This window comes from Cotesia glomerata, linkage group LG8, assembly GCF_020080835.1.
Source record: "Cotesia glomerata isolate CgM1 linkage group LG8, MPM_Cglom_v2.3, whole genome shotgun sequence".
Lineage (NCBI taxonomy): Eukaryota > Metazoa > Arthropoda > Insecta > Hymenoptera > Braconidae > Cotesia > Cotesia glomerata.
The window spans coordinates 7254886-7543243 of record NC_058165.1 but is presented as its reverse complement, the minus strand read 5'-3'; the positions used below and the strand labels follow the sequence as shown (position 1 = coordinate 7543243).

General features: G+C 29.0%; 8 protein-coding genes and 4 long non-coding RNA genes across 19 annotated transcripts; 6 read left to right on the top strand and 6 right to left on the bottom strand.

The window, feature by feature from the left end:
* Nucleotides 1–6492: 6492 nt before the first annotated feature.
* LOC123270299 (cytochrome b5 domain-containing protein 1) lies at nucleotides 6493–15076 on the bottom strand. The gene is made up of 3 exons (XM_044736292.1): nucleotides 14961–15076; nucleotides 8915–9331; nucleotides 6493–6856 (listed from the first exon to the last, which is right to left on the bottom strand). Exons 1-3 carry the CDS (start codon nucleotides 14967–14969, stop codon nucleotides 6629–6631), a joined length of 654 nt encoding a protein of 217 aa, XP_044592227.1. The 5' UTR covers nucleotides 14970–15076; the 3' UTR covers nucleotides 6493–6628.
* LOC123270296 (proteasome activator complex subunit 3) lies at nucleotides 14715–18316 on the top strand. 2 transcript variants are annotated; one of them, XM_044736288.1, is made up of 4 exons: nucleotides 14715–14863; nucleotides 15955–16314; nucleotides 17649–17785; nucleotides 17911–18316. In XM_044736288.1, exons 1-4 carry the CDS (start codon nucleotides 14843–14845, stop codon nucleotides 18131–18133), a joined length of 741 nt encoding a protein of 246 aa, XP_044592223.1. In that variant the 5' UTR covers nucleotides 14715–14842; the 3' UTR covers nucleotides 18134–18316. The 2 variants fall into 2 exon arrangements, with proteins under 2 accessions (XP_044592223.1, XP_044592225.1); XM_044736290.1 differs by lacking the exon at nucleotides 14715–14863 and adding an exon at nucleotides 14935–15032.
* Nucleotides 18317–19003: 687 nt separating this feature from the next.
* On the top strand, nucleotides 19004–37476 carry LOC123270300. The gene is made up of 3 exons (XR_006510561.1): nucleotides 19004–19299; nucleotides 35869–35871; nucleotides 37465–37476. It is a non-coding gene; the product is annotated as an uncharacterized LOC123270300 (long non-coding RNA).
* Nucleotides 29482–39989, bottom strand: LOC123270295 (caspase Dronc). The gene is made up of 6 exons (XM_044736287.1): nucleotides 39462–39989; nucleotides 38755–39005; nucleotides 33985–34255; nucleotides 33643–33911; nucleotides 29920–30199; nucleotides 29482–29831 (listed from the first exon to the last, which is right to left on the bottom strand). Exons 1-6 carry the CDS (start codon nucleotides 39597–39599, stop codon nucleotides 29718–29720), a joined length of 1323 nt encoding a protein of 440 aa, XP_044592222.1. The 5' UTR covers nucleotides 39600–39989; the 3' UTR covers nucleotides 29482–29717.
* A 1043-nt stretch (nucleotides 39990–41032) lies between these two features.
* Nucleotides 41033–43234, top strand: LOC123270298 (39S ribosomal protein L16, mitochondrial). The gene is made up of 6 exons (XM_044736291.1): nucleotides 41033–41194; nucleotides 41290–41361; nucleotides 42318–42475; nucleotides 42552–42686; nucleotides 42773–42883; nucleotides 42960–43234. Exons 1-6 carry the CDS (start codon nucleotides 41155–41157, stop codon nucleotides 43173–43175), a joined length of 732 nt encoding a protein of 243 aa, XP_044592226.1. The 5' UTR covers nucleotides 41033–41154; the 3' UTR covers nucleotides 43176–43234.
* Nucleotides 43235–66678: 23444 nt separating this feature from the next.
* On the bottom strand, nucleotides 66679–189855 carry LOC123270217 (transmembrane protein 132E). 5 transcript variants are annotated; one of them, XM_044736175.1, is made up of 10 exons: nucleotides 188926–189854; nucleotides 121702–122758; nucleotides 113092–113247; nucleotides 111513–111801; nucleotides 81511–81654; nucleotides 80373–81287; nucleotides 73561–74029; nucleotides 71519–71847; nucleotides 69871–70109; nucleotides 66679–67688 (listed from the first exon to the last, which is right to left on the bottom strand). In XM_044736175.1, exons 1-10 carry the CDS (start codon nucleotides 188984–188986, stop codon nucleotides 67085–67087), a joined length of 4263 nt encoding a protein of 1420 aa, XP_044592110.1. In that variant the 5' UTR covers nucleotides 188987–189854; the 3' UTR covers nucleotides 66679–67084. The 5 variants fall into 5 exon arrangements, with proteins under 5 accessions (XP_044592110.1, XP_044592112.1, XP_044592113.1 ...); XM_044736177.1 differs by having other exon boundaries at nucleotides 111513–111798; XM_044736178.1 differs by having other exon boundaries at nucleotides 66680–67673.
* On the top strand, nucleotides 117318–119430 carry LOC123270233. The gene is made up of 2 exons (XR_006510542.1): nucleotides 117318–117563; nucleotides 119137–119430. It is a non-coding gene; the product is annotated as an uncharacterized LOC123270233 (long non-coding RNA).
* Nucleotides 152916–157323, bottom strand: LOC123270225. Its single transcript, XM_044736191.1, has 4 exons — nucleotides 156945–157323; nucleotides 156476–156811; nucleotides 155421–155762; nucleotides 152916–153645 (listed from the first exon to the last, which is right to left on the bottom strand). The coding sequence occupies exons 1-4, from the start codon at nucleotides 157029–157031 to the stop codon at nucleotides 153070–153072; spliced, it is 1341 nt and encodes a 446-aa protein (XP_044592126.1). The 5' UTR covers nucleotides 157032–157323; the 3' UTR covers nucleotides 152916–153069.
* A 2979-nt stretch (nucleotides 189856–192834) lies between the features above and the next one.
* Nucleotides 192835–197009, bottom strand: LOC123270223 (rRNA methyltransferase 3, mitochondrial). Its single transcript, XM_044736190.1, has 5 exons — nucleotides 196416–197009; nucleotides 196068–196309; nucleotides 193793–193948; nucleotides 193062–193701; nucleotides 192835–192990 (listed from the first exon to the last, which is right to left on the bottom strand). Exons 1-4 carry the CDS (start codon nucleotides 196766–196768, stop codon nucleotides 193097–193099), a joined length of 1356 nt encoding a protein of 451 aa, XP_044592125.1. The 5' UTR covers nucleotides 196769–197009; the 3' UTR covers nucleotides 192835–192990; nucleotides 193062–193096.
* Nucleotides 197010–203093: 6084 nt separating this feature from the next.
* LOC123270218 (potassium voltage-gated channel subfamily H member 8) lies at nucleotides 203094–283101 on the bottom strand. Of its 3 annotated transcripts, none has more exons than XM_044736183.1 (16): nucleotides 282810–283101; nucleotides 270630–270732; nucleotides 229319–229552; nucleotides 228470–228601; nucleotides 222575–222702; nucleotides 220891–221122; nucleotides 220653–220816; nucleotides 218984–219197; nucleotides 218705–218884; nucleotides 218420–218619; nucleotides 217871–218120; nucleotides 212524–212786; nucleotides 212084–212232; nucleotides 209917–210076; nucleotides 209285–209717; nucleotides 203094–203632 (listed from the first exon to the last, which is right to left on the bottom strand). In XM_044736183.1, the coding sequence occupies exons 2-16, from the start codon at nucleotides 270703–270705 to the stop codon at nucleotides 203406–203408; spliced, it is 3042 nt and encodes a 1013-aa protein (XP_044592118.1). In that variant the 5' UTR covers nucleotides 270706–270732; nucleotides 282810–283101; the 3' UTR covers nucleotides 203094–203405. The 3 variants fall into 3 exon arrangements, with proteins under 3 accessions (XP_044592118.1, XP_044592116.1, XP_044592119.1); XM_044736181.1 differs by having other exon boundaries at nucleotides 270630–270719; XM_044736184.1 differs by having other exon boundaries at nucleotides 228491–228601; nucleotides 270630–270719.
* On the top strand, nucleotides 251585–265349 carry LOC123270237. Its single transcript, XR_006510546.1, has 3 exons — nucleotides 251585–251597; nucleotides 260092–260098; nucleotides 265167–265349. It is a non-coding gene; the product is annotated as an uncharacterized LOC123270237 (long non-coding RNA).
* LOC123270234 lies at nucleotides 265908–285986 on the top strand. The gene is made up of 3 exons (XR_006510543.1): nucleotides 265908–266481; nucleotides 278901–278907; nucleotides 285969–285986. It is a non-coding gene; the product is annotated as an uncharacterized LOC123270234 (long non-coding RNA).
* Nucleotides 285987–288358: the final 2372 nt, after the last annotated feature.

Below are 288358 nucleotides of genomic sequence, written 5' to 3'. Positions count from 1 at the left end.
ATGTTTTTCATCTTTGCTTAGGCAGCAGTTCTATTCTTCAATTAATGCCATACCCCGTTCAGCAATGTCGTTCGTTACTTTTAAAGTTTTAAAAAATTTCAGACAAATTTTGAAACTGTAATCATTGGGCCATGTAGAAATATCTTCCTCTATGAAATCGGAGGGTAATTCAAATTTTTTAAATAGCTCCAATGAGTTTTTTGGAACAAAGTCGCTCAAATCGTTATCTAATAACAATTTTAAATTTAGCACCAGGACGCTTGAAAGTGTATGTATAGGTTGGACAACTACCAAGAAAAACTAAAGATAATAACAAAAGCTTTTGATAATGATCTCGAGGATAAGACATCTAAAAAACCAAATTAATAAACATAACTTGAAAGTATTAGTTTTGATTGTATTAAGGAAATATAATAAACAATTTTTACCTGTAAGCAATCATTGATGAAATTAATCATTTTTATCTTATCTTCATTCAAAGCGCTTGCCACAGTTTCATTCTCTATCCCACTTTTATATTTAGTTTGATCAATGTTATCCCATCCTTTATTAGAACGAAGAAAAATCGGCAAGTTTGAACCAGATGTAGTGTTCCAAAAAACTTCAAAAACTCTTCGTAAAATAATTTTTAATACATGATGGGGACAAAGAAGCCGCACCATTTTGGACACAAAAAGGAAGCTTCAAATTTGTCTGGAATTTTGTAAAACTTTAAAAGTAACGAACGACGTTGCTGAACGGGGTATTACACTAATTGAAGAATATAACTGCTGCCTAACTAAAAATGAAGAACAGTTGCAGTATTTATTGCAGGTTGTTCGTGGCCATCGACGTTTTCCGAATTGTAATAAAAAATCACATCAAAGATAAATATGTAATATAAATAAATAAGCAATTTTTTGAGAAAAATTTATTAATAATATGAAAATGAACATAATAATAGAATAAAATTGTTTATTTTTTGGTTTATTGTAAAAAAATTTCTTAAAAGTATCATATTTACTTGATTGAATAAAAAAAAAATCATTGGTCAACATTTTTTTTTTTTTTTTTTTTTTTTTTTAAATTGTTTATTTAAAGTCGCCGTAACTACTTGGTTATTGGCGACTACAAAGTTAAATTTACATCAATTTTACTTTTAAATTATACAATATTATACTTATATATTTATTTCTACATCCCTTAAATTACTTATATGTTATTATCGCCTTTATTACTTAATCTATGTCGTTAATCGCTGTTTACTGCCTTTAGATATCATTTGCTATTTTTATTTCGTTGAGGAAAGCTAACGTGCTGGCGCATCCACTGGTCAACATTTATCAGAAGTCTAATGTATGTTTGACAAAAAATTTGATCCTTATTTCGACACTGAAACCAACAGTTTCGGTGTAATTTATAAAATTCAATCAAATTTTTGAAAAATTGAACTTTGATCTTGAATAACTTTTGAACGCGTGGACAAATCAAAAAATTTTATCAGACCTTTTTTGTAGAGCGTTCAATTCTCTATAAAGATAAGAACAATTATTTATGAGTCAATTAATCGTTTAAACGGTACAAAAATCAGAAGAAGCAAAAAAAATTTTCCCTATGTTATTCTTATGGAAGTTAAAAAAATGCGATGAGGACAATCTTCATATTAATATTAAGGGCTCATCTTTATACAGTAATTTTTTTACACCTAAAAGAAACTTTTAAGCCTGTTTGGAAAAAAAAAATTTATTTTTTTTTTTGGATCACCCTAATATATTATACATATATATAAATATATGAAAAATTGATGTGGATACTCAAATGAAAAGTCTCGATGAGTGTAACCCCAGGATGAGCTTATATCGTAGAAAATATCATCAGCAGACAAAATACGACGTCATTTCTTAATTATTGAAACTTTTTAAGATATAAGCTCATCTCGATGTTACACTCATCAAGAGCTTTCATTTGAGTACCCACATGCATTTTTGATATATTTTTCACATATGCATATACAGGGTGTCCCAAAAGTCACGGACGCCATTGTAGCATCTGATGAAAAAAATAATTCTGAGACGAAAAGTCTTTAGCCATTTTTCAATTAACCGCATAGATAATTAATTATTAATTAAAAATAACGTCTCTTTATTTGTTAGAGAGAGAACGCCAGTGTCCAGTAAAATATGTGCCAAACAAAGACACAACTAACTGTATGACTAACTAGTTTCTATAGCTAACGTAGCCACACATATTTACTTACACATTCACACGTGCAAGCATCTTCGTTGGAACGCACTTGACTTGACACTAGTGCTCTCTCTCTAACGCATAAAAGGACGTTATTTTAATTAATAATTATTTATCTATGCGTCTAGTTAAAAAATGGCTAAGGACTTTTCGTCTCAGAATTATTTTGTTTATCAGATGCTACAATGGCGTCCGTTACTTCTGGGACACTCTGTATATAATATTTATAAATTTATAAAATATATGAAAAATTGATGTGGGTACTCAAATGAAAGCTCTTGATGCATGTAATGTCGGAGTGAGCTTATATATTTAAGAATATCAATATTTAAGAAAGTACAGTGCAATTTAACAAAAGTCAATATGTAATTAAGCAAATTTTATTTATTCATAGTTGGCAATTCTCGGCGGTCACATAGTAACTGCAGGTTGCCAGTGTTTTATATTTTTCTACAACGATGTCTACCGAACCAATTAACCGATTTCGACGTTCTTCATAGCAATCGACGCCGATAATCAAAAGCTATAAATTAAATTACAACTACAATAACAATCCGACATTAATTGAATAAATTATTTCAAAAAAATACTTTTTTTGAATTATTTCAAAAATTTTTTCGAAGATTTTCGAAAATCAGGGTACAACTACTAACTTCCCGATTTTTTGAAAATTATTGATATTATAGCGGGAAGTTGAAAAATAGTTCGATTAACAATTAAATTTAATATCTAATTTTAAAAATTTCTATTAATCATTAAAAAAAATTTTTAATTTTATATATTTCCATTAACCATTAAATTCAATATTTTAATTTAAATAATTTTTGCTGATCATTAAAAAAATATTTTTAATGATAAATATTTCCATTCACAATTTAATAAAATTTTTTAGTGGAAAATTTTTTTATTAGAGAATTGAATTTAATGAGTTAATGAAAATATTTTTCATTAAAATTTTCACAACTCTAGACTCTATAGACCGTCCCCGTCACTTTCCGTTAATTTCAAATAAGCGCTTCAAAATTTGAATAATAACGAGCGAGTCTAAATTTCAATAATAACAACGCGTTTGAGCTCTTCGAGCTTTAAAATCTAGTTTGTATTCAGTAAAAAACTTTTTAGAAAATATAAAATAGCGTGGTTAAAAGAGCTTTATTAAGATTTCAAAAAAAATACAATCTGTTAAAAAATTGAAAAATTTTGTTCGTTCTATTAATTTTTAAAAAATTGGATGTTTCTCGAACAAATCAACCGATTTTGATGCAATTCTCGAGCGTGTTGATAACAAATACGTTCAATGATATAAAAAAAATTAACTCGATACAAAAGCGAAAATTTTGAACCTAGAACATCATTTTGAAGAATTAGATTATTTTAAATGGAGCAGAAAAATTTTTAATGAAATTAACTTTGTTAGGTCAAGAATTTTTGTGCTTAATTTAAGATAATAATATTTTCCAAAATGAGCGGCAGGATGGCTGAGCGGGTTAAGTCATTATCCGAACAAAAACAGTTTCACTGTAAAAAAGTCGCGCCAAGTCCACGTTCATAAGACTATTAGGAAAAAAAAATTTTTTTTTCTTCTTTAAAAAAAGATACAAAATAAAAAAATTAAAAAATCCAAGTAACCGATATGATTGTTTTTGATTTTCGGAAATTAAAAAAAATTTTATTGTAAATTTAAAAATTAAAAAAAAAATTTTAGAACGTATTTAGTGTGCGTGGTTGCAAAATATTTTACTTTTAATGAAATTCGTAAAATCTATTTACTAGGACTTTAAAAAAATTGAAATAGACAATGACGCACACCAAGTACCTTCTAAAATTTTTTTTTTAATTTTTAAATTTACAATAAAATTTTTTTTAATTTCCTAAAATCAAAAACAATCATATCGGTTACTTGATTTTTAATTTTTTATTTTGTATCTTTTAAAGAAAAAAAAAAATTTTTTCCTAATAGTCTTATGAACGTGGACTTGGCGCGACTTTTTTACAGTGAAACTGTTTTTGTTCGGATTTTAGTATTTTTTGTAATTATAATGAAAATTTACAATCGGTACCAACTTAAATCTCGTGTTGACTGCATTTTTTACTGCAAACTATCCCCTTGAAGCTACAGTTTATGTAGATGTAATTCCAGTGCACTCTGGCGGCCGTAAATGTAAGCAGTGAATTACTTTTTTTCACTGTAGTTGCTTATCTACAGGAGGATTACTACACATTTTTATTTTATCTAGTCTGTGGCGCTGACCTTTCTCCATAAAAAAAAAGTCAGGATCGAAATTTGTGAGCGAGCTATAGTATGTGCTGATAAAATTTAATAATTTCAAGTAAATAAATTGTTATAAGTGAATATAATTAATTAATACGGTGAAGTAAATTATGAATTACTGTTATGATAAACAAATTGGATAAAAAAAGTACCGTAGAATTAAATAAAATTTCGCAGCCTCAAAAAATCGTTCTGCTTACAGTAAACACAGTCGGTAGTCTGGCGCTCCGTTTACAACGGATTTGAACGGAACTTGGCGCCAGATTCTACCGAATCTGTGGATATCGTTAATTCGTTCGTACATCATGCCGTGAGGCGAGGGTTCGAGCCCCGACGGTTATTCGAATAGTTCCAAACCAACCGTCGGGGGTCGCTCCGGTAGCCGACTTGTACTGGCATGGGTTTTCTCTGTGGTTTCCCCATCGCCACTATTCCAACAGCCATTCGAAAAAGGTGAGGAATAGGGTAAATACAGTACAGGAAGCACAAGTCGGTCCACAGCCGCAAGAGATACGCAGAGATTATAAAAAGTTGAAAGAGCAGGTTGCGATATCTAGGTGCGAAATTTGAAAGGCAGAAACTTTGAACGCAGTAAAATTTGAACGCAGTGAAAATTTGAAAGAAATTCGAACGCAGTGAAATAGAGAGAGGCAGTACAATTGTGATGAAAAAATTGTAAAAGGCAGTTCTTACTGCTGTACAGTGTAACAAATCTATCTATCTATCTATTTTCCAAAATGATGTTATCGGTTCAAAATTAATTAAATCTTGAATCCAGTTAGTTGATTATCGGGCGAAGCTTTAAATAAAGTAAAAAGAATAAAAACACTGAAGTAATTGAATTTTTTAGGGAACCCATTTTGCCTGTATTTTAATATTTTTATTTTTTAATCAACGTATCATATATTAATAATAATAACGTAGTAAGAAACTGAAAAAAAGTAAAACGAGTAAAAAAAAAAAAAAACAAATAATAATTTTTTTTTTAGGAGGCCCATCTTGCCCCATTTTTCAAGATTATTAAATTATTATTTTACAGCGGACGCTGCATGTTGATACCAAATACATATCGAGGAATTTAAAAAAAAAAAAAAGTGAAACTGGCGAAGAAAAAAAATAGACTTGAATTAAGAAAAAAATTCTTGAATTAAGAAAGTAATTTTGAAAAGTTTCATTGTCTTAAATCGAGACGAAAAATTCTTGAATCAAGTAATATTTACTTAAACAAAGAAAAATTTCTTAGTTTAAGAATTATTCTACTCAAATCAACTTAAAAAACTCAAATCAAGAAGATTAAGTTCTTCAAAATTATTTACTTGATTCAAGTAAATTTTTTTTTTCTGTGTAAGATTATGAGAATTTTTTCCTTAAGGGGATCATATTGCCCCTCTCTTGCCCTAAATACATACGGACATACGGACATCATTAAAAAATAGCCAAAATAGCTTCCTAGGACCTAAAAACTTCGAAATTTGAGAAACCGCGATTTTTGAAAATCAAGGTGAAAACAATAACTCCGAATTTTTGAAAACCATTGATTTTTTAAGCGAGAAGTTAAACAATATGGTCGGAATCTCTCGAAAAGTTGTTTCATGCTGGAACAACTTTAAAGTGAGATGTTATATTTTTATGCTTAATAAATACTAACTTTTAAAAAATTTCAATGAATTATGCATATTATCAAGTAAAAGTTCAATAACTATTTAGCTACTAGATAAATGGAGCAGTGCTATTAATTACAATACTTTTTACGATAAACTACCAGCGGAGATGTGACGGAATGATATAATGGTTGTAATTGTAAGGTACAAAGTCGCGCATCAAGTCACGTGGATAGTAATGACAGTAAAATGCTGCCAGTGACCTCGAGACGTGTTCCAGAAGTGATGAGCTAACTTTATATATATATATATATATATATATATATATATATATATATATATATATATATATATATATATATATATATAGACATATAATTAAATAGAGTTCTCGAGGACAAAGAAATGGATTTCTGTAAATAGATAATAGAATTTATTCCAGGAAAGTCACGGTGCCCTACAGTTGAATTATCTTCAGTGTTTAGTCTTGAACTGAATCTTTACAACTATAAAAAAGAGTTAGGATTTATATTTATAATTTAACGATATCCTTGTAGTAGCATAAAATACTGGGGACATAAAAATTGTCGGGTAATCCGCAGCGAAGAAAACGTTCTCTCTCGTCAGGAATCCCGTTGTCTGTTAGAGTTTTATTTAGATCTAGAATTTTGTCTTCCGATTTCCAGAGATAGTCGGAGCTGTTTGAGTTGAAGAGCTTGAACCGTTCCTGGATTCGTTTTATCGTATCTTCTTCGCAGACCTAAAAATAATCAAATTTATAACTATTAAAATTGGAATATAATAAACGAAAATATAGATTTTAGATTTGGAGGCTAATACACTGATAAAAGAATTCGTTAACATTTTAATAAACTTTATTAACTGGTAATGAATGATTCTTCAACGTTAAATGACTTATTAATATTTAATAAATCTTTTATTAAATGCCATTTATTAACAGTTAAAAAAAAAAAAATTAAGTAAATCAGAATGTGCATGCCTTAATAGTTCGTGTTATACGTAAATTGATCAAAGTAAAGTTTAAATATACAAAAAGTTTTTACTAATAACTTTAATATTATTTTCTATTTTTTAATTATTTTATATCAAAAGTCGATAGAAAAAAAAAACAATTATCTACTGTATACTACAAGAATTAATTTATGAAATGATTTTAATAATAAGTTAATTATAAATATATTACAAGAAATTTATTTTATTTATGAATCATTTTTAAAACTCGTTTAAATTTTTCCGTGGATAGTATATTTTCATGCAAACTGAACGCCCTCTTTTGTTCCGATAAGTGAATCATAAAAAAAGAATCAATTAAAAATTGTATTACTGGCGGTCAGCCTGCAATAAAACTGAGTATATATACTATATAGTATTAGCTGTCTTCAAGCTATATTTACAAATAAATTTTTATATATAGCTGCTCAAAAGACAGAAATTTCTTCCGATTGCCAGCTGAAAAAAATTAACTATAATTGAACAAAACAGTATTAACCCTTTAACGTTCTGGAGTCTCGAGAAATCTTGGTGTGAGCCTGGAAGGGGCAAAACCAATCATAATGCATTATACGGCTGTGTGAGTAGCGGCTTGACTGTATAATATGTCCGTACGCCCCCTTCTACTATTTTTCAAGCCCCTTCTCTACAAAACAGACTATAGCTCTCTCACTTAAAGAAGAAGACAGACGATTGAAATTGGGAGTAAGGATTTAAGGTCAACCGTTAAAGGGTTAAGCTGCAATTTTTATTCCGCAACTTTCCATAAGACAGATGAAGAAAATATAAAAAATGAATAGAGTTTAAAAATAGATTTTTTCAAAAGTTTTCATATTTACTCCTCCATAAAGACTTAAAAAATTTATACCATAAGCTACACTGAAAGAAATTTTCTTGGTAAAAATTTTAATGGTAAAAATTACCATTAAATTCACGGTTATCGTATGATTCCACGTGGGACAAATGGCACGACCTAATCATTTGTCGGTAAGTGAGATAATTTTTAACTTTTTTTCAACAAATTTTACCGTAGTCTACTGTAAATTTTATACGGTTTTCGGTCAATTTCATGAATATTTCATGAATGGTTTACCACAAAATAAATAAATTTTTTCGTAATTTTTATTTAAAAAATGGTAATAAATAAAAGGGCCGCACTATGTCCCACGATTACAGTGAATTTAACAGTAATTTTTAAAGAAAATTTCTTTCCGTGTATTAAAACGAATTTTTCATGTAAAAATAGCAATTAATCAATTTAAAAAACAAATGGTATTCAGCGATTATTTTCCTTTCTAACAGTGTGCTTTTTGTATCATTTTTTTGTACAATATGGTTGTCAGATACGATTTAATGAGACAAAACGTTGGAATATTGATTTTTAAGCAATAGTAGAACATACAATCACGCTTATCATGCTTAAGGCATACATAAAAATTAAACGTTAACACTTTTTATAGCCTCATAATTCCAATAGATAATTTCATTGGACTAGAATCATTAATTATTTTCGAATAAAAAAATATTGAAAATAAAATTAATAATAAAACAGGGGTTGTAAGAACATACAGAATTTTTTTGCAGTTAAAATAATTAGTCTATTATTATTAGGGCATTACTTGTTTATAAATAATTTTACATCTTACCGTTAACAAGACAAATTCATTCCAAAAATTAATTAACTGTTAATAAATATTTATTGATAGTTAAAATATATTTAGGTATATTTAATAATTGAACAAATTATTTCAAAATAATTAAATTTACGAACAGTAACTAAATTCTTTTATCAGTGTATTACTATTACCCAAATGAGCGCCTCCTTGGCAATGAGTGTGTTGATGACGCGACAGGGCCTCGGGTTCCGAGTAAGATTTCCAAGAAGGTATTTAGTGTCCCGCCACCAGGGAACTTGCTCCAAAGGTCTCCAAGTGCTCGAGGGTTCGGGGATTCCTACGTCGGGAATGGGCCCATGAGGACAGTAGGGCACCAAAGCCCCCGTTCGCGGATCCACGTGATGCTGGATATCTCCCGTGAGACGATCAAACCAGTGGCTTAAATCCTTACCCGCGAATAAGAGGATCGGCTTTATCTCCGGACGATCTTCACACGATTTACATAATGCCGTTAGATCGTATACCTTGCCCAAATATGATACCCAGCAGTCAGATAAGCTGTTATGCAGCACTACTTCACTCGGAAGGAAATATGGGAGGTCTTTTTCCTGAAAAAAAATGTTTTTTATTTTTTTACATTTCAGAGAGGATTTGTAATAATTTGTACCTATCTAACTTAGAAAAAAATTAATAAGTTTATAATTATAATTATTTCTATTTTTTATTCCGAAGATCGGTGATTTCATTAATTGAAGAGTTCAGTAATTCAAAGCCAACTTTCCCGATCCAAATTGACGGTAGACTAAATTTTAAATTTCATTAAATTTTAATTTTTACTTATTATTTATTTTCACCACATTATTGTCGGTATGAGCACTCATACCATCTTTGGGTGAATATATCTAAAAAATTAAAAATCTTTATTTAATTAAGATTAAGCAAAGATGTTATATTCTTTACTCAGTGAGACTTTTTTCGGCCACCGAAAAAATAATAACTCGGAAAATGCTCAGACCAGGAATCGAACCTGGATCTTTTGGTGTCGCGCCAACTGCTCTTATAATTATTTATAAATTATCATGCATCGTATAATTAGTAATGTTTTGATTGTATATGACTTTATAGAGTAAAAATGTAATTTTATACACATCGAGTTGCTACAACAAAAAGGGCGTATCGCAAATTATACGTTCTCATGGATTTGCAGAACAAGAAAAGTGGACAAAAAAAATTTGATTGCTCCTATCAACTCACGAATGTATTAAATGTGGAAATTTACCTAAAAAGTGAAAAAGTTTGGGAAAACCAAAAGTGCACGCCTCATAACGCTCATTCATTTTTTAAGAAAAAAATGAATTCTGTAATTGATAATAAAAAATTAGAAAAACGGTTGACCCTGAAGGCCATCCCTGCAACTTCCCGCTAATTCTATACCTGAGCGCTTAAAATTGCACTTGTGACGTTTTTGAGCTCTTCGAGCTCAAAAATACAGTTCATACGTTATTTTGAGCTTTCCAAGCTCAAAGAGATAGCTTATCTATGCTTTTGAGCTCTTCGAGCTCAAAAATCTTATCGAAGTTCGATAAAACACTATTTTTTTAATTATCAAAACGCAATAACTTTTATTGAATGAATCAACTGATTTTCACGCGATCGGCGACATTCGACTTTTTTAAGACTCATAAAGAATCTTCGAGTTTGAATTGATCGAACTAGGATTTTCGGAGCAATTCCGAAAAAACACTTTTTTCGGTTTTCTTTCGTTCACTATAACTCTCGAACAAATCAACCGATTTTGACCGAACTGGCGGCGATCGACGTGGTTTTTTAAAGTTAAAAACTTTAAAAACTGATTAGTTCTTAGATTTGATCGATAGAGCCGTTTAAAAGTTATTTCAAAGAAGGCGTATATCAAAAAATTTTTATTTTTATTTTTGAATTTTCCAAATGACAAACTGAACATTTTGAACTTCTGACTATGAAAATTAAAAAGTTTTGAAAATTAGATAAATGATTAAGTTTACTTAAATTTTAAAATATGAAGCTTTTATCAAATCCCAAGAGTCAATTAGAAAATTTTCAATTTAAAAAAAAAAGTTTAAAAAAAAAATCTTAGTTAAAAGAAAAAAAATTTCAGGAAACAAAAAAATTTTTTTTCAATTTTTAAAAATAAAAAAAAATTTTTCTTTTCTTTATTCGCTGAAAATTACATTAACTGATATTTTTCTATATTTTTAGAACTTTTAAGAGAAAAAAATTAAAAATAAAAATTTTTGGGGTTCCCAGTCTTGCCCCACAGTCCTGTTTTGCCCCGCCCCTTCTTTTCAATGTTAATTAAAAATTTTTTCGATGAATAATTTACAAGCTAAACTTGTAATTATAAATTTAAATTTTTTCCATGTACATTTAACAGTTTTTCCAGATGCTAAATTTACAATTTTTAATTTCCCGCTAAGAAAATCGAAAATTTTCAAAAATCAGGAAGTTATTAGGGTTTAGCCCGGTTTGCAAAAATCGAGTTTTCATCAGATCTCGACGTTTTAAGGTCACAGGAAGCTTCCCTTACCCCCGCGATGTGTCACTATGTTTGTATGTATGTATGTGTGTGAACCATTTATAACTTTTGAGCAACTAAGCCGATTGGAATCTACCAAACGACGTTCCAAAGAGTTCTCTCAAGCTTAGATTTCCTGTGAATTTGAGCTGATACGGACCAATAGATTTTGAGAAATCTCAAAAAAACTATGAAAAAAAAATTTTTTTAATGTGGTTTTTTTGGAATAACTTTTAAACGGCTTTATCGATTAACTCCAAAAACAAATCAGCTCTTAACTTAAAAAAACCACGTCAATCGCCGCTAATTCGGTCAAAATCGGTTAATTCGTTCGAGAGATGTCGTGAACGAAAGAAAACCGAAAAAAGTGTTTTTTCGGAATTACTCCAAAAATCCTAGTTCGATCAATTCAAACGCGAAGATTCTTTATGAGGCTTAAAAAACAGCGTCGAATGCCGCCAACCGTGTGAAAATCAGTTGATTAATTTAAAAGTGATTGCGTTTTGATAATTAAAAAAATAGCGTTTTATGCAACTTCTATCAGACTTTTGAGCTCAAAGAGCTTAAAAACGTCATAAGTGTAATTTCAAGTGCCTAGGTATGGAATTAGCGGGAAGTTGCAGGGATGGCCTTCAGGGTCAACCGTTCTCCTGATTTTTTAATTTAGAATTGATGTTTCTAAAATCTAAAATGACCATTTTCCCATTAGCAGTTTTTACAATATAAAAATTACAGTTCAAAAAATGTAAATTAAACAGCTATGTCTTGACTAGAGTGAAATTATAAATTTTACAGTTTTTTTTTTTTTTTTTTTTTTTGTAATATTTACAGGGGTCGGTTTTGTTTCTGTGCAATCGATAAATTTAAAAAAGATAAATTATTATAAATTTTCTAATTTTTACAATAGAATTCACAAAAACTTAGGGGAGGGGGAGCAAAATGGGGTACCCCCAAAATTTCGTAAAAAAAATTTTTTATTCCAAAAAGCTTTTTCAGCCTGCTAAAATATATTTTAACGTCATTTCCTACAATTTAAGAGAAAAAAAATTGTTTAATTTAAAAAACAAAAAAAAAATTTTTTTTTTCTAATTTTTCTTACAGTAATTTTTATCGTCATTGTGCATCGTAATAAATTTTTTTTCACATCTAAGATTTCTTTTTCTAAATTTTTAAGTTCTCGCTTTACAAATGAATGATTTAAAAAAAAAATCGGGGAGTCATTAGTTCCATGCCCGTTTTCGAAAATCAAGTTCCAATCTGATCTTCACATTTTTAAGGACCTAGGAAGTAGTTCTTAATATTCCTACGAGGATGTATGTAAGCGTGTGTGTGTGTGTGTGTGTATGTGTATGTGTGTGTGTGTGTGTGTGTGTGAGTGTAAACCTCTGATAACTTTTGAGCGGCTCCACTGATTTGAACGACATTCGAGCCATTCGATAGAGTTCAGCGAAACTTAGACTTCTTCATAAATTTGAAATAACATTTTTTTTTTTTTTTAACACCTTTTAAACAGATGTAACGATTAATTCCAAAATCTAATCAGCTCTTAAATTTAAAAAACGACGTTGATTGCTGCACTGATAAAAAAATTGACCTGGCTCAAGAGCCAAACTCTTGAACCAAAAATACCATTTTGAAGAAAATGATTTTCTTGAGTCAAGAGAATAAATTCTTGAGCTAAGAAATTATTCTTGGTCTAAGAAAATTTTCTTGAGTCAAGAATTTATTCTCTTGACTCAAGAAAATCATTTTCTTCAAAATGGAATTCTTGGTTCAAGAGTTTGGCTCTTGAGTCAAGTCAATTTTTTTATCAGTGTGCAAAGCGCATCAAAATCGGGTGATGTGTCGAAAAGTAATCGTAAACTAACCATTCTAAAAGAGTGTCTTTTTCAAATAACTTCGAAATTTATTCTTGGATTATTTTTGATGTCATAATTTAACTATCAAAATGCTCAGACAACTGCGTCAGAGGCCGCCAATTTCTTCAAAATTATTTCGTGCGTTTATGAGATTTCTAATTTAAAAAGTAAGATCTTCAGGCCTACAAGATTATTCAACTTGAAAAAATTTTCCTGAATCCCAAAACCAAAAAAGAGAGTGCAAAAAAATTACGAATCTTTTTTTCATGCTATTGCTTGGAATTGCGTGAGAATTATGCACTGAAAATAAAAATTTTTTCCACCTAGAATACTAAATTTTTTACTCGACTTTTCTTGATTTAAAAAAACTGATTTTCTTAACCTTAAAATACCATGTTTTATTATAAGGATAGTTTTTTGACAGTCAGAAAACTGTATTCTTATAGTAAAAAAACTTTCGTATTTTAATCAAAAGAATACCAATTTTTTAACCATAAGGAAAAATTTCCTTGGTAGAAAAAAACTTTTTTTTCAGTGTGAGTCTAAAAATTTTTCTCCGGAAGATCCAAAAATTACAATCTTCTCAAGCGAACTCTTTTTTTTATCTCAATATTATTTTTACTCAAGCGAAACCCGTCAAAAATTACTACAAAATTTTAAAATTGTTTTTGCTACTTCAATTTTTGTTAGGAGTATATTGCTTCAACTAACAATGCTTCTTTTTTGGGTGATTTGTTCATCTCTCTGGGTTCTTTCATAGGCTTATCGATAAGAAAATGTGATTTTTTTAACGATATTTTATTTTCGGATAATGAAATTTTTTTTTCACTTTTTCGGGGAGTACCCCATTTTGCCCGCAAAAAAAAAAAAAATTTTTTCTACGGCAACTTGAAATTTGATTATTTTCCTTCATTTTCGACTGAAAACGAGAAGAATCAGTATATTTAAGTCCTTAAAATCATAACCGTTTCTTAAGTACCCCATTTTGCCCCCCCCCTCCCCTATAACATACTAAAATTTCCAGAAATTCATTAAACTCATTTAATATTTAAAAATTTTCTTACTCTGATATTTAAAACTAAATTTTATATAAAAAATACATTTTTTTAATTAAAAAAATTATTCAAACTTACATTTATCTATTTTTTTCAAAGTTCAATTTATCAATTAGTTTATTATATCAAAAACAAATACATAAAAAAAATATGATACTGAAATAAGCAGACATTTGACATTTCTTTTTATTTTTATTGTAAATAAATAATAAAACAAAATATTTTTAAATAATTAGCACTTGTAATTTTTTCAATTTTCTAGATGGAAAATTTTCTATTAAATTTATTTTATAATAATTTAGCTGTAATAAAAATCCAAAAAATTGACAGATATCTGTTAATTTCAGTTTCATAAAAAAAATTCAAATTTTCCGCCAAAATACCAAGTCACGAGAAACTCTAAATTCCGTCGCGAAATTCCTTGAAAAATTGTCTGACACCTTAAAAAAAAATTTCTCTGATCCTCAAATAATTTTCTCGAAAAAATTTCCTGAAATCTTGACCTCAACCCAACAGTTTATCGACACACTGAAACACAAACTTCCTGTTTCAAGTTGCACGTTTCGACTACAGGTATACTTATAAAACCTAAAGTGTGGTTATATTTAATAATACTTACTAATAAGTTAATATTTTTTCATACGCTCAAGAATGGCTGAGACGTCTGATAAGGTAATAAGCGCTTTTTTATTTGAAATACTTACCCCGTTTTCTCAAAAAACAACTTTATAATTTTAAATAATTAAAAATCTACAATAATAAAACTTACTCTCCCCATCAACCGGTAGTTCGCCGAAACTTTATTGTTTGTGTTGTTGTCACAATGCTTCCATCAGTTGTGGTATTGAATTATTATACTAATTAATAGCTTAATTCAATTTTTTGCAATCCCTAAAATTAATTTCATGCTTTTTTATTTTTTTGCTCAAAAATTTTTCTACTTTACTCGTCTCGACGCTTATCCAAACCAAACGTCAGCTATAACCTCAAAAATTTTTTTTATTAATTTAATAATTTATTTCTCATAAATAATTGTTAAGTTTCTTGTAAAAATACAAAAATAATTACCATTAATTAATTTTATTTTTAAGATTTCATTTTTTGAAGAAACAAATTTTTTTTGCCCTCTAAAAATTATAATTTTTTTTCTTGGAGCGCGTGGCTTTTTTTATACAATTTTTTTTATACTTAATTTCAAAAACTCTAATTTTTTTTTATTTTTATTTATTAATTAGCTGATATTGATATTTTAACAAAATGAAAAGTCAGTAAGTGAACATAATTTTTTTTTAAGTCACTAAAAAACAATTGACAAAAAAACAATTGCATTGATAAATTTATACAAAAAATTATTAATTTAAAAAAAAATAACCGATAATTTTGATTTAAAAAAAAATGTATAGAATTTTCGGGAACGAAAAAAAATTACCAAGAAATTTATTTACAAATAGTATTTCATTGCCGGAAAATTCATTTCACTCGGTACATTTTTTTTATCATGGTAATGAAAGTAACAGACACCTGTCAATTTTTTGGATTTATATAACTAAATTATTACAAAAATTTTCAATAAAAAAAATTCCGTCTAGAAATTAAAAAAACTTACAAGTGTAAATTTTTTTTAAATATTTTTTTTTATTATAGATTTGTAATAATAGTAAAAAAAAATTGTCTAATGTCTGCTAATTTCAGTATGATTTTTTAGTCTGTAAGTTTGAAGTAAATAATAAGAGCTATAAATTAATTGACTTGATGGCTTCTAGGTACAAGAGTACAAAGACTCATTGAAGACGAAGGCAGAGCAGCTGTTACTTAAAGGTTTCCCGGAGAAAATAGTTAAATTGAATGAGATTTTGGCGACGCCAAACTTCTCAAACCGGGACCTGACTGAAGTGCACCAGGAGCTAAATGTCGCGATTCCGGAGCCAATTGCTCTGAATCACTCCGAAGATGGACATACGAATAAGCGCAAGCGGGTGGAAAATGAGGAGGATAGTACCAACATCACTGGCACCAAGGTTATGATCCTTCCTAATGGCCCTATTCCATGTAATAAGCCACTCTGTGACATGATACGTATTGTTAAGCCTTATATCATTCAACTTCTTGAGGATTCCAATCTGGTAATTTTTTTTTTACACTTTAAATGTTTTAGATTTTAAGATACTTCAATTATTCTTGATAATTATGTAAAAGGGTGAAACCTAGTTTTTGTTATAAAAAATAGAAAAATGGAGATATCTAATTTTTATGTGTCACTAAAATTAGCAGACATTTTACTTTATTTAAGAAATAAAATAGTTATAAATAAATAAAAAATAAGTTGATTGATAAAAATTAATATCAAATAATTATACTTATCGTTTGTTACAATTTCTATAAGTGAAATTTTTTTTACGATTTTTTTTGTTATAAAATTCTAAAAAATTATCAAATGTCTCAATTTCACAATCATTTTTTATATGAAACTGAAATCAGCAGGTGTTCGACAATTTTTTAATTTTTTTTTTATTAAATTATAACTAAAAAATATTTTTTTAAAATTGCACATATAATTTTTAAAATCTTATAGGTGTAGAATTTTTATTTTGTTGTAATAATTTTGTCAATAAGAAAAATCCTTAAAATTGTCTAATGTTTGCTAATTTCATTTTTATAATTTTTATTTTAATATGTTCTACTGTTATATGGATTGAGAATAAACACTGCTTTGATTTTTGACAAATTTAATATAATTTTGTGATTTGAAAAGTTATAAATTGAAATGTTTACTTTTGATCAACTATTTTAAGGTGATGCATTTATTTTTATGGGTCAATATATTTTTTGTGTTGCCTACGGTTAACAGAACAATTAAATTATCTAACAAAATTAAATAAAAATTTTTAAATTTGTGTCGGTCAACTGTTTTTTTTTTTTTTCTTTTTAATTATTTTACTTTCGAAGCGCTCCATAACTACAAAAAAAAATAATATTTTTAAAAAATGCATCAAATTTTTTATCAAAAGTCGAAATTTTATTTTACGAAATTTTAGAGCCTAAAAATCTTTATGAGATTTTTTTTTAGAAACCGAATTTTTTTCTTATTTATCCGTTAGTATAAAAAAAATTTCGAAAAAAAAGAAACAGGACAGCCATTTTTTTAGCGCTAAAAATAGATTGAGCTCCATTTTTGTCGAATTATCTACAATAGTGAAATTAACAGATCTTTGATAATTTTTTATAATTTTTAAAAAAATAAATTATCAAAAAAAAAAAATTGACAGAATTTCACTCATGGAAAATCTAAGAAAATTATTGGCAAAACTTTTCAAGATATTTTTATAGCGTAAACTCATTTTTTAAATAAAAATAAAAGAATTTTCAGACGTCTGCTTATTTTAGTATCTTAATTATCTTCTTTTTTATAATAAAAAAATAAATAATTTTGGAATTAATTATATTATTTATTTTACAGCTGAAAATGTGGATATCATTCATGATCCCTAAAATAGAAGACGGTAATAACTTTGGAGTTTCTATCCAAGAAGAAACACTTGGAGAGATTCAATCTGTTGAAAGTGAAGCTGCTGCTTTCTTTGATCAAATTTCAAGGTAATTTATATTTTTATTTTAATCTCTATTTTTCAACCTTACAATTGAAATATTTGCATTTTTTTCTTACATATTTTAAAAATTACTATGAACTGTGACATTTTCTTATCAATATCTTTTTATAGGTACTTTGTGTCAAGGGGAAAAATACTGAGTAAAGTGGCAAAGTATCCCCACATCCTGGATTACCGACGAGCTGTGCAGGAGTTTGACGAGAAAGAGTACACGAGTTTGTGGCTGGTGATGTGCGAGGTACGCAACCGCTATTGCTCCCTACACGACCTGGTGATCAAGAACCTGGAAAAAATAAAACGGCCGCGTTCTTCCAACGCTGAGTCGCTGTATTAATAAATGATAAATGAAAAACTATTTATTATTTAAAAAAGTAACTGCGTTCAGTAATTTACTTGTAGGAATTACTTAACTAACTTTGTTTATTCATTTTTTTGCCGAAAAACCTGTGAATTATTTATTGTAATTCTCGATTGAAATTTTTTTTTTCAATTTTCAAATAAAATTTTTAAAAAATTTTAATGTTTTAGTAAAATTAATTTGAAAAATTATAAATTAACAAAATGTGTCATTAAAAATTTAAAGCTAATGCTGATTGAAAAATTAATTACATTTAATGTTCTGATGGAATTTAAAATATAAAAAATATTCAAAATTATAGAGATTTAATTTAATTCAAATTGATAAATCACCTTTAGATAGCACAGTAGATAAGTATTAATAACTTCGTTTGTTTCAAGAGCCAAAACTAGTACCAGGTATGAAAATGATAATAAAACTGATATTTATTGATACTTAGAAAAAAAAAAAAATCTAATACGTCTACTGTAACTATAGCTATACCATTAGACAGTCTTAGCAATTCCAAGAATACCAATTACTTCTCTACCAACATTTAAGTCAACCAATCAGAAAATTTACCGGTTAACAACTTTACCGCGAAACTATACCATAATAATCTCTACCAGAATCAATATCAATAGTTTGAAAACCTACCATTTTTCATTTCTATCAGTTTAATACCTATCAGGAACAACTCACACACAAACAACTATACCAAAAAAACTCTAATACAGCTCTAACGCTTTTAAAGTCTATTATAAATTAAAACTCTACCATTTCAAATATTACCAATTTTTTGCAGTAAACGGTACCCTGATAGCCACCTTACCTATAACTTACTGTCAATCTATATCCGCAATTTGAAGCAAACTTGACGGAAAAAGTTGGCAAAGCGAGCGATTACCTATTAGTTACCTATAACTTACTCTGCAAATAGACGTCAAAACTTGCTGTACAAGTATTTCCGTCGAACTGTAGTAAAGTTGAAAGGAAATTTAACTACAAGTTTGATTGTTAACTTGAATTCAAGTTGCGGCCGTAGATTTCCGTCAATTTGCTTACAACTGTTGTTGAGTGAAGAATTACCGCCAACTTGATGTATAAATTAACCGTAACTGCTGGAAGTCAACACTTACTGAGAAAGCGCTATGGCTATCAGGGTAACGAAAATATAACTTAACGTTTGTCGGCACAGTAATGAATCACTAAACTCTTAAGTTATTAAAAAAATTATCTAGATATAATTTGAATTATGGCGCAAACTAATATACATACTCACCATTGTTTTTAATTCATGAGAGTAAAAAACAGCCACTTGTTTTAATTTAAAAATTTTTACCAATTAACATTTTCGCAGAAAAATTATTATAGAACATGGAGAGATGTGCATAATGAGAAATGCATTAATATGCATAATCTAATTTTTCTTACGGACTCTATAAAAGATTCTATACACATATATGTATTAGACCATATGTTCTTTAAGAAGTTTTCTAAAATATATTTCTATCCCATTAAAATATTCTGAAAAACTTAGAGGGTGCAGTTTCGCACTTCTTAGTAAAATTAGTTTTAACAGTGTGAAAATACAAACTTTTTAACTTCCCGATAAGAAAATTGAAAATTTTCAAAAATCGGGAAGTTATTGGTTTCACCCCGTTTTTCAAAAATCGAGTTTTCAACGGATGTTGACGTTTTGAGGTCCTAGGAAGCCTCCTCGAATGTTTCTGCGATGATGTCCGTACGTCTGTATGTGTGTGTGTGTGTACGGTCGTATGTAAACCTCTCATAACTTTTGAACGGCTTGACCGATTTCATCGCGGTTTGCACCATTCGAAGGGCTTGACTAAACTTAGATTTTGACCATAATTTGGACCGATTCAAACCAGTAGATTTTGAGAAATCTCAAAAAAACTGCAAAAAAAAAATTTTTCAAATGTGGTTCGTTTGGAATAACTTTCAAATGGTTTAACCGATCGATTCAAAAAACTAATCAGCTCTTAGCATCAAAAAAATACGTCGATTGCCGCCAGCCCGGTCGAAATTGGTCAATTCGTTCGTGAGTTATCGTTAACGGAAAAAAAAAAAATCGTTTTTTAGGAATTACTTTGAAATTCCTTGTTCGATCAATTTAAACTTAAAAGTTCTTTATGAGGCTTTAAAAACTGCGTTGAATGCCACCAACCACGTAAAAATTGGTTCATTCATTCAAAAGTTATTGCGGTTTAAAAATTCGAAAAATAGTGTTTTATTCAACTTCTAGCAGATTTTTGAGCTCGGAGAGCTCAAAATGATACAAAAATTATACCCGGGAAAAAATGATCAGACCTGACCATGCCTGTTCGTGTATGATCAGGCCTGAAGCGTCAAATACGCTCAGGTCTGTTGATCTCTGATCAGGCATGTCCATGTCTGAAGGGTTAAATACGGTCAGGTCTGATCAGGCCTGTTCATGCCTGTCCATGTCTGAAGGGTGAAATACGCTCACGCCTGTTTATGTCTGATCAGGCCTGTCCATGCCTGTTCATGTCTGATCAGGCCTGTCCATGGCTGAAGGGTTGAATACGCTCATGTCTGTTCATGTCTGTCCATGCCTGTTCATGTTTGAAGCATTAAATATGCTCAGGCCGGTTCATGCCTGTTCATGTTTGAAGCATTAAATATGCTCAAGCCTGTTCATGCCTGTCGATGCCTAGAAAATTTAATTAAATTTACCCTACGGTAGGTTTTTAATGATAATCAAAATACTTTTATTTATTGAACAGTAAAATATGCCGTTTATTGATAATTTACAAATTTATAAATCAAAATTAATTTATATACACTGAACATATTCAAAAATTGTTTCTTCCCTGATTCAAAAAAATAATTTGAAATGATTACCTTCATGTTAATAGTATATCTATATAGTACTCAAACCCGATGCATTTAAATCATTCCAAATCATTCTAAATCATTTCAAATTAGATTTCTTAATCAGGGTTAACATATTTGGTTCTTAGCATGAACAGGCATGGACAGGAATGATCAGGCCTGAGTGTATTTAACGCTTCAGATATGAACAGGGATGGACAGACATGAACAGGCACGGACAGGCATGATCAGGCCTGAGCGTATTTATCGCTTCAGACATGAACAGGCATGACCATGTCTAATTTCAGGCTTGATCATACGTGAACAGGTATGGTCAGGTCTGATCATTTTTTTCCGGGTAGATCTGATCAGACTTGCATAGTCAGAGATGTGATAAAATTTTTTTCTTTAACGAAAAGAATTTTTTTGGTCATGACAAAATGTGCAAAATTATTTTTATCATTACTTTTGAATGATTTTGAAAAAAAAAATTTGTTACATTTCCTAAAGGAAGTTTTGGTCTGCTCTACTCCTGCCTAATATTGAAATCATTACTTATTTTATTATTTGAATAAATGTGATGTTATAATGAGATTCGGTTAAATAAATAAATTACCCTCATTAAAAAAATCATTTTAATTCTATTTAATTCCGATAGTCGCATTCAAAAGAATAGAAAATAATTCAAACACCGGTAATTTGAATTCTTTTTAATTTTTCGAACAGTATTAAACTGAATTCAAAAGAATTCAAACTTCTCTCGTTTTAATTCATTCCAATTCTAACTATCATATTAAAAATAATTCAAACCCCGATCATTTTAATTCTTTTCTATCCCGAGTCAAAATTAAAAACATATTTTGAGCTTCCACAACCTACTCGAGGAGTTATAGGCTGAAATTATGGTTTTAGATTTTTTCGACTATGATGACGCGTATATCAGAAACGTAATTTCAGCCTACAAGTGGTATTTTTGTCCGCTTTTACCAAAGTTAGGCCAAAATCACCGTTTTAGAACCATAAATTAAGCCTTCTGAGCCTACATCTCTACCATAAAAAAGATCCTTATTGGTTAATACGATGTAGGCGAGGGGAAAGAAAGGAAAGGGGAATGGATTCAGATAAAAATGGCTGCTATTAGCGGCATGCTATGTCCGGCGCATGCCATTTGATAAAAAAAATTGAATGCTTCTTTTAATTTTTGATCTGACTTCATTGAAAAATAATAATCAAATTTTTTCGATGATTGTTATTTTTAATTTTTGTTTTTATTTTTTTTTCTCGGATTTTGAAGTTTTCTAAATCTGCTGAAAAATTTTCAGTGGTATAACGAAAAACAAACATTGAAAAAAAATTTTTTTTTTTTTCATTTCTAAAAAAGACAATAGAAAGAAAAAAAATGTCACTCTGAAAATTTTAGGAAATTCGCAGAAAATACTGGTTTTTTATAAAAAAAAAAATAAATCGGAAATAAAAAATGAGCATCATCCCCAAATTTTCGTTTTTTCCAAAAGTTAAAAAAAACGTAGAATATGAATCCAAATTATTATTTTGATTTTTTTTTCTAAAAAGTACATTTTAAAACAAAAATTAAAAAAAGAAAACATCCCAATAAGTCAATTTTCAAAAAAGTTATGGTTATTTAAGAAAAAAAAAACATATTTTTCTTTAAATAACTCGTAACTTTTTTTTGGTTGGGTAAAAAAATTTGAAAAAATTTTAAAAATTGTTTTCAGTAGGGTAGAGAAAGATACAAAAATTTCAGGAAATCGAAAATCGTCAAGATCAAGAGTGGTCGATTTGGCATGAAATGCCCCATATATAAACCCGAATATGCTAACGATAATCATTAGAAAAAGTTTAAGTTGAGATGTTATTGCTTATTACCGTCCGTATATTTTATGGATTATTGATCAATTGTTGCAACATTAATTACAATAGTCATAATTTTTATTTCAACTCTACACTTAAAAAATTTTTTGCAACGATAAAAGTTAAAAATTTTCTAAGTCCAGTTTTTTAATTATAAAATTTTTGCTATTATAAAAATATTATATGTTCTAAAAAATAAAAAGATGGAAACAACCTACAGACCCTCGAGGTAGGCTCTTTAGGCTCAAAATAAAGTTTTAAACTGTGATTTTGACCTCGACAGCCTATTTTTAGGCCGATGAGGGTGAAAATACAGTTTTAAATTTCCATGCAAACCCAACAACAAAAGAAAGGAGGCTCAAGAGGCTCAAATCATTTTTTTAATTTTGACTCGGGTATTCTTCATTAGTCTGGTCAACAAGAGCAAAAAAAACAACCGGGTCAAGGCCTCCACATAAAATTATGTTCGAGGTGTCATTGTGTGCGGATTTTTATGTAGATATGTTTTACGGTTGGTGCCATGTCGCGTATACAAATAGTTTAAAAGTTATAAACAAATTAGAAAAAAAGAGGGGTTGGTTTTTTGCAAATATCTCAAAAAGTTTTTGAGATATCGAGAATTTGAAAAAAGATCCAAAAAGGGCATAAAATTTCCTAAAATAATTTTAATTGAGCGGTGAAAATAGCGAAAAAATGTGTGACTGCGCGCGCACGCTCCGGTTTACTTGGACGCTTAAACAAAAAAAATTATTTTTGCTTTAGAAAAGATCCTCGTTGGAAAAATTAAAAATTTTTCATTTTTATTTTTTTTACAAACAATTAAAAATTGCTGAAAATGAGGAAACATAAATAAAACATTGAAAAAAAAAAATTTTTTTTAATATCCCGATTCATTCGATTTTTTATTACTAAAAGCCATATGAAAATAAAGTTTAATATTTTTTTACCATAATTGTTTAAAAAATTGTTATAAACAAATGTCTTATTTATAAGATAGTTGAAAAATTTTTTTTGGAAATATAATTAATAATCAAAATAATGATTTTTAAGATAAAAATCGTTTCGTAAAAAAATTTTTTTATTGCTTAAAATCGCACTTGTTAGTTAACAATTTTTTTATGCAAATTAATATGAATATTAAGGGACCGTTTTTTTTAAATCCTCATTTTCATTGCTCTTTCTGAATATGACAAAAAAAATTTATTATTTCACTTTTTTATTTATTTTTTAAATAAACTATTTGTAATGAACAAATGAATTTTCGCGCTATATTTTTTTTTAAATACTATAAAAATATACAAAAACGGCCATGTATCGTTTTTTAAACAAAAAAATTTTTTTATATTTTTTATATATTTTAAAAAATTCTCATGCTTCGAACTTGCAGTTTTTATTCGTGTTTCTCCGTACAATAATTATTATTATTATAACTTACAAACTATCGAAGATACGACCATGACACTTAAGGTCTTTATTGTTCACCATGAAACAATAAATAAATTAAGCTGTTAGTTTAAGCTCTTGATCAATTATTTATTCAATTCTTGGTGAATGTTTATAAAAAAAATTTAAGGTAGTACCTCCACGAAAAGCATATTTCAAGAAACTTATAGAATTTTTTTTATCGAAAAATAAATATATTAATAATTCACCACCAAAATTTCAGATCAATTCACCGTACCGTTTTTGAGTAATTAATTTTCAAAATTGCATCTTTTACACGTAGAGGTATAGAGAGATGGTAAAGTTAGTATGAAATCTATTTGCATCACTCGAGTGGTTTGGAAGATTTCATACTAACTTTACCATCTCTCTACACCTCTACGTGTAAAAGATGCAATTTCGAAAATTAATTACTCAAAAACGGTACGGTGAATTGATCTGAAATTTTGGTGGTGAATTATTAATATATTAATCTTTCGATAAAAAAAATTCCATAAGTTTCTTGAAATATGCTTTTCGTGGAGGTACTACCTTAAGAAAAATTTTTTCAATGCTTCTAAATTGAAATTTTTTTAAAACTATTTAGTCTAGTCGAGAAGTGAGTTTTCTGCGAAAAATCGTTACAGGGCTCTTAAAAATATGGCGATTGGTGTATTGGTTTCAGAATTTAATTCTGAGAGAGGGGTATTTTTTAATTTATTCGCCATTAAAAATTTCATTTGCTATAAACAAAAAACGAAGAGAAAAAAAGGGTCTCCGTTTTGTAGCTATAATTTAAAAAATATTAAAGATATCTGAAATTTGATCAAAAATTCTAAAAGAGGAGAACACAAAATACTTTTTTTATTATAACATTCAATATTAATTTAAAAATCTGAATAAGTTATGGTGTCATCTAGACACTTAAAGGAATATAGCCCTGCAAAAAAATAACTTTTAGCTTGAATTTTGTTTAAGTTATTTAATTATTAATTAACTAATTTTTCGTAGACTTGAGTTTTCATAAAATCTCTTATAAAAGTTTAAAAAATGTGTCTATAAATTTTTTTTCTTCTGGGAGCTCTTGTTATATAAATAATGAACAAAACTCCATAGTAAAAGTTTATAAAAGTTTTTTCATTTATTTATAATGATTTTTCAAAGTTATCAAAAATTGAAATATCCGGCTAATGTTAGAAAAAATTTTTTTTCATATATCAATATATTGCGCTTAGTAGCTTGGCTCAAAAAATTTTAACATTAATTGTTTAAAAATTTGTTATAAGCAAATAGACAAGTTGAATATTTTTAAAAAATTTTTAACTTCCCGCTAAGAAAATTGAAAATTTTCAGAAATCGGGAAGTTATTGGTTTAACCCCGTTTTTCGAAAATCGAGTTTTCAATGGATGTTGACGTTTTGAGGTCCTGGAAACCTCCCCGAATGTTTCCGCGATGATGTCCGTACGTCTGTGTGTGTGTGTGTGTGTGTGTGTGTGTGTGTGTGTGTGTGTGTGTGTGTGTGTGTGTGTGTGTGTGTGTGTGTGTGTGTGTGTGTGTGTGTGTGTGTGTGTGTGCGGCCGTATGTAAACCTCTCATAACTTTTGAACGGCTTGACCGATTTCATCGCGGTTAGCACCATTCGAAAGGGCTTGACGAAACTTAGATTCTGACCATGATTTGGATCGATTCGAACCAGTAGATTTTGAGAAATCTCAAAAAAACTGCAAAAAAAATTTTTTTTAAGTGTGGTTTTTTTGGAATAACTTTTAAACGTCTCTACCGATCGATTCCACAAACTAATCAGCTCTTAACAACAAAAAACCACGTCGATTGCCGCCAACCCGGTCAAAATCAGTTAATTCGTTCGTAAGTTATCGTTAACGAAAAAAATCGAAAAAATCGTTTTTTGGGAATTACTTCGAAACTTTTCGTTCGATCGATTTAAACTTAAAGGTTCTTCATGAGGCTTAAAAAACTGCGTTGAATGCCACCAACACTGAAAAAAAAGTTTTCTACGCTTCAGGATACAGTATCGCTACTGTCACTATACGCACGTTACGAAATACTAGATCGCTATGGTCACTATCCGTTTTGCTAATTTAGCGATCTATTGAATACACCTAGCGGTGACGGAGAAACTGACTTTGCATAATTTATTATTGATGTTTCAAATAATGATTTATATGATCGAAGCCAAGTTTTAAAAATTTTTTTTAAGTGTGGTTTTTTTGGAATAACTTTTAAACGTCTCTACCGATCGATTCCACAAACTAATCAGCTCTTAACAACAAAAAACCACGTCGATTGCCGCCAACCCGGTCAAAATCAGTTAATTCGTTCGTAAGTTATCGTTAACGAAAAAAATCGAAAAAATCGTTTTTTGGGAATTACTTCGAAACTTTTCGTTCGATCGATTTAAACTTAAAGGTTCTTCATGAGGCTTAAAAAACTGCGTTGAATGCCACCAACACTGAAAAAAAAGTTTTCTACGCTTCAGGATACAGTATCGCTACTGTCACTATACGCACGTTACGAAATACTAGATCGCTATGGTCACTATCCGTTTTGCTAATTTAGCGATCTATTGAATACACCTAGCGGTGACGGAGAAACTGACTTTGCATAATTTATTATTGATGTTTCAAATAATGATTTATATGATCGAAGCCAAGTTTTAAATATTTTATCCAGTAATAATAATTACGACAATAATCACCATGCACTTAATAATTGTCGATAAACAATGACAAATGAGGTTAGGAACTTACGCCGAAGACACTGGCGCTTCGAGCTTAGATCGCGACCATCAGGATCCGTTCCCTGATTATAGCGATATGCCGTTCACGATACAACGGATAGTGAAGCGTAGAAAACTTTTTTTCAGTGAACCACGTAAAAATCGGTTAATTCATTCAAAAGTTATCGTGATTTAAAAATTTGACAAATAGTGTGTCATTTAACTTCTAGCAGATTTTTGAGCTCGTAGAGCTCAAAATGATACGAAAATTATATTTTTGAGCTCGAAGAGCTCAAAAGCGTAATAAATGCAGTTTTGTGTACGAAATGAGCGGGAAGTTGCAGGAATGGCCTGTAGGGTCAACTGTTTTCCTAATTTTTTTGTATCATTTTATTGTCTTAGTGAAATAATCATTAAAAAAAAAAAATTTTTCTCTATTTTTTATTGAATTTTAAAATAATTTACCCCATCAAAGTTCAAGCGGTCAACTATTTTATCTATTTATAAATTTGTATAACTTCTAAACTATTGATGATACGGTTTTTGACAATCAGAATGATCTTTTAGACACTTTATTGATTTATATAATAAATTTTTATATGCTCGATATCTGTTAAGGTTCAATTTTTATAAACATTTGTTTATAAAAAAATGCATTCTTCAATCTTTAAATGAGTATATGTTTTAAACTATTGAAGTTACGTCTTTTATAATTCAAGACAATTTTATAGAGTAATTATTGGACTACTTAAAAATAATTTTTTTATATTTTTAATTCCATTTGATTATCAGTTTTTTTTATTTATTCTAATTATCACATGGTTAAGGGTACGTTTTCTGGATTTTATTGTCTTTTATTATCCTACCTAACGCCAATAAAATTTTGAGTTTTTGCTTTGACAAACGTTAAGGAGGCACTGTGCAAAATCACTTTTCTTACAATGTTCTTCAATTTTTGAATACGCGTACTTTTAAGTGTCCTCTATACGAATAAATTTTTTTTAATAGCCCTTGCGGTGCTAATTTTTGAAATATTAGCAATCAAAAATCGTACATTTAACATATATTCTCTATCCTGACCGTAGTTAGAGTGAACATTTTATTGAATAACAACAATACTTTTCTTAGGATTTTTTAGAAAAACTCAGAATATTTAATTGAAGTTATAACAAGTTTTTTTTTATCAAAAATAACACAAACGAGCGGTATTCATTTTTTTATAAAAAATGTTTGAAGTTAGTGACTTTCAATATTTTACGTGAGTGGAAGTAAGTGAGCGATAGTCTGTATAGAGAGGCAGCACTAGTGTGTGAAAAAAAAAACCAATAACCATAACCTATTATTGGTGTCTTTTTCTTGCCGCAATACCTCTCAAAATAATAATTTGAAAATTCAAATTTAGAAGCATTGAAAAAAATTTTCTCAAATTTTTTTTTATAAACATTCACCAAGAATTTAATAAATAATTGATCAAGAATGATACAATAAAGATCTTAAGTATCATGGTCGTATCTTTGATAGTTTGTAAGTTATAATAATTATTATAATGAGAAACACGGATAAGACTACAAGTTCAAAGCATGAGAATTTTTTAAATTATGTAAAAAATATGAAAAAATTTTTTTGCTTAAAAAACGATACATGACCGTTTTTGTATATTTTTATAGTATTTAAAAAAAATATAGCGCGAAAATTCATTTGTTCATAAGAAATTGGTTATTTAAAAAACAAATAAAAAATTGAAATAATAAATTTTTTTTTGTCATATTCAGAAAGAGTGATGAAAATGAGGATTTAGAAAAAAAATGGTTCCTTAATATTCATATTAACTTCTGTTAGAAAATATATCATAGAATTCGAAAAACTGCGTCGATCACCGCCTACCGCGTGAAAATCGGTTGATTTATTAAAAAGTTACAGCGGTTTGAAAATTAGAAAAATCGTGTTTCTTCAAATTTTGAAAAGACTTTTGAGCTCGAAGAGCTCAAAAACATAGCAAAGCTATCTCTTTGAGCTCGGAGAATTCGAAATAACACATAGATTGTATTTTTGAGCTGGAAGAGCTCAAAAACGTCATAAGTGCAATTTTAAGCGCCTAGGTATGAAATCAGAGGGAAGTTGCAGGGATGGCTTTCAGGGTCAACCGTTTTTCTAATTTTTTTTTTAATATTTGACCTGCAATAACTTTCGTACTAGTAGAATGGAAAAATTATATTGAAAAACCACTTTTTATTTTTATTATTTTAAAAAATTATTATCCCGCGAACGAATCAACCGTTTGCTACAGGATTTCAATTCAAACTATTATTCCTCCAGTTTTGATAAAAATTTCAATTAATTTCGTGACTGAAAATTAAAAAACAATTTTTTTTTTATAATAGAAATCTTAAAAAAAAATCATTATAAATTATTGTCATTATTTAACTATTTTGTTAAATAATGAATCACATTTATTGCTTTGATGGAATATAAAGAGTACAAAATATCTAAAACTACGTAGATTCAATCTACATTGATAAACTTGATAAAGAATATTACAAAAATTAATATAATAAAGTATCACATAATTCGATACATAAATATAAAATGGAATTACTGACATTTTAAATTCAAAATTTAAAAATGTTTAAAAAATGGAAGAAAAAATTGTTCGTGTTCGATTACTATAAAATCTAATATTCGAGGTAAAATTTTTATTCAAAATATCCAGGATTGATGTAAAGATCCTTGTTAAACCCTAATAGCTTTAAGGTAGCAGTTTGGCAGTAATAGTCTGACACCTTGAGTGCTTTTAGACGGATATCAATCTGAAAAATTCGTCCAAAATTACAATCAATAAAATTTTCATAGTTAAATTATTAAAAAAAGGAAAAAATAATTAAGAAAGTTATTTACTTTCTGAAAAAGTCGAACTAAATCTAAACGATAAGCTTGTTTCATGAAGACCTCGCAGAATATTTGTATGAACCAAGACCCATACTTGGTGTCGCGGAATGACACATGACCAGGTAACGTTGATTGGAACACAATAATATCCTCAAAATTACGACAAGATATGCCAGCACGTGAATTTGTGAAATTTTCTTCATTCTCGTCAATTTCTAGGTTCAGCGATTTGATGCTGTTTGTACACTGGGAACTTTTAGAAGTCAAAGCCTTTTGTATGTTTTTTCCTCTGAAATAGAACCGATATATTAACTAATTATTATTAATTCACAAATAATTAACAACCTACAGTAACTATACGACTGCAAACTTTTGCTTAATGATTTTTCGATAACTATAATCTCAATATAGATAGTTAGGGTACTTTTTAAATAAATAAAAAAAAAATATTGCTATCCTAGGATAAATTTCCAATTATTTAATGAATAATTTTCACAAAGACAAACTTATAAAATCAACAAACTATTTAGAACTTCTTCAATAACTTCAAGTAAAAAATTTAATATCACCAAAAAATATATACAATACATTTAAGGTAGTTGTAGCGTGATAGGCATTTCAACAGAAAATTATGAAATTTTTTTTATTGAAAGATAAATATATTAATAATTCACTACCAAAATTTCAGATCAATTGACCGCACCGTTTTTGAGTAATTAATTTTCGAAATTGTATCTTTTACACGTAGAGGTATAGAGAGATGGTAAAGTTAGTATGAAATCTTCCATACCACTCGAGTGGGCCAAAGATTTCATACTAACTTTATCATCTCTCTATACCGCTACGTGTAAAAGATGCAATTTCAAAAATTAATTACTCAAAAACGGTGCGGTCAATTGATCTGAAATTTTGGTAGTGAATTATTAATATATTTATCTTTCAATAAAAAAAATTTCATAATTTTCTGTTGAAATGCCTATCACGCTACAACTACCTTAAAACAAAGAAATATCCCAAATCATAATGTTTTACTTATTTCATTAATTACACCGGCACACAAAAAAAAAGTTGTTAGTACTTTTGACCGGACCTACCTATCTTTAGGTATTTTGACGCGCTGAATCTGAATCTGAAGTCAGTTTTGCCTGTACACCGTCAAAATTTTAAGTAAAATCCATAAAACCCATAAAAGGCAAAAAATTGCGAAAAACTGCAGTTACGGCGATAAATAAAATTTTGTGGACCCAGATCAATTATGATTTTTATGTATTTCAATTTATTGAATCTGAATTTGAACGTTAATTAGCTCGTTGAGCCGTCAAAATTTGAAAAAATAGCAAAAAATTGCAATAAATCATGAGAAATCGAAATTATCGGGATAAAAAAAATTTTTTGGATTCAGATTGAGTATGATTTTGATGTACTTTGTTTCACTGAATTTGAATCTGAAATCTTGTCCCATTAACGGTTTAAAAGTAAAAAAATCTCAAAATACCAAAAAAATCGGGGAAATTACAGTTATAAATATGAGAAAAAAATCTATTAAACACGATTGTTAATGACTTGAGTGAATTTTCATAGATGGAATATGATCTTAGAATTGAAAAATTTACAAACTTTTTAAATCTTTAAAAAATAGCTTGTAAGGAGATGGTACGGAACCATATTTTCAAATTTCAGACGAAAGTTTTCAAAAATCGGGAAGTTATTGTTTTCACCCCGTTTTGCAAAAATCGAGTTTTCATCAGATCTCGACGTTTGAAGGTCACAGGAAGCTTCCCTGACTATCCCCGCGAGGTTGTCACGGTATCTGTGTGTGTGTGTGTGTGTGTGTGTGTGTGTGTGTGTGTGTGAAAGTATGTGAACCGCTTATAACTTTTGAACGGCTTGACCGATCTCATCGCGGTTGGTGCCATTTGAAAGGGCTTGACCAAACTTAGATTTTGAAAACTATTTGGACCGATTCAGATCAATAGATTTTGAGAAATCTTCAAAAAACTGAAAAAAAAATTTTTTTCAAATGTGGTTTTTTTGGAATAACTTTTAAAAGGGCTTGATAATTCAATTCCAAAAACTAATCAGCTCTTAACCTCAAAAAACCACGTCGATCGCCACCAGTCCGGTCAAAATCGGTTGATTCGTTCGAGAGATATCGTGAACGAAAGAAAACCGAAAAAAGTGTTTTTTCGGAATAACTCCGAAATTCCTAGCGCGATCAATTCAAAATTTGAGATTCTTTGTGAGGCTTGAAAAACTGCTTCGAATGCTGCCAACTGCGTGAAAATCGGTTTATTCATTCAAAAGTTATTGCGGTTTAAAAATTCAAAAAATAGTGTCTTATTAAATCTCTATCAGACTTTTGAGCTCGAAGAGAAAGCAATTGGAAAGCAATATCTTTGAGCTCGGAGAGCTCAAAATAACCCATAAATTGTATTTTTAAGCTCGAAGAGCTCAAAAACGTCATTGGTGCAATTTTAAGCGCCTAAGTATGGAATTAGAGGGAAGTTGCAGGGATGGCCTTCAGGGTCAACCGTTTTTCTAATTTTTTTATCTTCAATTGACCTACGCAGTGGGTTCCTTTTACGTTTTCTGTTTTCTTCTGGTGTTTCTCTTGTTAGCATCCAGCACAAATCTGACATCATGTTGACATTCTAATTTACTCGATACCTACCCCTCATTTCACTTAAGTCTTGATAAAATCGTTATCCTTGTTATTCGCTGCAGTCTTCAAGATTTTCAGAAAAGTGGTTGACGTAAGAATCCATGAAGTGTAGTTTGAGGTTTATTAAGCAACCTAAGAAAAGGAACCCACTGCGTAGATCATTTGAAGATAAAAAAATTCGATACAAACGAACGACAGTCTAAAATTCGAAAATATGGTTTCGTACCATCTCCATTAATCGTGTTTAACAGATTTTTTTCTCATATTTATAACTGTAATTTTCCCGATTTTTTTGGATTTTTGAGATTTTTTATCAATTTTAAAACGTTAATGGGACAAGATTTCAGATTCAAATTCAGTGAAACAAAGTACATCAAAATCATACTCAATCTGAATCCAAAAAATTTTTTTATCTCGATAATTTCGATTTTTCATAATTTATTGCAATTTTTTTCGGTTTTTTTGCTATTTTTTCAAATTTTGACGGCTCAACGGGCTGATTAACGTTTAGATTCAGATTCAGTGAATTGAAATACATAACAAGCATACTTGATCTGGGTCCACAAAATTTTATTCATCGCTGTGACTGCAGTTTTTCGCAATTTTTTTGCCTTTTTTTGGGTTTTTTGGATTTTACTCAAAATTTTAAGGGTGTACGGGCAATACTGATTTCAGATTCAAATTCAGCGCGTCAAAATACATAAAGATAGGTAGGTCCGGTTAAAAGTACTGACAACTTTTTTTTTGTGTGCCGGTGTTATTATTTATATGATAAATTAAATATTGACGAAAAAATATCAAACTGCGAAAAGACAAATTCAAACTATGACTTTTTTGATGATACCAAATTTATCTATTAAAATCCCCTTTAAAATAAAAATATATCCGTTACAAAATTTGGATTTTTCTACTAATTATATGGATTAAAATTTAACGTATAATGACATTTACAAAAAACCTGTTTTATCATATAAATGTAACGGAGACAAATTTTCTTTTTTTCTCTCAATCATGTAGATTAATTGTCAATTACATATTAATAAATAAAATAATCAATTGAATAAAATTACCTGCACGCTTGGAAAACAAATACTTTGGGTTTTCCAATCATGTTAGGACACTTCGCAGCTGAAAAATATTTTATTATTTCCTCACACTTAATTTCTTTGTGTGGAGTTGATTTAACTCCAGTATGATCAATCCCGTGGATCACACTATCTTCATCTTCATTTTCTTCGGCCCCAGTCGAGTTTCCGTGGGCAGAAATGATAACAAAGCAAGAATCTACATGTCGCAATTTTTGTGATTTTGAAAAATCTTTTAACTCTTTTCTTATTTCCTGGAAAAAATTTGTTACTAATTTTTATGAATAAAAATTAGCCAGTAAAATTAATTTGATAGTCAGTACTTACATCAGCAGTCAAATTTATTTTATCAACAACCTTAAATCCCATTTGTTTGAACAACTCGATTAAGTTTTTATGATCTAACTTTGCTGATTGTCGATTACGATCAGAAGCAACGTACTCTATGATGGTTATCAACAATACTATTCCTCGAGGATTACTTTTCATAGGGTAAAGAGGTTCATTAGTTATTTCCATGAATCTTGTAGATTTCTTAACTTTGATCCTCAATGCTTCACCAGCTTCAATTGGATTATAAACTATCTCTTCTTCATATCTAAAATAATTTAATTGTAACAATTAATATTTTATCAATTTTTATTCCATAAAAAATAATTATCGGAATTAATATTGTTACGTCGAAATTTTTGGACATAAATTATTTAAATTTATTTTGGTTCTAGTATTTTTTAACCATTAGACCGGAAACCCAGAAGGATGAAGAAAAACGGTGCGATTGTCTTATGTTGAATATTTTTATATAATTATTAATTTTAGAATTTAATTTTCAGAAATTTATGTTGAAAAACAAAATTAATTCATACATTTTATGGTTTACAATTATTGCCGTTTTTAATTATGAATTTACACAATCTGAACAAGAATTACAATTTAATTTATCATACTATGTCGTCGACACACACAGTTGTACATAATTATTTTATACTCTTTAAGATTTTCATTTTATTTACTTTTACTTTTGCTACTTTAAAATACAATTTTTAGTTTACGTGGGAAAAAAACCGACCGCTAACTAAGATTTATGCGATCCGCAAACCTGGAGATCTTTTACGAGAGATTCTTCGACGGAAGTCTCTGGTGAGACTCCCGCACGAGAGTGCGTTCTAACAGAGGCTCAGACGGAAGACTCAGAATTAGGCTACTTATTTACTAGATAGACTGATCCGAACAGAACTCAAAAATGAAGACAAGTATTTGGGCCTCCGATTATCTGGGCGGTTCTATTTAGTAAAGTTTGGGGGAAAAAACTGTCTAATAAGATCCTGTTTTCCCGGGTTCTTTGCCCTCTCCCTAAGGTTTTCTCGGAAAAATAAGGGCCTCACGTAGTGATATGAAATGACGGTCATTTTTAACTTTGGTCAAATCACGAGCAAATGCTCGTCAGTTGACGTCATTTTTTTTTCGGTCAGTCACAAAAATTCATGAGCATTTTTTTTTCTTTTTACGAAAATTCCTCTAAAAAAAAAAAAAAAAAAAAAAAAAAACCAACCTATTTCATATGCAACCTAAATATTTTAAATATTAAAAACAAAATTTATCTAAAAATTCTGACGGTAATAAACAAATCTGGCTTGCTCAACTACTTAGATGGAAAATGACCGTAAAAAATTTTTCGGTCATTTTTTGGTCAAGTTTTTAAATTTAGATTTTAAATTAAATCGCAATTAAATTCGAAAAATGACCGGCGGTCATTTTTTTTAGTAGGTCAATTGACGAGCACATGCTTTGCTTCACAAAAAAAAAAAAAAAAAAAAAAAAAAAGTTTATTTCTAATGTATATATAACTCAAATTTGTGATAAATACAACAAATTAATAGCAAATATAAATTTTTTTTAATGTTATGCTACTAAATACTCCTACAATATCCCCAGAGCTAGTAACAGAGCACTGGGAAGGGGTAAGGTAAGATAGGCCGAGAAGCACCACTGTCCATCTTACAGCACTAATTATGACTTAAAAATCATATCAAATACCGATATAAAATACTGCACTTCAGTCCCACAAAAGGACAAATTGGTTAATCGGACAAATTTATTAATTAAAAAAAAAAAAAAAAAAAAAATTAACTGCATCTATATATCGCGTTACTAATGCCAAATGGGCGCATCTCAACATCTACGCCCTTTTTGACTTTGCAAAGCCAAAAGGGCGTATAAAAAAAATTTTTTTCCTCCAACTAACCTAAAAATGTTTCTAACATTTAGATCTGTAAGAAAAGTAAATAAAAAAATTTTTTTTGTATTCGCTCCGAGGCCAACCGAGCGCAACGCCGCCCGTGGTCATATTTAACACTGTATGACGATCATTTAAGTAAACAAGCAATTAGCAAATGAGTGAAAAAATTTGATTTTTAAATTATCAAAGATTTTTCGTGAAAAAAAAAATTATTTTTAACAAGTACTATATTAGTATAATTAAAAAAAAATTTAATCGCCTAACAAAAATAATAATTTAATTGCTTAATTAAATGTTTTGTATCATTTAACCTCTGATGATGATACGTATTTCACGAACAGGATTTAAAAATGTTACTCACTCCATAGAATTTAATCCTCAAAAAATAATTAATGGAAAAAAATTAGCTGAAACAAATGTCAAAAGGGTAGAAGAGAGTAGTGACCCTAATTTTTCAACAATAATAACAGCTAGTGTTATAAGACAAACAAGTGTCACCAGTCCTCCATATAAAGTAAAATTGGAGGTAAGTCAGTTACATATATACTTTTTAAGTATTCATTTTATTTACTCGCTTTAATAATTTGATGTATCATATATTTTAATGACATTGAAATTAGCAGGCACTTGACAATTTTTTTATTTTTTTATCAAAATAAACTAGGCCTAGAAAAATATTTAAAAAAATTGCGTTTACAATTTTTTAGAGTTTTTAAAGATTGAATTTAAAAAAAAATTTTTCTACTATAATTTATTTGTTAAAAAAATTCTAAAAATTATCATATGTCTCTTAGTTTCAATACCATTATATTTTATACTTTCAGAGTAGTTAACAATTAATTTTTATTTCTTTTAGCTTGACAACAACAGACATGTCATTGACAGATCATGTACTTGTGTATCTCAAGCTGCTGCCAAGTGTAAGCATATTTATGCAGTTATTCATTATATAAATAATGACAGAAGTGAATCAAAAACATCCGAAGAATCATTGTTTATTATTCATTATTAATTCATTATTAATTCATTATTAATTCATTATTTATTAATTAAAATTTTATGAGTAAACATTAACAAATAAACTTAAAATTCAACTACATTTGAAAAAATAATTTAAGTGAATTAATAATTAATTAATTATTATACTTACTCCCTTTTTTTTAATGCATCTAACCAAGCCTGACGTCTAACCACTTTAAAAGGGAACTGTGAATTATCCGTAGGAAAAGAATAAAATTTGTAATTAGAATTGACTGAAGTGTTATTACAATCATTTACTGAACAATTGTAATATGCTTTTTTCTTCACATTCATGATTTTTTTTTATAATTGCACTTTTTTTTTTTATAAAACAAATCACTTATTTACATATAACAGCACCAAAGAACTGTCATAATATTCGTCATACAGTGCGTAAAAGCGCCGCCTCTGGCGCTGGCCTCGATGGCCTCGGAGCGAATACGCCCTTTTGACTCTAAGACAAAAAAATTCTAAAGCCAAAAGGGCGTATCATTTTTTTTTAATCATAATTATTAGCCTTAAAAAAAAAAGCAAAATTATAACACTAGTAAAAATAATGACTCTTCTACTCATTTTATTTGAAGAGAATATGTATTTGATTAAAGAAGAAACTAAAATATCAATTTAGTTAGGCATTACTCCGATGTCGTCTCCATTATCATTATCTTTTGCTTCTGAAAGTGAAAAGTAATAAATATATATTGCTTGTAAATCTTAACTTTGAAAAAATACTTTAATTTTAAAACAAATTTATCAGTTGTTACCATCATCAAAGCACAGATTTTTGTAATATCGATGGTATTTTTTTTGAAATGTGCCTGTCGTACAAAGATGAATAGAAATGAAAATTTTGTAATTGAGTCAACGATATTTTTCTCCAAATAGAATGTTACTGTTGTTTTGGTTTTTTTTTTAATTCAAATCCATATTTTTTTTAAATGAAATGAGTTGAAATGTCATTATTTTTACCGGTGTTATAACTTTTTTTTTTAAAGCTAATAATTAATTATGATTAAAAAAAATGATACGCCCTTTTGGCTTTAGAATTTTTTTGTCTTAGAGCCAAAAGGGCGTATACAAAAAAAATTTTTTTATTTACTTTTCTTACAGATCTGAACGTTATAAACATTTTTAGGTTGGTTGGAGGAAAAAAAATTTTTTTGTATGCCCTTTTGGCTCTGCAAAGCCAAAAGGGCGTAGATGTTGAGATGCGCCCTTCTGGCATTAGTAACGCGATATATATTTTTATTTTTTTCTTTGTTTTCTTGGGACGTAACAATATTAAGTGATATCTAATAATTTTTCTACAAATAAATTATATTAAAAAGCTCAATATAAAGATATCAGAAAAAATATATAACTTTTTAGTTATAATTTATTAATTCTAATATCCAATTATTGGTATTCAAATTAACAGAAATCTGATATCTGATTATTTTAATAATTTTCTTACTAAAAAGTCACGACAAAAAACTTCATACGAAGAAATTTAAAAAAATTATAAATGCAATTTAAAAAAAAAATGTTTTTTTTTCTAATTTATTTATTAAACAAAATCGAATAGGTAGCTGGTCAGATATGAGCTCATTCCAATAATTAACTATTGATACTAAAATTAAGAAACCTAAAATTAAGAAACATCTGTCATTTGATCATTTTTAAAATTCTTTTAAATTGATTACGACAGAAAACTCTATATGAAGAAATTCTAAAAAATTATAAATGCAAAATTCTAAAAATAGTTTTTTAGTTATAATTTATTCATCAAGCAAAATCGAATAATTGGTCAGTTATCTGCTGATTTCAAGAATTAATTAACTATTCATTAAACTACTTACGGATCATAAGGAAGATTATTATTGGTACTAGGTTGAGCACAACAAATATCACTAGCAGAGTTGCTATTGTTGCTAATGTTCATTGTAGCTAAGGTCATTGACAAGTCGGATTGCGGATTCTCCAACAAGATTATCAGATTTTCTTGGTGAGTTTCTCGCAGACATTGGATTAAATTTTTAAATGCATGAGGCCCTCGAGTTTTTATCTTTAACAAAATTTCACGTTTTGTTTCTGGTGTTTCCAGTCGGTCCTGTAAATTTAATCATTACAAATATAAATTATAAATTATAATGAATAAAACATATATCAATATTTAAAAACCATAGAAAAATTTTCAATGAAAATTAAGTTAGCTGACATCTAAAAAACTTAAAAATTTTTTTTTTTTGAAAAAATTATTACAAAAAAATTAAAAAAAAAAAAATTTCATTTGTAAAAAACTTGAAAAACTATTAGTGCAATTTTTTAAAAATATTTTTTAATTCTAATTTAATAAATGAACTTGAGTATTATAAATTTACACTTTTCAGTTTCTAGAATTTTTTTTACCAAATTGTTATGAAAAAATTGAAAGAAAAATTCCACCTCTGTCAAATACTCCAAGTAAAATTTTTTTAAATATTTTCAGTTAAAATAATCTATGACATTAATCTATGTAGAATTTTAGGAACAAATTTTTTTAAAAATATAATTAAATATACTTTACCTTCCATTTTGGCACACTAACATCATCGCTAAAAAAAATTTGGTGAAAAAACAACATTGGCCAGATTGATTCCATGTTGATTAGAGGCACTAATTTATCAATACATCGATCTATTTTCTCACGATCTTCTTGCTCCATGGTAAACAACAATACAATATGTATTTAAATATAAATATATCTTACAAGATAAATAAAAATAAAAATAAATGCTGGATAAATGCAACCGTGGTAGTTTAATTAATTATTTAATTTTCTAACCCAACTAAGTAGCTTATGAATATTTTTATACATTCGTACAATACAAAAAAATTGGTGTTATACATGTAGTATTCATGGGTTATCACTCTCACTCTTAAAATACTTTATCACAGATAACTTTTTAATTAGTAAATACTGGAACACTGACATTTACATTAACACATTTTGACAGCTAGATCAGTCGGATTTCAGTCAGGTTTTTTCTTTGTTAACTCTGATGATTTCTGAGAATTTTAATACTTGCCAATGACTCACATGTCAACTGTATACTATCTTGCAACTGCTATACTCGGTGCGTCAACATACTATAGCAAAAGCAAATTTTCATTTTTATAACAAAAAATTAACTAAAAGAGCGGGCTCTCTTAAGTTGTCGGATCTTATTTAAACATGTGCAGTTGCGTGGGTGTAATTATATTAAAAAATTGATTATAAAAAAAAATACGATCGAATAAACAATCTCTAGTTAGGATTAATAGAAAAAAAAAAAAAAAAAAAAACCGCAGATACTATCATATTAAGGGCTAGGTTTAGGTCGAAATTTTTAAAATTATTTATAAAAAAATGAACATCGAACAAACAATAAATTTAATTGAACAATCACGAACAAATGACGGACAAATGATTTGGCAATAAAAAAGTTAAAAAAATTAATTTTTCCCCGCCAACTTAAGAGAGCCAAAAGAGCGAAAGATATTTTTATTGGAAATTAACTTTGATTAAAATAAATGTTGTAACCATTAAAAAAAAAAAAAAAAAAAAAGAGTTTTTATAATTTAATCATAAAATATCAATGCAAAAAAATTTATTTGAAAAATTTATGACATTACATTTAGCTGCCACTTGACAATTTTTTAATTTTTTTTAACAAACAAATTTGTGCCAAAAAATTATTTTTAGAAAATTGCATTTTTTATTTTAAAAAATTTTTACATGTAATTTTTTTTCTAATTTTTTTTGCCATAATCTATTTGTCATAAAATAATTAAATATATGCTAAATTAATTTTCATGAAAACTTTTACTGTAAATTTTAGATTTTTTACAAGAAAGTTAAAAATTATAAAAAAGTTTTTGCACGGTAATTTGAAACATAAAATTGTATGAATTTTATTATTACAATTAAAAATATTGTAATTATCTAAAATTTACTTTTTTTAAATTAATAATTATACAATTTTCACTTTCAGGATGGAATTAAATTTCATATTTTCACCTGTCAAAAAATCACTTCAACAATCGATTGTTGATTCGATTATCGACCGCCGAACTTGGAGACAGCTGTTATCGAGTTTGAATACTCGACGGAACATTGAACTATTGTTATTATTTATATAGTTGGTTACTCTAAAATTTTTATAAGTTAAAAAATTAAAAACTAAGTTATAAATAAATCAATAAATAATTACTCTAAAGTGAAATAAAAAATTAGCAAGATGTTTTTGATGAAATTAAATCAACGTTCACTACTGTCAGGTAAAATATCTAATACATGTTTTGCAGGTTATGTTTAATTATTTTTATTTTAATTGAGAATTATTTACTTATAAATATTTATTGTTAATTTTTAGCGGATAAATTAGTTGTCGCAATGAATCAATCAATGGGATTAAAAAGGTATCCCGTGCCTCCGCCAAAAAGAGGTAATATTAATGATTATTTTTATTTACAGACATAAATTTTTTTTTTCTTTAAAAATTGAGTTTTTTTTTAAACAACTTGTAAAAAAAAAAATTAGCAGGCATTTGATAAATTTTGTTATTTTTTAATAATTAAGTTATGTTGAAGAAAATCTGTGATACTGAAATTAGCAAACATCTAATAATTTTTGAAGTTTTTTAACGAATAAATTACAAAGAAAATTCCAAAAAATTATGATTGCAATCTTTTAAAAATATTTTTTTCATACTAATTTATCTTTTACAAAAAATAATCAAAATGGTCTAAGTGTCTGTTGATGAATTTTTATTGATGGAATTTTTCACTGAATTTTTTTCGTAAGTATGTAAGGTAATAGACACAGTTATTGACACTAGTCAAGTTATTGACACTTGCAATTTTATTTCAATTACAAAAAAAAGCCAACTTCAATACATTCATAAATACAATTTATGAATTATAAATTTTGATATAATTGGTTTTTTGAAAACATTTTATTTTTTTAATTGGAATAAAGTTGCAAGTGTCAACTAGGCCAGTGTCAGTATCTGGGTATTTTACCTTAATTGTGATAGAAATCTAAAAAATTGTCAGATGTCTGTTAACTTCAGTATCATAAAATTTTTATATGTAAAAATAAAAATAAAATTTAGAGTGTAAATTTTGAAAATTAACTTTTTAATTTTAATTTATTTGTTAAAAAAAAAAAAAAAAAAAATTCCTGAAAAATTTATCAGACAAATTTGGTGAATTTTTTAGTAAATACATTATTGTAAAAAAAAATAATGCGTGAAAATTTAAATAAATTCTGAACGGAATTTAAAAAAATATATCGTATTATTAATTAACTTTTCAAATAAAAATTATTTTTTTTCTATGAGTTGTCTTTTTAATTAATAATATAAAAATTCAAACTATTGATTAAAAAAATTAATAACAGAAATCGAGTACCCGGAGAAAATGAGATTAAAGATTATGGAAAAAGTACCACAATATCCAGCAGCGCTTAGGCCATTTAAGATGCAGAAGAAATTGCGATTGATGAGAGGTCCTGAAGAAATACACACGTCACTTATTCATAAACAGTATGGAATAATTGTGAGTTAATTATTAAAAACTTTTAAATTCAATAATTGATAATTCTTATAATTAAATTATTTATGATTTAAAATAGGCTTTAAAAGGGGGAAGATTGAAGTACGAGCACTTTGAGATGGCGCGTATGACATTTATAAGACGATTTAAGGAGTTTCCCAAGTTGTTTGCCGTCTGGAGGGTTGACGCGCCTTGGCAGCCAATTACTAAAAAGGTAGATTTGATTATGAACAATCTGCAATTAAAAAAAATTATTAAGCAGATACAATAAATTTTTAATCGATGCTTGGATTAAATTAGGGACAAGGTCAAAGAATGGGAGGTGGTAAAGGACATATAGATCACTATGTGACTCCGATAAAGGCTGGAAGGGTGATTCTCGAAATTGGTGGTGATGTGGAATATTTCCAGGTACTGATTTTTGGTCAGCAGTAATATTGAAGCTTTGCAATTATAAGAGTGAGTAACTGGCGAATTTGTCTTGCAGATCCAAAGGGTGTTGGAGAACGTGGCGATGAAGATGCCTTTTGAGGCTAAGGCTGTCACTTATGATATGATGGAGGCAGAACGCATTGAAGAAGAAACTCTCGAAGAAACTAATCTGAATCCGTGGACTTGGAAGTATATTATTCAAAATAACCTAGCTGGTTGTCATAACTGGATTTCGCCATCTGATAAACTTTGGTTCTCTAAACACATATAAGTCTTTTGTAAGTTATTGTTAAGGGATCAAATAAAAATTTAATTATGGTAAAAAAATAATTGTTCAATTTCTTAGCTTTTATTTCAAATAATTTATTAAAGAAGTTTTACGTTAAAAGTCGTGAATTTTTTTAAGTACTTGAAGATATATATCTTTACTGTAAGAAGTATCGGTTAAAACTGACTTATATTTATATAATATTAGAATGATGGGATTTTAAACGGAGCATTCCATGCCAAATCGGACACCTTTTAGCTTTTACATCTCGGATTTTTTCGAAACTTTTTTGTGATTTAGTACAAATTGAAGGAGGCCTTCATGATTTTTTTCGAATTTTTTTATCCAACCGTTTCCGAGATATAGATTTTTGAAAAATTTAGAGATTTTATTTTCAAACGCCCATAACTTTTTTAGAAATGAAATTGTTATAAAAACGAAAATTGTTTGTTTTTAAAAATATTTTTCTTTAAAAATATCAAAAAATTTTTTCGAACCACGCATCTATTAGAATTTTAACTTTTAAGTCTAAATTATCGACTCACACAAAACACGTACTGATCGATTTTCCTCAAAATTTTTCACAACAAACTCTCACCTATTATACAAATTTTCCTGCTATTTTCATAATGATACAACGATGGAATATATATTTTTTTGATTTTTCAAATTTCACACTCCAAGTTTTTGTGATAAAAAATATATAAAGTAAATTCTGTTCTCAGGATTTACTATTAATAATTATCTGATACACAATTATCATCGTAATTATTGTATTTTATTTTCGGAGAATGATTATTATTAATTCACATTTATTTCCTTACGAGTTTAAATATTTTATAAATCCGAAATTTAACAAATGATGAAAATTCCTTAAATCTTAAAGCATCTTTTCCGTCTGGAATTAGTTAAAATTCTAATAGAAGCGTGGTTCGAAAAAATTTTTTTATATTTTTAACGAAAAATATTTTCAAATACAAACATTTTTTGTCCTTATGAAAATTTCATTTAGTTCATTTTTCGCAAAGTTATAGGCGTTTGAAAATAAAGTCTCTAAATTTTTCAAAAATCTATACCTCGGAAACAGTTGGATAAAAAAATTCGAAAAAAATCATGAAGTCCTTCATTCTGTACTAAAACACAAAAAAGTTTCTAAAAAATCCGAGATGCAAAAACTAAATGGTGTCCGTTTTGGCATGGAATGTCCCCATACATACTAAAGTAATGTTTTATTGTTCTTAGTTTAAATATCCTTATCCTTGCTTCTAAGAAATAAAAACTAATCTTTTTTCAAGGACGACAAGTTACTCAGAAAAAAAATTAACTAAATTCAACAACAAAATTCTTTAACCAAGAAAATCATTTTGAAAAATTTCAATTGTCTTAAATTAAGTAAAATTTACTCAAACCAAGAAAAATTTTTGAGTTAAAAAATTTTTCTACTTGAATCAAAACGATAAAGCTCATCAAAATGATTTTTTTGATTAAAGAATTTGTCTCTTGAATCAAGTTAATTTTTTCTTTTCACTGTAGCAACAAAATTTTAGCTGATAGCTTCACTCTCTGAGCAAAAAAAAAGCAGTTCAGTATATTTTAACAAAGTTGTAATGTTTACGTAAAGTCTTCTTGAATCAAGGTTGTATACAACTTGATAAAAATCTACAGCCGGTATCATAATGCAAATTAACATCAAGCTTGTAGTCAGTCGTTTTTTTACAACTTTACTGAAAGAACTTGCACATAAAAGTCTTGACGTCAAAATGCAGAGCAACTTAATGTCAAATTAATTGAAACTTTTGATTTTTCAATTCTTTACTTTTAAGTTCATTCCGGACGCAGATCAACGGCAACTTTCAATTGGCATGGCTATCAGGGTTACTAAAAAAAAAACTTACTTGAACATATATATTTTATATATCAAAAGAGATAAATTTTTGGTGTTGAACTGCTGTATCTAACAGTAGTTGATGGATTTTAATAATTAATTGAGAAGGTAATAATTCATTGAAATGCTTTTTAATTCAATTATAAATTATTTTTATTATAAAAGTATGAAAATAAAATGTGATGGCCTTTATTTTTATCATAGATTAATTAAATGTAATATTGCTGAATGAATACTTGAATATTTGCGAGAAAATGCTTATAATCTCCATTATTATTCATATGTCGATCTCAAATCTATTAACTTATTGAAAGAACCCAGGGTTAATGAATAAATGCTTATAGGTTTCAAACTTCACATAATCTGGTATCTGTCGGAAGTTTGAATCATAACAGTTTTGAGTGATTTCATACATACGTTCTTGCATCTGCAACAAAATAAGTATTTCTGTCAAGATAGTTAAATGATAAAAATTATTTAATATTTCCTGAATTTATATACCTTACCAAAATGACTAAATCATCGAAATGCGTGTTCCAAGCCCTTTTGGCCATTACTTCACAAAATACTGATAAGAACCACGAACCACTGTAGTTGTTAACATATGCCTGACAATGATTTTGAGTGGAAAAAAGAACGAAAACGTCTCGCTTTTTTTTAAATTCATTATAATCTCGTTTGAACCGTTGGATACCCTATTGAGAAATTTCTTGATTTCCATTTCTAAAAATAAGAAACGAATATTAATTGAGATTAAAATAATAAAAAATTATTTTTTATACACTGAAGAAAATAATTCTAAATATCAGTGCGGCCCCAAGCAGCACAAAAATACTTATGGTAATATTTTGTTGAATTTAAGTTAACAACTATTAATTTTTAACTTCTTGTGGAATAAAATCTTCCAAAAAGTCAAAATTTCTTTATGTGGCACTTAAGGCGCCGTTTTTTCATTTTCCGTGTTAAAAATTCAATTTCTTATATTTTTTTATTATATTTCGAGACATTTTTCGCACTAAAATTTTCAAAATGATTTAAAGAAAGAATTAAATTTTTTTTCAAAACTTTCCTTTGAAATGTTGTTAAAAAAAAATATATATAATGTCAAAAAGATGACGTCGCGCTCATATAGCGCAACAGACAAAGGGTTAAATTAAGTTAATTTTTTTCTTGTAAAAAATGAATAAAATCTATGATTACCTGCATCCATCTATCACCAGCACTATCGGCCTAGGTCTTAACTGGGTCGCCCGTAAAATACACTTAAGTATTTCCAGTATCGATACATAGTAATTACTATTTTCTATATCTTTATCTACGCCAAAGATATATTCGTCGCCATACTCATTGATTCGACAATGTCCCGACAAAACAAAAAATACTGAATCTGCCAAACTCATTTCAAGTTTTTTAGCGAAATCCATAATAACTTCCTGAATTTGCTGTAATATTAAATACCAATTATTCAATACATTATTCATATAATTATTATATTTGTTGATTTCATAAATATATTTACAGAACCCATCAAGTCACGGTAAGCAAAGGTACTTTCACCACAACCTATTTTCTTAAATAATTCTTTCAAGTTTCGCTCATCATAACTTCCACTTGAACGATTATCTTTAAAAGGTTCCTTACAATAACTTGTTTGTGTTATTATTAATACGTCTCCACGTGGATCACTCTTCATTTCGTAGACACCGAGTTTTGAAGATCGAACTTTTTTAGCTGTTATAACTTTTAATTCTAGAGATTCAGCACCTCTTGGATCGTAAGATAATTCACAATCACTAGAAATTGATGTATAATCGATATTATAGAGAGTTAATCTATATAATTACTTACTAATAATGTTTGCTGAACTTACTTATAATGTTTGTTGATACAGTGTTCCAAAAGATCTCGCATCGCAACATATTTGGTCTTCATAATGAGATTCAACGACTTCATAAATGTCATCTTGCTATATGTTGTTTTGTAGTTGAGAAGCGTATCTTGGATTTCACGTTCAATTCTTAGGCGGTTCTGTAGAAAAGGCAAAAGATAAATAGAGTAGTGGAGGCAAGATGGGCCCCTTAAAAAAATTTATTATTTGAATTTTTGTTACTCGTTTTAGTTTTTATTAGTTTCTTACTACGTTTTTGTTATTAATATATGATACGTTGATTAAAAAATAAAAATGTTTAATTATGGTAAACTATGTAAAGTATGGGCGAAATGAACCCCTTAAGAATTTGTGATAAATTAAAAAACTTCATTATTTTAAGCCCTTTCAGGTCAATGGTATTTATCTTGGGTAAAATGAATTAAAAAAATTTAATTGAACTGAAAAATTTAACAAAAAATTAAATTATATAGCTCATCAGAAATTGAAAACACAGTTTTTCTAAATTAAAACAGTAATTATAATATTATGACCAAGATTTGGGAACAGAGACAGCTGAGGAGTAGGGCGGGAAGGCGGAACAAGGAGGGGGGCGACAGCGGCTACCTACTCGACGGTCCAATTCTCGTTTGATTTAATTTGATTTAATGTTGTTTATTGTTTAAAATATGCGTTTATTAATTATTATTATCACGGTTACGGTAATACCGAGTATTATTTTTGTGTTAAAATTATCATTAAGTAAACTTTGCATATAGTTAGTTATATTTTCTTTCTTTTCAAATTAAATGTTCATTACAGCGTTTTTGTTTATAATATTAGTATTATTTGATTATTGTTTATAAAATATAATAATTTCACTTTAAAGAAAGCAAATCTGTTAGTTCGCCACCGGGCGACGGATGGCGTCGCGTGTCCGCTTGCAGTAAAAATCGCCGAGCTAATATAAGCGAAACCAGGGCACGATGATTTTTGTTCTTTCAGAGAAAGATTTAAGTGAGTTTTGTTTTGGCTTTTCTTTAGGTTTTGTATATTGATGACAACCCCTTTTCAACCCTGGAATTCGGCGAGCTTCAAATTCGAGCAAAAGGGGTCGTTCTGTGTCGCAGTGTCCGTTCTTTTTGGTTTTAGTTATTTATAGAAACCAAAAAAATTACCCGTTACAAATTTTTGGCGCTCGAACAGGGACTTTAGTATTGTTTTTCGTGGTAGCGGGAATTTTGGGTACTGCGATTTTTGTTTTTTCATTTTAGTTAGTTTCTCCCTATTATCTCATCAAGATGAGTAAGAAGACGGGTTCAAAAATATGGGTATGGTCGCTCAAGAAGGACGCGGTCATTAGCGAGCTTGAAAAATTTCGAGTGGTAATCGAGCCAAAGGCGACGTTGCCGGAACTTAGATTCCTACTAAAAGCCGAACTTAATAAATTACGAGCGGCGAATGCGGGTCGTCCCGGTCGATATGACCAACTGTTGATCGACCTCGATCAATCCGAGGCCGAATTAAACAAACTTCCCGTGGAGACAGAGGAAGAAGATCCCGAGAATGATGACGGGCTACCCTCAGACGAGGACCCAGAGGGCGATAACACGTCACCTTAGGCACAGACTGCCAGACAACGACGAGCACAGGAGAAAAGATTTCGAGTGGAGATCGAGGCGGAATAACGCGAACGGATCGAGGCGGAAGAAAAGGAGCGGGTTGAGAGGGAGAGAATAGAACGGGAGGAACGCGAACGGTTAGCACGCGAGGCCGAAAAAGAAAAGAGAGGGCAGGAGAGGTTAGCTCGCGAGGCCGAAGCAGAAGCCGAAAAGGAGCTACGCGACTGATTGCGCCAGGAAATAAGGGCGCGCCTCTTGCGGGAAAAGGAGGAACAACGAGCTTACGAACTTCAGCTCGACGCGAGCGAAGCGTGAATGAGGTACGAGGCCGAGCAGCGGAAAAAGGCGGAGCAAGAGGCCCGCCTGAACACTCACGGTAGCAATCGGGATCGCGTTTCGAGCTTGGAGAATGAGCAGCGAGAAGGCAGAGACGGAAACCGCCGATCGGAACACATGGTTGACCTAGTGAGCCCGACCAGAGTAGGCCCCGTGTTCTCAGGAACTCCCAGACATGACCATCAACATCACTCGGTGCTGGGGGATGATCCCGTAGAACTCCGCAGGAGGGATCTGGTCCGAAAGTGGAGCGTCGTGTTCAAAGGGGAAGACAACGTTCAAGACTTTTTGGAACGGCTGGAGGAAATGGCAGAAAGTTATGGGTTCGAGATGGACCACCTGCTGCCATGCATCCCAATATTGTTGCGCGATAAGGCTCTTCTCTGGTACCGTAACAACAAGAGAGATTGGGTCTCTTGGGAAGATTTTGTGTCGGACCTAAAATCTTTTTATCTGCCTCCGGGTCTCGAACTCGAGCTGGAAGAGCAGATCCGGAACATCGTCCAGGGAGAAACCGAGTCTGCGGCGGAATACGCAACCAGACTGCAAACCGTGATGCGAAGACATGGCCAGATGTCAAACTCGGCCCGTCTTACCCGGCTATATCAAAACATGAGACCAGAATATCAACGTTACATGAAGCGCACAGAGTTCGCTAACGTCCCAGGACTTTTACGGCTTGCAAGAGAGTACGAGCAACTCGTTGCTCAAGAAAAACCCCCCGCGGTCAAAGAGACTAAACAAACAGCCCGGAAACCGGAAACTTCGTTCAATCGAAAGCCCGCGAAACCAATCGAACCGGCAACCGTAGAAATTTTCGAGTATTACTGGCGAGATTGTTGCTGGCGATGCCGCCAAAAGGGGCACACCAGAGAACAATGTACGAATCGGGCTGCAGGACAACAAGCTACCACCGATCCAACAACCTTAGCAAAATCACGAATTTTTAACATCTTTTTTGCCTTAAGACTTCCAATCTGCTTTCGTACCGCAATCTTTTTCTCCTGAGGAAGTTCAATTCTAATTGTAATTGAATCTAAAATAAAACCTAAATATTTACATCTTCTCTCACGCTTTAATTTGGACTTGTCATAGTAAACTATAAATCCTAACTTATCGAGTAGCTCAATGGTCTGAGTCAGATTCTCACTGCATTCGTCAACTGAACGACCTAAACATAAAAAGTCGTCCAAGTAAACTACTGAGAGCCATCCTTGCAAGCGCAGATAGTTTATTACTGGCTTTAATAATTTTGTGAAAGCTAATGGACACGTACACAAGCCAAAAGGTAAACAAACAAACTCAAAGATCTTTTCATTAAAAATAAATCTCAAAAATTTGCGATGGGGTCTCCACACTGGAATCAGAAAATAAGCATCTTTTAAATCAATCGTGCCCATCCAAATATTCTTTTCCATAAGACTACAAGCTGATCTGAAATCCTCAAGCTTAAAATTTTCTGCATCGATAAAGGTGTTCAACGCCTTTAAATTTAAAATGAACCTTTGCTGACCATCCGACTTGGGAACTAAGAAGAAAGGAGAAAGAAATTGACCAGAAACTTCCTGAGTTTCTACAATTGCACCTATAGAAAGCATTCTATCGATTTCAGATTGGATGCAAACTGACTCTTGTTCCGACCATGCTCTAGGCAGTGGAGGGTAAGTCTGTAAAGGAGTTGACTCAAACGGTATTTTATACCCTTTAACTGTCTGAATGACAACCTTGTCCTCAGTGATCGACTCCCAAACTTTCACAAAATGTTGCAGACGACCCGCAAGTACTTACATTATGCTTGGTGACTAATGATTCTGGGAGCGCTGATGTTGCTGCTGATATTGGTTCGATTTCGGGTAACCCGATTGTTTCCTGGAAGTCAGTGGTTTTTTTGCTGCTGTTGCTGCTACTGCTGCAGTTGTTGTTTTCCTGCTCGCCGGAGGAAATGATTTCTTTTGACCCGACAAGCTCCTCGCATTTAAATGACCTGGTGTTGTGAACGTCTTCTTAACAGGAGCTGACTTCATCTCCTCACCTACTTTACCAATGGCCTTGATCTCCTTAACTTTGTCTACCAATTTTTCACCAAACAAATAATCATCAGTTACCCTCTTTTCAAGCGCTGTTGCCCATTGCTTGGATAGGGTAGGCAAAATGCAAGCTTTACGCGCGACTGTTTGAGATCTGTGGATCTCAATCAATAGCTTCGCAGCGTTCCAAACTTGCTCCAGATTCTTAACATGATTTGAATCCCTCAGAGGCGCTAAAGACTCAATTACTGGAGCCAATGCAGCTAGAGCAGATCCAGCAAGCTTCTGTGTTGAACAGAAATACTTATCCCTCTTCAGGGCTGACTCTTTTAAATTTACCGCCACCTCATCATTTAAAATCGGCGGCTCGAATGATAATTTACCCTTTCTTGGGTATTTTTTCAATAAGGAATCCTTTACCTCTTTGTTCAAGCCGTCTGACCGGTATTTCTTCCAGCGTGTTGTAACACTGGAGTGCAGAACCAACTCAGGTTCTTTGAGGACAGGATCTTCCCCGAAGATACGCAAACCATCAGCATCCAGCTCCCAAGGAACCTCAACTTCCTCTGATGTTGATGACTCCTTCGCAACTGCTTTATGAGAATCACCACTTCCTGGGGTATTCTTGTTCTGAATTACTGTTTCATTGACTGAAGTGACCTGAGCTGTGGAATCTTCGGTGTCCTTTGAAACCTCGGGATCGTTTACATTTGTATCCTAAGACTCATTCACCCGATTATTGCGGTATCTGCAGATAAGTCAAATCTTTATTTATTTCATATCTCAGATTAAACATCTGTTAATGTCAACAAAAAAGAAGACGAAGTTAGATTGTTTACATTGCTCCTATTTTACCTCTCGGATAAAACAAGACAATAAAATCTTAACTTTACCTTTCAGATAAAGTGTGGTTATCATAATGAGTCCTATTTTATCTCACGGATAAAACAAAACATTTGTATAAACAGATGTAATTATTATGATTTTTCGTCTTTGAACATCATAATAAGCCTCACGGACATGAGTGTGCACGCCGTGTCAATAAAACGATGGCATCTCGTGCTAACGTTTAACCAAAAAATTATATTCACAATTACCTTCAAGGTTTGGTGCAATTGTCTCAGGCGGCACCGATGCAGGAGCATTTTGTGCTGAAATGAGTTTCCTCATCATAGCGAGAACCGACATAATATCTTCAATGTTGTCTTCCAATTTACGCAATCTTTTGGAAGTCCTCTCGTTCGAACGATCCCGGCTTCTAGATCTCTTATGACGACCCATTATCGAATTAATTCGCAAATTAAAAAGAAAATAACTATTTACTAATTATACTGACGTGTGGTCTGTATGACACAAAAGACATGAATGAGTAAACAGTTGCGGGGAAGCGTCACGGTAACCAGCTAACGCTAGTGATTTTTCTTTTTATAGCTCTGAACTTGTGGTCAAAGACATAGAAGTAGTGATACTACCTTCGTAATCTCGAAGTGCGAGACACGAAAGATAATTAAAAATATTCTGTCCAGGATTTTTGTTGTCTACCCATTTTTAATATATTTTCTAATATACGAAATTTATTATAAAATAAGTTTGATTCTCTTATCAAACCGATGGGTCTCAATTTAGATTCGGATCTTAGACTATATATCTGCATCCCAATCCCTCCCTCTCTCCACAAACCAGCATACTGAGCGACACCGTGGTTTAGATGTCTTTCCGCTTTAGCTACCAGTCTCAGGTTATAGATTTTATTGAGTTTTGTTAATTTCTCGTTGTTTAAAATTATCTGGTGCCTTGGATTTTAGATGAGACTGGAAGCCAGAGTGAGAGACAGAAGTATAACCGACATGGGTAATCCACTACGTAGTAGCTGATCCGCTCCATGTAAAAATTACGGTTATAATATATATATATATATATTATGTCAAAAAAATATATAAATTTATATATATTAGGGTGTTTCAAAAAAAAAAAAATTTTTTTTTAATGGTGTTGAAAAGTTGAAAGTACATTTAAAAACAAAAATTTTGGCGCCTATTAGAGCCCTTAATATTAATATTAAGGTTTGCCTCAATTCATTTGTAATTTTTCTATTTAAATAACACGAGAAAACTTTTTTTTTATTTTTGAATTTTAATTACTTCGGAATGGCTTGTTTACGCAAAATCCCAGAGAGAGGTCTTATAGGAAATTTCACGCTCTACAAAAAACGTTTGAAGGTCAAAGTTCCTCAGATCAACCGTTTCAAAGATATTTTCAATCAAAAATAACACCAATCAAAAATTTCAAATATTTTCCAATAAAATTTCCAAAAAAAATCATACTTTATATTGTTTTTTTTTGTAAAATCAAATGAATTCTGTTAATTCGAGATTTTAATTTTTTTTTTGCTTATTTACTCCATACGTAACTCACAAAAAGTACAAATACATAAATATAAAGGTTAAAATTATCAAACAAATGATTTTTGGGTCTCTTTTATAACAAATTTATTTTATTTTTTACCAAATACTAATAAATTCTATTAAACAATCAATTCTTTATAACAAAAAACAATATTTAACAACAATTCATAAAATTTTTTCTAACTTGAAAATATTACAGTTTTATAAAATTATTTTTATTGCAATTAGGATATCGTTTTCTGTGTTCTGTCACTACTTGCAATAAATACTGAAGCTGTTCTTCATTTTTCGTTAAGCAATGATTATACGGCTCTATCAATGCCACACCGCGTTCTGCTACATCATTTACGACTTGAAGTTTCTCAAAATACTCCAAGTTTCTTTTGTAATTTAGATTCTGAGGCCACAAAGTTACATCCTCATCAATAAAATCATACGACAAATCAAACGATTTAAACAGATTTATCGATCTCATAGATACAAATTGACTAAGATCTTTATTTAATAATGACTCTAAATTTTTCTTATCGATTATAAAACGAGTCGTTGTAGTTTCATTGGTTTCACAGTTTTTTAAAGCATGAACTATTCTTCTTTTTGTTTCAACTGAAACAGTTTCGTCAAAGAGAGATAAAACAGACAACTCGTTATTTAAATACCACAAGTGATCGGCTAATTTTTCTGAGCATGCCCGTGAAATAGTATTATTAAATTTTTTATATGAAATTAATTCTTTAATTAAAGTTAAATCATTATTAGGTGCTGCTATAGCGCACGGCGCAGTATACCAAGCTTTTAAATAGAATAGTATGATAAATAAACTAAGTTCTCGTAATCCAGCTATTTCTGATTTAGTAAGATGAAATTCATTTCTAAATAAAAAAATTTTTAAACTATATATTGCTTTAGCTATCCACCTTGCATGATGGACGGCTCCAGGACGGTTAAATGTAATATTTGTGGTAGTAGCACTCAAAAATGATCCTTGTCACGACAATGATCCATCTACAAAAAAAGTTCAAAGTCAAAATAAAATTAATTACATTGCAACCTCAAAGTAAAGAACATTAATTATTATCAACTGATGTGAAGTAAAAGTTACAAAATATTTTACAAATGCAATTGTAATCGTTAATGATGATTAAGAGTGTAATAATCGTGTGAAATTGATTTCCAATATATTTATTTACAACGGGGTTAATTATTAAGTGTAAAATGGATGATTATACGGAACTTCATAAATTTTCATGTTTCACTTTAACATCAGTTGATAATTCTTTAGCGCTGGATTAAAAAATTTTACTTCTATTTGATTATTAACGAATTTCAAAATTTCATCTTTGATTGGTGTTATAACTTCCAAAATACTACAGCGTATTTGACGCTGTAGTATCAGAACACAATGCTTTGATGTTATCAGTATTAATATTCCATTGTTTTACTGTTGTAATAATAGCTGAAGCTTGATTTTGTCCAGTTCCAGATTCTAGTTTGGGGACTCCTAACAGTTGAAATTTACCTGATGATGATAAAATAATAGGAAGCCGGTCAACTTGTTCTATACCTGTAATATCTGACAACAGTTTTCCATCCAAATGTAGCACATAATTATCAGTTTCCAGATTTAACGTCGCTTCTTTGCGAAATTTTTCCCGTGCTCGGTGAATAGTCAAATGACTGAAGTTTACGCTTGCACAATCAATATTTAGGCTAGATAATAAAGCAGCAAAAATGTAAGTCGCCGATCTACTACTCACATTAGCTCTATCCAAAGCCGCAGCAAGTTCTGGTGTCATTAGATCAATTTTAGGAACTTGTTGTTTTGGAATTTCATCTTCATAATCAGAGATTATACGAGAAGTATTACTTTCCAAAGATTTCTGGGATAACTTAGATGTTTGACTTGATATTTCATGATTAACAACATTATCAGTCTCAACTGTACAAGCCCTCGCGGTTTTTGAAATACCGTAAATTTTCGGTATTAATGCGTTTACTGTAAATTTACCGTTATAATTCTGAAATAATACGGTATTTCTGTGGTCATTTTGGCCAGTTTTTTTACTATAGTTATGCAGCATTTCTACCGTACTTTTGCTGCAAAGTTCAGAAATAATACTATAAAATTACTGTAAAACTCTAGAACTTTTACCGTAAAAAATCTATGTATTAACTATAATATAACTATAATTTTAAAGTAATAAAATCGTATTTCTACGGTAAAAATACCAAAAATATACTATAATTTTGCCGCATTTATACTGATATAATTAAAGATATAATGCTTTCTACCGTAAGATGGACGGCTGTGTTTATTACTCGGTGAGTCTTATTAGGTGACTGAGTAATTAGATATGGATAGTATCTCTGATAGCTCAACTGGTAGAGCCTTCGGCGCGTAACTAAATGATCTGAGTTCGAATCCCGGTCTAGACTAAAAAAAATTATTAATAATAATAACAATCGAGAAATTAGTTTATCAACCTCTTAAAAATAATTCACGATAATTTATAATATTATAAAAAAAAATTTCAAGCTATTGAATAATAGTAGTAAAGCAGCATATTTTTGGTATTTTGCCGGTAATAGAAAGTAGGGATCTTCTTTTCCGGTTTTTTGCTGCAATAATGCCGCAGATATACAGTAAATATGCAGTATATTTACGGTTTAAATGCTGTAAATATACCGTAACTTTTCTATTTTATTGCCATAAATATTCTGAATTTATTTCTTAATTTTTTCATAATAATTCGACAAAAAAACTGGCTAAAATAACTGAAGTATTACGGTAAAAATACAGCATTTATATCGTACAAATACCGAATCTTTACGGCATTTCCAAAACCATGAGGGAGAATAGTCAACATTGTCATTACCGGACTCTCCGACATCAAATGTACCACTATCATTATTGTTATTATAATTGATATCACAATTATTATTACAAAAATTTATAAACTTTATGAAATATAAAATTAATTTGTTATAAAAGAGACGCAAAAATCATTTGTTTGATAATTGTAACCTTTATATTTATGTATTTGTACTTTTTGTGAGTTACGTATGGAGTTAATAAGCAAAAAAAAAATTAAAATCTCAAATTAACAGAATTCAATTGATTTTACAAAAAAAAACAATATCAATATAAAGTATGATTTTTTTTGCAATTTTATTGGAAAATATTTGAAATTTTTGATTGGTGTTATTTTTGATTGCAAATATCTTTGAAACGGTTGATCTGAGGAACTTTGACCTTCAAACGTTTTTTGTAGAGCGTGAAATTTCCTATAAGACCTCTCTCTGGGATGTTGCGTAAACAAGCCATTCCGAAGTAATTAAAATTCAAAAATAAAAAAAAAGTTTTCTCGTGTTATTTAAATAGAAAAATTACAAATGAATTGAGGCAAACCTTAATATTAATATTAAGGGCTCTAATAGGCGCCAAAATTTTTGTTTTTAAATGAACTTTCAACTTTTCAACACCATTAAAAAAAAAAATTTTTTTTTTTTTTTTGAAACACCCTAATGAAGCCATTATGTTACATAGTTTCACATTAAAATCCGTCTATGAGTATTTTATAATACAGAATTTTTTAAAATCACATTTTTATTAATGAAAGAAAAATTTGAAAAATCCAAAAGTGCACGACTCATAATTCTCATTCAATTATGAAATTATAATAAAGTAAAGCGAATGTGCGCAAGGGCTCCTAGTGGGATAAATGTACACAATATATACATACACGGAGAAAATTTTATAGTATAGAGTTTACTATCTAGTTAAGGTAAAATCTATTAACTGAATTCGATAGTAGTAAATATTATTTAAATAATTATGTAAACCATCTAAATTGTAGTAGTTACCATCCTGATGGTTACTACTACTATTATTATGGTAATCAGTAATAATAGCTATTATTATTTTAACTAGTTATTACTATTATCAAAATCGTAATTCCTAATATAACTTAATGGTTACAGTTACCATCAGTAATAATAATAGCTATCGAAGCTAGTAAAAAATATTTAAAAAATTAAAAATTTGCGTTAGCGTGGATGCATTTCTGAATGAACTAAAAGCAGTTGTAGCGCAGTTTAGTACACAAAAAATCGGAATTAAATTCGAATTGAATGTATATTTAAATTTTTATTTGTCTAAAACAAGTTTCAACGCCAAATTTTTCAAAAAAAATTTGAAATTCCCAAAGAAATAAAAATTTTCAATAAAATTAAAATTTCAAAAAAAAAATTTTAATCTTACAAAAAATTTTTAAAAAGCATAATTTTCAAAAAATCTAAGATTTTCAAAAAAAAATTTTCAATACAATGAAGCTTTAAACTAATTATTAATCATAATTATCTAATTATTTAAATTAAAATTTTCCCTTTAACAATTGAAATTAAACAGAGCATACTCTTTGCTCCAGTTGATGGTATCGTATTTTGAAATGCACCGAATCAGCTTGACTACATGTAATTTTTCTTCTGCATTGAATTAAATGATATTTTTAAAGCTAGCAGATGAAATAAACTCATTGATCTGTTCAAGTTATGCATTCTGTTGAAGAAATTCAATGCACAAATTATCAAAACTAGCAACCTGCAGTCCCTATGTGACTGCCAAGAATTGCGAAATATAATAAATAAAATTTTGCTTAATTGTATAATGATTTTCGTTAAAGTGTACTTTACTTTCTTAACTATTGACATTTTTAAAGATATAAGCTCATTCCGATGTTACACTTATCAAGAGCTTTTATTTGAGTACCCACATGAATTTTTATATATTTTTCATATATACATATATATATATATATATATATATATATATATATATATATATATATATATATATATATATATATATATATATATAATATATATATAAATATATGAAAAATTGATGTGGGTACTCAAATGAAAGGTCTCGATGAGTATAATGTCGGAGTGAACTTATATCTGTAAAAATGTCAATAATTCACAAGATATAAGGTCATTTATTAATTATGAATCTAGAGATAGAATATTTTCTGTTAATGATATTATCTTAATAATATAGATGATAGGATTACAATTAATTCAATTATAATGGAACCATCAAATGATGTTTCATTATTTTATCTTGTGAAAAAATATTAATAATTGATAATAATAAGACTTTTTTAGTAACCCAAATCTTGGATGATTGCTATTTTGATAATCATAGTCAACCATTCAAAATAATCAATAAAAGCTCTAATATTTTGAAATTTTTATCATATATGGATTTAAACGATTGTGTTATTATTTGTTTTAATATTTTAAAGGAAAAAATGTTCATAACTAAAATATGGATGCAAATAAAGAATTAAATTAAATAAATTTATATTATTTTTTCTTTCAGAATTTTTACAATCTGAGATGGTTACAGTTACCATCTTCGATTATAGCAGTTATAATTTTTAATAATTACAATTATTATTTTCAATAGTAATCGTTACCATTATTAATAGTAACTAGTACAATTATCAATTATAACACCTATTATTTTGGGACTAATTAATTTTATTACCATTGCAGATAGTAGGAGTTAATATTTTCATATAGTAAATACTATTATTAATTTTTCTCCGTGTAGTTTAGAAATGACAGCAATTCAAAAATTTTTTTAAATCGCAAAAATTTTCACTTTTATCGTATTTCCGTGCAATAAAAATTGAACACGATATTCTATCGAATTTATATAAATTGCATCTGAAAGCTCATTAAGTAAGCTTCAATTTGTATATTTATAAATTTTTTTAAATTAAATAGTTTAGGAGTGACAGAAATTTTAATTATTCAAAATCCTTAAAAATTGGGACATTTACTGTTTCTTTGAGAAATAACTAATAAATGCGATAACTTGTAAAGTTCTTGTAAATTGCATCTTAAAATCTTAAATCTATTTCCATTTCGGCTGCCGAATGGTCTCTTTTTTTTTTTTTTTTGAATAATTTACATGTCCATAATTTGGGAATTATAGATATATATTCTAGATTTTACACAGAAAAAAAGGTTCACTTGAGCCAAGAAAATATTTTTCTTCCTAATTATTTTCTTGAGCGAAAAAAAAAATTTTGTTTGACACAAGAAATTTCACTTATTCTAACAAAATTAATTCTTTTGCTTTAATAAATACGTATCTTGATCCAAGAAAATTTATTTAAGTCAAGAAAATCTTGTTGCTTTGAGAAAATTTAGCCTCTTGCTCCAAAAAATTTAGTTCTTGATAGAAGTAAATTTTCTTGTCTTGAAAAAATTTCTCTCTTGCTCCAAAAAATTAAATATCTCGATAGAAGTAAATTTTCATTGATTAACATGTCAAATGGGAAGATCAAATAATATTAAATTATTTCTCTTCATTCAATATGTATAATTGCACGCTAAAATAATATAAAATGGGTATCAAATATTCAAGAGAAAAATTTTCTGAAGTTGAAAAAATTTTTTTCTCAGCTGAAGTAGGTGACGCTGCTTCCCTAAAGTATCTAAAAATCTTGATCAAATATAAAAATTTATTGTATCAAGTATCCCTACTTCCCTACTAATATTATAAGTGTGAATGTAAGTTTGTTTGTTACGCTTTCACGTAAAAACTAATTAATCGATCATCATGAAACTTTGTACACATATTTTTGGAAGTATTAGAAGTAACATAGGATACTTTTTATTAAAGAAAAAAATTGATTTTTTACGAAAGATAAAAAAATTGTTTGTCAAAAAATTAGAATCACATTGATTCAGTTCTATTGGAAAGTATACATTACGTAATGATCTTTGATATTTGTCGAAGGGCTTCAACGCGAGCGAAGCAGCGGGTAAATGCTAGTTTATGATAATTTGAATTAAGAAGAAATTACTTCCACCAAGAATAGAATTTCCGAGAAAAATATTTACTTCGGCCAACATAACTTCGGTCTTCTTTCAGGCACCCGAAAATTTTCTTGAGCCAAGAATTTTGTTCTTCACTCAAGAAATTTTTCTTTCTATTTAGTTGATAAATTCATCTATCATTAGTCAGATTTTAAAATAATGTTCGGGATATTAAAAATTAATAGAAAAAAATTAGGAAAACGGTTGACCCTAAAGGCCATCCCTGCAACTTCCCGCTAATTCCATACTTAGGCGCTTAAAATTGCACCAATGACGTTTTTGAGCTCTTCGAGCTTAAAAATACAATTTATGGGTTATTTTGAGCTCTCCGAGCTCAAAGAGATTGCTTTCCTATGCTTTTGAGCTCTTCGAGCTCAAAAGTCTGATAGAGATTTGATAAGACACTATTTTTTGAATTTTTAAACCGCAATAACTTTTGAATGAATAAACTGATTTTCACGCAGTTGGCAGCATTCGACGCAGTTCTTCAAGCCTCACAAAGAATCTCAAATTTTGAATTGATCGCGCTAGGAATTTCGGAGTTATTCCGAAAAAACACTTTTTTCGGTTTTCTTTCGTTCACGATATCTCTCGAACGAATCAACCGATTTTGACCGGACTGGTGGCGATCGACGTGGTTTTTCGAGGTTAAGAGTTGATTAGTTTTTGGAATTGAACCATAAAGCCGTTTAAAAGTTATTCCAAAAAAACCACATTTGAAAAAAATTTTTTTTTCAGTTTTTTGAAGATTTCTCAAAATCTATTGATCTGAACCGGTCCAAATAGTTTTCAAAATCTAAGTTTGGTCAAGCCCTTTTGAATGGCATCAACCACGATGAAATCGGTCAAGCCGTTCAAAAGTTATAAGCGGTTCACATACTTTCACACACACACACACACACACACACACACACACACACACACACACACACACACACACACACACACACACACACACACACACACACACACACACACACATACAGACACCGTGACAACCTCACGGGGATAGTCAGGGAAGCTTCCTGTGACCTTCAAACGTCGAGATCTGATGAAAACTCGATTTTTGCAAAACGGGATGAAAACAATAACTTCCCGATTTTTGAAAATCTTCAATTTTCTAAGCGGGAAGTTAAAAATTTGTTAATTTGATTTTTAAGAAAAAATAAATAATAAGAGTAAAATTTTTGAATATTTTTTTATTTTTTTTAAATATCTTTGCTGACGGTTTTGGTGGTAACAACAGGTAAATACTACATATTGTACATTCAATAGGCGACAGTCGTATCTTAATACTTATTCAGCATATATTTATATATATATAATATATATTCGTCATATATATATCATATGTATATATAGAGAATGATGATGATAAACAATAGCCGTGACTATCGTGTGTTTATGATAATTTGATAACATATTTGTTATTATTTATTATATTCAATTATAATTATTATTATTACCCATTAATAATTAATAATTAATATATATTTATATTTATTTAATATATATATTTTATAATTTAAATTAATCTCTTAACACTTAGTGTGCGTTAATAACCTTGACACGCAGGAATGATTTTAGTCAGAGACAACAGCCTAAACCACCTGCTTTATCTTCAATCATTTCTTCTTCATTCTTTCTTCTAACAAATAATCAAGTTTTATAAAATCATTGTACTTAATAAATTAATTTAATTTCATCAATAAAAGCTTAACAAGCTTAATATAATAATTAAATATACAAAGCTCATTTATATTTTTATAAATATTTTTCCGCAAAATAATTTAATAGTTGTCTTTTATTTTTTATATAATTTATAATAAATAGCGTTTATGTATGCGTAATTAAATAAAGTGCCAGTGAAATGCAATTACAATTTTTAAAAAAATATAAATTATCGGAATTACAATAATTGTAGCGCATTGAATTGACAATGATTTAAATACCACAGGGAAATAAAGGGGCGTACTCGCGGTTTAAATTAACAAACGGAGTAGGAAGTACTACAGGAAAGAGGAGGGACACAAGGGGGTGAAACATGTAATGAGGGTATAATAAAATACAACGATCTTGCTCGTATTGTTAATAATTAATTACTCGCTATTGGATTAACGCTGTGAGTGCACAAGGCGAGGTCGTCATTTTTTACACTAATTAATCATTTATTTAATTTAGTGATGATATAGTTTTTTTTTTTTTTTTTTTTTTTTCTATAAAATTCTACGAGGTAGGAGATTTTTTTAAGCTGATTCATATATTTTTGGAGATGTTGAGCAAATAAATATGAGGATTTTATAAAATTTTAATTTTTTTATATGAAATTAATTTTGAATTTGTGAAAAAATTTTTTTAACTAAAAAAAATAATAATAATTTTTACTTAAAATTTTTTTTGACAAAAAATAAAAAAAAATTTGTAATTATGTAAAAATTAATTTTTAGATAAAAATTATTTCACATAAATTCAAAAAAATTAATTTCTTCTTTTTAAATTCAATTATAAGAATTAAATAAATTTAACTTAAAAAAATAATTCTCCAAAAATATATGAATATATACAATAAATATTCTTAATTACAAAAATAATTTACAAATGGCAAAATAAAAAAATTGAGCATAAAATCTTAACATACAATAATTACAAAAAGAAACGTAATAATAATAATAATGATAAAATATTGAAAAAAAAAATATTGTAAATAAATAAATAATAAAAAGGTTGTGTATAAAACTAAAATAACGACTAGAATGTATTGAGGAGGGATTTAAAAAGCCCCATAAATAATAAATAATTAATTATCATTATCATTATCATCATCATAGTCACATTAATAGATAATCAATAATTACCGATACATGTACTCACTTAATTAAATAATTACGTATTTAATAATGAATTTCTATGACTACTCGGCATTCTAAACATCTAAATGTTTATATCTTTTCATATATATTAATTGTTCTTAGAAATAGATCGAAAGCTGTTTATTATTTCGCTCACTCAGCGGTATAATTTATCATTAAGTCGCTTTTAATTATTTATTCTGTTACTTTTATTTCATTATGCGTATTATTATTAATTTAACACAGCAAGCTCATCAATTAAATACGTTAGCTTATAAATTTATTCCTTTAACTGACATTTAAATATTCGAGATGGAACTAAGCGGGTTCCGGGAGTAAGGAAGCGGCAGCTCGACGCACATACTCTCCTTCATTTATTAATTTTAATTATTAATAACCTTTTATAAATACAATTTAAAAAAAATAAAATAATTCAATTACAAGCTTTTCATTTGCGCGTCGAGAAAGTTTATCTTTAAATATATATATTTTTTAAATATAATTTAATATACTTTTAATATTTATTAATTAAATACTTTATAAATATAATTTATTTATTATTCGTGGCTTTAATTAAAAAATTGTTATATTATTAATAATTAATAATTATTAATGATCATATTATTTCAATAAATTAATTAATAATTATTATTAATTAATAATTTTACTAATACATCGGTATATCTTGTACTATATCGCGTAATTATAATAATTTATAATTGTAATTATGTACAAAATCTTACAAAGTAAAATTTACAAATTTGTTACTTTTTTTTTCAGCATCGTCATTTCGGCTAACGTAATTTTCTCGGTGTTACGTAGACAATTCATTCATTTTTTTTAAGGTTTCTTGTGATAAAAAATAATTTTTTTTTCAGGCCCGGAAGATTTTACGGTGGTAAATTTTTTTAAAGCTCAATTGCATGATAGTGAAAAATTAGAAGTTGAAGTGGAAGATGAGAGATATGAAAACATTGCAAGCTGTGATATGGTTTTTTTTTTTTTTTAATTAATACATTAATGGAAATGAAGAATTACATTTTTTTGGAATTTTTTTTTTGATAAAAAAAAATTTCCCAAAAAAATTTAATTTCCTTAATGGATTAATTTTAATTAACTTTAATTATTTAAATATAAAGAACACGTGCGTTTCAGTCGATTAATTTTTGCCTTTATAAATTGACTATTTGTTTTACTAGAACATTTTTATCGTTAATAATTAATAATTAATTGATTAGTAAGTAAGTAAGTAAAGTTTAGATAGTTAAAATCAGAAGAAAAAAATTGAGATCTATTTGCACCACGTGAACGGAAGAACTTGAAATCTATATATATCTGTATACATTATAAATCGAAAAATTTATAATTATAAATACATATATATCGCAATCTACGTACAAGCCACCGAGTTTCTTTAACCCTGGACTGGTATCTATTTATTTGACTTTTAATTTAATAATTAATAATTGCTAGTTAATTTAGTATTATTCTTGGAATCAACAGCTTCTCGAGTACAAAAGATATATCAGACAAGAATATCATCATTATCATAATCATCATCATTATAATATTTATTATAATTATTTGTCTATCGTATTCGACTGATAAAAATTTCTTCAATTTTTCAAACTTTTCATCTATTGTCACAGTTCAATTATTGATAGTTATCTTTTATTTTCTTTATATTACTTATTACCTTTTACGGTCTCATTACTTACATCCAATTTATTATTTATATTAAACAAAGTTATACATTACGCAACAGTTAAATCATTTTAATTAAGTATTACAATCAGTCTCGATTTAATTTAAATTAGTTGATAAGTTATTACTTTAATTGTGTTCTTGTGCGGTGATGTTTAATTTAATTTTTAATTAATTAACACAAGCTATTGTTACATTTATAAATGACTAATTTTTTAAAATTAACGTAGTAAATAAATTCAAACAATATTTAAGGCATTTACAGTTGGATTTAACAAATTTTTTGGCGCTACTTGATTTGAAGTTAGTGTTTAACTTAGCCGCTAGGTGGTTATGCTTCTCGCTGCCAGAAAAATCTTAGTGGAGTATAAGTAAGCGTCAAATTTTCTTCGGCAGTTAGCGTAAATAACTGACGACTTGTTTACTGATGATTTTTTTTGTCGTTATTTATTTTTAAAAGAAATTTACGTAAAAGTCTGGAAAATCCAAACATAAACAACTCTTATTCTTCGCATTACGGCAATCATATAGAAGTAGACTCCACTTATTTTCAGCCAAAAAAAATCGAAAAATTTACTTATCGATATTTCTTTTCTAACGTGTTCTACTATGATGGATAAATGAAAAAAAGAAATTTGATTTTAATAAAATTTAATTCCATAAAGATTTTTATTTTTGAAAATTCTTCAATAAGACCTTTTGAATTTCAAAAGTGAAATTTAATTTTTTGAAAAATCAAACCAGTTTTTATCTTTAACTCACCGGAGAATAGAACGTGTTAAAATAAAAATTTGTTAAGATTTTTAAAATTTTGATTCCCTATGATCATAAATAAGTAAAGCTCCACATTTATTTGTTTTTAAAAATTAATAATAAAAATGATTAAAATTTAACGAAATAAAGAAGAAATAAAGAATTTTTTTTTTAAAAAAAAGTAAAATACTCATCCACTCTACTGATTCAGTCTCGGATGAACCACAAAGCTCATAAACAATAAATATATATATATATATCTATATATATATATATATATAAAGTTTATTAATTAGCAATTGTACCAGTAAAGGGTTAAAGTTATATAGTAATTTAGCATACGCATAAGTTTACGTGCTGCTATAAAGCTGACTAGAATACATCATACTAAATCCACCCACATGTACATGGACATATATGCACCTCTAGACGGTTCCCTATCACATATATGCAAATGTACACAGATGCATACGAGATGTATATGTACGGATACATATTTGTATAATTTATGGCTTGGAATATGTAAACGCAACATATTCCTATCCTGACAAAAAATAATAACATCTTACTTCTTATATTATCTTATATCATCGCACACTTATCCACACAGCGTACCACTAAGTCGACGTATGAGATGAGTATGAGTTTTGTTCTTATGGTATATGTGTTGTTTCGATTGAAGCCGACTAGGATTGATGTTCCACGTACACACCTTTATACTTAATATCAGTATCAGTATTGATATTGGTATATTTCTCTTTGTATTTGGATTGGTATCATACACTTAAAGAAAACCACTTGATTCAAGAAATATTTTTTTTTTAATTTAATTCTTACTTATTGAAGAGAAAAAAGATCTCTTGAACCAAGAAGTCAAAATCCAAGTCTAATAAAAAAATTATCTTGAATAAAGAGAAATAATATTGAACTAAGAATTTTTTTTAAAGAACTTGATTGTTTTATGTCAAGCTTTACTCGATTTAAGAACTTTTCTTTTTGATTCAAGATTATCATATTAAAGAGTTTGATTTTCTTGAATTAAGTAGAAAAACTTTTGAATTAAGCAATTTTTTTTGGTAAGTAAATTTTATTTTATTCAAAAACTTTTCTTCTCAATTCAAACAATCAAATTCTTCAAAATTTTATTGGTTCAAAATTTTTTTTTTAATCAATTAAATTTTGTTATCAGTGCAAAAAAGTTCTTGAAACAAGAAATTGTTCTGGGCTTAATTAAATTTGACTTTATCGAAGAATTTTTGTTCTTAATTCAAACCAATCAAATTCTCCAAAATGATTCTAAATCAAAATTTTTTTTCTCTTGATTCAATTTAATTTTCATATCAGTAAGTTCAAGAAATATATGAAGGAAAAAATCCAGTTCTTAGAATAATTTTCTTGAACCAAGCAAATCTTTAAATCAGTGTATGCATTAGCATTAATAAATACTGATAGTCTGTGTATGATGGAAAGGAGAACCTTGATAAGGATTAGTGGCTGCACCTGACAGATAACGTCTAGGATATTAGATAGACTTTGCCCAGTCAACTAGATCGTGCAGCCGGGCTGTTACCTAGGCGTTCGATTCCTTCAAATTATCAAAATATTGCATGATTTGGTTGTAGTCCATACCAAGGTTAAGGTCTTCCAGGGCCGGAGTTTCCAAGGCGGCCATTGTCTCGGCGAGCTCGTGGTTGGATACCGTGGAAGACGAGCTCGATGATGAAGAACTGGAAAGATTAGAGGAGAACATCGGGTTTCCGACGATTGTCGCGCGCTTTATCTCGCGGGGAACAATCTCCCTGGGCTTGGAGTCTCCGGAGGCACCCGAGCCGGGTTTCCTGAGTTCAACGAACTCCTCGTCGTCGACAGTTTGCGCCTCCTCGTTTTTCGAACTCGGCTTGACGTTGTTCGAGTGGTTCTTGTGATGGTGGTGGTGGTGATGCTTGACGTGTCGGTGGTTCCCGTGGTGACTGCGGTGCTGGTGTTTCTTTGGTGTTTCGGGAAGACGAGCTGTCACTCCGGTGTTCCTGTGAGGAGGAACAGGCGGTTTGTAGTCCTCGTTGTTGTTGTTCGCCTGGTCCGCTGTTCCAACTGTTCCGGCAGATGGCGATGTCACTCCGTGGGGAGGTAGAGGGGGTGGAACATCTTTCGCATCGTTTCTATAACGGGAACGTCTATAATATTACTTGAGTATTCTGTTTTATTTTTTATTTTCAGGTATATTCTTAATAATTTATACGGAAAGAAATTTGGTTTGAAATTTACTGTGAGGTTCATGAGAAAAATTATTGGACTGGGCTATAATCTAAAACGCTGTTTTAAATGATAATTATCATTTATTAGTAACAGCAATACTTTTTAAAATTTATACAATGAAAAAAAAAAAAAAAAAATTAACATGAATTAATTAAGAGAAAAATTCTTGAACCAAAAAAATAATTTTGGAGAGTTTCATTGTCTTGAATCAAGACGAAAAATTCTTTAAGAATTTTTCTACTCAAATCAAGAACATGAAACTCTTCAAAATTATTTATTTCACAGTAAAAAATTTTTCGTCATTGTGTAAAGTGTAAAAATTTTTGTGTAAAATATTACACTCTAGTGTGTAGAATTTCACATTCTCATATGTTGATTTAATACACTAGAATGTTGAATTAACATTAGTTTGTGTAAAAATAGTCAGTAATACAAATATTTGTGTTAAATTTGACGGAAATTTTTTCACTGTGTTGATTCAAGTAAATTTCTTTTTTTTGTGTAGAAGTAAAATTTATCGGAGTCTCCAGTAAAATAAAAAAAATTCAATTTAGCTAATCGCACTTATTACGTAGAATAATTATTGGGCATATTGTTATCAATGGAATATTATTATTATTATACAACATATTTTCTAAAGACTGGTTTTTATAATACTATAAATCTGGATTTTTTGTTGGCTATCCAGTCTATTGCACGAATTTTTTATCTAATAATTTATAATATCGTTCGCCTGTATTCCATCCAGGCATAAACGATTTTAAAATTCGTATATAAATTTGTCATTAAAGGTAAATTTGACTGAAAAAATAATTCAGACGGCCCAGACCAGGACTCGAACCTGGATCTTTTGGTATCGCGCCAACTGCTCTTCCCTTAAGCTATCCGAGACACTGTCCAGAATTACCATTCAATCACCTCTTAAAGACGAACTACGAACTTTAATTCTATTCACTTGACCTTCTGTCAATACATCTTTAACGCCATCGATATTTTTATACAATATATTTTCTAAAGACTGGTTTTTATAATACTATAAATCTCTATAAATACTATAAACAGTGTCTCGGATAGCTTAACCCACACTGAAAAAATGTATATGCGCATATATGCTGACAAAAATACATATACGTCGCACATATAAAATATATACGCCACATACTTTCTTTTGCCCCCGTATATGTGGCATATATTTTTTTTTCAGTACGGGAAGGGGAGAGCAGTTGGCGCGATTACAAAAGATCCAGGTTCGAGTCCTGGTCTGGGCCGTCCGAATTATTTTTTCAGTCAAATTTACCTTTAATGACAAATTTATATACGAATTTTAAAATCGTTTATGCCTGGAGAGAATACAGGCAAACGATATTATAAATTATTAGATAAATAATTAGATAAAAAATTCGTGCAATAGACTGGATAGCCAACAAAAAATTCAGATTTATATTATTATTATTATTATTTTTATATAGGTTTTATATTTTTGAAAAACTAGATTTTAATTCGATAAGATCTAATTTTTAATTGATTTTTTTTATTTAATTTATTTTCTAAGATTATTTCACTTTGAAATATAAATAGAATAATATAGTTATTAGTAAGTAAAAATTACGATTACATTTCACTAATTGCATAACATTTAATTAAAATGATAATTGTATAAAGATGTTGATAGAATTAACTGTAATTGAGTAACAACTGATCACGAAAATGTGTAATTTTTTATACAGCTGAGATTTCTCAGTCGGTGAACAATACTATTACTTAGATTCATTTTTACTTCAGTTAATTTTTTAGTATTTTCAATAAAATTATTTAAGTTTACTGTAATTTTTAATCCTAAATTAGTAAAAAATAACTATTCATACTATAAATTGTTCACGTTTATTAATTTTTACTGTTACATGACAGTAAAAATGATTGGTAATTTTTCTATATTTTTTTACATTGCATTTGAGGACAATTACTAAACAAAATTATAATTAGATTGGAAATTACCAAATATCTCACGATTACTGTAATTTTCTCAATAATTTTTAAATAAAATTTCTTTCCGTGTATCAATAAATAAAAGTTTTGGTTAATGAAGAAATGAAAACTTACCCGTTGCGCGTGGAAGAAGTGATAGCACCCGCTAAAACTTGGGTTTTGGTGGTATCATTCTTCTGCATGTAATTGCGAACTCTGTCACGTTTGCAATAAGTTGTGGAATCAATAGGTGTGACAGTTACGCGATTCCCTGTCGCTGGCAGTTCTATGTGATTTGGATTGTCAAAACTCGTTCCTAAGTCACCCGCTTCTTCGTCAACTTCACCTGCCAGAGGGTTATTTGTCACCCTTACCTATAAAATACATATAATATCAATATTTGAATTTATAAAATTAACAATAGTTGCTACAAGAAGCTAACAATCAAAATGTAATTTGTCAGATATCAATATTAGTAACTAATAAGAAAAAAAATTGTTTTGATGTCACGATTTATACAAGGTATATAGAAATTAAGAAACAGTGTTCTTTGTTTTTATTTCTATTATTGATTAATAAATACTTAATAAAAAAACATGAAGTTGTTAATTATTTATCAAAATATTTGTACGAAAATTTATAAAATGTTTTTTTTTTTTTTTTTTTTTTTTTTTTTAATGAAATTTTAAATAATTACACCAATTATTAAATAATAAAATTATAATCATAAATGAAAAGATTTTTAACAATCAAGTTAAGAAGAAAATGATATCTGATGTGAATATTTTTATAATTTCTGCTAACAAGCTTGAAAATGTCACGAGAAGATTAGTAACGTAATCAACTTTTAATCAATCTTATTAGACGCATAGGGACGGAATAAATTGTTTTATGCGATTTTGTATTTCTATTTAGTTATGATTGATTTTTCTTTTGCAATATCTTCTTTGTTGTAATATTATCTCATTAACTTTTTTTGATTAGTAATTTTTGTTCATAACTCATCTTTGCATATATTATCAAATTATGAATGTATAATTGTCTAATTGCGTTAATAAATAAACATCTTTATTCATGTTTTTTTTTTCTAATTTAAATATTTATTTGATAGATCGAGTTTAGACTGTTAGCTTCTCAGATATAAAACTAATCAAAATAAATTAATAAAATTATTAAGTTTAATGTAAATACCACAAACATTTTTTTTCAAAAAAGTTTCAATTATTTAAATTTCTATTAATATCATAAATTATAAAAATCAATAAAAATGTCTACGATACATAAAAATATAAAATAGAAACAAACATCTTTAAGCTCGTATAAAATATCATGAAATTTCAGTCAAAAAAAGAGTAATAATGACAATAATAATATCCATCCAATCGTTGTAGAAAAAACAATAATAATAACAATAATAATAATTATTCAGTGGTCGATAAAGGAAATATATAGCTCAGTACATCAGTTAAAGTCACCACTAATGACTCGTGAAGATGGGCAATCCGCCAAAAATTCACCAGTCACGACATCCAATTGCTTTACCCTCTCTATCTTTAACTTCCAACTCAACAGCACCTACCATAACTAGTACCCAGTAGTAAGTGTAAGTGAGTGTAAGTAAGTGTATATATATATATATATATATATATATATATATATATATGCTATATATATATATATATATATATATATATATATATATATATATGTACAGACATGCATTCTCGTCTAATAGTCGATCGACAAGAACAAGAACGACCGCCTGAGTTAAAAGTTTAAATACCTGTTGAGGAGCACAAGCAGCTCGTTCAAGAGTTGCCCTACCAAGCCAGACCCAGTCGTGGGCATTGGTGGTGGACTCACGGGGCCGACGAGCAGATGCCAATTGTTGGCTAGCAGCGGCGGCTCGCGCCCTGACAGCCCCTAACATCGGGATGCTCGGTAATGGTGAGTCTGATTGATGGGGTTTGAATTTGCTGGCATACACCACGCATGATATCACGAACACCAAAATAGCGAACCCAAACGCTGCTAGTAGGACGTACATTCCGATTTCTAAGGGTGTCATGTGGCTGGCATTGTGATGACGCACTCCTACTCCGCCTATGCCGCCTAAAAGACGTCAATCAATTGTCAGTTAAGGATTCATTCATTATAATTATCATCATTGATTTAATAATTAATTCATTTATTTATTGAGGTAGTTTAGATTCTGGGTCAGAGATAGAGGAAGTTTAAATTGTTTTTGCAATTAATTAATTAGATTATGTAACATCTCATTGTTTTTTAATTATAAGAATGGAAATAAAGCGTATTAAGGGATAATTGTTAATATGTTTTTAACATCCTTCATTAAGATATTAAAAAAACTTTTATGTTGTTTGAAGAAAAATTTATTTATTTGATTTTGAGAATATTAAGGAAAATTTATGAAATTATGTTAAAACTTCCTTAATATGCTGTGAGCATATTGAGAAAAAAAATTATGAATTTCGATCAAAATTATTTTAATAAATTTCATTAAAATTTTTTTAATGTACTCGTGAGCATGTTAAGAGAAAATTTAAGAATTTTCGTGGAACATTTTTTAATATCCTCCTGAGCATTTTGAGGAAAAATTTCGAAAATTGATGTAAAATTTTTTAATATGTCTGTAAACATTTTGAGCAACAATTTATGAAATTTTATAGAAAAACTTTAAAGAAATTTTATAGAAAATTTTTTTATGAATTTCATTAGAAATTTCTTAATATTCCCGTGAGCATATTCAGTAAAAATCTACAAAATTTCGTAAAAAATTCTTCTATATATCCATAAGTATGCTAAGAGAAAATTTATTAAATTTAATAAAAAATTTTTTAATAAGTTTCTTGAAAAATTTCTTAATCTACCCATGAGCATACACGGACAATACTTTTATATAATTATATAAGAATTTTAACCAAATATACCCCATAATTTGTTATAAGATAAATTTTTCCGAGTAAATTCAACATTTTTTCCTAGTATAAAATTAAAATTTTCAGGTAGGCAAATTTTTATATTGTAAAAATTACATTTCTAAAAATGTAAAATTGCCAATTCTAAAAATATCCTGTCAGGAATAAATCTGTAAATTTAACCGTTTTGACAGGACTTTTTTTTCATGTGCTAAAATAAAATCTATAAAACTTGATCAAAATTTTCTTTACAAGTTCTATCAAAAATTCTTTAAAATGCCTACACTAAAAAAAATATAAATTGATTTAAGAAAAAAAAATCTTGAGACAAGAAAATTATTTTTAAGAATTTTATTATGTTGAATCAAGTTAAATTTACTTCAATAAACAAATATTTCTCAGTTCAAGAATTTTTTCTACTTAAATTAAGACCATGCAGTTCTTCAAAATTATTTACTTAATTCAAATAATTTTTTTTTCTGTGTATAAATAAGGATTTTAAAGAAAATTTTTTAATTTTAATAAAAAATGTTTGTGGAATATCTCAAAAAAAGCCATAAATTTTCATTAAAATTTTCTCAATATGCCCATGATCACATGAAGAAAGAAATGTATAAATTTTCCTTCCAAAAAAAGTTTAAATATTATTATTGTATAAAACAATACATAATTATAAGAAATAACATCTCATTACGTAAAATTTATTAATTTTTTTTAGGTACTTTTTTAACCTAAACTACCTCAATCCTTAATTGATAAATTTACAATCAAGGACAGTTAATTCAGACGTCTATTGATAAGAGATGGAATCTGTAATTGAGAATAAACAATTAAAATAGAATAAAAAACGATAGATATAAAAAGAGGGAATAAATAAAGTATTTACCAATGAGTATATCATGTAAATCAGGAGCAACCTCACGTCCTGTTTTTCGCTCGCGGTGGTGGTGAGAGGAGCCACCTTGAACGGTTCCCCCACCGTCGTTCTGGACGAATTCCGGTCGATGGGGAAGGTCGCTAGACGCAAAATCAACCTCGACGTTCGCCGTCGCAGTAGCCAGCGCTTGGGTAGCACCCTGTCCACTAGTGTTTGTCCTTGATCCTTTTGCTCTTCTGCCGGCATTCGTCCCCGACATCCTGCATGCCTCAGCGAGAGAAAGAGTCACTCTCAAGAGATCCCCATGACCTTCTCCAACTGCTATCACTCTTGGATGGTGCGAGGCCACCATTGGCGCGAAAGCCACCACCTCCGGATCCAAACTCTCTACCGTCAGATGATAATCGCTCACCGCAATCTCTCTAAGGGGCGTCTTCGTCGAGTCTGTGAACTCTATGTCGATATCCAGAAGTCCTTCCTGAAATTAAATATAACGAATCGATAACTTGGGAAATTTTATTTTATGTCTCCGGTCTCGGGTTCGAATTATCGGAATTTAATTATTGAACGATGGAATAAATGTATTTTAAAAGTTGAAACTTTACAATCTTTTACGGATAAAATGGCAAATAAATCGAGCTGAAGTTTTATTTTTTATTTAATTCTGATTTTATATTCTGTTTTATCATTTAAATTCTTTGTATTTAATTTATGGTGAAACTTTTTTATGTTCATGTGAAAAAAACTGTACACTGATAAACAAAAATACTTAATTTAAGAGAAATACTCTTCTTAAAGTAATAAAATTATTTTGAAGAATTGATTTGTTTCTATAGAAAATTCTATAGAATTTTTTTGTTTTGGATTGTGATTCTTGGCTTAAGAAATTTTAATCTTTTCTTGGTAACTATTCTTAGTTGATTCGAGAGTTCTATCTTCATTTAGTATGGATAAATTCTTCACAATTTAATCTTCGTACAATGGAAAAAAAATACTTGTTTCAAGAGAGATGTTGTTGGTTCGAGAACAGAATTATTTTGAAGAATCGGTTATCTTGATACAATAATTTCTTATCTTGAAACTTATCACGGAAAAATTATTTGTAAAGACTTTTAATAAAGATTGTGAGTTAACTATCATAGAACCAAGAAAGTTTCTGGTAACTTTTTTTGTTGACAATTAAATTTCCTACCAAAAAGGTTTTTTATCATTTTTTTTTGTATGTTTTATATTTTACCCATAATTTTGATTTCAATGCTTTTCCATGGATCCTATTGTAAATAATTCGTATGATGTAGCTTTACGGTACAATTGTCTGAGAAAAATTAAAATTGAAATTGTGATTGAACTATTCTAAATATGAGAAAATTCACAGAAACCTTTCATGTGAAAAATTAAATCTCGTAGAAAAAAGGTTTCATGATTTTTTTATATTTTCAATATTTTACCCGTAATTGTGGTTTCAATTCTTTTCCATGGACATCGATTTAAATTATCTATATGACGCAGCTTTAAAGACAAACTATATGTGAAGAATTAAAATCAAACTTCTGAGTAAACAATCAAAAATACTAGAAAATTGACAAGATCTTTTTTTGTAGAAAATTAAATTTCCTATAACAAAATTTCAAATAAATTTCCCTTATCTACTATATTTTAGTCAAAATTCAAATTCTAAATTTTTACAATAAAAATTTAGTACCCAAAAGTAAAATTCCTGACTTACACCCTAAAAATCTTCTACAACACAGAACCAATTTTCAAAGTACGACAGTTTTTTTTTTTTTTTTAATTCATCTACACAAAGTTAAAATGTTCAAAAAAAACATTTCATCACTCAACTACTTTTTTTCATTGTACTCAGTGTACTTAATTTTTGATAACTTCTATTTATATTTAAGACTACTCTTACGTCCTCTTAGAACCGATTAAATTTTCAAGCGAATCGATTCAGCCAATCCTATACAGTAAAAAACTTTGCCTTATTGTATACCCAAATTGCGTGTAAATAATTATCTATCTTATTTTTTTGTAGTTTTCAAATATAAGCTTAATGTATTGTCTTAAAAAAATTTTTGGCGCAATGACGTAAAATTTTTCTCTGTAAGAAATAATATGTCATCTATTAATAAACTGTTCAATTCCAAAAAGTAAAATTTTCCTAAAATTCCAAAAAAACAATTTTTAATTCAATAAAAATTGCCTGAGCTTGTTGCTTTGAATTACCAAATTTAGACGTACATTGGTATTTTTTGTGTTTATACGCCCTTTCGGCATTAGCAACGCGACTTGTTCTATACGGAAAAAAATTTCTGGAAAAATTTATGATACAATTATTGTAAAGCTGGACTATACTTTCATTACTATTAACTGTCAAATATTTTAGAAAAAAATTTACTATTTATTAATGAAACTTTACAACTTACTATCGTCATTTTACGAAATAATTATTGTATTAAATTCGATTAGAAAAGATACGGTATTACTATTGTAAAAAGTAAGAGATTAAAATTTCCAGTGCTGTCTGTCTCTGTATCTTTCCAATAGAAGTAACAAATTTCACAATAGTTGAATTAAAATGTTTTTCAATTAGTGTGAGTGATGGCCGTGCACAGCGCTAGACTCTGAGTTTATGTAAATGCTGAAGAACGTCAATAGTAGTTTATCTCGGATAGCGTAGAGGGAGGGTCCTTGGCTACCATCTAAGAGTTCTGGGTTCGATTCCCGGACGAAAATTTCGATTTGTATTTTCGGTTATTGCAAAATTTCCAATAAGATCAACCTCCTACCTTCTCCCTCCCTATTCCTTTTAAAAAAACCGACTCGATTTTTACAATAGTTGAATTGTAAAGTTCACTAACACATCTTGTATAATTTGCTCTAAAATATTCGTCTTTTTAAATCTCTTGCTAGTCTTGTTTGTTGAATAAAATTCACAATAGTAGATCGTAAAAACTATTAAATGAGAAGTAGGGTAAATGTTCCAGTAGTTGACCGGGCACCGGTAGTTGACCGCTTTCATAAAAAAGTCCGAAAATTATTATTAACTGCATTTTTTATGACCCTGAAATTTATTTTTAACTATTGTTGAACTTATTATCATTACAATGAATACGTATTCCAAATTTTATTTAATTTTTAGAACATTGAAAATAATTCATGAAAATTTTTCACCGCATGATCTGACTAAAATCGGTCAATTACTATAGTAGAGTATCCGAGAGGCGACTACATGTTTTAGCTAACAAAAAAGTTTCTATTAGGTTAATATTGCCAAATTAAATTCTGAAGTAGTCTTTAATAGTTTCTTAACAAATCTCTCAATAAGATGACAAAAACAATCAAATAAATACCAATTCAACGACCGGTCAGATACTAGCACAATAAAACACCGTTGTACCATCAATAAATGACTTCGGCCATCTATTGAAACCTGCTATTTTTCAAAATACCAGTAGTTGACCGCATGCACAGTTGTAAGTTTTTAACCTATATAAAATAAAAATATAAATATGTTTACGTGATAATATTATGTTTACATAAGTGTTGTTATTTAAAATAATTTATAATTATTAAATTATCAGTAATAAAGAAGTATTTATGCTTATTGCTTAATGTGTTTCAAATAAGATGACTGTTGAGTCAAGCTTAAATTTGTACACTGATAGAACGATTTATTAGCTGTTAATAATTTAATTTATTTAGGAGAAAAGAGTACATTTATTAATAGTTAATAAGTATTTATTTATATTTAACCAATATTTATTAACAGTTAATAAATATTTTGTTGAGTGAATTTGTGTTTCGCTTGCAATGTCATACTTATGTTATGAAGATTATTTATAAACAAAAACCATCTTTACAAATTATTTACACTAATTATATTATTTTATAATAACGTTTACTGTAACAAAATTTATTTAGTGAATTGAATTATTATCATGTATTCCAGCTGTAGGGTTATAAAAAGCCTCAAAAGAAAATTGCTATTTTTGCTTTTGATTTTAAATAAATATTTGTTAAAAGTTAAAAAAATATTCATTAAACATTGATGAATATTTATTAACAGTTAATAAATCGTATTTAATAAATAATTTATAAACTGTGAATAAATATTTATTAAACCCTATGATATTAACAAACATCATTAAATACAAACAAATCCTTCTACACGGAGAGAAATAGATGTCGTTTAACACAATGTTAGTATGGTCTCCAGACCGATACTAAAATAGTATGTGTAATATTGCAATTCAGTATTGTAACGAGTCCCATAAGTATGGCGTTATTTACTATGTAGTATAGTAATGGTGCTATTGTATTTTTTACACGTATGCATAGCAGGCTTGGCAAGACAGTATGGTCCTGAGACCTATACTACATTGCTGATGACGCAATGGTACTAGCGGTTCCCGCTATAATTTTTGGCGTGTTAAGCAATTAAACTCTTGTGTTACCACCAAAACTACACTGATAGAAGGATCTGTTTTTATTTAATAAGCTTTATTAACTGTTAATAAATGATTTTTTAACTTCATAGGATTTAATAAATATTTATTAAAAGTTAATAAATTATTTATTAAATACGATTTATTAAATGTTAATAAATATTTGTTAACAGTTAACAAATATTTATTAACAATTAATAAATATTTATTAACAATTAATAAATATTTATTAACAGTTAATAAATATTTATTAATGGTTAATGAATATTTGTTAACTGTTAACAAATATTTATTTAAAATAAAAAGCAAAAATAGCAATTTTCTTTTGACACTTTTTATAATTCTATAGCTGAAATATATGATAATAATTCAATTCACTAAATAAATGAACGATTTCAATATTTAAAAATATAAAAGATAATTATGAGCTGTGATATTAATTTGGTATTTTATAATAAACGTTAATATAATGTAATATAATTAATGCAAATAATTTATAAACATGATTTTTGTTTATAAACAATCTTCATATCATATGACATTGCAAGCGAAACAAATTTACTCAAAAAAATATTTATCAACTGTTAATAAATATTTGTTAACTATTCATAAATGTACTTTTCTCCCAAATAAATATTTATTGAATGTTAAAAAATATTTATTAAAATTTAATAAATTAAATAATTGTCTTCAAATAAATTAAATTATTAATAAATTCTTCTATAGACCCAGGTAAAAGACCCAGTTATTGACACTGGCCTAGTTATTGACACTTGCAATTTTATTTTAATTAAATAAAACAAATCGACTCTAATAAATTAATAAATATAATTTTTGAATAATAAATTATAAGATAATTGGTTTTTTGAGAACAATTTATTTTTTTAATTAGAATAAATTTTTTTTAAATAATCTCTTTCATATTTTCAATAAGACAGACATAAATTCTTGTAATTTTTTAATTGATTATTGTTGTTATTTTTCTTCACTAAACTAATTCATATCAGAGTAAAAATAAAAAAAAAAAACAATCGTGTCATGAAAAAATTAATATCATTTTTCATTTATGTTATATATTTCGGACATAACCTACGTCTATAATTAAATAAACATTATTGTTACTCCAATGGTGTTGTAGCTAATATCACAATATTGGCTAGGTCTACCTGCCAAAAGAACTGTACATACGGCAAGCCAGTATGGGCCTGACGGCCATACTAGCATTGCGGCATCCGTGATAACTCGCCAATGTTACCATTCCCGCAATGGTCGAATCATCTATATATACAATTTAATAATGGATAAAAATCTTCGATACCATATTGTATGGCGTTCTCGCCCATACTGGTATAGTGGTATCTACCATCCATTTCTCTCCGTGTATCAGTGTAACAAGTTTAAATATGAATTTTTTTTGTTCATATTAGAAATATATAGACATAAATTTCTAATAATTAATAGTTTATTTTAAATAATAGTTATTATTTTTAATAATTGCATACGTGTGCCTCAAAAAAATATTTTGCTTTTGTCATTATTGAATCGAAGTTTAATTTACTAATCTGTTACTTTTTTATTTTTATTAGTTTTGTTCTAAACTAAACGAATTTTGTTTACTAACAATAGAAATCTAATTTAAATAAATAAGCATAAAAACATTATACATTAAACATAAAAAACTAATTAAAATTTACAAAATAACCAATGTTTGATAATCGGTCAACTACTGGAACACTCCGGTCAATTTACTGGATCAAGCCGGTCAACTACTGGTGTTTTTATCTTACCTGCATTTAAATGTGAATTTATATGTAATTTTATGAATAATTCGATTAAATAACATCACATATCAAAAACTTGAATATTTAAAGTTTAAATAAACTTAAAATTTTTATTTTTTAGCGTATAATAATTAAATTACGATCAATTGAAATGCCAAAAATCCTTAATCGGTTATCTACTGGTACATTTACCCTATAGTCCACCGTTACTATTTTATTTAATAAAAATTAAGTCAGTACACGGAGAAAAGAAAACAGGAATAATTACAGTATAAAATGTAAAATCGGTCCCGTCGTAATCAAAACTAGAAAAATCACAGTTTGAAATAACATTTTTCTAAATTCAATTTTTAAATTTAATTTTCAGAGCTTTCAATGTAAATATTACATTCTACAATGTAATTCTTATAAAATCTGTAATAATTACAATTTGAAACTGTAATTTTTCCAGTTTTCACCACGAAACGCCACGTTGCATTATATACTGTAATTTTTCGAGTTTTTTTTTTCCGTGTAAAATAGTAGAAATGTTTGAATTTCTTCCTTGCGTAGTGTCACTTAATTTAACAAATAAATAAAAAGCAAACCTCACCTGATACTGAGCGGTGAGCCTCCTAGTAACACTGGTTTCAGCAACATACCCATTTTCAATTGCACTATCCGGACTAATCGTTAATTGCAGCCCCGAAACGACCTTGACAGATAACCTTGCAATAGAAACCCTGTCATTTCCCACCCTGATCTCTTTAGCTCCAATGACCCTTCCAGTAATCGGCGAGAGGACCTGGACCTCGGTTCTCCCAACTCCTCGTCCCTGGACGATCCTGTCCTGCAGCAGAGTCGCGATCCTGGGATCCGAAACTCTGACCAGCCCCACCACCAGGTCAGTCACTCTCAACCAGGTCCTTCTATTGACAAAATAGGACTCACGTCCGCTGTCATGTCCCGCGGCCAGAAACCTGGCGTGGACCTCCACAGGGCTTTGCTGGAACCGCAATCTGCATGCGGTCTGGAGTGACCGATCGATCGAATTAACCGCGTCCCACCTGTCATCCCGGAATCTTTCAACTTCCACGTCATCAATCTCATCGTCATCCTCCTCTTCTTCTTCTTCCTCGTCTTCGTTATCTTGATTAATCGTGTCTTCATTATTATCTAGCGAGTCTAGTCCCGAGAGACTTGTTCTTCTTCGTCTGCGTCTCCTGCCATTATTATTATTAATATTGTTGTTATTATTATTAACGCTGGTGGTGACATCAACAGAAGATTCATCAGTCTGATTCAAACTTCTCTTATTTTTTTGGACCGGATGGCCCTCTGGGACTTTCCAGCCTTTAATTTGACTCAACCTTGCGTCGGTAACAGTGACCTCTAGCGGAAACTCCGGCATCCAAACAGTAAACCTTGCTAATCCAGTGTATGTGCCGTATTTAACAAGCACTGATGCGTTGCTTGAGCCACGGATTTCAGAACCGTCTACATAGACACTGCTGCATGATGATGAAACCTAGATACGTCAGAAACACAAAATTTAATTAATTTTCTCATGCTGAGATAAGTTGTTAAACAAACTAAAGATTAAGTTGCGCATAACCCTTTATATAAGTGAGTTAATCTTGAATTTGAGGTTAAGTTTTAGAGGCACGTTGGTTTTGATGAATAGAGTAAGAAACAGAACGAAATAAAATACAAAGAAGTCTTTTGGGTTCTGGATAAAGAGATTTACTTGCCTTGAGTACACTTTCATCCTCAGAGTGGCAGGATGACTGGAGCGTTACATCGGCAACTGTTCCTGCCTGGCTGACGATGAAAACCTTCATCGCTTGGGATACTTGACGACCGGTTAGCACTGCGGTATTCATAACTTCCCAATTCTGTGGATGTGTTACACAATTTATTCATTTGAGTGCCAACTACGGTAGATTATACATTACGGTGGGTTTTGTTTTATGTTTAAGAAGCTGGTGTAAATTATGGTTCAGGTTTTATGAGACGCACGAGGAATAAATTTACTGGGTGCTTTTCGAACGAGAGGTTCTGTTTTTTTAAGCTTAAGTTTGAGTATTTCATGAAGAACCAGGGATTTGGGGTAAGAAATTTGGATGGGTTATTATTGAGTAACTAATTTAATAATGTAATTTTTGGAGGTTATTTTCAGGTTAAGGTTTTTGGGATTTTGGAAAGAAGAAATTAAAGTTTCTTCTTTTATATTAGAAATAAGAGAAAATTGTTTTAATTTTAATTTATTGATTGAAAAGTAATTTGGTTAAAGAAAATTATTTTGTACGCTGGTACTTTACTTAGACCAATAGTTAAATTTGGAAAAAATTATTTTTCTTTAATCAAGTTGCATTCCAAATGCCAAAAAAAAAACGTATCAGACTAGATTGATATGATTTTGTGGCAAAGGGGCGTACAAGGAATTTTTTTATAATTTATTTTGAAATTATTGAAATAAAAAAAAAGTGTAGAAAAAAATCGAAAATATTGCATTTAATTATTGAGATGTATCATTAATTTTTATATTAATACATTAACCATAAAATATAATTGAGTAATGGTAATTTTCACCATAAACAAACACAAAATTAAATTTTTTCAAAAACCTTGCGTATAGGCCTTATTTTACTACGGTAGGGTAATAAGGCCTGCGAGTTAAACATACTGGAAATAGTTATACTATACTTAATAAAATTGGTATTAGAGATCAATCATTACTTAAATTTAGCAATAATACTTTTTAAAATGTTGATAAAAATTAGAACAATGATTTTAAATTATTAAATATAAAGTTATAAAAAATTTTTATCATTTACTCAAACCGTTTTTTAGGAATTCTTCTGCGTTACTTTAGCATATGACGGATAATGAAATATAGAAGACAGGGAACGTTGTATCGGGGCTCTATAAACTTGGAGCGACATTTCTATGCTAGACGCTTCTACTAGAGAAGCCTTTAGCGGAAGCGGTTATTTTAAATATCATTTCTATCACTTAGGCCTTATTACCCGACAGGCCTTATTAATTTATACTTTTTCGGCTTTACTAATTTTTCCATACACCCTTTTGGCTTTGTAAAAGTATCTAAATAATTTTTGGTATCACCACTAGGCTGCACTTTTCATTAGCAGAACAATATTACCGAATTATGAATTAGTATTAATTTTTCTCCTACTTCTATTATTATACAGGGTTATTTGCTTTTATTTTTTCTTAAGCAAAAACACATCTGATTAAATTTGCATTGATAAAAAGTTGATTTGATTAAAGAAAAAAAATCTGAAAAAACGATTGACCAGTAGGCCATCTCTGAAGTTTCCCGCTTTTTTCGAGCTTAAAATGCTCGAAAATCTCCCTGTTGGTTAATTTTTTAGCCCTTCGAGCACAAAATTTCAATTGTTATCAAAAAAACGATTATTTAGAAATTTTTTAATGGCTATAACTTTAGAACGCATCATTCGATTTTGACTAATTTGGCGGCATTCGACGCAATTTTTTAAGTTAAAAAAAAGTGTCTCACAAAGTTGAAGTTGATTAGTCAAATATTTTGAAATTTATTTACAAAAAAACTTAAAAAAATTTTTTTTTTGTTCTTATTCTTTAAATATGTTTGAAACGGATCGAGCGATTGACTTCAAAATCTAATCAGCTCGAAGTCTCGATGAACGATTTCGAATGCCGTGTCGTTCATCTCGATCGGTTGATTAATTCTAAAGATATCGTACAACAAAATTTTAATTACACACATTCAAACACACGCGCGCGCGCAGGACGTCTAGTCGAAAATAGTCGGAACGGCTTCCTAGGACCTTAAGGTAGTTGTTGCGTGATAAGCATTTCAACAGAAAATCATGAAATTTTTTTTATTGAAAGATAAATATATTAATAAGTCACTATCAAAATTTCAGATCAATTGACCGCACCGTTTTTGAGTAATTAATTTTCGAAATCGCATCTTTTACACGTAGAGGTATAGAGAGATGGTAAAGTTAGGATGAAATTATTTGGCCCACTCGAATGGTACGAAAGATTTCATACTAACTTTACCATCTCTCTATACCTTCACGTGTAAAAGATGCGATTTCGAAAATTAATTACTCAAACACGGTGCGGTCAATTTATCTGAAATTTTGGTGGTGACTTATTAATATATTTATCTTTCAATAAAAAAAATTTCATAATTTTCTGTTGAAATGCTTATCACGCAACAACTACCTTAAAACGTGGAGATCTCATGAAAACTCGCATTCTCTAAATTGGACCGAAATCTATAACTTCTATTCCTACTTTTCAAGAAAAGTTTACTGAAACAGAGTATAAAAATTTTTCATAGTAAATAACTTTATTTTTATTCGTAGAAAATATTTCATATCTGGCCGTGTATGGTCTTATGGATTCTGTTATGCAATAGTGTGTTAAGTACGTAAGATTTTCATAGTACTTAACACATTAATGCATAACAGTGTCCATATCAGAAGTTTTTTTAACAAATAGCGTCCAATGAAAACGAAGCAAATCAAAATTCCAAAAAATCAGAAATAAAAATTTCGTTTTTAAAAAGAAAACAATTTACATTTGAACAAACAACATCGCACCTAAAATGTATACAATTAAAAACAAACATTTAAGTTTTGTCAGCAATAACAATAGACTATCAGTACGCGTAATTGGCCCCGAATGATAATGGTATGCACACACAAAGTTATATATATATATATATATATATATATATATATATATATATATATATATATATGTATACAATATACGAATGTAAGAATAAAACAGCCGTTAATTAAATCAAAACTTAATACCACCAGCCGCGTTATTCGACAACCCGAATGGGGTTAGGAGATACTAGATAGGATATAGAAGATATGAGTTGAGCCTTCCTGACTACTAAGAAGAGAATCAGAGAAAGATGAGCTGGCAACCACCGACAGCCGAGATCCTACAGAATGACTTGTTAATGAGTTTTCTTCACTCACACTAGCATTGTTTAGACGTCATGCAACTTTATTTAATTAATGAATCATTAATTAACCATTTGTGCGGCCCTTACAGAGTGAACAAAATTACCGGAAGCCAATAAGGTGAAAGGGTTTATTTTTATTTTCATTTCTTAGTTTTATTTATCGACTCCAGCGTTTTGCTTTTTACTTTTTACTTTTTCCATCGTGTTGCATCATCACCAGTAAATAAATAAAAGAGGAGCCCGATACGATACCAGGGCATACAAAGCCGGCGCTCCAACAACTCCATAGATAGCGTTCAGACTGAATAAGCCTTAAGATTCACACAATTTCCTTTGCTTCCCTCTTTAAAACTTTTTAGCTTTATTTTATCTACCGAAGTTACTGCATACACTTATAAGCCCGCCGCTATTTTATAAAATACATTGTGAAGTAATTCCTGCTCTATTCCGAAGATTCAACAGTAATAAAAGTCAAATGTTAATGATAACAAAATAAAAATGGGATAGTTAAATACTATAAGAATGTTTACGAAGAAACTGATAGAAGAAAAAAAAATTTAATTTTTTTTTTCAGCTAATGTATCTTGTGGAGTGAAATATGTCAAGATCATTAATAAACAAATAACCCCATAAATTTACATGCTTCATAACGCGAGGCGATTGAGGTAGTGATCTACTCTCGCCTTACCAAAACAAACAACTTTCTGAAGTAAAAGTGTCTATTTTTTATTCATATTGCACTTATAGAATAATCTAAATATACGTATGTTAAGAAAAAACAATCATTTTAAAGCATTTAATATTTTTAAAAGACATTTATTTTATTTAGTTTAAAAAAAACTGATTGAAAAATAATTTCCGAACCTGTCCGGATGTCTGTATGTGTGGAGCTGGCACGATTACGCCCGTAAAACTTTACGTATCGAGACAATTTTTATTTATTGGCTTCAGAATTACAGCGCGCAGTTTCCTATTGCCCATGGCTGTGTGTGTGATTCGGTGTCGTTTAATTATAATTAATAAAAAAATAAAATCGACTCATTTTTGGTATCTATTTATATGTAAATAAATACTAGCCTTAAGCCACGCATGGGCGCTCGGTCATCTGTTCAGTGGCGCGCTGGCACCCTATTTTTCTTATCGGAGATAAAAACGGTGCAAATCATTTAAATCTCTAATTAAAGCAGAATTTCTTGTTCATTTCAGACGAATATCAGTGATATGACTTATTTTTGATTCAAAAATTAAATGAACAATACGAAGCGTGCACTTTTAGATTTTCTAAACTTTTTATAATATATATATACGGTGCACTAAATATTTTCACCGCCAAAATAATTCTGTAATTTATCAAAACCATTGTTTTATTATTTATTTTATTATTGATATTTTCTTATAACGAAATAATTAACAATTCTGATCGAACGAAAGTATCTATGGCAGTTATGGAGCTGTAAAAAGTGTCAAAGTTTAATTTTTGTACTCATTTTTTATTCAAGGATCTGAACGAATGTTTTTTTTATCAATTAACAAATATTTAAAAACACTCAACAAATATTTATTAGTAGTTAATAAATGATTAAATAACACTATTTATAAATATTTATCAAATCACTTAATGTTAAAAAATTATTTATTTATAATTAATTAAGCTTATTAAATATTATAAATCCCTTTTATCAGTGAACACAAAAAAATAACTTTTTCTAAAATTCGAACCTTAAACTTTTTGATCCAATTTATTTTACTTTTTAACTTTAATGATTAAATGTATTTCTCAATACACTGATTGAAGAATTTATTAACTGTTAATGAATTTATTAATGTGGAAACTGTTTGTTCATTTATTAAATTTAATGAAAGACTTTTCAACTCTTAATAAAATTTCATTAACAGTTAAGGAATATTTGTTAACAGTTAATGAATCGTGTTTAATAAATGATTTATTAATTATTAATGAATATTTCTTAATTAATAACAAGAATTTATTTACTGTTAATAAATTGCACTCAATCAATGATTTATTAAGTGTTGAAAATTCATTTCTTGATAATTAATAAATCTTACGAATTATTAAAAAATCCTTCTATCAGTGTATTATTTACACAGCTTTGCAATCTTTCGGTGTATACATTACTGTTTCTTGTACTCTTATGCATTAACGAGAATGAAACCAGAGCTTTATTGTTATGATATTACTTTGCTACGATAATAGTTTCTTTTCTATTTTTATTTTTATTTTCATTTTTGATTTCTTTAGCTAATATAACTTTTCACCGGTAACAGTTGTCTGAGTAGAGTCATAATAATAACAATATTAATAAAAATATTAATCTATTTTTTGCTGTATTAGCATTAATTACGGGAATTGTTGTCGGTTTGTAAAATAAATTGTAACAAATTACCTTATTTCTGGGAAGAAATATGGATTTTTGGTGTTTTTCTTCTTTTATAATAACAATTGTTATTATTATTTTTTCTTGGGTAGAAGTGAAGAGGAATTTATTTTAAAAATTATTATTATTATACCATGTTGTGTATAAGTGTAAAAGCAGTAGCGATGATAATAAATGTCTGGCCTAGATTTTATATTAATACAAAGAACTGGGTTTCCATTTTCATTGAGGAAATTGTTACAGAGAAATGCTTATGGTACAGCTGCCAGAAAACTAACGAAGCTTTTTAAATACGTCAAAGATGGGCTGGAAAGTGGAATTATGTTTAGAAGTTTTACTGTCAAGTATATTACGCTTTGCTAGTATAATTTGCTAGGGATCGTTGGTAAGTAGCCGGGGTTTGTTGATCTTTTGTAATGAGAATTTTAGAAAATATTTTTAGTATTGTAGAAAAGAGGAGAGTCGGAAATATGATTTATCAGTAGTAGATAAGGAAAATTGTTTTTATGAAAAATGAGTTTTGAATATAAGCTACTTAATGAAAAAAAAAAAATTAAATATAAATAATCATAGTAATAACAGCCATTGTTTTTGTAACGAGTCACGCTGTGATTTTTAGTACTATATACTTTGGTTAGATTTTTCTGGAAGCGACGCGAGTCAAAATATAAATTCCAATTTGAGCCTCAAAATCCTCAGTGAGGTTTTTGAGGACTAATTTGGAATATCAAGATAGATTTCAGTATGGAAAGTAGTCACGATTTGAACCTCAAAATCCTACTTACGGACGGTTTTACAACTTTGAGGGTAAAAATAGAATTTCAGAATTCACGTTTGAACCTCAAAACCCTCACAATATTCATCAATAATTTTATTATTAAAAATTTTAAATGAATATGGCACTATTGTTTTTTAAATCCTCCCTGCATTTTTTAAATAAACAAATGGTTTTATCTGATAAAATAAATTCAAAGTAATCGAGGTGTAAAATTTTTTGGCAGTGGTAAAAGTTGTCATATAACATTTTACTAATTAATTTCATCGAAATAAATTAGCCAAATTGAAAAAAAAAAAAAATTTGTTTATTTTTTGGGATTGTTGTTTCAATTTGGGTGTTCAGATTATCGTTTCATATACAACACGTTTACCTCTCTTGTTTCCTTATGTATCGAAATTAAATTAATCTAAAATCGTCCAACGCTCGGACTCGAACACGGAACCCTACGCTCTCTAAGCCTAAACCTAACCGACTACTCTATACTACACATCTAGTTGTTTTGATGATAACTGTACATGCTTTAAACATATTAGAATTCTTATTTGATCCTCACATTCCTCAATGAGGATTTTGAGGCTTTCGGTCGGATTTTAAATCTACTATACGCTGGAAAGAAATAATGCTGTTTTCCAACCATGCATTTTTTATCTCGAGGAGTCCTTTCAAACTATTTTTTTTATTATCGTTAATAATAAATTTTTTGAGAGATAAGTATCAATTATTACTGTTTTTACTATCAGTAAACAAAAAATAGCTTCACTTAAATTAACTAAAAATTATGTCAATTAAGTTAACAAATTTTTGTGACAAGAAGATAGATAAAGAAAATATTAATTACATTACTATTCCTTATACACTTTAACTTATGACTATTTTCGAATATTGTATTCATTTTTTAATAATATTTAAAAATTTATATGATCACCATAAATGAAACCTTTTTTTAAACAAATGGAAATATCACGAAAAATTTTTGAGTTATAATCAAGTATACCAGAAAATTTTTTTCTTTTCTCCTATAGTGCAATGTATAACCTCGAAAAAAATTCTACCTTTAAAATTAAATATTTCCAAAACTGTATGATGCAATAATTTCATTTTGTACAAATCGATCCAGAATTATTATTATATATACTCTGAAAAAATGCAAAAACAATCATTTTTTGTTCTGACTGTCCTTATAACCCTTCTATATAAGGTCATTTTTTTATAAGGTCATTTAATTATTTTCATTTCCATCTTTTTTTAAGAGTATGAAACTTTTAAAACTTTATTCGACTTCAAGACATGATGGACTCTTAACTAATACTGATATGTGACTGAATCCCAAAATTTTTAAGTTAACGCTAATTATTAAAAACTTAATTGTGATTGAGAAAAAAAAATTAGAAAAACGGTAGACCCTGAAGGCCATCCGTGCAACTTCCCGCTAATTTCATATATATCAGGTGCTTAAAACTGCACTAATGATGTTTTTGAGCTCTCCGAGCTCAAAAATACAATTTATGTGTTATTTTAAGCTTTCTGAGCTTAGAGGGATAGCTTTTCTATGCTTTTGAGCTCTTCGAGCTCAAAAGTCTGATAGAACTTCGATAAAACACAATTTTTCAAATTTTGAAACTGCAGTAACTTTTGAATAAATGAATTGATTTTTACGCGGTTGGCAGCATTCGACGCAATTTTTTAAGCCCCATAAAGAATCTGTAAGTTTAGTTTGATCGAACCAGGAATTTCGGAGTAATTCTGGAAAAACACTTTTTTCGGTTTTCTCTCGTCAACGATAACTCACGAACGAATGAATCGATTTTGACCAGACCGGCGGCGATCGACGTGGTTTTTTGATGTTAATAACTGATTAGTTTTTGGAATTGATCGGAAGAGCTGTTTGAAAGTTATTCCAAAAAATGTCGGAGTCATGTTGAAAAAATGCTTGTTTCCAAATATTTCGTCGAAGATATCTCTCGAACCAATCAACCGATTTTTACGTTCTTGGCGGCGATCGACGCAGTTTTTTAAGCTCTAAAAATTATTTAATTTCACCAAAAACGATCCGAAAAGAAATATCGAAGTTATGTGAAAAAAAAGACTTTTTTCGGTTTTCTTTCGTTCACGCTATCTCTCGAACGAATCAACCGATTTTGACCGGATTCCCGACTAGAAATTGTAGTAAGGAATGCCGAAGAATTAGTGAGGGGCAAGTTTGGCTTGCCTAACTTAGGCAAGCCTAATTTGCGCCTTCTTAAATCAACGTTAGGCAAAACGAAGATTGGCATACCAAATTTGCATGTAATTTGGGACATCTATGGCAAGCCGAACTTTTGCAAACCTTTGGAATGCCTGACTAGCTGGAAGTAACGATAACCAAAGATTTGCCGAAGTTTGGCTTGCCATAAATGTCCCTAATTACCTTTGAGTTTGGTAAACCGAACTTTCGTAAGCCTTTGGATTTTATAATTTCCTACAATTTAGGCATTCCAAACGTTTGACGAACTTCGGCGTTTCTTGCCAAAGTACTCTAAAACGGAGTGGGAGAAGATATTTGGCTTCAAGTCTTTCCAAGGTTAAGCCTTTTAGTTCTATACATATAAAAGTGTGTATTTATGAGAGTATTTGTGTATTGTACATATAAACATGGTGTCTCATGTACCCGACTAGAAATTTCATTGAGGCATATGCCGAAGAACCAATTCGGGGCAAGTTTGGCTTGCCTAACTTAGGCTTTCCTAGGTTGTACCTCATAAAAACCAAGGTAGGCAGAACGAAATGTTTGGCTTGCCATATTTGAACGTAACTAGGAAAGTTTCATGGATTCCTTAAGTCTGATATATCATGGGAACGCCGTACTGGTTTCAATTCGGGGGTGAATGTCAACAATGAAAATTTAAAATTTCCGCGCTATAGCTCCTATAAGGTCGAGATTTGGTAAGAATCTTCTGTATGTGATGGAGAAATGATCTAAGAGCGGATTTTATGACAATATACTCCCAATACGGATAGCGGGGTTGGGTGTTAACAATGAAAATTGTAAATTTCCGAGCTATAGCTCCTACAGACTCCAAAATTCGGTAGGAGTCTTTTATGTGTGATGAAGAAGTAATCTAAATAAGGATTTTACGACAACCCGACCTAAATAAGGATTGCAGGGGTAGATATTAACAATTAAAATTCAAATTATCTAGCTATAGTTCCTACAGACTTCAAATTTGGTAGAAATCTTCGTGTATAATCTTCGTGTCAAGTTCAGCTAAGAATGGATTTTATTAATTAAATTCCAACCTTAGTAGGAATTGTGGGGGCGTTAACAACAAACAATTTTTATTTCCAAACAATAGTTTCACATGCATATATTTCATATGCAGACTGTGTCAGAGAGATGAGTAGAATAGAAAAAATGCTGTTGTTTATAAATTAGAACTTTTTGAAACATGAAATTTAGAACATGTCTATTAAATTTCAATAAAATTTACTAAAAATTTCCTTACAACAATCGTTTCTTTGGCAGCGGGGAAAATATCATTGTAAGGTTTCCAAAACTTAACATTACATGTAGTTATTCAATCAACGGACTAAGAATTTAACATACATGTTATCACTAGGACCAGGGACTGCTGCGAAAGTCCTGGCCCTACTGATCACATAACCGATAAATTGTTCTTATTGCGGGATCGCGGAAATGTAACAGATTAAAATGAATAAATTTTCTAAACACTTGATATGTGAAAAATAAATTTGGCTACTTATTTAAATAGAATTCGTAAAAAACATATTAAATTTGTTTTCTATAAAAAATGACTGTAACTAAGAAAATTTTAAGTAACAGCAAAATTCGTCGCACTTGAAGGTAGATAGATTTCAACTTCACTTATGAGACTTGCAATGACTCTAAAACTTTCAATGCTCATTTGGAATCTGTGCAAATCAAAAAAATTAGGAAAACGGTTGACCCTAAAGGCCTTATTAATTGTTATTTTTCTATTAAATAAAAAATTTGTTATTGTTATTTACAATTTTTTCGAATGGTCTATTTTGCCCTAAATCTATAAAATCAGCTGAAAAATATGATTTTCACTTTTATTAATCATGATTCGGTTATGAAATTATAACTTCTTTTTTAGAACTTTTTAGTGGCTCATTTTGCCTTTGTTTTCACGCGTAATGCTAAAAATAATGCATCAATAACCCGAATTTGTGGTGATTAAAAAAAAAATTTGAAAAATAAATTTTTGGTCAATTTTTGAGGTGGGCCTTCTTGCCCCAGGTGGGCCGTCTTGCCCCACCCTTCCCTAACTTAAATTTTTTTCGGTGAAGTAAAAATTTTCTAAGTCCAAAATACAACTTTTCATTGAATGAGACTTTTGAGGTTGTAGTGAGGATTCTAAATCAACGGGTGGTTCACATTAAGACCTCAAAATCTTCAATGAGGATTTTGAGTATTAAAGTAGAGTTACTTTCTGTTCGGCAAATAAAACATCAAAGGATTTGAGGCTTTTGAGGTTAAAACTAGAATTTGTTTTTTGACTCGGGGAGAGACGACAACCACCTGGCGGTGAAAACAAATACTAACTTCAAACTAAGTAGTAAAAATTATAAGCAACACATAACAATGATACTCTAATTATCTACATAATTACACTGAGAGAAAAAATAAAAAAATGAAAATGAGCAATGTTGTAATAAAAAATTAATTTGTCAAAAATTTTTAAAATTTTATTTCTTCGCTAAAAAAAAAATAAAAATTTTTCTTACAGTAACTGACTTGTTGAAAAAAAATTTTCTAGATTTGGGAAAAAACAATTTTGAGTGAAAATTCGTAAATTGCTTTTTTGATAAGTCAAAAAAACTTTTTTTCAACAAGAAAATTACTGTAAAAAAAAAATTTTATTTTTCACTCAAAATATTGCTGATGTTGAGAAAAGAGCTTGATATTGCTCTACTAACAATATGTGGTATTTTGCTCAGCATTATACGTATACTGCCCAGAAGTAAACGTATATTGATTATAACGATACTTCAATTTACTATAGTCAGAGTACCGAACGCAAAATGGAATGATTATAACCTCACATAATTTAATTTTTTATTTTAACAAGTATTAAAATAAATAAAAATAGAAATTATAAGTATGATTATAAATGTTAATTTTCAAGTTATATTAAGAATTATAACTATTTATAATAATTGTTTAAATTTATTTTCTGACTAAATATTACAAATACACTGGACATCAATATATACAACGCAACATACACGAAAAAACTCAAAATTTACCATAGTATTACTGCTTAGAGTATAGATCTCAAACTAACTTCGGTAATGCTCCACGCAGAATAGTATATTACACTGCAAGGGCAGAAAGTTGAGATTCCTGCACCGCGCGCCATGTGCCCGAGGCGAAGCCGAGGGCATCATGGCGCGCAGTTCAGGGTTCTCAAATTTCTGCCCTCGTGGTGTATACTAGTTTTCTTGCTATCCAGTCGAAAGTACGCAAGAAATTGCGTTGAAAAAAATTGATGCCTGCCCCCGACATTTGCGGCTCGAGCGAAGCGAGTGCTGCTGGTCGGAGGGGGGAGGGGGCAGGCATCAAATACACCTATCAATAAAGATATTAATTTATAATCTATCATATTACTACTTTCTTTTGAAAAAAGATCTTAATTTAATCAAATAAATTTAAAATGATAAATATGTTATAAATTAACTCTGATTTTAAAAATAAAAGAAATAGAAAAATGAAATAATAATCGTAAAATGCATAGAAAAAAAAAAATTAAGAAAAAAATCTGTGTTTTTTCAAATAATTATTTGTTCAATAATGAATTTATTTATTTGAAAATATCTATCAGAATAAAAAATATTTCTCGTTTTTTTTTTTTTTTGTAATTTAAATATTTAATTAGTCTCATTTCATTAAAATAAATATTTATTTTCTTTAATTAACTTAGTTTCAACCTAAAATCATCGTCACATAACAAGACAGATACATTTATAACAATCACAAGTAAGGTTAGGCTTATAAACATAAGTAATAGAGTGAGCGCGACTACCGACTTTCGGACTTTCTGCCTTCTTGTGTTTCGTTGTCAGTGCATGAATATGAATAAATTTTTTCGGCTCCCCGTCGTAGAGCGCATGCGCGGCTCGACCACGGCATCAAAGTGGGGCTTTCTGCTGTGAAATCGCAGCGGGAACCCCGTACTTTCGACCGGCGTAGTAAGAAATAGTATATTACACACCTGTGGCAAGAAAATGAGAAATGTCTCAGAACACATATATGTTGCCCGAGGCGAAGCCGAGGTCGACATATATGTGATCTGAGATATTTATTATTTTCTTGCCACAGGTGTGTAATATACTATTGTTAAGATAACCTAAGATACACGGAAAAAAAATCCTATGAAAATTTACAATAGTAACATCATAATCCAGGACTAGACTTTCAGTAACTTGATTTTTACGATGCTGCCGTCTACAGAATACAATTTGAATTATTGAAAATTACAATGTTATTTAGTAAATTTTTTTTCCGCAAGAGCAAGTGAATAAGGACGCATACTATATGTTTTAATAAAAGAGAGACAGAGTCCAGTAGCTTGCGACGCCACCACCAAAAGATGACCAACTATTGTATGGAGGGTCTTATTATGTGACTGAACAGAAGTTTACATATTCCTTCCGATAGTGCAAGGGGATAATCCTTGCAATAAATTATAAAATATAATTTTATATAGACATATTAAAGCAAATTTTTTTTTTTTTTTTTTTTTTTTTTAAGGGAGTTGGGAAAGAACGGATAGGGGAAAGGGGGGGACCTACTCAGTGGGGATTTTTCCGTAATTGAAAAAATAATCAGACAGCCCAGACTGGGAATCGAACCCAGATCTCTCGGTTACGCGCCAAGGGCTCTACCAGTTAAGCTATCCGAGACAAGTACTGACTACTATATTCAGTCACGTATATAAGACCCACCGAGCAAACAACGCCACCGTCCATCTTACGGTAAAGAGCCATATTAAAGCAAATTTTAAGGGAGTTGGGAAGAACGGATAGGGGAAAGGGGGGGACCTACTCAGTGGGGATTTTTCCGTAATTGAAAAAATAATCAGACAGCCCAGACTGGGAATCGAACCATGCTTGGCTGGGTTGAAGATTTATTGGGGATAAACCTTGGACTTGTGGCGAAGAGGACACCAGGTTCAATTTCTCGGTGATACAGAATTATTTTTCTCACCTCCGGGCGGAAAGCGTCAATTTTCCTCCCGCTGCGCTAAACGAAAATGCCGCTTTCCGCCTCCGTCGAGGAGAAAAATAGTATACACACCACGGGCAGTAAATAAGAAAGCCTCAGATCACATGTTTATTGACCTCGGCTTCGCCTCGGACAACAATTACATGTGATCTGAGACATTTCTTATTTTACTGCCCTAGATGTGTAATATACTATTTTCGGTGAGCTAAACTTCTTTCTAATTTGAGTGACAGAAATTTACGATGTTGCATCGTATAAATTACGATGTTTGAATTCTGGCCCGGTACTACAATGTCCTATACTAAAAATTACGATGTTTTCATTGTAATTTTTCGTACAATTTTCTTTCCGTGTATCTTGTGGTAACAAATGAATTTGTTAACATAGGGATAACAAATTATAAGTTGAAATAACAAAATTTAGATTATAACAAAGTTATTGATATGTTATAACAACGAAAGAGTTTTGTTACGATAGCAAAACCTTTAAGCTGATTTGACAAAATACTTTAGTTGGTACAACAAATTTTTTTTGTTGAAACAGCAAAATTATACTATTAAAATAACAAAGAGAATTTGTTGAAGTAACAAAGACAATTTGTTAAAGTAATTAAGAGAATACATAGTTTAAAAATATTCTATAATCAGCTATGGTTGATTTGGAAAATATTTTAACAACAATTTAGTTTTGTTATTGCAAAAAAATCATTTTGTACCAGCAACAAAGTCATTTTGTGACAGCAACAAAATGATTTCGTTAGGGCAAGAAATTGACTTTGTGAATTAACAAATTGGTTTGTTAGTACAACTTGAAACATTTTGTTAATGCAACTAATGTATTTGTTGCTATAACTACACTTATTTGTTACCAGAACAAATTTTTCAGTTATCCCGTTTTTTGTTATTTCAACAAAATCGTTTTATGTGTGTCTGATAACTATACTGGTACACAGTAAAAAAATTTTCGTAAAATTTAACATAAAATTTTGTGTAGATGATTTTTTTACACAAAATTTATGTTAATTCTACACATACTGTTTGTATTGATGAAATCAACATAATTCTGTGTTAAAAGTAACACAAAAATATGTTAAAACTTTCATTGGCTGATTCTCGGATTTCTACACACTTAAATGTTATCCATAACACAAATAAAGTGTTGATTGTAACTTTTTCTTTGTGTTACTCAGATCAGCTGTCAAATATGTGAGTTTTACTAATAATTTAAATATATATATATATTTTGTGATTAAAAATACATGAGCAATTGAAAATAATAAATTAAAGGAAAAATGCACATGTAGAAAATTAAAAAAACTGTAAGTTTATTTTCTAATAATTTATTAATTTCAATTATTTATTTTTTTGTCTAATTCAAAAAAATAAATGAAAATTAAGTTAGCCGACATCTGAAAATTTCTACAATTTTTTTTAATGAAAAAATTATTACAAAAAAATTAAAAAAAAAAAATTTCACTTGTAGAAAATTTGAAGAATTATTCGTGTAATTTTTTTTAAGTATTTTTTAACTTGTAAATAATTTGTCAAAAAAAATCAACATGTCCGCTAGATTCATAATCATAAAATTTATAATTTTTCTTATTTTATTTATTTCCTCATAATTTAAAATTTATTCTGTCTTCTAGATTCACACTAGAAAGGACATTAACCTTGTAATGAATTTTAAGGTTACAATTCTGTTATCGGATGTTTTAATATAAATTACCCTTTATTTACTTAGTTTTTAATTGCTATACACTACAATTGTATATTTATTAGCTGCATTTAAGTATTTTACGTAATGACAAATCAAAATCCACCAAATTAAAATGACGTTGAGGCTATCACATTTACATGTCTATCTTGTGTGGCATACGTGACTATATATGAAGAATTCTTTAACATAAATTTTGTGTTGGTTGGCCAGTAACATTAAAAAAGTGTAGTTTTACTTTGAATTAACACTTGAGTGTGTTAAAAAATGGATGGATTGATCAATACAAACCGTTTGTGTAGAATTAACATAAATTTTATGTAAAAAAAACATCTACACAAAATTTTATGTTAAATTTTACGAAAATTTTTTTACTGTGTATTTTGATGATTAGTAGTTACAATACGTATTTTAACCATAAGAAAACTCGCTCAATGATACTTAAAATACTGATAGGAACGATACTTTCTTTTTTCAGAGTCATATATCATCAGAGAGGTGTTGACTTAAAATATTACCCTCGATTAGAGACTTACCTTTCAGAATTTGATAAAATTTGGCATATTAGTAAATTACAGTAAGATAATATAAGCCCACTAAATTTTAGAAAAACTCAAGAGAACTAGTAAAAAAACATTGAGCTTTTAAAGTTTTAGAGATAAATATTAAGTCTTATGAGAAATGACAGTTTTTATTTTATTTTACAAAAAGTTACGTTCAGATTTCAATAAGAATTTAGGTGATGAAAAGAAATAATGTATTAAATACTTTTCGTAATAAAAGTACAGATTCAGAGCATGCGATAGTAATAATTAATAAAAAACTTTCAAAAATTATCTCTGTCTTTTTTTCTCTAATTCGACTTTGTACAAGAAAATAAATTACGTAAATCAAATAAAGCTTTGTATGAAACATTTGACCTTGTCGTGTCTGTGGTACTATCTTAAATTTGTGTCTTTTTAAGTTCTTATATGATTTTTATCAATAGTCAATTTATAATAATAAATTTTCCAAATAAATTTATAAAAATCGAAATTTATTTGCAGCACCTATAGACTAATAAAACCGAACTATCATACATTAAAATTAACGTCAAAATTAAAAAAGAGTAAAATAATCGACTTAACAAAAAATTAGTTAATCTGATAGTAGACAAGTTGTAACCGCGAATTTTAACGATCGTAATTCATGTTTCGATGTAGCCATGGTATCAGAGGATATAAATTATATCTCGCAGCTCTCGGTGTGCTGGTCTCTGGTTTAGTTCTGCTTCTATCGACTGTGTTACAGTATAGTTACACACAAACACAGACAAAAAGTCCTCACTCGTATAACTAGTAGTGCGCTACCATAATCAAGAATTACACAGACAGTATAATTGACCTAACCACAGTGCCCAGTAACTCGAGGTCCATTGTTGGACCACTACAACTACAACTTCAACAAGGCTTCTCTTTTTATCCTGCCATCATCCGACGGGCCTCCTGCTCTGCGGCGAACACTCACAATAAATATTCACAGATGTGTGTTAGATGTGTGTGTAGTGTGGACTTGTTATATGCAAAAAGGGTGACAGGTGTACCCGCGTCGAACAACGCACCTGCCCGCAACCCACTCATTTCACTTTACTCTCATCCTATTCATTTGAATTGTTTCAATTTTGGGCTTCAAGTTCCGACTAACATCAACCTCCTATAATCCTGTTACGTTACAACACTACCGTCTACTCTATTTACGCTTTTTTAACTTCGTCTTCTCATTTTTCAAAAGATTTACAAGCTAATTGTCGCATAACTGAATTCATAACGAATTAAGGTAATTGTTTCAACTTTCAATTGCTAACGAATTAAGGTAATTGTTTTAAATCATAAAAAATAATAAGTATACTTAGAATTTTTTTTTTTAAAGATCATATATTTTTTTGTTCGTCAAAAAAAAGGATAATTGAAATAAATTTTTAGACTTCAATTTTTTGAGAAAATTATGTTATTATTTGCACTATCAGTTTTGAATTTTTTATAAAATAGTAAAAAAAAATTTTTTGACGAAAGTTTGGTAAAGGAGTTATATAAGGTTCCATAGAAAAGGTTCAACTTAGGATATATCATTTAAAAAGAAGTTCCAAAAACGCGTAATTTTTTTTAGTTTAAATTTAATTTTTAGAAGTTTTTTTTTTAAATACTAGATTTTTTTTTTTAATTATTAAATATTTTCAAAAATCAACTTTATTAATTTGTAGAATTTGAGATCCGTCAATTTCACTGAAATACAATTGATAAATTAACCAGTTTCATGATACCAAATACTTCAACCAATGATAAATTATACTTAGAAATTTTTTAACAATCACATTTTTTTTAAACTTACTTAAAAATAGAATAATTAAAAACAATTTTTATAATTTGACAATTTTTCAATAAAAATTTTTTTTGAAAAATCATTGGTAACTTTTTGCGTTTTTGTCAATTTTGAATTTTTTTAAATAGTAGAAAAAATTTTTTTCGACAAAAATTTGGTAAAGGTGATCCTTTGTAGTAAAGGGGATAACTTTATAATTTCAAGTTTAATTTTTTGGATATTTTTTTGTACCCCGAAAAATGGTGGTAAAAAAGGGGTAATTTTTAAATTCTATGGTCTACAAAATTTCAACTTCATTACATTTTATGACTAAATGATTGATAATTGTTAATTTATATTATAGATTAGTTAAATGATTAGTCTTATCAAAAATCACAATTTTGAAGTTTTTTTTAGATGGCGTCAAAAATTGTTATTTTCGAAGATATGTTTGAATAAAAACTCATGAAATAAAATTTATAATTTTTTAAAATATTTTATAATGCCAAGTAAATATCCGTCATTAAATATTCGTTAAAAAAAATGAACGATAAGTACCAAAAATTTTTGAAAAAATTTTCTTGAACAAAAGAAAGATAATTCACTTAAGAATAAAACAATTTGATTTAAAAAATCGAATTTTTGTAATTTGTATGAACAATCACATAAACTTATTCTCATTTTTTAAGGCAATAAAAATTATTTTTTTATAGCCTTTCATTCTATAATATATAATCAGAAATATAAAAAAAAAACTTTTGTTATTATTTTGAATAACCGAATCTATGTATTTTCTACCAATTTTTATAATTTAATAATTACATTTCTCTAAAATAATTTAATTTTTCAGAAAGAATACTAATTATGATTCGTTAAAGTCTATTTATTATTAACTCAACTAGAAACTGAATATTTAAAATTACATCAAGAGCTTGGAAAGCAAGAGATCGTTACTTTTGTACTTAATTAAAAATTTAAGACAGCGTAAACATCTGGTAATTTTATTCAATTTAAATTTTAAAATTAAGATCATTTTTGTACAAACTAAAAACATTGAGGTCAATATGTAAATTTTAATTTCTAAGCAAAAACTTCAAGGTAATTATGGATTCATCGAATTTAAATAATTGAATATCTAATTGTCCTATACTTATTGAAAAATCAACTTGATTTGAAAGAAAAAATCTTCAATGAAGTATGAACCCGAAGTAAGTTGTTAGTTCAAATACTTTTTTGCTCGTTACAGGATAATTACATTTTTTTTATATTTTTCCTGTTTAAAATTAATTTCTTCATTGGTAAAAAATTTTTGAATAATTATTTAAAGTTTTATTTTACAATAAAATGTGGACATAAAACTTTTGTTTATGGATTACATGTGTTCACTCCGAAAAAAAGGTATATTTTCAACAATTTTTTTTTTTCTAAGGTAAAAGCCCCAATAGATGATCATGTACCAGTATATGATCACTCCATGTATTTGTATACCTATATTTGTGAATATAGATATACAAATACATGGAGTGATCATATACTAGTACGTGATCATCTATTGGGGGGCTTTTACCTTACATAAATAACGAAATTTTTAATTCAAACTTTTTGTTAAATTGAAGATGCATATTTAATAAACATCTTCTGACATTTTTGTATTCAAAATTTCTATAGAAAAATATTTAAAACTTAGCCATTGAGACGTCTCTTTCGGAGACCCCTTTGAAAAAAGGTGCTTTCGCGTTAACAGCATAATTTATGGCAAGATCATGTGAAATCAAAAAAATCAAGGAAAAAACAAAAAATTGAAATTTGGATTTTTGGCAGTTTTAAAAACAAAAACTCAAATTTTGCTTAAATTTGTACCACAGTTTGATCTTTTAAAATTATTGCGATTTAAAAAAAAAATCCTTCGTCCAAATAGTTGTCAATAGTATATCGAAGACTCATGCTAAATTTCAAGATCAGTTCAGTAGTTTTTGAGAAATCTTGACAACCGACTCGGAAAACAGAATTTCGAGTAAAACGCGTTTGAATTTTTGAGTTTTGAGGGATTGAAGGCAAAGTGGCCTTGAGAACCAATCTTCCCAGGCTCTATCTCCTAAACCCTTAATCCGATCAATTAGAAAATTTAGAACAATATTTTAGACATGTTGTAGGAGGATTTGATAAGATTAAAAAAAAACGACTTCGAAAAGTTCCCAAACCCATATAACCCCTTAATATAAAAAGCTTCAAAATTAATTGAAAAATTTATATTTTACAAATTTTTATGATTATTATTTTCACTTCACCGTAAAGTAGAATAATTTTTAAAAAATCAACATTCGGTCGAACTTTATGTAGAAAAGTAGATAGATCTCTCAATTAGAACACATCGTAATAGTTAAAATATTTGATACTACCGTTATACTGTTAATAAAATTTAAAAATTTCACGGGAAGTTATGCAGTTACTAATGAAAACTGTAACTTATTTCATGATTTTCATCAATTATAGTTTTTAAGTTATTTGGGAAAATCTCGTAAAATTTTGATTTCCATGAATATGAAAAAATTTTTCTAACACCTACAACTTTGGAACTGGTGGACTGATTTGGCCCACTTTCAAACTTGACCAAGATTTTCATTCATACAATGAATGTTTTGAGTTTTTCATTGAGATCTGACAGGAAATGCAACCGTAATTATTTTGACAAGACCGGTCCTATCACATACCTAAATTTTTAAGCTGATGCTGTTTTTCGGTACAGTTCAACAAAATAAAACATTTTTTAGCAAAATTTTATATAAATTTTAATATGAGTATCTCTGCAGCAGACAAATTAGTTGAAAAAACAAAGGGAACAAACAGTTCAAAATGTTGATTATAGATTTTTTTAAGCCAAAAATTCACGTGACCATACAACTAAAAAAGGCCATTCGGCAGCCGAAATGGAAGTAGATTTCATAATGAATAAAAAAAAAAACTTCTATAGGATCGTATACAAAAAAAAGTTTGGAAAATCCAAGAGTGCACGCCTCATAATCTCATTTTTTACAATAAAATTGATTAAAATAAAATATAAAAAGCAAAATAATAAAAAACAGAAAACTGCTATGGTTTAGTGGCGCCATAACTCTAAGGTGAGGTAAAAAAATACTATAATAAAATGTATAGATAAATATACAAAAAAATCCACAGTCATGTATTAGTTTTTTATAAATAATAATTTAACGGCAGTGAATTGAAAGCTCATATTAATTAAGAAAATCCGTCGTGTGTTACTTTAGATAATAAAAAAAAAAATTATTCCGGTACGATCATTTTTTCGACCGATTTCCCTGCTATATACTCCTATTCATACACGGATGTCCAGAAAAGATGATGTTTAATGTTATTATTTACTATGTTAAACAAAAAAATTGTTATTGAAATATATTTTATGTGCCTGACAAATTATTTGACTTGATATAAGTGTACTCATATTAACCTGTAAGTGTGATATAAATAAAAAATCAATTTCAGTTTCGAGAAAACTGCTTTTTCCGAAATGTCGAGAGTAGAGCACAACCTCAACGCTTCGCTTATGAGGCGTGCAAAAAATTCGCTTACGTACATCGTTAAAATGCCTGAATAAATAGTGTATATCTGAAGTAATCAATAAACACTACAATTTTGATCCGTGTAAATTTCATTATGACTAAAATACTAATTTCCAAATTATTAATAAATTAATTATCTACTATAAAACAAATGCAAAAGTGAAATTTCATTAAATAGACGGAGAGAGTAGGTAATTTTTGGCCTATTCGATAGTTAGATATGCAAATTAAAACTTATTTATTAAGCTTGTAGATGCAATCCACAAAAATTTTATAAGTTATCGCATTCAATAATTATTTTTCAAAAAAACAGTGAAAGTACCAATTTCTGAATATGTTAAAGAATTCAAATTGCTGACCTATACTATTTAATAAAAAAAAAAAAAAATAAGTATGCAAATTAAAGCTTATTTCATAAGGTTTCAGATGCAATTTACAGGAATGTAATAGGATATTACGTTCAGTCATTATTGCGAGAAAAAAGAGTAAAGCTAATTTGATGATTTTTGAGATTTTTGAAAACTTTTAAATTGCTGTTATTCCTAAACTATGTAATTTAGGTCATGAGGACCAATGCAATCGTTAGATTTCTATGAAAATCTACTAAAATTGACCGAAAATATAATTAAAATGAAGCCGCTTTTAATTTTTTCAAGAAATTAAAAATTTCCAATTTTTAACGAAGGTTAAGACTTTTTTAAATGTTTCAAACAATAGGTTTAAAAATACTAAAATAAAATAAAATAGTTATCGAGTAATCACTTAATTAAAATAGTCAATTAACGGAACATTCCTGATACCGGAATCACTGGAATCAGATTGAGCTTAGCGAGGTTCCAGGAATGTTTGTGCTTCGATCCGATTTCACCAAGCGGAGCTGATTCGATACTGAGTAGAGAGAATAGATACTCTGCTATACTACTACTTAGTATCTACTACCAAAGTTACGTCTCCGTCCACCCTTACACCCAAGACAGCTCTACTCCCTGGGGCGGTGACTAATTATATTTAATTTAATTGTAAACTACCTGTATAGCACAATCAAATCGCATTGTACGTTATTAAGTACTAATTTACAGTTCAAAATACATTCCCCATTTTGGTTAAATTATCGCTCTAATTTTTGGTAATTGTTTAGTTTTACGGTTACTTGATTTTTTTTGGCATGGAAAATCGATAAATTTAGAATAAGAGTAACTAACATTTTTAATCATCAAATTTTTAAGACAATGTTAGGGTAAATGTTCCAGTAGTTGACCGATTTCATAAAAAAGTCCAAAAATTGTTATTAACTACATTTTTTATGACCTTGAAATTTATTTTTAACTATTGTTGAACTTATAATCATTACAATGAATAGGTATTCCAAATATTATTTAATTTTTAGAACATCGAAAATAATTCATGAAAATTTTTCACCGCATGATCTGACTAAAATCGGTCAATTACTATAGTAGAGTATCCGAGAGGTGACTACATGTTTTAGTTAACAAAAAAGTTTCTATTAGGTTAATCTTATCAAATTAAATTCTGAAGAAGCTTTTAATAGTTTCTTAACAAATCTTTTAATAAGATTTTATAAAAATAATCAAATAAATACCAATTCAACGACCGGTCAGACACTGGCACAATAAAACACCGTTGTACCATAAATAAATGACTTCGGTCATCTATTGGAACCTGCTATTTTTCAAAATACCAGAAGTTGACCGCATGCACAGTTGTAAGTTTCTAACCTATATAAAATAAAAATATAAAAATGTTTACGTAATAATTTAATGTCTACATGAGTGTTGTTATTTAAAATAATTTATAATTATTAAATTATTAGTAATAAAGAAGTATTTATGCTTAGTGTTTTATGTGTTTCAAATAAGATGACTGTTGAGTCAAGCTTAAATTTGTACACTGATAGAAGGATTTATTAGCTATTAATAATTTTTAATTTATTTAAGAGGATAGAGTACATTTATTAATAGTTAATAAGTATTTATTTATATTAAACCAATATTTATTAACAGTTAATAAATATTTTGTTGAGTGAATTTGTTTCGCTTGCAATGTCATATGATATGAAGATTGCTTATAAGCAAAAATCATCTTTATAAATTACTAGCCGTTTTCCGCCCGCTTCGCTGGGCGAATTGAAACAGGAAATAAATTAAATTTTATGTTTTATTTTTATTTTTTTTTTTTTTCATATTTTTATTATTCTCCTTTATTTTTTATTTTTGTATGAACATAAATATGCCCCGCGTATAGAACTGTAGGTATCTATATTGTTTAGACTTGCACAAATTCCAAATTCCATCGAAATAGCCTGTATCTTTCATCGATGTGATTTTTCTAGCTAATATTCATTGTAACTTTCAATGTGCAATGATTATAACATTTCCGTGGCTTTCTTCCAAAAATTAATAATAATTGACACGAAGAAAAAAATTTGAAATGAGCATTGAAAGTTTTAGTTAAAGTCATTGCAAGTCTCATATGTGAAGTTGAAATCTGTCTAGGTTCAAGTGCGACGAATTTTCTGTTAACTAAAATTTTCTCCGTGACATCAATTTTTTATATAAAATTAATTGTTCATGTTTTTTATGAATTCTATTGAAATAAGTAACTAAATTTCTTTTCTACATCTCAAGTGCTTGGAAAATGCATTCATTTTAATCTGTTACATTTCCGCGATCCCGCAATAAAAGAATTCATCGGTTATGTGATTTACAAAAGTAAGATGAATGTAAAATTCTTAGTCCGTTGATTGGATAGCTATATGTAAAGTTAAGTTTTGGAAACCTCTCAATGACTTTTTCTCCGCTGCCAAAGAGACGATTGTTGTAAGGAAATACACGAATATCCCCACAGTCACGAAGATTCTCACCAAATTTGGAGTCTGTAGAAGTTACAGGTTGGAAATTAAAGTTTTAGATTTTAACACCCACTCCCGCTATTTCTGTCGGAAATACACTTTATTGAAGTCCATTTTGAGATGATCTTTACATGAATAAAAATTAGGAAAACGGTTGACTCTAAAGGCCATCCCTGCAACTTCCCGCTACCTTCATACCTAAGTGCTCAACAATTCACTTATTTTTTAAGCTCTTCAAGCTCAAAAATATAATTTTTGTGTAATTTTGAGCTCTCCAAGCTAAAATAAAACGCTGTTCTGTGCTTTTGAGCTCTTCGAGCTCAACAGGCTAATGCAAGTTTTATAGAACACTATTTTTTGAATTTTCAATCCGCAATAACTTTTGAATGAATTAACCGATTTTCTCGCGGTTTACGGCAATTAACGCTGTTTTTTTAATTCTTTGGAAAATATTCAAGCGTAAACTGGTCAGACTGAAAATTTTATAGAAATTCTGAAAAAAAACTTTTTTCGACAACGATATCTCACGAACAAATCAACTTATTTTGACCGGGCTGGTGGCAATCAACGTGATTTTTTGAGGTTAAGAGCTGATTAGTTTTTGGAATTGATCGGTTGAGTCGTTTAAAAGATATTTCAAAAAAACGAATTTTTGGAAATTTTATTTTTGAGATTTCTCAAAATTGATCGACTCAAATTTTGTAAATTAGTATCAGAATTCTAGGGGCAAAGAAACTCTTCAGAACGCCGCTTATTTCGATCGAATCGGATGATCCGTTCAGAAGTTATGAGAGATTTACACACACACACACACACACACACACACACACACACACACACACACACACACACACACACACATACAGACACGGTGACATTACCGCGGAAATAGTCAGGAAAGCTTCCTAGGACCTCAAAACGTCGAGATCTGATGAAAACTCGATTTTCGAAAAACGGGGTGAAAACAATCTTCCCGATTTTTGAAAATTTTCAATTTTCTTAGCGGGAAGTTAATAAAAGATTTCTACCATATATAGAATTTTTAGAAGCTATATTTCGAAATTAAAATTTTTTATTGTTAACACCCACCCCCACGAACCTTATTGGAGGTAATTTATTGTAAAATCCGCTCTAAGATCATTTTTATATTACATATAGAAGACTCTCACTAAATTTGGAGTCTATAGGAGCTATAGCTTGGAAATTGAAAATTTTCATTGTTAACGCCCCCGCAATCTTCTTTGGGGTGGGATATCGTAAAATTTGTTAATAAATCATTTTTACATCACTTATAGGAAATTCCTGCAAAATTTGGAGCCTGCAGGAACTTTAGCTGGAAAATAAAAAATTTTAATTGTTAATAACCACCCCCACAACCCCCTGTGAGGTGAGCTATCGTAAAATTCGTTCATAGACTATTTCTACATTGCTTACAGAAGGTTCCTACCAAATTTGAAGTTTATAGGAACTATAGTTTAAAAACGGGAATTGTTCATTGTTAACGCTCCCGTAATCCCCTTTGGAGCATGAATTTCTTAAAATCCGTTCTTATCCCGACTAGAAATTGTAGTGAGGTATGCCGAAGAATTAGTGAGGGGCAAGTTTGGCTTGCCTAACTTAGGCAAGCCTAATTTGCGCCTTCTTAAATCCACGTTAGGCAAAACGAAGATTGGTATGCCAAATTTGCATGTAATTTGGAACATCTATGGCAAGCCGAACTTCGGCGAACCTTTGGAATGCCTGACTAGCTGGAAGTAACGATAACCAAAAATTTTCTGAAGTTTGGCTTGCCATAAATGTCCCTAATTACCTTTAAGTTTGGTAAACCGAACTTTCGTAAGCCTTTGGATTTTATAATTTCCTGCAAGTTAGGTATTCCAAACATTCGGCAAACTTCGTCTTACCATAGATGGCCCCAATTACTTTTAAGTTTGGCAAACCGAACTTCCGTAGACCTTTGGATTTTATGATTTCCTGCAAGTTAGGCATTCCAAACGTTTGACGAACTTCGGCGTTTCTTGCCAAAGTACGCTAAAACGGAGTGGGAGAAGATATTTGGCTTCAAGTCTTTCCAAGGTTAAGCCTTTTAGTTTTATACATATAAAAGTGTGTATTTATGAGAGTATTTGTGTATTGTACACTGATAGAAAGATTTCTTAGAATTTAAGAAGATTTCTTTATATTTAAGAAATCATTTCTTAAACATCATTTCTTAGTATTTAAAAAATATTTCTTAGTATTGAAGAAATATTTCTTAAATACTAAAAAATATAAATATTTCTTAAATACTAAGAAATATTTCTTAAATACTAAGAAATATTTTTTAAATACTAAGAAATGATGTTTAAGAAATAATTTTTTAAATACAGAGAAATCTTCTCAAATACTAAGAAATCCTTCTATCAGTGTACATATAAACATGGTGTCTCATGTACCCGACTAGAAATTTCATTGAGGCATGTGCCGAAGAACCAATTCGGGGCAAGTTTGGCTTGCCTAGTTTGTACCTCATAAAAACCAAGGTAGGCAGTACGAAATGTTTGGCTTGCCATATTTGAACGTAACTAGGAAAGTTTCATGGATTCCTTGTCTGACATATCATGGGAACACCGAACTGGTTTCAAGTAACGATAACCTGAGTTTTGCTAGTTTGGAGCGAACTTGGCTTTCCGAACTTAGGCTAGCCCAATTCGAATCTTATTTGTTTTAAATTAGGCAAAACGAACATTGGTTGTGCTTATAAGTATCTTGAAGTAAGAGGTTGCTTATCATCGGTGTAGCGTCGCGGTATGGTATAGGGCCCTCGTGCGTCGGGTACCGTGTTCGAGTCTCGCGTTCGACATGTACGATTTTTAATAATTAATAATTACTATTAAGGCGAGTGTGAAGTAAAGTTAAGTGTTATGTGTGATAAGTGTATCTAACTCCTCCATCATCTCCTTCCCCCTTGACCTATCAAATCTACCAATCAAAAAAACCTCTTCACATTAAAAAACGCTCCAAAAAAACAAAAAAAAATTACAGAAAAAATAAAATTAAATAATAAAAATAATATTCAATAAAAGCAACAAAGAATTTGTTTTTTTTTTTATTCATGAAATATTTAAAAAATTTAGTCCTAAATTTAATATTTATACTTAAAATAGTAAAAGAAGATAAAAAAATAAGAATTTGTTATTATTAATTTTCGCTTGATAATAAAAAAGCTAAAAATCAAGAAAGAATTAGATTTGGATTCTTCGTTGCGAATTTGGTTTCCAAACTGCAACCTAATCAGGAAGCCAAGTAGGCTGAGCCTCGCAACTGCGTTAGATCCCAAACTTCGGCCTGTAAGATGGACGGCGGAGTTCATAAGAAAATTTGTTTTTCATCAGTTATTCCATTGGGTATACGTGGAAGTGGGTGGGTGGGAGTGTGTGAGTAGATTCTTAGCTGAATGTAAAAGAACATAATCCGTTTAATATACTCCGTTGAAATCCATGAAAACAAAAGAATCAAGAGAAAATGCTTGTCTTTTGTTTTTATTAGCGGGATAAATGTTCATGAAAGTAAAACAGCAATAAAAAAATTAAGGAACGTTGGAATTCGAAAAATAAATAACCATAAACCATCTAGGAAAAATTTCGCATCGAATGGTCGTAGTTTCATGTCGATACGATCAGTAGTTTGGGCGTTATTGAGCCTCAAAGGAAGACCATTTTCATTATATATATATATATATATATCTATAATAACGTTTACTGTAACATACCGAATTTTATCATAGCTCATAATTATCTTTTATAATTCAAAATATGAAAAACGTTAATTTATTTAAAGAATTGAATTATTATCATGTTTTCCAGCTGTAGGGTTATAAAAAGTGTCAAAAGAAAATTGCTATTTTTGCTTTTGATTTTAAATTAATATTTGTTAACAGTTAACAAATAATCATTAACCATTAATGAATATTTATTAACAGTTAATAAATAATTTATAAACTGTTAAAAATATTTATCAAAATACTCATTTACAAAAAGTAAAATCTGGGTCATATAACGTATAATAATTAAATTACGATCAATTGAAATGCCAAAAATCCTTAATCGGTCATGACCAGTTGCAACTACTGGTACATTTACCCTATTATCAGTCAAAAGATTTTCTTCTTTAAAATAAATAAAAAAATGGAATATTATTCTTTTGATTCCTTTTACTTAAGTTGTGTAATTAATAATGAACTTTAATTTTTTATAATAAAATACTCAAAGAAAAAATATACAATTCTACGTATTAAATTTTCATTCAAAGGTACCTTTGAGAATAATATATGTCGATGCCATCTTGCAGTGAAAAATGTAACTAAAATTGTAAGTTTCAATAAAAATATTTAACTTTTTTATGATCTATAAGTCAGTAATATTAATTATTGATTTAAAAGTAATTAAAAAAAACTTTTTTGAAAAAATTGATAAAAAAAATTTTTTTTTAATTGTAAGACAAGAAATATGTGATTGTTCGACAAAAATCTAATTATCATTTTTTATAATTTGAATTTTGTGGACTGGAAAACTAAAAAATTATGAATTACGTGATTACAAATAAAAAATTTCGAAAAATTAAATTCAAAATAAAAAAAATACGCATCTTTTTAAAATTTATTTTCAGTTGACAACTCTCAAGTTCCGATGAATCGATTTACTTGAAATTTAGCTTGAACCTCCTCTATACAACCCTCTACTAATTTTTGTCAAATAAATTTTTTTTTTATTATTTAAAAAAAAATTAAAAACTAAAAAAAGTTCAAAAAATGACATGATTTTTTCAGTATAGTTTTTTTGATTAAGAACCCGACATTTAAAAAACATTTTTAACTTCCCGCTAAGAAAATTTAAAATTTTCAAAAATCGGGAAGTTATTGGTTTTACCCCGTTTTTCGAAAATCGAGTTCTTATCAGATCTTGACGTTTTGAGGTCCTAGGAAGCTTCCCTGAATGATTCCGCGATGATGTCAGTATGTGTGTGTGTGTGTGTGTGTGGATGTATGTGACCCTCTTATAACTTTTAAACGGCTCGACCGATTTTATTGCGGTTGACGCCACTTGAAAGGGCTTGACCAAACTTAAATTTTGAATACCATTTGGACCGATTCGAACCGGTAGATTTTGAGAAATCTCAAAAAAACTACAAAAAAAAATTTTTCAAAAGTGGTTTATTTGGAATTACTTTTAAATTGCTTTACCAACCAATTCCAAAATCTAATCAGCTCTTAAGATTAAAAAACCACGTCGATCACCACAAGCCCGGTCAAAATCGGTTGATTCGTTCGTAAGTTATCGTTGTCGAAAGAAAACCGAAAGAAGTGTTTTTTCGGAATTACTTCGAAATTCCTGGCTCGATTGATATAAACTTGAAGATTTTTTATAGGGCTTCAAAAACTGCGCCGAATGCCGCCAACCACGTGAAAATCGGTTCATTCATTCAAAAGTTATTGCCGCTTGAAAATTCAAAAAATTGTGTTTTATTAAACTGCTATTAGAGTGTAAATGTGTAATTTTGAGCGCTTCAGTACAAAATGAGCGGGAAGTTGCAGGGATGGCCTTTAGGGTCAACCGTCGTCCTATTTTTTTTTTTTTCAAATAATTATATTTTTAACGGCTTTTAAGATTGAAACAATTTTTAGAATTAATTATAAATATTATTCTTATAGATTAAAGTATTGTGAAGCGTAAAATTAAAAAATCAATACGAATTTATTGATGTAATAAATTTTTATTTTTTGTCTCTTTGACGTGTTGTAGATGAAATTTAAATATAATGTACTTTAAGTGTTTAATAATAATGATAAATAAGAACATTACCTTAGAAATAGGTAGAACAGCTTGGATATCATCCTTCTGAATTTCCAATCGCGCGCTGAATTTCCTCTTCTCGATGTGATGATGATGATGGTGATGCTGTAGCTGCTGTTGACGCTGCAATTGCATCTGTTCGGAAGATCCGCTACGTGTTTGCATAGCAAGATCCTCTTCATCTCCTTCCAAGGTGTATCTTACACTCCACATTATTCTCCCATCATCCCAGCTGCTGCTCCCGTCTCCTTCCTCACTCGCCTCCAGCAGCATTGTCATTATTTCCTCTGCGGATCTGCTGGTTTCAATACAAAACAAACCAACATTCCTTGTAATTATCTCAAAATTATCATGAGAAACAATCAGTACTTAGTTAACTTTAAACAACATTGTTAACTTAGGAAAAACAAAATTTCTTGATTGTTCAAAAACAAGAGTTAAATTTCTTAATCCATATCATTTCTTTAACCCTGGATTGGTATATATTTATTTGACTTTTTATTTAATGATTACTAATGGTTAGTTAATTTAGTATTATTTTTTAAATCAACAACTTCTCGAGTACAAAAGATATATTAGGCAAGGATATCATCATCATTATCATCATCATCATTATCATCATCAACATTATAATATTTATTATAATTATTTGTCTATCGTATTCGACTGATAAAAATTTCTTCAATTTTTCAAATTTTTCATCCATTGTCACAGTTCAATTAATGATAGTTATCTTTTATTTTCTTTAAATTATTTATTACCTCTAGCGGTCTCATTACTTACATCCAATTTATTATTTATATTAAACAAAGTTATACATTACGAAACAGTTAAATCACATTAATTACGTATGACAATCAGTCTCGATTTAATTTAAATTAGTTGATAAGTTATTGCTTTAATTGTGCTCTTGTGCAGTAATGTTTAATTAATTTTTAATCAATTAACACAAGCTATTGTTACATTTATAAATGAATATTTTTTTAAATTATCGTAATAAATCAATAAATTTAAACAATATTTAAGGCATTTACAGTTGGATTTACCAAATTTTTTGGCGCTACTTGATTTGAAGTTAGTGTTTGACTTCGCCGCCAGATGGTTATACTTCTCGCTGCCAGAAAAATCTTAGTGAAGTATAAGTAAGCGTCAAACTTTCTTCGGCAGTCAGCGCAAATAATTGACGACTTATTTACTGAGGGTTTTTTTGTTGTTATTTATTTTTTAAACAAATTTACGTAAAAATCTGGAAAATTCAGAAGTAAACAATTTCTATTCTTCGCATCGTGGTAATCATATAAAAATAGGACTCCACTTATTTTCAGCCAAAAAAAAAAACAAAAAATCTACTTATCGATATTTCTTTTTTAACGTGTTCTACTAACATAGACAAATGAAAGAAAAAAATTCAATTTTTTATAAGATTTAATTCCATAAAGATTTTTACTTTTTAAAATTCTTCAATATGATCTTTTTTTTTTTTTTAAACAAATTAAAAGTGATTTTTTTCATTCTTTTTTCACCCTTATTTTTTTTCATATTATTTCTAGAAGTGTAAGTAAAGCATTAAAGTATTAAGATTACTCACTTGTTCGTCGATTCACTGGAAATTTCAAGCTCGTCACGTTTCCGCTTAACAGTAAAGGTCGCTACTGTATTTTTTCCATTGATATCAGAGGTTAATATCCAATTAGGACTGCTTGAGGATGCATCCAATATTCTCACGCCCGATTTAGCTCGTGCTCTGGATTTAAAAATTAATAATGTATCATTTTATTGGTTAGCAACTATCATTTATTTACACTTTAAAATAATAATCATAGTAATTTAATATTATTATTATTGTTAAGAATAAACGTAGATAGAATAGCAAGTACTTTATTGAAGTATGTATCAAAGTATTAATAGCATCTGATAAATGGATCGGAAGTTTGTATCACTTAGGGATATTGTTAATTATTAGAATATAATATAAGGACTTTAGTACATCAATCCGGCTATCAATTACAATTAAAATTAAATTGGGACACGATGGGAGTATATATAGCTGGGAGAAGAATATAATATAAGAGCGTGAGTTTGTTAGGTCGATCAATAGAAGGTCTCTTGAATTATTTGAAACGTCGTCGTCTAGGTTCTTTTCCACGATCCATTTATTTTCAAACTTAATATCTCTCTTTTTCGAGATCCTTTTCGCTTTTTAGTTTTTACGTATTCAAACGAGTGTGAATAAATCATTTTAAATCTTTTTACGGCATCACAAAATAATGGATCACTTTTTTTCCTTTTTCTTTAAATTAACCATTGTCGAGGAAGAATTTTATTAAAGGGTAAGATGCCCCGGCATTTAATTTATTACGACTGGCAAACGGAATTTATGTTACTTTCTTCTTTTTTTTATTTTTCTACGATATTAACTCTAGAGGACGCTAATTCATCGGAAGAAATTTACTTTTATTTGAATAATTAGTGGGAAATGATTTTTTGGTTAAATTTTAATCTTCTGCTTGTAATATTTGTATATTTAGATTTAACAAGATAATATGCTTATCTTAGAGATCCTCAAAATCTCGAGATTTTATGGAAGCTTGATTTTTTTTAATTTAACTGAAAGTAATAATGCATCCAATTTTTTGTTGATTTTCAATTATCATACTCAGAAGGTTCGAATCGTTCAATCTTCTAAAATGGAAAATCAGAAAAATTTCCTAAGTGGAATTCTTTAGAAGTCTAGCGACAGTAGTCGTCATTATGTCATAATTTGAAGGAAATTTTGTTATAATATTTTATTTTATTAAATTATGTCAAAAACTAGCATCGGCGCAAAAATATATATGTACTAGCTGTTACCCGCCCGATCCGCTGGGCACTTATAATTGTATTTAGAAATTAATAGAATTGTATTTTTAGACCTAGACTTGAAATTTAATTGGAGTATTGTTTTGACTTACACAGATCCTAAAGTCCATCGGATTGGCCTGTACCTTTTATTCACGTGATTATTCTAGCTAATAGTTATTGTAATTTTCCATGTGCTATCACTTTAACATTCCCATGGCCATCTTCCAAAAATGAATAATAATTAACATAAAGAAAAAAATTTTTAAATCGGTTGACCTTGAGGGCCATCTGTAATTTCCTGTTTCTCTTAAGATTCTATCAAATTTTATATCTATAGAAACTGTATTTGAAGAATATGAATTTTTTTGACAATTATCACTCCCGCACTCTTATGTTAGGGAGGAATTTCGTAAGATCCTATTCGAGATGATTTCTTCATTATAAGTAAAAGGTCCCAACAAAACTTCGAGTCCATAGAAACTATTGGTTGAAAATGAGAGATTTTTAACTTCCCGCTAAGAAAAATTGAAAATTTTTTTAAATTTGGGAAGTTATTGGTTTCACCCCGTTTTGCAAAAATCGAGTTTTCAGCAGATTTCGACGTATTAAGGTCACAGGAAGCTTCCCTGAGTATTCTCGCGATGGTGTCCGTGCGGCTGTATGTATGTGTGTGTGAGTGTGTGTGTGTGTGTGTGTGTGTGTGTGTGTGTGTGTGTGTGTGTGTGTGTGTGTGTGTCCGTTAAGTATGTAAACCTCTTATAACTTTTGAACGGGTCGACCGATTGGATCGAAATAGGTGGCAATCCCAAGAGTATCATTGCCATTAAATTTCGTGAAAATTTGAATCGATTCAGTTTGCTAGATTTTGAAAAATCTCAAAAATAAAATTTTCAAAAAATCGTTTTTTTGGAATAACTTCTAAACGGCTTTACCGATCGATTCTAAAAACTAATCCGTTCTTAAGTTTAAAAAACTACGTCGATTGCCACCAGACTTGTCAAAATCGGTTGATTCGTTCGAGAGTTATCGAAAACGAAAAATTTCGAAAAAAGTTTTTTTTTCACATAACTTCGACATTTCTTTGTGGATCGTTTTTGATGAAATAAAATAATTATTAGAGCCTAAAAAACTACGTCGATTGCCACCAAGAACGTGAAAATCGATTGATTAATTCGTAAGTTATCGTTGTCGAAAAAATTTAGAAAAAGTGAATTTCTCCAATTTCTCAAAAGTTTTTGGTCTGATCAATTTATGTTTAAAAGTCAATCATAGGATTCAAAAAACTGCGTTGACTGCTGCCAACCGTGTGAAAATCGGTTTATTCGTTCGAAAATAATTGCCGTTTAAAAATTTAAATAACAGTGTTTTATTAAACTTCCATCAGACTTTTAAGCTCGAAGAGCTCAAAAGCTTAAAACAGCTAACTCTTCGAGCTCTGAGAGCTCGAAATAACATATAAATTATATTTATAAGTAGAATATTTAAAATTTTTAACTTCCCGTTAAGAAAATCGAAGATTTGGAAATTAAAAATTTTCATTGTCAACACCCACCCCCGCAATCCATATTGGGAATAGGTTGTCATAAAATCCGCTCTTAGATCATTTCTACATCACATATAGCAGATTTTTACCAAATTTGGAGTATATATATAAGAGCTGCACCTCAGAAATTTAAAATTTTCATTGTTAACACCAACCCTCGCAACTCCCTGTGGCGAGAGCTATCGTAAAATTTATTCATAATTTATTTTTACATCACTTATAAAAAATTCCTACAAAATTTGGAGTCTGTAAAAGTTACAGCTTGAAAATTTAAAATTTTCATTGTTAATATCCACCCCCGCAACCCCCTGTGAGGGTGAGATATAGCAAAATTCGTTCAAAAATTATTTCTACATACGCACCCGCAATTGTAAGGTTTTCAAAATTTAATATTACATGTAACTATTCGGTCAACGGACTAAGAATTTTACATACATTTTATTTTTATTGATCACATAACCGATAAATTGTTCTTATTACGGGATCGCAGGAATGTAACAGATTAAAATCCATGCATGTTCTAAACACTTGAGATATGGAAAAGAAATTTGGCTACTTATTATGAGAAAATTTATAAAAACCATGCACAAATAATTTTCTATGAATAATTGATGTCACGGAGGAATTTTTAATTAAAGGCAAAATTAGTCGCACTTTAAACTAGAAAGATTTCAACCACAATTATGAGACCTGCAATAACTTTAACTGAAAATTTCAATGTTCATTTCAAATTTTTTTCTTCGTGTCAATTAATATTCATTTTTGGAAGAAAAATACAGGAATGTTATAGTGATTGCACATTGAAAGTTACAATGAATTTTAGCTAGAATAATCACATGGGTAAAAAATACAGGCCAATCCAATGGAATTTGGAATTTGTGTGAATCAAAACAATACTCCAATTAAATTTCAAATCTAGATCTAAAAATACAATTTTATTAAGTGCCTAGCAGAGCGGGTGGGTAACAGCTATAGTAATATATAAATTGTATTGTTGAGCTTGAGAAGCTCAAAAACGTCATAAGTACAATTTTAAGCGCCGAGATATGGAATTAGCGGGAAGTTACAGGGATGGCCTTCAGAGTCAACCGTTTTCCTAATTTTTTTTTCTAGGGGCCTTTTCTTCATCTATTTTTTTGTTTTTTCATTATTTTTATATGAAAAAAAAACTTTTTTTTTTACTTTGGCCAAAAAATCAAAGATAAACAATTACGTGAGCATTCTTAAAAGTCAAAAGTATATTTAATTTCATTAATCCCTCTCACTACACACCAATGGAGAAATAATACATTAAAAAAATAATTAACTGAAATAATAATGATTAATTATTTACTTTCAATGTCGAAATAACGAAAATTTTTAAGGTCGCATCTGTTTAAACTTCCAATATTTTTTTTTATTCAAATAAGTATAAAAAATAAAATAAGAAAAAAATTTATCAAAAAATAAATACTTGGTTGAGTAATGCATAAAAATTCCACTAACCAATGAGAGACATTTTCTTAAAAAAATCAATCCAACCCAATTGCCTTAATATTTAAAGAGTTGAAAAATTTTATTGGGAATGGACAGTATATAAGACGCGAAAATTATACTGGAAAATCATAAATTACTTAATCGCAAAGATGAAAAAGTTTATTGTTTTATTCCTTCTTGTGTCAGTTGTTGCTGCAGCTGTAAGTATTCATTATTATATTGTATTCTTAAAGGACAAAGGGCGCATCACAATTTATACGCCCTTTGTGCTTTTCAGAAAAGTAAAAAAGGCGTATAAAAAATTTTTTTACTTCAATTAAGGTAGTTCTTTCCCAACCTATAGTTTATGCTACTGCTGTCTTTTCCATTCGCTAGTGTCGCCTCTCTTACGGGCTATTGTATAGACCGGATATTGCTCACTTACTTGCACGCATGACTATTTATTTACTTTACTAGTTTACCAATGATTTCTCAAAAACTATGTGGTAGGGAATTCTAAATTTTTTTAGGGTAATTATACATATATTAATCTAAGTAATATTAGTTTTTCGTGAAATTCTTAAAATTTCTTCAATACAAAAATAATAAAACTTAGCAGTTTTCTCTCTCTTTTCCTATACCACCTTCGTAAAAATGTCATTTTCAATTGCAATTATCTTCGGTTAGACGTGGTAAATCGTCTCCAAATTTTAACAGAATGTGTATTATGCATTTAATTACTTATAATATAAATTTTGAAGCTTTCTTGAAATTTTGCTCGCATGACCCAACTACCTTAACTTAAGAATATTAGAAATCTGAAAATTTACTTAAAAAATAAAAAATGAAATTTTGTCAGAGATATGCAAGAAAAAAAATCGCAACAATAAATTATTGTTATTTTATAATTTTCCTACTTTTGGCTATAAGAATTAAAAATTTAAAAAAAAAATTCGAGAAATTATTCAAGAGTATTAAGTTTAATTACATTGAAAAAAATTAAGCTTTCATAAAATCCCGACGTTTTGGCTTCTCAAAAGTCTATTTCTGTAAATTTTCAATTTTTACACCCTCAAAAGTTTCAAACATTCAATTTCTGTCTTGGAAAATTAGAAAAAGAAACAAAAATTTTTTAATACTCGCGCTTTTTGCTTAAAGGATTTTTTCTCTTAAAACAAAAGGAGTGTGTTTAAAAAAAATTAATTTTTTTTTTTTTAGTCAATTTTTAAAATTCGAACATTCCTGAGCTGATTTGGGGAAAAAAAAAAATGCAGAGCAAATAATGTGTATAATTTAAGATACGCCTTTCTTGCTTAAAAATCGCGAAATTTTTTTTTTTTATTTTAACCCAGCTTTTCAGACTTCTGTCTCGATGGGGGTCCGGCCGAGACCGGAAGGGGACTCCAGGCTGATCGGTACATTAAGTTTGGCGTAATAAGTTTGGCGGTATTACATACTTTTTCAGCCTGGAGAGTAATGCGGCGATGGGCCGACTTTGGGGAAACTGCACGCATTTGCCTGTGCCCCACCGGTAGCACAGGGCTTGGGGAAACCATCGAAAAACCCAAACCTGTACAGCCCGGCGTGAGTTACGAGCACCGATGTTCACTGAAAATTAAATTTCAGCTCACACCGGGATTCGAACCCACGCCTCACCAGTCCCAAGCAAGCATGACAAGCGTTATACCGCTTAGCCATAGGACTGGCTTAAAAATCGCGAAATAAATTGATCATTAATTAATTAATGGGTTGTATCATTTATAAGTGGATTTTCATTCAATTTTTTTTTTCAAGCTTGCTGCCTCCAGCGGTAGCACAGGTGGCTCTTCAGGTGCATCTGCAAGCTCAGGTGGCGGCAATGCAGCTTCTACTGCAAGTACTGACTCGTCGTCATCAAGCCAATCTGATAGTGGAGGCTTCATGGACAGGGCCATGAAAATGTTTAGTGGAATAATGTAATTAAAATGGAGATCACCACATTTGTACTTATGAACATGTTTGATCAAAATTAACAAATATGAACAACTATCTCTATCAATTTTTGTGAATCTTTTGGAAAACAAAAATAATTCGTTTCAATTTTAGCTTTTTCATAGGTTAAAGGAAATTTTTAGTACAAAGATAGGATCAATTTTTTACTATTGAATAAATTTTCTTGACTCGAAAAAATATTTAGAAAGAATAAATTTATTTTAGTAAAGTTAAGTTTTTTGAGCCAAAAAAATGTTCTTGTCTCAAGAAATTTTTATCTTGCTTCAAAACTACTTCGATCTTCCTCACAATTTTCTTAGTTTAAATAAACTTATTTTCTATGTACTTTTAAACTAGCGTACGGGTAGATTTCAAAATCTAATCAGCTCTTAACCTTAAAGAAAGACATCGATTGCCGAAAGTCTCATTGAAATCAGTCGATTTGTTCAAGAGACATCGTTGTCGAAAAATTTTTGAAAAAGTATTTTTTTCACATAACTCCGACATGTATGTTTTTATCGTTTTTGATGTAATAGAATAAGTGCTAAAAAAACTACAAAGAACGCCAATTTCGTTAATAGATAGATAGATTTGTTGCATTGTACAACAGTAAGAACTGCCTTTTTACAATTTTTTCATCACAATATTACTGCCTCTCTTTATTTGCTGCGTTCAAATTTCTTTCAAATTTTTCTTTCAAATTATCTTTCGATTGTCGGCTGTGGACCGACTTGTGCTTCCTGTACTGCATTCGCCTTATTCTTCACCTCTTTCTATATAAATTGGTTGTTGGAATAGTGACATGGGGAAACCACAGAGAAAACCCATGCCAGTACAAGTCGGCTATCGGAGCGACCTCCGATGATTGGTGTTGGAACTGTTCTAACAATCGTCAGGGCTCGAACCCTCGCCTCACGCCATGATGTACGAACGAACTAATGGTTTAGTCCGCTCGGCCGTCATGCCGCTTCAATTTCGTTAATATTGGGCAGTTAGTTCGCGAAAAATTGAAATTTAATCAATTTTAAGGTTGTTCGGACACTGATGCACTTTTTAAAGACCAAATTTAATTTTTGATATGTTATGAATTGCTATCTCATACGTCTAAATTAATTTTTTGGAATAGATCTGACGAAGGGTTATCCTTTAATAAATTATTAAAAAATTTAACATGTAGCCTATAGAGACTATTGGCGGATTGCACATATATCGATTTATGTGACTACCTCATAGGAAAATGAAAAAACAAAAAACTTCTATTTTAGTTAATCAACTTTCGTAAAATACGTTAAAAATAAAATGAAAATTTTCTGATGAAGGCTTTTAAAGATATTTTAATGCAAAAGATGAGAAATTCACGAAAATTTCAGGCTGACATATTTAAAAATAAATAAACTATGTGATTCAGCACAGTGTGGCAATGTTGCACAGAATAGAACGCGCGAATTTTTTACTTTAATAATTCCTGTGTATTTTTATGGGTTATGTTTTTCAACTCAACACTACATAGCGAGATAAATATAAACAGCTGTTAAGCGCGGTGTTGCCAGATCCGAGTTTTGTGAAAAAATACTTGAGTCAAACGTTGACTACTTATTGTTTTTGTTAATAAAATTATTTAATTATTTTAATTAATAATAATATAAGGTAACGGTTAAATTATAGTAATGAATTTTCATATTCGAATTTTTAATTTTAATGAAAAAAAAATTTAGATTCTACTGTGACTTACGGGGTACTGTCCGTGCAACCTTAAAAAAGTATTTTTTTAACATAACTTCAAAACTTTACTACGAACCATTTGGTAAGTAATAAATTATCTCTTTTCGGTTGAAAAACTTCGTCGAATTCTACAATCCCCAAGTTGATAAATTTTGATTAAGAATAAAAATAAGCTTTGAATTTTAATATTTAGATGTTGTGCATTGCACTTTTAAATTTATAAATTTTCAGAAAATTTGAACTATTTCAGCTTGATAAATTTCGAGGAATCTCAAAAACCTTCTAAACTACCGTAGCAATTGAGTCCAAAATTTAATAAATTGTTTTATTATGAGAAAATGACACTTAAAGATCTCAAAACTACATTACCGAAAACTTTTCCAGCGACTTGAACTATAAAATAGCGAAAATTCCAGAATTTAACTTAGAAGCGTAAAAATTTATTAAGAAAATGAAAAGTAAGTTTTCCTTCATAGAAAATTCTTAAAACCATAAAAAAAAATATAATTTCATTTTTTAAGTTTTCGCTTAAAAAATTGATTCAAATTTTATCTACAAAGTTAATTAAAAAAAAAGAGCGAAAAAGTAACCTCCAGTTACTCCTTAAGGAAATTTATTGACAATTAACTTTATCTCCCCTTCAAAAATAAACAAAAAAAAAATTACCTGAGAACAACAGCAACAATGGGAGGTCCTAAAGCATCTTTATCTTCAATCGAGGACCCGGTCGTATCGGCAATTGAATTTTTTAGATAAAGAAACACCGGGACGTGCAATCTCGACCTGGGATAAAGCGGTCCGTGAGGCACCAGCAGCATCAAAGAGTCATCACCCTTTATTTCCTTGTATTCCGCGCGATTGGGCACCAGCGGAATTTTACCCAGAGACGTAACAGGCTGGATCTGGACCCTGGGCCGACAACCTCCGCCAGAGGTCTCAGGAGTCGCTGAAACAGTTCTGGCGCCATCTAAGGGCATGTCGTCACTTAGTACCACAGTTCTTGGTTCAAGCACAGAGTAAGCAACCTGGACCAGCCTAGGAGGAGTTTTGGTCAATTTCACGTGTCCTAAAGAGTCTGGGGCCGGTAGAGGGGGCCACCAATCGGCGGGAATTGTGATCTGGGCCAAGCAGACGCCGTCCTCGCCATCGGGACTGCAAGCGGCTGTTAGCGGATTTTTTCCGGGAAGAGAAGCTTGCAATAGTACACAAACGCGCTGATGGCGGGCCAATAATTGTCTTCTCCCTCCCGCTTCGCTTCCTGCATGGAACAGGACCCTCAAAACTGGAGAATCTCGAGACACGCTGGCACCCACTAAGTGAGCCGACATGTCCAAGTGCCTGGCGCCCAAATCCTGGACGTCCATCATCGCCAAGCTTGAAGAAGCTGTCACATTTCGTCTCATTTCTGGACCAGGTAGAGTTTCCAAGGGATCGGGAACTATATAACGCGCTGGAACTGTTTGTTTTGTACTGAACGGCCCGTAGGTGGCGCGTACAGATGCTGGCTCGCTGGTTTGGAAGACGGTGAACTTATCGATCGATAAGATTGAACTAGATGGTGTCGAGGAGGAGGATGATGATGAAGATGTCACGCTTGTTCCCTGCCCGAATGGTGACATTGTGTTGTCCGAGTTCCTTGAGGGGTAGTATTGCCTCGGTGTGTGCTTTAGGAAAAATCCACCGTCCTTGTTCTCGAAGTGGACTTCCACTGAGCCAGCTGCACCTGGAAAATAAATGTTTACTTTGTTATTTACTGCTTTTATAAGGGATTTTCTGTTCGATTGATAGAGAAGGTTATTGTTGGAAGGAGTTTAGTTTATTTTGAGACCTAAAGCTTTTTGTGGAAAATTGTTTGCTTTCAAGTATCGAGTTGGAGGTTGATAGGTTTTTGTTTGTTGGAAAAATTTGTTATTTGTTAGGACAATAATTTTCTAGATTGTAAGGGAAGATTTTAGGCTAGTGATAGTGATTTTTGATTTTTTTAAATTTAATATTCAGTTTAAATTAATTCAATAAATTCACTCGTGAATCAAGAAAGTGAACTTTTGAAAATTTAAGATCTTAAATTTTAACTAAAATACAGGAGATATGCATGATAACGAATTGTAATCAGAAGTACGGATAAAATATGGAAGATACAAAAAAATGATAAAAGGCGATTTTTGCAGTAAAATTTGACCTTTTACAACAAAAGGTATCTATCAACTTTCTCGTATCAATTATAGTTTACTGACAAAATTAATTTTAATTTCTCATAAATAATTTTTTCGTGCAGTCGCTTCATACAAATTATTGACATCAGGATCAATGGTCAAGATTTCAAATCAAAATTACGAGAGTAATTTTGAAGATACAAATAAATGATAAGAGACCTTTTTTGAAGAAAATTTAATTTTCAATTATATAACTAAAGTCGATAACCAAAAAATAAACGATTCAATTCTGTATTCGTCAAAAATTTTCAAAGCTAAACAAATTAAATAGCTTATTCCTCTTGCATCAAGATTTTCCGACGATCAGTTTTCGTTTTATTGAAATACTACCTGAATGGGCATTTGTAGTTATGATTAATGACTAATAACTACAAAAGCTGATTAATAAGCATCTGAAAGCCCTGTAACTTGCTTTTGATATCGTAATTGCTTAAACTCTTTCTAAAACACTAACAATACCTATTGAAATCAATTTCTCAATGCCGAGTTGTTGCCTCATTTGTAATAATTAAATGCAAAAAAAGCGAATACAACAACTAGTTGATTGATTCATTTAATTAAAAATTCCCTCAAAAAAAAGCAATAAATTTTGTTGACTAAGAATATTAAAAATTACAAACGTTGTGTCCTTACAAAAATTAATAAAAATATTTCGATAATTTCATTCAATATTCAGACAAAATTATCACTTTGATAACAAACACAACTAAAAGTTATTTATCATATAGTAAAATTGACGTTTTGATTTGGAAAATATCTGGAATCAAGAAATTTTTTCATTTTGCAATTTTTAAATAAAATTTGGTCTCTAATTTCCGAAGCACCATAAAACTTTAGGAACAATAATTATTTTTAGATCAACGAAGATCCGAAGATCTCAAATTTAAAAAAAAAACTGATGTAATGGCATTACATATAGCATTATTTATTCTCACAGAATTGTCAAGCAGACGAAAAACGTTCGTTCAAATGGGAAATATAATATTATATTCGTCCCAACTCTCCGTCATTGAGCAATATTGTCGCACATGCGACACTTGGCAGAGACTACCTTCTAATTGTTTCGTCCTCTAGATTACTTCAATCAACCCTACTTTGCATGACTCATGATGCGAAGCATCAAAGTGTTTTACGATCGAAAAATTTTTTTCGCCCTATTTCGGCAAATATTTTTATTATTATAGTATTGGTAGTTCAAGAAATCAAGATATTTTGCAGACTATTGTCAAGATAATTTAATGGAGATTAATTTGACACTTTTCAAAAATTGATTTAGTGTAATAGAAACGGAAAAAAAGATCTAAATAGGTCAAAAAATTTTCCTTTCCGTCATGCATGAAACTCTGAAAACACTGTAATTTGCGAAAAAATGCATTAATTGAGTTAAATTTTTTTTTTTAATTCTTTGAGAGAATTGTAGGTCACCGAATGCAAATGGCTAAGTAATTCAGTGTCGTTTATGTACAATTAATAAAATAAAACAAAAACCAGAAGACTGTATATCTATATAGGGGAACCTGGAGCACGAAGGCCCCCCTCAAAAATTATAATTATATAAATATATGTATATATATATATACATATATATATATATATATATATATATATATATATATATATATATATATATATATATATATATATATATATATATATATTTTTAACATTCTTTATTTTATTAATATTTCATAATTAAATGAGCATTATGAGTCATGCACTTTTGGATTTTCCAAACTTTTTTTTACTTTACCATGTAATCCAATTGGCTGAAAATATTCGTAGATATTGTCAGATGTCTGTTAATTCCAACCATAATTTTATAATTAATATCAAAAATTTCAATAATTATACAACCAGTAATTTATAAAAAAATACTATAGAGTTATTATTTAATAAAGCGGGTTAAAAAATAAAAATTTTCAAAATTGCTTGACGAACAATAAAGAACAATACAATATGGTTGGATTTTACCATCAACTTTGCAGCCGTAGAGTTGTAAAATTCTAATGATAATCAATAATTTAATTTCTAGACTCTCATCTGGAATTTGAAGATATTTGATTGAAAAATGCAGAAAAAACGAAAAATGCTTTATTATAACAATTAAAAAAGTACAATTTTGAAGAAGCTTAAAAAAGTAGGTATCGATAAAACGTGTTCATCATTGAGTTATTGTTGAAACAAGTAGCCTTTCTTAAAGCTTTCCGGTCAATCAATTGATGCTCTATTAGACGAAGTGAGCGCCAGCCCCGGCTCTGCTCTAAAATCTGGATTTTATCATAGACTAACGTGAATTTTCATCCAGAGTGTTACGTCGGTGAACTGGCAATCCTCGTGTAGAAAAGAGAGGTTTATATTTATATATAGCTTAACAGACTAGGTGGTACTTTTCTCCTCATCGGTACTCTTGATTCCAGTTGAATGATGATCAGTAAAGAGGCACGTCGAACCACTGGTATATTTTATCTTGGCTCGTATCCAGATCGTACTCCATGCACCGTTTCGGATACCTGATAATATTTTGTTGTATAGATATAAATATTCTTCAAAGCTATCGAGTGCACCCTCGTTTTGGTTGTAAATTTTTTTATGCTATCTTATGATATCATATGTTATATTTTATTGAATTAGAGGAATAATATTTATTGAGTGGCTTACGTCGTGTATTTTTTGCAAGATGTTATCGGAAACTCCTTCCGGAAACATTGAGTATTAAGGACACTGAAGTAAACAGTTCCTACTTTTCTGGATATATTTTCCTCGGTTCCATGAAGACAGTCGTAAAATTTTTCATCACAAGAACAGTGTACCCTACATAAATAACAAAGACGTAATAAAACGACCTAGATATATTATTTAAGGATATTGTTATTATTTTAGAGCTTTTAGACGGACAATTTAAAACCCTCGGGAAGAATACTTGGACTAGTTTAAGGCTATTGCTTTCTGCTTATTGGAACGATGGTTTATTTTTATTTTTATTGATTCAGTTTTAATATTGTCGAGGTGGATGTATTATGTTATGATTTTTACGGAAGATGGGGTGATAATAGTTATTTTTACAATGGTTAGTGTCACGTATAGAAAAAAAAAATTTTTTTTAATTAAAAATTTTTAATTTTTGAGGAAAAATATTAATTACCCGTGAAAAAAATTTTTTATACGGCTAATTTTCATACATGAGAATAAAAAAATGAATTTTGATTTTTTTTATTTTTTATACAAATTTTTACGTCAATTAAGATGTTTAATTAATTAACAATTGGTTTAGTACTTAATTGAACCAAGGAAAAGTGTCGAATAAGCTTCTGAAGAGACTCAAAAGAGTTCCTTTTATTTTATAACAATACTTTAAACTTAAGTCTCTGAAAGGGAGAAAATTCAGCGAGCATACGCCATCTGTCGGAGACTTTCAACACTACTATTAGTCCAAAAATTACATGAAAGCATAGCAAATTATATTAGGCCATATATGGCCTAATATGACTAATTTTTAGATAAAAAAAAGTATATATAGGCATATCAGACCATACATGAATATATATATATATATATATATATATATATATATATATATATATATATATATATATATATATATATTAAGTAATTTTTTTCACTGGTAACTATAAAAATTATAGAATTATTGTAAGATTATTAATATTATGTAAAATTATCTCTCCCGAATAAATTATCAGAAAAGCCAGAAAAGTTAGAACTCATTTGACGCAAAATTATCAAATTTCTCTTATATTTTTTTAATGAAGTTGTCATGAATTGGGGGACTAAAAGCGATTATATTCTTCATTAAACTTGAAATTTATGCAATTTACAAAAAAAAAAAAAAAAAAAAAGAGTTTAATTTTATAACGAAAAACTTGTGAAATAGGGGAAGGACGGGCAAAACGGATATGTTAATTTGAAAATGAAATAACAAATATATATTACAATCATACCCATTCTTAACTTTGGCTAATAATTTTTGGGTAATTGAAGTTTATAATTAAAGTAAAATAAAAATAATAACAAAGAAATTCTTCTTCGAAATTAAAAAAAAAAAGTCAACATTATCCGTTTTGCCCTACCAGGGCGGGCAAAATGAATACTCAGGTCGCGTAAAACGAATACTGATTGGAAAATATATTTCAATCAAAACAATCGTCGCAAAAATATCAACCGCGTCCTGAATATGAAGAAAAAAAATCAAATCTGCATCGTCCTTAACAACATTAAACTAAGTACTGTATACTTACGATTAAAAATTTTTTTTTTTTTCCTAAATTTCAATATTTATAAAAAAAATTCCCACAAGTATGCAAAACCAATGCTTTATCGATAACGGTAAGTGTAGTTACATAATAGATTGATAGATTGCTGTCTAAAATGTTTCTATCAACCGACCAGCGATTTAAAACGATTATTCATTTTACCCGCCCTCTCCGTCTTGCCCGTCCGTCCCCTAGGTAATTTTTACACACATACACTGAGAGAAAAAATTTCTTTTGAAAAAATGAGTACTGTTGTGAGAAGGAATTAATTACTTGAAAATTTTCAACAATTTTATTTCTTAGCTAAAGAAATAAAAATTTTTTTCACAGAAACTTCTTTGTTGAACAAAAGTATTTTGATTTGGACAAAAAAAACTTTAGAAAGACAACTTGCCAATTTTCATCAAAAATTGTTTTTGTACAAATCTAGAAAAATTTTTTTCAAAAAGCAAGTTACTGTGAGAAAAAATTTCATTCTTTCACCTATGAAATAAAATTGTTTAAAAATTTGAACAAATTAATTTCTTGTCACAATATTGCTCATTTTTTTCAAGAGAAATTTTTTCTCTCAATGTATTTAGTTTACCTTTTTATAAAAAATGAAACTTTGAAAAATGTTCTCATCTATAACCTGATATGATTATGTTTGAAAATGGCCAATTTTGATTACCTGATATTTTACAATGAATGCATATCAAAATCAATAAAAATAAACTCTTCATCCAACAAATAAAAAATTCCTGTCCACTGTAAATATATTTAAAAAAAGCATAAATTTATATCTACAAAAAGAAAACCTCGTATAGTAAGAAGGATTAGTAAGCCCGTGTCTGGTTTGCATGGCCTCGATCGTCTCGTCGCAGTGGTCGTGCATTCGACAGCAAGCATCCGTTTCTCTGAAGTAACCCAGGTCGTTGTAGTCTTCCGCAATGGTTCCGCTTCCGCACCACTTTGTTCCTAAGATGAACATTATATATAACGCCACCGAGCAGGGTGAGAGATTTAACCAGCTCTACCCTCTTTCTATCTCTGTATTCTAGACTGCGACTCGAGAACCGAGAACCGTAGAATTATTCTCACTACCCGAGTAATGAGGGCAATTCCTTTTCCGAGATATAACTGGGTACGGTAGACCGAAATAAGAGCCACGGAGATAAAACTGACGCAAGGATCCCTCCGCTAAAACGGAATTTCAATGTTCATTAAACGCCTTTTGATTCTTTTTGAAGCCCTACAGTTAAGTCCTTTTTTTTTTTTTTATTCGTTTATATTACAATGAGTTTCATTGTTTTTAGTCTTATTCGTGTTTATATTTTAGCTCGAAATTTAATGGAAGGTCTTATTATATGTATGTTGGGGCTTTAACCTAAGTCTGATTTTATAGAACACAAACAAGGAGATTGACTGGAAACTACCGTCTTACGGAGATTTATTATCTAACACAAAGGGCTTCATCATAAACAGAGCTTAAAGAATTAATTTTTTAATTTTAGTGTGTATTAGTCATTTTGACACAACCAATTCATATCATGAATAGAAAGTTATGGGCCTAGTTTGTATTTTTTTATGTAAGTCTATACGGAAACGGGAAGAAATTTTTTTTAATTTGCCGTTAAATTTATCATTTATTAATAACAGCAATACTTTGTAAAATTTATGTCAGTAAAATCTACCGGAGTTTCCAATAAAATTAAAAAATAGTATATTACACACCTAGGGAAGTAAAGTAAGAAATGTCTCAGATCACATGTAATTGTTGGCCGAGGCGAAGCCGAGGTCAACAAACATGTGATCTGAGGCTTTCTTTATTTACTTCCCGTGGAGTGTATACTATTTTTTTGTCCGACGAAGGCGGAAAGCGGCAACTTAGTTTAGCGCAGCGGGACGAAAGTTGTCACTTTCCGCCCGGAGGGCAAAAAATTAATGCAGCTTACCGTTAACTAGAAATAAAATTATTATTGGACAATTGGAAAATTATTTTTGAAAAAATAGATTTTAAATGGATAAGATTGAATAATTTATTAATTTTTAACTTCCCGCTAAGAAAATTGAAAATTTTAAAAAATCGGGAAGTTATTGTTTTTACCCCGTTTTTCGAAAATCGAGTTTTCATCAGATCTCGACGTTTTGAGGTCCTAGGAAACTTTCCTGACTATTACCGCGATGGTGACTGTACACTGATAGAAGGATTTGTTTATAGTTAAAAAGATTTGTTAATATTTAACAAATCATTTATTTGAAGCCATTTGTTAGTCCTTAACAAATATTTCTTAGTATTTAAAAAGATTTATTAATATTTAATAAATGAATATCAGATTTATTAAATACAAACAAATCATTTTAAATACTAAGAAATATTTATTTAATATTAAAAAATGGTCTCTAATAAATGATTTGTTAGCTATTAACAAATATTATTTAATACAAATAAATCCTTCTATCAGTGTATGTCTGCATGTCTGCATGTCTGTATGTGTGTGTGTGTGTGTGTGTGTGTGTGTGTGTGTGTGTGTGTGTGTGTGTGTGTGTGTGTGTGTGTGTGTGTGTGTGTGTGTGTGTGTGTGTGTGTGTGTGTGTAAACCTGTCATAACTTTTGAACGGCTTAACCGATTTGATCGCAGTTGGTGCCATTCGAATGGATTCAACTAAACTTAGATTTTGAATACACCTTGAACCGATTCGGACCGATAGATTTTGAGAAATCTTAAAAAAACTGCTTTAAAATCGGCTTGACCGATCAATTCCAAAAACTAATCAGCTCTTAATATCAAAAAACCACGTCGATCGCCACCAAGCCGGTCAAAATTGGTTGATTCGTTCATGAGTTATCGTTGACGAAAGAAATCGAAAAAAAGTGTTTTTTTCGAATTACACCGAAATTCCCGGTCTGATCAATTTGTGTTTGAAAATATATCATAGAATTTGAAAAACTGCGTTGAATGCCGCCAACCGCGTGAAAATCGGTTCATTTATTCAAAAGTTATTGTGGTTTGAAAATTCAAAAAATAGTGTTTTATTGAACTTTTATGAGACTTTTGAGCTCGGAGGGCTCAAAATGACACATAAATTATAATTTTGAGCTCAAAGAGCTCAAAAATGTCATAAGTACAATTTTGAGTGCTTAATTACGAAAATAGCGGGAAGTTGCAGAGATGGCCTTCAGAGTCAACCGTTTTCCTAATTTTTTTGATTGAATTTATTTATTAAGGTTATTTTACTTGAAAATTTATAATTAAAATAATAACTAATATAGTTAAACAAAATTACAAATGTCATTTAAGTTATTTTAGCAAAAACTTTACCTGGAAAGATAAAATTAAACCTTTCTTCAGGAGTTTCCCGAAGCCCGTTGTCATCAAGATCGACCTTAATGACCCAGGCGTTAACAAAAAAAAGTTCGCCCCAAAAAAAGAGGGCAATTAAAAAGAGAGCAAGCATTTTAATGCTTAAAGTGACTTGTAACTTGTAAGCTTTCAGAGTTATTGACTGTAAAGGTCTTTCAGGCGCTGCCTTTTGTTGGATTGATAAATGAGTATTTGCATTTTTAAAATCCAGAAAGGAAGCCGACGTGACGGGGGACTGGGACTATCGCTAGTAGGGTGATATAAATGATTTTACTATCTCTACGGTAGCAAGGTAACTAAACCACAAACGTGATCTAGGTGCTTCAATAATGATTATTATTATCAGTATTATTATTATTACTATAAATCTGAATTTTGTTGGCTATCCAGTCTATTGCACGAATTTTCATCTAATTATTTATAATATCGTTAGCCTGTATTCCCTCCAGGCATAAGCAATTTTTAAAATTCGTATATAAATTTGTCATTAAAGGTAAATTTGACTGAAAAAATAATTCGGACGGCCCAGACCAAGACTCGAACCTGGATCTTTTGGATTCGCGCTAAAGGCTCTACCTGTTAAGCTATCCAAGACACTGTCCGGAATTACCATTCAGTCACCTCTTAATGACGAACTACGAATTTTTAATTCTATTCACTTGACCTTCTGTCAATGCATCTTTATTATTATTATTATTATTAATTATTTTTTATATAAACAACAACATAAATGGCTACTACAGATTTAGATATTATCAACAGTATTTAGAAGTGTAAAATAAGGAGAATGTGGAATACAAGTGTCAGTTATTTTGGTCTATCTCAACTCATCCCGTACATAAGTACATAAATAACATTACAAATTGCATACACAGTAGTTATAGTTGATGCCGAGATGAAAGCTTCGGATTTCTGGGCTACATATTCTACATTATGTCCTATTTTGAATGATAATGATATACATGAACGCTGTTCTATGTTGTATGCTGTTTTAGTTCAACTGGATAGGAGCTGTACTCTGAACTAGAGTACTCGGCTATTCACAAGATTGCATAATCTTGTGAAATGACGGAACATTGCCCACCGGTGGTCTAAGCGGTCGATGAACTTATCTATCTACGTATGCATATTCCTGCTTATTAGATTCTCATAAACTGCTTTAATTATTACGCTAAATTTATTATTATTATTGTTATTGTTATTTTTATTATTACTATCAGAGCTCATAAATATGAGAAGGTATAAAGATAAATTTAATGATATGCTGATGTTTCCGTGTTATATACTAAGGTGGAGAGCTTTGTTACTTAATTGGAATTTTGATAAGGTTAGCAAAGTTAATTCGGGTTTTTAGTATAACAGATGGGAGAAATTTTAGGCTGCAGCTTTATTATTATATCTTTATTTTGTAATTTACTTTAAATAAATATTTTTAACCGATATTAAATATTTGCAAACTATTAATAAATATTACTGAATAATAAATTCTTTTGAAAGTAAAGAATTGAGACTGATTAAGTTTCTCATTACACATGATTTATAAAGAATTTTTACAAAAAATATGATTTTATTACGAAAAACTTGTGAAATTATCAAATTTTCGGCATCAGTGCAGTCAATGGAGCCATAGAAAATGCGAAAATTTTCTTCGTCATTCTCTGTCAATTAATTTGAGCTGTTCAGATAGATTGGCACTAGAACAGTGATTTAAAGATAAATTCAATGTTCTGCAAGATATTTATTTTAAATTGCACGCCTCAAAATGCAAAAGTCTGAGCTTATCCTTTTCTCGCAACTTCGGATTTCTTTCTAAAATTGAATGTCGTCAAATTAAATTCACAGTACAATTGAATCCAAATAAATTTCTAACTTACACGCTCTAGAATAAATCCCTAAAAAATTGGCTGCATCAAAAAATTCTTCAAGTTCTTAAGAACTTATAAAAAGTTCGGATGTTCATAAAATAAGATCCAAATTGATGAATGATCTATAAATATCCGACCGACAAATTGTGAGTTTATAAACAGTTATTAAAAAGTCAGACTATAAAAAAAAGATGAGAATTATTAAGTATAAAATATCCAGCTTAATTAAACCCAAAATCGAGTAAAGAGCCAAGAGTGAGTAATTACTCATGTTGGATGAAGGAATAATTAATGATAAATGAAGAATTAAAACGGAAATGAATAATTTGGGTTCGCATCAGCATAATTTATCCACGTAGTCGGTTGGACAATAAAGGTATGAGACAAAAGGTGTCCGCGTGACTGTGCAATCAGAGTAGATGTTAGAACAACTACAACCACAAGAGCTCCAGCTCTAGCAGGTAGTTCACCAACAGACCGGGTGGATGTGTTGAACAACAATAAAGGATGCTACAAATGCCAGCGGAGATGAATTGTCCTGTCCGTTGTAAGTTGAGCTTGGGTCTTGTTAAATGCGCCTGTACCTCTATTCCCATCTGTGTGTTCTGTATTCTCTACTAAGCTAGATGTTGAAGATGTGGCTTCTATTGAGTTTCACCCATAGAAGATCAACCTACTGCATGTCAGCCTTAAAAGGGGTCCAGCGAACCGAGCATCAGTATCAGGAACCAACGTGTTGTACAGGTGCTAGCTATTAGCTATTGTGTCCCTTCTAAACTGATAGGCTATTGGTGTTAAAGTGAGGGGTGATCTTCGAGTTAAACAGAGATGCCATTACCTGACATCCTACAATGCCATCCGCAGTCGCATTTGCATCTTGTACCCCTGAACCGCCCAGCGACTAAACCACCGACAAGATACTACGATGAATAAGGTAATCAGGTGACAGCTACAGCGATGCTGATGCTGATGGAGGGTGAAGGTGGAAGGTGTCTGGTGCATGTAATTGTCATTAACGACCCGAAACTTGTTTACCAGTCATACATTTCTGGATGAGCATCCACAATGTATGCTGATAACTTTGGGTAGTTAAGATTTAACTCAAACTTGGATTAAACTTTAAACTTCAGGCCAAACTGAGACACTGTTACCAGTGGTGCTGAAAGTGCTAGTAGAGGTGAATCTAGCATGAATAGCATTGCTATTCTTTTCCTTATTTTAGGTACAAACTGTGTGGTTTGGGTTTTTAAGGACTTTCATGTGTGAGATTTGATAAGATTATTCCATAAATAATTTTTAAAAACAGTTGTGAAAACTCAATTTGAATTGGCACTAAAACATATGAGATACGAAAAATTTATAAGGGACTTTTTTTGTGGGGAATTTAATTTCATCTAAAAATGGTCCCTTTCAATTTTCTTGTATCTCTAATAATCTATTCCCAACTTTAATTCTTTAAAAATAATTTTTCATTTAATCACTTCACTAAAGATCCACAGATTCGGTAGAATCTGGCGCCAAGTTCCGTTCAAATCCGTTGTCAACGGAGCGCCAGACTACCGACTGTGTTTACTGTAAGCAGAACGGTATTTTGAGGTTGCAAAATTTCATTTAATTCTACGGTACTTTTTTTTCCTCAATTGTATATTATAACAGTAATTCATACTTTATTTTACTGTTATTAATTAATTATATTCACTTATAACAATTAATCTACTTGAAATTACTAAATTTAATCAGCACAAACTATAGCAACGCAAAAATTTCGATCCTGACTTTTTTTCGATGGGCAAAGTGATCTGCCACAGACTAAATAATTCGAGAATGCATAGTAATCCTTCATTAGATGGGAAACTACAGTTAAAAAAAGATATTTCACAGCTTGCATCTACACCCGTCAGGGTGCGCTGGAATTATTTTTACATAAACTGTAGCTTCAAGAGGATAGTTTGCTATAAAAAATGCAGTCAACGCGAGACTTAAGTTGGTATCAATTGTAAATTTTTATTATAATTACAAAAAATACTAAAATCTGACCAAAAACAGTTTCACTGTAAAAAAATCGCGCCAAGTCCACGTTCATAAGACTATTAAGAAAAAAAAATTTGTTTTTTTCTTTATAAAAAGATATAAAATAAAAAAATTAAAAAATCCAAGTAACCGATATAATTGTTTATGATTTTCGGAAATTAAAAAAAATTTTGTTGTAAATTTAAAAATTAAAAAAAAATTTATGGAACGTACTTGGTGTGCGTCATTGTGTATTTCAATTTTTTTAAAGTCTAGTAAATAAATTTTACGAATTTCATTAAAAGTAAAATATTTGGCAACCACGCACACTTAATATGTTACAAAATTTTTTTTTAATTTTTAAATTTACAACAAATTTTTTTTTAATTTCCGAAAATCATAAACAATTATATCGGTTACTTGGATTTTTTAATTTTTTTATTTTATATCTTTTTGTAAAGAAAAAAACAAATTTTTTTTTCTTAATAGTCTTATGAACGTGGACTTGGCGCGATTTTTTTACAGTGAAACTGTTTTTGGTCAGATTATTTACATCAGGATCTATGGTAGAAAATTTAAACCAAAATTACGGTCGAAATATTGAAGATAAAAAAAAATGATTAGATATCTTTTTGTAGAAAATTTGATCCTCAACAAAAAAAGTTTACCTCTAATTTTCTTGTATCTCTAATAGTACCCACACTGAAAAAATATATATGCGCATATATGCTGGCAAAAATACATATACGTCGCACATATAAAATATATACGCCACATACTTTTTTTTTGCCCCTGTATATGCGGCATATATTTTTTTTCAGTACGGGTAGATAGAAAAAATGATGAGAAAATTTTTTGTAGGTAATTTAATTTTCTACAAAAATTCTTTTTGTCAATTTTTTCATAATTCTAATATTTAGCTCACAATCTTGATTTTAATTTTTCCTAAATAATTGTTTCGTATTATCGTCTTCATACAGATTATTCATATTGAGTTTTTTTCTCTACTAAATAATATTTTTTAAACCAAAAAAATTTTAAATCATCACAAGTTGTTCTCTTCAAAAATAATTTTTTCTTTGAAAATAACATTTTTCTTTTAGCAGTTTTTTTTTCGTGTATCTTTGAGATAATAAAATACAATCTCGAATTTTGTTATTACACTTATCCATCTTCTTTTAACGTCGAGAAAATTTGAATGTACTGCGATTTATTTATAGACTGGTATGCAACCCCATTTAATGTCAGTCTAACGTAAGTCACATTATACCAAGCTGCGTCTTACGTCATACACACTTGCTGTAAATACGTAATGTGCAATGCATATATTATGATATGGTAACATCATTACATATTACTCATTTTATTGCAAATCAGAGCGAGTAATCCCAGTTGAAAGAAAAAAAAAAGATGTATGAGTTACATGCATACATTTGAACAAGTGTTCGTTTTCGTTTTAGTTTTAGCTTCAGTTTGATCTTCAATCTCTTACATCCCGTCGGACTGTTTTTCTTATGCGCTACTGCACGACATTCGATTTATTGGACCTGGAGGAGCGTTGGAAAATGTGGAAAAAGAAGAAAAAGGTACAATATTTTTTCCAATGAGGTCGAGAGTTGGATGAAAAATCCGTTCGAAAGCAATAATTCCTTTCTACTGGAATTAAACGTTAAATTATTTACTTCAACATTTACTTATATAAAAAAGATATCGAGAAAACTCAGGGTATTTAAATGTCACTTTTCAATTTAAAAAGGAAATGAGAAATTTAACTCAAGCGCGAGATTAATTTTATATATTTTAATAATTAATCCAATTATTTTTGCGAGTACATGATAAATATTTACAGAAAATGTTAACTTTTATTTGCTAAATTAATGCATGAATTCATTGTTGGTTTTTGTTATTTGTTCAGAAATTAATTTGATTGTTTCCGACGGCGAATTTAGATCACGAATTTCGAGGTTTGTATTTAAAAATTTCACAATATAATACTCCACATCTGTAGTAGAAAAAAAATTTTCTTTCAGAAGTATAAAATATTACTGATTCAGTAAAAAATTTATAATATGAAAAAAAAAATTAAGGAATTTTTTCTTGAATATTTGGGAAGAGTTCCCATAATAGTACAGGAATAGTTACCATATACCATTATGGCGATTAATGACCATCATGTCCTCTGTTCGGAATTTTTAGTACTAAATTTGGTCGAATTATATATGGGCATATATGACCATATCAGACCATAAATGAAAATATTAAGTCCTATCAAGACAAATCAAGTCATATGTGTCTATATATGGCCAGATATGGCTAACTTCGACATCATGCCATATCAAAAATTTTCTGTAGACATTTCAGACCATACATAAAGAAGTCAGATCATATATGGCTAGATATGGACATATCAGATTATACTAAAAATTATATATGACCTTATCAGTCCATATTTAATTATACCAGATCATATATAGCAAAATCAAACCATATATATGACCATACATGGATATGCCAGATCATATATGGCTATGTATGCAATATCAGGCTGTATTAAAAATTATATATGTAATCAGACCACATTCAGCCATATCAGACCATATACGGCCGTACATAGCTTAATATGACCCGGTTTACCCAATTTCTATATCAGGCCATATAAGGCCATACATGGACATACCAGACCATATAAGGCTACATATGCACACATCAGGCTATATCAAAAATTGTATATGGTTTTATCAGCCCACATTTGGCTATATTTAAGATTATATGTAGCTATATAAGATTATATTTGGCCACATCAGACTATATATGGCTACATATAACTTCACATATATGATCCGATATGGCCAATTTTCATATCAAGACATTGAAAATTATATACGGACATCGCAAGACATGTTAGCCTGCATATAGACACATAAAATTTTCTAATAAAACCATGTATGATCACATAAAAAATTTTTCCATGTAAAAAATTAATTTTTCCGTGCATAAAATTTTCAATCCCGCCTGAACCTCACAAAATCGAATCAAACCCTATAATCCCCGACTCTGTGTCGCGTATTAATACAAAAAACACTAAAACCGACGTACGTTCCGATAAAACCGTAAAAAAGCATCGAGACCGCGAAGTATCCGAATAAATTCCGAATATTGGACATAAAGTAAACCCTTAAATTCACGAAACAAATGATATGACGGTAATAATTACTAAAACATTTGACTTGTGTACACAATACTTACGGAAGTGAGTCACCGACCCGGTTCTCATATACACGCATAACCTATAATAACCTACCGCGTGGCATATATCTATGTGATATATATACATGGAAAATGTACATAGATGTACATACATGTCGCATAGAATAGAAACGATAGTCTATGCGACGCCACAAGCTAAAGCAGCTTGAAACATAGTCGGGATGCACACTCAACTCGATGGCATCTACTGGCAGTGTCGCACATACATGACAATACATATAACCATTTGGGTGGTGGGTGGTGGGTAGTGAGTGGTAGGTGGTGGGTGGGTTGGTGATAATCGATCCACCTTCCAGTTCCACCCAGTTCCAGTCCCACCCGGCAGCACTCTACATACAAATACTCTGGCCTGTTACTCTGTGCTGGTAACATTAAAGTAACGTGTGTCAGTGCACTAAAACGAGGAAAGAGGACGAGGACAGAGGACGAGGTCGCGAGTTTCGTCGCCTCGTTCAATTTATCGACGCGATAGTCGAAACCAGCCAAGGCGGCCAAAGCTCTGAGCTGTTATATGCTACTGGACCATTGGCATCTCCATCTACATCTCCATCTTCGTCCGTTCCTCCATTTCATTTCATTCCCTTTGCAAGCTCCTTCTCCAGCAACTCGTTGATTTCTACTCTATGAGATAGTCTCGCACTAAACCTCCGCTCGATGCTTTACAGCTTTACTCACACCAATATATAATCACAGTTCATGGAAACACGAAACATAGACGTAGAGATTTAGTCTAGCCATAGATACGAGCTGTAAAAACATTGCAATGCTTTTAAGATTCCCGGGATGCATCTGCGGACATTTTATTTTCGCCAGATCGCTGTACTCGAGGAATTAGGGAGTTTCCTCGCGGAGAATCCCCAAGGAGGCGTCCTGGGTATTGTATGGACTGCTAGAGGCTGTGGTAATTCGAATAATAGGAGTTCAAAAAGTTAGAAATAGAAGGTTCAAGGGCTTAAGAGTTCTGGAAATGGTAATTTATGGATTGGAGATTTGAAGTTTGAAAAAGGTGAAAAAATTAGTTTATTCGAGAGAAATATTAGTGATTGAAATTGAAATTGAAATTGTAAGTAAGCTATTGAAAATATGAGAAAATTAATAGAAACCTTTTTTCTAGAAAATTAAATTTCCTACAAAAAAAGGTCTCTTATCATTTTTTGTATTTTAACGATTGTTTAAGATTTTTTTGGCTCGAAACTCCTTATGAATAATCTGTATGAAGGCGATAATACGAAAAAGTTATTCAGGGAAAATTAAAATCAAGATTGTGAGTAAGCTATTAGAGATATGAAAAAATTGAAATTATCATTTTTTTAGAAAATTAAATTTGCTAGAAGTAACTTTTATTTCAATTATTTATTATGGATCCGGATGTAAACAATCTTTATGAATTAACGAACGAAAAAATTATTTATGGAGAGTTAAAATCAAAATTGTGAGTAAACTATTAGAGATAGAAAATTCATAAAGGTCTTTTTAATAGAAAATTAAATTTTCTATAAGAAAAATTTCTTATCATTTTGTATCTTCAATATTTTACCTGTATTTTCGATTAACACTATGTGCTATTCATCTTACACGGAAAGAAAATTATGGGAACTATTACTATACCATTATGGGAATGGTTCCTATAATGTTATAGAAATAATTCCTATACTATTATAGAAACTATTCCTATATCATTATGGGAACTAATCCCATAATATTATGGGAATGGTTCCCATAATGCTATAGGAATCATTCCTATACTATTATAGGAATTATTCCTATAATATTATGGGAATGGTTCCCATAATGCTATAGGAATCATTCCTATACTATTATAGGAATGGTTTCTATAATTTATGGGAACCATTCCCATAATAGTATAGGAATGGTTCCTACGATATATAGGTTTAAATCCTACACGGAAAAAAAAATTGGGGGTGCCACATGATACATTCTTGTGGCAGATACATGATTTTCATGTGACAGCAACATGATTTTTATGCGGCAGGCAATAATAGTTAAAGCAACAATAATAATTAAATAATAATAATAATAATTTACATTATTAAGATAATAAGAACAATTTTGTCTTCTGGATAGTCATATGATGAAATCGATTTTTTTAGTGAAATTTAGTGTCATTGCAAAGGACTTGACTTGAATTTGTGCCTTTTTAAGGTTTCATATCATTCTCATCGATAGTCAATTTATGATGATAAGTATTTAGGTTTCATTCGAAAATGCTCTATCTCTAGACATATAATTGAGAAATGACCTTGTATCTTGTGAACTATTGACATTTTTAAGGATATAAGCTCATCCCGATGTTACATTCATCGAGACCTTTCATTTGAGTACCCACATCAATTTTTCATATATTTTATATATTTATATATATTATATATATGTAAATATGAAAAATATATCAAAAATGCATGTGGGTACTCAAATTAAAGCTCTTGATGTGTATAACATCAGGATGAGATTATATCTTTAAACATGTCAATAATTAAGAAATGACCTTGTATCTTGTGAATTATTGACATTTTTAAAGATATAAGCTCATTCCGACATTACACTCATCGAGAGCTTTCATTTGAGTACCTACATCAATTTTTCATATATTTTATATATTTATACATATTATATATATTAGGGTGATCAAAAAAAAACAAAATTTTTTTTTTTTTTCCAAACAGGCTCAAAAGTTTCTTTTAGGTGTAAAAAAATTTCTGTGAAAAGATGAGCCCTTAATATTAATATTAAGATTGTCATCATCGCATTTTTTTAATTCCCATAAGAATAACATGGGAAAATTTTTTTTTGCTTCTTCTGATTTTTGTACCGTTTAAACGACTGGTTGACTGATAAATCGCTGTTTCAATCTTTATAAAGAATTGAACGCTCTACATAAATTTTCTTACTTAATTAAGAATTTAAATTTCAAACTGTCGCAACTTTTTTCCTTTAAATTGTTGAGTGAAAAAACGTCATTGTGTTTGATATAGAACTTTGAATTGGTGAAATTAATAAAACTTTAAGATATATTAATTTTTCACTGTTTTCGAGTCTTACGCCTTCAATAAATGACGTCAACATTGAACTTTATCGGAAAAAAATTTTTAAATAAAGAAAGAACTCCCTGTGAATTTATTAAAAAATTTTTCACTTTAATTGTTAAAAAAATTTTCCCAACATTGAAAAAAGTGTCATCAAAAAATTTCAACAATTCTTGGATAACAATTTAAATAGATCATTAAAACTGTTTTTATGTTAAATATAATTTAAGCGCTAGGATAGTCTTGACACCTTATTATCTGTGACACGCTAAAAAATTCATGTTACCGTGGAAGTAAATTTAATAGTCATGAACAGTAACGACCGACATTGAAATAAAAAGTTCATTAAATCCAACAGCAAGTACAAAGTACGCTAAGTTACATATTTTCGATGAACTAATTCTTCGTTAAGCCGATTTCACTCTTCGGATTTTTACGTGATGAGTAATGAACCATAAAATATTCAAAATTCTCAATATCAACTATTTACTGACTTTGCCAAAGTAGAATTATTTTTTAATATTTCATTAATAATATTATGAGTTATCAAAAAAAATTTATTTCTTCACTTTTTAATAAACAAAAAGTAAATCAATAATTTACTGACTGAATTGTTTTATTAACAATAAGATGCTAAATTGATAATTACTTAAGTTTTTTTTATATCATTAAGAAAAAATATATAAAAAAATAATTGATAAATTTCTATCTCAGTTCGGTTTCTTATGAGAAGAATTAATGTATTAAAATTCAGATTTAATAATTTTTGTAATGGAATATCATTAATCATTAGCTACAGTCACGTAAAAGGCAAAGAATAAAAATTTTGCCAAATTAGTTAAGAAAAAATTTTGTGATGCGAAATAATTAAAGTAATTCGATAATTTCATCAAATGTTCAGACAAAATTGTCATTTTATAAATAAAACAACTAAAAGAGATTTATTAAATAATAACATTGAAGCCTTAACGTGTCGAAGATCTAAAATTAAGAAATTTTTTCATTCTGCAATTCTTACATGAAATTTGGTGCCTAATTTTAAAATCACCAAAAACCTTTAGGAAAAATAATTATCTTTAGATCACCGAAGATCTAAAGATTTTAAATTGTTAACAAAAATTAAGTCATAGCATTGCACAAAATAATATTCATTCTCATAAAATTGTCAAGTAAATAAAGAACGTTCATTCAAAGGGAATATATACTCTCGTCCCAACTTTCCATCATCGAGCAGTATTTCGCGCATGCGGCATCTAGCGGAGACTACCGTCTAACTGTTTCTTTCTTTAGGTTACTTCAATCAATCACATTTTCTTTATAATGTAATCCAATTGGCTGAAAAGATTCGTAAATATTGTCAGATGTCTGTTAATTCCAACCATAACTTTATAATTTATATCAAAAATTTAAATAATTATCCAACTAATAATTTATACAAAATATGAGAGTTGAGATATACAATTTTTTCTCGACATTTTAGGTCAAACTAATAAAAGCGTGTTAAAATATCAAAATTTTCAAAATTGCTTGACGAATAATGAAGAGAAATGGAATAGTTGGATTTTATTATTAACTTTGCAGCCGTACACTGTTAAAAATTTCGATTGTAATTTTAAAAGAAATGTATTGGAAGCTAATAGGCAAAACATTTATTTAAAATTACAATCGGGTATAGTAATATTACAAAAAATATATGGCTCTGTGAGGTTACTAATTTTACAAAACGGTTTTGTAATTTTAAAAATATTATTAGATCAGCTAAGTTTGTAAAATTACAATACTTTCCTTGAATTTTACTTTAATTGAAATAATAAAAAAGAAAGATTTGATTTAATATTTGTTGTCGTTTTATTTTTATGAAGCACTGACTAGATTTTGCACCTCAAGTAGACCTAATTTTTACAACTTTGATGATATAAAGTGAAAATAATATTTACCCTAACTAAGAATCGAACGCGAGCCGCTTGCTTGCCAGACCGTTACCTAACGCCCTACGCCGTACGACCGATAGGTGATTAAACATCTTATTATTTTTATAAGCTAATCCTATGTGGTAATTGAGCATTACGGCTTATTATTTATTATTTACATTAATTGTGTTATTTGATGTTATTTATTGATGGAAAATAACTAACTTTTACATTATTTATAATTCATTGAATATTATAAAAATTAAAGTCTAACATATACTCATTAAAATATATTGATTTCGAAATGATCATTTGAGCGTAATATTAAAATTTATAAAAGATAAATGATGCCTCGAATTTATTATTACAAATAAACTTAGACTAAAAATTAGTAAAAATAAATATGAAGGATATTGTTGTTTTTTGATACATCAGTCTCAGTTTTGTAATACTGAAGAGTATTGTTTTTAAAATTGGAAAACAGTGAAGTAGAATTACAATTCGTGTAATATAATTAAAATTGTCTGGTAACATTACATTGCACTGTGTAATTTTAGAATGAAAATTGTAAAAATAAAAAAAAGCTTTTTAAATTTTTTATGAGATTATTGTAATATATATCACAATATTTTTTTGTGATTTTACATACAATTATGCCGAATCAGATGACAAATAATGTTTGCAAAATTAAAAAGCTTTATCTTAAAAATTGATCAACGGTTTTGTAATATTATAGTGCGTGCTAGGTTTATACATGAAGTTTGTAAAATTACAATACATCTTAGTAGATTTTCTGACTGGTGTTGGAAAATTACATGAATTGTATTGCATTTCGCATTGCTATACACTGATTTGTAATTTTAATTATTATTTTTTTTGTAAATGATTGTAATTTTACAAAAATTTTTAACAGTGTAGAGTTGTAAAATTCTAACGATAATTAATAATTTAATTTCTAGGCTCTCATCTAGAATTTGAAGGTATTTGATTGAAAAATGCAGAAATAAAGAAGAATGCTTTACGATACAGTTAAAAAAGTAGCCTACTGAAAGTGCTGCAAAAAGTAGGTATCGATAAAATGTGTTCATCGTCGAGTTATTGCTAAAAAAAAGTAGCTTTTTTTGAAGTTGTCCGGTCAATCAATCGAAGTCATACCAGATGAAGTAAGCAAAATGTTAAAAATTGCATCATGAAGAATGAAAGTGGCAATGTCAAGCACACAGAGAATTTTATTTTAAAACTGTAAAGTCTGTAAAATTATAAATATATAGGCTTTGTTGGAAAAACTAGATTTTAATTTGATAAAATTTAATGTTTAATTAATTTTTTTGATTAAATTTATTTTTTTAGGTTATTTCTCAATAAATATGTAGAGTAACAGCTAATAGTAGAAGACAAATTACGAATATGATTAAAGTACATTTTTTCGAATAGAATTTAACTAATTGCATAAAATTTTATTAGAATGATAATTTTTTTTTTTGAATTTTTAAAAAATTAACCGTAATTAAGTAACAACTGATCACGAAAATGTGTAATTTTTTATAAAGCTGAGAAGTTTTCAACACGGAAAAAAGTAAACTGTAATAAATTACAGTCGATTTATAAGAAGTAATGATCAACTGCTAAAAATTACCATTTAAAACAGTAAAATCGTGATTTTACTATTCACTTTATAATATTTACCATTTAAACGTTACAATTTACTCTTTACATGGAAGAAAATACTATCTCAAACAGTAATATTCGTCGCTATGTGAAAGTCGAAAATGTTAAAGTATAATAATTAAGAATTTTGACTTTGATATTTATCATTTCGTATCTAAAAAATAATCGCATGATATGTAAAAAATATAAACTACAGTTACTAAATTTTCTATATAAGCAACGTCAATATTTACAAAATATAAATGGTAAATTTTAAACGCAACGCTAAAAATCAAACTGTAATTATTGACTTGCTTGGACTGGTAAAATGTATATTTCAAAAGTATAATTTTTACTGTTTCAAATGTTAAATTCTCCCAGAGTGAAACCCCCTTCTCTTTCATCTGAGTTCCCCTTCTCCTCATAATATGGACTATATATTGAAATGCCAATTTTTACTGTTTGAAACTGTAATTTTTTAAGATGATAGAGTCGTTATTTACTATAGTGACAGCTACTAATCAGTTATTTTGGATATTAAATTGTAAATTGTGGCTTTTATACTTTCTCCATTAAGTTCTGTAACATTTATATTTTTGCCACCCCGATGTCCACTTTACTGTTTGAAACTATAAAAATTAACCGGAATCCGAGTGAATATTACAGTTTACTTTTTTCCATGAACGATTACAGCACCGCCTTAAAGTCGGTGGCTAATACCGATACTTAGATTCATTTTTATTGAATACTCCGGTAAATTTTTCAGTAGTTGCAGTAAAAAAATTTGATTTTACTGTAATTTTTAATACTAGAATTGTAAATATTAATTGATCTTATTGTAAAAAATCATTGATCTTATTAATACTTCATATTTATTATTTTTCCCAGTGCACTACAGTAAAAGTTAATGTCTAGTGTGTTGTGGTACTACTTGCGTGTTACTACATGTTGTATAAGTATTTCACGTTATTAATCTTGAGGACGAAGCACAAGTATACTAGTACTTTTCTGTATTTTCCAATAATTAAAAAAAATTGTAATTAGATAAAAAATTGCGGGATGTACCACCATTATCATCACCATTTTCGCGGTAATTTTGATAGAAAATTTCTTTCTGTATACCCTCATCCCTACTCTCCATCATCGAGCAGTATTATTAAGTATTCGACGCCTAGCGGCAAAACTTTCCAATGTTTCTATTTTTTTTAATTATTCCCCTCAAACTCTCCAAATTTTTTTTATTTTACAAATAAAAAAAATTTTGCTGGATTATTTTACACACAGACTTAATATTTTATTAAAAATATTGTGAGTTATCAAAAAAACTTTTCATCTATTCACTTTTTATCCAAGATTAATCCGCACTTCTTTTAGCTCTTCATTCTTTTTTTATTTCTATCTATATGTCTATATTATATATGTACAGTAATTTTTATAAGTCTCTTTAGATTCAAATCCTCGTGAAAATAGCCGGGAATCTGGGTATTAAATAACTTTTTCATATTTTTTATGTAATGAGTTTCCATCTAGAATTTTAGCATTCTTACTTCTGTATCCAATATCTTGCTGTGATTATTTTATTTTTTTATTTTTTTCCCTTTCTCATCAATCTTTTTATTTTATTCTCAGCAATTTAATCTTTATCCGCAATCTCTGGCAGCTACTGCAGATATCAAACTTTTCCGGGAGTTTATAATTAAAAAAATTCTTAAACTATTTTAATTTTAATTCAAGTAGGAAATTGTGTCATCTGTCTTTCACAGAAACTCTGTCATGTATTTTTTATTTATAATTTAGGTATAATGATGAATTTTATTTAAAAGATATATATGTAAGAAATTTAATTAATTATTGGAGAAATCATTAATCTACAGATAATGACTATTAAAAATTGTTTTTAAATGACAGTTTGAATAAATGGTTTTGCTATGGCCTTTTGAGATCCTAGAGTAATAATAAACATTGACATAATTAAATTTCTATTTAAGAGCTATTTATATAATTAGCTTTTAACAAGCCGGCTTACTGTCAATAAAATGCTTAAGAAACTTCGAGCCAATGAAGTGTTTTTAAAGAATATTGAGTTTATTTTTATTCTTAATAGATATTTTATACAATTATAAAAATTATTTGATTTAAAAAAAATATTCTTCGAAAATTTCATTATTAAGATGAAAAGATATTAAATTTGAAATTCAATTCTGACTATAATATTTAAGATACGATAAATTTGTAAGAGACCTTTTTTCTAGAAAATTTGAATTTTTACAAAATAAGTCTTTATCAATTTTCTTATATCTTTAGTAATTTACCCACAATTTTGGTTTTAATTATCTACAAATAATTTTTTTATAAATTGCTCCTTACAAATTGTTTTTTATATCAAGATTCATCGTAAAAAATTGAAATCAAAATTACTGGTGAAGAAGATACAAAAAAATGATAAAATATCTTTCTTGTCAAAAATTTGATTCTCTACAAAAAAGTTGACCACTAAATTTCTTGTATCTCTAATAGTTTAGTTACAATTTTGATTTTAATTATTTGCAAATAATTTTTTGTAAGTTGCTCTTTACAGATTTTTCATGTCAAAATTTATAGTAAGAAATTAAAATTAAAATTATGGGTGAAATATTGAAGAGACAAAAAAATAATACGAGACCTTTATTATAGAAAATTTAATTTTCAACGAAAAAAAAATCCTTATCAATTTTCTCATATCTTCATTATTTGACTCCCAATTTTGATATTCTCGTGATAAATAATTTTCCCGTATAACCTCTATATAAATTATTTCGATCAAGATCTGTAGTAAAGAATTCAAATCGAAATTATAGATAAAATATTAAAAATACAAAAAAATTAATAGAGACTTTTCTTGTAGGAAACTTAATCTTCTACCAAAAAATTTTAATCAATTTTCTCGTAGCTCCAATAATTTACTTACACTTTTGATTTTAACAATTCATAAACATTTCTTTTTTTTGTTAGTATGAATAAAGAAACTTATTTTTAGTAAAAAAATATTTCTCTTGAATCAAGTTATTTTTTCTTCAGTGTAGCTTAAGTAAAACTAATTAGATGACAATCATTAAACAGCAGATCGTTTTAATTCTAGCAGAAAGAGTTTAATTATAGGAAATTATATTTATAAAAATAATATGGCGTATGAAATTTCGATGAAGAACGTAAGAATAGAGCTTGCAAGTTGTAACCAGTGACCTGCATTGGAAAGCCAAGGAGTAATTTTATTCTTCAGATATCTCTAATAATAATTTGAATTTCGAATTGACGTCACTAAGCGAGATATACTGTATAATGCAAGATATCTACCATTTTTTACTTTCCGAAGAATCTATTATTTATTTTATCTGGTAATCTACACTAATTCGGGGTCTACTTTGACAGGATAAATAAATAATGTAGGAAAGTTCCAATGGTTTTACTTGTACCGTCATGCGATATGAAGGGAATTAGATAGCTTGGGTCGAAGACGAATAGGATAAATAACGTTAAATAAATATGTATGTAATATTTTAGGCCTAAATTTTTTTCCAGTCATCGAACGGTTTTACTAAAAACTTTCAATATTTTTTTATCATTAATTTCATTTATTTTTTTTTTGTTTTTTTTTTTTTTTTTTTCATTAAATACACAGAAATAAAATTTTTTAGTAAGGTTGCGTCATTCAAAGATTTTTAGAAATTTATTAAGAAAAAAAAAATAATTTTTCGTTGAAATTGATAAAAATTTTTAACTTCCCGCTAAAAATCTCAGATTTTCAAAAATCGGGAAGTTATTGTTTTCACCCCGTTTTGCAAAAATCGAGTTTTCATCAGATCTCGACGTTTGAAGGTCACAGGAAGCTTCCCTGACTATCCCCGCGAGGTTGTCACTATGTCTGTATGTATGTGTGTGTGTGTGTGTGTGTGTGTGTGTGTGTAAGTATGTGAATCACTTATAACTTTTGAACGGTTGAACCGATTTCATCGCGGTTGGTGCCATTCGAAAGGGCTTCGCCAAACTTAGATTTCCTGAGAATTTGAACCGATTCGGACCGATAGATTTTGAGAAATTTTGAAAAATCTCAAAAAAAATTAGAAAAAAATCATTTTTGAAAGTGGTTTTTTTGGAATATCTTTTAAACGGCTCGATCGATCAATTTCAAAAACTAATCAGCTCTTAACGTCAAAAAACCACGCCGATCGGCGCTAATCCGGTCAAAATCGGTTGATTCGTTCGAGAGATAGCGTGAACGAAATAAAACCGAAAAAAACCGAAAAAACTGTTTTTTTCACATAACTTCGTCATTTCTTCTCGGATCGTTTTTGATGATATAGAATAATTTCAGAGGTTAAAAAACCGCGTCGATTGCCGCCGAAAACGTGGAAATCGGTTGATTAGTTCGAGAGATATCCTCGACGAAATATTTGGAAATAAGGATTTTTTCAACATAACTTCGACATTTTTTGGAATAACTTTCAAACAGCTCTACCGATCGATTCCAAAAACTAATCAGCTCTTAACATCATAAAACCACGTCGATTGCCACCAAGCTGGTCAAAATCGGTTGATTCGTTCGAGAGATATCGTGAACGAAAGAAAACCGAAAAAAGTGTTTTTTCAGAGTTACTCCGAAATTTCTAGTTTGACCAATTGAAACTTAGAAATTATTTATAAGGCTTAAAAAACTACGTAGAATGCTGCCAACCGCGTAAAAATCGGTTCATTCATTCAAAAGTTATTGCGGTATGAACATTCAAAAAATAGTGTTCCATGAAACTTCTATCAGACTTTTGAGCTCAAAGAGCTCAAAAGCATAGAAAAGGTATCTTTTTGAGCTCGGAGAGCTTAAAACAACACACAGATTGTACTTTTGAGCTCGAAGAGCTCAAAAAAGCGGCCAGGTATTAACGGAATTAGCGGGAAGTTGCAGGGATGGCCTTTAGGGTCAACCGTTTTCCTAATTTTTTTTTATTTTATTTCAAAAATTTTGCAGTTTAATTTTTTATTAATTATAATCAATCAATTTCAAAAATAACCTGGTGAAGTGCCTATAAATTCGCAGTTATTGAAAATTTGCTATTAGTTTTAATAATTTTTTTCTTTTGAAGTTTTTCGAAATAAATGATAAATTTTTATCTAAAAATAATAATTTTGCCAAAATAAACTAAAATCTAATGATTTAAGATATGTTTAATCTTAACCTCGAATAACTTTCGGAAAATTAACTTTATCGAAAAAATCATTCAAGACCTTTTTTGATGAGCGTTTAATTTCCCATAAAAAATATTCAAACTATAAAATATTCCAAACTCTAAAAATATTTTTTCCTATGCTTTTTAAATGGCAAATAAAATTTTTAATTTGTGACCTCTAAATTTTAATTTTAAGGGCTAAAATTTTAGCAGTCTTTATTTTGGAATTATTTGACGAAATTTCAAGATCGTTTGAACAAAAAAAATTTTCAATTTTTTTTATACATCCTTATATAAATATAGAAAAAAAGCACAAAAGTTCATCCAGCCAGCTCGTCGCCTCGGGTAATATTTTTACACTAGACAATCGATACTTTTGTTATGTATAGTACTGACTTTCCAGACTAGAGATATAGAAATTCTCCGGTTTTGTTCCACTGGGAATTACCTTATTAACGTTCCAAAGCTTTTTTTATCAATAAAATATCTCTCATAGTTTTATGGCGGCTTTACAAACTTATTTATTTGGTGTAATTTCGGTAATTAAGGTCATTCGGGGTGTTTGGATAAGTCACGCCTAGCGTTTTAGCCTTGGAACTTTTTTTCGAGGAATTAGGAATAGAAGGGTGGTTTCTTCTCTCTATAGTTTTTTTTATTTGTTGGTTTTTTTTTTTTTTTAATGTCAAATGGGCATAGGAGTCTTTTTTTAGCGGCTTATTATAAGAAAATCTATTGCGAATTGTTAGAAAATTATTTTTAGTTTTATTAATCATTCTCGTTCAGATACAGATCTATGGAATTAAATACAATGATAAAATTCAGGTTTTTTGAATAAACTTCTTTAATTGATGCATTGTATTTATTTTTCAAATCTGCAACGTTTTATTGCGTATCGCGATTTCCTCAGGTGTCTATAAATATAAGGATATGTATATAAATTAATTAAACAATATCGTCACCCATATTTGTACGTTTCGATATTTTAACAATTAAACATTTTTTTCTTCAAACATTTATAAATAAAAGTTAATTTACATGATATTGTTTAGCTAATTTATTTATAGATATATTTATAGACGTCTGAGGAAGTCGCGATACGCGATGAAACGTTGCTGATATGGAGAATATATGATATCAAATAAAGACATCGATCCAAAAAAAACTAAATTTTTACAGTATATTCATTTTTAATGTTTTATCATTTTGAAAGTTTGCGGGAAAAAAAATACTTTTTATAAATTGATAAAAATTAACTTGATTAAAAAAAAAATTATTTTTAAAATTAGTACTGATAGAAAAATTTTGTGATACTCAATAAGCTTTATTAATTGATATTAAATATTTGTTTTGAATTAATAAATTTTTGTTTAACTGTTAAAAAATATTTATCAATAGTTAAAAAATATTGAGCTATGATAACATAACTAGTTATGATAACATAAATAATTTGTTTTATTTAATAGTATATATAACAATGGAGTATTTCAGATCTCATGGATTATTAATAATATGTTAACTTTTAAGGTATACATTTATTTGATTTATTTATTGATTTACTGTTATTTTGACGATTGTAATCATAATATTTAATATTATTTTTTCATTGAACAGATTACCTAATGAAGCTGAAAATAAACAACGAAACGTTGCATTTTTTAATATACTAACGTTGTTGTCATTTGGTTCAAGTTCCCAATAACTTAATAATCATTTATGAACATGGATGAGAATAACATTAACAATATTCAGTTATCCATACTAATATTATAAAGAGAAAAGATTTGATTGTTTGTTTGCATTAAATAGACTTCGAAACTACTGAACCGATTTGAAAAATTCTTTCACTGTTGGGAAGCTACACTATCCCCGGGTGACATAGGCTATATTATATTGTAATTAATTTTGAAAATTTTTTTAAATACCCGTGCGAAGCCAAGGCGGACTGCTAGTATTTAATAAATGAACAAATGATTTCCAAATAAATAAGTTCATCAACAATTAATAAATTTTTTCATCAGTGTAAGGCATGATAAAAAATTCAAGATTTTAAAAATATTTTATTTCATATTATTTAAATGAAAAATGAAAAATCCAATTTCTGACCTCTAAATTTCAATATTTAGTGCTCAAATTTTGACAGGTTCTTTATTTTAGCATTCTCTGACAAAATTTAAAAATAATTTGTAAAGAAACAAATTATCGATTATTTTACCACACCCTAGTATATTTAAGGTGTATCTTTAACCCTGAATAATTGTTAAAGGAGTCAATTTGTCATAAAATATTAAGGGATCTTTTTTATAGAACATTAAACTTCTTTAAAAAATATAAATCATTCAAAAAAGCGGCAGGATGGCCGAGCGGGTTAAGTCATTATATCGTTAATTCGTTCGTACATCATGCCGTGAGGCGAGGGTTCGAACCCCGACGGTTATTCGAATAGTTCCAAAATCAACCGTCGGGGGTCGCTCCGGTAGCCGACTTGTACTAGCATGGGTTTTCTGTGTGGTTTCCCCATCGCCACTATTCCAAAAGCCATTCGAAAGAGGTGAGGAATAGGGTAAATACAGTACAGGAAGCACAAGTCGGTCCACAGCCGCAAGAGATACGCAGAGATTATAAATAGTTGAAAGAGCAGGTTGCGATATCTATGTGCGAAATTTGAAAGGCAAAAACTTTGAACGCAGTGAAAAATTTGAAAGAAATTCGAACGCAGTGAAATAGAGAGAGGCAGTACAATTGTGATGAAAAAATTATAAAAGGCAGTTCTTACTGCTGTACAATGTAACAAATCTATCTATCTATAAATCATTCAAAATTATTTCACTCGATTGTTTTTGAAGTTATAAAAATAAATATGAAAAATAGCGATAATAGACTCCATAACATTAATGTTAAATCCTCAAACTTTCACAAAATTTTTTTGTCGCCCCGAATAACATTTTTGATGTCTGAACAAAAAAATTGGTCAATTTTTTTGGCTTAATCTAATATAGTATTTATTAATAGTACCCTCTTGTGTTAATTTTCCAGCCATAACTGTGTAATATCTTAAGCTTTATATTAATATTTTGTATGGTGCTATAATAATAAAAACCTCAATTAATATTAATTTCCATTTAATCTAGCAATTAATCTCCATTTATTTTATTACATTATCTCTAAATTTTAACTAGTTAATGCCATTTTCTTTTCTTATTTTCTTCTTCCGTTTATTCTGCATTGAGGGTATTTTTTACCGCTGGTACTGCAACGTCGTTAAGTGCAATTAATTAAAGTCTTTCCCACGAGTGTCGTTGAGTCTTGGACAGAGGAAGTGTCTCAAGTTAAGGGGGCCAACGAGACCCTGCTGACAGGCTCCACATTCCGTTAACCACTCTTGAACATTATTAATACATTCATCGGTAACAATACCGCCAATCCCAATTACTTGATAATTAATGTCAATATTTCCCCTTAACGTTAACTTCTCCATTCTCTTCAGAAAATTAACCACAACATCATCCTCTTCCTCATTCCCTTCTGGCTCTTTAATTTGTTCTCCCTCGCAGCCAACATCTTCATTCAGCGATAACGAGGAGCATGATAAACTTAATAAATCTTTATTTTTCACCCTCACTTGATAACTCTCATATATCCCTTGGAAAATTTCGGAAAGACCCAACTTCTCTTTCATGTCTGTGTATTTTATTATTTTTTTATCTTTTAACATGTCGACCTCGTTCTTTTTTCCACCAAACCCGGCTCCGACCCTTTCTTTGGACACCCCTTCCGACCCCGGTTTCTCCTTATGGTTCTTTAACTCCAGCCTTGCTACATCCACTTCTTTGCTTTTAGCTTCACCCTGTGTGTTTTTCATGCAATATACATCAAAAGAAGGAAAATTAATTCAAAATTTGACATTAACTTTTTTAATACTTTATGTATATTTTTTTAAATAATTTTTTAGTTTCACGATCATATAATCGTTTTTGGCATAAAAAATTGAGAAATTAACGTTTCAAAACCTTTTTTTTAATGATCATGAAATTTGTAAAATAAATTTTTAAACTAGTTTTATGGCTTTTTATGTTAATAAAAATTTTATATTCTCCGAAAATCGTTAAAATCGTTCATAATATGTATTGAATGATTTAAGGAGGTTCATCGACAAGAAAAAGACATAATAAAATTCTAAAATTACTTCCCCATTAAAAAATTGTAATCAACTGCATTATTATTCTTAAACAAGATAATCATAGTATCACCAAAAAATTAAAAAAAAAATAAATTATAGGAATTTAGAATTTAATTCCTGATAAAAATTTAGGAGATATGGAAAATTTATGAGCGACATTTTTTGTAGAAAATTTAATATTTTACACAAAAGTTCCCTTGTCAATTTTTTTGTATCTCCAATAGTCGCGTCACAATTTTTAATTTAATTGTTTGAAAATAATTTTTTTTTTAATTGTTCAATACAGATAATTTATATCGAGATTTGTCGTAAAAAATTTAAATATAAATTATAAGTAAAATTTTGAAGATACAGAGAAATTATAAGAGACCTTTTTTGTAGAAAATTTACTTCTTAACAAAAAAAAAAAAATCTTATGAATTTTTTTATATTTCTAATAGTTTACTCGAAAGTTTGATTTTAATTTAATTCTTCTCTTAACAATCATTTTTTTCATAGATTGATTGTGTTATTTTAATCAAGTTTTTTTTTCTTCAGATTAAGTAAATTTTTTTACAATGTAAAAATTTCCAAAAATATCACTTTTATATTTTCTTATCGATATTTAAAAAATGTTTTTTTTTTTTTACTAAAAAATTTAAATTTTTTATTTTTTTTTTTAAATTACTTTATTTTTGACAAGCTTAAAGAAAAATGTAATCGTTCAAAAAAGTTTATAAGAGTCTTATTTATGGATTAAAGTTTTGTGAAACGTGAAACTAGACAATTACTCATTTTTTTTTACTAGATGCTGTTAAGGCACGAAAAAACTTATTAAAAAAAAAATTTTAAATAAAAAAATCGTACGTGTTTCTTGAAACTTCTTTTCAATACAATTGACATATCTTAAGTTCTACAGTGAACCGATTCTTTTAAATTTGAACCTTCTCTACACAAATTCTCCTTTTAAATTTCAGTCAAAAAAATTTTTTCAACTATTGAAAAAAAATTTTGAATTAAAAAAAGTTCAAAAAATTACATCATTTTTTCGAAAAAAATTTATTGAAAAATTGACTTTTTTGAAAAACTTTTATTTACTTATTTTATTGTTAATAAACTTTTAAAAAAAAAATACGTAATAAAAAAAGTTCAAAAAATGACTTTATTTTGCAATCGCCTTTACAAGCCTTTAACTTTTCCAATAATAAATTTTTTCACTTATAAATTTTTTTTCTACCTTTTTAAAACATCAACAAACATCTGGTAAAAAAATTCACAGTTAAAATATTATCAGTCTTTTTTTATCAAACTTTAAAACCCAAAATTTGAGCAACACCCATTATTAGTTTCCTCGACGACAAATCGATTAAAAGTTACAGTGAGTTGAGAAATAAAAAGTAAAACTTTTGTTTAAACTCTTTACATATGTATAATGTGTAGTATGTATGGTAATAGTTACACACCTTTGAGGAAACTTTTACGGAACTGTAGTTCGGGTTGTTTGAGTAACAATCGCTTATTGACTGCAGAGTGGGGCTGCTAAGAGTTTTATCGGCAATATCGTCTTCGTTTTCAGTGGAAGCAAGAAGAGGAACATGGAGCTTTTTTTGCTGAGTGCGAGTACTTTTTTCTCCTACCATCACCGCGAGCTCTTTCTCATCAGCTTTGACAGCGTCCAAACGAGCAAGACATTTGATATCACCATCACCCCTTATCTCCTCTCTGGTTCTTGTCGCACTGCTTTTCTCGACGCTTGAGGCGGAGTCACAGACACGATGATTACTAGTCTTGCTCTTAGTTTCAGTCTGTTGGATGGATGTTTTTTATTTAGAAGATATTGCTATTTATTATGATGTCAGTTTATCGAGGATTTAATTACCATAATCGATTATTTTTTTTCTTTGATAAGTCTAATTGGTTTTTGATTTGTGAGTTGTTAATTTTTATTAATTAGCTCAGATTTTTTAACTTTGCACTTTCAAAGGTTGAAAATTTCCGAAAATTGCAAAGTTATTGTTTTGTATTTTTTTCTGTACCGTAAGGTAATTCTATCTGGTATATTTTTTTTTGCAAAATGGGAGAAAAAATGTGGAATAATTTGCGAATCATTTAGTTGTTTATTTTTTTGTACTTGTTCGAAAGTTAAGAAATTGATAACATTTTTTTAAATTAGTGTGACCTATTTCTGTCATATGTAATGATTCTTCTTAAAAAAATTTTTTTTTCAAAAATTGGAACAAAAAAGTTCAAAATTTTATTAGACTTGTGAAGATAAATTTATAGTTTGAAGCTCGTGAATTTTTATAAAAAAAAAAAACACGAAGGTTGACAGAATTTTATTAAAAATAATCGAAAAGCTGTCAAAAAAATAAAAAAAAAAGGCACGTGCATTTGTTTCAAATAATATTGCGTCTATCCTCTAATGAATACCCGAGTTTTCCAATTGACGCAATTGACAATAAAAATATTATAGGCATATAATAAAATAAACTCTTTATTGTCAGAATAATAGAAATACCTGACTTATGCAAACAGATTTCAAGTCCTCCCGGGAGATTGAGCTCGTAAAAAGCGTTTCATTTTTATCTTTTTTTACCGTCTTATTTCTCATTTCTTCCGCTTTATTCTTTTTCCCGTACTCCTCCAATAACAGTGAATGTCTCAACGGCTTGTCAAGAATTTTGAGATTTTTAGAAGTAGAAGTAGAAGTACTTTCTGGATTTTCACCGGAGCAATCGAGTCGTGCCAGATAACCATAGATGCTGAGCATTGTCGTGAGTGGTATCATACAAGATCCACCTTCAGGTTCGTCCGTAAGCAGCTCGCAAAGATAAATCATCGTTTCCTTTAGACTCTGTATTGTGTATAGTGGGTACACAAAATAAAATAATATTTTGTCAACACAAGCATGACAATACTTACATTCTTTTATATTTTAAATCTATTATTATTATTATTATTAATTTAAAAAAATTTTTTATTCTTACAGAAGTAATAAAACCGCAAGCAACAGCTAAGAATCGATACAGATCCACTTGGCGTCTGCCTTGATCATTTAAAAGTCTACCTATCATCAAGATCTGATAGAGAAGCGTATCCTCAAGACCGATGCCCTGCCACTGAACTAGTAGACTATCCAAGGCCACTTTGCTGTTTGCTCGGCCAAATTGATTGAGAAGGGTCGTCAGGTAACGCGGTGTCAGTCCCGTAGGATGAGTGAAAGGCGGATACTCGAACCGTTCCTGTTACATTTTATTTCAAAAATTCACTTTTGCCCGCTTCGGGCTTCCATTTAAGATACCAATATTCTATATGTCTTTAAATTTGTTATTCTTAATCTCATCGAGAATCATTTATTCCTTTTCAATTAACATTTTTTTGGCAATAATAATAATGACCATTATTATTATTATTGTATTGATTATAGTATCGGTTAATAATTTTTATGGTAATTAATTCATGGACCGGTGAATGAGTACTTGAGAAGAAGTACTCGAGACTCGAGAGATGAATTAATTTGTGAGTGTTGAAACACTTATGTCGAGGGGTCATTGCTATTAAGTCTCCAATTTTTTTTCGAGATCGATATTGTCGAGGTGGAATATATCAATTTATTATTTACTCTTATTTTTTTTTACCCTCGGTATAATACTATTATAATTGGGGCTTACCAGGTATTAGTTTCAAACAGTTTCAAGTCAAGTTATTAACTGTTTCAAGTTTCTATTTTGAAGTTTAATAAATATTAATTAGAATTTTTTTAGTTGATAGACAGCACACTGAAGAAAAAAACTACTTAGTTTGATAATTATATAAATATTCTCTTTATAATTTAAGAGTTACACCGCGTAACCAAACGATCCGGGTTCGAGTCCCGGTCTGCGCTTTCTGAATTATTTTTTCGATAACCGAAAAATTCCTACTGAGTAAGGTCCCCCCTCCCTCCTTTATCTTTTATTTCCCCAGCCCCCAAATTTGTCTTTAATGACAAATTTAGCTATAAATTATGGCTCTTTACCGTAAGATGGACGGTGGTGTTTATTACTCGGTAGGTCTTACTTGGTGACTGAATGGTAATTACGGACAATGTCTCGGATAGCTTAACTGGTAGAGCCTTTGGCGCGTAACCAAACGATCCGGGTTCGAGTCCCGGTCTGGGCTTTCTGAATTATTTTTTCGGTTACCGAAAAATTCCTACTGAGTAAGGTCCCCCCTCCCTCCTTTATCCTCTATTTCCCCAACCCCCAAATTTGTCTTTAATGACAAATTTAGCTATAAATTATGACTGAGTCCTGTGCTGCACTAGACTCATTCGGGTGCGCACACGACTCAGTCTGGTGTAAACTAATTTTTCTTCCATTTTTTCTTGCACACGACTGAGTCTGGTGCCGAAAACGAACCAGTCGGGTTTCATTTTTTCCGTGTGGCCGCTTTTTTTGAGCTCTTCGAGCTGAAAAATACAATCTGTGTGTTGTTTTGAGCTCTCCGAGCTCAAAAAGATACCTTTTCTATGCTTTTGAGCTCTTTGAGCTCAAAAGTCTGATAAAAGTTTCATATGATCAAAATATAAAGATACGGAAAATTTATAAGACTTATTTTGTAGGAAATTTAATTCTCAACAAAAAAAATTTCGATTAATTTTCTTGTATTTCTAATATTTTACTCACAATTTAGATTTTAATTCTTCACAAATTTTTCATATGATCTAGTTCATTAAAATTATCTAAATCAGGATCTATGATAAAGAACTGGAATTAAAATTACGGGTTAATTATTGAAGATACAAAAAAATAATAGGAAACCTTTTTTGTATAAAATTTATTTTTTGACAGCAAAGGTCCTTGTCAATTTCCTTCTATTTCAAATTTTTCTAGGCTAATAGAAGCTTGAAAATGATATTTCTTTTAAAAAGTTATTTTTTTCCGGCACAAATATGAAAAACATTAAAAATAAAAATTAAAAAAAAAATAAAATGTATAAAATATTCCAACATACTTTTAAAATAGCAAACTCTAACAGTACAAATTTTACAAATTCCCTGAATTCTTTAAATATAAGCACGAAAAATATTCAAAATATTGGCATAATTTAAAATACCGAAACGACAAACTCAAGAAACAAATAAACCGAATTCCGGAATGTAATCTAGCAGTAACCTGACAAAGAAATATATTAATTTTCCAAACACACATCCGACATTTAAAGGTTAGCTTTTCAATACATACCTTGACCGGTGGCGCTTTATTATCAGCGATCGCGCGAAAATACCTCGAAGTCCACTCAAGCAAATCATAAGGGCGCGTTTTTATTGCCGCTTTTGCGTAAAGTTTCAAAATTCCCGGCAAAGCGGGTGGCACTGTGATTTGCTCACATGAGTAAATGTGTTTGGTTGAACTCGCTGCCATTTTGTCGTCACTCTTTTGTCGATGGCTTTAAGCCAAGAAATGATTATCTTTTCTTTATAAATAGAAAGCTTAGTCTGAGAATAAAAAGTTGAAATGTCGAGTGTTGATTTTAGCAATAAGAGTTAATAAGCATATAGGGCTTAAGGCTCATTGTTAGGTTTAAAGTCGAGAGGAGTAGAGTTGAGGGTTATAGTCTGCAAGGCTAAGGAGAACTACTCGTGCTGACTTGCACCCTCACAACCTCTTGTATAACAACAGTTGTTTTTTTTTCTTTGTCTTTGCTAGCCACGCTAACAATTGCCTCTACCTAGACCTAGGTGTCCCAAGAGGACCTCTGAGGACTTGAGATTCCTCGCGAGTCGAGGAGTCTACTCTTTGCAAGTACAGAGACAAGAGATAGGGAAAAAGTTGGAGTAGAGCAGTACAGCAAAAAGATGAAGGAAAAAAAGGCAAGGGGAGGTGGAATGAAATGGAATATTAAAAATTTAACCAGAAAAAATTAATTCATTTAAGAGGTTTTAAGCTGACTATTTCACGGAGATTTTCATGTAGATTATCAACATTAGCGGAGCTGAAAGAAGCGGATGAAAAAATTAATTAATTAATTAATAGTGATAGAGACAAAAAGATTTTACTAAAGGATCAAGAGAATGCCGAGATAAGAGGCTTAAGTAATAGACGTTATATTAATTATTGGGAAGAAAAAATATTTATTAGTTGCATTGAGGTCACGAGGAGTTAAAATTTAGTGTAGTATACTCTCGAGAGTCGAGTCAAAGAGCCCATGGATGATGAGTGAGAGATGTTGAAAGTCGAAGTGCTTGGGCAATTAGACTTGCTAAATTATGCCTTCGCTGGATTTATCAAGCACCTCACTTTAAAGCTCTTCTATTGCACCCGGAATAATTATTAAGAGTCTGTAACGATTTGTACTTTTGTAAATGGTTATATAAGAGGTAGAATTTTTTATTTGGAAAAAATTTATTTGATGTTTTGGGAATTATTAATTTTTCAGGTTTTTGTTTATTTTAAAGTTAAAATTTACAGGTCAAATTTTTGACAAGGGAATTTTCACATTGTTGAAAGTGGAAATTTTTTTAATAAATTTTCAAACATTTGTAAACATGGATTTTTTTTTAAGATTTCTAGATTTAAAATTTTAAACCCGAAAATTTGAAAATAATTTCTGGATATTCTTGGCCTAAAAAATTAAAAAATTAATATTTTTTCTAATGATTTCTTTTATCGGTAAATTTGCCGTAAATTTTACAATTTTTTCATTGAAAAATTGATCTTTGAAATTTTCTTTTGAATTTATCTATTTCCTATAAATTTTAAGAAAAAAAATATTTGATTATTTAAAAAAAAAAACTTTTTAATCGAATAAATTAATATTTGAAAAAATATAAATTTAAAAAAAATTACTTCTAAAAATCACCCGACTAGAAATTTCAGTGAGGCAGTGATTTGGTGCAAGTAAGGCATGCCGAATTCCAAACTTGCGGTAAGTGAGGCATCCAAACCTGGCCGAAGTTTTGGATGTAACGCAGTTACGAGGCTCAGCCTAACTTGGCTTCCTGATTAGGCTGCAGTTTGGAAACCAGACTTGCTGGTGATTATCTAAACCTCATTCGGTCCGAATTTGGCTACCTAAGTAGGCAGCATTTCGGACACCAAATTCGCAAGGAAGAATCCAAATTTAATTCTTTCTTGGTTTTTAGCTTTTTTATTATCAAGCGAAAATTAATAATAACAAATGCTTACTTTTTTTATCTACTTTTACTATTTTAAGTATAAATATGGAATTTAGAACTAAATTTTTCAAATATTTCATGAATAAAAAAAAAACAAATTTTTTTTGCTTTTATTTAATATTATTTTTTATTATTTAATTTTAGTTTTTCGGTAATTTTTTTTTTATTTTTTGGAGCGTTTTTTATGTGAAGAAGTTTTTTTTGATTGGTAGATTTGATAAGTCAAGGGGGAAGGAGATGATGTAGGAGTTAGATACATTAGTCACACATAACACTTAACTTTACTTCACACTCGTCGAACGCGAGACTCGAACACCGTACCCGACGCACAAGAGCCCTATACCATACCGCGACGCTACGACGATGATGAGCGACTTCGTGCCTCAAGATACTTATAAGCACGACCAATGTTCGGCTTGCCTAATTTAAAACAAATAAGATTCGAATTGGGGTAGCCTAAGTTTGGAAAGCCAAGTTCGCTCCAAACTGGCAAAACTCAGGTTATCGTTACTTGAACCCAGTTCGGCATTCCCATGATATATCAGACTTAAGGAATCCATGAGACTTTCCTAGTTACGTCCAAGTTTGGCAAGCCAAACTTTAGCAATTATTTATGGTTACCGTTATTAAAAATCAGTCCGGCTTTTCCATAATATGCCGGACTTCGGCAATGCCACACAGTTTCAGGATCACAACCAAATTTGGAATATTTTCGGCATGCCAATTTTTCGCTCTGCTCTTGGTTTTTATGAGATGCAACTTAGGCAGGCCTAAAATAGACAAACCAAACTTGTCCCTCACTCATTCTTCGGCATTCCTTACTACAATTTCTAGTCGGGAGTTTGTCATACTATTAGTAAGCCTGACTTGCATGAAGTCACGGTTACCGAAAATTTACCGAAGTTTGGTTTGCCAAACTTGGGCATAACTTGGAAAACCTACGGCAGTTCGAAGTTTGACATACTATTGGTATGCCTGACTTCCATGAAATCACAGTTACCGAAGATTTGTTGAAGTTTGGTTTGCCGAATTTGGGTGTAGCTTGAAAAACCTACGGCAGAACAAAGTTTGACAAACTATTGGTGTGCCTGACTTGCATGAACTCACGGTTACCGAAGATTTGCTGAAGTTTGGTTTACCAAACGTGGGTGAAGCTTGGAAAACCTACGGCAGAACGAAGTTTGACAAACTATTGAATTTGGGTGTAGCTTGGAAAAACTTCGGCAGTGCCGAACTTTGGCTTACCTATAGTGGAATTAATAAGGCGTGAATTAGGCTTGCCAAAGTTCGAAAAGCCAAACTTGCCCCGAATTGATTGTTCGGCAATGCCTCACGAAATTTCTAGTCGGGCACACCGATATTTTCAAAAAATTTCTGTGCTCTAAAATCCAAAATAATCTATAAAAATTCTCGACCCAAATGAAACTCAATAAAAAATCTCCAAAATATTTCTAACACTCGAGCTCAGAATGTAAATCCAAAAATTATTCAAACCAAACAATAAATATCCATTAAAAAAGTAATAAATTAGTATTTTCTCATGGAGTAAAAAATTCATTAATATGCCAATAAAGTTTCTGGGACTTCTATTCAAAGAATGGCAACGCATCCGTTGAAAAAAATCACAATATTCATCGCAGGTCTTGAATGGATATGTGGAACACGTCTCTCTATATCTTCATACATCTACAACTACATATACCTCTCAGCACTCTACGCTCTATACGTTTCTCCCCCACACATAAATTTAGTACATTCCCCAGCTAATAAAACCAAATAAAAAAATCTAAAAGAAAATAATCATAGTAAAAATAATATATGGAGATAAATGAAAATATAAAATAAATTTCTACTTTATAAATCGAAAAAAGTCTAGATGAAAAATGAAAAATACATATTTATCTACATATATCTATATATATTAAAAGAATAAACTGTAAAGATCAAAGCGGAAATATTGGAGAGGCTTTTGAAGAGTAAAACACGTAAATAAAATGAGTACAAGCAAGGATGAGCGCAAGAGATAAAAACTCGGAAATTTTTCTATATCCTTAATGCAAGTATGTGCGCGAATGTAATGTGTACACACATTTACGGAAAAAAAGGAATAAAAAAGAGCGTGCAGTAATAAGAGAAATGTTTAAAAATTTAGCGACTGAAGTAATGGCGGTGCGACTGCGGTTACAAGCTATTTCACGCCTTTTTTTTTTCTTTGTGCACAATTTTACTTTTTTTTTTCATTTATTTTTAGCGCTATTTGTTCTTGACCTTTTTTATCCAGTTAATACGCGATAATCCAGGGTAGTGTCTGTAGAATTTTATTTCTAATAAAAAAATTGTTTTTTTGGTTATTTTCGCACTCTACATTTTTAACCCACGAAATCTGTATAAAGCTAACGAATGTTCGTATAATCGGTTTCATTTGAACGTTTTATTATGCCGGTTTATTTTCCGTAGGTGGATGCATCCGCAGGAATGAAAATGAAGAATAATAATAAAAACAAAAGTGAATTAACGAAAAGTTGAAATAAAAATAATAATAATAATAATAATAATAATAATGGTGGTGGTGGGTGGAGGATGTAGGATGAGATTATTGGAATCCCTGGGAGTTTTGTGATGATCGAACGCGGAACGACGTGTGGACTCGATGAGTAGGAAGAGAGGATCCAGGATAGAAAGAATTTACCGATAACGAAAAATCTCTCGTTCACTATCGCTTCGCGATGAAAAGTACATTGGAGATAAAACGAGAGTATTATGAACAGAATTGAGGGATCGAGGATGGAGGATAGAGGAGAGTTAACCAAAAAAATATAATAGTCATGATAATAATCATTATGACAAACACATAAAATAGAAAAACTTTTCTCATTTACTTTTTTCTGCTGATCGGATAGAATTGTTTTTACGTTTTTCTTTTTACTTTTTTTTTTGGTATGTAAAGGCAAAAGAAAATAGTTTTAAAAGCTTGAAAATGAACCTCATATTTTAAATTTTAGGGATTCATTCATTTTTATTTTTACAGAAAATTTGTGATGTGATAAATCAGAGAGTTTTTAATTAAATTATTATTGGATGCGGAATTCATTATTTGAAAAATAGGAATTATTTTACATGTTAATTAGGGCATAATTTATTTTTTAATTTTAAAATGGGGTTAGATAGTAATTAATAGATTATTGATTTGTGATTTTGTAAAAAATTTTTTGACAAATAAAGAATTAGTTTTGAAACATATTGTAAATTTGTTAATTTGAAAAAAATTTGTTCATTTATTAAATATAACTAAATCTTTATTAAATCATTTAATGTTAAAAATAATTTTTAACATTAATAAAAGCTTATTAAATTTTAACAAATCCTTGAATCAGTGCGCTATAAAAAATGTGCAACTGTTTTAGTCGTTCTTTCGCAGTCCAATATGGAATTTTTGAATAATTTGGTTATTCAGTAATCAATGATTACTAATCATTTAAAGAATAATTTAATGCTCTGCAAGATATCAACTATAGATTGCACCCCTCAAAACGCAAAAGTCTGAGTTTATGTTTTTTTTCTCAACGTTTCAAGGTTTCTTTAAAAATTCAGTGTTACTAAATTCAATATCCAATTTAAAAGGATTTTTTATTATTTATTTGATGCACAAAATGTACTTCATTTATATGTTGAAAAGTCTTTTCAAAAAACCACTGATAGTAATGTGAGTTGTAAAATTACAATCTAGTCAAACAATATTATGAATCTTATCACAGGATGCGTAATAAAAAATAAAAAATTTTAATTATTTTACAATAATTAATAATTTATTCTAATAGCTGATATTTTCCAATAAATTTCAACAAATGTCTAAAAAATAAGAACAAATAAAAAATTTAATAAATGATTGACACATTTAAAAATATTTCTCTCCAATATCTTTTATTTAATCGTTGATTATTGAACTAATCGTCAAAATTTTAATCTTAAAAAAAAATATAAATAAAACCTCATACAGAAGTGAAAAGTAGTAAATAACGGCGCGACATTAATAGAGAATTTTAAATGACAAGTCGCGACGTCTATAAATTAAATTTATTTATTTGTATTTCGGGTGTCAGAAGTACAATTGATACTGACAATAAAATGAAAAAGTATAATAGAAAGAGCGTAGATATATATGGTATATATGTATGTTTTAACCTAATGTCAATATGGTCAACAGATTGATTGACTGCGGGGCTCTACACACACTAATCGTCGTTAAACATCCCCCTGTTGGCACAAACAGCTCACGAACAAATTGATCGAGAGTAAGAGAGGAGGATAAATGGGAGTTGGAGCAAGAGGAGGAGGAGGAGGGGGAAGAGATTGAAGAGCATCACCGGGGAATGTACTACACAGAGGAGAGGAGTAAGGAGAACCCAAAGAGAATGATAGATGTTACAGAATTGAAAGGGCGAATGAGAAAGAGACTAAACGATAAAGCTACAATGCCAATCGACCAATTTGTTGAACCAGTGAATCTATAAATTAATTATCTGCCCAGCAAACTCATTCCTGCGATTTAATATCATTACTATTGATTATTAATTTTCATTCTCCCGGGAAATATGATCCATCTTTTTTTTTTTTTTTTTTTTTTTTTTTTAATTGTTCTACGTATATTAATAATTTAATTTTTTTTTTTCATTATATCATCATAAAAATTTTTAAATGAAATTTTATTTAATAAACTTCCATTTTAAATTCAAATGAAAAATTTATGAAATTATTCTCAAAGGCTTTTAAATTCCATGTATTTATAAAATTTAATTTCCGAGAATTATAAATTAAAATTTAACAAGAGTAATTTTATTTGGAGGATATTTCACTTCGGATATTTTTCTTTGATCATAAAATTACTTTATAAAAAAAAAAGTTAGTAGATTTTTTTTTTTGGAGGAAAATTATTAATTATTAATCAATTGAATATTCTATGGATAAAATACTTGGAAATTTTTGAATAATTTATAGAGCCGTGTTATGCTTCTACTTAATAGATCATTCATTCCTGACCTATAAAATTCAATTCTTGGAAATTATTCAACCCGTTGAGGAGATCAAGAGCGTATACGAATATGTTGAGACGTTTATATGAGACTCTAGGGTGTATTCTTTCGCTGCGGCCGTGAAAATCGATTCTTTAGGTTTTTTTATTTCGGTATTTTGGTTTTTTTGTGATATTAGAAAAATTAGATGAAATGACACACTGACAAATATTTATTTCAAGAATATTTTTGAGAAATTTTTTATAGAGAATTTTTGTCCCCGATAAAAAGCTGAAGATCTTCAAAATTATAAAATTTTTGTTTTTTTAATGAAATTTCAAAAAATTGAATCTAATTAATTTTTTGATTGAATATAAAATTCAACAATGAGTTGATAGAAAAATTAATTTAATTCAAGATAAAGAAATCTTAATAAATTATTATTAAAAATTAGAATATTTTTAATCAAGAAAAATTTTTGAACTATTTAAGTTAAATTGAATAAATTTTCCAACTCGATATCGGAGACCGAAATTTTTAAAAATATTTTCTCAGCTAAAAATTTTTTTGCTAATTTCTTAAAACATTTTGTTTTTAATTTTTTTAGTTTTCCCTTATTCCTCTTAAAAAAAAATAAATGTCACCGTAAGAATTAAAATTTATTAACTTAAGAAAATATTTATTAAAACTTAAGCAAAGAAAATTATCTTCCTTTAAGAAAACTTTTACTTAAACCAAAACCAATTAAATTTTCCTAATTAATTTTCTTGATTAAAATAAATCAATTATTTTGTGCAGTCTACAAATTGATGATTAAAAAATATCAATAAAAAACGAGACAATTTTATATTTTTAGATTTTTAAACTACGAAAAAAATCACCAAAGTCTGTAAATTATTAATGTAATAAAAAAATTAAAAAAAAAATAGATTTTTGGACAACCCCATTTTTTATTTTTTTATTTACAAGTTTACTGAACTCTTTTTCTACATTAATTTTTCCATCAGCTCATATAAAGTTTGTCTTATTATAAAATCCTTATTATTCATCATATCATAATGTTGTTATTAACATGTGAGTTTATTAAAACTGGTATTAAAACCACCTACCAAAGGCCTTAAAACAATACAAATGCACAAAAATGACAAAAAAATAATAAATTGACATTAATTCAAAAACTTTTAGTAACTAATTAAAAAAAATATATAATATATCTATGTGAATAAATTTTTCGAGAAATCCATACTAGTTTTCGCGCAATCCAGTTGAGTAACTTGCGCAAAATCTCTCATATATATGCACCAAACTCTCACCTCGTTAGACGTAATCTTTTCACAAAGCCCATATAAATTTCACTGTGTACTATACATATAATACATACGAGTGGTTGTATATTATTTTCATCATTAAAAATTAAAAAAAGAGTTACTAAGTGCAGAATTAAAAAAAAAATATGATTTTTTTTAGCTATTAATTATTCCGCATTATTAATTATAAGATGCGAGTGAGTAAATAAATACACTGTAGAAAGATTTTTTAATATTCAATAAACCTTACATTAACTGTTAATAGATCATTTTCTAACAATAAATATATGAATAAATGAATGATTTTTTTTATTTGCATCACATCGGTGTTTTACAAAATTTAAAATAGATGTAAATATATACATATATTTAGTGTATTAGAATTATTTTTAAGACATTTTCATATCTAATACGTAGTATTTTATTATTTATTTAAAGTTTTTTAAATTGAAATCTAATAAAAATATCTAATTTGTTTGTTTTTTAGCAACATATTGTTTGCAGCATTACAATAAATATTTATATTACTAAATTAAACTTTATATAAGGATGTCATCTATATTATTAAGAGAATAAAAAATATTTTGTGGCCAGTGTATTTACATGATAAAATGGATTTGTATGGTTAAATTTGGTATTATTAGAAAGATCTTGACTTGAATTTGTGCCTTTTCAAGGTTTCATATCATTCTCACCAATAGTCAAATTATGATGATAAGTATTTAGGCTGCATTCGAAAATGCACTACCTCTAGATACATAATTAAAAAATGACCTTATATATGTATATATGAAAAATATATCAAAGTGCATGTGGGTACTCAAATGAAAGCTCTTAATGAGTGCAACATCGGGATGAGCTTATATCTTTAAAAATGTTAATAATTAAGAAATGACCTTGTATCTTGTGAACTATTGGCATTTTTAAAGATATAAGCTCATCCCGATGTTACATTCATCAAGACCTTTCATTTGAGTACCCACATCAATTTTTCATATATTTATGTATAATATATATATATATATATATATATATATATATATATATATATATATATATATATGAAAAATATATCAAAATGCATGTGGGCATTCAAATGAAAGCTCTTGATGAGTGTAACATCGAAACTTCGAGTGTAACAACATCGTGTCTTTCAAAACGTCAAGAGTTAAAAAAGTACAGTGCAATTTAACAAAAGTCATTATTTAATAAACCAAATTCTATTTATTTATAGTTCACAAGTCCCGGCAGTCATATAGTGGCTGCAAGGTTGCTAGTAGTACTCATCTGATTATAAAATTGTTATGAATTTTTGCCATTCGGCTTTTGCTTTTGCATATAGTTTAATAAATAAATTAAATTTTAAAAAATGTTAACAGTTAATATATTTTCAGTGCAGGGTTTTTTTTTTTTTTTTTTTTTTTTTTAATGAAATATGTTGATAATAACAAACACGTTCTAATAAAAATTTATAAATCATGTTTTTAGTAATACTATAATTAAAACTTTCAAATATCATTTTTTGACAATTTAAAGATGTTCATAAGAAAGGCTCGATTTACAATGAATTGATCATTATTCGAGAGATTGAAGGTGATAATGTCCTTCATTACATTATAGTTAATATTTATAGTTTGCCGAAAAAAAAATTTGAGTTTATTATAAAAATCTTGTCAAAAAAGCAATTTTTTCAGCATCAATGCAGTTCATGCACAGTAAAAAATTTTGCGTCATTGCGTCAAAAATCTTAGTGTTAAAAATTTTTGTGTTAAATATTTAACACTTTTATGTGTAAATTTAACATTTATTCTGTTAAATCAACACAAAAAAGTGTTAAATATTTAACATAAAAATTTTTAACACAAAATGATGCGAAATTTTTTACTGTGTGGCGCCATAGAAAACGCGTGAATTTTTTTAGTCGTTTTTCCGCAAGTAATTTGAAATTTTTGAATAAATTGGTACTCTAAAACTTATTTAAAGAAAATTTTAATGTTCTGGAAGGTATTTAATGTAAATTGCACGCCTAATAAGGCAAAAAGTCTGAGATTGTACTTTTTTCTCAACTTTTTTAAGGTTTCTTTAGAAAATTCGGTGTTGCCAAATTTATTAAGCAATTAGAATGAACTATAATCAATTAATTGTTTAAATTATACTGATAGAAAGATTAATTCAACACTAATACTAATTGATCACCCTGAAGTTCCAGATAATCCCAACAGATTTGTTAACATTAAATAAGCTTTATTAGCGATCAATAAATGGTTTTGTAACATCAGCTGATTTAATAGATATTTATTAACTGTTAATAAATCATTTATTAGATGCCCTTTGTCAACAGTTGATCAATATTTATTAACTGTTAAAAAATTTGTTTAGACTTTAGAATAAAAAGTGCGTATAGAAATTAAACTTTGATACTTTTAACTTCAATAGATAATTTCGGTGAAAATAATAAGTGTATTGTATCTCTATTATAAAAAGTTATAGCATTATTTTTTTATGAATGATCTATACATCTTATGGTAAACAAGACATATCAACTCCAAAAAATTAATTAACTGTTAACAAACATTCGTTAACTAACAGTAATATTTATGAACTGTTAAAAAATATTTAGTTACATTTTGTAAATGAACAAATTTTTTTTCAAATAAACGAATTTATCAACAGTTCCAAAATTTAATTGACGTTTGTTAAAAGTTAAGAAATATTTATTAACAGTTAATTATTCGTTTATCTGTTATATTTTTGTGTTAAATGTTTAACACTTTTATGTGTAAAATTAACAATTTTTCATGATAGTTCTTTTTATTAACTGGTACAATAACTTGCCAGATTTTATAAGAAATAAAAATAGGATAAAATATTTTTAAAAAGTTTGGAAAATCTAAAAGTGCACGCCTCATAATCTCATTTTTTACAAGAAAATTGATTATAATAAAATATAAAAAGCAAAATGATAAAAAACAGAAAACTGCTATGGTTTAGGGGCACCATAACTCTAAGGTGAGGAAAAAAAATACTATAATAAAATGTATAAATAGATATACAAAAAAATCCACAGTCATATATTAGTTTTTTATAAATAATAATTTAACGGCAGTGAATTGAACGCTCATATTAATTAAGAAAATCCGTCGTGTGTTACTTTAGATAATAAAAAAAAAATTATTCCGGTACGATCATTTTTTCGACCAATTTCCCTGCCACATACACTCATTTATACACGGACGTCCAGAAAAGATTATGTTTAATGTTATTATTTACTATGTTAAACAAAAAAATTGATATTGAAATATATTTTATGTGCCTGACAAATTATTTGACTTGATATAAGTGTACTCATATTAACCTGTAAGTGCGATATAAATGACAAAAAATCAATTTCAGTTTCAAGAAAACTGCTTTTTTCGAAATGTCGAGAGTAGAGCACAACCTCAACGTTTCGCTTATGAGGCGTGCAATAGCATTGAAAGAATATATGAAAGATAAATTTGACATATAAAATTAAAACTAAGAATTTCGAATGGAATTGAATGTGATATAATAAATTAAAAAATTTAAATATTGTAAATGTTGTTAAGATTGCCAAGGGTTAAATAAATATTGTTATTGTTATTATTATTTAATCAACACAAAAAAGTGCTTAATTTTTAACATAAAATACATTTAACGTAATGACTAAAATTTTTTAATGCATATGAACAGATAATAAATATTTGTTAACCGTTAATAAATATATATTCATTGTTAACAAAAATTTTTTCAAATCATTGGAAGAAAATGAATGCAAAAATTAGACTTTGAAATTTTTATAACCCCATAACCTCAATAGATAATTCTATTAGATCAGAATAATTGATTATTTTTTGATAAGATAATATTAAAAATAAAATTAATAGTAAAATAATAGTTGTAATAAACAACAGAATTTTTAACTTCCCGCTAAGAAAATTGAAAATTTTCAAAAGTTGGGAAGTTATTGGTTTCACCCTGTTTTTCGAAAATCGAGTTTTCAGCGGATGTTGACGTTTTGGGATCTTAGGAAGCTTCCCCGAATGTTTCCGCGATGATGTCCGTATGTCTGTATGTATGTATGTATGTATGTATGTGTGTGTGTGTGTGTGTGTGTGTGTGTGTGTGTGTGGCCGTATGTAAACCTCTCATAACTTTTGAGCGGCTCGACCGATTTCATCGCGGTTGGTGCCATTCGAAAGGGCTTGACCAAACTTAGATTTTGAATACAATTTGGACCGATTCGAACCAGTAGATTTTGAGAAATCTCAAAAAAACCTAAACAAAATATTTTTTCAAATGTGGTTTTTTTGGAATAACTTTTAAACGACTCTACCGATCAATTCTAAAAACTAATTAGCTCTTAACATTAAAAAACCACGTCGATCGCCGCTAGTCCGGTCAAAATCGGTTGATTCGTTCGTGAGTTATCATTGTCGAAAAAAAAACCGAAAAAAAATGTTTTTTCGGAATTACATCGAAATTCCTACTTCGATTGATTAAAACTTGAAGATTCTTTATGAAGCCTAAAAAACTGCGTCGAATGCCACCAATTGCGTGGAAATCGGTTTATTCATTCAAAAGTTATTGCGTTTTGAAAATTTAAGAAATAGTGTTTTATGAAACTTTTTCCAGATTTTTTTAGAGATGAAATAATGAGCGTATCTTTATTATAAAATTTAATACATTTGTGTTTATCAATGATCTTTAAATTTTACGGTTAACAAAACATAGTCCCTCTAAAAAAATCAATTAACTGTTAATAAAAATTTGTTAACTATTCATAAATTATTTGCTAACTGTTAATAAGTGTATTCCTCTTCCAAAGAAATAGTTATTAATAGTAAAAAATATGTAGTGTTTATTTAATAAATGAATAAATAGTTTTCAGTTAATAAATTCTTCTATCAATTTAACAATTTCACAAAAACTTCGAGACTTGTAAAAATTTTTTCACTTACTCTCTAATCATAAATAATTATCTTAAATTTTTTAAGTCGATAAATATGTCAAATTTAAAAAATTTCAAGTACAATTTATTTTCTAAATAACAGCTGGAGGTCTTAAGAATTTTTCTCGCCCACGCTTTTATATACTAACAATAACACTCAATAACCTCTCAGAAATAAATTTTGAAAACATAAACCCTTGTCTCCGTCAACCGAATCGTAAAAAAATGATGTAGACATTTTTCTTCGGCCAATTAAAAAAGAAAAAAGCCGGTAAAAAATTTTTCAAGCCTTTTATATTCATTGCGATGCATGTTGGAAGATTTTTCGATGCCAGAAAAAGGACTTATGAGGAAAAAAAAATCTAAATAAGTTAAGAAGTGTATACATACAATATAAAATATAAGTGTGTATAATAGTGTGTATTAAGTGGGGAAAGGCCCCCGGATGGCTCGCAAGAGACCAGATGGCCGCTTCGTTGTAACAAAAATTTTCTGCAGGAGGGTTACTTCTCCCCGGTTATCCACGGCTCTTGATGCAGCGTGGGTCAACGTCGAAGCGAGCTGAACTTTTAACTACAACACTGCAAACTAAACCCCGACCAAACATCCACATCTAATCCTGACAATCTATATCTATGGATGTATATAAATATATATTGCAGTGACTCTTTATAACATCCCTTAAATTGTGTCGAGGGTAGACCACACATAAAATAGAAAATGGAGTACTGCAGTATAAGATTGAGTTCACTGCAAACACTTGAGTCGAGATACTCCATTTAAATCTAAAACTAGTAACTACTCATTTAAAATTTGCTATGTTTATTTCGATAGTCTTATAATTAATACAATTTTCGAAAAATTTATTAATTGTTGATTATTTCAACTATTTGGAAACGATTAATTCATTTATCAAATATACATAAAAAAAATATTGTGGAAATCAATACAATTTTTATCTTAAATACGTTCAGTACAAAATTTGCTTTCTTTTAACACCATACCGTACATTCAACAGGAATACGAAATATTTAGCACTGTGTGATTAAAAATTATTTAACATTAAATAAATATTTTTTTTGGAAGGATAGTATATTTAATAACAATGGAGAAATGTTTATTAACAATTAGCAAATATTTATTAACAGTTAATTAATTTTTTGGAGTGAATATATCTTGTTAAATCTAAGATGTGAAAATTATTTATAAACAAATAAAAATATAAATTTTTATAGTAAAGATATTATGACACACTAATTATTTTCACTGCAAAAAATATTTGTAATTTTTTACAAACCTTTCATGATTAATTTTATTTTTAATATTTTTTTGTTCGGAAATAATCGATGATTCTGATCTGCAAGAATTATCTATTGAAATTATAGAGTTATAAATAGTCTCAAAGTTTAATTTTTATACTCCACCTTTTCTCAAGCATCTGAACAAATTTTTATTAACAATTGTTAAATATTTATAAGAAGTTTATAAATTGTCTATTTTTAACTTTTCGTTAACTGTTGATTAACAAATTTGTTAATTATTAACAAATTTTTATTAACTGTTAATAAATGGCATTAAATAAAATGATACTGAATTTAACATTCATCCAACAATTTTTAAAATTTTTATAACAATTAAATTATAATGAAAAAAAATAAGCAAAGAAGTTCCCAATATGTAGAAATTATGAAAAATTATACGAGTAAATTTTTAAAAGTATTTTTTTATAACAATTGATTTGTTATAAAAATTCAAAAAATTGTGAAAAATTCGCTAATTTCAGTATCATTAACATAAATAATTTGTTTTCTGTTAATAATTTCTATTAAATTATTAAATGTTAGAAAATCATTTATTAACAATTATTAAAGCTTATTAAATATTAACAAATTCTTCTTTTACGACGTCATAGAAAATGCGAAACTTTTCAGAATTAATTCGAACTTTTTGGATAAATTGGTACTTTAGTAATGATTTAAAGAGTAATTTAATGCTCTGCAAAATATTTACTTTAAATTGCACGCTTCAAAAGGCAAAAAGTCTGAGTATATGTTTCTTTTCTCTACTTTTCAAAAATTCCCACTTATTTGACTCTCTAATTTTACCAATCATCTCCAAAATAAAAACCAATTAAAAACCCTTAAACTTCAAGATAAAACAATTACAACCAATTTTCAAGTTATCGTAATTTTCCAAAAATAAATAAAATTTCCCTGCGGTCAAAGACCGAGGGTCTAAACAAAATCATGTTTACACGATTTTTACGGCATAGATGCTCGGTCAAGATAATTGCCGGTAGAGCTTCGGGAAAGTAAACAAGATTAACGCTCAAACGTGAGATAAGATCGTTTTACTTGTATTGTCCATTGAGAAGTGACTAGACGATAAACAAACCAAAATTTACCGATATATAGACCTGGGATTTCGTATTTTGTGTTTTGTACTTGGTGACATCTAACACTCGAGTGTTTGTTGTGGGCTGAGGACAAAGGCGAACCACGTAGATCATGTAGTATTATATATATATATATATATATATATATATATATATATATGTATACACATATATACATTCAGTCCGTAGTAAGAAAAATTGATATGAGATATTGAATGAGTGGAGAGAAAGCAATAAATTAAAGTCGAGTGGGACAATAAGCTGGATCCAACATAACAGCAAATCAGATGTGGAATTAACTCAACAATAAATTCGTTAGTCTCCCCGAATATGCGGGCTGTTACTTCATATATATATATATATATATGTATGGATAAATTTACATCTACATACGACACATGTGCACATCCGAGTTCTCCCGTGGTTCCGATTCCGGGAAAAAAAAACGTAAAATAAAAAAAAATTTATCACTCCGACCTTTCGATCTGTGGCCCCGAGATTGTGGATGCGAGCCAGAGAATGTAACATCACATATACACATATACATATGTGAACATGTGTTTCCACATATGTGTACACTATATACACATGATCGACTCTCGTGTGAAGACTTTAGTAATAGTGGGAAACGCCTTTTCGTATTGACCATTTCCGCTGCTATCTCGGACAATAAAATGTCCTATGCAATAAAGATTATTAAGTTTAAGTGCCTGCTTGTATTTTTAACCCCACATATGAATAATTACTCGCCCAATTTATTTTTAGACACACAACAAATAGTATGTATGCATGCTTTTTTTTTTGCTGAAACTTATTCCGTCCGATACTAAATCTTTCGAGACATCTTGGATTAATGAAAAAAAAAAAAAACTAGTTCTTGTAAAGTTTGTTGGTAAAAAAGTTAAAAAGCTTTCAAACTGTAAACAAAATTAACTTCACTTTTAATTTATCACTTTTTCAATATTTACGTGTGTACACGCGCCCACTTTTTATTAGTTTTATTAAAAGTTATGCAAGTAATTATGAAATATTTCTGAGAAGTGACATAATTTATCCACAGGAAATATGTTATAAATTTTTATTGCTTTAAATATTTTAATAATTTAATATTTATGACTTTATTTTTTGAGGATTTTTTATTTTTAAAAAATTTTTATTGCGCAAAAGTTGGGAAATTTTATGAATTAAAAAAAAAATTTATGGAATTTCGGTGATAGAACACACAGAAAATAATTTATTTTTAGAGCCGCAATGTATTTTTTTCGAGAAAAAAAAATACTTTAGCATAAAGCTTCTGAGAAGACTGATTGAACCGATTTTGAGGGTTCGAATGACTTGGGTACACGAAATATATTATTTACACGATTTGTAACTAATGGTATGCTTTCTATACTGAGATATTTTGGGTGCTAGCCTCATTTAACATAAATACTGTACTTGGATTGATAGTTCCAATACCCGAATGCTTCGGTCGAAGTTGAAAAAGTCTCTGGACTTGAGGGTGGCAATTTTGTTATTTGATATACATCATATTTTATACATCGTACTATTTTCAAATAAGATTACTTATATTTCATCTAACAATTTTGGAAGAAAAATTGGACTTTTAATTCTGACTTAACTCCAAGAGATACGGAAAATTTATGACAAACCTATTTCGTAGAAAATTTTATTTCGTATCAATTTTTTCGAATCTCTAATAGTTTACTCATAATTTTGATTTTAATTCTTTAAACATAATTTTTTCTTTGGTTGCTCGATACAGATTATTTACATCAGGATCCATGGCAATTTGAATCAAAATTATGAATAAAATATTAAAGTTACAAAAAATAACAAGACCTTTTTTGCTCGAAATTTAACTTTTAAAAAAAAGGTATTTATCGATTTTTTCATATCTCATATAGTTTACTCACAATTTTGATTTTAATTATTCACAAATAATTTTTTCGTTTAGTCACTGCTTGTATAAATAATTTACATTCTCTACGATGTAGGTTTTTATCAATTTTCTCGTGTTTTTAATTTTTTTATTTGCTAAGAAAAAATTAAAAAACAAGAAATTTTTTAACCAATATTAATTTTTTTTCAACCAAGAATATTTTTCTTGAATCAAGTAATTTTCTTCAGTGTAAGAACCAAATTCTACCGAATATTTCTGATCTATTTTACTTAAATAATTTTAATTTTATTGTCAATCTTAGATTTACCACAAATTTATAAGACGAAGATCAGTAAATCGAAAAATATTGATTATTCCGATCCCAAGTATCGAATAAAAGCTTTTAGCCCGAGTAAATTATTCGAATTAAATCCTCGGGTATTTTCAGAAGCTTCTGATCTACCAGAAGGTAAAAATACCCGATTTAAGAGCTTAAAGGCTATAGGCTACTTTTTATGACGTGGATCTCAAAAAAGAAGAGGTTACACATTTTTTGCAGAGGATGAATTAAATTAATAAAATTTTTCCGCGATGAATTAATGTACAAAAAGGTGTATTGTGCCGAAGAAAAATGCGAAGAATTAAATAAAAAAATGTTTGTACGTAATCGTGTTTTGCTCTTATTTTATGTGAAAGTTATCGTTGATTGAATCAACTCACTCTGGTGCTCAACTCACGCATATAATATATATATATGTATATGCGAGGATAAAATAAGCCTATATAATTTATAAATATTTATACATTGAAATAAGAAAAAAAAAAAACATTTTTAATATCGCGAGTTGTATTGTTGACTAGAATTGAATTTAGTCGGTGTGCAAAATAAGTAAACAGTAAACAAAGTTGTTTTCGAACAGTAGCTGAAATACTTTTTTAAAAACATTCAACAGAGTTTGTAAAAACATAATAAATATTTAAAAAAAATAGTAATGAATATTTCGTTATTGTTGTTGTTTTATTTGTTAAAATAGTAAACATGTATAGTTAGAATAAATCAATTCTCTTTAAGCCACTTGCGCGCGCTTCCGGGATCGCGCAGGGTTCAAAGGGAATCGAGAGAGTTGTGAGCGGGTGAAGCTTGAAAGAGCTACCATACCCTTATGCTTTATACCTTATACCCCAGTACCTTATACTTTATACACCAGATATAAGAATAGAAGAAAAGCTTCTGTGTATTGGCTTTGAAATTGAAAGAAAGGAAGAATAAAAAAATAAAGAAAGAATGGAACAGAAGCAAAAAGAAAAACTGGTACTATCTATGACTCCGTATCCGTCGATGTGATACGTAGATATGTAGACTTTACTCTTCAGGCAAAACGCTTATTCGTGTACGAGATTATTAAAAAAAAAAAAAAAAAGCGCATTTAGAGTACGTATTATTGAGTTTTAAAGATATCAAGGACAATTTTATTAAATAAGCAGTGAATTTGTTAAGACTTTTGTGATTGTACGTGATAAAGGCGGCTTGCTTTGGATTTTTATTGTGAATTGTAATTGTTATTTTTATTACTTGCTGATGTTGATGTAAAGATCGGGAAAATTTATTCTATTGAATTTTTTTTTTACAGATTTGAATTAATTAAGAATTTTACTATAGTATTATTAAAATTTAATTCACTATTGATCCGTTTAATAATAATTTTAAATTATTAAATATTGAATGTCAAACTGAGTGAAGTAATACGAGCATCAATCATCAAGCAGCTAAGCTTACAGAAATAGAAAAAAATTTTAAACTTATTTAATGCAATATTAATTATAATCAATGTCAATATTATTTTAATGAGTATAATTGTAACAGACATTTGAAAATTTTTTAAAAATGAATTGTTAATTCATTAAAAAATTCTGATGAATGTTATAAAAATTTTACACTCGAAAAAAAATAAGCAAGTTAAAATTGCCAAAATTTTTACATAAATTTTAAGTCAAAAGTAAGTTTTATTCTTGATCTAGGGTCTGTAAAATTTTTAAGTTTTTTTTTTTTATCATAAAATTTAATTTTTGCTAAAAAATTTATTAAATTTATTAGTGAGAAAAATTTTTTAGCTAGAATAAAGTTTAAATTAACAATTAATCTAAACGACTAAAAAACATCTTCGATAATAAAATTTACATATATGTAAACGTAATTTATTATCCAAAGATACTTTGACAAACATTTAAGAGAAAGTAAAGAAAAAGAAAAGAAGAGCTAGCTGAATAGAATATAAGTCTACAGATTTATGGTAAACCACAATTCTAATAGTTTGGACCGGAAATCATTAGGTTACACATCAAGAACTCTCCCTATTATATGCGCTATCCGAGTCACGATTCACTTTACCTATAAAAATAGTTTTTTCAATAAAAAATGTTTACTTTCAATTGGGATCTTTGTCTCCAAGTTTCCTCTGCACATACATCCCGTCTCATCTATTCAATAATATTTCCTACGACCGGAGAATATCCCGACAAAGTTCCATCAAAATACTTATTATTATTCACTCTATCAAATGATTGCTAAATTAACCTCTTTCCCTTGAAAATTAAACTTTATCCTGAGATATACTACTGTTTTTCCATCCTCAACTGCTACGGGTAAATAAATTAAAATTCCAGCTACCAAAAGATAAGATAAAAGTACCCAAATACCAAGTAGTCAATTCTTCACAAACGTTCCTTATCGTTTTTTTTTTTTTTTTTTTTTTTTTATCAAGCCCAGTTTGGAAATACGGTCCTTAAATTTTAACATCCCGACAAAAAACACCAAAACTCGAACGCCTATTCTCCGCAAAGATATATTTCTGTATAAATAAAATATCGAATAGCCTTTAATTTTAAATTTACTTTTTTAATTTTTTATTTTCCACGACTCATGATATATATGTGAAATTAACATATATCGTGATACATCTACACATATTATGTACATTTATCCCACTATTAGGAGCACCTAAATTAATTTTTGATTAAATTCAGACTGCTCTACATGGTAAAAAATTGTAGAAATTAATTTTAAAAGGATTTTTACGACGCAACATCGTAAAATTGAAAATGTAAAATTATAAAGGTGAAGATATTGAAAATTGGTCCCAGATTACGATATGACGATTGTAATTTGTCCGAAAATTTTTTTTCCGTATATGATTATACTTTGTAATAATTATTAAGGGTGATGAGCGACATAATTCGTTAAATTTTTATTTTATAGTGTTTAAAGATAGTTTATAGTTTAGTCTGCTAAGGTAAAGTATACCCAGTACTTGAACACTTATAAAAATGGGACCAGTACTTGAACAGACTTTTCGAATTGTCGTATGTATTTATTACGAGTAATATGCACTTGTGATAATTATTCAATGATACAGTAATTGAGTTCTGTAAGTTTTTTTTTCAATTGTAAATCAAAACAATCATATTTTTGTTATCTTAAAAGTTGACATGTCGAGAATAGTCGATAGATGCTATTTTTTTCATAAAACTGTTACTAAACCGTCTAAACAACCGTACTAAACAATCAATATAAAAAACGGTATTTCATCATTTTAAGTAAAAAAAATTGTACCACCCAATGAAATAGTCTTTTCTAAATGATACATATTTTTTGCAAAGACATAAACTATAATTTTAGCGTCTAACTATACCTCCAAATTTTCAAAGCGGTACCCAGAACTTAATCACGCTGGGGCCGTATAATTTTAACAGCACTCTAATAGGTTTATAGACTAGTGATCAGCATTGTTGTGATTTGTATTAATTACTGCAAACAAAATAAGTTTTATAGCGAAAAATTAATGTAGTTAAAAAATATTGAACGTTTTGAATTGGGTTTTTTTTTATTCATAATTGAAAATTTGCTTTGTCATTCATAAAAAATGTAATTGAAAAATTAAATACAAATATTTCTCATTTTTAAATGAACATATTAAATATTGATTGTTCAACTACTACTCCTTTCATGGTCTATCTAAAAAACGTTGTGAAAATATAAATATTTAATTATTTGCGTTATTTTGCGCTTCAGTTAATTCAAAATTGTTGATATTTTCATGAAAATCACTAATTTGAACTAATAATTACATCTTTATATATTAAAAGTAGGATCAAACACGTTTTGCTTTGAAACTTGTTCAACTACTGGGTACCTTATTTTAATTAACTATTAAATTCAGGCGAACCAAAGTTTTTAAGAAACATGTTTGTTGAAGAGGACTTGAATATCAAACCGTCTGATAAATTAGCCACCAAGTGCAATAATATCATATTTAAAATCCCAAATTTTCCTACTACTTCCTATGAACACTCATTTGTGGTGTCAGCTTATACGACTCTGGCGAAAACTACACGGAAAGATTAAAACCCGACTGGTTCGTGTTCTGCACCAGACTCAGTCGGGTTTTAATCTTTCCGTATATACCATCCCGACTAGAAATTTCAGTGAGGCAGTGATTTGGCGCAAGTAAGGCATGCCGAATTCCAAACTTGCAGTAAGTGAGGCATCCAAATCAGGCCGAAGTTTGGGATGTAACGCAGTTGCGAGGCTCAGTCTAACTTAGCTTCCTGATAAGGTTGCAGTTTGGAAACCAAATTCGCAACGAAGAATCCAAATCTAATTCTTTCTTGATTTTTAGCTTTTTTATTATCAAGCGAAAATTAATAATAACAAATGCTTATTTTTTTATCTTCTTTTACTATTTTAAGTATAAATATTAAATTTAGGACTAAATTTTTTAAATATTTCATGAATAAAAAAAAAAAACAAATTCTTTGTTGCTTTTATTTAATATTATTTTTATTATTTAATTTTATTTTTTCTGTAATTTTTTTTTGTTTTTTGGAGCGTTTTTTAATGTGAAGAGGTTTTTTTGATTGGTAGATTTGATAAGTCAAGGGGGAAGGAGATGATGGAGGAGTTAGATACACTAATCACACATAACACTTAACTTTACTTCACACTCGCCTTAATAGTAATTATTAATTATTAAAAATCGTACATGTCGAACGCGAGACTCGAACACGGTACCCGACGCACGAGGGCCCTATACCATACCGCGACGCTACGCCGATGATGAGCGACCTCTTACTTCAAGATACTTATAAGCACAACCAATGTTCGGCTTGCCTAATTTAAAACAAATAAGATTCGAATTGGGCTAGCCTAAGTTCGGAAAGCCAAGTTCGCTCCAAACTAGCAAAACTCAGGTTATCGTTACTTGAAACCAGTGCGACGTTCCCATGATATATCAGACTTAAGGAATCCATGAAACTTTCCTAGTTACGTTCAAATATGGCAAGCCAAACATTTCGTTCTGCCTACCTTGGTTTTTATGAGGTACAACCTAGGAAAGCCTAAGTTAGGCAAGCCAAACTTGCCCCGAATTGGTTCTTCGGCACATGCCTCAGTGAAATTTCTAGTCGGGTACATGAGACACCATGTTTATATGTACAATACACAAATACTCTCATAAATACACACTTTTATATGTATAGAACTAAAAGGCTTAACCTTGGAAAGACTTGAAGCCAAATATCTTCTCCCACTCCGTTTTAGAGTACTTTGGCAAGAAACGCCGAAGTTCGTCAAACGTTTGGAATGCCTAAATTGTAGGAAATTATAAAATCCAAAGGTCTACGGAAGTTCGGTTTGCCAAACTTAAAAGTAATTAGGGCCATTTATGGCAAGCTAAACTTCGGAAAATCTTTGGTTATCGTTACTTCCAGCTAGTCAGGCATTCCAAAGGTTCGCCGAAGTTCGGCTTGCCATAGATGTCCCAAATTACATGCAAATTTGGCATGCCAATCTTCGTTTTGCCTAACGTGGATTTAAGAAGGCGCAAATTAGGCTTACCTAAGTTAGGCAAGCCAAACTTGCCCCTCGCTAATTCTTCGGCATTCCTCACTACAATTTCTAGTCGGGATCCAAGATTGTAAATGTGCTAAGCATTGAATCATTTAAAACCTTAGCTTTTAATTTATTTGTAAATCAATTAACCTATCAAATTTTTTTATTTAATCATCAAAATGTTGTAATTTATCCTGTGAAATTCATGAATTGTTTTGCTAACTTATTTTGCTTTGTAAAATATGTACTTTTACCATTTGGCCTTTGACAAGGCATTGAAATTGAATAAATAAATGAATAAATCCTAATTATTGTTCTTTGATGTTAATTAGCCTGTTCATAAATAATTATTCATAAACAATTTATTTTAATATAATGTAAATTATAATTATAATTAATACTTGAAAATTACATGCTAAATTAATGTCCACTAAATGTGCAATAATGAAATATTATAAATATGTACATAGTTTTAAATTCCGTAATACACCTTTTGTTGAGGCTCTGTTATTGGCCATTGTTGGATCATTAATAAAGAAAATAAATAAAAAATTATCTCCAAAAAATTATTTAAATTTATTTAAAAATAGTCTTTAAAAAAATATTTATCAATATGTTAAGAAAATCTTCAATTATAAACTGAAAAAAAAAATTAACTTGAATCAAGAAAAAAATTATTGAACCAAGAAATTAATATTGAAGAGTTTAATTGTCTTGAATCAACACGAAAAATTCTTGAATCAAGTAAAATTTACTTAAACCAAAAAAAATTTCTTAATTTAAGAATTTTTCTGTTAAGTTTTTTTTTTGTATATTTAATAAATCAACAAATAAGTTTATTAACAATTAATAAATTATTCTCAGTGCACCAATTTCTCTATCACTTGACTAAAAAATAAATTTTTTTGTATGATAGTCACAATAGCTGCATAAAAAAGAAGTCGAAACGCACGGTAGCATACTACTGTACAGCAAAATAACCATTCCCAGGTACGGGATTTTGTCATTGAACCATAGAAAACAGTGTTTGAAAGCGTCCTCGTGAGTGGGTGTGGCAAGCCGTGCAAAGTAAAATAGAATCGAGAATAGAGTAGATGCACCCAGCAGCCAGCACCTACCAATACCAATTCCGACACTCGACATTCGACATTCGACATCGACACATTGATAACTTTCTGATGATGGTGGAAGGTCGAGTGCAGTATTTATATATATAATAGATCTACGTGAAACTCCGAACTCTACTTCTGTTAAATAAAATAAAAAAGTATTGTCCTCGGCTGTTCTACTCGGAACAACCCTACACACGGCTACTCTTCTACTCTTGTACTTTTATATTACAATAGAGGGTTTACGAGACTTTTAAGAGACAAAAAGCGTAAGTGTGTGAGTATATATTGGACCCTCGACGCTTCCCTTCTGTTTTCAGTCGCTAATTTTTTATTCATCTAATACAAAGAAAACAAAGTAAAGTGGATTGCAATTTTTTTATTAAACTTTTAAATGCTTTTATTTATTTTAGTTTTAGTTTCAGTTTTGTCGCTCCCACTAGACATAAAGGGATTGAAAAATAGAGTAGAGTATATGCTTCCGGAAGCGGCAAGTTAAAAGAGTTTTACAGTTTTATAAAAATCATCACATCCCTGCATGCATGCTGCTGTATGTTGCGGCTAAAAAATAGATAACAGGGTGGGAAAAGGGTGGAAAAATAAAAAATTTCAAGTTGAATGTGGTACACTGAGATGAAGAGACCAAGTTTAACGGGCTTGAACAGCCGTGCATCCGCTATTCTGCTGTAGTGTACTCTCGAAAATTTTAAGGAGAAAACGGAATAACTTTTTTACGGAATAAAAGTTTAAACTTTTGAGCTTTTTATTTTATGTGTATACATCAAATGGAGTTATGTACTTTATTTTAGTTTCTTTTTTATTGAGATTAATTTATCTCAGGGTATAATTATGCTCGTATATTCACGGAGATGAGATAATAGTGATATTTCTAATGTAAAATATTTACTTAAATTTAATTAGATGGAATTTCAATTTGAAATCTAATTTTAAGATTGTTTTATTAAACTAGGTGGCAGAAAAGGTTTGAATCAATGTTCTGCACAAAAAAAAAGGTTCACTTGAGCCAAGAAAATATTTTTCTTCCTAATTATTTTCTTGAGTGAAAAAAAAATTTTTTTTTTTTGACAGAAGAAATTTCACTTATTCCAACAAAATTAATTCCCTTGCTTTAAGAAATAAGTATCTTGATCCAAGAAAATTTATTTAAGTCAAGAAATTCTTGTTTTGAGAAAATTCAGCCTCTTGCTCCAAAAAATTTAGTTTTTGATAAAAGTAAATTTTCTTGTCTTGAGAAAATTTCTTTCTTGCTCCAAAAAATTAAATATCTCGATAGAAATAAATTTTCATTAATATTTTTATTGATTAACATGTCAAATGGGAAGATCAAATAGTATTGAATCATTTTTTTTTTCATTCAATATGTATAATTGCGCGCAAAAAGTTATATAAAATGGGTATCAAATGTTCAAGAGAAAATTTTCTCAAGATGAGAAAATTTTTTTCTCAGCTGAAGTAGGTAAAGCTGCTTTCCTAAAGAATCTAAAAATCTTTGTCAAATATAAAAATTTATTGTATCAAGTATTTATGATAATTTGCATTAAGAAAAAATTACTTCCACCAAGAATAGAATTTCAAGAAAAATTTTTACTTTGACCAACACAACTTCGGTCTTCCTTCGGGCACCCGAAAATTTTCTTGAATCAAGAATTTTGTTCTCAGTCATGAAATTTTTCTTTCTGTGTGTGAGTTAAATATTTGAGATACGAAAAAATAATAAAATTTTTTTTAAGAAATTAAATTTTCTACAAAAAACATTCTTATCATATTCTCGGTATCTCTTATTATTTGGACATGATTTCAATTTGAAATTAGATTCTAAGCATTATTGATTGTAAAAAGTGTTAGAAAAGTTTCCAATTAATATTTCGGACTAAATATTAAATATACGGAAAAATAACAAGAAACCTTTTTAGTAGAAAATTGAATTATCTAAAAACAAAAAGGTCCTTATCGTGATGTATTTTTATTTTATATAAAATAAAGCTATTTACTATATAGAATGGTAAATGTTACTATTTTGTGTTCTCTGAGTATTTTGCTATATGATAGTATAAAAAATATTAGAGTTTTTGTATTTCGTCGGAAAACCGGAATGGGCTTTTTTGTTCATTAATGAAAACATTTTTTAAAAGTCACTGGCATGTGACACATAAATAAAAGAATGGGTTGTCATCTCGTGAATCTTGTCAAGCTCGTTTATTAGCCCAGGCGCCACGTGAGTACGTGACAGACTAGAGACCAATGACCACGATGCAATCCACCGCGTGCCCTCTAACTGGCTATCTCATATCAGTTATAAAAAATTGTTCATATTTTTTATTTTTGCGCTTGCTTGTTATTATCCCGGTAACGTGTCACCGTGTGTCGGAAATAGTAATTAAAATTTTATGCCGGACAAATTCTATGAGGGTTTTATTAGAAATCAGAGATCCACGGTTTTATTTCATTAATTAATAGACTTTTTAATGAGATTATTTTAATTGCGGCACATATTTTTTTTTCTGGTAATTGAATTAATTTTGCAATTGAAAAAATAAGTTAATATCAAAAATTATTTTTGAAAAATCGCACTTGTATTTTTTTTTAATTACTACATGAGAAGTTTTTTTAAACAAATATATTTTTTTTTAAGTTCATTTAAAAAAAAAACAATTGAAAATAAAAAAAAGTATCAATTTTTTCATTAAAAAAAAATTTGTGAAAAAATTATGTGATTGTTTTTACTTATTAATTTTATTTCCAAAAAAATTTGTAGGATTTTTTTTTTAATTAAATTATTTTTTTTTTTAAGTTAATTTAAAATAGAATAATTAATAAAAAAAAATTTAATTTTTTAACAAAAGAAATTTTTGAAATTGGAGTAAAAAAATTGATTTTTTTTTAATTTTTTTAAATCGTTTAATTATTTGAAAACTATGAAACTAATTTAAAAATTTATTTAACAAATCAGATTACCAAAAAAATTGTCAGATTAATTTCAATATCAAAATTTAAAATAAAAAAACCTCAATAATTTTTAAGTAAAAATTAATTCTTAATTTAAAAAATCTGATATAATTTTTAATAATATAGAAGCAACTTTCTATCAAAACCTTAATATTTCCTAATTAAAGCCCGTCTAATATCTACCGAGCTATCAATTTGAAAGACAAATGTCTAGAAGATTAAAAATCCTGGTATCACGCCCACAAATAAATCCTCGTCATAAAATTATTTTAAAAAAATATTATAAATAATAATACAATATAATACCTCTAAAAAAATAAAAAAAAAAAAAAAATAATGTATTCCATGAACTATAAATATTTAATAAAATAAATTCAAAAAACACGTAGTTAAAATTTTATTTATCAGACCATAAAATCTAAATAATAAAAAGGTTAGTGGTTATTGAAAAAAAGGAGATGAAAAACGATAATAACAAAGTTATGTGCAATGCTTGCGTACTCGTTGGAGTATAAGGAGCCTATTCTAGCATGAGTTGGGCATTTACTCGATGGATCGTAACGATATAACGGACGTAGACATCCATACATTCAATACTCCCGAGTTATATCAGCATAATGCCTAGCTCGTCTCATCTCTCCGTCCAGGAGTCCGATATGAGAAGATTCTAAATAAAAGGAGCCGAGATCTTGCAGCCTTCGGGTACTCTGAGTTTCGTCACGAATCAGAGCATGCACACAATTATGCTTATATTTATATTTATTTTATTTATACAATTCACAATCTTTCTCATAAATATAAATCTAAATTTACATAGTTATCTATTTACTCAAAAATATTAATAATAATACTCGACTGAAACTAGAGTAGAGTTTGAGGACCAAATAACAATAGTAACATTGCTCTACGTTGTCTCTGACGCGAGAGTTATAAACTTTTGGAGTAGTTGTACCGTAAAATAAACGAACCAGTGGTGCATACACCCACTACGCTGCTCTATCCACCGGTGAAGAATCATCAAGATCTTAAGCGACCAAGACGCTCAAGTAATGGAAAAAGACCCTCGTAATTACCTTTTCTTCTTTTTTATAAAATTCATTTTTAATTATTTTTTAAGCTTTTGAATAAAATCCTTTGTCATTACAGCTTATTCTTTATTATCATGATAATTGTCTTTTATTGTATTAATTCTCTGCAATTACATAAATTCATTATTTCTCGACTTGGTAAATATCTCTGAGTTATGAGAGGAAATTTGAGTTTTTTTTTATTAAATTCACGGAAATAGGACTTCAAAAAATTGTACTTTAATATTTGATAAGACTTATTAATTGTTAATCAATAATTGTTAATAAATATTGAGACTCTTGAATGAAAAGTGAGGATGAAAATTTAACTTTAACAGTTTTTACAACCCCAATAAAAAATATGAATAATAAAATAATGTTTTTAATAAGTTGAAGAATTTTTTTAGTGGTAAAATAATTAGCGTATCTTTATTATAAAAAATTATGGAATTATTTATTTATAAATAATTAACTCTAAAAAAAATTAATTAATTATTAAAAAAAACGTTTGCTTACTATTAATAAATATTAAAATATTATTTATTAATAGATAAAAAATATATAGTTACATTTAATAAATTTATTTATTTATTTATTTATTCAATTTCTATATGCCAAGGCAAATAGCTGAATGGCAAAAGTATACATAAGTTTTATAATAAAGTACACGTAAAACAATATTGCATATAAACGACAGACAGGATCAAGTTTAAGAAAAATTTATAATTTGAAATGATTTTAATAGTATAGATATAAACTCTGTAATATACTAATGATGAAAAAGAGAACAATGTCTAATAATTGAGGAAATAAAAATAATAGGGTTTAAAAAAGTAAATTTAAATGATTAACTGTTTAAATGGTTAAAATTTCAAGTACAAGTTATAACAATTTAGTAAACGCAAATTTTAAATGAACAAATTTTTTCCAAATAAATTAATTTATTTACAATTAATAAATTCTTCCATCAGAGTACTGAAATTTACAAATATCTGACAATTTAAAAAAATTTTTCCATCTATTTTGATTTAGTTGTAAATTTTTTATATAAAATATAAAAAGTAATTTTAATAAAAAATAAAAAAAAAAATATTTACACAAAATTTTGCCCTAACTTTTCTAAAATTTTGGGTAAAATATTAAAAAATTTTACACTTTCTTAAACTTAATAACAAATATAAAAAAAAAATTTACTGATAAAAAAAAAGCAAACTTACCAAAAATAAACATTATCAAAATCCACTCCATGTTTAATCGTATCTTGTAATTAATAACCATAATTTTCAATGCGTACACATGGTTAACGGAATGCTGCGTGTGCAGAAATTCCACCAATGTACCTTGATAGATATATATGTTAATTAAAACTCCAATAAATAAATAAAATAAATAACAATAATAACAATATCCTGGGAGTATTTATTAAAAAAGAATTCCTCAGCACTGGAACTGGCACTTGTTATTTAAATAAACTCAACAATAATCTTCTTTATCTCTTTACCAGGCACTCGGTAAACGTCACCGCGGTTTTTATTCACTAGCTACTACTGAGACGACAGGCACTCGTGTCACCGTCACTCACATTCAAGTTCATTCACATAATTTCTGTTAGTAAAAAAAGTCTTAAGTAATATTACAATCATCTCGGTATGTAATATAAATAAAAAATAAAACGAAAAAAAAATTCACAAGTGTCGAATGAATTTAACAAAAAATAATTAATATAAATATTAAAATAAAAAATAAAAATTATAAATCTGCAATATCTTCTCGACGATGTACCAGATAATTATTCATATTACTATCAATAAACATAAATATATGCTCGCATGTACTCGTATATTTATACAAACGTGGTATAGCATGAAAAACGTGATTCTTGTCAAGTGCACGCCCGTCAACGTCCACGACGTAGACGACTCTGTGTTGAGTTTGCGTCTGTGCGACGAGCACGCCAAGGAGGATGACGATACCCGAGAGAGATACTAAATCCCCGAGTTTTAGTATAGGTACGGGCTGTGGCTCCTACTCCTGGTGGTACTCCCCGTAGTGGAAGAGGAGGAGGAGGCAGAGCAGCACCACAACGCGGTACAAAAGTTGTGATATGATGCGCTTTATATTAGAGACTAACACTAACTAGCATCAAGCATGTAGAGCCTAGTCCCCAAGACCAAGACCAAGAAAGAGAACAGAGAAAAGAGAAGGCTGCGTGCGCCTCCTGGGTGCACACGTTTTCTCTACAAGTGTAAAAGGCTCCCTTCCTCGAGCTCCCCAAAATTCATCTCGCTTCTGGGAATTGCATTGAGAGTAGCTTCATCTCATTTTATCTTCCACGCTGATGTAATATCACTCCCACCCACGGCAATCCCTCTCTCGGCGCCGTCGCTCGGAGTATTGACCGGTTTTATAGTTTTGTCTTCGTATTCGTATTCGGTCTTCAGCTTACACCAGCTTTAGACTTATATCCAACTCCATTTCGATTCAGATTCACCTTCCATTCCTGACACCACGGCAGCATCAACTGGACCAACGACGATAAATTGCGCGCGCATCTCTTCTACAAGATCAAATTTTTACCTGAAAAATTTTTGTCATTAAGGTAAAGTATCTAGTAGTTGAACAGGTTTCAAAGTAAAACGTATTTGACCCTACTTTTAATATATAAAGATGTAATTATTAGTTCAAATTAGTGCACAGAAAAAAAGGTTCACTTGATCCAGGGAAATCTTTTTCTTCCTGATTATTTTCTTGAGTAAAAAAAAAATTTTTTTTGACACAAGAAATTTTACTTATTCCAACAAAATTAATTCTCTTGTTTTAAGAAATAAGTATCTTGATCCAAGAAAATTTATTTAAGTCAAGAAAATCTTGTTGTTTTGAGAAAATTCAGCCTCTTGCTCCAAAAAATTTAGTTCTTGATAGAAGTGAATTTTCTTGTCTTGAAAAAATTTCTCTCTTCCTCCAAAAAATTAAATATAAAGATAGAAGTAAATTTTCATTAATTTTTATTGATTAAAATGTCAAATGGGAAGATCAAATAATACTGGATCATTTTTTTTCATTCAATATGTATAATTTTACGCTAAAATAATATAAAATGGGTATCAAATATTCAAGAGAAAAATTTTCTCATGGTGAGAAAATTTTTTTCTCAGCTTAAGTAAGTGGCGCTGCTTCCCTAAAGTATCTAAAAATCTTGATCAATTATAAAAATTTATTGTATCAAGTATTTATGATAATTTGAATTAAGAAATTACTTTCACCAAGAATAGAATTTAAAGAAAAATTTTTACTTTGGCCAACACAACTTCGATCTTCCTTCAGGCACCCGAAAATTTTCTTGAGCCAAGAATTTTGTTCTCCAGTCAAGAAATTTTTCTTTCTATGTAATTTTCATGAAAATATAAACAATTTTGAATTAATTGAAGCGCAAAATAACGCAGATAATTAAATATTTGACAAAGCAAATTTTCAATTATAAATCAAAAAACTCAATTCAAAGCGTTCAATAATTTTTAACTACTTAAGAGATTTTATTTTATTTTTAATGTCATATTACATTCACCCTCTTTATTATCGGTGATAATTATGGACTTACATGTTTTGGTGTTATGTACAGAGATTTTTTGCCGGGGATAAGCGTGCCGGCCACTTGTTCGGCTGCACTTCACAAGCCTCGATGTTGATGTAACACGTTTGTAGTAATATTTAATTTCCGTTATACTTTTTCATTGTTTTATTTGCCCTGCTGAAGTTCTGAAGGACTAGCCTGAGCTAATGGGGTTGATTCAAGTGACGTTAAAGCTTTTTTTTGTTCAGGAAATTAAACGTCAATGCTTAAATTATTTCTTTTTTTAGAACAGCGAGATTAAAAAATAATTTATTAAAATTTTAACCATTAAGATTGTTAAAAATTAATAAATTTTCATGAATAATTAACTACTGACCTGCAGTCACTATGTGGCTGCCGAGATTTACGAATTATGAATAAAAAAACTTTGGCTTAATGATTTTTTGATATTTATAATCACATTATACATAGTTTGAGTAATTTTGGAATAAATTTGAAAAATAATAGGGCTATCATAGGATCAATTACAAATAATTTAATGGAAAAATGTGACGGAGTAAATTTATAGAACCAACAAACTATTGAAAACTCCTACAAAAACATCATAAAAAATTACATATCACTGAAAAATATACAAACCCGTGAAAAGGCATTAATTCTTGTCAATACCTTTCTGATTTTACCAAATTTAAATATAAAAATTCCTTTAAAAATAATAATATACTCGTCACGAAATTTTTCTTACTCTCTCAATTATTTACATTATAAATGACTATCGTTAAAAAAATTTCAAATCAAATTTACGATAAAGATATACCCACTTCAAAATTTTTTTTACTCTCTTAATTATATAAATTAATTATTGACATATAATCTCATAATAAATTAACCATTGCTGAAACGCATATGAAACATTGAAAAGGCACAAATTTAAGTCAAGACTATAAATACGCCGGAGACAAAATTTTAATTCTCTTAACTATACAGATTAATTTAATTTAATTTTGTCTGCTACTGGTTCCATTTTTTAAATTATATTTTTATGCAATAAATTTTTTTAAAATTATTCTTAACAAATGTTTGTTTTGATGATAGATCTATTTAAATAATATATTTCAAAATATTGAAATCAATGATAATTTTCCACACATTTTATAATAAATTAATTAATTACCGAAAAACTTTTTTTTTTTTAATTCGAACTCATTTCTATAAATTTGTACGTTTAGAATTTTTTTTTAATTTTTTTTTTTTTTTACAACAATTTGTTAGAAAAATAAAAAAAAATTTCAAATATCTGTTAATTTCAGCATCAAATAAAATTTCTTTATAAATCATAAAAAATACCCACAATAAATTTTTTTAAAATATTAAAGTTTTATAAAATATTGATAAAATAGAAACAAGTAATAAGTGTAATATATTAAATTCGCGATATCAATATCACTTATATGCGACACAAGAAAATGATTTTTAAAGCTCACTTTTATGTAATACAAGACATATTTCAAGATAGCGCTAGTGATAACACGCTCCAGCTGCTCATCGATATGCCAAATAAAAGTGAAGGTAAAAAAAGTTTGATAAAACTTTTCGACGCTAGCTGAATCTAAAACTTATCTGTATCACACCTACAACTAATCTGAGAACGGATTTCATCCTCATATATCAATAATACACTGCCATAAATTTTTCACGAGCCTCTGTGGATCTTCAATAAAAAATCATGGTATCATCAGCTTCAATTCAATAAAAATTTAACAGTTTATTAAAAATATTTACATTATAATAATTAATCAATAACCAAAGTTTATCATTTATTTATCATTTTTTTCCTCAGAATCTTTAAAATTTTTCTTGGCAGCTCTAAGCGCAAACTGGCGTCTTATTTCAAAGGCAATTATTCCCAAAGCCATGCTTGAGTTAAGACTGTCTACTCCATTGGTCATCGGAATATTGACTCGTACTCCAAACTTGTCATTAATTAATTTAACAGCTTCAAGACTCAGACCCTCTGTTTCCCCGCCGACAATTATAACAATCTCATCTTTGGTATAATCGGTCGCGTAGTACGGAATAACCGGAATATTTTTTTTCAACTCTTTAGCCAGTTCAGTTTCGTGCTTGACCTGCTGGTAAGTTTTCTTCTTTTTTTTATTTTCCTCTTCAACTTCAAGACTATCTTCATTGTCCTCCAGCGCACTTTCTATATCAGCATTAAATTGCGCTTCTACTACTTCATGGTCTGCAAGTTCGTCAACCGGCGCAGTATCTTCTATACTATGATCAGCGACGTAAATATTAGCATCTGGGTCGACGAATTTGGTCATGTTATCCCAGACCTGGCTGGCAAAAATCGGCATGCGAAAATGAGCTCCAGCTGCACTTTTCAGCACCTTAGGATCCCAAATATCAACACAGCCTGAACATTTAATAAATTAGTAAATTATTTTGTCTAATTTTTGTAAGATTAAATACTCAATAAAAATTTTTTTTAATAAAAAATCAATCACCTTTCAACGTTACAAATTTTTTGCAACCAACAGCAGCCGCTGCGCGTAATATCGACCCCAAATTACCAGGATCTCTAACATTGTCACAAACAATAGTGACTGGTAACGCATCAGGTGCTGGTTCACGTTTTTCAGTATCTGGCATCACGAAAAATCCTGTAAAAATGTAAATATGATTACTATTATTTAATACTAATTAAAAATAGTTGCTATAAAAATGTTTTTTGAGCCTTGCAACTGCTTATAACCCCTTACATTTAGTTGGCAAAAGATTAAATATTTTTTTTATCAATTTTTTATAGACACAGTTTTTATTTATCAATTACAAGTGATGGTTATTCAAATAGAGTCCACTTTCAAGAATACAATAGCGCGTCAATCATGTAAAAATATTAATATGCACCGCTTCTGTAGAAGATGTTCCGAATGACCTCTAAAAAAAAAGCGCTTGGCGGTGATCTCTATTTTTTTTTTAACAATGTGGAGCGAAAACTTCAGTCAAAAACGAAAATTTTTTTACAAATAGACGCCATTTTGTAAAAAATCAAAATTTTTCTTATTCCTTCGTCCAATACCTGCATTAATCTATCCTTCAAAAGAATTTACCACATTTTTTTATTTCAGATAATCCAAACCGCCGAAATAGAGATCACCGCCAAGCACTTTTTTTTTTAGAAGTCGTTCGGAACATCTACAGGAGCGGTGCACATTAATATTTTTATATGATTGACGTGCTATTGTATTCTTGAAAGTAGATTCTATTTGAATAACCATAACTTGTAATTGATAAATAAAAACTGTGTCTATAAAAAATTCATAAAAAAAAAGTTTTTTTTGAGCCTTGCAACTGCGTATAAGCCCATAAAGAATTGGTAGAAATTAATAAGGCGAACAAGGTTAAAATGAAAAAATGGTTAACAAATACACAGAATCAACTAAGTTTCTAAAATAACACAATTTTAGTTACTAAATACAAAATGAAATTAGGCTTAAAATACTAAAACCAAATATAAAGTATGTCCAAATTTAATTGTCATTTTTCCTTGCAAGGCTCATGAGAGAATGACTCAATTATTAATTAATATTATTGTTTACCACTAGGTATTAGGTCTATATCTTTTTCCCTACCCTATGTACAGACCACCATTTGTCTCTATAGGGATTATATGTAGTTATATGTACAACTATATATGTATTTTTGAGAAATAAATAAATAAATAAATAAAATAAAATAAATAAAAAAATGTGATATAAGCACTTTATTAAATGTGTACCTGTAAATAATCAAATGTATGTATTTTTAGTGGTCTTAAAGGAGCTAAGGCTCCAGGATCAAATAAAATAATTTATCTAATGTAAAAGAAGCAAATATTAATCAGGCAGCATAACAATTTAATTAAAAAAAATCGAGTAATTTAATTTTATATTTAGTACGTAATTATCACTTTTTAATGATACTTGAAATAAAAATTAGCACTTGCACATAAATAGATGCAGTTGTTATGATAAAAAAAAAAGTTTGTGTACAAATGTCAGAAATTTATGAAAATTAGTCATTAGAATTTTTCACCGTGTTGGGTAAATATTATGTAATTTATCTAAAATTAAATATTTCATAATAAATAAATAAGTATTTGTCAAAATAATTGAGTATCATAGATTAATTATCAATAATTTTCGTCAGACAAACCATGTTAATAATTGAAATAATACTCTGATCAACAATTAGTGTTGTAAATTATCTAATGTACCTAATATTAGTAAGGCTTCGGTCATTGATTTTAATATGAGTACTGAAGATAATATTGTATCAGAATACAAAACAACTAACTTTACTAACAACTAACAGTACTAACTTTACTTGCAACTAACATTACTAACAACAATACTGAAATTATTAACACATCAGTGAATAGATTACCTAATGTCCAAACTACTATAAATTTAAAATAAAACTTATTTATAAGCCTAGTAAGCATAATATTACTGATCAGTATTTGGAACATAGGCGGTCAATATTCGAAGCAATCGGCTATAACGTGAATATTACAATTTAATGATTATTATTATGTTTTTATAAACAAAACTATTATAGTTAATAAGTTAAAACTATAAAAAAAAGCATAACACTCGTTTCAGCTCATAAACTTCCAATAAATTTACAAATAATGTATTTATGTTCATTTTATCTAATCTGGTGAACATTTAGAACCTTTACCCAATTCCAGCCTCGAAACAAATTAAAATTAACAAAATAAAAATTTCCAAGCCTTACCCATAAGTCCTGGAGATGTAACCAGCGTTGACCATGTTTGGATAGCCCTGTAAGGTGCTTTGAATAATTTAACTCCTGATTGTGGCAGTGAAAGCTTCTCCACATCAGGATTTCTGCTAAATAAAATAATTTCAGGTGTCAGCCCAGCGTCTATGGCGTCATTGATCATCCTTGCACCTTCTAAAATAATTTTGCTGTTTCTGTCACGGGTTTTTCTGCTCCTCACTGACATCATCAGCATTCTAGAGCAGAAATTAAATTAATTAATTTATGAAAAATAGTTATAAAATATTTATTATTGAATTATAATTAATTATCAATTGAGAAAAAATAATATTAAACACTTACGTCAACGTACGGTCAGTTTCAGTCAACTCGACAAAATTCAGCGAACCATCTTCTTTAAATTTAGTATCACTGGGAGTAACTTTCAATTTCTTTTTAATCTGACGTTTATTCGGTCGAACTTTCAACGGAGCACGAGTCGGTTTTATTTTTTTATCCGACTCCAGAAACTCGTTGGGTCCATCGGCAGCTTCAGCGTAATCCAAGAGTTCCTCCTCGTTGACAATGCGCTTCGGCTGACGATGGAACCAATCAGAGTAGTTTTGAACTCTGGGGAGATATGAAACTGTCATCCGCTGGTTTGATGACTGGAGACACTTTATTGTCATCCTTATCCCGTTTAATAACATTGTCATGCAATTGTTGTTTAACTTTAGCTATGGGCAACTTAACCTCACAATATTTCAGGTGTTTTCTCAGAAAATCAATTAATTTGATTAAAAAAATTTTAATTAATTAGAGATTTCTTTAATGTTTTTTTTCAAATCAATTATTCTGAGTAATTGTTATGTGATTAATTATTAATTTTGTAAATTCTGAGTAACACAGGCTTCAATCAACTTTACATGTTTTTTTTTTTTGGAGTTTATATTTAAGTAGAGGGCAGCAAATACCGGGTAGATAAAATGCCGGCATCGGAGGACAATTGTAGATATTTTACATTCCATTGAAAAGTATAAATTAATTTGTTCCACTCACCTGGAAGGTGAGAGCTTGATCAAGACCATCAGCAATTTAGTCCATTCTTCACTTGAATTGATGACGACGTTGAAAAATTAATTATAGTTTTTAATCATTTTAAGTGTTCGCGCCAGAACACCTGATAACTCCGCACTCTACTTTACCAGAGGTGCTGCTACGGACGCGCCCTCTGATACTCAGACTTCCAACTCGGTTGTGATGTTTGTGATGCACCTAGTGCATCCAACAGGTGACGCTACCTGTTATTAGAGCGCTATCTATTATGAGAGCGTGAATTCAAAAGAAATATTCAAATTAGTAAATATTAAATGATTAAAATCAGTTAAATTTTATATTCGAAGTAAATATTCAAATCATTTATTTCATGCTTTTACTCTTACCAGTTGTAATAAACATCTTTTGGTTAACTCTGTTTTATTTACAAAAGAAAATAAAATAAAATAAGGGAAAAACATATTTCGGTACAAAAGGACATTGTAACCGAATTTTCAGAACCCATAAAGGTACTTGAGTAATTCAAAGGACTATTTATCGCCACATGGAATTTAAAACCCTATGAGGAAAAGTCGTAAAAGACACGTGTGAAACTCAATAAACCCTTGTTCTAAAAGTAACAAAGAATAATAAAAAACCATATGTAACTAAATAAAAATAAGATTGTTAAATAACATTTACTATTAAAATCTAACTTTATATAATATTGAAGTTGAGCAAAATTAAGTTAAAATAATTAATAATTATTATCTTGTATTTAATTTATAATTAATAATTATTATTTAATTTATAATTAAACGATAATGTCTATTCTTTTATACATGATAATAATTAAATTGACTTATAATTTTATTAGAAAATCCGATTGTAAAATAATAGAAATAATATTTAATTCAAGTTATTAATTAGTCAAACTGAAACATTAATCCAACATATTATAAGCAATATAATATATATATTTTCATGTTATAGTTTATTATAATTTTTATTGTAATTTAATTTCAAGTTAATTATAAGTTAATTTTATTATAAATAGATTTTAAAAGGGTCTGTTAAATTAATAAAAATAGTTAAATAAACATAATGACTGTATTGCTAAAAGTGTATATTAGTGAAGTCTAACTTTCAGGCCGATAGGCTGAAATAAATATATATAGATATAGAGAAAACACATGTTAGTATATAAGGATCATATGTATGTAGTAGAAAATGTGTGTGCTTATGTATTCCTTAGAGTGGAAGTATGTATGGAAGTTATGGTGGGAGAAGAACGGAGTTTGAAGCTCTTCGGAAAAACTATGTAACGACACTTCTCACCGAGAGCTTAGATTGCTAAGATCACGTCATTGTAAACCTTAATTTTATATTTTGAAGCTTTTCAATATTTTGTCAACTTGAATAATAAATTGAAACCAACTAAATAATTTTGATCAAAATTAAATAACGTCTAAATAGAATTCTTTTATTAAAAATGATTCCTTTCCCGCACTGAAACCGAGTATTTTAATACTCCCGGGTGAAAGAACTACAGTAAGTAAAGTTTTCAATAAATAAAAATAACATCCACTAGATGGAAGCATAACATGTTATATCACGGCTTACCTTGTGGCGGCACTGGTTCCTCGGTCACGCCTCTACCGGCAGCAAATCTCAACCAAGCGCTCGAAGCGCCCACCAACGGCCAGAGGACAAAACACACCAATTGCATCTCTACAGCTATGGCGTTAAATATTAATAATAATCATAATATGCGATATATAAGATAGTCTAATGCTAATACAAGTACCTGTGTAATTTGCTTAATTAAATATATTACGTATTAATGTTTAATTTGTGTTTTCACGTCATTAATAATAATAAGTAGAATTTTCCCTCAATAACATTCTACAACCTGGTCGCTGGAGGCGCCATCACGCGAGAATAAATTATGACAAGTTACAGCGCGAGAAATTTAGAAACCTATAAAATGGTTTATAGCACGCTAAGGAAAATCCCATTAATATTTTAGTCGTCTGGTCACTCTCTAGAAATTTCCCATCCGTTGTAATTAGAATAAATATCGTAAAAAGATAAAATACTATTGTAATAGAATTAGAGTAAAATGTATAGCTATAAGTTTAGTATTAGAGATACTCCTCAAGTGTTGTAGGCTTATAAGGTTTATTAGACTTATTACAAATTATACCTTAAGTACTATATTTTACATTTTAAGTATTTATGAAAGACAGTCTGGGCGGATTATTGACCCTTATTTGAGGACAATATTGTCTGGCCGCCAGGTCTCTAAAAAGCTTCCCAGTCATTAGGGAGTTGGGAAATTCTCCTGCCAGACTCAGTCTGAGTCACTCAGGTATCCAGCATGGTCGGAAAGAGCGAGCACGTGGCCAACGCTTCGAGCTGAAGTCTACCTGAGAGGGGAGCAGCCAATCGAGGTCATCATCATTCTCAACTGTGGGACTCTAGTGCAGTAGGGGAAGCTGCCCCACCATCCCTTCTACTTCACTTCGGACTCGAGACCAAACTCGGAAGATCAGAATACCCTCAGCCCTCAGACTGATCTTACATCTTATTAAATACTGTAATGGTCCGATAATTTAATTTTGTGTAAAGTGTTTATCCGACAATATATTTAAATCAATTTAAACTAATAATTTTCTTCGCCGTTATTTTGAATGTTAAAAACCCAGTCATATATTAATATTTATTCATTCCTGCTATTTCAAAGTTGAGTATTTCAATATTCCCGGGCGAATTACGACCACGTCGGTAATCTAGACTCAATAAAATAAATTCACGCGCGGCCATTAGAGTTAGGACATAACACGGTAGCCAGCTACGCGCCACTATGGTCGAATAATTTTCGTTATGCGCCAGGTTAATTTTCGATTGTCTTCGACTGTAATATGGAGGGTAGAGATATATATCTCTACCCTCCATAGACTGTAGGTAGAACCCGCCGAACAAACATTGGCTGTACATGATATCATATAGGCCAGCAGGACTACACCAACAAGGGTAAAAAAAAAACATAATTATTCTCCACGTGATACAGCTCTACACCGTGTAGACTACATTTGCTCTACTAAATATTCATAATCAAAATTCCAAAACTCAATCAATCGCAATCAAGGCAATTAATTGAAGTTTCGAGGCCAATCAATGGATTGTAATCATCATTGGCAACTCAGGCGTCTAATTATAATTGTTGTTTATAATATTTCATTATGAATTATTTAATTCTCTGTGATCAAATTTATCATAATCTCGTGTTGGCTTCCCCATGCCGGGTTTTATTTTTCATACGTCTTAAATCGTTAATAGGAAGCAGTCTCCACTGGTGAGGTCTACTCTTTGAGAGACAAGTGCGTTAATTGCGTCATGTCTGATCAATGAGCGAGTAAAGTTGCTTAGCCGATCGTGATGTGAGTGTTGGCAGATTAGTAACTTGTAGAATTGAGCTAGAATGAGTAGGATCCAACGAAGCTTTCGTTGCACATCGGTGTGCTGGAGATCATTTGAGCTCCTTGACCTGCGAGGTATGTCTTCAAGTAGTGAAGACGTTCAACATCCTTCTGGCCAACACGGTTAATGGCGACGGATGTGAACATGTCCCTGAATTCTGGCCAATTGGTGTAGTCACCAGAAAAGGGAGTGATGTTCAACGGAGCCAGAGTCACACTGCTGTGGACTCACTGAGCCTGCGTGGGTTAGGCTGGAACGTCGAGCGAATGTATGAGTATGGACAAGAAGATGCGGGCTCCTAGGTATGATCTATAGGTCACATCGAAGGTGTCATTTGTGGTTAATTGATAATGTAAAATTCGTGAGTAGAGATGAACTTGAGTACAGTTGTAAATGATTACAAATGTAAGTGAATAAATTATTTGTGAATAGAGATGTAACTGAGTTAAAAATTCAGTGAATAGGCTTGAAAATGAATACAATTGAAATTGAGCAAAGTTGTAATTGACTACTGTCGAATTTGAGTAAGGTTGTAACTGATTAAAGTTCTACCTGAAAGCAAGTAATATTGAGTAAAGTTGAATCAGAGTAAAGATTTGATTGAATAAAGTTGTGACTGAATGAATATGATTTCGAATAAAAATGTAATTGAGTGCAGATGTCGCTGATAGCTGTGAGTAGAGATTTTATGAGTAAACCTGTAACACAGCCAACTGCTGATCTTGAGCTCGAGTTCGCAGGCCTTGGTAGACCGTTTGCGGGAGCGCTTCTTTGGATCTTGAGTGATGAGAGTCAAGTCCTTGTGAATGTCCCCATCAGTGGCGTCAGAGTCACTAATAAAAACTTTTGAATATTTAGGATTTTTTCAAACTAAACAAATTTTTTGAATAAAAAAATAAAAAAATTCATGGAAATAAAATTAGCATAAATCTGAAAATTTTTAGGATTTTGCTTATTAAAAAAATTGTTACAAAAAAATATAATTAAAAATTATATATGAAGAAAATTTGAAAAACTATAATTTTTTAAAAATATTCCTTTAGTTCTAATTTAACTTGTGAAAAAATTAAAAAATTTTTTCAAGTTTCCTGATTTCCACTTGTAGAAATTGTTAAAAGTTAGTAATTCATATTTTCAATAATATCTTAATATTAATTAATTGGTTTAAAAAAACATAAAACGGTCAAATATCTAATATATACTGATTGCAATAATTGAGGATATAACAGTCAAATATGATCCAATAATTTTATTTGTCTCTATTATGATACATTACATGTAGATTTCACGCTTATACATGTTTTTATTATTAATTATAATTGTTATTATTTTTATTATACACCGTACGCATATTTACATGGTTTAAATTTTTATAAATATTATCCCACAGTTATCGATATGGATAAATGAAGTTAATAGTAATCCAAAATTGATTGAATTTATCGAACTTTTAGATTTGAAATATAAAACAGGTAAAATTATCAATATAATTTATCATTATTATTATTATAATTATTATTATTAATATTATTATTATTATTATGTTGTTACAATACAAGTATTTTAAATATTTTTACTCATGGCCTGCATAAGTATCTTAAACTTTCATACTTGTGCGATTTCAGTAACACTTGCCTTAAAGCTTCAAATTAGCAAGTGAAGTTTTTTAATTTAGATATGTTAATTTTGATTAAAAATCAATTGACTAGAATTTTCAGTATTAGCTTTGTTAATTTTTATTTAATAAGAATATTTTTGTAAAAAGTGATATATGCTTAAAAATAGTAGAAGAGTTTTATTAATTGAGATTCAGAGCCACGTCAAAAATTCTGAAATAAAATTTCAAAACAAACTAGTAAAAAAAATAATAAAAAAATTATTTTATTTTCTTTAACGCTGGCTGACATATTTTAGTTATAATTTGATATATCTATAATAATAATTATTATTTTCGTTATTATTATGATATGGACAGCATAGAAATAGTATAACAAAATATATCTGAAGTATATATCATTACAATTATTTATTTTTTTTGTTCTTTTAATATTAAAATTGCCAATAAGTTGGCGTTTTATAATTGCTTTGTCGTTATTGTTTGACAATAATTAACGATTAAAGTATATATATTTTATTTTTTTTCATTTATGATATTTTTAATCGTCCGCTGCCGTTAAAATTATTGAAACACTTTAAATGTGTGCATGGCCCAAGCCGTGCCTTTATCACGCAATTATACTATTTTTAATTAATAGACTTTATTATTTATTTACATTCATTATTAATATACTTCAACAATCGATTAATAATATTTATTCTGAGGCAATTTCTGATTGTTTTGATATTCAACACTCAGTTAATTATTTTAAATATAAAACAAAGAAATAAAATCAAAGAAAAACAATTATATTAATTAACAATATAAATTAAAAATACTAAATATTGTCTTTGAATGATTTAAAATTCATATTTAAATGGAATGTTTCATACAATTATGATAATTAATTGTACTATCAATTTATCAAATATTTAATAATAAATTTCGTTAATTGTTTGTATATTTTAATTTCAATTAATATTAACTAATCATCTATAATTTGTATAAAGATATGTTTCATTCTTAGAACTATTAAATTATTTTCATTAAAAAAAAAAAATATAACTGGCAGTGTGAAAAAAAATTCAGGAGTTAAACATGAAGTAGGCCTTCAATTGCAGCAAGTATGAGCTAAGTATAAAAAAAAATTTGACTTGCGGAGATGATACTAGTAGTTTGTAGTGCAAAATTTCAGTGGATAAATTTCAGTTAGGATTCAGATTAAAATAAGAATTAGCTCAGCTTTGATTAGGATCATGGTTCATCCAGCACGATTTTGATATAGTATCGGTATTTTTTGGCTGCATAGTTCTGTGTCGAGCCCTGCTTTCCACGTCACCCGCGCTAAAACGATGCGGAATTTCGTTAATAGCACGGTATGCTTGACTTGGCGCTGATCTTTGTGAGACGGATGATGACGATGAACTTGAGTTTTTCTCTGATAGAGTATAATCCAATTTGTCACCTATAAATTTAATCACTTCATTAGTTTAAGAGAATTTTCAATATCAAAAAATTCAAAATTTGTTCAAAAGATTATATGCACTTAGAATGAAAAAAAAAATCAATTTTTTCTTAACTATATTTTTCATTAATTGATCCAATGGTTAATAATTTCGGTAAATATTTTATGTTTTTATAATCCATTCAAAGCTAAAATTTTCTTCGAAAATTAATATTTTTATAAAACTTATCATTTTGTTAGAAGTAGATATGTTGATCATCTTTAAGGTAGTACCCTCGCCAAAGTCGTTTTCTTAGGATTTTTTTTTAATTTTGGTAGATTAATGTTCATATAATTCTGCGTCGATTGGCGCAATTTGAGAATTTTTTACCATCTAGTTTCCGAGATATTTAATTTTAAAGTTTGAGTTTTGAACGCTCTTATACATTACGGTATACGGGATATCGAAAAATTTACCTACAAACATTTTTATATCTTAGAAACTTTTCTTAGGATCTTTTTAAAAAACTAGAGTAACGTTAACTAACAACTAAACAATTTAAAAAAAAAATTCATTGATAATTACCACACAGTTTCAGAGATATTTATTAATAAGTAATGAAAAATTTACCAGACTTTAACTGAGGAGGGGATACGTTAATAAAGCTGTGGCAACAGCGCAAGTTTTGTTAGCCGCGAAAGAAGTATGAGACGCGCATGCGCTGTCAAATTTGAAAAGTTCAATTTACGTTAGGTGTAATATTATAGTTATTAATTTTATTTTTCTAAAAAAAAAACTATGATTATTTTATGAAAATAAGTATTTTTTTATGATACTAAAGTTAGCCAACATTTTTAATTTTTTGACTTTTTTTTAATAATTAAATTAGAAAAAAAAAAAATTTTTTTATATTGCATTTACAGTTTTTGAAGTTTTTTTCAAGTGAAATTTCTTTTTTATTTTTTTGTAATCATTTTTTCAATAAAAAAAATTCTAAAAATTTTTAAATGTCGACTGAATTAATTTTAATTTTTTTTATATTTATTAAAAATTCAAAAAGTTAACAATTTTAATATAATAATATATATTAATCTTTCAATGTATGTAAATAAATAAATAAACGCATGTATCAAAACAGAGGTAAGTCTACAGCCAGTCCAAAACACTACAGTATAACCACTATAAAATATCTTAACGCTCACGCAGTGTTGCCAGACTTTTCAAACGATCAGTTTCTCCTTCGTGATTGGCTGAAATAAGTACATAAACAGCAAAAGTTTTAGGCTTGTCAATAATGGCTTTCTGGTATGTGTACCGTACACTCTGGCATAAACTTTTGACGACGGAAGTCGCGAGGGTAATACCTTAACGATTGATTGCTAGAAAATATTTTATATTCATGGAATGTTTTTGGATTTTTCAATTTTTATGACTTAAACTGAAGATATGAGTTTTTCAAATTTTGGCAGAAAGATAAGAAATATGGAAAAGATTATAAGGACTATTTTTACAGAAAATAAAATTAAAAAATTTAAACAAATGGGAACGAAAAAATTTAATTATCAAGATCAAGTATTTTTATCATGTATTTAGATGCACATCATCCAAATCCGAAGTCAGTTTGGCTTGTACACCCTCCAAATTTGAATGAATTGGGTAAAAACTATAATTAGCAAATAATCGAAAAAAAATAGTCACGAAGTAGTAGATAATATCAAAATATAATATTGTTGTTACTCATAGTAAAAAAATAAACTTTCTAAGTGGGTTTGGTCAAAGGTACAGAGCACTTCTTTTTTTGTGGCCCAGTGTTATTTTAGTAATATTAAAATATACAGCGATCAGAATTGTAGTGTCCATTGATTTCTCAAGATGTATAGGAGAGAAAAGGGTCAATTGAACCACTTGACTTAAAAAATTGAAAAAATGCTTCATCCTCTTAGAATTAGATTGTAATATGTTAAACTCCGATATGATCAAAATTTTAAATCATTGCGATTAAAAAATTTTTAAAAATTGAGATTTTTGTGTTTTTAGATACGTAGAGGGGCCTGGGACACGACGGCCCCCTTAAGCCGATTTTTTCTTTTTGCGGCTTTTAACCATCAAATTCATTTATTTTCCGTCTATTTCGAATGAATCAGTCAAAATTTTGCAAAAAATCGAAAAAAAAAAATTTTTAACTTCCCGCTAAGAAAATCGAAGATTTTAAAAAATCAGGAAGTTATTGGTTTTACCCCGTTTTGCAAAAATTGAGTTTTCATCAGATCTCGACGTTTGAAGGTCACAAGAAGCTTCCCTGACTATCCCCGCGAGGGTGTCACTATGTGTGTGTGTGTGTGTGTGTGTGTGTGTGTGTGTGTGTGTGTGTGTGTGTGTGTGTGTGTGTGTGTGTGTGTGTGTAACTTTTGAACGGTTTAACCGATTTCATCGCGATTGATGCCATTCGAAAGGGCTTGGCCAAACTTAGATTTTGAGTACAATTTGGACCGATTCGGACCGATCGATTTCGAAAAATCCAAAAAAGAGCTCAAAAGCATAGAAAAGTTATCTCTTTGAGCTCGGAGAGCTCAAAACAACTCATGGATTGTATTTGTGAGGTGCAATTTTAAGCGTACAGGTATGGAATTAGCGGAAATATAAATGAATATAATTTATTTAATGCCGTAAGATGGACGGCGGAGTTCCTAGGGTCCACCTTTACAAGCATGGAATGTGAGTGTATTCCATACATGCTTGTAAATTAATAAAAATTAATTGAAATTAATTTCTTTAAAAATAATAATATTTTAAGAATCGTGGAAAACCACGATTCTTACGAGTCTTGGTTATCGCTGAGAACTCAAAGAAAAAAAAATCAAAATGAAGAAAAAAAAGAAGACCTCAGTTAGACAAAATAAAAAAAAAATAAATAAATAAAATCAAAACCAAAAAATTTGAAAAAAAAAAAAAAAATGCTTAAAATATAAAAATGATGATTTCCATTGTCTTTATTGCAATGGACTTTACTCAGAATCCTGGTAAAAATTGTAATAAATGGTCTCATGATTCTTGCGCAGGTATTGGCGAAGATTATTCTGATAAATATGTCTGTGATCATTGCGAATAATCGTATATTCATTAAATTATCTCGATGTGACTTCCTAATTATCGAACATTTATATTTCATGTTTTATTCAAAGTATAATTTTTTTTAACGTTTTAAAAAATAATTATAAATTTTATTGTTAAGCTGTTAATTAGTTTTAAATAGATAATAATTAATAATATAATTAATTTCTCTTATTGCACTTAAAGGTTTTAAACTAACGTACAAGAAAAAATACAGAGATGTTATTTAGCAATGAATTGGTTACATTAGTTTACATTGATTGAAATCACATGTTGAGCTTTTAGATTGAGCTTTTAAAATACGTAATATATTGAACCAGACCTTTTTTTTCTTTATTTTTATCAATTCAAAATTAGAAATATGAATTGCGCAGCGTAAGACATCCTTGGAGGAATTCAAATAAATCTTTGAGATTGGGTTTCTGCCTGGTGCAGAAGATACCATGATCAATAATTATTAATATAATTATTACTGTTTTAATTTTAAAAAACTGTGTTTTTAATTTTTTATAAGCTATATAATTCAACTTTTTGCTAAACTTTTTAGTTCTATTAAATTCTTTCTGATTTATTTTACCCAACATAAATACAATTGACCTGAAAAGGCCTAAAATAATGAATTCTCTAAATTTATCACAATTAAAAAAAAAAAACATAATTTTTTCGTTACATTTTTTTTTTTCGAGTGGTCCATTATTCCCCACATATCACATATTGGCCCGAAATATCATAAAAATATCATAGAGGTCATAACTTGACGAAAGTTGAAAAAAAAAAATTTTTACCTAATTTTTGAGGGAGGCCGTCGTGCCCCAGGGGGGCCTTCGTTCCCCAGGTTCCCCTAAACTTTTTTTTCGGCTGGTGACAAATTGTTTAATAATATTTTAATTTTTGAATTAATTGATAAAATTTGAATTGTAGTAGTTATATATACTTATTCTTTACTAGCAGTTTGCCCCGGCTTCGCACGGGTATTTGACAAAAATTTTCAAATTATTCATAATATAAGATAGCCTATGTCATCCGGGGATAGTGTAACTTTTCAACAGTGAAAGAATTTTTCAAATCGGTTCAGTAGTTTCGGAGCCTACACAGAAAGAAAAGTTCACTTGAACCAAGAAAATATTTTTCTTCCGAATTATTTTCTTGAGCGAAAAAAATTTGTTTTTTTGACACAAGAAATTTCACTTATTCCAACAAAATTAATTCCTTGCTTCAAGAAATACGTATCTTGATCCAAGACAATTTATTTAAGTCAAGAAAATTTTCTTGTTTGGAGGAAATTTCTCTCTTGCTCCAAAAAATTATGTTCTTGACAGAAGTAAATTTTCTTGTCTTGAGAAAATTTCTCTCTTGCTCCAAAAAATTAAATATCTTGATGTAAATTTTCATTAATATTTTTATTAACTAACATGTCAAATGGGAATATGTATAATTGCGATCTAAAATAATCTAAAATGGGTATCAAATATTCAAGAGAAAAATTTTCTCAAGGTAAGAAAATTTTTTTCTCAGCTGAAGTAGGTGGTGCTGCTTCCCCAACGTATCTAAGAATCTTGATCAAATATAAAAAGTTATTGTATCAAGTATTTATGATAATTTGAATTAAGAAAAAATTACTTCCACCAAGAATAAAAATTTCAAGAAAAATTTTGACTTCGGCCAAGACAACTTCGGTCTTCCTTCGGGCACCCGAAAATTTACTTGAGCCAAGAATTTTGCTCTCGAGTCAAGAAATCTTTCTTTCTGTGTATTCAATGCAAACAAACAAACAAACAAACAAAATCAAATCTTTCCTCTTTATAATATTAGTATAGAAGAAGTATAGATAATCCCCGAATTCGTTTATAGTGATACAATGGTTCATTATTTACTATTAATTGTCATAAAATTATATGGAGTCAGTTAAACCAGCAGTCCCGGGGACGATTGAACTATTCGGAGAAGCATGGGACATGCGCGCGCATCTTGACTCTACGTGAAAAATACTCAGGGAAATAACCTAATAACAATTTGATGAATTGAATTTATAATAAATATTTTTCTTGAATTAATTGTTAATTTATATAAAATGATATCTGTGCATTGAAAATGTGCAATAGTAATAGTAACAAGTAACAATTAATATATTTTATTTATTAAAAGTTCGGGTTTGAGTTTGAAATATTATTGGTTTCATTGCCCCCAAGCGGGGATCAATTGAACCATTCGACGCGATTGCATAAATGAATAATTTTTTTAAGAATTCACGTTGTTTATTGACTAATTTATGGATTGATAATGATAGTAGACATAATAAACTACTATTCAAAAAAAAAATTATCATTTAGTTTTAATTCGAATAATAAAATATTGCAAAACTTTTTTTGGTTCAATTGAACCCCCTCCTCCCCTACTATCTAATTTGATATTTTTACGATGTTCTTGAAGTACACAGACGTGTTTATGATCCTATAGTAGTTAGATTCAGTATGAAATCTCTTTCCATTTCAGCTGCCGAATAGTCTTTTTCTTGTCTTCTAAGTGCGGATAAGTTTAAAAGTTAAAAAGTAAAAACTTACCGGTTTGAAAACGTGAACACTCTTGTAATTGTGGAGTACTACCGCCATGAAATAGCGGAAGAGGTTCATAAGGAGGCGGTGGTAAAGAAGACGGTGAAGAATTTGTGGAATGATGGTACTCTTGTTCGCTAACACCCTGAGAAGTACCGATCAACTCAGGATCTAGCCCCAGAATGACTAAAACTTTCTGAGGATTATTTTTCACCCATTCTTCGTGGCTTTGAAGATTGGGAGCTGAATAATTATCATCTGTCTGAGTGCTAGCATCCATGAGCCTTGTAGGTGGACCCCACGACAATTCGTCTGGCAAATAAGACGAGCTCTTTGCTAGCAAACGATCCTCAGAACTGCTATGCCCCGTTGGAGTCGGCAAACTCGGATTGCTTCGAGGCGTACGTACCATTAACTGCAGCGCTTTAATTGCGTTTCTCAACTGTGAGTTAATTAGAATAAATTAATAAATTGCATATTATATGTATGTTTTTGATTGTTGCTATTAATTAAGTTTAATTTGAATCGTAATACTCTGTAACTAACTGAGTAACAAGAACTGTTATGTGATGTTATTTAATATAAAGTAACATCACTGATTATTGTTTAGTAATATTTATTAAATACATGTGTATACTTACTTCGTCGCTTAATGTAATAACATCTTCATGCATCGTTGAAACTTGCGTCGCCTCGAGCCGTTCATTCGCATCGCGATTATGATCCTCCAACGATTCTTGAGTAACTACTTGTACTCGATTTCTCAACCCTCCTCTTACAAGTCTTCCAACTCGATCACTTCTATATTCATAATTTTTTTTCGATAAACTATTTTTAATAAATATATTATAAAAAAAAATTAATAATAATAATAATAACCATTTACAAATTTTTTTTTAACAAATTAAGACAGCATTCTACTTTGAAACATTATAAAAATTCAATTTTCATTTTTTTAATATTGTTCTAAAGTAAATATGTTCTACAATCTCTAAAAATTTTTAATCAATTCATGCAGTTCATAATTATACTTTTTCTTACCTCAAATGTACACAGTAAAAAATTTTTCGTCATTTTGTAGAGTGTTAAAATTTGTGTGTTGAGTATTACACTCTAGTGTGTAGAATTTAATATTCTCATGTGTTGATTTAATAATTTAACACACTAGAATGTTAAATTCTACATACTAGAGTGTTATATTCAACACACAAATTTTAACACTCAACAAAATGACGAAAAATTTTTTACTGTGTATATAACTACGTTAGCGGGCTAAAAAGTTTTATTTAAGCGAAGAAGTTTCTTCATTTAAAATACCAGAAAATTTTTTTTAACAGCCAAGTTTTTAATTCAAGAACTTCTATATGAAGCATAAAGTCTTTTTTTAATACAAAGTTGAAAAAATCCGAAAATATTTTTACTTATAAGTAATCTGTAGATTGAATTCTTAACACAAGTCGGTAATGTCTTAAACCAAACTTACCGCGAGTAAGTTTGGATAAAAAAATTAAAAAAAATTCCTAACTAAAAAAAAAAAAAAATTCTTGGGTAGAGTGTATGTATATTTTGTTTGAAAACAGAAAAGGCGTTTCTTGGAGTAAAATTCTTCTGGAAAAATTTCCACCCATTCAATAATTATAAGAGTAATCCTCTCGAATTCAGGAAATTGAATATTTTGAAGCAAGAGTGGAATCTTGAAGAAAATATTTTCCTTAAATCCAGAAGTTTTTTTTCTTTGTAAGTCTTTTAAGGAAATTTTCTACTTTAAAAATTCAAACAAATTGAATTTTTTTTTTTCCATTTTTCGAGGGTAAATATATTCAAAAATACTTTTTCAAAACTTGAATTCGATTTAAGCAGTCTAATTATACTTCTTTGCACCTTAAACGTAACTGCGTGGGCGTACTAATAAATTTTAAAAAACTTTGAAAGCGTTTTTCTCAGAAATACGCCTTTACATCGCTTGTTGCTAAATTTCGGAAACTACTGAATCGATTGTTATGAAATTTTCACTACATATTATGTACACTTGTATCAATTGAGTAAACTAAAATTATTCAAAAATTTATATTTTTACTACTTTTTTTTTGCAAAAACCAGTGAAAAAAAAGACATGCAATTTTCTGTCTTTTTTCGTTTATTTGCCGACGTTCTGTTATATTTTGTGTAAATTAAAAATTCTTATTTAGCTGGTTGCTAGTGATGTATTTAATCCAAAAATTCAAAAATTTTCTATTTTCAATGGCCCATTTTTGAAATTTTAACACCAACGCAGACCCACTTACTAATCAAGGCGTGGTATTTAAATTAGGTTTTTGTATGTCAAAAAGGCATAGAGTATATAATTAAAATTTTTTTAATGTAATTCAAGAGTGACTTGCTATAAGCCTGACAAACCCTACATCAATATCTTTATTCATAATCTCATTAAAAATTGTTCAAAATAAAAATTTTTAAGCACTCAAAGTAAAATGCTGCCTTAAAAATTTTTTCAATTTTACCTAAAAATTAATTATCTAAAAATTTATTTAATTAAAATTTGATGACACTAAAATTAAGAGACATTTAAAGAATTTTAGGACTTTTGTATACAAATTCCTATAAAAAAAATTATTTTTTAAGTTTCGAATGTAAAAACTAAAAAAAATACAATGAATGCAATTTTTTAAAAATAACAATAATTTTTTTTTCAAATAAAACTAAAAAATGATCATTAATTTGCAAATTTCTAAAATTATAAAAATTATTATCATTGTTAATTTGTAATAAAATAAAAAAAAAAATGAATGAATAATTAAATTAATTAACCTGAATTTATGCCGTGGACTAGTAATGTGCATAGGTGATCTATTGGCTGGTGATAACGGGGACGTTTCACCATCTTCTGGAACATTTTCATCATCTTCACTGATGGACGGCAATGTTAATGACGGTACTCCATTCATATCTGACTCTTGCTGTAACAAAAACCTTAATTAAAATCCCATTTTAATGTAAAAAAAAAAAAAAAATTACTTCGAATTAATTTTAATTATTTCCGCGCTTTATATTAAAGACCATGAGTCGGCACTTAAAGTAAAAAATTTTCTGCTTTAAAAAACGCGAAAAAAAAATCGAGTAAATTATAAGGGATTTCCGTAGTCTCTAATTGAGATAAATTTAGTTTCAGAGCTTTTTTTAACGTCAGCTACAGTGATAAGGTATCATTTAAATTTAAAAAGCCAAAGAAATTTATTGAAGCATCAAACCTCGACTTCGTAGCCTTCACGCAAATTGTGCGTCAGATCGTGAATGATTTCCCGGGCAAATTGATGCTGATACTCCGGATAGAGACGTAGAACATCAATAAGACCTTGTATATGGATACACTTAAGATAGCAGTATGTTAGGGCTTTCACATCACAACTTGATTTAACAATAACGTCGACGGCGCCTCCTGATCCACCGCCACCTCCATTTGTGCCATGTTGAAGGTGTACATCTATATCACAGCCTACTAGATCACCTTTGCCTAAAAAAAAATTCAATTCATGAAAAGATCTTCTTCTTTGAAAACGAAGAAAAATTAACATTTTTTGCACGACTCATAATGCGGAGAATTAAATAGTACTCTACAGTGAGAGTACCTAAAATTTTCTTTTTCTAAATCAAAAATCTTTTTTTCAACCAGAAAGTTTTATAATTTTTATATTCTTAAACAGATAATTCAATCAAGATTGATTGTACAATTTTCAAAAATTTATTGCGTGTAATACAAACGAGAAAATCATTAAGATAAATTAATAAATTTGTTCCTGTCAAGAAATAGAAAAATGTTCGTAGCTTGGAACACGACAAGTTATAAAACATTTATTATTTACGTTGATACTCATTTGTTTCCTAAAAGATTTATGTGTAGTAAAATTACAATTTTCGACATTCAATCCTTAAAAAAAAATCAAAAATTAAATTTTCGAAATGATACAATATTTATTTTCAAATGCATAAAAATTCAGTTTTTGGAAACATGATAAATTCAATTTTTGAGAATATGAAATTTTAATTTTTAAAAAATATCAAAAATTTAACTTTTGAAAATTTCAAAAGTTCAATTTTTAGAACTATAACATTTAATTATTTGAAAGTATCAATATTTTTATTATTTTTAAATTTTGATTTCTTCAATTTAATCATTTAGAAATATAAAAAATTTCTTTTTTAGAATTGGGAAATTTAAGTTTTTGAAACCATCAAAATTGATTTTTTTTTAATATCAGGATTTTGAATTTTTTTAATTTGATTATTGGAAAAGATAAAAAATTGAATTTTTGGAAATTTAAAGTTAAAATGTTCGAAAGTATCGAAAAATTAATTATTTTGTTATTCTCTTGTCAGTTCACGGAACAATTTTTATATCATCAAATAGATAATTGCATTCAATAAACATTAATTTTTCAATTTTTAAAAATTTATTTAATTTACCAAAACGAGAAAATCATTAAACTAACAACTTTGCTACGGTTACGCAATAGAAAATTCTTCGTAGCTTGGATACACGATAACTTTACAAAAAATTCATTATTTACGTTATTTTATTTTTAATAGACTTGTTTTGTCCCTTTTATGATTTGGTATCTCAAACGTTTATCTAGCTCGGTGTTATTAATAGTAATTAAAGTAATTAATATGTAATAGTAATTAAAGAAAAAATGACTTGGTACTTTCTTTGTAATTATACACGGTAAAATTTAGTTCTTTATGCGCGTATGCATTATAATAAGCTGGAACTGAGTAAAAAAATATTTTAAATATAAACTAGCGATCTACAGTCACTATGTGGCTGCCGAGATTTACGAATTATAAATAAGAAAACTTTGGCTGAACGATTTTTCGATATTTATAATTACACTATACACTATTTGGGTGCTTTTTGAATAAATTTTGAAAAACAATAGGGCTATCACAGGATCAATTACACTGTAAAAAATTTCGGAGTAAAAATGAACCCGAATCACTTTATTTGGCCATGCAGGGTGAAATAACGGTGTAAAATTTTCTCGGTGTAAATTTTCCATCCGTTTAAATTTAACACGATGCAATCTACTATTTTTTACACCATTATGTGTTACTCGATATATTTTTGTTTAATGAGCTACAACTGATCATTGAATATTTTTAATTACTTAATTTTTATCCTCAATTTATAACTATATTAGTATTATTTATATATTAAATAGTTTGTTGAGTATTTTAATATTTTTATGATTATTTATCTCGATTATATTATATATTGTTGTAAATAATTTAACAATGTACACGGTGAGAAGTTTATCGCAATGATTACCATCATGTATTTTTAATGATTACAGTTTTCAATGATAATTTATAAATATTATTTTACTTTCATGTTATTGGTTAAAATCTTGCAATAATAACTATACTATGACCATCGCGATAGTAATGATTGCTATCATCATATTAAATATATAATTACATAATTATATTATTTTTATACATTTTACATATTTCACAAACATCATATACATAAAAAATATGAAAGATTCACGTGGGTACTCAAATGAATTGTCTCGATAAGCATAACATCGGAATGAACTTATATTTTTAATGATGTTATATAATAATTAAGTATGACATTGTATCTTGTCAACTAATGATATTTTTAAAGAAATAAGCTCATTTCGATATTACACCCATCGATACCTTTTATTTGAGTACTCACATGAATTTTTTTTATAGTTCACAAATACTGTACAGTCGTCGTCATTGATTTGTAACGGTTGGTAATGATTAGAGTAAAATAAAAAATTCTCAATTTGGACATCTCTCACTAAAAATTTCAATTAATAATATGTTTGGAAAATAAAAAAAATAAACGAAACTATGAAGAAAATTTACATAAAATAAATAATTGTAAGCTCAGACGAACATAATTATAGAACTTTAACCAAAGAAAAAGTACTATACATAGAGATAATTAAAAATAAAAAATTCCTTTATTGTAAATCACCAGAGAAATAATTTGGATATTTAAAAATATATAAATAAAATATTTCAAATAAATTTGATATTTCAATTAAAAGAAAATCAATTAAATATCAGTCTCCTGATAATTACAGTCTTCAAAATAAACAATATCAAATAACTATAGCTAAATATAAAGACATTTACTAAAATATTAGATCATATCATTATACAAAATTAAAATTGAAAAGGCCTAAAATTAGAAAATAGTCCATCGAAGCAATTTAAATTTTTTTAAAATGGAAATATAAACAGAAGAAACAAAGGAAATTAAAAAATAATGACAAACCTAAATTCAGACAATTCGAATAAAAGAAATCAAGGTTATTTGACATATACACAAATGAACAACTCTGAATATAGAAAAGCTTTACAAATGAACATCTCTAATTATGGACAAGAAAATTCGGAAATCTCTCATAATGGACATCTCTCATTAAAGAAAACAAAAAAAAAATACAATATTTATAAATTAAAAAATTAAAAAATAAGTAATCGTTCAAAAAAATACGCTTTAACATAAAACCAAACTAAAAAGTAGGAATTTAATTTTTTTTTGGTAATCCAAAATTAATTTAAAGTGATTAATAAAAAAAAATCATTTTTATGTAAATAAGTGTGGGGATCAGATAGAAACAATTATTCAAGGGCAATAAACTCTGCACCAAGACAACTTCTTCGGAGAACTTTACTGAAAAATTAATTTTTATTAATCATAGGTAATGTACGATTTTTTAATTTTTAAGTAGATTTTTGAGGGGGGGTGGTGCCCATTGAGTATCAGCACCGGCACGTGCCAGAGTCACGGCTAATTGCGCGGTTGTAATTGCCATTGTGCCGGTACACGATGATCCGTTTTGATGATGCGCTGAATTTGATGATTGAGACGAGTCGCCCGCCATCTCGTCGTCGCTCAAATTGTCCAGGTCGTAGGAGTACGCGGTTGATGCAGCGTTCATCGCTGATGACTAGAGTCAATGACGAGGGTTATTCATGTCAAACTTTTCTTTCTTGACTACTAACGTGATACTATGATAAAATTCATAAAGATCAGTTCAATAGATAGATTTCTAAAAAATCTACCTAAAAATTAAAAAATCGTACATTACCTATGATTAATAAAAATTAATTTTTCAGTATTTATATATTATTAATATATTTTTAAGTTCTCCGAAGAAGTTGTCTTGGTGCAGAGTTTATTGCCCTTGAATAATTGTTTTTATCTGATCCCCACACTTATTTACATAAAAATGATTTTTTTTTATTAATCACTTTAAATTAATTTTGGATTACCAAAAAAAAATTAAATTCCTACTTTTTAGTTTGGTTTTATGTTAAAGCGTGTTTTTTTGAACGATTACTTATTTTTTAATTTTTTAATTTATAAATATTGTATTTTTTTTTTGTTTTCTTTAATGAGAGATGTCCATTATGAGAGATTTCCGAATTTTCTTGTCCATAATTAGAGATGTTCATTTGTAAAGCTTTTCTATATTCAGAGTTGTTCATTTGTGTATATGTCAAATAACCTTGATGTCTTTTATTCGAATTGTCTGAATTTAGGTTTGTCATTATTTTTTAATTTCCTTTGTTTCTTCTGTTTATATTTCCATTTAAAAAAAATTTAAATTGCTTCGATGGACTATTTTCTAATTTTAGGCCTTTTCAATTTTAATTTTGTATAATGATATGATCTAATATTTTAGTAAATGTCTTTATATTTAGCTATAGTTATTTGATATTGTTTATTTTGAAGTATGTAATTATCAGAAGACTTATATTTAATTGATTTTATTTTAATTGAAATATCAAATTTATTTGAAATATTTTATTTGTATATTTTTAAATATCCAAATTATTTCTCTGGTGATTTACAATAAAGGAATTTTTTATTTTTAATTATCTCCATGTATAGTACTTTTTCTTTGGTTAAAGTTCTATAATTATGTTTGTCTGAGCTTACAATTATTTATTTTATGTAAATTTTCTTCATAGGTTCGTTTATTTTTTTTATTTTCCAAACATATTATTAATTGAAATTTTTAGTGAGAGATGTCCAAATTGAAAATTTTTTATTTTACTCTAATCATTGCCAACCGTTACAAATCAATGACGACGACTGTATATATTCATAACTAATTAGTACTGATATAAATTAATTTTTGACATGTAACCACATTCATATGCACAAAACAAAATAAATAAATAAACAAATGTCGTTTATCGCGAAATTCGAATCTACTTAGAATTACTTCAAAAACTAATCATTATTAACTAATAGACATTGCTAAAAAGCATATGAAACATTAAAAAGGCACAAATTCAGGTCAAGATATTTCGAACGATAATGAATTAAATTTTAAAAACTCATTGTACCATAAAAATACGCCAGAAACAAAATTTTCTTTATACTCTCATAATTATAGAGATAACTTTAATAATTTACAATAAAAAATTTTTTCCTCTCTCATTTTACTCTATAAATTATTAATATAATATATTTTTATTGCAAATTCAATGAGCATTATAAGTCGTGCACTTTTAAATTTTCACTACTTTATTTTTATTTCTTACCCAAAATGGCGACGACCATTTTATTCTGCTCGACTTCCATAGAGCCGTTGGTTAAATAATAAATGTATGAGAGCGCGTCACCTCGTCGGACTAGATACTCTTCAGGTGCACAAAAATTGCTTTTTATATGGAGCGACAGCAATTTCCGACATCCCAGCGAGGCGGCTTCAAATATTGGCAAGCTTAATATCTCGCGATGTAAGTGCATTGACACATCACCGCGCAACTCTTCTGGAAATTCCCTCAAAGTCTGTGGATTTTTTAATTTCACAGAGAGATTATTTATCGGTAGAAAATTTTTCAGCTCAATTTTTATTAAAAATGGATGGTTCTATCGAATTTCTGAGGTGATTCCCGTTAATTTGACTACCCTCATTGCTATACTTGTGGTAGGTTTTGCCCAGTGTGAGGTCCGTGGCTAATCCGCGAATTAACCGCGGAATAGTCAAAAATTTCAAAAATAGGGCTGTGGGTAGTCATTTTACGCGGAATTTCCTCAGCTTTTCATCTAATATGATCACTATGCTTTTAAAAATTTTTGTTACTCACCTCGTGAATGTCAATCCCGTGGTTAAGTGACCAAGTAGTTTGAAAGTAATCTTGCATTCTCTGCTTGAGCTGGTCTGGGATTTGATGGAGGGTCAAGAAATCCTTTAAGTTCCGCCACTTGGTACGGTACAGCGATCTCCTAGAGTAAACCCGCTGAATTATTGCAGTCATGTTACCGAACACGACTGCGTGCATCAGAGCTGAAACGTTTAAAGCAGTAAAAGTAAAGTTTTATAAAAGTCAACATTTATGGTAACGGCAAAAAATAAAATAAAAAAAATGTACCTCCGATCAACATAGCGATTATCGAAAATATTTTCTCGTAGGTGGTGTTTGCCGATACGTTGCCGAAACCAACCGAGGTTAAGCTGCTACAGGTGAAATATAGCGCTGTGACATAACTTTCAGTCCGCGTTACATTTTGTACAGGTATTTTTAAACGATCGGCTAGTGAATGTAGCCAACCTATCAATTAATTGAACAGTTTATTAGTTAATCTATTTATTGGTTTGTAATCCACTTATATATAAATTTGAAATAAATAGTGACAGTAATTGAACTCACTGAGGTTCCATTCTTTATCGTTGTGCCTCCCTTCGCTTTCCGCGATAACATACCAAATACAAGCCAGCCAATGAGCAACCACTGAGAATGCTAGCATCAATAATGCCAATATCACTCCGCTGTACTGAGAGTACCGTTCCATTTTTTGAAATAACCGAGCGAGTCGTAATAGTCGGGTTAATTTAACTAAATGGATATGACTGTGGCCAGACTCCTGTGGAAATTTAAAATAAAAATTATGGTATTATTATTAAAGTCCTGTTGAAGTTAGCTCTGAAATTGGTTTTCTCGAAAGTTTCGGGGAATTTTTAAGATTTTCGAGTGTTGAATTCAAATAGCAAATTTTTAATAATTGTATTAAAGATATTTTGTTTAAATTTTTTTTTTTATTAATCTTTCAGCGAGCTTTGTATTTAGTTTTTGCTATTTGTTTATACTATTATTATACATTACCCGTAAATATGGATTACATTTATATATACATTGAGATTCAGAGCCGCGTCAAAAATTATAAAATAAAATTTAAAAACAAACTAGTAAAAAAATGACAAACAAATTATTTAATTTTCTTTAACGTTGGCTGAAATATTTTAGTTGTAATCTGATATATTTATAGTAATAATTATTATTTTCGTTGTTATTATGATATGGACAGCATAGAAATAGTATAAAAAAATATATGTGAAGTATATATCATTACAATTATTTATTTTTTTGTTCTTTTAATATTAAAATTGCCGATAAGTTGACATTTTATAATTGCTTTGTCGTTATTATTTGACAATAATTAACGATTAAAGTACATATATTTTATTTTTTTTAATTTCTGATATTTTTAATCGTCCGCTGCCGTTAAAATTATTGAAACACTTTAAATGTGTGCATGGCCCAAGCCGTGCCTTTATCACGCGATTATAATATTTTTAATTAATAGACTTTATTATTTATTTACATTAATTATTAATATACTTCAACAATCGATTAATAATATTTATTCTGAGGCAATTTCTGATTGTTTTGATATTCAACACTCAGTTAATTATTTTAAATATAAAATAAGAAAATAAAATCAAAGAAAAATAACAATATAAATTGAAAATAATAAATATTGTCTTTGAATGATTAAAAATTCATATTTAAATGCAATGTTTCATACAATTACGATAATTAATTGTATTATCAATTTATCAAATATTTAATAATAAATTTCTTTAATTGTTTGTATATTTAAATTTCAATTAATATTAACTAATCATCTATAATTTGTATAAAGATATGTTTCATTCTTAGAATTATTAAATTATTTTCATTAGAAAAAAAATAACTGGCAGTGTGAAAAAAAATTCAGGAGTTAAACATGAAGTAGGCCTTCAATTGCAGCAAGTATAAGCTAAGTATAAAAAAAAATTTGACTTGCGGAGCGGATACTAGTAGTTTGTACTTCAATCAATATTTAATAATAAATTTATTATATTTGTATACTTAGACTTCATAATTAATTGAAGAAGATTTATTGAAATTATTTGATTAAATGTTTACTGCTACCTCAATAAAACTTGGCCTCTCGTCTTTTTTGAGTAACTGGTCGTTTAAATGCCCGTAAATTAATTAAGAAACTTTCCATGAAATGATATTCATACCTAGGAAACCATAAATATGAATAACTTACCTCACCACTATAAACATCAAACGCATAGAGCAAGTCAAAAGGCAACGCAGCAAGCAGATCAATAAGAAACCATCTTTTTAAATAATTAATTGCTATTTTACCGCCACTTAGCACTACGTTCCCTTTCTTGCTGACGTAAGTCGTACGAAAATTGAGAAGTATATCTAAAGCACAAATGAAGAAATGAATAAATAATACATAAAAATAAATCAGTTTTATAAATAAAAGAAAAACTTACCGACAATAAAAATAGCCTCGACAATAACATCCGAAACTACGGTGGACCTTTCGGTGCTGACGAAGCTAGCATTGTAAGGAACCACTACGGCGACATAAATAGTGGCCACGAGAGTGATCCATTCCCAAGTTGTTCTGAATGATCCGTAGTGTCTTACAGTGAAGGATGATTTTTCAGCGGCTGAAGTTTTGTACTCTGGCAGGGGTGTCGCCGACGGGGAATGGAGAAGCGGCTACAGTTTTATTTTTATATTTATTTTTATCCTTGTTTATTCATTTATGGATATTTTTATCGCTTTATTATTCTTTTTTTTTTTTTTTTTTTTTTCAGTTATTAAAGTGTAAATTTATTTACATGCAATTTGTAAATTATTAATATTAATACTGAACGTTTTGCTCGCGTTTATTTCTACGAGCTGAGAAAAATTATATTAAGTGAAATTATATTAAGATAAATATTTTTAAGAGAATTTGAATTCCAAAATTTAATTTACTCTGTAAACTTTTATGTTTAAAAATTGAGGGGGATAGCCACTGTGGCGGTTGAAAAATTAGGTGATGTTCGAGAATTTTTTTGACTAGGAAAGTAAAAAAATTTGGGCACCAGATTTTTTTGTGCTGTTAAATGTACATTTAAGATCAATGTTCTAAATTTTCATTAAGAAATATCAAATCGTTATAAAATTATTAACATTCTTGTCCAGCCCAAAAAAAATTTCCCCTTCATGATTGCATCGCTATCTCGAAAACGGATCATCCGAAAAAAAATTTTTGTTATGTTATAATCGGTATGAATGTGGTTATCGTTGCACTTAGCCGATTTTTTTCATAATTTTGACTTTTTTTGGATTCAAATAGATTTAAAAATTCTTAAAAATCAAAATTTTCAAAATCGGCTTGGTACAACTTTAGCAACTATAAAGACAAACAAAACAAAAAAAATTTTGATAGTAGGTTGATATTTGTTTGAGTTATCGATGCGACCAATATAGTATAAAAAAAGTCGTTTTGAGAAAAACGCTTTTAAAATGTTTAGTCTATTTTACTTTCCACTACTCGAAAATCTTATGAAATATTTATACTTAAGAAGGGTTTACATTTTTTCTCTCTCTCGCCCTCTATTGGACAAACGAAAGTATCTCTGTCATACTTGTACAACAAATGGAATCTTAAAACGCATTTTATGCATAAATAAATGAAAATTTTCTAAAAAAGCGCTTCGCTTTTCGATAGATAATTTAATTATTTATCGAAGAGCGAAGCGTTTTTTTTCTAAATTTTATCACATACATGAGAAAAACACGTTTGAAAATCAACTATCAACCGCTCTTAAATCAAACTATCGACTTTTTTATTGGAGCGCTGAATGTGAATGACCGGTCTACCTGCTCTCACTCAAGTGACTATAACTCCGAAAATTTTTGAAATTTTGATCTAAAATTTTATACACATATTTCTTAAATGTACAAATTTTGATTTAAAGCAAAAAAATTATTTTTTTCGATTTATAGTGGCTATCCCCCCTAACAAATATAAATTTATGAAAAATCTTTATTTGTTTCATGATAAAAGAGGAGCCGCATTTCAAGATAATTACCAAAAAATTTTAATTAAAATGAAAAAAAAAAAAAATTAAAAACATCCACTCTAAGAAACTTTTTTACGTAACAAATAATTTACACAACCTTATTATGCAATTTATGCTTGCCGTCTTGATTGTAATGACCCGAGAGGGTATACAAAATCCCCCGGCTTCTTCTTCGTCCGCCATAATTAGGTGACGGTGCTTCAGGATCAATATCACCGTTTAAATCTAAATAGAAAAATTTGGTGTTATTAAAAAATTTAATATAATTCATCGAATTAACTCAGTCAGAAAGCAATAGTCACTCTCAATAATCGACAAGTGCTCGGTGGAATTCTAAGTGGCTATTTTACTGTTAAGCATTTATGCGTGCGTATAATATGTAATTATAATTAATTAATTAATTCAGAATATATATGTGTTCGTGTATGTGATCGGTGGATATTTTCTATAAGAGAATTAATTACAAGCCCAAAGTAATTTAATTTAAATTTCCAATTCAAATTATCTCTCATCATAATTTGTTATTTTTTAATCACATCACCCAAACCCGCCACAATTTGTCCGCTTTACGCAACCTGTTACTCTCTTGAAATATTTCATATTAGTTAAAAGATTTTTATTTTCATTACACTGGAAAAAAAATTATTTGATTCAAGGAAAATATTCTTGAATATTCAAGACTAATACACTAGGCTTCAAAACAAAAAGGACCCTACATTGTGCACAAATAAATACAACAAATGCACAGCTCACAATGAAAGTCATATTCAAACAGAAAAATCCGGAGACACGATAGTGTCTCGCGCCAAGTACACGTCCAATATACGGCGTGAGACAACGTGTCTCTATTCTCTCATCATATGTCAACACAACCTCCTCACATATTTAGCTCTATATTTTTTTATTATTGCTAAGACACTAACACTTGAGATCATTGTTAATAAGTTTCTTTTAACCAATTATGCATATATTACAAAAAATTATTGGATCTTAACAATTATTTAATATATCGCCAGTTTGAAAACTTTTGCTTGCGCCTGTTTTCGATTCTACGAGAGATTTTACAAATTTAGGGCGAATTTTCTTATTTCCAAATTGGCACCACTTAACCCTGTTATTCTACCATCTAAGTAGTTAATATACTAAGTACTGAACTTAGCGCCGATATAAGTAGTTGGTCTTTAGTTTAACATTTCAATATATGACAGTAGGTGGAGCCACAAAATCATTACCGCTATATTTTAGATATCACATTGGTTAGTCACGCGCGTCATTTAAAGTATTGTAGTAATTTTGTTTGTAATTAAATTATTACAAAAATTCATGCATAAAGAATCAGCTGAATTACTTGAGAAGTACATATTTGGAATTTTAAAATATTTATAAAATACTAGACGACCCGGTGAACTTCGTATCATCTACATATATTTGTGAAAAGTATAGTCAAAACTTGATACAAAATTTTTATTTACATTAAATGCAACATATTTATACACTTAATTAATTTTAAAGCTTTCCGATGGACTACATTTTTTATCTTTTCTTGCAGTGCGTAAATATATAAAGATGGTGGTTTCCCGACTCACGAACAGTCGTCAGGTCGTCTTCTCCTTGGTATTTTGAAACAATAACAATAAAAAATTTCTTGCGCACTGACAATCTGATGATAGATTTTATTCATTGGCTTGAAATTAATTTATTTCTTTTAACAACTAACTGACACTTTTTTTATTTCTGAAAACAAAACAGACCAAAAGATCGGACCTCACTTCACAGCTAGGAACGGACCCAAAGAGATCGGACCTCATTACTCAGCTCAGAACATTGTGTATTGGAAAACTAAATTGTCGTTTTTAGTATTTTCTGTTGTTTATTATTTATGTTTTTCACCGTTTAAACTTCCCTGAACTTCCAAAATTTCCTGTTTCTCTTGAGATTTTATCAAATTTTATATCTGTAGGAACTGATATTTGAAGAATATGAATTTTTTGACAATTAATATCCCCGCACTCTTATGTGAGGGAGGAATTTCATAAGATCCTATTCGAGATGATTTCTACATTATAAATAAAAGATTCTTACAAAACTTCGAGTCTATAGAAACTATTGTTTGGAAATGATAGTTTTTCATTGCTGACGACCCCGCAATCCTTTTTGGGGTTAGAATTTGATAAAATCCATTCTTAGCTGAACTTAAAACTATACACGAAGATTCCTACAAAATTTAGAGTCTGTAGAAAGTTACAGTTTGGAGATAGAAATTTAACATTCTAACACCCACCCCCGCAACCTTTATTAGGATGGGTTGCTGTAAAATCCGTTCTTAAAACATTTCCGCACCACATATGGAAGACTCCAACTAAATTTGCCGTCTGTGGGATCTATAATTTGAAAATTAAAAATTTTCATTGTCAATATCTGCCCCGCAACCCCCTGTGGAGTGAGCTATCGTGAAATTCGTCCATAGATTATTTCTATATCCCTTACAGAAGATTCCTACCAAATTTGGAGTCTATAGGATCCATAGTTTAAAAACGGGAATTATTCATTGTTAACGCCCCCGCAATTCTCTTTGGGGGAGGATTTTTTGAAAATTATTATGATATACAAACCTTCTCCTGAAAATTTTGAAGACAACAAAAAAAAAATTAGCCCAATCGGTCCAGCCGTTCTCAAGTGATGCGTGGACATACATGCGGCATTTTATTTTTATTTATATAGATTTGATTATGTCACTTAATATACTCTTTACAAAAAAAAGATATATCCCACAAAAAACAGTTTCACTGTAAACCGCCGCGCCAAGTACACGTCCAACTATTGTTACAAACTATAATAATTCAATTTTTACAAAAGTGTGCTACATTCAATAGTGTGCTACAGTAGAGTGAGCAGCGTCTTTTTCTTGTGCTTTTTTGTTTGCTATTATTTCAGTTTGATTTTGTCTATTTTTTACTGTAGGGACAGTTTTTTGAACAGTAATTTTTCGGGAATATTTTTGACTATTAACTGTTATTGGGCATTAAGTGGTTCATTTGTTATTTGTGATCAATTTTAAATTGGTGCAGTTTTGAGGTTGGACTTTGCAGTTGGCTTGTGGGACTCTGTCTGTTTGGTGCTGCCATCTGATTGACTTATAGGAAAGGTGTTGTATTCATTATGGCTTGTGTGTTGTGTTTTTCGGAGATATCAGACTCGGCACACTGCATTAAAGCAAACTGCCATCTTCACCACAAGTTTCATGTATCATGTGTTAAACTTAGATACAACTTTGGATCCGCAGCTGATGCTTTAGATGCGGTACATCAACAATGTCCTGCATGTTCAGAAACAAACTCAATGAATTTATTGACATCGATTGCTGTTCACTTGCCCAAGCTAAGTAAACTTGATAAATTGGATAACCTTGAAAAGTCAGCGCAAGATTTACACACAAAGGTAGATGATATTATTTCTAAGCAGGCTGCACTAGATGCTAAATTTAATAGTTTGGAGAAAAGAGTGAGCGAGCTTGAAAATAAAGGATTTTCAGATGGCTCAAAAAAGGAGGCTGAGAAGATTTCAAGGGCAGCAGATATTCTGCTTAATTGTAACTTCGAACAAAGAGCCCTCCAAATTGAGGCACAGGCTCTTGCGGATGAGATTTCAATTTCCGGTCTAGAAGAAGTGGCAGAGGAAAACCTAAAAGAAGTTGTAAATAACTTACTTGATGTTCTTGATGTACCTCGGGATGATTTCGGAGTCAAATATGTCAAAAGGATCGGTAAACCAGTTGAAGCTAGAACGAGGAATGCTAAGCATAAACGCAGGGATGTTCTAATCAAGTTTGAATGTAAAGAAGCTGTGGATGTAATGATCAGGAAGTCCAAAGATGTAAATATTAAAAATAATGATTTATTAGCCGAGGAAAATATCTCGCAGGACCCTGTTCGTCTTCATCGCCGTCATCCGCCTACTCTTTACAAATTTCGTTCGCAGGTATTAAAGGATTTTCCTAAGCTACTTCCAAAAAATGTGTGGATTACTGCAGCCTCAGTGTTTGTTAGAATCGATTCGGAGAAACCGCCGCTGAAGTTATTGCCGTCCAATGGGATAGAGGTGCTCAAAAAGCACATTCGCTCGCGTCAATAACTTTCATTCACTCCATCATCACTATCGCTTGCTCAAGAACAAATCAGTCTGTCAAACATCAAATAACCTGTTGGTTAACTCTAAGAAGTAGGAGAAGTTTTTTCATGTCTTGTTTAATTTATAAAGCGCTTTATCTACAGCAAAAGCCACTTATTGGCAATAATTTACAAATTTGTGAGTCTAGGCCGCGCAGGTGGGATGAAAGGAATGATTTGCTTGTTGTACCGGGTTGCCACAGCACCAAGTATGACAAATCCTTTTTAGTGAGTGCGATTAGGATATGGAATCGGTTACCTTCAGACTGCACCTCACAATCGACTTTTCCGGCTTTCCGTAAAGCATGTTTCGAGTTTTTGTTGAGCGAAGAGAATGCGTGATTTGACTATTGTCTTTAATAAATACTTTTATCTGATGATGGAGTGATATATTGATGTACTTACTATATGTATAATATACCAGTAATATTTGTAATACACTACTTTTGTTAATTAACATTCATTGTAATGTATTTTGGAAGGCCGCAAAGAGCTACGACTCCATGGCCTTTAAACAATAAATAATAATAATAATAATAATAATTTTTACAAAAAACTATTGAATCGAAAAAAAAAAAAAAAAACGAAGTACAAAAAATTTTTTAGATTAAAAAAACATTAAAGACAGGAAATACTAAGGAAAAAAATTTAGTGTACTTGGTGTGCTATACAATTCACACTACAAGTATCAATTTTAAAAACTGTGGATAATGAAAGTATTCGAATGATGCTCACCAAATACATTAAATTTTTTTCTTTAGTATTTACTGTCTTTAATGTTTTTTTAATCTAAAAAATTTTTTGTACTTCGTTTTTTTTTTTTTTTTCGATTCAATAGTTTTTTGTAAAAATTGAATTATTATAGTTTGTAACAATAGTTGGACGTGTACTTGGCGCGGCGGTTTACAGTGAAACTGTTTTTTGTGGGATTTGAGATTTTCATACATTAGAAATATACTTTCTTAGTTGCTGTAAGATGGACAGCAGAGTTCTCGGTCCACCTCACTTTCCTCCTCCCCTGCGCATCTGTTAGCATCTCAGAGGAGTAGGAAGTGGTAATTCGTAGTAAGTTAGCAATTAGCTATTTGCTACTTACTATTATACTTGCTACTCGCTATCAATTTGTTGTTGTTAGTAACAAATTTGAGATTTTCATACGTTAGAAATATACTTTTTTTTTCTTATTGCTTTTTACTTGTTAATATTTAATATTAAAGGGTCATTCTGGTTTGTATTTTACAAAAAAATTTTTTTTGAATTTTTTTATGTTTTTCAAAAGTACATATATCTGAATATATCATTTTTCAGTTTTTTTTTAAATGCCCACCGTTTTATTATTTATCAATAAAAATTAATCTCCGTAGGTAGTGCATTAGATGTTTATATTTAGATGAACCGTTATCAAGTTATCATGTAAGTAAGCGTCATACCAACGTTTTGGTGGAGCTCCGCTCACCTGTTGTTTATTCATAAAACAAATATAAAAAAAATAAATTTATATATTTGCTGTGTTATTTAAGAGTTTATTTTTTGAGATAAATAAATTTTATATTAATATCTATAATAGTTTCTGTATAAAAAATCGTAAATATTGGCTTTTTTTCGAACGCCGGAACCAGAATGACTCCTTAATGCCAAACTTTTTACCTTCATCTTCTTGATTCGCAAAATTAATTTTTATAATTTATTCGAACTTCATACCTCGAAACAAAACTTAAATCATTAAAAAAATATTTTCCTCTAACCAAATAGTTTTTTTTTAGCGTACAAATGGTTTAATTTTTTTTAAATAAAAACAAAAAAGAAAGCACTACTCATGCACTCACCATCACCGTCGCCAGACTCACGTAGTAATTCTTTCTCGTTAGAAATATCCTTGTGTGATGCCAGAAATAAAACTACGTCGCCCTTTTCATTTTTTATCGGTACTATGTCCAGGATGCATTTGAATGGCGTAGCTGAAAAAAAAAAAAAAAATCTATAAAATTTTTTCCTGATAGAAAAATTCATTTTTACTAACAAGCTTATCGCAACTTGAGAAATTTACGATTTTAAACTTCAAGAGCTTTTCGAAATATTTTTTCGGGGCGACAATATTTTTCTATTGAATAAATTATTCATACCCCGGGGGAAAAATTTAATAAACGAAGGGTAAACTTTAATTATTCATAAGATATAAAGAAAGCAAAGGGAAGATGTAACAGACTTTGATTCTTTATTAAAACACTCGGCTACCAAAGAATGATTGTTTACACTCTGAAGACGTTTTAATAAAACCGAGCCTTCTTAAATAATTCATAATTTAATTAAATCATTTTAATTACTAATTTCCACCCGCAAATACACCAGCAGTTATTTATTTTTATCCCAACAAAAAAAAATTTTGAAAGAAGTTAACTGGGATCGCGAAGTACCTTGTTATCCCGACAAAGTAGCTTGCTAAACGATTTTACGAAAATATCAAAGTTCAATTGCTGTTTAGTAGTGTCCAAGCCTCCGATGGATCTGGGTTAAATGCTGCGCTTAATAGCCCGGCTATATCTTTCTCGCAAGCTCAAATTAAACAATTTTCATCTCATTAAGCCACCGTGCTTAATGGGACTAATTTAAACCTTTAAAAACGGTTTAAGTACTCTATAAAATAAAATACTAAAACAAGAAAGGAATTAACTCACTATTTTGTTTGTAGAATATGACGGTGCGCTTTATCTCTTTTTTTTCCTCGAGGCTTCGGTAAATCTCAGCTTTATCCTCGTCAGTCGTCTTCGGTCCGTAGAGAAATTTGCAGGCGCATCCTTTCTGCATTATTTGCGCCCGCTGATATCCTGTCAGCTCACAAAATCCATCTGAGCAGTATACGATCGGATAGATCGACGGTACTTGAGCATTTCCCAGCACAAAGTTACTGTCTGCAATTGAAATTTTTATCATTATGTATATTTTCGATTAAAAGCCATAAAAAGTTTTTATTTAAGGGGTTACATGGGTTTACTGTGGGAAAGAAAGGCATATTTTCAAAAATTATTTTTGCATATAAATAATGAAATTTTTAATTAAAACTTTTTGTTAAATTTAACATATTTAATAAGCATCTTCTGAAATTTTTGTAGAAATATATCTAAAACTCAGCCATTGCGATGTTTCTTCCGGAAACCTTTTTGAAAGAAGGTGCTTTTGCGTAGACAGCATAACTTATGACAGGATCGTGTGAAATCAAAAAAGACCATTCGACAGCCGAAATGGAAGTAGATTTCATAGTGAATCTAACAACTACTAAAATAATCATTTCCAAAACGAATGCAAGAGTAAAATTCCATTAAATAGATAAAAAGAGTAAGTAATTTTTGGCCTAGACTGATGGTGAGGTATATACAAATTAAAGTTTATTTAATAAGCTTTCAGATGCAATTTACAAAAATTTTACAAATTATCGCATTCATTAGTTATTTCGCAAAGAAACAGTAAAAGTGCCAATTTTTAAGGATTTTGAAGAATTCAAATTTCTGTCATTCCTAAACTATTTAATTTAAAAAAATATATGTATGCAAATTAAAGCTTACTTTATAAGCTTTCTGATGCAATTTACAGAAATTCGATCGGATATCGCATTCAATTGTTATTGCACGGAAATACGGTAAAAGTGAACATTTTTGCGATTTAAAAAAATTTTTGAATTGCTGTCATTTCTAAACTAATCGACAGATTTGGCTCATCTTAGAACTTAACCTCAGAAATCAAAAAATGAGTATGTTAAGTTTCATTGAAATCCGTTCAGAATTAAGGGAGTTATAAACAACGTGTTTAAAGTTTTGAGCACTTAGCCAAACTGGTCCTGAGAGCCAAATTCTCGAGGCCAGAAATTCTCGAGGCTCCATCTCCTAAACCCTTACTTCGTTCGACTTGAAAATTGAGGACAATGTTCTAGACATGTTGTAGAATTTAATAAGATTTAAAGAAAAACCGATTTCTTGCTACTCCCAAATCCATGTGACTCTTTAACTTATAAAAAATGAAACTATTATTGTAAAAATTCATTTATTTGATAATTCATGGGTTATTTAAAAATATATCTGTCTCTAAAATCGCTCTAGGTCTGAAATTTCAAATTATAACATAGTTGACATTTTTTTAATATAAATGAAAGGATAACATTTAATATATTATATCCATTTTAATATTATTCGTTTCTAATAAATTAATTTTTCTGTGACGAATTGTTTCAATTCCAACAAATTTTTAGATTCGACATATTTGTTTATCAACTATTTATTATATTAACTCGTTTAGTATATAAATAAACACGTATTTGATATAAATGAATACCTATTAAGTATAAATAAAATTTTATTAAATACTAATAAAATTTGAAACTAACTCAAATAAAAATTTTATTACTATTTAATAAACTTTTTATTTGCGCATGAACCAAATACGTGTTTTAATAAGTACTAATAAATTTTATTACTATTTAATAAAAATGTCTCTCAGTATACTGTTAAATTCACGAGAAAAATTACCGGACTGGATTATAATATAAAACGGTACTTAATTATTTCTTAGTAACAGCACTACTTTTTAAAGTTTATAGAAGTATAAACTCTAAATATTAAACATATGGATTAGAATTATTATTGGACAAATTTTTATCAATGAAAAATTAATATTATTTTATAGGTTTTAGGATTTTGAATAACTAAGTTTTATATTTTATAAGATTGAATGTTTAATTAATTTATTTTTTGAGATTATTTCACTTTGCAACATACATATAGAATAATAGCTAATAGTAAAAAAAAAAAATTATAAATGTCGTTAAAGTACATTTTTCCAAATAATATTTAACTAATTGCATAAAATTTTGTTAGAATGACAATTGCATAAAAGTGTTGTTAGAATTAACTGTAATTGAGCAACAACTAAATCAAATCCGGAACTTTTGGTTACGCATCAAAGGGCTCTTCCAGTTAAGGTAATTGTCGTGGTTAAGGTATACCGTCAGAAAATTCTAAATTTTTGTATACTTATTATGGACATGATGATACAATTACCCTAAAAATTTGAAGTCGATTGGTCTCCTATAACCCGAGATGAATTCAATTAAAAATTGGATATTTAATATTGATTGCATACGCTATCTGCAGTTCTGTACCAGTTTCTTAGTTATAAAAAAAAACTGTCAGAAAATTTAAAAAAACTGACAGTCTTTTAATGTATTTGTTGTGAGCTTAAAAAAAAATAAAAAAAAATTTTTGACCGTCTAATTATTTATAAATAACCGATTAAAGTTCAACAATTTATGAAAAAGTATATATCTACGGAGTCGGACAGAAACAATTGTATGGGTTGCGTCTCCACGGGTATAGTCTTGTGTAAAAATGATGGATTACTTAGCTATATACAAGCTCATATACTTTTTCCGGCTCGTATAATCTCTAATATTTTGACAATATTGTACCCTGACAACTACCTTAAGCTCTGACACATCATCCGCTACAACTTGTCAGTCACTTAATAATTTTTTGTTTGGGGCACACCTAGTGTGACAGCCTAAAAAAAGGCGAAAAAAAAAAAAACTACTGTATCAATTGTTTTAAAATTTTAAGGGTATATTTATACATATTTTAAGAATACTTAGTAAAATTTTTGAAAAAAAAAATTAAATATTTTTCGAGTTACACGCGATCTCCGACGGCGCTAAAAAAAAAGGTCTCCCACTGCTGCAATACTTGCGGCCTTCTCCGTGGATGAAACCAAAAAAAAAAAATTCTCGGTGAACTAGAAGAAATTGTCCGTACAATGACTTACGGCCGAAAAAAAATGTCAAAAATTGACAAAATGGCGGTGCTTTAAAAAAAAATTAGTAAAACGGTTCACCCTAAAGGCCATCCCTGCAACTTCCCGCTAATTCCATACCTGGGCGCTTCAAATTGTACTTATGATGTTTTTGAGATTTTTGAGCTCGAAATATAATTTATGTAATATTTTGAGCTCGCTGAGCTCAAAGAGATAGTATTTCTATGCATTTCTATGCAAGTCTGATAGAAGATTCATAGAACACTATAGTAAGTAAGTATACTTTTGGAATTTTCAAACCGCAATAACTTTTGAATGAATTAACCGATTTTCACGCGGTTAGCGGTATTCGACGCAGTTTTATCAGCCTCATAAAGAATTTTCAGATTTTAATTGATCGAACCAAAAATTTCGGAGTAATTTCGAAAAAACACTTTTTTCAGTGTTCTTTCGTTCACGATATCTCTCGAACGAATTAACCGATTTCGACCAGCTTGGTGGCGATCGACATGGTTTTTTATTGTCTAGAGCTGATTAGTTTTTTTAAGATTTCTCAAAATCTACTGATTCGAATCGGTCCAAATTATACTCAAAATCTAAGTTTGGCCAAGCCCTTTCAAATGGCACCAACCGCGATAAAATCGGATGAGCCGTTTAAAAGTTATAAGCGGTTCACATACTTTCACACACACACACACACACACACACACACACACACACACACACACACACACACACACACACACACACACACACACACATACAGACACCGTGACAACCTCGCGGGAGTAGTCAGGGAAGCTTCCTATGACCTTCAAACGTCGAGATCTGATGAAAACTCGATTTTTGCAAAACGGGGTGAAAACAATAACTTCCCGATTTTTGAAAATCTTCGATTTTCTTAGCGGGAAGTTAAAAAAAGTTGAATTTTACCCAAAATTTTGTTCATTTTTGGCCTGCCGAAATTCGATTTTTGATCAGATAAAAAAACTGGTAGGTCATTGTATGGAGAACTATATACAGAACACGCAGAAAAAAATTTGATAGTGATCGGATCATTTGTCTCCGAGTAATAACTGCAGCAAATTCGAAAAATGCTGTTTCGAGAAAAACGCGTTTAAAGATAAAATGATCCTATTCTAACTGCCGAGCGGCTACTCTAGAAATGGCTGTAACTCGAAACCTATTTGAGATATCGATTAAAAATTTTAGTATGCTATTTTTAAAGGTATAACCTATCGAAATATGAAACAAAAGAAAATCGATTTTTTTTAAATTTCACACTAGGTGTGCCCCTTAGTACGATAACACAAAATTATTTAATAAAATATAGTCCATATAATTATTTATCAATAATTACTTCAACTAATACATAGTTTGAGTAACTAGAAAAAAATAAGTTCAGAAAACTATATTTTTATACTTGGGGCGTTATAATTCAGCCTGACTGCACTTTTCTCTCAGTGTGGTAGGAGCCTAATTGTCAAAAGTTTAATTAAAAACCATAATCTCTTAATTTTAAAAGAAAATATGCATAATTTATTTTAACCATACATTATTTTTAATATTTTCAGGATATTAATTATCAGTTTAGAAAAAAATGATTATATGGAAAGAAAATGAAAATTAATAAATAAGAAAAAAAATGAGCTTTTAATTTTTTTTTTATTGTAGATAATTCTATTTCGGATAGCATAAGTAAGCCTTGATATTATTATTTTTAATTCTTATCCAACAGGAAAGAAGATCATTGTAGCGTTAATTCTGATGATCAATCGAGAGTCGCTATTTTTAAAGCTCTATCTCTTTTGTAAACTAAGATTCAGTGATGCTTTACATCATTTTCTCTTTGGTAACTTTTATAGTCAAGCCAATATTTAATGCTTAGTTTTAATTATTTGATGGATTAATTTTCAATCTGAAATAAAATTATAACTCGTTTTCAGAGTGAATTTGTTACTCGGGGTCTGTTATTTGTAAATCGAACCATCGAGCTCCAAGAATTTATTTTCAATCGGAAACATGTCGTAAATATGATGAATCATATTGTATAAGCTATTTATCATGCTTTTATATACTCAGTGAATTCAATGCTTGTCTCTTTCTTTTTTTTTCACTTCTAGTTAATAGAAAAATTCTGCAAGCGCGAGAGTTCCTTCTTTATGAACTCCAAGTAATTATGATGCAAAATTTCTCACACTGCAGCAGAAAAAAAAAACAACTTTTCCTTAAAATAAAAAATATTCTTGACTAGATTTATTAGTTGAAAATTTTTCAAGTTAATAAATTTTAAAATTCAAGTAAATTATTTTATCGTAAATAGAACATTTGTTCGAAGTTACACTGACAAGGAGACGGCAAGGGTGTGGGGTTCTCAAATCAAACGGAGGTTTTACGTGTAGTTAGCACTCAGTGAGTGTATTCATACACTCAAACCCTAGAGCGCACTACTTAGCCATTGCCGAGAAAATAATTCCTAAAGTTTGAAAAAAAAAAAAAATTTTTTTTGGTATTGAAATTTAACAAATCGTTATAAACAATTTCTATTGAACTTTTATACCTACATTATTGAATCGTGAATTTAATCATTTTTAACTTTTTAACGATTAGAACTTATAAAAGACGGATGAATGTAAATATATTAAATACAAAAGCCACTGTTCTTTTAAACATTTTTTATAAAATAATATATTAAACACAATGAATATTTATGATAAAATGTTTATAGAATTAGCAATTTTTTCAATCATTCATATTTAGGAATACACAAACCTGGATGATATTTATCATAAAAACAAGAAAAACACAAATTTTGTTGACAACTCGCATAACAAATAAATGCAGGTTTTTTACAGGAGCACAGTGTTTTTAGAATTTCTTCTAAAAAACAAACTTCGTTTACGTTCATAAATATTTCTCGGTGTTCAGATAATTTTGACGCATACCAGGCTATTTGATCATTTTTAAAAAAATTGGAGAAGAGAGCTGATGATGAACAATTGATTGAATTTTAATACAATCTTCACGAGAGTTGATTTTCCGATTTTCTTCAATTAATTGCGAACAATTTTGTATTTTTTTAATTAAATTTTTGACTTGTCTGTAAAAGTAAACATCGCACGGTTGTATTAGTGGAGTACACTTTGGAGGTCTTACTTTAACAGTACAAGCAGACATTTTCTCATCATCTTGAAAAATTTCATCATACATTTCGAGCCTCATTTGTCCTCCCCAAGAATCGATGAGAAGAAGAAATTTTTCTTTGCCTACGTAAGATTTTAGGCATTTCGTGAGAAAATTATAATATGAAAACATAGTGAGTTTTCCGGATTTTGACGATGTGACGACAACATTTTTATATATTTTCAGTCTAAAAAAACTACTTTAGTCAAAACAAAATATTTTCTTGAAATTGTCACTTCTACTTTAATACATTCGATTTAAAGTAATTCAAGAAATCACTTGTAATTTAAAAAATAAAATGGAAATGAAAATATAAATTTTATACAAAAAAATCTTTATCAATTTTCTTTTGTCGGTGATGGTTTACATACAATTATGATTATTAATTATTTACCAATGATGTTTCCTTACAGCTGCTCTATATACAGATCATTGAAATCAGAATCCATTACAAAGATTTAAAATTGAAATTACCAGAGATATAAAAAATATAAGAATTTAATACGAGACATTTTTGTAGGAAATTAAATTTTCTATTGGAATTTGTATACAAAAAAGGTATCAATAAATTTTTTTATATCTATAATAACACTTTACGATATGAATATTCTCTTTGTTTCAAAACGAATTTCTAAAAATATAAATTTTTGAATCTAACTCAAGTTTCTCTTAAAATAATTTATCTTTTTTATTGAAAAAAATTTTTCTTCCATAAAGTAGTTTCTTGTCTTACTCGCTCCAAAAGTTCTACTTTTGAGCGCTGGGTGGCGTCTATAAAGGGACTCTTTTCTAGAGACTCTACCATACCGTCGTTTTTTTACAGCCTAGGCGGTGAAGTTTCCCGAGTCAAAATATAAATTCCAATTTGAGCCTCAAAATCCTTAGTGAGGTTTTTGAGGGCAAATTTGGAATTTCAAGATAGATTTCAATATGGAAAGTAGTCAGGATTTGAACCTCAAAATCCTACTTACGGACGATTTTACAACTTTGAGGGTAAAAATAGAACTTCAGAATTCACGTTTGAACCTCAAAACCCTCACAATGTTCTTCAATAATTTTACTATTAAAAATGTTAAATGAATATGGCACTATTGTTTTTTAAATCCTCCCTGCATTTTTTAAATAAACAAATGGTTTTATCTGATAAAATAAATTCAAAGTGATCGAGGTGTAAAATTTTTTTGCAGTGGTACGAGTTGTCATATAACATTTTAATAAATAATTTCATCAAAATAAATTAGCCAAATTGAAAAAAAAAAAAATTTTTTTTTCTTGGGATTGTTGTTTCAATTTGGGTGTTCAGATTATCGTTTCATATACTTAACACGTTTACCTTTCTTGTTTCCCTATGTATCGAAATTAAATTAATCTAAAATCGTCCGACGCTCGGACTCGAACACGGAACCATACGCTCTCTAAGCCTAAACCTAACCGACTACTCTATACTACGCTTGTAATTGTTTACGAACAAAAACAGTTTCACTGTAAAAAAATCGCGCCAAGTCCACGTTCATAAGACTATTAAGAAAAAAAAAATTTTTTTTTTTCTTTACAAAAAGATATAAAATAGAAAAATTAAAAAATCCAAGTAACCGATATGATTGTATATGATTTTTGGAAATTAAAAAAAATTTTGTTGTAAATTTAAAAATTAAAAAAAAAAATTTTGGAACGTATTTAGTGTGCGTGGTTGCAAAATATTTTACTTTTAATGAAATTCGTAAAATCTATTTACTAGGACTTTAAAAAATTGAAATACACAATGACGACTTCCTCGTCATTATATACGTGAATATTAATACATATTAATCCGAAATACACAATTCGAACCCTCGCGACTTCCATCGTCAAAAGTTTATGCTAGAGTGTACGGTACACATACCGGATAGTCATTATTGACAAGCCTAAAACTTTTTGCTGTTTATGTACTTATTTCAGCCAATCACGAACGAGAAACTGATCGTTTGAGAAGTCTGGCAACACTGCATGAGCGTCAATCCTATATACTAAAATTGATGGTAGAATGAAGTTAGCTTAGTATCGAAAACATGGACCCTGATTCCTTATTGGTTCAAGATTAGAGCGCGCGCGGATGCGCGCAATTTGAATTTCTAGTATATTTTATATACTAGACTAACCTCTGTTTTGATACATGCGTTTATTCATTTATTTACATACATTCATTCGGAAATATAATAACAATGTCTGAAAAAAAATAATTGACAATATTGTTTTTTTTCAAAAAAATCAGTAATTAAATTTTTCGTGTTGATTATTAGCTGATTTTAAATTTTAGTATTTTTTTTTATTATTTTTTAACTTATGAAAGATTAATATATATTATTAGATTAAAATTGTTAACTTTTTGAATTTTTAATAAATATAAAAAAAATACTTATTTTCATTAAATAATCATTGTTTTTTTTTTTTTAATAAATAAAATTAACTATAATATTACACCTAACGTAAATTAAACTTTTCAAATTTGTCAGCGCATGCGCGTCTCATACTTCTTTCGCGGCTGACAAAACTTGCGCTGATGCCACAGCTTTATTAACGTATCCCCTCCTTGGCTAAAGTCTGGTAAATTTTTCATTACTTATTAATAAATATCTCTGAAATTGTGTGGTAATTATCAATGAATTTTTTTTTTTTTAATTGTTTAGTTGTTAGTTAACGTTACTCTAGTTTTTTAAAAAGATCCTAAGAAAAGTTTCTAAGATATAAAAATGTTTGTAGGTAAACTTTTGGATATCCTGTATACCATAATGTATAAGAGCGTTTAAAACTCAAACTTTGAAACTAAATATCTCGGAAACTAGATGGTCAAAAATTCTCAAATTGCGTCAATCGATGCAGAATTATATAAATATTAATCTGCGAAATTTGAAAAAAAATCCCAAGAAAACGACTCTGGCGAGGGTAATACCTTAAGCATAGTAGAATTCTCATTTGATCCTCATACTCCTCAATGAGGATTTTGAGGCTTTCGTTCGGATTTGAAACCTACTATACGCTGGAAAGAAATAATGCTGTTTTCCAACCATGCATTTTTTATCTCGAGGAGTCCTTTCAAACTATTTGTTTTATCATCGTTAATAATAAATTTTTTGAGAGATAAGTATCAATTATTACTGTTTTTACTACCAGTAAACAAAAAATAGCTTCACTTCAATTAACTAAAAATTATGTCAATTAAGTTAACAAATTTTTGTGACAAGAAGATAGATAAAGAAAATATTAATTACATTACTATTCCTTATGCACTTTTACTCATGACTATTTTCGAATATTGTACTCATTTTTTAATAATATTTAAAAATTTATATGGTCACCATAAATGAAACCTTTTTTCAAACAAATTAATAGCTTTTGTTTAGTGTTAGTTTAGTTTTTATGGAAATATTACGTAAAGTTTTTGAGTTATAATCAAGTATGCTAGAAAATTTTTTTCCTTTCTCCTATAGTGCAATGTATAACCTCTAAAAAAATTCTAACTTTAAAATTAAATATTTCCAAAACTGTACGATGCAACAATCTCATTTTTTACAAATCGATACAGAATTATTATTATATATACTCTGAAAAAATGCAAAAAAATCTATTTTTGTTCTGACTGTCCTTATAACCCTTTTATATAAGGTCATTTTTTTATAAGGTCATTTAATTATTTTCATTTCTATCTTCTTTTAAGAGTATGAAACTTTTAAAACTCTATTCGACTTCAAGACATGATAGACTCTCAAAATACTGATATGTGACTGAATCCCAAAATTTTTAAATTAACGTTAATTATTAAAAACTTAGGGCCAGTTTTTCAATCCGGGATAACATTTTATCCGAGATAAAAGTACCGCCAATATAATAAAAAAATAAATAAATAATTCAGCGACGTGACATTGCTCTTAGTTAGTTCTCCATGAATTTGATCGTTTATTTAAATAAAAATAAATAAATATATCATAAAAATAATGAGAATCTCTTATTGTGTCATTTAAATTATTTTAAATTAATTAACACAATTATAAATTAATAATAGATATGTCAAACGCAAGATATGAGCTCGAAGGGCTCAAAAACATAGAACAGCTATCTCTTTGAGCTCAGAAAGCTCAAAATAACACATAAATTGTAATTTGGAGCTTGAAGAGCTCAACAACATTATAAGTGCAATTTCAAGCGCTTACACGGGAAAAATTTCTGGGAAAATTTACGATACAACTATTGTAAAGCTGGACTATACTTTTATTACTATTAATTGTCAAATATTTTAGAAGAAAAAATACTATTTATTCATGAAAAATTACGATATTACTATTGTAAAAAGTAAGAGATGAAAATTTCCAGTGCTGCCTCTGTATCTTTCCAATAGAACTATAGCAAATTTTACAATAGTTGAATTGGAATGTTTCTCAATTAGTGTGAGTGATGGCCGTGACAGCGCTAGACTCCGAGTTTATGTAAATGTTAAATCGTATGAGTCTTAGTTTAGCTCGGATAGCGTAGAGGGAGAGTCTCTGGCTGCCAACACAGGGTTCTGGGTTCGATTCCCAGATAACACAAAAATGTCGGTTTCTTTTTTCGATTACTGTACAGGTACCAATTAGTCCAACCTTCTATCTCTCTCCCTCCCTAATATTTCTTTTAAAAAAACCAACTGTGAATTTTTACAATAGTTAAATTGTAAAGTTCACAAACACATATTGTATAATTTGCTCTATAGTATCCGACTTTTTAAGACTCTTGCTAGTCTTATTTGTTGGATAAAATTTACAATAGTAGATCGTAAAAATTACTAAATGAGAAGTATAGTCCACCGTTACTATTTTATTTAGTAAAAATTACAATAGTAAAATAGTCTCCTTCAATTTTCTTTCCGTGTAGGTATGGAATTAGCGGGAAGTTGCAGGGATCTCCTTCAGGGTCATCCATTTACCTAATTTTCATTTTATTTATTTACAATCAGGAAGTTGTCACAATTGGAGGTGAATATTTCTGTGACATGTGGCTAATGTTTATTTATTTTAATTCAAAATAAGTGACTGAAATCAGGGAGAATTACTTGTAGGCAATATCACTGTGCTGAATTATTTATTTTTTTATCATAATGGCAGTACTTTTATCTCGGAGAAAATTTTATCTCGGATTGAAAGACTGGCCCTTAATTGTGATTGAGAAAAAAAAACAGATTGAAAAATTTTAAATCTGAATAATCATTTGCATTGATGAATCATTACATGGATTTTGTTTCAACAAACGTTTCAAATTTTTTACAGCATTTAAAAAAATTAATTAAATTACCTGATGTACTATGTAAGTTGCTTCAAAAAATCATTTAATTATTGAGTATCTACGGTTATATCAGCACATTAATGAACCTAATTCAATTTTTCGAACTTTACAAAAACTATACAGTCAGATAAAAAAATAATCACTGATCTTTTAGAAAATTTTTTTTGATTTTTTAAAAGCTATTTTTACATAAAGTGGTGACATATTTCTCATGTTATATGTTAATTTGTAAATGTAACTTAAATTTTTTTCGGTGAAGCAAAAATGTTCTAAGTTAAAAATACAAATTTTCACTGAATGAGACTTTTGAGGTTGTAGTGAGGATTCTAAATCAACGGGTGGTTCTTATTAAGACCTCAAAATCTTCAATGAAGATTTTGAGTATTAAAGTAGAGTTACTTTCTGTGCGGCAAATAAAACATCAAAGGATTTGAGGCTTTTGAGGTTAAAACTAGAATTTGTTTTTTGACTCGGGTTACCTCCTCCTTTTTTAACGGACTTATCGTGTATACCCAAACGGAATTGAGAGAAATTAAAAAAAAAAAAGCTACATTCTAGTGTACTCACCGATGATTTTGAGTAAATTTTAAACTTAGTTACTATTGAGTGGCGCTAATTATTTCTCTGCTGGTAGTTTATTACGAGGCGGACCTAATGTTAATAAAATAACAACCATGCCATAAATAAATATTAATAAAAAGATAATTAATATAAAATTAAATTTTTTTGTCTTTTTGAAACATCATAAAATTTGAATAAGTCATTATTTGCCTCCTATCCCTCAAAAGTTAAACTTATGGAGCGATAATAACAAAAAATATTGTATATCATTTGGCCGTTTAGTGGCGATTTTGACAACGAATTTTATTCGATATTCGCTTTAATGTTTGTGACGCGAATGTTTGAAAATGAGCGAGAATATCCGTCCCCGGCTTTGCCTCGGACATTAAAATTACGGCCGTTATATCGAAATTATATCGTTATATCGAAATATCGTCGTTGTCAGAAAACCACCACTTCACGGCCTTATGACATAAATGTCTATTGTTTTCGGTGTGTGTTCATAAAGATTTTAGTCTTTCGATAGTGAAATACGTTAAAACTCGATTAGATTCCCTCATATGTTTGATAAAAGATAAAAACTTGGCAGTATAATCCTCGATTATTGATAATTCGAAAAGTTTTTAAATATTTTTACCCGTAAGCAAATTTTTCTGAAATTTTTCTGTTTGATCCCAAACAAACGATTTAAAGTTTAAACCATATTTTTGTTTCATTAAATTCGATAGTTTATTTATTGGAAACTTAAAAACTGGGTCACGAAGAATAAATAAAAATTCATAAAAATAATGCGATGATAGTAATAAATTTTAGGATAAGGACTAAAATGGAAATCTCGAGTATTTGTGCTATACCGTCGGAAACACTTGTACTAAAATCAATATTTACATATTCTCGCTTGCCTAGGATGAATTTTACATGGAATTAAATACGCAATACCCAGTGCCAAAATACTGTGATGAGATAATTTATAAACTGTCTTTTACATTTGCATCATTTGTGACTTTATAATTACCCTGAGCTTTCATACGCTTGCATTCGAGTTAATTAATCAGTTACGGATTTACGAATTTGATATTCATCATTAGTCATCTGAATATCAGTACTCTTGAATGTTTTCAATATTTCTCATGCAAATTTTAATATGAGGAGTGTTCAAGTACGATTCTATTGGGATATAATATCCCAGAATTCAACCTCGGAAAAGCTTTGTTCGGAATTTGATTTATTTACGCGCAGAAATATTGGAAAATTTTTTTATTATATTAACATCACAATGTCATACTATTAACATTCATTGCACTAAATGAAAAAAAAATATTTGATTTTAGAAAAATATTTCAGGAAAACTTCAATCGACGTTCAATAATATGAAGTTCAATACTTTAATTCGACGTTCAATAATTTTATTGAATCAATCACACATAATATTTTTAAAGAAAATTACCCTAATTTGACACAATTAAAAAAAAAACAGATTATAAAAATTTTGAATTTAAATTCTGACTCGAATACAGAAGATTTATAAATCGAAAAATTTATAAAACTTTTTTTTGTAGAAAATCTTTTTTACTACTAAAAAAGTTATTAATTTTCTTATACCTCTATTTTTTTTATTCACAATTTAGATTTTAATTCTTTAAAAATCATTTTTTCGTACGACCACTTTACACTGATTATTTACATCAGGACTCATGGTAAATGATTCATATTAAAATTACGGGAGAAATATTGAAGATACAAGAATATGGTAAGATACCTTTTTTAAGAAAATTGAATTGTCTACACCGATAAAAAAATATACAGTAGCGCTCAAAAGTATTTTGACAACATTATGCGTTAGTTTTTTTCAACAATGTCAAAATAATTTGGAGCCACCATTTTCTTAATATTTTAAAAATTAAACTTTCTTTTGTTACGAACAAGGACCACTTTGACACTATTCTGTAGATTATTCAAAAGCTGTAAAAAAATAAATAAATGATTATTGTGTTTCATATTTATTTTTAATTAAACCATTAAATATATTTGTCAAAATACTTTTGAGCGCTACTGTACACGGAAAAAAATAAATAGTAAATGCAACATGATGAAATCATGTTGCACCCACATGATTTGTCATGTCTCGGCTACATGACAATCATGTTGCGGTAACATGAGAAAATCATGTAGAATCCACATGATTTATCATGTGGATGCCACATGACAATCATGTTGCGGTAGCGTGAGTAAAATCATGTAGCAGCAACATGATTTTCATGTAGCCTTAATAGCATAAAATTAAGCTACAACAACTAAATATTTATGCTTTAAAAACATTATTTATTATAAAGTAACTAGGTTTTTGAAGATTTATAATATTGCAGATGAAAATAAGAGTAAATTATTGAATTATACAATTTGTAAACGATATCTTTGTTTATTCAAATTATATACAATCCTTATCGCCAATAGCTTTGGTTTGTGATAAAAGTAATTAAATTATAATTAATTGTTATTATTTTCGTATATCAAATGCAGTTTGACTTCGCGAAGTTACAGTAGATCGCTGTCTTCTTGCCCATGCGCAGTTGAAATGCTGAGTGATTGGTTCACATTTGAATAAATTTTCTCGCGGAGCTTTTTTTGAAAAAATTTTATTCTTTTCTATTAAAAAAAATTTTTACTACGTACTAATGTTTTTGACTAAAAAAAAGTTGTCCGAAAAATAACATAATTTATTTAAGGGGTTAGAGGTAGTCAGAGACATGAAAAAATGAAAATTTTTAATAATTTTTTTTTGCCAGCAAATCATTTTATTTTAAAAAAGTAATAGTATGGCATCATTGCTCAATGTTTTGACTTGACTTCACGAAAATTTGAAAAAAAAAATTAATTATTTCAAAAGTTATGGCTATTTGTGTTGACCCAATTCAAAAAAAGGTCTTTGCGGTGACCATCATAAATCCTTGAAGATTCATATAAAATCAATCGGACAAGAAAAAATAGTTTCATTAATAGATAATCTAGTGCCTGAACGATGCTTTTTTTTTTTAACATTAACAAAATGGCGGCCTCAAGAAATTTTTCTCTAGATTTTAGGGAAAAAACCCACAGTTAATTGTTTATAAAAAATCAAAATTTTTGAAGAAAAAAAAAATCCTTCGATCAGACACGAGATTTTTATGTTTTCCAAAAACTGTATGAGTTTTATTGAAATATACTGAGCGGTTTTCGAGTTACAGTGGTCACCAGTTTAAAAAACATAGTTTTGAGAAAAACGCCTTGAAAGTTTTACACTACCCGCTCTCGAGCGTTCTGGAGTGCCTGAGCGTCCTTTGTTATTTGTCGAATAACTCGAAAAGTATTTGTCGGATTCACTTCAAACTTTCAGACAATATTTTTAAGATATTGCACTTAAAGAAAATGCAAAAAAAATCGATTTTTTGAAAATCCTGACTACCTCTAACCCCTTAAACAAAAATATCATTACAAATGATTTAATTTGATAATTTACTCTAATTTTCATCTACAATTTTATAAATCTGAAAAAATCTAGTTGCTTGATAATAAATAATTTTTCTGAAGCATAAATATTTAGTTGTTGCAGCTTAATTTTATGCTATTAAGGCTACATGAAAATCATGTTGCTGCCACATGATTGTCATGTAGCCGAAACATGACAAATCATGTGGATACAACATGATTTCATCATGTTTATTTACCAAGACTGCATCATGTTGCATTTACTATTTATTTTTTTTCGTGTAGGGGAGTCTGGGGCACGACGGCCCCCTTAAGCCGGTTTTTTCTTTTTGTGGCTTTTAATCATCAAATTCATCTATTTTCCGTCTATTTCGAATGAATTAGTCGAAATTTTGCAAAAAATCGAAAAAAAAATTTTTTTTTCACTGAAGCCATTACCATTAAAATCTAGAGATTCTCCTCCTAGAAAAGGTCGTCGAGGGAAAACCACGATTCTTAACGAGTCTTGAGTATCGCCGAGAACTTTTAAACAAATTGTTACGTTTTGGCAAATATTAAATTTATTAAAAATTTTCTTAATTAATATTTAAAATAATAAATTAATCGTTATTTGAGGCATCTCGTAACGGAAATACCTCGAGATAACAGATTTCTGGAACGTCAACGCAGCCCAGTAGACTAAACAGTCTACGTTGTGGGATTTGGACTGCGTTGATGTTCACATAGGGTAACCTGAGAAGCAACGTCGCTAAAAATCATTATAAAAACCCAATGTAATTAATATTTTTCTTGCATTCTGTCTTCAGACTTCATCTGGGGCAGTCAGTCCTTGGACTTAGCAGAGGAGCAATCTCTGCTGGTCCGAGGCTGAACCTGCCTAATCCTCTTTAATTATTATTATTATTATGAGTTTTACTTGTATACCGTTTTCTGGTTTTTACAAGGTTACTTTCCGCTCTATATTATCAACACAATTTTTCAACCCTTTTTTATTATCAACATATTCTCCACTCTTTTTATAATCAACATGTTCTCCACTTTTTATTATCAACATATTCTCCACTTTTTTATAATCAACATAATTTTCGCACATATAATTTTCATTCCAATGCGGCTGTGGACCGACTTGTGCTTTCTGTACTGCATTTACCCTATACCTCACCCCTTTCTATCGGTTGTTGGAATAGTGGCGATGGGGAAACCACAGAGAAAACCCATGCCAGTACAAGTCGGCTACCGGAGCGACCCCCGACGGTTGGTGTTGTAACTATTCGAATAACCGTCGGGGCTCGAACCCTCGCCTCACGACATGATGCACGAACGAACTATTGGGATAATGACTTAGTCCGCTCGGCCATCATGCCGCTCCTAATCCTCTTTAAATAAATCTTATTAATTGTCAATCGATTAATATGGATTATTATTAAAACCTTATCCCCCAGGGTGTAAGCGCTTTTATTAGCTGTTTTCCACCCTGGTGAAATCGCCGAAGCGCTAGCCATCGTTCAGGCACTCTAAAATCACCTACCTGAGGCAGGTTAATTGAAAGTAACATAAAATTTTATAAACTTAAATTTTAAAAGTGACTTCGCGGAGTAAACCAGTGACACGACCCACCTGGAGACTATTGACATCCTAACGAGGTCAAAATCTGGACTTAAATAATTTTTAAATTAATTTACCAAAAATTTGTGAACGTAACACAAATAAAAAGAAAAAATAAAATCAAAACCAAAAAATTAAAGAAAAAAACATTTAAAATATAAAAATGATGATTGCCATTATCTTTATTGCAATGAACATGACTCAGAATCCATAGAGTCTTGGATTCAGTGAAAAAATTGTAATAAATGGTCTGATGATTCTTGCGCAGGTATTGGCAGAGATTATTCTGACGAATATATCTGTGATCATTGCGAATAATCGTATATTCATTAAATTATCGCGATGTGATTTCCTAATTATCAAACATTTTTATTTCAAGTTTTATTCAAAGTTTAATTTTTGCTAACGTTTTAAAAAATTATAATAAATTTTACTGCTTAACGGTTAATTAGTTTTAAATAGATAATAATTGATAGTATAATTAATTTATTTTATTGCACATAGAGGTTTTAAACCTACGTACAAGAAAAAAAAAATGTTATTTAATAGCAATAAATTGGTTACATTAGTTTACATTGAATAAAATCACATGTTGAGTTTTCAGATTGAGCTTTTAAAATACGTAATATCTTGAACCAGACCTTTTTTTTTTTCTATATTTTTATCAAGTCAAAATTAGAAATATGAATTGCGTAGAGTAAGACATCCTTGGAGGAATTCAAATAAAACTTTGAAATTGGGTTCCTGCTTGTGGTGCAGAAGATACCGCGATCAATAATTAATAATATAGTTATTATTGTTTTAATTTAAAAAAACTGTGTTCAATTTTTTATAAGCAATATAATTCAATTTTTTATTAAATTTTTCAGTTCAATTAAATTTTTTCTTATTCATTTTACCCAAGATAAATACCATTGACCTGAAAAAGCCTAAAATAATGAATTCTTTAAATTTATCACAACTCGAAAAAAAAAAAATAATTTTTTCGTTACAATTTTTTTTTCGAGTGGTCTATTATGCCCCAAATATCGCGTATTGGCCCAAAATATCATAAAAACATTATAGAGGTCATAACTTGACAGAAATTGAAAAAAAAAAATTTTAGCAAATTTTTGAGGGGGGCCGTTGTGCCCCAGGGGGGCCTTCGTGCCCCAGGTTCCCCTATATATTTCCTATAATTGCATAATTTATCTAATCATGGTATAAAAAAATTTACAGTCTAATTTCTTAATTATTGATATTTTTAACAATATAAGCTCGTCTCGACATTACACTTATCGAGACCTTTCATTTGAGTACGCGCATGAATTTTTTACATATTTTGTATACATAACAAATATCATATACAGAAAAAATTCATGTGTGGATTCAAATGAAAGGTCTCGATATGTTTAACATAGGGATGAGCTTATATCTTTAAAAATATCAATAATAAAGAAATTACATCATATCTTGTCAACTAATGATATTTTTAATTATATAAGCTCACCCCGACATTACACTCTTCGAGATCTTTCATTTGAGTACCTACATGAATTTTTTCGTATATTATGTATATTTCATAAATATCATATATACAAAATATATAAAATAGTCATTTGAGTCATGAAATAAAATATCTCTTTTTTCTTTTCGCGTACAAAAAAAGTTTTCCGAGTTATTTTCCTATATTTAATATTTTATACACAATCTTCATTTTAATTTGAAGTTTTTGGAATGATTTTAAGCCTTTGTTCATCACTGATCTTCAAATGTCGCTCAAAATTACCTTGACTTTTCCAATTCAAAGCTGGAAGCCAATCAGCGCGGAGATATGATTTGAGCAACAAACAGAATTCAACAATCGGGAATTATTTTGCGGTTTGCTTAGAGTAAACAATTGACAAATTATAAAGAAGATTCGCAGCTGGCTGTTGAGAAGAAACTAATCATTTTTCCGCTAAGTCGAGCTTCAAATCGCATTATTTCAGCCGGATAAATTTGCCGATTAAATCCAAGTGTTAATAATATTATTATTTGAAGATAAAATAAAAAATACGCGTGAAAGAGATAAGTTAAGCTAATAAAGGTTAGTAAATATATCGGTAATAATTGAGTAAATAAATGTCAGTACTATTTATAGCAGCCGAATAGATCTATTTATCGTAAAATTAAAAGTTGACGACAACTGTCGATTGTTATATGCGCGTAGATGTTAATGTGTAAAATGTTATAGAGTGAATTAGATTGAGAGATTGCGGGAGATACAATGATCGATTTTGTGTGTGTCAGAGAGTTTAACCGCAAAATGTGGTCACGTAAATTGACATTAGTGGTATATAGTTACACAAATAGATACGCTTGTAATTAAACAATCTCAAATAGTCGAATAGTCAATATTTAATTATTAACTCCAGAAGTGCCTTCAAAAGTTATACATTCATTATAACTATTTTAATTAGAATTTTTCGAGACTTGCTGAGAAAAATAAAAAACTTCTACTAAAGAACTTTTTTTTTTTTTTTTATAAAAGAACAGATTTTTCAATAACTGTTAAGAATAGATTTTCTTGTCTGGAAAATTAGTAAAATTTTTTTAAATAGTTTTTATTAAATTCAAGTGAGTTTGCTTTTTATGATAAAGAATGATATTGATATATTATTTTGTCCAGAAATTATGTGTTACCTCTCAATTTAATCTTCGAGAAAAATAAACAGTTTGAATGGAGTGGCTATACGAAAAAATTATTTGTCAATAATTAAAATCAAAATTGGGAGTAAACTATTAAAGTGTAACGGGTACTTTTCGACTAATTTTTACCCCCGGCTCGATTTAAGCTCGCCGGAGTCCAGGATTCTAACGAGGGTAAATCTAAATTAATTAAACTCGAGAATTTAATTAAAGTTATCAAAAACAGAACCTCTTTATTCTAATTCACAAAACCTTAAATTTATACATTTTACAAAAACGGCGATTAAACAAAATAAACCCACTCATACACGGCATTGACAATTTTCATTTACCTTCGTTGGTAAAATCATTCTCCCGTCGTAATTTCTCAAAACGCGTCGCTATTCTTCTCCGTCGGCCCTCTGGTGCCCAGCTCTTGACAAGTGACTAGTATCGCCCCGCAGGCCCTACTTCGCGATTCCCAAGGGGAGAATGAATAAAATCTACCTCTCCCTCACCTACTCGGCTGTGGTTGCCACCTTCTGGCTGAAGGCCTCCAGGTGGAGAGTCGCCTTTGGCTCGTGGGAGAACAAGTTCACTTACCTGTAGTAGTCCGCACCAGGTAGAGTGGACCCTCTTCTAATTCCTCGGCCAGAAGTCTCTAGACGAGAAATTAAACCCAGAGAAAGGTTGCTCAACGGCGGAAAATTTTCGGGCTTTATCAACCCGAAAATTATTACTAAAAGCGAAAATAATTTGCGAATTATCGCCACCTATCACGCGTCGTCGAACTTCGGGAAATTCCCGAAATATTCTAAGTTTTATTTAATTTTTCAGTAAATTAAATAAAACTTTCATTCGAACAATTTTTCGATTTCATCAATTTCCAACAAATTACATTCCCATACAATTTACTCGCCGGAACTTAGAAAAAATAAATTTCACACAAATTAATTATTCACACAAAATTATTTTCCCATACTATTTAGTCGCTGGGACTTAGAAAAATAATTAATTAGATATTTCGAATTTATTCGAAATATTTTAATTAATTTCAAATTTCAGGTAAATTCAATTTTTGTTCTTTGAAAGAACAAAAATTATCCCGACGTAGTTTCGCTTTTATTAGTTCGGCGATTTTTACCGCGAGCGAACAAACGACGCCATTTGTCGCACGATGGCGAACTAACGAACCTCGTTTTCAATAATTTTAGTCAATAAAATAACAAAACAATATTATAATAATTCTTTATAATAACCGTCGAACGAAATTATTTAAATTAATAAATTTTGAACAATCAATTAATAATACAAATAATTACTAACGTAATAATTACCCTCCGTCTCCCCGCTTATAATAGCTTCTTCACAAAAGATAAGAAAAAATTGATAGGGTTCTATTTAAAAATTATGGAGTCCTTTTAGATTTTTTTTTTTTTCATTTGCGAGTAGATTTCCTGAATTAATTCGGAGTTGATATCTCGAAACAATAGTCAAATTTCAAAGAAAATATTTTTTTCGAATCAAATTATTTTTTTTAATACAGGTAGCAATATTTCTTATTTATTGCAATAGTTCTGATGACATAGAAGACAATATTTCAAAGAAATCAAATAAAATTTTGTTTTGTTTCCGTGACTAAAGTTTTAATAGACTTCGCACATAGAACGCGCTTCGAAAAGATGAAATGGAAAAAGAAATGGATATAGTGACATATGACATATTATTAAAAAAACAAAGAAGATATAAAGATGAATATCAGCATCAACCTATAATAATAATGGTAATAATAATAATATTTTCCGTGTTTTCATTGTGAGAAAAATGGTGTTATTGATTTATTAAGTGATATATTGACATTTTAATGACTAACCATAATTATACATTACACGTCAGTCTATTATCAATTTATACAATGGTCTGCTATATTTGACGTATCTATCAATCAGCAGGTTATTTTTAGCCTCAAAATAAATTTTTCTATAAACCGAGTTCAACGATATCAGTTTTAAATTTAAAAATCTGTCACGTTGGATATTTACTTTTATTTTTATTTTCACTTCGATAAAAAGTCATATTGGGAAGTTTGAAAATTTTTTATTAATCATATCGATTTGTAATAAACGAGATAAAATACCATCTTTATGTCGCGGGATAAAATAAAAATATATATGTTGATTAAAATTCTGGGGGCGTTATGAACCTACGATTCCATATGAGACTTTTTATTTACGCTCTTTTTAGTTTTTAATATCTTTTAGCTTTTCAAGTAATAACTCGGCGTCAGAGTAACATTTGCGGGTGAACATGAAATATAGTTTATAATATTTATGCTTTCTGACTAATTATAATAAATTTTCTTTCTTTTTTGTTTTGTTTCGTTTTTTAGCTCTGCAATATTTTAATGTGTCCGTATCCGAGTACTCAGTACTTGAAATGTCACTCGTTTCTCTTCAAATAAATAAATCTTTCGTACACTGATAGAAAATTTATGTTGACTCAAGAGATATTTTCTTGATCTAAGAATTTATTTTGGAAGACAAATGATTATTTTGCTTTAAGAATTTCTTGTCTTGATTTAGATTTTCTTGGCTTTACAGCTATATTATCTTCAATCGATACATTTAAGTTTTTCAATCAAAATAACTTTATCGTTTACAAAACTTAAAATAATTCATCAAAGTATATTTCAAAAATTAAATAGTCTTTAATTGTTATACCAAAAGAAAATTATTTTTTGGAAATAAGTAAATTAATGACTCAAAAAAAAAGCCATTCTTAATACAAATCGGTAACATCTTGAATCAATGTTATCGCCTATCTTGAACCAAGAGACAAAAATTCTTGAAAGAAATATATCTATATCTAGTTTCAAGAGTTCAAGTTTTGGAAAAAAAAAGTTTCTTGAATCAAGATTGTTTTTCTATCAGTGTATCTGATATTTTTCAGGCTTATGAAATTCGCTGGAGAATTTGTTTACAGAAAAGGTAAATATTTGTTTGGAATAAAAATGTACCTCTTTTTGAATATTTTTCCAAGGTACACAAAATAAAATATTTTATGGACATCTACACCAACAGCAAAGCTATCTTTTTCAATAAAAAAACTTTGTTTTTTTTTTTTTTTTTTTTTCAATAAAATCATTAGAAACCCGAGTCGAAAAAATGAACTTAGATGAGCTTTAATCAATTGTTTTAGTATAGCAGTCAAGTTCATTTAAGTTACTTTTTTCAACTCGGGAAAGAAACTGGTCGTTAATTAAAAAAAATTTATCTTGCCTTGGATCTTGAATTTTTGATTGCAGAAATCCTTATCTTTGGTCGATAATATCAAATTTTTAATTGTCGATTTTTAAAATCTAAAATGATTTTATTGTTTCCAAAGACTTTTGATTTTTGTCTTAAGAAAAGGTTTCTTTTTTATAAATGCCAAGGAAATCTTTAAAAAAAAAAAACAGAATTTATATTCTTACATATTCTAAAAACTAATGAAGACTTTTTCTTTTGGTAAAAAGTTGCAAAAGTTTGGAAATTTGTTGATTTTGACAGGTTCCTTGAACCAAGGCGATAATATGTTAAATTAAACCAATATTACTGCTAATTCCCTCTGTGAATAATAATCTGATTAGATTCGGATTATGACATCATGTCTCATCTGTAGAATATTTTATTATTTTTTTATTTAATAGTCAGGTTTAACGTTCATTAGAGCTCAAGAATCTTCAAATTAATAAATTATTAATAAAAAGTTATTACGATTGATTTTTACCTTTCTACTTTTTCTTACTGATAAAAAAACTTTATTCAAGAGAATTTCCCTAGGAAATTATTTTTAAGAATTGGTTATATTGCTTCAAGAATTTTTTCTTGTCATGAATTCTGACTTTTTGACTCAAGAATCTTTATCTTTATTCGATAACTATTTTAACTTAATTCAAGAGGCTTATCTTCGGTATATAATGTCAAATTCCTCAACTGAAAATTTTCGTGTCATATTGAGCTCTCCGAACTCAAAAATCTGGTAAAAGTTTAATAAAACACTATTTCTCAAATTTTAAAACTGCAATAACTTTTGAATGAATAAACCGATTTTCACGCGGTTGGTGGCATTCGAAGCAGTTTTTCAGGCATTATAAAGATTTTTTAAGTTTTAATCGATCGAAGTAGGAATTTCGATGTAATTCCAAAAAAACACTTTTCGGTTTTTTTTCGACAACGATAACTCACGAACGAATTTGATTTTGATTGGGCTAGTAGCGATCGACGTAGTTTTTTTTATGTTAAGAGCTGATTAGTTTTTGGAATTGATCAGTAAAGCCGTTTAAAAGTGATTCCAAAAAAACTATATTTGAAAAAATTTTTTTTTGTAGTTTTTTTGAGATTTCTCAAAATCTACCGGTTCGAATCGGTGTAAATTGAATTTAAAACCTAAGTTTGGTCAAGCCCTTTCGAATGGCACCAACCGCGATGAAATCGGTCGAGCCGTTCAAAAGTTATGAGAAGTTTACATACGGCCACACACACACACACACACACATGCATACGTACAGACATATGGACATCACCGCGGAAACATTCGGGGAGGCTTCGTAGGACCTCAAAACGTCAACATCTGTTGAAAACTCGATTTTCGAAAAACGGGGTAAAACTAATAACTTCCCGATTTTTGAAAATTTTTAATTTTCTTAGCGGGAAGTTAAAAATTCTTGTGTAGAGGGTACGTGTATCTTGTTTGAAAATAATAAAGTCGCTTTTTAGAGTGAAATTCTTCTGGAAAATTTTCTACTCATTCAATAATTTTAAGAGCAATCTTCTTGAATGAAGAAAATTGAATATCTTGAAGCAAAAGTAGAATCGTAAAGAAAATATTTTTTATAAAGTCGTTCTTTTAAAATTATATAAACTTTTTCACTAGATAAACAATTAAAATTCGTGTCCTCTAGTGCTGAGTATACTAAAACATTATTAAAAGCCAAGATTAAATTAAATGATTACCTCTATCTCAAACAATATCATGTGATATGCATATACATTTACCGAGTTATGTATACGCTGAATTGCAACAGTTGCTTGTTACCGCTCGATCCTGATGACCTATTTACATTTCGGTATTAAATTAATCAAATGCCCGCGGTGTTTTTAAAAATTTATTTATAATTTTAATTTATAGTATTTATTGAATTGATAAAAAACCAATCAGCGAAATTTGACCCATATTAATTGATTCAAACGGTTTTTATTTAAACAACTTATAAATAAAAAATATCTTTGTGAGATTTATCTTTAAAATTAATAATACTCGAACGACAGAAACAAAACGTAAACTTTAATATTGGATACACGTTTTTTTAGTTTGACAAACAAAAACAGATGTATGTAAAGCTCGCTTTTAATATCAATGAGATTTGTTTTTATGATAAAAAGTTATACTTCCGTTTTCACGAGATAGTTACACTAGAATATTGTTTCAAAGCTTTGATATAAATCCACCATTTTTCTCTTTCACCAACAAAAAAAATATAAAAGCTATTCAAGATATTCCCAAGACAATGTAACCGGAATAAATTTTTTTTTTTAGAAAATATTTTATCGTCTCGAACAATAAGTACTCCAGCAAAAATCTCTGACCAAATTTTTTTACAGTTCTTCGTAATCCTCGACAAAAAAAAAATAAAAACAGAAATAGGTCACACTAATTGTAAACTATATTAGATAATTTTAAAACTTTGTAACTGATAAATGAATAAGTAAATGATCATGATTTCAAGCTAAAAAATCTGAGAATTCAGAACAACCCTTTTGTAAATAATTACAAACTGCGATATCTTTTGAACGCGTCGTTCTATTTTGATTTTCTTCAAGTTCAAAAAAATAAAGTTTGGAAATTCCAAAAGTGTACGCCTCATAATCTCATTTTTCACAATAAAATTGATTAACATAAAAGATAAAAAGCAAAATTATAAAAAACAGAAAACTCTGCTATGGTTTAGTGGCACCATAACTCTAAGCTGAGGAAAAAAAATACTATAATAAAATGTACGGATAGATATACAAAAAAATTCACAGTCATATCATATATTAGTTGCTTATAAATAATAATTTAACGACAGTGAATTGAACGCTTATATTAATTGAGAAAATCTGTCGTATGTTACTTTAGATAATGAAAAAAAAAATTATTCCAGTACGATCATTTTTTCGACCAATTTCCCTGCCACATACACCCATCCATACACGGACGTCCAGAAAAGATTATGTTTAATGTTATTATTTACTATGTTAAACAAAAAAATTGTAATTGAAATATATTTTATGTGCCGGACAAATTATTTGACTTGATATAAGTGTACTCATATTGACCTGTAAGTGCGATATAAATAACAAAAAATCAATTTCAGTTTCGAGAAAACTGCTTTTTTTGGAAAGTCGAGAGTAGAGCACAACCTCAACGCTTCGCTTATGAAGTGTGCAAAGGTATTACGCACTCACGTATAAGGTAAAAGCCCCAATTATTGACGCTATAAGAGACAAAGTTATGATTTCATTTTTTTTAAGCAATCAAATATAAATATCGATGAATTTTGTTTGTGGTAATGTCTTCAGTAATGTTTTAACTAATCAATTTCTTTTTTTAAAATGATAATCAGTGATATTTACTAATTAATTTTAAATAATTAAATATATGATCTGGATACACCAATTATTGACGGGTTAAAAAACTGATTGATCTAATTATTGACGTACCGTAACCCCAATTATTGACGCCCCTACTGCACATGCGTCGAATCATTTGGTTATATTGTTATTTATCAAAAACTTGATATAAAGTAATCAATATTATTAAAGTTAATTAATAATAATTTCTATGAATGAATAATTATTATGAAAAATATAACAATTTATTTAAAAACTTATTTAACACTAAAACACGCCGAGTTATTTGACAGTTAAAAGCCTTGAATATAATCGCGTATATAACGTATTTTATACTTAAAAAAAAAAGGCGTTATAGCGCTGTCGACTGGCTGTCAATATGGGATTCACCATAAAAATTATGAACTAGTTATTGACTCCCATTATTTAAATATCATAAAGCATACAATTAATTTCGATTATTTAATTTTATAAATATTTCATATATTGTTAATTAAAAAAAAAAAAAAACATCATGAGTCGTGCAATAGATCATATAATTACATGAAAAAATTAATTTAAACTCGGCATAGATAGACGCTCGTAAGCTGATTTGATGAACTGGTGCTAACTTTATTTTTTTTTAATAATTAATATTTAATATTTTGAACTGAATGTGATTTTTTTCAATTTTTTAATTAATTAGAATTTAATAAAAATTTATTTGATCGTTATTCTGATTACAGATAATTTAATATATTTAAAAATAATTTAGGGTGTCAATATTTAAACCCCCGTCAATAATTGGGGCTTTTACCTTAGACGTTCTTCTGAAAATAGTTAGAACTACTTTCTGGGGTCGCAAAACCCCGAGATCTGATAAAAACTCTTTTCCGAAATCAGACCCAAACAAATAACTTCCCAATTCTTGAAAATGTTCATTTTTTAAAATAAAAAGTTAAATATACCAGATATCGATCACACTAATTTCCCACAATGTTGCCAATTTTTGAACTTTCGAACAAATAAAAAAAAATGAACGACTGAATGTTTCACAATTTTTTCCACTTTTTTATTCCCATTGTCTGACAAATTAACCCGCTAATATTCCGGATTAAAGTTCACCGAACTCTGCATGAATAAAATATCCCGGAAAAAATTACCCCACGGTACACTAAAAAAAAAAGTATAAATTTATATTAGCTTGTAGGGTAGCTCATAAAATATAAAGTTTTACTGAAATTTCTTTTTTTATCACCAGAAATATAAAAATAAACCTTCTTTCAAACATAAAAAAGGTATTTTTACAATATAGTAAAAATAAATAAAATAAAATATCATTGAATAATATATGATTGTTGAGCTAAAAATACAAGTTTATCATTTAATTTTAAGCATAACGTTGAGTAACAGCATTTGTTTAAAAAGCAATGAGAAACTTTGCACGTAAGTATCGATTTTAGTTTCACTTCTCGCCATGCTTATACATAGTTATACCTTCCGTGCTGTTTTTCGCGTTATATACATAACGTAGCAGCCCCTCAGTTGTAGCGCGCTAGAACCCGGCTTAAGCATTACGAATTTTAATCGTCTGAAAATACAAATAAGCTTATTATTGTATAACTATGTAGAGAATGAAGAAAAGGGAAGTGTATCTACGAAATATGCATACAAAATTCTGTTAATTATTTTATTTTATTTTGTTTTTAATATTTCACAACATTTTATAAATGCCGTCGATGTTAACACGTGCGATAAATATAATCGAAGAAATGTTTACAAATAAAAAGAAAAAATGAAATTTTGATCTTAGAGATGAGTTTTAAAGCTTAAGTAGTAGCTATAGATAGAGAAACAACAAAGGTTGACGTGTTGCGGCACACTTTCGTGTCATGTCTCGTGCCATTCCTCTATAACGGCAACAACAGTTGTCAATCTTCCTGTCTATTTTCGGATTTGTTTGGATAGATATAAGCTTTTTTGTGGGTGAGATCCAAAGGGAATTGCACTCACCGTCATAAATACATCTATTCTTATCTCTTGATCTTATGGTTCGTTGTTGGGTGATTCTTGTGATTTTTTTGGTGACTTGTTTATTATTATTTAAAAAAAAAAAATAAACTTAGTAGAAGAGAAATATCGGAAATAAAAATTGATGGAAAGTTTAGTTTATTGATATCAAGATAAGACATTTATCAATAGTAATTGAAATAATAAATTATCGGTGAGAAGATATATAGGTTTATATTTTATATATTTTTTTTCAAGAAATATTAGTGTCATTTGTAGCAAATAACTCAATAAAGGTTGCTTTGGAAGATCGAACGATTTTTTGGACACGATAGAACATGAAATGTCTGTTTGAAAATATGTAAATCCATAAATAAAAACGTTTATTTTTTTTTTATTATTTTAGAATTTTTATTTTTTTTTTCGAGTAAATACTACAGAGAAATTTTTAAAGAATTTATTGGAAAAAGTTTTTTTAGAAAAATTTCTTGAAGAATTGCTAGGAAAAATTTTTTTGATATTTTTTTTACAGAAAATTTTCAATGGATTGCTTAGAGAAGTTTGTTTTTTTTTTTTTGATAATATCTTGTAGAGAAATTTTTTTAAGAACTGTTTGAAAAACATTTTTTAGACTTTCTCCGAAATGAAAAATGGTGTCAAGAAATTTTTTTGAGAACATTTTATAAAAAATTTTTGTTAAAGAAAAATTTTCTGACGAATTATTTCGAGAAAAATTTTTAAAGATTTTTTTTTCAGAAATAATTTTTTGTAAAAAACGAATTGATTTTTTTTTTTTTTTTTTTTTTTTAATTAGCAATATTAATAAGTTTTGTGCAGTCATTCGCCTTTTAGAATTCAAAACTCATCACAGATAACCAGCTGATTAATTTAAACATAATAATTTTAAAGTATTCATTCACGAACAAAAATTCGAGCTTGCAATTCATGGTTCAGTATTTAATAAAAAAAAAAAAAGAAACAAAACTTAAATAATAAAATTCATTGTAAAAAACAGCTTTCCTGTCAAACTTGTTATTACTTCGCAAATAATCGTTGCAATAAAAATATTCTTTTTTTTTAAACTCTGAAGTACGGATAAACCTAAAAAGTTTTTATTAGAACATTAATTTTTTTGCATGTTTTAAAAATCACCAGTAAAACTCTAAGAGAATTTTCTCTGTAAGCAATAAATATATAAAAAAAAATTTTCGCTCATTTAAAGCAAAAAAAAAAAAAAGAAAACTACTTTATTTCTAAAAGTTTTAAATATTTATTCTCCAAACTTTTTTATCAAAAAAATTTTCAATTTACCGGCTAATTTGTTCTTGAGCGAATATATTTTTTTTTACTTTGTAATTGAATAGATCCGAAATCTGACGGATGAAAAAATTTAATTTGGATAATGAAAAACCGGCGGAATAGAAATTTATAAAAAGTTTATTTAGTGCGGTTGATTTACAATTTTATTACAAGTATAATGGAGTGATATTGATCGGCAGAATTACGGAAGATACGAGGGAATAAGATAAATTCATAATAATAATATCTAGAGAATGAGCGCAAAAACTGTAAGTTGACGAGATGACACAGACGGAAATAAATTCGAGTTAAATTTTATTTATCTTCTTAAATATTTATATTTTTTGTTTTCCGGAACTAAAGTAAACATTTTTCTTAACCGCGGTAACCAAACTTGTTATTTTTTTTCTTAACCTCTGGCAGAAATTAAACGACGATTCACCGCCTAAATTTTTCTCTTAAGCTTTAAAGTTTTTCCGTCTTATCTCTATTCATTATAATTATTTTCATCTTCATCTTTTTCTTACTCTCTGGTTTTTTCGCTACTACATTTCTTTTAAGAAATAACCTTCTGGGGCAAAAGAATTTCATTGAAGTTGCATAAAGACTCTCATCTCCTTTCCTCTCTGCAGGTCACAAAGTTTCAGTGCCGTGGATAGAAAAAAGTATATCATTTTTTTTATTAGAGAACGTCATCTAACTTAAATTACCGTTTAAATAAAAATTCAATGAAAATGAAAAATTATATTGAAAGTAAATTTATTTTTTTTTATTCAATACATATATATTTATTATTTTGCTTACGGACACACATGATTGACGTCAAAGGGCGTAAACCAACCCGATAGTTTAGCTTGTTGATTGCGTACTGTACACTTTTTATTACCAGAGGCTGCTCGAAATATTCCCGATCAAATGATGGTTAATAGTAATAGACAGATTTTATTGTCAGGCTCAAGTATTGAGGTCGTTAAAATTGGTAAAAAACTGCAAGTTTCCATTTAACCGGTTCTATTGTTAAAAATATTTTCTTGAATGTTTTAAATAAAACACTCGCGCTTTGTATCAATTGATAGCTTTGTATCGATTGTACTTAAGTACTAAGTATCAGTATTAAATAAAGAAGATTAGCGACGGCAATATATTCGATTAATTGGCTGAATTCCAATTGTTTCTTTTATGTTCAAATTTATATTGTTTAAAAAAATTTTTTCGTTCAAATCAAATCATTATGTAGAGGTGCTGTTAGTTACGACGGTCACAAACTCTGGTAGTCTTCAACTGATCATGTTTTCAATTCCGCCAATAATACCGACTGATAAACATAAAACTCCTATGCACGTTAAGAGTGCGGAAACAAAATCTGATTACTACTATTTTTAAAATTAACTATATCAACTTGACTCTTTGAAAATGATTCAAAAAAATTCAGTGGAATATGCAATGTGTTCGCCTCAACATACACGGTGAGAAATTTCCATTATTTTTTATTCTGCATGGATTTTAGATATTACAATGGTGCATATTACTAGTGAACCTTATTGACTCAGAATAAAATTTTACGGCCCATAATAATTTCCGAAACAAATGAAATCAGACATAGTAAATGGTAGAAATTGAAATGTACTATAGTAAAATGAAATATGCAATAGTTTAAATTTCCGAATGTACTATAGCAAAAAAAATAAGAAAACGTTTGTAAAAAATAAAAAATTTTAGAGTAAAAAATGTTTTTAGCAATCAAAAAAAATATCAAACCAAACAAGATTTTTTTTGTTTGCAATAATTTTTAAAAATATTTTTTTAAAATATAGTTATTTTTATTTTTTTTTTTTCATTTTTAACAATGAACGTAGGATTTATTTTGGCAGTTAATTTTATTATGAATAATTATAAACACAATATAGAACTTTTAAATTATTTTTTATTATTATTAGAAGTGTCGGTTGCAGGTTAACCATCAAATGTTTGTTTTCATTTTAATTTTTCACGGTAAATTATTAAATATTTTATTATTTATGAATCTTACAAATTTTCATTAACTATTCATGTGTTGATGGATTTATAAACTAATATTTATTTAAAACTTAATGTTTATTGCAATTTTCATAACACCGTTAACCACTACTGATAGCGTCTGTAGACTTATGTTGACAAAATAAAGCTGCACGAAAAAATGAAAGAGCGCGCGTCGCGACTGGCGCGCATACGTTTACTATGGGACATTTGAAAATTTCATAGTCACAATTTTAAATTTAAACCGAGTACACGTGACTAAATGTGAAACTTTTTTATAAATTTTTATTGTCGACTGAGCAACAGAAATTTTACTATGGAACTATAATGAAAAGTTTTAAGCACACTAACAGTTTTTGTTCTGTCAGTTTACGAAAATTTTTTATATATGTTTATGTAACAGTTGCATGGTCAAATTTACTATGGTCCCTAGTAAATATTGATTGGTACAATATGATATTCTTAAATTTTCATGGTAATATTTTGAATTGAGTTATTAAGGTTCAGTCTTATTATGTATGCATAGTAAATTTCTATAGAAATTTCTCACCGTGTACTGTTTGTGATTTATTATGATAAAATAAAAAGACTGTAGGCATTTTTTAAAAGGTCTTATTGTAACATAGATGTATAGTATGCAATACCAATAAATACAATCGTTTAAAAGTTAGTATTACTTTACATCGTTCGGTAATTTGTCAGTATTGTATCCATCAGTTATTGATATTTAGTTAAAATTATATAAAACCGAAGGAGTTGAATATAACTGATCTTAAATCAGATATTAAAAATAAACGACTATGTTTCTAACATCGTTTTCTTATTCTAACATCGTTTTCTTACTCGTCATGAAGAGAATAAAATACAGATAGTTGTAAAGAAGACCGGAAATTTTTTATTTTTAGGATGAGTTTACTACACCCTCTTGAATAGCCGAAGAAAAGTTTTTGTTTTTAATGAAACGCGTGTAAAATTCATATTTCTTTTCAGTTTATAATAGCTGTGAATTAAAAAGCGAAGATTTGATACAAATATTTTTTATCTTAGCGGTTGATTAATTACCAGATCACTCGGCAGTAATCGGAAATTGATGGAAAAAAGGGTAGTGTCATAAACGGACATTATATATTATATATTATTATGACAAAAAGTTGGATTTTTTTCAACAAAAGTAATGATAATAATAAAAATGATAATAAGCCGTAAGACCTATAATAAAACACACACGCACACAAAGTAATGATAGTAGTCATAACCATTTGAGACTCCGACCTGATTTTCTCGGATCGATGCCCGCTTATTTGCAAAAGATGCTGCCTACCAATAAAACCTAATTCCCCGACTAGCATTGTTCCTTTTTTATTTTTCGATCATGCTTTTTGTTCGACTTTTTTTAATCAACATAGTCACCGTTTTAGAGGGAGTAAATAAATAAAATCGAACAGAAGTTGTTGAGGATTTGGATTAAATAGAAACAATACGTGTAGAATCCTTTTTAAAGTTTCATTTAAAGCTCGTATAAAACAACTAGGCTTTTTTTTCCTTTGACATGTCTATTTATTTATATTATTTGTTCCGGAATAAAGATTGGATCTGACGGTAAATTAACAAATCATTTATAATAAATTGCTCTAAAACTTTAGAATTTTAGAGTCGAAATAAATTTAGATAAAATTTTAGTGCGTCACTAGCGTGAATGATACATACAAATATTATTTCTCAAGCGCTAAATTAAAATTTCATTTTCTATTCATTTGTTTTCTTCATTCTTTTCTTTTTCAAAATCAGTTATGATTATTTAAAATCAGGATTGTGAGTAACTATTAAAGATAAAGAAAATTGATAAGTATATATTTTGTAACGAATTGAGTTCCCTACAAATAATGTCTCATCACTTTTTTGTATCTTCAATATTTCACCGGTAATTTTGATTTCAATTCTTTTTCATGAATCCTGATGTATGTAATTTTAAGCTTTAGAGACTGCATGGAAAAATTATTTGTAAATATTGTAATAATCGAAATTAAAATTATGAGTAAATTCTTAGAGATACAAGAAAATTAATAAGGACTTGTTTTATACAAAATTAAGTAATCTACAAAAAAAATTTCTTATAAATTTATAGTATCTCCCATATTTTAGTCATAACTTGAATATCAAATTCCTGTATATTTTTTTCTATTCAAAAATAGTAAATCATAAAATTAGAATTAATTTTTCTTGTTAATTCTTTTCAAATAAAATTATTTTTAATTAAAAATTTTTCATTACTTTTCCGCGATTATGAATTACTAATTCGCTTAATTAATTTTCTCTATTTACCTCCTCGAATATTTGACAACTTTTTTCAATCAAGTGTATCTTTAAGGAATTTAATTACCGGGAAACTACTAATAAAATCAACCCCATTAAATTAGTTACGAAGCAGCGGTTCTGAGTTATTTTAGCTTTTCTCCAAGTAGGTATGTAGTTCAATTGGTTGTGTCGAATAACTGGGATGTGATACCCTGATATTGATAGCAGATACGTTTTTTTTTTTTTTTTTTTTTTTCCATATCCAACATCGAAGAAATCAGAGGAGTGAGTAACCTCATTTCTCGACGCAGTAACTCGTTAAATTTATCCTTTTTTTTTAAGGTGGTACATATACTTTACTGTCGCGACGGATTTTCTGACGGAAAATCTCCCTACTGTATCGTAATCGGGATTCTCCTCTGTCTCGAGACTCGAGTGAGTCTCGATTAATTTATGGCATTTGATGAGGATTCATCCACCGAAATTTCACCCTCGTGTAAATTTCATCTGGAGAACAATTCAGCGTATATGATAATGACGATAATAATAATGATCGACTGTGGCTGGTGTATTATCTTGGCACCGCTTACAAGGCAAGCTGCAAGGCTGCAGCTTTAAGCAAAACTATTATCGATTATCCTTGAACATTATGGAAATTATCTCGAGATATTATATTAAGCGTATAACATCTTTCATGTTTTATCTCCCTCTGCAGAGAGTAATCTGATTAGATTAGCATTATGACATCATGTCTCACCTGTAGAATATTTTATTATTTTTTTATTTAATAGTCGGGTTTAAACTTCATTAGAGCTCAAGGATCTTCGGATTAATTAGAAATTATAGTATTTTGTTTACGGTTAATTTTGCCCTTCTACTTTTTTTTACTCATGGAAAAACTATATTCAAGTGAATTTTCTTAAGAAATTATTTTTAAGAACTGGGTATCTTGCTTCAAGAATTTTTTTGTGTCATGAATCCTGAATTCTTGGCTTAAAAGATCTTTATCTTTATTCAATAACTATTTTACTTCAATTCAAGAGTCTTATCTTCGGTCAATAATGTAAAATTCTTCAACGGAAGACATTTGAAAACCAAAAATAATTTTGTTTTTTTTTTTTTTTTTTTCAAGAAATTTAGATTATTTTGGTTAAAGTGCAAGTTTCTTCATTTAAAACACCAGAAAAATATTTTAAAAAGCGAACTTTTCGATTCAACATTTTCTACGAAGCATCAAAAGTCTTCTTTTAATAGAAAGTTGAAAAAATCCGACAACTTTTTGGCTTGGATAGAGTTCTTAACACAAATCGATAATATCTTACCTTACCTCGATCGTACCCTGATTCGAAAAAAAAAATTCCTGTGCAGTGTAAGTGTATCCTGTTTGAAAACAGTAAAGTCGTTCCTTGTAGTAAAGTTCCTCTGGAAAAATTTATACCCATTCAATAATTAAGAGAGTTATCCTCTTGAATGAATGAAGTTGAATATTTTGAAGCAAGAGTGGAATCTTGAAGAAAATATTTTCTTTAAATCCAGAAGTTTTTTTCCTTGTAAGTCTCTTAAGGAAATAATCTACTTTAAAAATTCAAGAAAATTTAACTTTTTTTTTTATAGTTTTCTACAGTAAATATATTCAAAAAAATTTTCTTAAAATTTGAATTCAATTCAAGCAGTCTAATTATACTTCTCCGCACCTCAAACGTAACTGCGTGGGTGCATTAAGGGGGGCGATACATGTAAAAAAAAAAAAAAATCTATTTTTTTTTTTTCATAAATCGTTAGATTATCATCTCAAAAATATGCCTGTAAATTTTCAAAACGCAATTATCATTATTTATATATTAAAAACTCATTTAAGTGCTTCGCCTCAACTCGGCGCTTGAGCGCTATTGAAGTCTGTAACTGAGCGCTCGATACTCGGTACCTGGGTTTCGAATTTACACTCTTGGGGTCACAAGCTTTAGGGGAAAACCCCAAAAAAATTAAACATCCAGCTCCATTACATCCTGATGTTCAAACTCATATTAAGCCGATTATTGACGATTTATCTCGGAATGACTTGCTTGAAAGATGTTTAGGTGGTCACACTCAGAATGCAAATGAAAGTTATAATTCTACTATCTGGCGACTCTGTCCAAAACATCTGAACTCTGGACTGAAGATCGTAGAAATTAGTGCTTTTATATCTGCAGGGTTGTTCAATGATGGATTTAACTATATCTTACGAGTTATGAACTCATTGCAAATAGATATTGGACGCCAATGCATGTCCTACAAAGAAAAAGTCGATGAGCAAAGGGTGAGTCGAGAAAATCGCCACAGCTCTTTGACGACCAAACAAGCTCGTCAAGCATGTCTACAGGAGCTTGCAAAGAAAAACGAGTTCTATGAACGCACCGAAGGACTTCTATATGGCCCTGGAATCGCTGATTAATCGGTAAGTCACTGTAATCATATAGTTTCTGTGTGTCAAAACTTGAAACGCGTTTTTCTCGAAACGACTTTTTTTAAATTTGCGGGCGGGATAACTCAAAAAGTTCTCAACCGATTCCAATGAAATTTTTTACACGTCTACTTTATAGTAATAGCTTCTAGTTAAACCTCAAATATTCCAAAAAAATTTTCAAAAATTAACCCTTTTTACCAAAAAACCATTGATAAAATGAGAAAAATCAAATTTTTTTTTCTGAGGTGTGCCAAATTACGATTTTTTTTACTTTTTTGATTTTTTTTTGGTTTAACTAGAAGATATATGTTTTATAAACACGTACAAACTAATTTTTTTAATTTCAGATTACCGTACGAGAAGTGAGAACGCTCGCAAATTGATGTCTTTTTTCAAGAGGGTCTCGGCAGATTCATTTTTACGGCGGCCATTTTGAAAAAAAAAAATAAAAAAAAAATTTTTACTTGTACTTTAATATATAATAAATAACCCTACAAAATTTCAAAATGATTCAAGTATTCCTTCTCAGTTTAAAATGTCCTTAAAAAACGGTAAAAATTAAGGCATTTACATGTATCGCCCCCCTTAATTAGTTTTAAATAACTTTGAACGCGTTTTTCTCAGAATCACGCTTTTAGATTGCTTGGTACTAAATTTTGGAAACTACAAAATCGATCGTTATGAAATTTTAACTACATATTCTGTATACTTGTATCAATTGGGTAAGCTAGGAATGTTAAAATTTTTTATTTTTACTATTTTTTTTTTGCAAAAACCAGTGGAAAAATAGACCTGCAATTTTTTCCTTTTTTCGTTTATTTGCCACCGTTCTGTTATATTTTGTGTAAATTAAAAAATCTTGTTTAGTCGATTGCTAGTGATGTATTTAACCCAAAAATTTTCTATTTTCAATGGCCCATTTTTGAAAATTTAACATCAACGCAAACACCTACTAATCAAGATGTGGTTTCAAATTGGGTTTTTGTAGGTTAAAAAGGCATAAAATATATAATTAAAATTTTTGAATGTAATTCAAAAGCGGACTTTTAAGCCTAACAAACTCTAAAAAGTAAAGTGTTGCCTTAAGCTAAAATTTTTTCAATTGTACCTAAAATATTATTTAAATATTTAATCAATTAAAATTTAATGACACTAAAACAAAGAGACATTTAAAGAATTTAAGGATTTTTTAGGATACTGCCTTAAGCTTTTAAAATTATAATTTAAAAAAAATAGCCATTTTTTATAAAAATAATCACACACTCGCTCGATCATAAAAAAATGAAGGTGTCAAAAAAACGCAAGCAACTGCATTAGTTTGAGCTCCAACTGCATTGAGTTTTTGAAAGCACTTGAAGTTGACAAATTACTTTTTTCACACTGATGTCCTTCCCCGATTATTCATCACACAATTAAAAAAAAAAAAAAAATTCGTAGTATAAATTTATTTTCTTTTTTTTGTACCTGCCTAAAAAAGCAAGGACAGGAATTCTGGAATGCCGTACAATAGCAGATAGTGCGTCAATAGTATTTTAGCATGCCCGTTTACCCTTATAGACATGTCCATCTAAACTTTTTTACTCGGGGAGTTTTTCCATCAATATCCCCTTTATTCCACTCGGCTCGACTCGACTCCCTTTTTTAAATTTTTTCCAACGAAGCTTACCCTCCAATTTTATTTAGCTCTCATCCCAGATGACAGCCGATTTATCCGAATAATTTAATCTGTCTACATTTTACAAATTACTCGATACATACAAATTTAAACCCAGAACAAAGTAAATAACGAAATTTTTTAATTAAAAATATTTCTTTGTTCTTTGTGGCATTAAAACGTCTGGTAGCTTTTTAATACTCTAAAGACAGATTACTCTACATATTAATTAATACAAGGAGATTATATGCTAATGTAATGTGTGGCTAAATAGTAAGTAAGAGCTTAGATAAAATTTTTTTTCAAAAGCTTATGATAATAAGTTTATTTCTTAATTTTGCTTTTATTAAAATATTTTATTAAATCCTTTGAAATTAATACTTTTTATGTTTATTAATTAATCCAAAATGAATTATCCAAAAACATTTATATTTCTACAAACTTTAGAAAATTTAAAGTACATTTGACGCCATTTTGACGAAAATTGACTCCATTTTTTAAACAAAAAATTAAAAACTAGTTTTTCGATCTAAAGCTCAGCAAAATGAAAAAAAAATTAATAATTTTCTTTTTCAGGTAGATGAACACCTCGTAAATTGAAAATTTTTAATTTTTTTTTATTTTTAATTTTTTTTTTATTTTTAATTTTAAAATTGATTTTATTTTTGCATTTTCTCAATCCTTATACTTTTAAACGTCACAACCAAAATTTTTTTTTTCGAAAATTCGAATTCTAACATAATGAAATTCGTAAAAATGTGCTTGCGCTCTAAATAGCGAAACTACTCGATCGATTTCAATGTTTTTGGTTTTGTTTTGTTTGTTGAGATGTTTTGTAAGCCGATTTACCACACATTTTGCCAAAAAAAGTTAATTACAACATTTTTTTTCAACAGAAAAGAAAAACAGGAGTATCTTTTTAAAATTTTTTTCAAATATGCACCATTTTTTAACTCGACATTGGCGCCCCCTGGATAGTTGTTAAAAAATTAAAATTAAAAAAAAAACTAAAAATTTTTGTATTTTATAGGCTCCAAATAAAAGTTTTAAAAAATCATTGTGATATCTTATACCAGAGCCTGAAAAAAATTATTTAAAATGTTACATTTTTTAGCCTTCCACGGTCGTCTTCTACCTCAAAAATAAAAAACTTAGATTGTATAAAAATTCTTAATATACGATTTCCTAACCCTCCAAAAAATTTTCATGGGCTTCTTAAAATTCGAAGTGACATAAAAGCCGCCATTTTGATGAACATAGCCGCCATTTGTCACAATAAAGTTTCAAACCTCAATTTCTTTTTATTGTAGCTTCATAAAATAAAAAAAAGCATATATTTTTCAAAATTCACACTCATATTTTCTAAAACTCACTAATCAATATTTCCTTGACCTTCGAAAAAATTTTAACTTGCTCGTAAAAATTGTGAGTGACATTAAAGTTGCCGCCATTTTGATTTGACCTGGATTTAAAGTACACAATGCTTCTGGCATCGAGTTTAATGATGTTTTGAGAATAAATAAGAAAAAATAACTAATAACTAAATGGTTGTTTATTATTTATGAAACAACAACAATTTTCCATTAATAATTAAAGTATTAAAGTATTGTTAGCCGAAAACAAGATAAATGTCTGTGTAATTAAAATGATGACGTAAAAATTAACAATAAAGAGAGTTTAGGTGAAGAAGTAAGGAAAAAAGGTCATTGAAACCCTCTCAGAACAAAGTTATACTCAGTAACCATGTAGTTGCCCGTGGAAATACGTTTTCCCGTGTATATAACAACTAATCTACGAACTTACAATACGATTTTCCTGAGTTGTACGGCGTCTTCGTTGTCCAACCATCGCCTGGTGGCAAATAAATTTCCGTAGTTTCCGGATAACCGAATGGAAGTGAAAGGAAAAGCAAAAGGGTGCCGAGATCGTCTACGAGTTTTAGTTTTAGTTCGTCCGAAAGGGAGAAAAGGGAACCCTAACGTATCAACACGAGGGACGTTTCCTTCAACCTTCAACCCACGGCCTACTAGGGCTATTATCCTCCTTTGAAAGTCAACTCAGGCGTACGTACACGCTCACTGCATTACATACCAACTGAGTTTGCTTTTCACGCATTTACATTTTAGTGAGCATCCTAAATCCCTCTTGCTGCAAGAGGTTTCAAATATAAAATTTTTTTTCTCAGCTATTTAGTCATTTTTTGCCCAAATTTTATTGAAAAAAATTTTTACGTCTTTTTTTTTAACTTTTTTAATAAGTAATAAAAATTTAGGTATATTTTTTCTATCAGTCTTAATAGAAAAAAAATTGTTTTTTATACAAGATGATCTATAGTTAGGATAATCAGATCAATTTTTTTTTCAACCCTCCAGAAAGTAAAATACGGAGAAAAAATATGATATCTCAATCTGATGATTTTTTTGTAAGAATAGCTCACATACAATTACAATAGTTTTTTTTATATAAATATAAGAGATAATAACTAAAATCTTTTTTTAAATTGAAAATTGTATAATTCTTCAAATTTTAGATACTAATTATAAAATACTGAACTTTTTTAACCAATATTGAACTATCTTTTAAATAGAATGTAGAAAAAATTTTTGAAAACTACGATAGTGATTTTCTCAAACGTTTCAACAAAATAATTTTTAATGGTTTTGAATAAGTTTAAAGTATGAATTGAGTGATTAACACGAAGATCCATTTTATTGTAAAAAAATGGGATTGAGTGTTTTTTAAGATATTTTTTAAAATATTTACAAAATTTCCATCAAACAGTCTACGCTTTCTTTACAATAATATTAAATTTTTTGTTAATTACTCGATTGATATTTTAAATTTATTCAAAATCAGTCAACATTTCTTCGGTTAAAGTAAAATTGTTTTCTTCTTAAAAAAATTTTTAATTTAGTTTGCTGTAAAACTATATTTTACTTTAATAATTTTTAAAATGTTTATTAGTCTTATTTATTATCTTATTAAATAATTCAAAAATAGTCTTTTATTTTGTCCTAACATTTTTTTTTTAATTAAACTCAAACTTTCTTAAATAAAAAAATAATTAAAAAAGAAAATAAACTTACGAGTTCCATCGAAACGTGTTGCGATAGTATCGAGGAATGTGTTTTGCGGAGCAAGAAGACCTTTTCTAGCCGGCATTGGATAGCCAGGTCCTGAAAGTAAAATCTATTGATAAAAAAAAAACATAATTAATAAAATAGTTATTCATCTATATGTAAATAAAGTTCCAATATATCAACTACACAATAAATAAGTTTTTTATTTCGAGAGTACTCTGACGTAACTCAATTTTTTGACTATTTTTAGGGCCTTCGTAATTATTTAAAAATTATTACCTAAATACGTTTTAATTGAAATACATCGAAGAGTAATGAAACTTTGATAATAAATGCAAATTTAAAATTTAAAAGTCAATCATCTTATTATGAGTTTAAATTTTTATCGTATTTCTTTTCTAAAATACGACTTTTTTAGGTAAGAAGTTATGGCAAAGTACCTTTTCGTCGAGGTCACGGCAATTGATCATTTCAAAGAATTCCTCGATGCTTGCTTTAGCAAACCTGCCTGTTGCAGAGGCATTCATGTTGGAATTTACATAAAATTTTCCTCTAATATGTTGTTTATTTTGTTGAGTTATACCGAAAAATAGGATCAGCTCAAAAGTTTATATACATGATAGAACCGGCCTTATCACACAGAAAAAAAAATGTTCTTGAATCAAGTACATAATTTTGAAGAATTTAATATTCTTGATTTGAGTAGAAAAATTCTTGATTTAAGGAAATTTTACTTGATTCAAGAATAGGGGTGGTAAAATCGATTCCGATTCTACCTGAGAATCGATTCTGTGGTCAAAAAACTCGATTATTTAGACTCGATTCCCAGCTATCAGAATCGATCTAGAATCGATTCTTAGTGATCGAGTCTATAATTTATTTTAATGCCGGAGTAATGACACTATAGCATCAATATATTGAATAAAAAATGGTCCAAAGTAATTATATATTTCATTGTGAAAATATTTTAAATTTAGCGCTCTCTTTGCGCTCGCATCGTTTTCTTACCTTCCTTTTTTTTTTTATTTTTTTTTAACTTCCCGCCAGCAAAATTAAAAATTTTCGAAAATCGGGAAGTTATTGTTTTTACACCGTTTTTAAAAAATTGAGTTTTCATCAGATCTCGACGTTTTATTAAGGTATTACCCTCGCGACTTCCGTCGTCAAAAGTTTATGCCAGAGTGTACGGTACACATACCAGATAGCCATTATTGACAAGCCTAAAACTTTTTGCTGTTTATGTACTTATTTCAGCCAATCACAAAGGAGATACTGATCGTTTGAAAAGTCTGGCAACACTGCGTGAGCGTTAAGATATTTTATAGTGGTTATACTGTAGTGTTTTGGACTGGCTGTAGACTTACCTCTGTTTTGATACATGCGTTTATTTATTTATTTACATACATTGAAAGATTAATATATATTATTATATTAAAATTGTTAACTTTTCGAATTTTTAATAAATATAAAAAAAAATGAAAATTAATTCAGCCGACATTTAAAAATTTTTAGAATTTTTTTTTATTGAAAAAATGATTATAAAAAAATAAAAAAGAAATTTAACTTGAAAAAACTTCAAAAACTGTAAATGCAATATAAAAAATTTTTTTTTCTAATTTAATTATTAAAAAAGTCAAAAATTAAAAATGTTGGGTAACTTTAGTATCATAAAAAAATACTTATTTTCATGAAATAATCATAGTTTTTTTTTAAATAAATAAAATTAATAACTATAATATTACACCTAACGTAAATTAAACTTTTCAAATTTGTCAGCGCATGCGCGTCTCATACTTCTTTCGCGGCTAACAAAACTTGCGCTGTTGCCACAGCTTTATTAACGTATCCCCTCCTCAGTTAAAGTCTGGTAAATTTTTCATTACTTATTAATAAATATCTCTGAAACTGTGTGGTAATTATCAATGAATTTTTTTTTTTAAATTGTTTAGTTGTTAGTTAACGTTACTCTAGTTTTTTTTAAAAAGATCCTAAGAAAAGTTTCTAAGATATAAAAATGTTTGTAGGTAAATTTTTCGATATCCTGTAAACCGTAATGTATAAGAGCGTTCAAAACTCAAACTTCAAAATTAAATATCTCGGAAACTAGATGGTAAAAAATTCTCAAATTGCGCCAATCGACGCAGAATTATATGAACATTAATCTACCAAAATTTAAAAAAAATCCTAAGAAAACGACTTTGGCGAGGGTACTACCTTAAGGTCCTAAGAAGCTTCCCCGACTATTCCCGCGATGGTGCCTGTCTGTATGTATATGTGTGTGAGTGTGTGCGTGTGTATGTGTGTATGTATGTAAACCTGTAAACCTCTTATAACTTTTGAACGGCTCGGCCGATCGGATCGAGATAGGTGGCGACCTAAAGAGCATCATTGCCATTAAATTTCGTGAAAATTTGAATCGATTCAGTTCACTAGATTTTGAGAAATCTCAAAAATAGAATTTTCCAAAAATGTTTTTTTGGAATAACTTCTAAACGGCTCGACTGATCGATTCCAAAAACTACTCAGCTCTTAACCTTGAAAAACCACGTTGATTGTCACCAGTCTGGTCAAAGTCGGTTGATTCGTTCGTGAGATATCGTTGTCGAAACAAATTGAAGAAAAAGTTTTCTTTAGAATTTTTATGAAATTTTTAGTCTGACGAGTTCGTGCTCTAAGCTTCTTAAAAGAGCCCTAAAAACTGCGTTAATTACCGTAAGCTGCGAAAAAATCGTTTGGCTCATTCAAAGGTTATTGCGGCTTAGAAATTCAAAAAATTGTGTTCTATGAAACTTCCATCAGACTTTTAAGCTCGAAGAGCTATCTTAGAACAGCTATCTCTTTGAGAGATTAAAAAAATCTTAAAAAAAATTTAGAGACTATTTTAAGATAAGCTCACAGCAACAGAGCCCTGGAACATTAAAATGGAGCGTCTTAAAAAAGTCTTGAAATTGTGGGATAATAATTTTTCAACAATTTCAAATTCAATTTGAAAAGAGCGTACTCAAAAATGTTGCGGTTAAAAACTCGCAAAATTGTCTAAAAAATGTCTAAAAATTAATTTTCATAATGAATTCAAGAACCAAATTTCAAAAATCGGCTCTTGGAATTTTTTTTTGCATCTTAAAAGAGTCTTAAAACAGTCTTGGTTTGTGTCAGGTTTAGGATCTTGAACAAACAGCAATTTTAAGACACTTTAAAGACGATTTTTTTTACACGGGTTACTTTTTTAATAAAACATAATATTTTATAAATTTGCATTTTATTGTACCTTTTACCTTATTGTACTAGTTTTATTCTTAAAATTAAAAAAATTTTAATTTAAAAAAAAAACATTTAAGGTTAAAGCCCCAATAGATGATCATGTACCAGTATATGATCACTCCATGTATTTGTATACTTATATTTGTGAATATAGATATACAGATACATGGAGTGATCACATACTGGTACGTGATCATCTATTGGGGCTTTTACCTTACTCAGAATCGATTATTTAAAAGAATCGATTCTTGAAATTGATTAATCGATTCTGAGAATCGAAATTTCTGAAAAAAGAATCGGAATCAAGAATCGATTCTTCAGCTTATGTTTCCATCCCTATTCAAGAATTTTTCGTCTTGACTCAAGACAATTACCCTCTTCAAAATTATATTCAACTATGCGACTATGTGATTATGGCTGCAATTCTTGACGGATCTCGATAAAAATCAATATATTTATTCTATAACAAAAATCTCGGTCAAGTTTGAAAATGGGCCGAATCAGTCCATTAGTTCCAAATTTGTGAATATTTGAAGAATTTTTTCATTTTCGTGATAATCAAAATTTGCGAGATTTTCCCAAATAACTTAAAAACCATAATTGATGATTAAATTTTAGCAATTTAACTTTAAAGTTCATTTTACCTTTTGATACTTTCTTTTTTAATCATTTTTTTATTTTTTTTACAATTTCTAAAATCAACGAAAATATGAAAAATAATTATTTTAATGTCATTATCCTTGAATAACTACTGCATAACTTATTGCATCAAAATTCCGTAAAATTGATGTTATAGCTCATAGAATAAGTTACAATTTTCATTATTAAATGTATAAGTTCCCTTATATTTATAAATTTTATAAACGTTTTAAAGGTCGCATCATGTATTTTAACCAATACTATGTGCTTAAATTGAAAAATCTACCTTTGCATATCGAATCTGGCCGAATGGTGCTTTTTATTTCGTAATCAATGTGATAAATATGATTACTATTGTTTAATATTACTTAAAAATGTAATATAAGCACTGTATTAAATATGTACTTGCGAATAATTAACTTTAAGCTTTGTTGATAGTCTTAAGGGTGCTAAGGCTCCAGGATCAAATAAATTTATTAATCTAGAGTGATGGAACCAAATATTGACCAGGTAGCATCTCAAATCGATCAAGAAAAATTTAGTAATTTTTAATTATACAGCCGAATCTCGTTATGAGTCCAAGTAAAGTCACTCTCAAATTAACGCGAGTCTGATTAAAAAAAAAAAGAAAACAAATAGGACTTATAACGAGACTCGACTGTACTTTAAATAAAAATTTTAGCATGCACATGAATATATATATACAGTTGTAATAACAAAAAAGGCCATTCAGCAGCCGGAATGGAAGCAGATTTCATAATGAATAAAAAAAACTACTAGGATCGTACACAAAAAAAAATACGTCTACGTACACCAGGTACATCGTTCAAATGCCTAAATAAATAGTGTACATCTGAAGTAATCAATAGACAGTACAATTTTGATCCGTGTATATTTTATCATGACTAAAATGGTAATTTCCAAATTATTAATAAAATAATTATCTACTATAAAACGAATGCAAAAGTAAAATTTCATTAGATAGCCAGAGAAAGTAGATAATTTTTGGCCTAGACCGATGATTATACCCATAAATATCTATATCTATATCGTATATCTATAGATATGCAAATTAAAATTCATTTATCAAGATTTTAGATGCAATCGATAAAAATTTTTTATGTTATCGCATTGAATAATTTTGCAAAGAAACAATGAAAATACCAATTATTGAATATTTTAAAGAATTCAAATTGCTGACCTATACTATTTAATTCTAAACTAATCGACCGATTTAGCTCATCTTCGAACTTAACCTCGGAAATCGTTCTAAGAATGAATATGTTATGTTTTATTGAGATTCGTATAAAATTGCAGCAGTTAGAGAAGAGACAAGACTGGTTATATCGTATATAAAAAATATTAGGAAAACAGTTGACCCTGAAGGCCATCCCTGCAACTTCCCGCTAATTCCATACCTGGGCGCTTAAAATTGCATTTACGACGATTTTGAGCTCTTCGAGCTCAAAAATACAATTTATATGTTGTTTTGAGCTCTCCGAGCTCAAAAAGATAACTTGAATATGCTTTTGAGCTCTTCAAGCTCAAAAGTTTGATAGAAGGTTGATGAAACACTATTTTTTGAGTTTTCAAACCGCAATAACTTTTGAATGAATGAACCGATTTTTACGCGGTTGGCGGCATTCGACGCAGTTTTTAAGCTTTATGAAAAATCTTTAAGTTTGAATTGATCAAACAAGAAATTTCGAAGTAATTCCGAAAAAACACTTTTTTGGGTTTTCTTTCCTGCACGATATCTCTCGAACAAATCAACCGATTTTGAGCGGATTAGCGGCGATCGACGTGATTTTTTAAGGTTAAGATCTAATTAGTTTTTGGAGTTGATCGATAAAGCCGTTCGAAAGTTATTCCAAAAAAACCACTTTTGAAAAAATTTTTTTTTACAGTTTTTTTTAGATTTTTCGAAATCTATCGGTCCGAATCGATCCAAATTGTATCCAAAATCTAAGTTTGGACAAGCCCTTTCGAATGGCGCCAACCGCGATCGAATCGGTCGAGCCATTCAAAAGTTATGAGAGGTTTACATACTTACACACACACACACACACACACACACACACACACACACGGACGGACGGACGGACGGACGGACGGACGGACGGACGGACACGGACACACACCTACATACATACATTAGGGTGTTTAAAAAAAAAAAAAATTTTTTTTTTTTTAATGGTGTTGAAAAGTTGAAAGTACATTTAAAAACAAAAATTTTGGCGCCTATTAGAGCCCTTAATATTGATATTAAGGTTTGCCTCAATTCATTTGTAATTTTTCTATTTAAATAACACGAGAAAACTTTTTTTTTATTTTTGAATTTTAATTACTTCAGAATGGCTTGTTTACGCAATATCCCAGAGAAAGGTCTTATAGGAAATTTCACGTTCTACAAAAAACGTTTGAAGGTCAAAGTTCCTCAGATCAACCGTTTCAAAGATATTTGCAATCAAAAATAACACCAATCAAAAATTTCAAATATTTTCCAATAAAATTGCATAAAAAAATCATACTTTATATTGATATTGTTTTAGCCATCCACCTTGCATGATGGACGGCTCCAGGACGCATAAATGTAATATTTGTGGTAGTAGCACTCAAAAATATCGATGATAATTGCAGGAGTTCACGGTAATCGTCACGACAATGATCCATCTACAAAAAAAGTTCAAAGTCAAAATAAAATTAATTACATTGCAACCTCAAAGTAAAGAACATTAATTATTATCAACTGATGTGAATTAAAAGTTACAAAATATTTTACAAATGCAATTGTAATCGTTAATGATGATTAAGCGTGTAATAATCATGTAAAATTGATTTCCAATATTTTTATTTACAACGGGGTTAATTATTAAGTGTAAAATGGATGATTATACGGAACTTCATAAATTTTCATGTTTCACTTTAACATCAGTTGATAATTCTTTAGCGCTGGATTAAAAAATTTTACTTCTATTTGATTATTAACGAATTTCAAAATTTCATCTTTGATTGGTGTTATAACTTCCAAAATACTACAGCGTATTTGACGCTGTAGTATCAGAACACAATGCTTTGATGTTATCAGTATTAATATTCCATTATTTTACTGTTGTAATAATAGCTGAAGCTTGATTTTGTCTAGTTCCAGATTCTAGTTTGGGGACTCCTAACAGTTGAAATTTACCTGATGATGATAAAATAATAGGAAGCCAGTGAACTTGTTCTATACCTGTAATATCTGACAACAGTTTTACATCAAAATGTAGCACATAATTATCAGTTTCCAAATTAGTTTTCAGATTTAACGTCGCTTCTTTGCGAAATTTTTCCCGTGCTCGGTGAATAGTCAAATGACTGAAGTTTACGCTTGCACAATCAATATTTAGGCTAGATAATAAAACAGCAAAAATGTAAGTCGCCGACCTACTACTCACATTAGCTCTATCCAAAGCCGCAGCAAGTTCTGGTGTCATTAGATCAATTTTAGGAACTTGTTGTTTTGGAATTTCATCTTCATAATCAGAGATTATACGAGAAGTATTACTTTCCAAAGATTTCTGGGATAACTTAGTTGTTTGACTTGATATTTCATGATTAACAACATTATCAGTCTCAACTGTACAAGAATAGTTAACATTGTCATTACCGAACCTCCGACATCAAATATACCACTATCATTATTGTTATTATAATTGATATCAATGTTCTCTCCAATATTGTTATCACTATTATTGTAGTTATTATTTTCATCGCTTACATCAACACCATATCTTCAACATCTTCTGGAATTGGTTGAGAATTATATGAAATAAAACCACGTCGACTGGAAGATTTTTGTCCCAAATAAAATAATCTTTTTTCCTTATCCAGTAAATTTAGCACATCAGCATGAGCTATATCAAATAGTTTATTTAATTCGTCCCGAAAAAGGGATTCATTCTTTTTTTGAGATTTTGACTTTTTCCTCTTACAGTTTTTTTGTAAATTCCTCCATCGATTGTGATTTGAGGTTAGTTTTAAAAAAGCAGATCTTTTCTCTCTTGTCGGGATTTGTGCCACACACCAAATTTTGAAAACTTTGTCGACAGTGGTTGATATGCTTTCTTTCACTGAAAAATTTTTCGTTTTGAGATAATAAAATAAAAGTGACATAACCTCTTTCAATGAAGGTAATTTTTTTCCACCAAATTCACTTAATACATCACCAATCAAGTACACTGTTTTCACCATTGTGATCATAAAATTTATAACTTATATATTTTAATTATAGGCAAATTAAATTAATAATATAACGAATTTAAATAACAATCAGTATCAATAAAGAAAGACAATGACGAGAAGATGGAACAAAGCATTGAAAGCAGAGCAACAAAGAGAAATTGTTACTGAACGACCAAGCTTACCAACACAGAGCTTACTAACTACATTACTCAAATCAAACGAATATACTACTTTTATCGACGGAGCTGAATAAAGCTCATTCAATATTTTTTAAATGAAAAAAATTAATCAAATTTTATAGTTGATTGAATTGATTTAATATATTTATAATTTTTTTAACATTTTTAAGAAAATACAATGATGAGTGTTTGTTTAGTTAGTGTGATCAGGAGCTTTACATTTTCATCTTACAAAAATTTATAAACTTTATGAAATATAAAATTAATTTGTTATAAAAGAGACCCAAAAATCATTTGTTTGATAATTTTAACCATTATATTTATGTATTTGTACTTTTTGTGAGTTACGTATGGAGTAAATAAGTAAAAAAAAAATTAAAATCTCAAATTAACACAATTCAATTGATTTTACAAAAAAAAAACAATATCAATATAAAGTATGATATTTTTTTGCAATTTTATTGGAAAATATTTGAAATTTTTGATTGGTGTTATTTTTGATTGCGTTATTATTCTTTCCCGCTTCACAGCATTATTTATATTTGTAAAAAATGCTTGCCGTAAGATGGACGGTGTGGCTTAATGTATATAGAATAAGCGAATGGAAATTTAGTATAGACCGGATAGCTCAAATAGTAGAGTAGCCGACATGTCTTCGGAAGGTTCTGGGTTCGAATCCCAGTCCGAGCTATCTAATAATTTTTTCTCGCATATTCTATAAACTCACATTAAGATTATCCTCTCCACATTCCTTTCTCAATCCCTTCCTACCAATATCCTGTTACGTGAATGTGGAACGCTTCACGTAATAATTACCGTAACTCCTATTCTTTCCCGCTTCACAGCATTATTTATATTTGTTTGAGACAATATCTTTGAAACGGTTGATCTGAGGATCTTTGACCTTCAGACGTTTTTTGTAGAGCGTGAAATTTCTTATAAGACCTCTCTCTGGGATATTGCGTAAACAAGCCATTCCGAAGTAATTAAAATTCAAAAATAAAAAAAAAGTTTTCTCGTGTTATTTAAATAGAAAAATTACAAATGAATTGAGGCAAACCTTAATATTAATATTAAGGGCTCTAATAGGCGCCAAAATTTTTGTTTCTAAATGTACTTTCAACTTTTCAACACCATTAAAAAAAAAAATTTTTTTTTTTTTTTTTGAAACACCCTAGTATGTATTCATGTTCATTTTATCTAAACTGGACAATATTTGAAGCCTTTACCCTATCTTCCCTCTAAAATTTATAACATTGGAATCAAAAACTTAAAATTAAGATATTTTGCTAGAACAGTTTATTTGTTTTCTTAAAAAAGTTCAATGGGATAAAATAAATTTTATTCTTTTAAGCAACAAATCATTTGAATACCAAAAATAACATTCGTTTACTAAATTACAATAATAACAATTTTAGAGTAATTTGTGTTTAATAGTTGCGTAAGTTAAAGGGCGGTTTGTAACGGTGTATGTGGGTAGCAGAAAGCTTACAGAGAGACTCTGTTCCAATTACTTCCCTTACTGATGACGGTTTGGGTACAACGTAATTACCAATCGTTTCAATGTCTCCCTTTCCCGGTTTCCGTGTTTCGCTCGCGATCAAGAAATTTGTACTTTGATCTTAAGTACTTTGTATTATATTTCATTAATATAAATATACTTCCAGGTCACGTATTACTTTCTTACCCTTACTATACATTTATTAGTCATTAGTGAGTACTATGACCTATATTTGCTATTTATTTATTTATTTATTTGCTCTGTCAACACATGCTTTATGATTCGAGTTATCTTTATTCGATGTCGACGGTTAATTAGTCAGAGGGTTTATATTTTTTATTTTTTTTAGTCATGTTATTTATAAATTGTATTATAATCAATGATTAATAATCCAGAATTTTTTATGATTATTGACGAATTTCTTGAACTAAACAGACAGGAAAATTTTTTTGATTTTTGAAAAAAAAAATAAATTTTATAAAAATCGGGTGAAACTGATTTTTGATAATAAGAAATCGAAAAATTAAGAAATTAGGATTTTTTTTCGATATTTTCTACTCTTTGGTTGATTGAAGATTAAGACTGGTTCGATTTTCAAAAAATCAAATTTCATGAATTTGAAAAATTCTAAGTTGAAAATTTGATATTAAATTTAGAGGCATGCATTTATTTTGTTAATATTAATATTTTTTTTGGTTTGCGGATCGAAAGTGGAAAGATTTAAAAAAAAATTTTTTCTCGGCAGATTAATTGTTGAAATTTTCATAATTTTAGATGGATACTTTTAAAAACATGGGAGTAACAATTTTACTTATTTTCCGAAGTTTTTATACACAGCAATTGGTGGTAAATTCTTTTTTGGAAATTATAATTTTGACGTTTAAAATTAATAAAATATATCAATGTGGAGAAATAAATACATCATTGTAAAATTTTTTATCAAAAGTCAAAATTTTATTTTGAAAAATTTTTAAATCCAAAAATTATTTCACAATTTATTAATTGGGAATAAAATTCATATCTATTGTGAATTCGTCGTAGTGAAACCCTTTTTTTTTTTTTTTTTTGGAAATAAAACATGAATCTAATTATCGAATTTTAAGCTAAAAAATTTTTTGTAGTTACGATCAGCAATTTTCTTTTTAAAAAATTTTTTCTAAAAAGGATGAAATGTGCTACTGAATTATCATAATTGTATTTTATAATTAAAAAAGAAAAAAATTTTGTGGATTAATAATGATCATGTTAATTACCAAAAAAAAAAAGCTACAATTTTTCAATGGATTATTTTTTAAAAAATAATTGATTCTAAAGGTATAAAATAATGAATCATTGATAAAAGATTTGAAGAAAATAAAATTGACAAGTCAATTTTTTATCTTGTCTGACTAAAAATGTTATCACCACTTCTACATAATTACCGAAAACCATTTTAAAAAATTCAATTACCGAAATTTCACTTTAAAAATCTAAAACAAACCATCTTTTCTTCACCTAAAAATTCTCCGGAAAAAAAGCTCCAAACACCAAAGTGACAATGACAAATTACGAGTTAAAACAAAATCTTTTACGACTCACAACTGACGTTTTATATTTTTATATATGTCTCTCATTTATCTCATTTTCGTTTTTCCTCCCCCATCGCCACCAAAAAACAGAATATCCAAATCATTACTTCACACATTAGATCTCACATTAGATCCAATCCAAAATAGCACCGAATTAAATTCCCATCAATATAATTCCCTTTTTTCGGTTTATAATCCCGAGTTCGCGGACCCTAGCTTAACCCTCATCAAGTACTAATCTAATAAATTCAAGGGTGATACATCTTTGAAAAAAAAAAAAAAAAAAAAAAAAGTATCTTACGTATCCGAGAAAATAAAGTTACACAATTGTAAAAAATAACTTTATAAATTTTTTATTACATTTACTCTCACTCGAGGATTCGAATTGACTTACTATTGTCCTCACCTGGATCTCCAGGACACCGAGGACTATTTTCGATTGATCCGATATCAGTTTATAAAAGTTATTCAAGTAAATTCTCTAAAAAAATTTTTTAAAATGGGTCAAGTGCCAATTATTTTTATTTTTTCAAAATTTTGTAAGAAATTTTTATATTTTTAGAAATAATAATAATAATTTAAAAATTTTATTAATTTTAATTTTTATTTAATTTGAAAAAAAAATTTATTTTTAATGAAAAACAATTCCAATATTTATTTTTAAACCCTGCACACAATTCCCTTGAATTTTTTATTCATAAATCTCAAGTGTTTTAATTTCCAAGAACAATTAAACTGCCCGATAATTTGTACGAATAAATTAAATTTTAATTACAATGGAAATTAAAAATAAAAAAAAAAAATTTTAACAAACCTTGCCAGTAAAATTTACAGTTTCATTATTTTTTTTAAAAATAGCGAGTTGATAAATCCATCATCATCAGTCACACAATTAGTCACTTAACTAATTAATCAATTAACTTATAAACTTTTAGACACCAGCACAATTCTATATAAATTTTCTATAACTTTAATATTAATTTTAATTATAATAGATAAATTGAATTAACAAAAAAACCATCAACCAAAACTGCGTGAGTTTTCGGAACGATAAGAGTGATATGATAAAACGCGCGTCAGGGACGGTGACATCCGCGTTACTAAACGAACATGGTAGATTAGAAGCGTGTGAGTGTGGTGATGATGGCCCGGGCTCTCCGTCCTGGCGGACTTGCGCGGTCCACGTTATAATAACCTCGAGTCGAGCGCAACATGTGGAAAAGTTGTCTATGTTGTGTGTCTGCCTAACCAGTCTCCTTTTCACTCTCAACTGGCAAACTATCTGTCCCTCTATATGTATCTGTGGACTTTCGAGCTTTTGCGCTACCCCCTGGACCACCTCCACCTTCTGGCGGGCATTATCTAAATCTGACCGTGTAATCATTTTTATCTTGCTCTACTTTTATTTATTTTTTAGTAGGAATTTTTATCTGGTTTTGAGGGAAGAGTTTTTTTAACTTCCCGCTAAGAAAATTGAAAATTTTCAAAAATCGGGAAGTTATTGTTTTCACCCCGTTTTTCGAAAATCGAGTTTTCATCAGATCTCAACGTTTTGAGGTCTTAGGAAGCTTTCCTGACTATTACCGCGGTGATGTCACCGTGTCTGTATGTGTGTGTGTGTTTGTTTGTATGTGTTTGTGTGTGTGTGTGTGTGTGTGTGTGTGTGTGTGTGTGTGTGTGTGTGTGTGTGTGTGTGTGTGTGTGTGTGTGTATGTATGTACATCTCTCATAACTTTTGAACGGATCATCCGATTCGATCGAAATAAGCGGCGTTCTGAAGAGTTCCTTTGCCTCAAGAATTCTGATACTAATTTACAAAATTTGAGCTGATCAATTTTGAGAAATCTCAAAAATAAAATTTCCAAAAATTCGTTTTTTTGAAATATCTTTTAAACGGTTTAACCGATCAATTCCAAAAACTAATCAGCTCTTAATCTCAAAAAACCACGTCGATTGCCACCAGTCCGGTCAAAATCGGTTGATTTGTTCGTGAGATATCGTTGTCGAAAAAAATTGAAAAAAATTTTTTTTCAGAATTTCTATGAAATTTGTAGTCTGACCAGTTTACGCTTAAAGACTTTTTAAAGAACTCACAAAACTGCGTTGAATGCCATAAACTGCGAGAAAATCGGTTAATTCATTCAAAAGTTATTGCGGTTTGAAAATTCAAAAAATAGTGTTCTATAAAACTTCCATTAGCCTTTTGAGCTCGAAGAGCTCAAAAGTACAGAACAGCGATTTATTTGAGCTCGAAGAGCTTAAAATTACACAAAATTTTATTTTTGAGCTCGAAGAGCTTAAAAAATAAGTGAATTGTTGAGCACTTAGGTACGGAGGTAGCGGGAAGTTGCAGGGATGGCCTTTAGGGTCAACCGTTTTCTTAATTTTTTTATTTAAAACCACGTTAAATTCATTAAATTTATTAGGGTTGGGAAAATTGAATTGGAAAAATTTTTAAACTATTCAAGGAATTTTTCAATTTTATATTGCAATAAATTTACTTGCCCGCAGGGTTGATTTAGTTTATAATAACATTGCTAAAATTTTTTAAGAAGTATTCTCTTATTTATGGATATTAAAAAAATTTTAATTGATTCAAGAGAAAAATTCTTACCCAAGAAAATCATTTTACTGTCTTGATTGAAGTAGAAAAATTTTTAAACTGATTAATTTTAATTGATTCAATAATTTTTCTTCCCGATTTAAGATTAGAAAGATAAACTGTAGGCCAAAAATTTAGAACAATATATACTTTTCAAAGAAATTAAATGCTCTACAAAAAATGTCCCTTAATATTTTTTGATAAATTGACTCTTTTAAAAGTTATTTAAGGTCAAAGATACACTATAAATATACTAAAGTGTAGCAAAATAATCAAAAAATTGCTTTTTTTCCAAATTATTTTCAAATTTTGTCATCAAAGAATGCCAAAATTCAAGCCCTTGATGTTTAAATTTAGAGGTCAGAACTTAAATTTTTCATTTTCCATTTAAAGAATATGAAAAAAATAATAAAAAAATTTTCAATTTTTTATCTTGTCTTACACTGATTGAAGAATATATTAATTATCGATAAATTCATATATTTGGATATAATTTGTTTATTTATTAATAATAAATCATAATAAATATTATTTAACTATATAAACAAATATTTATTAACAGTTAACATATCGTATTCAATAAATGAATTATTAAATATTAACAAATATTATTTATTAAATCATTTAATGTTAAAAAATTATTTATTAACAATTAATAAAACTTCATAATTATTAACAAATCTTTGTATCAGTGTGTTTTAAAGATTTCGGTAAGTTGTTGCTACAAGTATGGCGGAAGTTCAATTGCTATACAATGTCAACCCTTAAAAGTGTATTTTGGGGTATTTTTCTTACTAAGTTGAGGAACGGTTTGTTCTAGTCAGTTTTCTGATCACGTACGCGAGAAAAAAAGTTTTGAAGTTAAGTATGAATCAATTTTTTTAAGCAAAGCTTACCTTGGTTAGAAATAAAAAACCATCTTTACGGAAAAGATTAACTAACTTTACAGAAAAATTAAAACGGTTTAATTGAAGCTAAGAAAATTATTTAGAAAGACGAAAATAGTCTTGGTCGAAGTAAAAATTTTTATAAAAAATTATATTGTTTTATTTTTATGTAAGAATTTTGTAGTAACACAAAAAAATTTTCTTTCCTCAAAGAATTAGACTTCATCTGGATTAATATTTTTTCGAGCCAATAAAAAATATTTTTACTGAAGAATCAATTTTTTTTAAGTTAATTCAGAAAAAGAAATATTTTCTTTATAATTTATTGCTTCTAAAAAATATTTAGTTTTTTTAATACAAACTTTCTGGAAAAAAGTGTTAGTACTTTTTGAAAAATTATGAATTTAAAATTCTATTAGGTTAAAAGATTTTTCTAGTATTTTGAATGAAAAAACTTTTACTGGAAACAAAAATCTATACTAAGGTAAAAGCCCCAATAGATGATCACGTACCAGTATATGATCACTCCATGTATTTGTATATCTATATTCAGAAATATAGATAAACAAAATTATTTTTAGTTTCAAATGTTTTAGTATAATCAGCACTAGAGGACACGAATTTTAATTGTTTATCTAGTGAAAAAGTTTATTTAATTCTAAAAGAACTACTTGATAGAAAATATTTTTTGTAATACCAACCGCGAAACTTGGATTTTCGATCTATAGTTAGGAGGGGTAAAATGAATGATATCTGGTCATCTATAGTTGAGTCTACTTTTCACGCACACGTAAGGATAAGTGACATCTCTCTTTCTCTCTATCTGTCTCTACATTCCCGCATGGATGCTAAAAAGTACTATAGGATATTTAGTTTCGTTTATTTCTACAATCATCCACCAGGGAGAATATGAATAAAAAAAAAAAAAAAGTTTGGAAAATCCAAAAGTGCACGCCTCATAACGCTCATCCTTTTTTAAGAAAAAAAAATTGTGTAATTGATTAAAAAAAAAAAAAATTATAATTAAGTAATTTCTTACAGAGTATTTTTTTTTTTAAATATCAGCGCCCTTTTTTTTGTCATATGCGCACGCAATCTAAAAAAATCTAGCTTGATCAAGTGGCGCCATAGTTTTCAGGTGATAAATAAGAAAAATTTGTTTGTCTTTGTACGATTGTATCGTAATGAATTTTAATAAAAATTCAATTTAAAAAAAAATACGTAAACTAGGCTACTGATATGAAATATGGACCAAGTTCATCGCATTCTAAAACTAATAAAAAAAGTCCGGTCTTGAAATATCAATTTGTTCGGGAGTAATCGTTGGTACATCCGAAATGGGGTGACATCCGGACGTCCACGTAAAATTTTTTTCAAAACGTTTTTTTTTTCAAAATAGCTATATGAAATGATTTTAGAAAGTAAAAGATGGTTTAATTTAAGTGTTTTCTCGGTGTACATCTACTTATATTATTGTATAAGTGTAATATGGTTGTGATAGAGACATTTAAAGATCAAAAAATTGCTTGACCTTGACGAGTCGAGTATAAAGCACAACCTCACGCGCTTCGCGCTATGAGACGTGCAAAAATCTTGGCGACAAGTCGATTCTTGTAAACAATTTTACTAATATTTTAGTTTGTCATTTATTTACGTGTGACAGTTCATAAATGAATAACATTGTATTTGCATCCTCTCAAATCCGAGTTTCGCCGTTGCTATTACAAAAAATTTTGTTCGATACAAATTCGCAAAGGTTGGTATTTTGGTAATAAACTTGAAGTGATGACATTCGTATGAGATTATAAATATATTCTCAGCCTCGTGACGTCACTTCAAGCTTACCAAAATACCTACCATTGCGCATGCGTATCGAAAATAACTATTCTTCAAGATTTTACTCTTGCTGCAAGATATTCAATTTTCTTCATTCAAGAAGATTGCTCTTAAAATTATTGAATGAGTAAAAAATTTCACTCTACGACACGACTTTACTGCGAAGGAATTTCTTTTTCTTCAATCAGGGTACGTGGTAAGGTTGGTTGAAGATATCGATTTGAGTTAAGAACCCTATCCAAGTCAAAAAATTGTCGGATTTTTTCAACTTTCTATTAGGTGAAGAGTTGATGTTATTAAAAAAAGAAACCAAAAGTGTTTTTAGTTTTCAAAAATCTTCAGTTGAAGAATTTGAGATTATTGACCGAAGATAAGACTCTTGAATTAAGTTAAGATAGCTATCGACAAAGATAAAGTTCTTTTGAGCCAAGAAGTCAGAATTTAAAATAAAAAAAAAATCCGGAAGCAAGATAACCAGTTCCTAAAAATAATTTCCTTAGAAAGAATTCTTTTGAATAAAGTTTTTCTATCAGTGAAAAAAAGTAGAAGGCCCAAAATTTATCATAAAAAAATTCTATAATTTTTAATTGATAATTTATCAATCTGAAGAACCTTGAGCTAATAAACGTTAAACCCGATTATTAAATAAAAAAATAATGAAGGATTCTACAAGTGAAACATGATATCATAATCCTAATCTAATTAGATTATTATCCACCGAAGGAAATTAGCAGTAATATAGGTTTACGATACTACCGCTTTGGTTCAAGAAACCCGTCAGAACCAACAAATTTTAGTACTATTGCTACATTTTATTAAAAAAAAATCTTAGTGATTTTTTAGAATATGTTGAAATGGAAATTCAGTTTTTTTTTCTTAAGATTTTGTTGGTAGTTATAAAAGAAAACTTTTTTTTCAACCAAAAATCTCTAGCCTCTAGATTTTGGAGACAACGAAATTATTGTAGGTTTTAATAATCGATAATTAACATATTTCACATTATCGACTGAAGATAAATTCTTGGATAAGCTAACAATA

Bases quoted from the DNA above. Each gene is read 5' to 3' on its own strand.
- LOC123270296 (XM_044736288.1), top strand. From the start codon at position 14,843: ATGGCTGAGACGTCTGATAAG. The intron at 16,315-17,648 runs GTAATTTTTTTT...TTTATTTTACAG, and splicing joins TTCTTGAGGATTCCAATCTG to CTGAAAATGTGGATATCATT. The intron at 17,786-17,910 runs GTAATTTATATT...ATCTTTTTATAG, and splicing joins TTCTTTGATCAAATTTCAAG to GTACTTTGTGTCAAGGGGAA.
- LOC123270299 (XM_044736292.1), bottom strand. The intron at 6,857-8,914 runs GTAATAGTAATA...GATTATTTTTAG, and splicing joins CCAAGGAGGCGCTCATTTGG to GTCTGCGAAGAAGATACGAT.
- LOC123270295 (XM_044736287.1), bottom strand. From the start codon at position 39,599: ATGGAGCAAGAAGATCGTGAGAAAATAGATCGATGTATTGATAAATTA. The intron at 33,912-33,984 runs GTAAGTACTGAC...AATTTTTTCCAG, and splicing joins AAATAAATTTGACTGCTGAT to GAAATAAGAAAAGAGTTAAA. The intron at 29,832-29,919 runs GTAAATAACTTT...CGAATTTTTCAG, and splicing joins TAGTTCGACTTTTTCAGAAA to ATTGATATCCGTCTAAAAGC.
- LOC123270298 (XM_044736291.1), top strand. From the start codon at position 41,155: ATGTTTTTGATGAAATTAAATCAACGTTCACTACTGTCAG. The intron at 41,362-42,317 runs GTAATATTAATG...AATTAATAACAG, and splicing joins CGTGCCTCCGCCAAAAAGAG to AAATCGAGTACCCGGAGAAA. The intron at 42,687-42,772 runs GTAGATTTGATT...GGATTAAATTAG, and splicing joins GGCAGCCAATTACTAAAAAG to GGACAAGGTCAAAGAATGGG.
- LOC123270225 (XM_044736191.1), bottom strand. From the start codon at position 157,031: ATGATAGGTAGACTTTTAAATGATCAAGGCAGACGCCAAGTGGATCTG. The intron at 156,812-156,944 runs GTAAGAATAAAA...TACACAATACAG, and splicing joins CTTGCGGTTTTATTACTTCT to AGTCTAAAGGAAACGATGAT. The intron at 153,646-155,420 runs GTGTGTAACTAT...AAAAACACACAG, and splicing joins CCGTAAAAGTTTCCTCAAAG to GGTGAAGCTAAAAGCAAAGA.
- LOC123270217 (XM_044736175.1), bottom strand. From the start codon at position 188,986: ATGGTTATTAATTACAAGATACGATTAAACATGGAGTGGATTTTGATA. The intron at 122,759-188,925 runs GTAAGTTTGCTT...TTTATTTTCCAG, and splicing joins TTTGATAATGTTTATTTTTG to GTGCAGCTGGCTCAGTGGAA. The intron at 113,248-121,701 runs GTAATTTTTTTT...TTTTAAATCCAG, and splicing joins ATTGTTGCTGTTGTTCTCAG to AGCACGAGCTAAATCGGGCG.
- LOC123270223 (XM_044736190.1), bottom strand. From the start codon at position 196,768: ATGACAATGTTATTAAACGGGATAAGGATGACAATAAAGTGTCTCCAG. The intron at 193,949-196,067 runs GTAAGGCTTGGA...ACATTTTTACAG, and splicing joins TACATCTCCAGGACTTATGG to GATTTTTCGTGATGCCAGAT. The intron at 193,702-193,792 runs GTGATTGATTTT...TTAAATGTTCAG, and splicing joins AAAATTTGTAACGTTGAAAG to GCTGTGTTGATATTTGGGAT.
- LOC123270218 (XM_044736183.1), bottom strand. From the start codon at position 270,705: ATGCCGGCTAGAAAAGGTCTTCTTGCTCCGCAAAACACATTCCTCGAT. The intron at 219,198-220,652 runs GTAAGTTATTCA...AAATTTCCACAG, and splicing joins TTGATGTTTATAGTGGTGAG to GAGTCTGGCCACAGTCATAT. The intron at 218,121-218,419 runs GTGAGTAACAAA...AAAAATCCACAG, and splicing joins ACGGGATTGACATTCACGAG to ACTTTGAGGGAATTTCCAGA.